The 288,358-nt window shown below is 44.4% G+C and overlaps 1 protein-coding gene across 2 annotated transcripts; it reads right to left on the reverse strand.

Moving 5' to 3' along the window:
- Window positions 1-12,842: 12,842 nt before the first annotated feature.
- On the reverse strand, window positions 12,843-218,259 carry KCNJ6 (potassium inwardly rectifying channel subfamily J member 6; the record flags this gene model as incomplete). 2 transcript variants are annotated; one of them, XM_082655410.1, is made up of 3 exons in its annotated part: window positions 12,843-13,168; window positions 99,477-100,397; window positions 218,235-218,259. In XM_082655410.1, the coding sequence occupies 3 exons, from the start codon at window positions 218,257-218,259 to the stop codon at window positions 12,843-12,845; spliced, it is 1,272 nt and encodes a 423-aa protein (XP_082511536.1). The 2 variants fall into 2 exon arrangements, with proteins under 2 accessions (XP_082511536.1, XP_082511537.1); XM_082655411.1 differs by lacking the exon at window positions 218,235-218,259 and adding an exon at window positions 125,391-125,457.
- Between the last annotated feature and the right edge of the window lie 70,099 nt (window positions 218,260-288,358).

A 288,358-nucleotide genomic window follows, 5' to 3' on the forward strand; every position in this document is an offset into this window, starting at 1 on the left:
TAAATAGACATTTCTCCAAAGAAGACATACAGATGGCCAAAAAGCATATGAAAAGATGCTCAACACCACTAATTATTAGAGAAATGCAAATCAAAACTACAATGGGGTATCACCTCACACTGGTCAGAATGGGCATCGTTAAAAAAATCTACAAATGGACTTCCCTGGTGGTGCAGTGGTTAAGAATCTGCCTGCCAATGCAGGGGACACGGGTTTGAGCCCTGGTCTGGGAGGATCCCACATGCAGAGGAGCAACCAAGCTTGTGTGCCACAACTGCTGAGCCTGTGTTCTAGAGCCCGAGAGCCACAACTACTGAGCCTGTGCGCTGCAACTGCTGGGGCCCGTGTGCCTGGAACCCATGCTCAGCGGCAGGGGGATGCCACCGCAGTGAGAAGCCTGTGCACCACAAGGAAGAGTAGCTCCCACTCACCTCCACTAGAGAAAGCCTGTGCACAACAATGGAGACCCAATTCAGCCAAAAATAAATAATAAATAAATAAATAAATAAATTTATTTTTTAAAATTTACAAATGATAAATGCTGGAGAGGGCGTGGAGGAAAGGGAACCCTTCTACATTGTTGGTGGGAATGTAAATTGGTACAGCCACTATGGAGAACAGTGTGGAGGTTCCTTAAAAAACTAAAAATAAAGCTGCCATAGGTTCCAGCAATCCCACTCCTGGGCATATACCCTGAGAAAACCATAATTCGAAAAGATACATGCACCCCAATGTTCATTGCAGCACTGTTTACAATAGCTAGGACACTGAAGCAACCTAAATGTCTATTGACAGAGGAATGGATAATGAAGTTGTGGTACATATATACAATGGCATATTACTCAGGCATAAAAAAGAATGAAATAATGCCATTTGCAGCAACACGGATGGACCTAGAGATTTTCATACTGAGTGAAGTAAGTCAGACAAAGACAAATATATGATATTGCTTATATGTGTAATCTAAAAAAATGGTACAGATGAGCTTATTTACAAAACAGAAATAGAATCACAGATGTAGAAAACAATCTTATGGTTACCAAGGGGGAAAGTGGGGGGAGGGATAAATTGGGAGATTGGGATTGACACATACACACTATTATATATAAAATAGATAACTGATAAGGACCTACTGTATAGCACAGGGAACTTTACTCAATACTCTGTAATGACCTATATAGGAAAAGAATCTAAAAAAGAGTAGATATATGTATATGTATAACTGATTCACTTTGCTGTACAGCAGAAACTAACACAATATTGTAAAACAACTATGCCCCAACAAAAATTTAAAAACAGTGGGCAAAGACCTGAACAGACACCTCATCAAGGAAGAAGTACAGTGGCAAATAAGCATATGAAAAGATGCTCCAAATCTTATATCATCAGGGAAATGCAAATGAAAACAATGAGATATCAGTGCACCCCATTAGTTTTTTTTTTTTTTTTTTTTTTTGCGGTACGCGGGTCTCTCACTGTTGTGGCCTCTCCCATTGCGGAGCATAGGCTCCAGACGTGCAGGCTCAGTGGCCATGGCTCACGGGCCCAGCCGCTCCGCGGCATGTGGGATCTTCCCGGACCGGGGCACGAACCCGTGTCCCCTGCATCGGCAGGCGGACTGTCAACCACTGCGCCACCAGGGAAGCCCAGTGAACTCCTATTAGAATGGCCAAAATCTAAAACACTGACAATTCCAGATGCTGGCATGGATGTGGAGCAACAAGAATTATCACTCACGGTTGGTGGCAATGCAAAACGGTGCAGCCACTTTTGAAGGCAGTTTGGCAGTTTCTTACGAAACTAAACATAGTTTCATCATATGATCCAGCCTTCATGTTCCTTGGTATTTACCCAAATGGGAAAAAAAAAAACCTTGATGTCTACATAAAAAACCTGCACACAAATATCTACAGCAGCTTTATTCATCGTTGTCAAAACTTGGAAGCAACCAAGATGTCCTTTGGTACATGAATGGCTAAATAAACTATGGTACATCCAGACAATGGAATAGTATTCAGCACTAAAAATAAATGAGCTACCGAGCCACGAAAAGATGTGGAGGAACTTAACATGTGTATTACTAAAGGAAAGAAGCTAATCTGAAAAGGTTATATACTGTATGATTCCAACGATATGACATTGTGGAAAAGGCAAAACTATGGAGACAGTAAAAAGACTAGTGGTTGCTAAGGTTTAGGGGGAGGCAGAGCACAGAAGATGTTTAGGCAGTGAAACTATTCTGTATGATTCTACAATAGTGGATACATGTCGTTATACATCACACATTTGTCAAAACTCATAGAATGTACAACACCACGAGTGAACCTTAATGTAAACTATGGACTTTAGGTGATAACGACAATCAAGATATCAATTGTAACAAATGTAGCCACTCTGATGGGGGATGTTGATAACGTGGGAGGTTGTACATGTGCAGGGACAGGGGGTATATGGGAAGTCTCTATATTTTTCGCTCAGTTTTGCTGTGGACCTAAAACTGCTCTAAGAAAATAAGGTATATTAATTTTTAAAAAGATGAGAAAACTGTTTCAAAGCAGTTCATTTATTTATCCAAGATCACACGGCCCATCTGGGGATGGAACCAGGACCAGAATCCCAGTCTCCTCAGACTGAATCCAGGTTTCCTACATACCAGTGAAAAAAAAGGCTACTTTATGTATGACCCGTTGCCTGTGGCTTCAGGGAAGCATATGGTACATTTCAGAAAGAATATCACAGTGATGGTGAGGGGGGTCCGGGAGGAAGTGATTATTATTGTTATGGCTTTGGCTTTCTGGAAATTCACTTATGTGGATCAGCTCATAACGGATTGGGAAGGATAAGTGTGTGTGTGTGTGTGTGTGTGTGTGTGTGTGTGCACGCGCGCGCGTGCGCGTGCGTGTATATAAGTGCATGTATATTTGTGTATATGTGTGTATGCATTTGTCAGTTGATGTGTTAGTTACAAAAGACTGGAAACTCCCACTGCATTGTGTATGTTTAGCGGAGTCTTTTAGAAAAGGAAAACAAGCATATGAAGATACAAATAGAGAGGAACCACAGGAGAAGAGCCCACACGTCTTGTTGATGCCTGTTGTAATAGAATTAAAAAATAAGATGGAAGTCAAGCTGCTCAGGTTGTGGAAAGTTCTCACTTATTCCCTAACACCCATCTGAACACGGCCAGCTGACCCAATGAAATGCAAACTCTGGGATCTGATCTGGCCTGACTTGTACAGTTTGGGCATGACTTAGAGATTTGAATGTTAAGATCGTCTCTCTGAAAGCAGGCCATCATCTTGAGTACCACAATGACCAAAGTTTCCGTGAGGTCGGTGTCCAGCGGGATTGCTGCTGAGACATTCCTGGTTAGCAGAGTTTATTCCAGCCTGATTTATGGGGCCAGACTGAATTGAACTCTAAGAGCTTCAGTGCTAAATTCCACTTCACCTTTCATACCAATGTCAAGGAGTTTTTTTCTCAGTTTCAAAGCCAGATGGAAAATGGCAAGTTCAAGGAGAAATAGTACTGGGGGGACTTTGCATCTTGGCGGCAAAAATGAATATCTCTGATTTAAAATTAGGGCTTCTAAAGGAATTTGTAAGTAAATTTTAAAAATCGCTTTTGTTTGTACTTGAGCTTATTATTGAAACACTAACTATTTATTGTGGACCAATTTTAATCTTTTAAGCAGAGATTAATAAAATGGCAGCTCTTTGGATATCTATTACATCAGATGATGTGAACTTAGTTTTGGTTTTGGAACCTTTTTTTTTTTTTTTAAGGCAAATGTGATTTGGGTGTGAGAGTGTGTGTATGGGGATGATGGCTTAAAGAATAGCTTTTTTTTTTTTGGCGGTACTTGGGCCTCTCACTGTTGTGGCCTCTCCCGTTACGGAGCACAGGCTCCGGACGCGCAGGCTCAGCGGCCCTGGCTCACGGGCCCAGCCACTCCACGACATGTGGGATCCTCCCGGACAGGGGCACAAACCCGTGTCCCCTGCATCGGCAGGTGGACTCTCAACCACTGCGCCACCAGGGAAGCCCTTAAAGAATAGCTTTTTAAGGAGGAGTTTGGCCACCTAAGTGCATGCCATCCTAGGAGGAATGGGTAGGAATATCTCACACCTGGCATGCTGAATGAATACCTATTTGCCTGGGCACTGTCCCATGTGTCCTTAGTTTCCCCCAAGGCTATCTACAGGTGGAGCAGTCCTGGGGGGCCTCAGCCCCCTGGGGCCTCTGCCAATTCTCATCAAAGACTCCATGGAGTGGTCAGTACCAATAGGCTATGGTTGCCATGGCAGCAGCCATGAATGTCCTGGGTAACCAGGCACCACATAGGTGCTGGGTTTTTCCCCAGAGCACAGTCTGTGCAGATGGTGAGGGAGGAAAGACCACTTTGCACAGGCTGATTTTGGGCTCATTGTTTCAGAATCCTGTACACACTTGATAGTTCACTGTTGTCCCTGCGTGGCTCTCACTTTAGATGCAGAATCATTGGGTGGAATAAAGATATTCAGGACTATCTTTGGTAAGCTGGATAACCTAATCACAAGGACCAGAAGGTTTCCCTGGAAAAATACAGCTGTCTCTTCCGCACAAGACTTCACTGATGTTCTGTTCAGTTATGGGCTGATGTCAAAATGCCCGACCATCACTCGTGGGCTCTCAATAGCTCATGTTTATGCAGCAGGAGCAAAATATTGTACGTTTTGGTCTCAGGTAGTCAGACCATGAACATAGTATATGCTCAGTTAAAACTGGTGGTGGACAATGAAGTGGTAAGAAATAGGACTAGCCCCAATAATAGGTTCTCTGCTACTGCTCAAGAATGGAATGAACATTCAGAGGAAGGTGCCAGGAAAGATGACTGTTAGTGGTTAGCTGAGGGAGGAAATTCAGAAAGAGGAGCAGGGTAGAAGGCTTGGATGACCACCTGAGGCGACGTGAAAGCTGGGTGGGCACCTGGGAACAGCACAAGTTGTGCCTCCAAGAGTTGCAATCCAGAGGCGTTCCTTGCAAATAAAAAGAAAAATCCAAAACATCGCTGCCACATTTGGTGGCTCTGCTAGAGGAAAGAGAAGGGATGTAAAGTTTCTTGACTGGGGCAGCATTTGTTTGGTTGTGGGGTAGATTTGTGGTGACAGATCAAGACCTCTCACTTAACAAGAGGAGACAGGGTCAGACCATCTAGGGAGATGGCTGAAAAGTGAGAATTTCTAGAGGCTGAAGAAAGATATGTAAAGGAAAACAAAGCAGTGAGGTAATCACCATGGGAAATGAGAACTCTTTTGGACTTCCTTACACTTACTTCATTTATGCATTAGTATTGTTTGATTTTGACTTACATATGGGAGAGGCATCCCTGTGCATAGGGGACTCAAAAGGTCTTACTTCAGTTCTTCTAGGGAGACTCATCATCCCTAACCCACGTGGGTGCTCTGTGGGGTCAAGTGTGCGGGCCAAGAGAAGCTCAAAAGATACAGGCTTCTCAGCAGACACTTCTGGGGGGTCATTGGCTAAATGGGCAGAAACCAGGGCTGGAGGGAAAGGCTCACCCAGAGAGGTGGTGGGTATGAACAAGGCTTCTGGACTACCCAAGGCTGAGCCAATGGACAAGGGAGGGAATGGCTCATGCCCACCGCCCCACCCCCCATCAGCCATGCTGAGAGATGATGCCAGAACGGCACCTGCTGTGCCTGGATCTTAGAACAGTGTTCGTCTCCTTCTCTAAGAAGGCTGGCGAAAGACCAAGAGGTTCCAGTCATGCACAGCTGTCGACAACCCAGCTCTGTGCACTACAGCTGATCCAGTTCCGCTACTTGTGCTTAGTGGTGATAGACCCAATATTGAAATATTCCATAAGGCATTCAGCTTGGACTGGGGTTTTAGTAGCCAAAGAGATCCGATCCTGGACTCCAGGGACGTTTGCTCCTTTGGATGGATATTTTGTGGTTTCTATTAGAATTTTAGAAATGATGATGAATTACATGTTTATTTCACTAGTGCCTGTTGGTAGCAGATATTTACATTGCCTGAGAGAAACAGCCCTTCCTATTCTTATAAAGATTGGCTGGTTGATATCACAGTATTCATGATCCCTGTTAATACAACGGGTGTGTAGCCTTAATCTTGAAATGGTCAATTACGCTTTGTTAGTAGGAAGATTTAGTTCTCTGAAATCAAGCTCTGTTGCTTGTGTGGTCACAAATCTCTAGCTGACCACAGGGCACGTTAGGATTGATGTCTAGGGAGGGTAGTGTCTAAAATTAACTTTACAAATACCATTTTCACTGGTGGTAAATCTCAATCACTTAGTCATGCTGACTACTTCAATTAGCTATTCTCTGAGTGCTAAAGTATTTTGTTCTCTTTCCCCTATGACTCTCTTATTTGAATTAGGTGGATGCATGAAGCTTTCTTTCACCAAGGTAATGAGGCCAAGTAACAGTTTGACTCCTTTTAACATTTATTTAAGTTTTATGGTGTTGAACTTTGAGATTTTTTCCCCTCCCACTTAGTTATGCTGTTCCATGCAGTTGCAAGATCGCAAGCTTTTTGCACGATTGCAGATACCATCAACTACTTAGTTTCAGACACAGGACCAAATTCATCTCAATTTCCATCATTTATCTGTCAGCAATACAACATCACAATGATTTATTACAAAATTTTTTCTTTTCCACCTAACTTCCAGGAAAGCACTCATAAGAGAACTTGATATATTTTTCAATAGAACTAAAGAGATAAAAAACGTAACTTGGCTGACCTATGTTTGGATTTGGAAATGCTTCCTTAGAATACAAGTGAGTTCAGCTTAGTGATACTAAAGAATGTCATTTAGTATTGATTTATCTCAAAACTCCATGGTCTGAATTTCTTTGATCCAATTGGTAACTACAGAGTTACCAATTTTTATCTTGCGCTTCAGACTCAGAAAGCAGCAAACAATGCAATAACCCTTTACTATGCTTCTGTTTCTTCCTGAGCTCTTTCACAGAACCGGTTTGTTTTCTAAGAGAAGCATTTAGTTTCTATTTGCATGTTAAACTTTTAGCTGAGTACCTAGAGGGAGCCAGAACAAGTACAACTAAACAGGAGTGATGGTTTAAGATTCTTCTTATCACGCTGATCAATTGGGAGCTAGAGGAAACTAGCAAGGGAAGATGGAGAGACAGCTCAGCAGTCTAGTTAGTTCTATTCCAGGAAAGAATTAGAAGGAAGGCATGTAGGGGAGGGGAATTTGTTCGGATGTGTGACAACTACTGCAAGTCTAGTTCATCCCACTCAGCAGAGGCCCAGGCCCCAGCTGTCTACATATTTAAATACCTATGCATGTCAGCGAAGCAATAGCTCAGTCCCTGGAATTCCCATTTTTTTAAATTGTTTATTAATGAGTAGTTGTACCACATCACTTTCTGAGCTGGCCACTGGCTCTTGCCTGACTGTTTACTCTATTTACCACTCTTGGGGGAATGGTTATGAAAAGAAAGGAGCTTTTCTTTGAGACTCAACTCAAAGTCCTGTGAAGCAGTTGTCTCTCTTACAAAAAAATGAGTTATTTTTCCTTGAACAAACCTAAGCACAATACTGGAAAATAGAGTCATACTGGAAAAGAATGTCATCATTCTAATTTGCCCAGGAATATTTTAATAGTACAGTACAATATGTAATAGTACTTAATGGTATTAATAGTAGTTAATAGCACAGTACTGGGGTTGGCAAACTTTTCCTGTAAAGGGGTCAGAGAGTAAATAGTCTTCTGGCTATGTGACCTCTGTTTTAGTTACTCAGCTCTGCTGTGTATTGTGAAAGCAGTCATAGAAACAGATAAACCAATGGGTGTGCCTGTGTTCCAATAAAACTTTATTTATGGACACAGAAATTTGAATTTGATATAATTTTCGCATGTCAACAAGTATCCTTCCCTTGTTTCTTTTTTTTTTTTTCTTTTTCCCAGCCATTTAAAAATGTAAAATCAGTCTTAGCTCGCAAGTGGTGCAAAAACAGGCAGTGGGCCAGATTCTGTGCGCAGATTTGGTTTGCTGACCCTTTTTGTAGTAAAAAGAGCCCATGGTTTTAGCCTCAGCACCTGGATTTGAGACCAGGATCTGTGATTGACTTGCCTTGTAGCCTTGGGGAAGTTACTCAGTTTGCCTAAACCCTAGTTTTCTGTCTATAAAACGTAAATTATAATACTCAAGCTCTGATGGTGGATTAGAATTAAATGAGAAAACTTGTGCAAGTACTCTGAATGCTCCAAAACACCACACAATGTAGGGTGTAATATTGTTTGGTTATTATTGTACATACTGTGCTTTGTCAAAATCAAATAGTAACCTGACAGAGCTTGGACTGCTAGATGACATTCTACATTAAAAGCTCTCCAAGACGTTGAGGGCAGAGATATTAGGAAGAGGTATGCTTTACTCAATTTTAAATTAAAGGATAACATTTTCTTAAATGCGGGGTGGCCATAGAGTCTAGAAACAAGGTCTTATTAGTTGATTATATTGTAATGCAATATCAATGAATCATCTATTATGTATATGTTGCCTATGTTTTTTGACTTTATAGCCATCCATTGAAATGAAACCATAGAAGATAATGTTTACCATCTATGTAGGACATTTAATCTTAGACTACCCTTATGACTCTTCTGAATCACATAGAGTATCACCCAAGTCAAGGAAAGAAAGACTGTAGTCAGACCCTTGGCAAGCTGTTTTGGAAATGACTATGAATATATATATATATACATATATATATATATATATATAATTTTAAATCTTGTATCACTTAGCTAAGCAAATGATTTCACATTATTTTGCTGAGTTAAAGTAGTTTTCTAATGGAATTTTTAGAGTCTCTTTCTCTGTCCACCAGCTCCCATATTTATAAACAGTTTCTGAACATCCCAGAGATACTGGCTTCAATCTAAATAAAAAAGCAAAGGGGAAAAAGTAAGAAACCTGAAATGTAAGAAAATGTAGGAAGGGAAAACATAAGAATGTTGCTTGGAGACTTCAAAACTTAGGCTTTTAAATGAAGTCATAAATAATTTTTAAATTAGAGTATAATGAAAAACAGACATTTCAGAGCCCTAGTCTGGTTAAACCAGCAAGAGAAAATTGTGCTTAAGAAATAGATTGACCTTTTTAGAAACAGTAGCTGGATTTCTGTTAGGGAACATAAGATATTGAACTACATCAATGGAACTGGAACTGGAGAACTAGGGAAAGAGAAAAAGAGAGGGACAGATGGAGGAAGGGAGTGGGGAAAGAGAGGTTTTCTTCTCCTGGACATAGAGTGTCTATGTATTGGACCAACCAGGCTAAAAGGCCATATTTCGAAGGGATGGAAAAGTAATGACCTGACATTACAGTGATTGCAAAGGTGTTAATCCAAAAGAGTATAGTTTGCCCATGGGACATCCAAGGACATAAACAATTTTATCAGTTACATAAAGCTGACATAAATAAATAGGTGCTCTTCCAGTTGGAAAGCATGTTGAGGTGGGTGGAAATGACAATCTGAGGGTCTTGTCAGCCCTTGGGGAGGTCATGCTCCCAGCTGAGTCTGCCCTTTCCTCCAAACCGGAGTCAATTGTGGCAAACTGTAACCCTTTAGCCCAAAGTTCTTATCTGGCTAATGGATACTGCCATGCTTTTATGGGAAAGGGACTCAAATACATCATCAAACAGACCAAAATATCAAGTTGAGTGTGATCCTCATTCATTATGAGTATTGGTGCATTAAAATAGGCTTATTTATTTCCATAGCTCTGGATTTGCTAACAAAGTGACTGAGTGATTGGAGCCTGGATATGGTGGAAGAGAATGGATAGAAATTGTAGGGTCATCTTTGCTGAACTGTTAATGAAAAACACCATTCAATACTTGCTACTTAGAAAATTCAGTCTTAATGAGCTTTTTTCAGTTCCAAATTTTAACAGTTGACACAAAATACACTGTTAAACTGTGTTATCAATAATTGTAGAAAAATAGACATGTTTGATAAGGACATTCTAATAAAAGGTTCTTCTGGAGCATCCTCATTTAAAGATTCAGAGGCTCACATTACAAAAATGAGATTTGGTTCATGTTCCATCTCCAACCACATTGACACCAAAGACAGTGAGAAATAGGGAAAGACCTCATACCTGGGTGCCCTGTCACAGATACAGAACTGACGTGTGTGTCTGACCAAAGGATTGTCAAGGCTCTTCATTCAGTTGTGCTCAAGGGCCCCCAACTGCTCTTCCAACCAGACAACAGGGTCTATGTTGTCCTTTAAGCCTTAGTAATGGACTTAGAAAGGCCCATTGAGTCTTTAGGAGCTAAATTAGCAGACTTTTTGCAACCCCAGCTGATCTTGCTTTGTGCTACCATGCCTGGCCCTGCAACTCTGGTGATGCTGCAGGGATAGCGCCCCCAAGGCAAGAGGGCCCTTCCTAAGGCTACACTGAGGTAAGGCCACAGTACCTCCCCACAGCCTGGCAAGAAGTGTATGGGGCTCCCTCCTCCTCCTCAACTACAACCTCCTCTTTGGAGTATGTGGAATGAATAAATGATTCAACAAATATTCAATGCGAAAAGTGAAATGTTGGCAAAAGGAAAGAGTTATGGCCAACAGTTTTGTTTTCCATACTGTCAGTACCAAGAAGCAGTTGTCTTGATACAAGGTGTCAGAAGTGGGAGAAGAGAGACCCAACCCCCATGTCAAATTGAGGAGTTACTTTCCTTATCTCTGGGACATGCTTTTTAGTAGACAAGGTCCCCAAACTACAGTGTGAAGGCCTGTGATATCTGGTCAGGGAAGGCAAGGGCAGCAGGGAGGGACAGCTAGTTTGAGCTCTTTGACCTCCATGGTGCAAAGCCTCAAACTGAGCACAGCTGTAGAAGTTGAAAATGAACTTGGATCCAGTCAATGAATATTTATGATGGATGATTATGTTAGGGAACAAACAGTTTATAAATGCCAACTTAATGTGAAAGATCTGTTTCAGTGCAAAATCTCCACCTGCCCTTGAGGTTTTGTCTAAGATTCTCTTCCTTTTCTTATTTTTTCATTTGAAAATTTTTTCATTTTGAAAATTAGATTTTCAGTACAAAATACTATTCCTTCCTTCTCTCCTCCTCTCCTCTCCTCTCCTTCCTTCCTTCCTTTCTTTCTTCTTTCCTTCTTTTTATCTTTGCAGATTAAAATGAATTAAGGCTGTAGTTTTTTGTTTTCTTTGATTGGGAGACACTTTGGATTTGATTTCTAACCTGTGGCATACTCTAGAAATATTTCTTAGACAGTCACCAAGATTGTTGATCTAATCTTTAAATATTGAACTCTGGAAATTTCATAATAATAAACTAATAATAATAATAATAATAAATACCAATGCAAGGAATGCTGATGGATAAGCCCCCCAGGTATAGGAAGAGTGCCAGATGGAGTCAAGGTGTGTGAGATCAGTGACTACAATATACTTCGCCCATTACATGCCATTATGAATTTCATGACTTTAGACCCAAACCACCTTTTACTAATTTAACATGTCTCATTTTTTAACTGTGATTATAGAGTGAAAATAGTTGGAGAGTCAATGGTTTTGTAGAAAAAAATTTCTCAAACTGTGGTACTACAGAGGGTGAGAGCTAACTTGAAAAGCATAAACACATAATTCCCGTCATTGGTGGGAATTCCCTAGTGGTCCAGTGGTTAGGAGTTGGCACTCTCACTGCTGGGGCCTTAGGTTTGATCCCTGGTCAGGGAACTAAGATCCTATAAGCTACGAGGTATGGCAGAAAACAAAAACAAAACAAAACCAAAAAACACACATCATTGGTGACATGCCAGAGCATGTCCTCCTCCTGAAATTCTGCCCCAGGCTAGTCAGTGAGGTCTTGTTACTTAAAAAAGAGACCTCAGTTTTGTAAACATTTCACAGTATATCAGCATACTGGTGGTGTGTTTTGCCATCTACTGAACCTCCAAACTTCTCCCAGACCTATGGCTTATTAGATTCAATTAAAGGGAACAGTGAGGTACCCAAACGGCTGCCAGTCTGGGACACAGAGCAAAGGCCATGCACTAAAGGGCCAGCGGTCAATGGGACCAAAGAAATCCAGAAAACAGGACATCAGAACCGAAATGCCTACTGTACTTTGGGAATCCTTTTTTTTTTCTTTTAATCTTATTTCTAAAGTTATATATCTAAACCTACATTAATTTTACATCTATGTACATTATTTAGAAGTTTTGTTCTACAGTACTTTTGTACATGCTGGGTTTTATTACTAACTGCAAAAGAAAATAATTACATAAGGCATATATATGTACAGTATTTTGTCATTACCTCACCTGGGTCCTATAAATGCAATGCCCGCAGAGGGCAAGCACCTCGCCCTGTAGATGAAATTTATTGAGATGTATAAAACTGAGGGCTCAACTCTATGTCTCACTGCATGAATGAATAGGCACCAGAGACCTTCCTCATCATATCCCAGGTAGACTCTTTGATGCACTCTTTTGAGTGATCTGGTATTGTACAACACATGCAGGTAAGTAGCAGAAATCTCTAGGACTTGGATGTGTCGTATTCAGGGAGGAGACCAGGCTTGGGTCACAAATGAGGGCACATGACACCTTAACCCAATCTGAATCTGCCTTGTCGATCTGAATAACTGAGAGGGCAGGTAGATATTTTACACCTTGAAGATTTGTTTTCTGGTAATGCCAAACTTCAATATAAGGAAAGAACAAAGTAAGAGAGACAGAAAAGAAAGAGAATGAGAGACAAGGGAAGGTTGTGGGCGGAGAGGAGAAGGGGTGGCCCAGCCAGGGGACTAAACTTTGGATTCGTTCTCTAGATTCGCCACATCACCATTCCTCTCCGTCTGCTCCTCAGGGTTCTTTTCTTCCTCCTCAGTCTCCAGTTCTGCGTGTTGGTTGAGTTTGCTGGAGACGGACCAGCTCAGGGGCAGCTCAGCCCTGCTGGCTAACTCGGCCAGCTCTTTGGCACTGAGAGATGGGGTGCTGGTCTCGTAGGTCTCGTGGAAGCTGTTGTAGTCGACTTCGTAGAACCCGTCCTCCAGCGTCAGAACAGGGGTGAACCGGTACCCCCAGAGGATCTCACTAGTGATGTAGGAGCTTCGAGCTTGGCATGTCATCCCTGCAGAGAGGAGAACAGAGGCTTTAGTGTGTGTGTCTGTGGGCTTTGTATCGCCCAGGGGACTCAGGGAGACAGGCAGGACTGCTGCATGTGATGTTGAGACTGTGACCCACATAGGCTGCTATAATAGGGAAGAACAGAATCTGACTCCATATTAAATCTGCTTCTTTTACTTTAACATTGTATTCAATTGCTTTTGCTACAAGTTAAGAATGTTGCCTATAGCCTGAAATATACAGGATATCCCATTCTCAAAACTCTGACCTTTAAAGGTATAACACTTTCCCATTCATATAGAGGTAAAAAGTTGCAGAACAGAGGATAACATTTGTCTTGTTGGAGGTTTACAGGGGCATTATGACCTGACCTACATGGACAGCTGCAAGAACAAAGGATTCTGACCCCAAGAAGTCTGCAACAACCAGCCACACCCCCTCCTCTTTTAGTATAAAAGAAGCCTGAATTCTAACTCAGGTAAGATGGTTCTTTGGGACGCGAGTCCACCATCTTCTCGGTCTGCTGGCTTTCGAATAAAGTTGCTATTTCTTGCCTCAACGACTCGTCTCTTGATTTATTGGCCTGCCGTGAGGTGAGCAGTACAAGTTTGGACTTGGTAACAGTGTCACAACTACAAGGAGGTGTCTTTCTTGTTGTAGACATGTGCTACCATGCAGGAGGGCATGTGATGGAGATACCAGGCTTCTGCATGGAATCCCAGGGAGCAACGTGAAAGTTCTGGCTCACACCAGGCACTTGCAGGCACTTGCCTGCAAGGTCAGGCACACACACAGGAAAGCATGTGTGCACATGCACACAGGTGCACACTCATGTGGTTGTGCCTTGTCCACTTTTTACTCCAGGATCATCTGAGGTCATGACTTTTGTCTCACACTGCTTTTAGAGGTTTTGCCTGAGTCCTGCTGGGATTTGAGTCTTGGTTTTGGCCACAGACTTAGAATGAAATTTGACATTTTAAACTAAACTTATGCTGCCTTTCAGCTGGAGGCCACAGATTTGTGGTACCCTCCCATTGCCGTGACACAGAGGCAGCTACTGTGGTCACCCAAATGAGGTTGGAAGGGATGCTGATCTGAATGTGTACTTTCCCCAGGACCAGTGGAGATGGTTGTTCAGATCGTGTGATAATATAATACTTTAAAGTCGCCCCCCATCTCACCCGCCCTTCCTGCTTATAGACAAGAAGACTTTTTCTAATTTGCACAAAAATGCCATATGAGCTACTGGCAGCCCAGGAGCCGGGGATAGCTTCCTTTTAAATGTGAAAAGGCAGAACAAGGGAAATCCCACCCACCTCCTTAGAAAAGGAAACTAGGCAACAGGCTTGGTGTAAAATACGGGGAAGCCATTGGTGCATTTTTTTTCTGAGGTCGAAGAATTCTCTTATGAAACTTCTCAGGAAATGGAAGCGTTCATTCAGCCATTCCTTCAGGGCTGATTTTCCATTAGCTCAGTAGGTCCAGTACCAAGGGCCCACAGTGCTTTTAGGGGCCCATCGTAAAGTATATTACATATTACATAAGGTAGATTATATACTTATTATATTATATAATTATATAAAAATATAATTAGAAAATTTTTAAATGGAATAAAGGGCCCGCAAAGGTAAAACCACGTAGGACTCACCATAGTCCTACTGCAGCCCTGTATTCATTCATCCAGGGAAGCAGCCAGCCAGTCAGTCAATATATTATTCCTTAGGACAGCCTATAATATATATTAGGCAATTGCTTTATGCTGAATGCAGGTGTGGTAAGGAGAAGAGGGCACATGTAGGTTTTACACAGAAGGTTTTACACAGTAGGTTTTTCAGATCTACAAAATATTCCCACAGCAGTGCACCTGTTCCTCGTGGCTAGAAGAAGAATGTTGGGGCCCAGGGACTGAAGTGACTGACCCACTGCAGCTGGCAGAGTCTGAGCCCATACAGCCCTCATTCACATTCTGCTCTTCCTCTGAACCTCAAAACTGAATGCTACCCTTCTTCAATGTTTCCCTGATTACCCAATTATTTGGTCTGCCCACCCCCATGCCTCTGAAACAAGTAGAGCAGGGTTACTGGGCATTGCAAAGCAAAGAACAACAGCATCTTGCTTTTATTTCTCAACGTTTCTCTTCTGAGTTACCAACTCTTTATCTGTGTTTGGGAGTGATGGGGGAAGACAGGTGATGACAGGGTTCTGTGGGCTCAGAGTGAGGCACAAACAGGAAGTCAAAAAGAAAAGGTGATAAAATGACTTTCAAATTTTTCTTCCCATTGAGGAAGCATATGTTTATTGTGACATGACTAGAAAACAGAGACAGGCATATAAAATAAAATTCACCTAGATTTTGATTTCTGGCTATGTAAATGGCCAAATGGAACTAGAAATTAAAAATACAATTATTAAAATTAAAATCTATATGGAGGTTTAACATCCAATTGGAATTGACTGAAGAGAGAATTAGAAACTTGGGACACAGGTATGAAGAAACAACACAGGATGAAGCCAAGAGGTTGTCATTGGGACTGCTGGAGAAAGGACCTCTGAAAACCCTCTCCTCCATGAAAGCAATGAGAACGCTGGCAGAAACGGACAAAGCAAACTCTTTTAGAACTCTGTAAATGAACTCCAGGAGTGTTTGCTCAAGAAAAATGGCTGAATTGCAGTAAGAACCCTGAGCTTTGGGAAATTTAAATTTTCCCCCTGCTCAGCTTTACGTTAGCCTTAAAAATCAACAGCCTGCAATCATGGTGCAAAAGAGCAGTCTAGCAACTGCTGGAGGGGTCAGAACAGGATTGGAGCTCTTTCAAAGCCTCATGCTCAGAATTGTCATCAGTTGAAGTTTCTAGCAGTTCCCTAGAAAATCCCATTTACAAGGCTTGTCTCTTTGTGACTTGGGACAGAGTTTGCCCAATGCAAATAACTTGTTCCCTTGGGCTGTTTGTCAAAAACAAACAATGGTTAAACTTTGTACTCTCCCCCAGCCCAAATTCCTATGTTGTTCTAACCCCCAGTACCTCAGACTGTGACTTGTTTGAGAGAGGGTCTTTAAAGAGGTAATTAAGTTAAAATGAGGTCATTGGGAGGGGGTCCTAATTCAATATGACTGGTGTTGTTATAAGAAGAGGAGATAAGTTACACAGACATGTGTAGAGGAAATACCGTGTGAGGACATAGGGAGAAGATGGTCATCTCCATCTGTAAGCCGGGGAGAGAGCAACCAACCCTGCCAACACCTTGATCTTGAACTTCCAGCCTCCAGAATTAGGAGACAATAAATTCCTGTTTAAGCCGCCCAAGTCTGTGGTACTTTGTTATGGCAGCCCTAGCAAATGAATGTGCTTATTGAATTCCACAGGGATAGTAAAATACCTTTTCATAGTACCACTTTAATAGGATTAATTTATGTAATCAAAAATGAATAAGAGAGATTTAAACAAATGTTTGTGGATGCTTTCCCAATTTTTATTCACCTTTGGTGTCCTGATTCATTTGAAAAGAGATGAAAAGAATATTAATATATTTGTCTAACAATATCGAAAAGTATTTCTAGTGTAAGCTGATAATTTCCATTTTCTTCAGAAAGATTCCTGTCTTACATGTTGACATTGGTCCCAGTCCATTCTTAGAAAAATTGTGATCTTTACTGATGTTGAAAAAGTAACAAAATAAAACCAACTAAGGTGCAGCCACCAAAATTACATCAGTGTGTGACAGTGGAGCCCTTGTGATTTTCGATGTCACTTAACTCACTGAAGTGTGACCGTGACTCTGAGACCAATTTTTCACGGATTGTGTTTCAGGCTTTGAAATGAGTGTGAGCTGAGGATGCAGAATTTTCTTTGCTTAATAAAAAAGATTAAAAATGAAAAACATGAAAATATCCACAACACTAATAATGGAAAACAGGAATAACACATGTATATTTACCACGCACATAAAAGTTTAGATACTACCTGTCTATGTATGTACAGAAATATAAAGTAAAAGGAGACCGGCTGGTCATCAGAAAAAAAAAAAGATTCAATCAGTGTGTATGCAAGTTGTGTTTGTTTTTCATATCAGAAAGATCATTACGGTGTCCTGAGGTAGGTTTTTTATTTTTAAATTAATTAATTAATTAATTTTTGGCTGCACTGGGTCTTTGTTGCTGTGCGCATGTCTTCTCTTGTTGCGGCGAGCGGGGGTTACTCTTTGTTGCGGTGCGTGTGCTTCTCATTGCAGTGGCTTCTCTTACTGTGAAGCACGAGCTCTTAGGCACATGAGCTTCAGAAGCTGTGGCTCGCGGGCTCTAGAGTGCAGGCTCAGTAGCTGTGGCGCAGGGGCTTAGCTGCTCCATGGTATGTGGGATTTTCCCGGACCAGGGCTCGAACCCATGTCCCCTGCACTGGCAGGTGGATTCTTAACCACTGCATCACCAAGGAAGCCACTGAGGTAGGTTTTTGAAGTGAGTGAAGTAATCTCTGGAAAAAGAGAAGCTCCTTTTGTAGAGATGAATAAAACCTGAAAAATCTGATCTCCAAGTTCAGATCACAGCCTTTACTCTGAGCATGCTGGCTGTCTTGCCATTTGCATTTATATTTTTATGACTGTATGTGTGCTATTTGCTTTATCTTGAATGCCCTTCCCCCGGTGGACTCCTGTTCATCTTTCAAGAGCTGATTTATTATCTCCTTTCTAAAGCCCTCTGTGACCGACCCCACTTGAGTTGGAACTAGGAGCCCACGGCTATCAGGACATTTCAGTGACACCCCATCACAGCCTTCTCACAACCTTTGCAGCTCATGCTAAGTGTCTGGTTTCCTTGTTGGACTGTGGATGCCTCAAAGTTCGTTTATCTTCTTTATTTCCATATTCCTAGCATTTACATAGTGCTTCAACATTGGAGGTTCCCCCCAAATACCTGTTGTTAAGTGAAGAGAATGGACCTAAGGAACTATAGAGAAATGTTGACTGGAAATGTCTGACATGTATTATTAAATTAAAAGATGGCTTGTGGTTCTTAGAAAAGAAAGTGGGAGATTTCTGTTTCTGCGTCATGTCAGATTACCTAGGAATGACCCTCAGCTAAAATACAAGCTAGACACTGGAAAGTTACAAACTCCCGAATTTTAATCAAAAATAAGTTCAATAACAAGTAAAGGATGGAACTTCTGGGCTTGGTGAAGATGGAGTCAGTGCAGCCTTTGTCTCCCGTTGCTTACAATGAAGACTTCTAGACAAAACACAAAATGCAACAACCTGCAGACTCTGAAAAGTTACCACTAGTGGGAAGATTGGGGAGGGGTACCAAAACTTGAAGAATGACTTGTTTGGGGGTAAATTTCTTGTTTTTTTTTTCTCTCTTTTATCATCTGGCTTTAACCTGAGAGTGGTCCCTATGCAGAACTGGGCTGTGGTGCTGCAACAAAATCTCAGAGAGAAACCCTGTCTTTCTGGCCAAAGGACCAGGACAAGGTCCCCTCTGGGCTGGAGAATGGGGGTGGGGAGCTCTCATTAATTTTGTATCTCTGCACCCAGCTCTCAGTGCTACGTAGTCCAGAGCTGTGAGAAAATCTTTCTGGCCAGAGGACTGGGAAAAGAGGTCTCTGTGGACCAAAGAGTTTGTGGCTGCGTTTTCCTCTCCTCACTGCCTTACTCTGAGAATGAACTCTGAGCCTGTGAAACCGGGCAGCAGTATGGGTGGCCAACACGTGGAGAGAAATCCTGTCTTCACAGACAGAGAAGAGGGGGTCTGGGAGCTGAAAAGGATGGGGAATCTCACAGAGGACAAAACTGAAGAAGAGTATCCCCTAATTCTGTGTATGAATCGATGCAAATCATGAATAAAAAGAAACGATGAATGAAAAGAAACTACTATGTGTTTCATAACATATAATCATACTTTGAAACGACTTCAATGAAGAAACTCTAATGGGAGTTCAATAATACTTAGAAACGAATGATACTGAAATGTAGAATGTCAAGATTGTGGGATACATGGAAAGTAAGAAACATGTATAGACCTAAATGCTTATATTAGAAAAGAAGAAAGTCTGTGCAGAATATCCAACTTAAGAAATTAGTAAAAGAACAACAGGATGAATCCATGGGAAATAGGTAATAAACATCAGTGTGTAAATGAATAAATTAGAAAACATAATATTGAGTGAAAAAGCAAGTTGTATAGAATATATAAAATGATACCATTTGTACAAAGCTAAAAGTAAGCATAAGTAATATATCATTCAGGGACACATTCAAAATTATTTTTTTAAAGAAATTAAGAGAATGATAAAAATAAGTAGTTACGTTAGGGTGGAGAAGGAATACAGAAGGAGATATAGCAGTAATGTTCTAGCTCTTAAATCGAACAGTCAAATTGGAAGTGTTTTCTTATACCCTGTAATGTAATACGTGACATGCATTATTTTGTACTTACCAAGTGCTATACTTTAAAAGCTTGCTAATTCCATTTGTTGTTGCAGTATTAGCCTGCTTATCTTTTGTGCAAAGGCTCCTCTTGTTCTGTGTTTTCAGAACTGTTTTTTCTTCTTTTTTTAATTGAAGTATAGTTATTTACAATGTTTCAGGTATACAGCAAAGTGGTTCAGTTATACATATATATATATATATATATATTCTTTTTCAGATTCTTTTCCATTATGGTTTATTACAAGATATTGAATATAGTTCCCTGTGCTATGCAGTAGGTCCTTGTTGTTTATACAAACTTATATTTTTATGTAAAGAATTGGAAACAATAAAAAAGAATTGTGACATAATCTAATCTATATAATTCTGCTTTGTACCATCATTTAAATGTTTCCAAACATCTGTTGGCTCAAAATAGCTATAATGTCTTTTCTTAAAGTTACCCTGTGATAAGAACTGTTAACCACTCATTTATTCGGGTCATGTTTATTAAATGGAATCCATGTGCTAGGTAATGAGTTCCCAGCCTCAGGGAGCTTACAGTCCGTCTTCTCATTCCTGTAGAAGCTCAGAATCAGGAATTCTGACTGGAACTTCCAGAAATGAGGACCCTTGCCTGCATGCCCTAATGACCAAGGGTTCATGATAACTGACATCCAACTGGATGCCTGGGGTCTTCGGAATGTATGGTGGGGGCAGAGGAAGGAGGGAGGCTCAGTGCATCTGGGGTGTAAACTCCATCCATGGTCTCCTTGGCTCCGTGACCCAGCTAGTGGGGTTAAACAGAAATACATGATTGTGTTTCTCACCCTTCAACTAGTTTTTCGTGCATTTTTATTTCCTTGATGGTGAGTCAGAAACTGGGTCTCTGTAGAGTAGGATGCTGTCTACTTAGCCTCCTTGACGGCTTTCTGTGCAACTAACCATAGGAAATTCCACAACTGAGAGTCAGCTTAGAGGTGGACAAGACAAAATTGGGGGGGAGGACGTGACATGTGAGACCTGTGCTATAAATGATAGTCCCCGTTTCTTCTCATTCCTCATTATCACGTCACTGTCATCTTCATGGAATATTCCCAAGTAGTTACTGTGAGCTGGGGATTCCCTAAGCCCTTTACCTTGTCTATTTCATTTAATCCTTATAACAACCCCATGAGCATGTGCTATGATTCTATCCCTGTTCTACAAATGAGGAAACTGAGGTGTGGAGACCACTGATGTCACATCCCTGGGGAATCTGGCCTCACAATCTCGAAAGAAACAGGTGGACACTGACATTGCAAGACAGCATTGAGGCCAGTGGGGTTAGAGGAGGAATGGCCTGTTGGTGTGTTCGTGGGTCAGTCATGCCTTTGACTTTGTGTTTGAGGAGTCTGCTTGATTTCCATAGCAACGTTGTCTGGTCTAAGTTATTTCCCCAAAGCCCAAAGGCACATGCGCATGTGTGTGTGTATGTGTGTGTGTGTGTCTTAAAAAGAATTATTGCACTTCATAATTTCTCCACTGAGAGCTTCTCTGGTTAATCTTCCAAGAGTTTAACTCACTTGAAAGTGAATAGAAACAGCCCATCTTTTTGGTGGTGTTTCATTCCTTGAGTAAGAGTACGTTAGAATAAGGAGTGGTGAAGGAGGGACTGCTTGTCATTGGTGGTGAACAAAAAGCCCAGGAAGCTGGGAAGCCAGACTGAGGCCCAGTTGAGGGATCTAACAGGCACTGAGCAAACACAGGTCAGACCCTGCAAGATGGAGATTTAACAGGCAAAGCCTTATTTTTAGATTCGCGGCGACAAATGATGACTGGAGATGTTTTGTGCAGAATACCAATATGATGAAAGCCATCCTCAAGAGAGAGCCCTCTGGATAAAGCTGGAAGTATGCACTCAGTAGATAGAAAATGCATCAAAATTGCCTGGAGAATGTGATTCCAATAAAATGAGATGGAATAAACCACCTTCACCACTTTGGAATTCTGTAAAATTAACCTATATTGCCAATATTCAGAAACAAAGAATTGACTGCAGGCGTTTTGTCTTTTTATTTCAAATACCAGGCTACATGATGTAATGTTTTCCTTTACTCTTTGTTCTCATTCTCAATAAAAACTGCACTGAATTAGTGCAGTAATAAAGTGTTCTGCACTAATGTTTATAAGTCTTTGTGAGGGAGAACGATCTTGGTGATTTTCCAAGCCCAGTGTCAAAAAGAAGCAGTATAGAGTAATCTCTGCCATAATGTAATGGTAATTCTAATTCATTAGGCTCAGCCAACTGCTGATCATTTAAACAACAACAAGCCCTGTCTTATGCTCAGGTTAAGAATACCTTCAATAAACAGTTGTACTTCTTCTGTTACTGAAATTTTGGGTGGCCAGTGAGGTTCACCTTTAGCTACACAAAAAAAATATTGAAAAGTGTATTTTTTTTAATGTTTAGAGAAAGGTATTCTACATGTGTACTCCCAATTGTACTCTCACCAAAGTAACTGATAAATTCATAAATCAAGTATTGAATTAAGTAATACACATTATTTATTAAGTGTTTATTGTATGTCTGGCACCAAATGCTTTATGTGCGTCAACCAACTAACAACACCTTACAACAGCCCTCATAGGTGGGTGATGCTACGATATCTACTTAACATATAAGCAAACTAAGACAAAGAGAGGTTAAGTGAATGTTCTGGGTCACACAGTTTTATGGACTGAATTATGTGCCTCCAAAATCCCTATATTGAACCCTAACCCCCTCATGTGACTGTATGTGGAAATAGGAACTTTAGGGAGGGAATTAAGGTTAAACAAAGTCACCTAATCCAGTAGGACCATTGTCCTTGTAGAGGAAGAGGTACTAGAGAGCTTTCTCTCTTTCCACGTGCCACAGGAGGACACAGCCAGAAGGTGGCTCTCTACAAGCCAAGAAGAGAGGCCCTACCAGAAACCAATGCTGATGGTGCCTTGCTATTGGACTTCTAGCCTCCAGAATGGTGAGAAAATAATTTCTGTTGGTTAAGCCACCCAGTCCGTGGCATTTTGCTATGACAGCCCTAGCAGACTAAGAGTAAGAGTGGAACTAGGGTTCTAATTTAGGGAGTCTGTCTCTAGAGCCTATGTCCTCAACTGCCACACTATTATATCTATTTTTGAAAACAGGGATCATGTGTTCATTGTCACCTTTATAACTCCTGTAAGTTCCTTATACTTATATTTACAAAATAAAATGGAGAGTAGCTGAATCATCATGGCCCAAGTGATGTTGCCACTGGGTGTTGTAACTTGACTGCCAAATAATACCTGCTCACCATTTGTCTTTCCCATCATATCTACCATTTGTTCCCCACCAGCTCTCCTAAGCCTGTCCGTTCTTACCTTGTCTACCATACAAATGTACTTATTCTCTACTCAATCTGGAGCAGTGGCTACCAGATTCAGAATGTTGCTTGGAGACACTAAACAACCTTGATTCTTTTTGAAAGAAATCATGAGATAGCCTCAAATCAAATCATAAACTGCAGGATTCTTCTTCAACCTCTCCCATTCTATATTCGTTTCTCTCTTCTCCAACAGTTCCGGGTTCCCAAAAATCTATACACTTATCATTGGCTCTATCCTACGAGCACACAAAGCAGCTTTGGAATTATCACACCTATAAGTCTACTGAAGAATTGTTTGTACAAGACTCAGACCTCACAGCAGAGGACCAGATATGCTTCTAGTTGAAACAGGAAAGCCCCTGTGACTTTACAAGAAAGCCCCAGTATGTACCAGTAAATAGTGAGCCACAGACCGCCAAATGTACTTGAAAGCCAATTAGAACACTTCCCTGCTTCCAAAAATTCTATAATAGAACACTCACCAATCAAAGACTCTCTTAACATTTCCTCCTTTTACTCTGTAAGTCCTGTGGGTTTCTACCGAAGGAAAGAGATAGTAGCAAACTATCTCGTATGATCTGAATAAGCAACCTTTTGTTAATAGTACAGGTGCTCTGTGTACTTTTGAAACCATCATCCGCAAACCTATGAGGTAAACTTAAAAATTGAAATTCTTTTTAATCTTAGACGATTCCCACTGAGGTAGTGCAATCCAAGTACTGAGTTCCAAAGTTATTGGATTCATCCTTTTTTCTATGTAGCCTTGTTATCTGTTTTATATCTAGTTAGGTTCATTTGTTTCTAATGGTATTTCCTTTTAGGATTTGTTTTTGTGATCCTTTTTTTTTTTTAAAAGAAATTTTAAACCACTTAAATAGTTCAAAAATTAAGTCAGCATAAAAAGATATATTCAGAAAAGTCTCATTCCCACCTCTTCTTCTATCCTGTTTCTGCCCACCTCCTGTATGTGGCCATTTTCATTTGTTTCTGCTTTACCCTGTGTTTCCTTTTGTAAAATAAGCAAACTTAGATGCACACACATTCTTATTTCTCATTTTGACCCTGCAGAAGGAATATATTTCAGGACAGGAAGCTGTATGATGATTTTCTTCTGCTAAAGCAATTTGAAATCTCTGGACGTGCTCATTTCCTTTTATCATAGAATCCATAGGCTTATCAATGATACAGTGGAGCTGAACAGTGGGAGCTGGAAGCAGACTGGCCCAGGTTTAAATCTGGGCTGCCCAGAGCCACAGTGTGGCCTGGATAGGCTACTTAGCTTCTCTTATTCCTCATCTGTCATAGCTGGGAAAATAATGACCAGAGTAGAGAAATGATCTACAAGAAATTTCACAGGTAAAAGCCTTGACCTAGGGCTCTGTTTGAGGACATCACTGGCAATTCTCTTAGTGCCATTCCTTCCCTTGGTCATGCATAAAAGCTGACCTTTCTTGTAGAATTAGCAGCATTGATCAATAACATTTTTTCCCTTACCTCAAGTGATTGGTTGCTTGTTGATTTTTTTCAAAAGGAATAAAAACCATTCAGAGAAAGATCTGGAGACATCATGTTTCATCTTCCTGTCGATGTCAGGGTTTATTTTATGCCTTACTATTCTTTGAACATTTCAAAATACCCTTTGGTGCCTGATATTTGAAGAGTCACTCGTCTCTTCATTGTCCCCCATTATTCTGCATTGTCCAGGCAGTGGTTCTTAACTTTTTTTGGTCAAGGACCCTTTTGGGAATCTTATGAAATTCATGGATCCTCTCTTCTTAAAATATACAAACATACAACAGTTTGCAAAGGTTCAAGGGCTCAGGAACTCACTGAAATTTGTGGGATCCTAGGTTCAAACAAAACAAAGAAAAGCAAAACCAAAAGAACAAAACAATTCTGCTTTAGGAGAAGGTGTGTGTGTGCATGTGAGGAGGAAGAGGTTTAAGGGAAAATAGAGAAGAGAGGGTTTCATTAAACTGCAACTGGGTTATGCGCAGGTCATGTGCTTTCTCAGTGGCCAGTGCTCACCCTACCAGAATCTTCCTCACCAAATTGCAATTGTCAATATTTGTTCCTACATTTTCAAGTCTGGGGATGGGGGTTCCTGTGGGCAGGAGTTCTGTCTTGGCCACTATTTTATCTCTGTCCCCTGCTATAGTGTTTGGCAATGGTGTTTGATAATATGCCCAGTAAGTATTTGTTAATGGCTAAAGGAATAAAAGGGCCCAGGTGATAATAATTCATTTATTCATTCATCATATAATATTTATTGAGGACCTACTATGTGTCTGGCATTTTGACGAATTCTGGGCATCAAAAGATGACATGGTCCCTGGGTTCATCGGATTTATAGTCTTCTAAGAATGGAATAAACATCTAAATGAATGTAAAATTATAACTGTAACAAATGCAATGAAGAAAAGGTGGATTCTTCTATAAAACATAACACGGAAATCACACTTGGGTTCACGTGGGAATTAGTGAAAGTGTCCCTGAGGATGTGGCATTTGGGTTAAGACTTTAAGGATGAGCAATGGAATGAGTGAGGTAGGGGTAAGTGGACTATATCAAGGAAGCATTTCTGGCAGAAGGAGGCTCTGTTGGAGGAGGGCCCCTGAGATGTCCAAGGAACTGAAAGACTAGTGTGTTTGGGGTAGGGGTGAGGGGAACTAAATAAAATATTGCTCTGGCTACAGAGGGAAAAATGACTTGGAGGAGGGCAAAGTGTGTGTGGGTAGAAGAGTGAGGAAGCTAATTCAATAGTACAAAGAAGAAATTATAGTTATCAGAAGCAGAAGAGAACCAGTGGAGATGGGAGGCTAAAATGGACTGAAGATGTATTTAGGAGGCCAAATGGATAGACCTCTGTAATGAATTATTCATGGGGGTGAGTTAGAAGGAAGAGCCAAGAATGATGCCCAGATTTCTGGCTCAGGCAATGGGATGGATGGTGGTGCCACTGCGAATCTTGAGTGCAGGAAAATTACGTTTGGTTTTGGGAATGTTAATTGTATTGTGACTTTGAGATATGCAAGGATATTGAATAGGTCCTTGGGATAACCAAGTCTCAAATCCACAGAAGATGTCTGGATTGGGTATATACTTGGGATGTCAGTGGCATGCGGATGGAATTGAAGCCTGGGGGCAGATGAAATTGCCAAGGGAAGGGTTTGTGATGAGAAAAACTGAGGGTGAGACTATTGTGAAAATTTAACATTTGAAGGTGGGGAAGGATGAGCTTGCCCAGCATGTTGAGAGAGAGAGAGGGTGGCTAGAGAGATAGGAAGAAAGACAGAAGAGTGGAGGGTGACACAAGCCACGGGACAGGAGTGTTCAAGAAAGGCAGGTGGTTAACAGTGCCAAGAACCGGTGAGAGAAAATTGCCCCAAACCGAAAAGTATACACTGGATTTCAGACATGGTGGTCATTATCAACTTAGTGAGAGCTGATGGGTAAAGGAGTCAGTGAAGTGGTAAGAGAAGTGGGTTTGGGGTGAGGAAATGGGGTGAGTGAATTTAGGAAAGTTTTTCAAGAACCTGACTATGAAGATGAGGAGAGAAGGCGATAGTTAGCAAGGGACATGGGATTGAGTGAGTTTTTAAAGACGTGGGACACCTGCCCACGTTCAAATACTGATGCAAAAGGCTCTGGTTGAGTGGGAAGGGCTCCATGTAATGTAGGAGAAGATGTAATCAGTAGCTTATGGTTCTGGAGAGACGGGTAAAGCTAGGAAATCAAGGTGGCAGAAGGAGGCTCTGTCCTTATAGACCGTGGGCGTTGGTCCAGGTAGATTTGTGATATGGGGCAGAGTTGAGCGAATTTCTGTCTGAAAGTGCCTATTTTCTTATTGAAGTAGGAGGTGGGTGGGGGAAGATTTGAAATTTTCGGTGGAGAGTGGGACAGCAGACTGATCAGAGAAACAAAGAAGGATTAAGACAGGAGGATAATCATGAACTTGCAATGAATACTTGTTGCTTATATTCCTTCTTCCTAAAGGTACTCAGAGTTTTATAGGTGCACCCCCTCCACTATAGCCCATGAACTTTGGGGTCCCACTGGGCTTAAGCTTGTTGATACATTTCATTTTCTTGGCCACGGTCATTGGTTCCAGAAGACATATGATGTTCCTTCAGTGGTTCTTCGTTCAGGATGAATTTCAAACCATCGCATAAAGTGATGGGCAGAAGTAAGCTCTCCTCATGATTGTGAACCAGGGCACATATAGCCCTGCTGGCTGCTGGTGGCCATATTGGGGCTGTGAAAGCAGAGAGATAGGAACAGATGACTGGGAGCAGACACCTTATCTGTCCATGGACTTTGCACTTGTGAGAGGCAACAAACCCCCTAAGTGTTCTAGCCTGGTTGTCAACAGCATCCTGAAACAATCTGTCTGACCCTGGCACCAGTTTGCCCTGATGTGTGTTAACCTTCTCTCTAGCCAGACTGCTGGGGTTAACACATGGGTCCATTGATCTGCCAACTAGACCAAAACCAAATGAAGACTAACGTATTCATTTTTTTCAGTAAGAATTTATTGAATACCTTCAAAGTGCCATATATATTCTGTGCTTGGTGATGGGGATTCAGTGATGACCTTGACCTCATAAAGTTGACCATCCAGTGGAGGGCTGCAGTAGGGCCAATGACCCAGCACCACTGATGATAAATTCTCATCAGATTTCAGTAAATGAATGTGAATGAGTTTCTCATTATCACTACAGCAGTTCAGGGTGATTGGCCATATTCTCCTGAATGGCATATTGCCTTAAAAGGTCCCCCAAACTTCAATTCCTTCAATTCAACAAACTTCAAAGCTGCTCTTGATGTTCATTTCAATCTACTTTTTCTCATCAAAAATACTAATTTTAAGGGGATGGGCAAGGAGACGGTGGGAATTTTCTCTGGGTCTAGACCTACATAGAGATGTTATCAAACGTGCTAAGCAATAAACCGGTCCTGATGCTGACGTCCAAAGCACACACACATACACACACCCACTCACTCTGGGGCCCACCCCACGCTGCTGCCAGACACTCCCCTGTTGGTGCTTGTCCCACGCTGGCCACCAGCCTTTCAGTTTTCACCGTGCTCTCTGTTGGTCGAGGAAGCATCACTTTAGAGCCGATTCCTGCAGTGGGGATTTCCCTGGAGGGACCCATGAACATGCAGAGGGAAAGTCTTTTGGAAAGTTCATGAATGCAGTCATCTTCCTGATGACCCCAGATTATTCCTGGCTGCCCTGTGTCTTCCCACTCATGGTGTGAATGCTTTTCACGGCTTCGTGGGGTGGGTGGAGAGGCGCCAGCTCTCAGCTTTGACACACTATAAGTTACACTTTGAGTCCAAAGTTGCACCAGTGGCCTGGACAGCAGGGCTTTCATTGACAAGAGCAAAACTTTGTGGAGAGAAAATAAAAAGGACTTGGGAGTTCCAGAAGCCACAGCTAAGAGAATTGAAGTCTTCCTGTGCCATTCAGGAAAGTGAGACCAGCTGGGAAGAGGGGCGACCGGGTGGAGGTGTTGGGGATGTGACTAGGGTTTGCACACTGCCCGGGTTTCCAGGAAATGGCTCAGGACCCCCTGCCTTGGGCCTGACTTAGGCGTGGGAAGAGGCCAAGACAAAAGGCCCTAAAGAGTTTGAAGTGGAATCAGAAATCGTCAGGACTCAGTGCCTTTTCTGTGGCCCTGGAGGATTTCAGACGTCATGGAGCAGGCTAGGGTCGGCCCAGCTTCTGTGAGGCTGGCTGCCAGCACTGACAGGGGAGTGTCTGGTAGCAGCGTGGGGCGGGCCCCAGAGTGAGCGGGTGTGTGTATGTGTGTGCATGTGAGTGCACTGTGCCTGTTTGTGTGTAGGTGGGTGCGTTTTGCCCTTGTGCAAGCTCCCCTCGTGTGTGTGCAAGTGCGTGTGTTCCAGAGCGTGTACGCGGGAGTGTGTGTGTGTGTTCCCACATCGCTCCACCGAGAGGGTGGATCCACTGGCAGGCCCAGTGGGGAGAGGTGCCCAGAAACTTCTACCCAGGAGCCTTGGCACCTGCATCCAACACAGGGACACCATGGGATACTCTCGAAGACCTTGGGGGGAGTAGCAACGAGACAGAATGTACTTAAGCCACACCCCTCCATCCCTCGTGCCAAAATGATGTATAACCCACCCCAATTCAGAGTGCTCCTAGGATGGCGGAGGGGGACATCTCGAATGACAGTTTAGATCTGAGTTAACCCCATTTAAAGTTGGAAGTGAGGGAATTCCCTGGTGGTCCAGTGGTTAGGACACTGTGCTTTCACTGCCGAGGGCGCAGGTTCGATCCCTGGTCAGGGAACTAAGATCCCACAAGCCACAAGGTGTGGCCAAAAAAAAAAAAAAAAAAAAAAAAGTTGGAAGTGATTGTCACCTTTTAATTCCCAAATTTAAGGTTTCTTTTTTCTAGGAGGAAACAAAAAGGGACCTTACGAGAAGAGTTAATTTCAGTCGCAGAGAAAGTCAGTTCTATCCGTACTTATCTGAGTGTTGTCTATAAAATTATAAACTCCCCTTGAACATGTTTGTAAAAGTTGGCTTAAAATCTTTAGAACTCCTTCTCAAATAAGACATAAAATGACATTTATAACTAAAATGCCTTTGTCTTGGAGGGAAAAATCAGAGTCTGTGAGCCTGAGGATGCCCTCTGATGAGTTTACAAAACTTGGGAAAACTTATGTGATCCTATTACTCTTTGTAGAGTTCAACATAAACATCCTATTTCAACTGGCTTTAAGATTCTAGTAAAACCAGTTTTGAGTTTGATAATTAGAACAATATAGACATTTGGATGTGGGGCTCAGTTTTTTTCCAAAGACTTAGGATCTTTTTGATGGGTAAAGATGTACAGATGGACCATTTCTATGGACCTGTGGGCTCCTGTCCAGTACATTGATTCATCGGTGTTAAAAGCACGTACTGCGGTTTTGAGAAGACTAAAACGTACATGAACTACTGCCTACATTGTTTTTGTGGCAATTGAGAGTTAAAAATGTTGAGGGAAACTCTAGATGATGACCTCATCCCACCTATCTAGCTTTTTATAAAACCCCAAACTCAGGTGAACCTGCGGGCAGGCAACAGACGGGTGATCATATCCTGCAAAAATCAGTTACATGATTGTGGAGCTCCTACTATGTGCAAGCTCACTGGATTGGCTCTGCAGCTGACCATGCCGGTCCTCTTGGCCACCAGGGCCCTCTTCTGGGGCTTCGGGGTCCTCTGTCTACACTCTCTCCCTGGATGACCTCATTCACTCATGTGATTTCATGTGCTGCTGGCTTTCGAACCTCCAGCTTGACCCTCATGTCTGATCTCCAGACCCAGACATTCACCTGCCCACTGGGCATCTTCCCTCCAATGTCTCATTAAATGCTCCTGATGGGACAGGTGCAGCCACTTTCCCTCCAAGCCTGCACCTCACCCCAGGTTTCTGATTCCAGGTACCATTACCACCAGCCAGACAGAATTCTCTCCTCCCCCCAGCATCCACTCCCTGAACACATCTGGTTGATTCTGCCTCTGAAATATTGCTGGGATCTCTGCTGTTCCTTCGCCTCATGGCCACCACCGTGACCTGTATCACCTCCAGCAGCAACTCCAGCCTTCAGCCTTTCTGCTCTCCTCTCTTTTCTCCTCCTGCCACCAGGGTGACCTTGGAACAAAGCAGATCTGATTCTAGCTGTGTCTGGCTTAGAGCCTTTCAGTGACTCCCTAACACTCCTCGAATAAAACCCCCAATCCTTAGAGCCTTCTCTCCGGGTCTCTGCTCCCACTACCTGAAGTCCATCCTCCTCTCGCCTGGCTGGCTTGAGACCTTCCTCGGGGGCCATATTGCCCTCTCCAGGGGGTCTTTCCTGACCCCTGCACTGAGTTAGACCTCCCTGTCACTCTCACCCATCACACTCGCCTGTTCCCTTTGAGACTCTCACTGCAATTCTTGATAAAATGCCTGTATTCCCCGATAGAATATAAATGCTGCGACAGCAGGGACTGTTCCTGTTTTATGTTTCTGGAACCGTGCCCAGAGTGGGACACGGTAAGTGCCCAATAAAGACCTGGGGAACTAAAGAAATGAGAGGAAATGACAAAGCATAACCAGCATTTCTTTCACTGATAACCCTTACAATAGCACAAATCCAGTTGGAGAGGGAACGCCTTCACCTGGGAAAAAGATAATGGGTAGTTAGAGGCTGCATGTGGTCAAACCTAAATGATCAGCCCAGGGAGTGTTTCCAAGTTTAAAGGCTGAGGGATTCTCTCTGGGTTGGGGCCGGCTGGGAAGGCTCTGGACCAGGATGCCTTTAGCTGGGCCCTGAAGACCTCGCAGGATGGGGCTTCAGGTTAGCAGAACCCCTGGGCCTTGAAGTTCCCATCTGTTACGTGCAAACAAGCTCTGGGCTAAGGTACTACCATTGAGAACTAGACACTTCAACAAAGGCTCAATTTGGCATCTTGTGGATACCATTGGCATCCCAGTGGGTGACCTAGGTCTCTAGACCACCCCTTGCCACAAATTTGCACCTGGGCAGTTGTGTAGAAAGCTGAAAGTGAAGAGAAGGGTCTCAACAAAGGTGACACAGTTACAAGAGAAAAAGAACATCAACTGATTTGCATTTGATTTGGCCAAGAATACGAAGCCAGGAACACCTATCAAAACAACTTTTAGTTCTCCAGCCTGAGCTTTGTCTCTGCCTGTAAGAGGCATGTGTACAGCCCTCGATTTTTTTTAGGGGTGATTTACGTGTGGGAAGGGAACAGGATGGGGGGACCTCCCCTCCTGATTTTCCTTTAGGTCTATGAATCTGTCCTATCTCTCAGAAGTGTACAAAGACTGGAGACCCTTCACTGAAAATTAAGTATAGTTTAAGCCTGGCCTAGACATAGTTCACTTTTATTGCCTTTTCATAATTGTTTATGTTTTCATTAATTTTACACCTTGGGAGCCACTGTTGGATCAATTTGCAGAGATACAGTTTCTGTGTCTCAGAGGACCCATTTGTACTCTGCCTTGTTAATAGCCCGTCAGAAGGAAATGGCTTGAGAAAGACGAATACTGTATGATCTCACTTATATTTGAAAAAAAACAAAAAGCCATCAAATTCAGAGAAAAAGAGACCAGATTTGTGGTTACCAGAGGTGGGGGTGGGGTGGGGAAGGGGAACTGGAGCAAAGTGGTCCAAAGGTACAAACTTCCAGTTATAAGAGAAATAAATCCTAGGGATGTAATGTACAACATGATGACCATAGTTAATACCACCGTATGGTATATTTCAAACTTGTTAAGTGAATAGATCCTGAGAGCTCATCACAAAGAAAAAACATCTTCATTTCTTTTTTTGGTATCTGTATGAGATGATGGATGTTAACTAATAGTGATATTAGTGATAGTCATAGTGTATTGTGATAGTCATTTCACAATACATGTAAGTCAAATCATTAGGCTGTACACCTTAAACTTACACAGTGCTGTGTGTCAATTGTATCTCAATAAAATTGAAGAAAAAGAAGGAAATGCTTTGAGCATATTTTAAATTCTTCTTAAAGTTAGGGGCATACCTGCAAAACAATAGCCAAACTTCCTACCCTCCCTCCTTTCCTCAAAATCATTTTCTGGAAGATTCAAAGGTGCCCTTCCCCTAGGGGAAGGGAAAGTGATGGGCAAGGGAAGAAGCAGCAAGTGTGGGAAACACCAACTGCAAGAAAGACAGTGTTTTTCTTTTGAAAAAATGAACAAACAAACAAAAAAACCCAATAAAACCAGACCCTAAAGGATTTTTTAACCACAAGCAACAGATTTTTAAAAACAAAGAAGACCTTTACAGACTGACTTACAAATCTAGTGACATTCTTGTGATCTGTTGGAATTTCCTTGTTGTTCAACTAATGGTGAACAGTTAATGAACTCGGGGTCCCTCCTACTTATGATTCTATTCTGCTCCCTTTCTTCAAATTTGGATTCTTTCCTGACATGCGGAAAACTGGGTTTGGCTTGTAGCGTGTGAGGCAAGCCTTTTGAATGAGCACATCCTCGTAAACGTGCGTCATACTGTTAGAAAGGAGGCATCATCCTGTTAGCCTCCTTAAGCTAAATTCTGTGTTGAAGCCTTGATTTCAAGTACATGTATCAACTAATCTCTACATTCCTCATTCCAAACCATTTATGGTGAAAAGTGTAACCCAGGAGGGTATGACGTTTCAAATACAGGGTTTTGATGTTAAATGAGAATCAAACATTTCTAAGGATCGAAAGGAAACTTGGTGTGGCGAGATAAACCCTCACTACGCTTCATCCTTGGGCTCCGAATCGCCACCAGGTGTCTGGGTTCCAGCCCGCCTGAGCTCCGGGCAGTGACGGGACCATCCCTTTGGTTTCTATTCTCACTTCTTGCTTGTTATTATCCTGGCATGATACCATGTTCTGGGAGCCTCATCATTTGCTTGGCTCTGCCTTTTAAGGCAAGAAGGGTCTGTATAACGACACTGTGTTCCTCTTCGGGCTAATCTCTGCCATCTCATCTCACTGTTCCTCGGGGAGGGATGCTGCGATGTTCCAGCCGGTGTGCCGGAGGTGCTGAGCAGAGTTCCCCAGAGACAGGAACAGCAAATGCCTGGATTCTAGGCCACGGTGTATCTGCAGTCAGCTCAGACGCTTTGTGACAGGGGCACTTGCGCAGCGTGGCGCAGATCGTGTGCGCGGGTGAGACTGGAGGCGGGGGGGATCCCCTCCTCTGTCCCAGTGGGAGGAAGACAAATCATATGTCAGATGGAATAATACACGAGTATCTAGCACGGTGCCGAGCCCTTAACGCGTTCCTAGTCAATGGCGCCTTCTATTAAGCCTAGGCTGTTATGTTATGCTTATTGTATCCTCAATGTACTGGTGATTCTTTTTAGCTCATTTCCTTGCACCCCATGATTTTTGGGGTCTTTCTAAGAGTGCTTTATGAAGTGTAGAGACCTGGCCGAGGGGCATGTATGTTTTTAGGGTCAGGGTGGGCTGGGGGAGCGGTATTTTGTGGCTGTTTCGTGGCTTGGTTCTGAGTTAATGTACTAACCATGTCTCTTATTTTCTGTGTTCTGATGCTTTGACACCTGGGGCCTTGCTGACCCTGGAGGGACTGTCCCTCCCAGGGTTAGCCAATCCCTGCACATATTGATTGATAGTAAACAGCTTGCCCGTGAGAGAAAGTTTTAAGTACAAACTGACCCATCCAGAGTCGACGCTCCGAACCCATCCCTCTATGAGGTTTTCCCACTCCTGGGCCACTGTTCACCTGCCCTAATCACCCCCGGGCCAGGTGTCAGACAGCCAGGGGCAGCTCCTAGGCTCGGAGTCCGCTAAAATCATCCAAACCAGCCCATTCAGTCTTGCCCCTCCCTCCTGTGAAAATGGCTAAAGGAAACCTCACTGAAAATGGAGCGGGGAAGCCCTGAAACGTACAGACCCGGGCAGGAAGAAAGGTTTCCTCTGACCCTCCAATGCAAGCTGCCCGCCGCCGTCTGCAACTAATGGCAAACCCCACGGCCTGCCCCGATTCCCTGCTTTCAAGCCGCCTCCTCTGTTCTCTGGACTTGCCTATGGTTCACCATAGTTGGCTCGTCCCGAACTGCAATTTTTTGCTATTCCTGAATAAACTCATTTTGCTGGTAAAATACGTGGGTTTTTTGTTTTTTTGTGTGTGTTTTTAGGTCAACGCTCGCCACAGAAACCACAATAAAAGCTTTTCCCATCGTTTCCCCTTTCCCTCTGCCTCCTGGCCAATCCCAATGCTTCTTCCCATCACACACCCCCTCCATGGCGTGGCGTGCCGTGGGATCTGTAACAAGTCGTCTTTGCAATGGCAATCATCTCCTGATCTGCTGGCCTTACGGAACCTCAATTTTTCTACTCATACATAGAAAAGTTGTTTCTCTATTTTAAAACAGTTAACCCCTGGAGGAAATGAAGGGCAGGGTCTGTGGCTTGGTTGACAACAGTGTAGCTGGGGAGGAAGTAACAGCACCGCTAACAGTGATTGTGTTTCCTGAACCTCAGATCGGGAGCCGTGATCTGAGCCAGCACCATGTGTCAGGTGTTACGGGCATTATCTGTTCTGGACTGGAGTAGCCAGGACAGGGTGGCTGCTGCCACAGATGCTCTTTAGACAGTCCTGGGGGGATGTCAGGAGCTCACGGAAGAGGCGGCTTTGAGCATGACCTCTGCCTTTCGCTTTCAAGAATTGAAATGCTCCCCAGGGCTTCCCTGGTGGCGCAGTGGTTGGGGGTCCACCTGCCGATGCAGGGGACGCGGGTTCGTGCCCCGGTCCGGGAGGGTCCCACATGCCGCGGAGCGGTTAGGCTCGTGAGCCATGGCCGCTGAGCCTGCGCGTCCGGAGCCTGTGCTCCGCAACGGGAGAGGCCACAACGGTGAGAGGCCCGCGTAACGCAAAAAAAAAAAAAAAAAAAAAAAAAGTGCTCCCCAAAAGAGCTAGGACTTGGGGATCAAGGCCTGGAAGGGGCCCACAGGGGAAGAGGCTCTGCCTGAGAGGGTGGAGGCTGGCTGGCATCGTTGAGGCCGGCTCCTCTGTGTGCAGAGTTTGGGGCCATAGTCTTGCAAGTAGTGGCTTCCTTGCTGCCACCTGCTTGCCGAGCTCTTAGAATGTTCCTCAGGGGAGCCATGGGGAAGGCCGCCTGGCCTTTCCTCTGGGAACTGCTCATGCACACGTGGTGGGCATCAACCTGGAGAGCTGGTCCATGGCCTCAGGGGGATGGATGTCATCCGGTTAATATTTAGATTGGGGGGATGAAAACCAGAATTGTTTATTTTCCTTTCTGGGTAATCTAACTTCACTCCTTTAGCATTTTCTTCTAACCAAACTGTCAGTAGGTACACGTTTTCTGCTCCTGGAAGAGAGGGTCTTGATTTCACTGTGCTACTTCCTGGACCATAGATGTCACAGGACCTTTCTCAGCCTGACGAGATGATGGAAACTAGCCTTCTCCCCTGTTTTTTGTTATTTCCCGGGGTCCATCATTTCTAGAGCCACATTCTACTGGATTTATTATGCTGGGGTTTTAAAGTTTTTTTTTTTTTTTTAAAGAACTTGTAATGTTAAAATCAACGTGTTTCTCTTTTCTCTCCCTTTGACTTCTATTTAATTTTTTTCAAATCCCTTGTCAATTTTTATTAAAAATTTTTTAAAAATAAATTTATTTCTTTTATTTATTTATTGTTGGCTGCATTGGGTCTTTCCAAAGGTACAAACTTTTGTGCGGGCTTTCTCTAGTTACGGTGAGCGGGGGCTACTCTTCGTTGCGGCACGTGGGCTTCTCGTTGCGGTGGTTCCTCTTGTTGCAGAGCAGGTGCTCTAGGCACGTGGGCTTCAGTGGTTGTGGCACGTGGGCTCAGTAGCTGTGGCTTGCAGGCTCTAGAGCACAGGCTCAGTAGTTGTGACGTCCTGGCCTAGCTGCTCCGTGGCACGTGGGATCTTCCCGGACCAGGGCTTGAACACGTGTCCCCTGCATTGGCAGGCGGATTCTTAACCACTGCACCACCAGGGAAGCACCTCTATTTAATTTTTGCAATTAAAATGTCCATGAGCTATGGTGGAAGAGACCTGAGAAGTTTCGACCCGAGGAATCCTAGCACTTATATTCCTAGAAGGAGGATGGGATGGCTTTTCTCCTCTGGCCACTCCTTCAGTTTCCTCTAATTGTTCAGTATTGTTCCACAGACTCAGAATTCATTACAACTGTATAACTTCTCAATACAAGTTATTAAGGAATATAGAATGAGAAATTGAAGGAGACTTATAGAGAGGAATATTTTTGTAGGTTGCAAAAGCCGTCCATGACAGTCTCATGATGAAATCAATTGGAAACTAGGGTTTCCGTGGTGGGAAGCTGTGGGGATGACAGTAGTCTTTTGCCAGGGGCTGTCTGCACCATCTACAGAGACGCAGCCATGAGCCTCAGATTGCCTTTGGTGGGCTGTCTGTTGCTGAGGTTTCAAAAGGCGCTGCTTCCAAATGAAGTAGCCTGGGTTCTGATTTAGTGACATTTGTATCTCGTATGTTTATTCTACGTCACTGAATGGAAGGTGACCATATGGCATAAACTTGATTCAGTGAGCATCTTCTATATGCGCCAGGGACATGCCCCTGCCAAGACCTTCATGGGCGATGCAGCCCTGCTTCCCTTGGACAGCCTTGGTGGCTTTGTTTTTTTTTTTTTTTTTTTTTTTTTGCGGTACGCCGGCCTCTCACTGTTGTGGCCTCTCCCGTTGCGGAGCACAGGCTCCGGACGCGCAGGCTCAGCGGCCATGGCTCACGGGCCCAGCCGCTCCGCGGCATGTGGGATCTTCCTGGACCGGGGCACGAACCCGTGTCCCCTGCATCGGCAGGCGGACTCTCAACCGCTGAGCCACCAGGGAAGCCCGGTGGTTTTGTTTTACGTCCCCTTGGTGGCCTTTTTGGTGGAGAAGGGTTTGGGGAATATCTCTCAGTTCATTGGAGGCCGTGTATTTCACTTTACAACTCACAGCACTTCATAAGGACTCCTTTACTGTGAAAATACTGATCGTGAGTGTACACCAATGCGTGTGAAAGTAATAACTTATGACTTGATCTACATTAATCAGAAAATGTATAGTGGAAGACCAACTTTAAAGAATGCTAAAATGTTTGCATAAAAGGGTGTCAGGTGGAATTATTAAGACGGAGAAGGGGTGCAGAGACAATGCCAAGAGGGAGAGCATCCCTAGTGATTTGTACCAGTCGAGGCAAAGGCCCAAAGCACAGAAGACTGAGCTGGGCCCCCTGTATCCCAGCTCATTTCCTGTTTGAACCATAGCTATTTGCATATCTGTCTCCCTTTCCCTTTCCCTATTCAAAAGTAAGCTTTCTACCTAATGCAGTATTTACCCAGTGCCTTGCAAATAGCAGGTGCTCAATAAATCAATGGATGGATGGAATCATGAAAGAAAAAAATGAGACAGATAATCAAGGAATGGGCCACCGAGGTCTGCAGTGGAGGTGAGTTTGCGCTGGTCTGCACGTGGGCCCAAGGGATTCAGGCAGAGAGTGTGGGAGAGGGGTCAATAGGAGATGAAACTGCGGGTCCTTCTACAGGTACTTCTCCACAGCCCTGGTCCCAGCAGCGGTGCACAGATGGGCTCCATCCTCTCCAGGCTCCAGGGAGCCTTCCTGCCTGCAGGGGGCGCCAAATCACCCAGCACCATCTCATTTGGTGCATTCGCTTTTCCAAAGGCTTTCTCAGCTCTTTGAGGGATGGTTTTAGTCTGTGGAGATTCTGCGTGGTTTGACACGTTTACATTGGGCACAGCGCTCCCTTTCTGCCCTCCCTTGTACATTTCTAACTCTGCTTTTAAATGAAGAGGTGGAGTAGACTTGTGGTTGCATTATTTTTCACCTGACCATTTTATAGGGTCTTTCCTCGGCGACACGTTTGGGGTAAAATCTTCATTTTTTTTTTTTAAAGTTAAATGTTTGACTCTGAACTATACATGCATTCCTCCATTATGAGTTGGAATCTGCCTTTTAGCTGGAAGTCCTTCAAATATAATTTTAAGATTTTTATTAACAATCTGACTTGGGAGCTCCCTGTACCTCACTGATTCAGTGATCTGATAAGAAGTTTGTATTTCACAAAAGTGACAGTGTTACTCTAATAGAAGAAATGGAAGAAAGACCCTCCCTGGGTCAGGAAGAACACCCAGTAGCTTGCTTGCTTTCCTCTCTCTCTGTCTGTCACTCTCTGTCTGTCTGTCTGTTTCTCTTTCTAGGTGCCTGGAGACTAGTTCAGCCCTGGACTCTTATAAGGATTGAATATCCTCAAACCTCTACATAAAGCACAAAGATTCATGGCAGAGTATGAGAGAGACAAATGTCTATTTATCTCTTTTTGGACTTGATAAACAAAAGGATGTCCTCATTTGTGGAAATAACAAGGAACTCTCATTCCAGCTCTTAAAACAATCTGTCTGGCGTGTCTGCATTCTAGAAAAGTAGTGCACTAAGATGTGGCTTTGATCCTGCCTGGCCCACTTGAGGCTGATTCAGAATGTCTGGGGCCAGTTCCCTCTTGTCCTCTGTGAGCAATCAGCCCTGACAAGGTGGGTCTGGGCAGGAAGGAGGCAGCCCACAGTCGTTGTTGGGAGTAGGCTACCCTTGTCTTCCTGTCACTCGCTGTGTGACTTGGGGCAAGTTGCTTTGTCTTTCTGAGCCTCAGTTTCTTTATCTGTAAAAGAAGAATAATAATACTTTCCAGGTTGCTGTGAGGTGTACTATACAAGGCATGCAGGGAATCTTACCTGATCCACTGTAAGCTCTCCATAAAGAGAACAGCTGGAGGGCAGCAGCCTCCACACCTTTGTGCCATTCCTCCCTTCTGGAATATTCTTTCTCCTCCTCTACCTGTCAGAGTCCCATCTAATGCCATGAGGAGGCCTCTCTGAGCATCCCAGCCAGCTTTATCCTCAGGAATTCTGATTCATTTATTGTCTGTACCACTCACTAGGGTCTTTTCATGTTCTGTCTATTGTTTTTCCCTTGACCATTTTTAAGGGTTTTATTTATCACTATTATAAAAAAGTTAAGTGTGAATCTTAGTTCCTCAACTAGGCGGTAAGTCCATGGAGTTTACTTTTCATTTTTATTTATTTATTTATTTTTGGCTGCGTTGGGTCTTCGCTGTTGTGCGTGGGCTTTTCTGTAGTTCTGGTGAGCAGGGGCTACTCTTTGCTGCGGTGCACAGGCTTCTCATTGCAGTGGCTTCTTTTGTTGCAGAGCACGGACTCTAGACACACGGGCTTCAGTAGTTGTGGTGCACAGGTTCAGTAGTTGTGGCATGCGGGCTCAGTAGTTGTGGCGCACGGGCTTAGTTGCTCTGTGGCACATGGGATCTTCCCAGACCAGGGCTCGAACCGGTGTCCCCTGCATTGGCAGGTGGATTCTTAACCACTGCGCCACCAGGGAAGCCCAGTCCATGGAGTTTAGTGAATGTATTTTTGCACCTCCAACCTCATCCCTTAATCAGATAACCTGAAGAGAATTTTGTATCTTTTGCATAAGCTCACTAAATACTTGAAGATAATATCTAAATAATATCCCTAGAGTGGGTTACTTGATTCATTCTACTGGCACTACACAAAGCTTTTGTTCTTTTGAAGTGGGTTCTCACTCCCGCAGCCAGCCTGGATCAGGTGTCACGTACATAAATAAAAATCATTCAGTAATTCAGCAAGTGTGGACGCCTATTATACGAGTCAGGCACTGTGTTGGTTATGGGATACACTAATGAATAACATCAGACACAAATCCTGTCGTCTTGAAACTTGTGGTTTTGGGGGGGGTGATGAACATTGATCAGTGTATAAAAGCTGTGATGAGTTTTATGTAAGAAAAAGGTATAGAAGGCTATGGCTGAAGATAAGGGTGGGGACGTGGTATAAACTGGTGAGTAGAGAAGGCTGTCTTGGTGTCAGAATTAACATTACCCACGTGAAGGGGAATCTGGAGAGAAGGGAGTTATTGGACTGGTGAGCCAGCACCCTGTGGTGGGAGAGTGTGGGCTGGCCATAATGGGAAACGGGGCTAGAGCGGTGGGCGGGGGCCCACGCGCAGGCTGTGGTCATATCAATAACTCAGCCTTTCCTCTGAAAGCAATAAGAGGTCACTGGGGGCGTTTTGAGGAGGAACCAGAAAGGACCTGATCTGCATTTTCATTGAAAAGGGCTGCAGTGTGGACAGTGGGCTGGAGGACAGTGCACGTGGTCACAGGAGGGCAGCTAGAGGCCTTCCTGATGGTCTGGGTGATTGGAGCAGCTGCAGAGAGGGAGAGAGTGGATGGATTCAAGAGGTAGGAGTTGAAATGGGCTGAGCTTGAAGCTGGATTGGAGAGGGGCATGGGGAAGATGCAGGGGTCCGATGTCTCCTGGGTTTCTGGAATGAGCATCTGGAAGGATGGAGGTGCTGTACGCCAACATGTGGACTCCTGCGAGAGGACCGGGCTTAGGGGGTATTTGTGAATTTAGTTTGGTTGTGTTGCGTTATGGTGCCTTTGAAACCCAAGCTCCAAGAGGAGCTTTCACGGGGGCCGTTGGATGAAGCATTCAGGAACTCTAAGGACAGGTCTGGGTTAGGGGTAAGCTTAAGAGTCACTGGTGTGGGGTAACTGAAGTTGTGGGTGGGAATGAGAATTGGAGACAGGATAGAATGAGGGAGAAGAGGGCTTAGATTGAACCTTGAGAAACTCTGACATTCGTGGCTGGGTACAGGAGTATGAGCTTGAACAATAGCCTGAGGGATGGACAGAGGGGAAGAAAAACCACGGAGGTTAGGTGTCATAGGAGCCCAGGGAAGAGAGCAGAGCCAGAGGGAAAGTGTGGTCAACATCAGAAATGGCTGGAAGGACAAATAAAATGAAGATTGGAACTGGCTCATTGGATCTGGAGACTAGACGTCATTGAGGAGCTGAGTGAGAGATGTGTTGCTGGACCAGTAGGGTCAGACCCCAGTGGGAGGTGTGGATGGGCAAAGAGAAGAGGGAGGAGGGAAGTATAGACAATTCTTAATTTGCTTGTGTGGGGAGAGAGAAAGAGAGCAATGCGGAGCTGTGGAAACGGGAGAATTTCTTTATCTTTGTTAGTTGTTTTTTTTTTAAATTAATTAATTAATTTATTTTTGGCTGTGTTGGGTCTTCGTTTCTGTGCGAGGGCTTTCTCTAGTTGTGGTGAGCAGGGGCCACTCTTCATCGTGGTGCGTGGGCCTCTCACTGTCGCGGCCTCTCTTGTTGTGGAGCACAGGCTCCAGATGTGCAGGCTCAGTAGTTGTGGCTCACGGGCCCAGTTGCTCCACGGCATGTGGGATCTTCCCGGACCAGGGCTCGAACCTGTGTCCCCTGCATTGGCAGGCGGATTCTCAACCACTGCGCCACCAGAGAAGTCCCCTTTGTTAGGTTTTTAATAAGAGAGACTTGAGTACAATTACAGACCAATGCAAAGTATTCACTGGCAAGGGAGAGGCTGAATATTCAGGAGAAAGAGGATCTTATCTAGAGTGTTTTAGGGTGAGTGGCTGTCCTTGTTTGCCCAGGACAGAGGGGTGTCCTGGGACCCAGGACTTTCAGTGCAAAACCCAGAACAGTCTTAGGTTAACTGGGATGTTTGGTCACCTGAGTTTTTAGAGAAGGTGAGAGGGGATGAGATCCAAAGCATAGGAATAGGAACCTACTTCTGCAGGAGGAGGGCCACCTTCTCTCTTGCAATGGAGGAAAGGAAAGGATGAACTGAGGTGGAGGGAGGTTCATAGGCTTGTTCTGCAGAGGAATCGAAGGGTGCTCATCTGATGTTTTCAATTTCCTTTAGGAAGTAAGGGGTGTGATTATTTGCTGAGGGGGGATGAGTGGAGAAAGTTTCAAATGCTTCTCATGGAGCCTGGAAGAGCAAGTTGACCAGAGAAATATAGTGGTATTACTGGGTGGTGGTGAAGGGCCATGTGAGGTTGGGTGCCATGAATTTATAACAATGCTCATTTGCCCGTCACGTGTATGGGATTATCCAGCAGAGATCAGCTGCTCAAGGGCAGCTTAGAGATGGTGGATTGTTGGCTTCCCACAGGGCTGACATTTTTCCAGCTGGTGCAACTATTCTAGCAACAGAACAAAAGGGTGAAAGGAAAAATTTAATGTACTGCCAAGAATTTTATTAAAGTGGTGGAAGACAGAACTTAGGCTGCATAAAGAAAAAGTGAAGAACTTAGGCTGGAGAAAGGAAGAAGTGATGATGGATTTGGAGTAAAATCAATGGATTGGTAAGGTTGGCGGTAAGGCTGTGAGCCCAGGGTGGAGGCTGTGGTTGAGCTAGAGGTGGGAAGTTGTCACCAAGCATGCCAGAGGGCACAGGGCATGAGGCTCAGAGGGTGCTGGCTGGGACCTGTGAATGTACATTCTCTTCATGGGACGTTATAACAAAGGAAGGGAGGGACAAAAATACTCTAGGGGGAAGTAGGGTGAGTGATTGATGGTAGAGGCAAGCTTCTAAATGTGTTGAAAAAAATAAAGCAAATGCATTTAAATGCTTTAGGGAAACTACCATTATCAACTGGTCTTTGATTCTAGGATGAATGGTGTTATGGGTTGAATTGTGTCCCCCTAAAATTCGTATGTTGAGGTCCTAACCCCCGTGTCTTCAAATGTGACCTTATTTGGAAATAGGGTCATTGCAGATATAATTAGTCAAGTTAAAATGTGGTCATTGGGGTAGCCCTAATCCAATAGGACTGGTGTCCTTATAAAAAGGGGAAATCTGGACACACACACACACACACACACACAGAGCACCACGTGAAAATGAAGACAGAGATCAGGGTAATACATGTGTAATACAAGGATGCCAAAGATTGCCAGCAAACCACCAGAAATTAGGAGAGAGACTGGAACAGATCCTTCCCTCAGCCCCCAGAAGGAACCAACTCTTTCGACACCTTGATCTTGGACTTTTGGGTCCAGACTGTGAGACTAGATTTCTGTTGATTAAGCCTCTCAGTCTGCGGTACTCTGTTATGGCAGGAAACTAATACATTTTGGGATTATGAGACTTCAGTCAGTATTTTATACACTCTCCTCTTTCATAGTTTTTCCCTATCCTGTCTCTAGTTCTGATGTAATTCTAATTTGGTGTCTGAACAAATGTATTCCTCTAATTATCTTGCCTCTCTTACTCTCCTACGTAATATTTTTAATCTTTAACAGGCTACCCTAGGTGAGAATTTATGACCTGTGTTAGGGGCTTGAAATGCTTTCCACAGAAAGTTGGAGACACAGTCTCAGTTATAACAACTTCCAGAAAAATTAGGTAAGACGACTCCATGCTCTAAAGGACAGTCCTCAAAGTGTGAAGCCACCCCGCTCCAGCACTGACCCCGTGACGACAAGGAGGCTCAGGCATGGAGACCCCAAAAGGGTCTGGAGCCGTGTGCAAGAGATGCCCATGAGGAAGCTGGTGGTCTCTGGGCAACTTTCACCATCTCTTAGAAGCTGACATTCTGCCTCGTGAGAGCTTTATGAGCACTGGGGACCACGGACGTAAAAGCATCCTGCACACTTTGTCAGCTTGCCGCCCATCTCCTCAATGTTTTCATTCATTCATTCCTGGGGCCAGCGAGCCAATATCCCTCAGGGCTGCTGTGTCCGAGGCACTGGGATCGTGGAGCATGCAGCATGGCCCTCAGCACTGGGCAGACAGAAGCCGCTGTCAGCTCTCTGGCTGGTCTCCTGTCTTCCTGGTGTAACACTCCCCTGTATTGACCAGTGGGAAATAACGTTTCGGTGTCTCCTGATAACTCCTCCCAGCTCGCTTTCGTTCAGTGGCAATCCCAGATCCCCTTCCCACAGTCCCTGTAGACAGCAAGTGCAGGAGAAAGGGCACCGGCCAGTGGGGGGTCAGCACCCTGACTGTGCCCTCGGGCAGGGCCTGTCCCCACCTCCCTCCCACTCCCACTGGCCTCCTTTGATCTTCTCAAGCGCTCTGTGAAGCGGCGGGGGCAGTAGCTGCTGCCATTCCCGTTTGACAGAAGAGCAAATTTACGATTAAGTGACCTGCAGGAAGCAGAGGCGAATTCCTGGAGGAGCCTCGATGTGGTGGGTATTCGGGGTTCTCCTCCCCAGCAACTGCTTCCTCATCCTCTCTGCACAGCGCCTGGCTGTGTTTGGGGACACAGATGTTTTCCTGGGCTCCGGTGAGGACCCCGTGTCCAGGTCAGTGCCAGCACGCGTGGACCTTCCTGAGGCCACGTGGGACCCAAGTCAATCACAGTGATTCTCAGAACTTACGGGGCTACAGGAAAGGACCTTAGCCCTTCCCCTTTGAACTTGAACCTGAGAGGTGTGAGAGAGGCTGGCTGAGACAGAGGCAACACAGAGGAAGTACAGCTGAGAGAAGGAGGAAGGGAAGGTCTCATGACATCATTTGAACTCTTGGGTCAAACTGTACCTTAGTTAGTCCGGCCTGGGCTTGTGATACTGGTCTTTGTGCTCCAGCTCGTGTGTGTGTGTATGCACACATGTGTGTTACTGGCACTGAAGAGGGTAACTGATACCCAGTGCTACGATGTGAAACCCTGAGCCCCCAGACCAACTCCCACCCCCAGTGGTAGCCACATTGCTTTCTGAAATAATTACGCTTTCAGAGATGACATCTCTGAATGTGACATGCAAATCAAAGCTGCTGTTTTTTGTAAAGAAGCCGAATGAGCTCACGGGCTGTTCTTTACAAGAATTCCAACAGACTCTTTATTCCAAGGAAGAAGCGATTCTAGATTTTATGTGGACCTCTGTGCAGGCTGTGATTGTGTGTGTGAGTGAGTGTGTGAAAGTGTATGAGGGGGAAGGTGGGACATAGGTGGGGGAGGATGGATGAGAACAATGATGGGAAAATTCTTTGCAAAGTTAAAGAAAGGTCTTGTTCAAATATGATGTGATCTTCCATGATTGTTCAGTTGATTCTTGGCCTCTGAAAGCTCCATGATTAGTGCAGCACCTTCCCTTGATTCTTCCTGATGACCCGGGAGTTCCTGGCGGTGATGACTCACACCGGTGGGCTAGTATTTCTTCCTTAGAGACCATGACCTGGAGCCCAGCCTCGAGATGGAAGAGAAGGGAGCAGAGGCAAAAAGGAGGCCAGACCAACAGGTGCTGTGCTGGGGACGGGTTCTAGAGGCACATCCTCCCCTGGCCCCGCTTCTGGTGCTGTCACCACCTTCTCCTCTCCTGTGTCTGGAGTTGGTTGATGCCACTACTGGGACGCATGCAGCCCAGCCCCGGGGGCATTGCATGGACACAGTGTCACACCACCACCTTTGTCCTGTGGTTTCTCTCCACGTTCCCATAACACACGGGACCCCCGTGGGCTTAGGGATCGCGCCGATGGTGGTCACTGACCATCCTGGCCCAGCCGATGGGGACCCGGGCGGGCACAGCATGCTTGCATATTGCATTCACAGCAGCAATGCTGTTTTTGTTGTTGTCACTATATATTCTATTTTATTTTTCATTTGAAATATTGTTAGTGCCTACCCTAGGTCCAGCCTTTTTCCAGGTGGGAAAATTCAAAAGCAAGGGACATAGGGAGAGGCAAATACCCTTGGGATGAGTGAAGTATTCAGCACCCTCTCCTCTTATACTCTCCCTTGGGATCCAGCCTTCTCTGCAGATGGAATAACAGACCCACCTCACCTCTCAGACCTTCTCTTACCAATTCACTCTCAAGATTTCAGCTAGGCTCCAGGCTTTTAAATGCACACAGCCTGAAAGACGTAGCTCCTGGATCCATGGATCATTTATGGCTCAGTGTAAGCACATTTTCAATGGGTTTGAACGGAGCAGAGCACCTGTGGGGACTGGGCTTGAGAGGCCATGTTTCCTGGGTGCAACGTGATGTGCTGTGCCCCCCCAAAGTGACGCACCCCTGCTCCCCAGACTGGCGTCTGCTGCCCACCACCACCTCCTCCTTGCCTAGCATTACGGGCACTGTGTTTGCTCCTGGAGACCGGCACCTTCATCACATTGCTTGGGGCTCCTTCCGTGGTGTGTCCAGGGTCTAGGCTGGATAACTCCTCCCTGGAAGATACATGCTGGGTTTGAACCCATGGGCTTCAGACCCCTCTTGACTGCTAAGGGGCCTGCCTCAACATCCCCAGCAGCTCACCTGTCTCTGCTGGTCCCTCCGATGGCGCAGCTGCAGACTCGGCTGGGTTTGTGGTGTAGACGATGGCGGGGTTTGCGGTGTAGATGACGGCTTGTGGCTTGGTTTGCAGTGTAGACGATGGCTTGCGGCTGGGTTTGCGGTGTAGACGATGGCTTGGTGGCCCTTGTCCTGGACTGGCTTCTGGCCCCCGGTGCCCCCACCTCGAGGTGGGCGGCCAGCGCCTCTCACGCCCCAGGCTGCGCAGAGCTGCAGGGAGTGAGCCAGGTGGAGCTCCTGGAGCTGGGAGCTGGCATCCGATCCAAATGCAGTTTTCATTTCTGTTCTCACCCAGCCTGCCCGCTTGGACGGCGCCCTGGAGAACAAACCCTTGGTCTGGCTTCTGGCCAGGATGCTGTGCTGGTTGGGTGTGGGCTGAGGACAGAGGTGGTGGTCGTGCATGACTTGGCCCCCGGGGCTCTCTTCTCTGGAAGGTCCTGGAAACCACTGGAAAGAATGGGGGATGCTTGCTCCTCCTTCATCCCTGGGGGGTGTCGTGGCGCTTGTGCCTCCTTCTGACCTGGAGAGAGGTTCCAGGTGCGTCCCTGTGCTGCTCCACTGGAAGGTCCGGGCGAGGGGGAGGGGCTTGCCCTAGGGTGGAGGGGGAGTTCGGGGTGCCCCTGCCCTGGGGCCTGCACCGGCCTCGCTCCCCGGGACGAGGAGTCCCCTCCTCCACTGCCACCAAGCCCCAGGTGTCTGCGACCCGGGAATGCCCTCCCACAAGCGGCTCCAATCTTATTCCAAGGCCCACGTTGGCCAGAGTCGCAGAGTTGGCTGTGTGGGCACCCCTAGGCCTGAGGGGCTGCAGGAGACCTTGGACATACCTGCTAGGGTGAACCCACATAGGTCCCAAGGACCCCCGCTGGACCAGTTGGGAGACGGAGACTAGAGAGAAGAGGTGTGTGTCCTGGGGGGGCACCTCTGTGCTTGCTCTGGCCCCATGAAGCACAGCCAGTGGGAGCCCAAGGGGGAGGAGCTGGTCCTGAGATGGGCGGGGATCTGCCCCACCATCCCCAGGAAGAGCCCCACTTCTCCATCTGCAGCAGGACCGAGCTCCATGGGGAGCATTGGACCCTCTTCCCCGCCTTCCTCTCTTCTTCCTTTAAAGGGACACTGTCACTGGCTACGTAAGTTATGGGGTCTGATGCAAAGTGAAAATGTAGGCCTCTTACTCACAACTGTTTAGAATATTAAGACTGTGACAGTGGAGCATTAAACTAAGTCAGGGCCCTGTGTACAGGTTGCTGGCTCATAACGCTGACCCCGAGCCTTTATAATTTTTATTAACCTAATTTTTTTTTTTTTTTGCGGTACGCGGGCCTCTCACTGTTGTGGCCTTTCCCGTTGCGGAGCACAGGCTCCGGATGCGCAGGCTCAGCGGCCATGGCTCACGGGCCCAGCTGCTCCGCGGCATGTGGGATCCTCCCGGACCGGGGCACGAACCCGTGTCCCCTGCATCGGCAGGCGGACTCTCAACCACTGTGCCACCAGGGAAGCCCCTAACCTAATTTTTTACTGAGGTATAGTTGAGTTACAATATTAGCTCAGGTAGTATAACACAGTGACCCAAATTTTTATGGATTATACTCAATTTAAAGTAATTATAAAATATTAGCTATAAAAAATAAAGTAAAGGGACTCTCCACTGGGAGAGGGTCCATCGGGATGACTGCAGTGAACCAGAGGGGCTCCCCTGATTTTCTGGACTTGGTGGAAATCACACTCCTCCAGTTTTGCCATATCATTCCTCATAGAAAGACAAGTAAATAAAGCGGTGATTTCTCAAAACTGACCCATCCGGGCCACCACCTGGTTTGGAAAAGTCCCTGCAACGTGAAGCATCTTTTCGGGGGAAATGGCACACTGTGTTCTCTGGCAGTGTCTTTCCCGTGGTTGTCTTGCAGGCTGGTGAAGTGGTGAGTGCGGGATTTGAACTCAGGTCCGTTGGCTATTCAGGTTCATCACACCATGCCTGACTGGACTCAAGCTCTGAGACTCATGTTTCTGACTAGGATGTTTTCTTCTAAAACAAGGCTCCTGTTTCTGTAAATATTTATCGATCACTTTGTTACACATGGAACGGAATTTCTTTGAGTGAGGTGGGGGCAGGGGACATGGCCATCTGCAGAAAGGGCCCAATTAACTGATTTCATGCCAGCCACAGCCTGATGGAGACACTCATTTTAGTGACTAAGTTGAAAATAAAAGCGAGATCAGAGCATCGCAAGCATGTAGCAGGAACACACAGTGAATTCAAGGGGGAGACGGAAGATTTGGACCCTGAAGACAAGCATGACATTGCAGTTTAGTTTGGGTGAGAAAACTGAGATCTCTTGGAAATGCCTCTGCACGTGTGCGAGTGTCTCTGTCAGGTTTCTGCTGCTGTGCGGCCATTTAACATTGGTCCTAAAATATCCTCAGTGCAGAACATTTGAAATGAGCTTTTCATTTGCTAAAATGTTGCAGCGAGCAGGCAGAAGTGATGCTTGTGTGCAACTTTCTGATGGTTTAAAAAGCCTTGCAGAAATGGGGGGTGGTGATAGTTTTTCTTTTTTTTTTTTTGGCTTGTCTACAGAATGAGTGGAAAGAGAAAATGTACCCAAATACTGTGCTCATTCCCAAGGGCACACCAGGCAATGCAAACACCAGAGGCAGGACTGATGGGAGGGAAAGGGATGCTGAGGCCAAAAGAACTCTCTGTGGCACAGATCCTGCCTCATCAGGGCTGGAAAGGACACCAGAGGCCATCCCCGCCCCACTCCTGTGGCAGGTGGGAAGACAGAGGCAGCGTCCGCTTGCTCCGGGCGGCCCAGCCGGCTAGTGGCAGAGCCTGGGGCTCACCTAGACCCTCCGTTCCCCAGGCCAATCCTCTTTCCATTCTGCCTCCCCCAAACATCATCTGTCTAGAAATGTTGGCTTCCACACTTCAAAACAGAAATCTCCTTGTTCTCTCTCCCCATGTGAGTAATTTGTTTTCAGTGTTTACATTAGCTGGAAACAGAGCTGGGAATACTCCTCACTCTGTTTTCAAATGAGATGTATTTTGATCAAGTTTCCTGGCCTCAAATGCTTCTCTGCTTCGTCAGGGCTTGTTGGTTAGAACTTGGTTCGTGGAAGTTCTCAGAGCGGCGGGTGGAGCTCGGAGGAAGAGTTCCAGGTTGTCCCTGGGTTTTGTTTTTTTCCAGGCACGGCTGGAACCTGCAGTACAGTCAGATCACACTGTTCCACATAAGAAATGTGCTGTGAGGCCGCATTCCTGACCATGAACTTGGCACCAAATGAGTCGTAGAAGTGAAACCAAAAGGTGTGACCAAGGGTGGGTAGATGACCCTTGAAGACCGAGCCCCGGCTTTCAGCTGCCACCCCATCACACCTGGGGCAGATCTCTTGTGACCCCAACTGCTGGAGATGCTATAAGCGTCCAGGTAGGTCTGAGATGCAGCGGAGAAGATGAGAATGGAAAAAGGGAAGCTTGAGAAAGAGAAAGAGGCAGGAATAAAAGAGGGGAAGAGCACAGGAAGACGCAGCCGGAGGGCAGGGGAACTTGTGCTCACCACGGCCCGGGACCTCCCTGCCGTCCCTCAGCTTCCTCACTGTGGAGGGTACTCACATGAGCCAGTGGTCTCCAGCCCAACCCAGTGGAAGGACCACAGTCCACAGGTGGGGGCTGTCAGGGACAGGGTGACGCTTGGTCAAGTTTGCGACTTCAGGATTAGGTCTGGTACACTCCTGGCTTCTTCTGGCCTTCCTAACTGGGTAGAGATTCAAAACCTTTTGTAAAACTACCCAAGCACTTCTGCGTCTAGCTGTGTAGGCAACCGGAAAACTGTCCCCTTCAGAAATACTTAAAATGCCACCGACACACGATAAAAACGTAGGTGTCGGTACAGATGAAGCTGGGAGGAAAGGCCAGTCCCAAGAGGCAGGATGAGGGAACGGGAGGGGAAGTGGAGATGGCTAGGGGCCACCTCGGTGAGGTTGCTCTGGGTCCACCTGGGTGGCGGGCTCTGCCTGGAGGGCTCCGCACAGCATCACCCGCAGAGCCTCACCATCTGGGGAGCCTTTCCCGAACGCGTCCACCTGGCACACACCTGCAGTTTCTTTTCCCCGTTTTTATTTTTTTGTGATTTGTCCCCTTGCACTTGACCGAGAGTGGCCACATTTCACCAACATCAGTGCCCCAGAGTGCAAGGACCTCCTGAGGCCCCAAAGGGGCAATAGGAAATATCAGAGCCGGTGGACACGCTTTTAATTGGGCACCACTCTGGGTCTTGCACGTCCTGCCCTGGGCGGGGAACACTGGACACAGGTGTTCTGGCCCAGCTGCGATGCTCTGAATCCAGGTGAGCTGCAGAGCGGGCTAGCACATGGGGCACAACTCTCCCTTTAGCCACCTTGTCCCTTTCATCTCCTACTATGGCCACAGCATGTATTGTTCCCACGAGGACAAAACAAAGACTCTTGGATGGTTATGTCTCCTGTCACCCAAGCAGCAAACACACACACACACATGCACACATGCACACACACACAGGACTCCACGCCTTGTCTGCTTCCCTGTGTTAGAAATATCTGGGCTTGGGACAAGGCATGCTGGAAAGGCCCATCGGCCTCCGAACACCCTCTCTGCCTGTTTTCCACCTCGAGACAGAAAGAGTTTACTGCATGCAGGCCTGGCACCAGGAATTGCACACTTTGCTTTATCAACCGCATTGATCTTGGGGAGCCCTGTCTTATGCTGGTGTCTCACTCTGTGGACTGTCACATGATTTTAAGGACGAGAAAGTGAGACTGTCCGCTTCTAGCAGGTCATTATGACATCTTTGAGAGAAGGCAGCATGTATCAGTGGTAAGATAGTGTTTTAGAGTTTCTTCAACATTATTCAGACTCACAGGGCAAAGATTTGCATTAAATTTTGCCACAACTTTAATTACTGACTGAATGCCCTATTCAACTTTACCATTGAAAAGGTCTATTGAAATGAATATTTCTAGTTTCCTAAAATTTTTGTAGAATAGGCTAAAAGATATGCCTCTAACTACAAGAGTAACCAGCATAATTAACTTTGATTATTTTGATTATTATATAATTAATTGGATACTGGTTAATAGTATTAGATACTCTTGGTAATAGTCTTGATAACCCTTCCACACCCACACTCTGTATAACTCTTTGAAACTGAGAATGTGATTGACTGTAATAATTAGAATGTGACTAGAATGTGATTGACTAGTAATGTAATAGGGAAGAACAAATCTGACACCATGTTGGATCTGTTTCTTTTACTTTAACCTTTGTATTCTATTGCTTTTGCTACAAGTTAAGAATGTTGCCTATAGCCTGAAATATACAGGATAGCCCATTCTCAAGGCTCTGACCTTTAAGGATATAACATTTTCCCATTCATACAGAGATAAAAAGTTGCAGAACAGAGAATAACATTTGTCTTGTTGGAGGTTTACAGGGGTATCATGACCTGACCTACATGGACAGCTGCAAGAACAAAGGATTCTGACCCCAAGAAGTCTGCAACAACAAACTACACCCCTCCCTTTTTAGTATAAAAGAAGCCTGAATTCTAACTCGAGTAAGGTGGTTCTTTGGGACGCAAGTTCACCATCTTCTCGGTCTGCTGGCTTTCCGAATAAAGTCGCCATTTATTGCCCCAAAAACTCATCTCTTGATTTAATGGCCTGTTGTGCGGTGAGCAGTACAAGCCTGGACTCGGTAAGAGTAACAAACCCTTTTGTAAGTAGCTTGTTTCTAAGGATTTGCTTTTAACAAAACTAAAACAGGGGACTTCCCTGGTGGTCCAGTGGTTAAGACTTCACTTTCCAATGCAAGGGTGCAGGCTCGAGCCCTGGTCAGGGAGCTAAGATCCCTCATGCCTCATGGTCAAAAAATCAAAAGATAAAACAGAAGGAACATTGTAACTAATTCAGTAAAGACTTTAAAAATGGTCTACATTGGGCTTCCCTGGTGGCGCAGTGGTTGAGAGTCCGCCTGCCGATGCAGGGGATATGGGTTCGTGCCCTGGTCTGGGAAGATCCCACATGCCGCAGAGCAGCTGGGCCCGTGAGCTATGGCCACTGAGCCTGTGCGTCCGGAGCCTGTGCTCCGCAACGGGAGAGGTCACAACAGTGAGAGGCCCGCATACCACAAACAAACAAACAACAAAAAACAAACAACAAAAAAACCCTAAAACAGGACCTAATTCATGTCTCAGCATGTGGATCATTTAAAATATTTTTTGATGATTAATCAATATGTAATTTTTAAAGCAAATTATTCCAAAGAAGTTCAAAGAACTGAGTGGCAAGCTATAGTGATATGTATTTATAGGAATAATACTTATCAGTACTTGTAGCTAAACAAATAATAAATCAGAATGAAAATAATGCTCATCCCTGTCTCAGACTACCAATAAGTAATAGTATCTACAGCTACATGTGAAAAATAAAAACTCCACCCAAGTCTTTAAGAGATGTATATCTAATAAAATTTTTCTGTTTGTACTTAATAATTATTTACCCAAAATTAATATATTATTTATTTATTTATGACTGTGCCACATTGCTTGTGGGATCTCAGTTCTCTAACCAGGGATTGAACCCAGATCATAGCAGTGAAATTCTGGAATCCTAACAACTAGGCCACCAGGGAACTCCCTTTAATGTTTTTTTTTAATATATTCATATTTTGATTATTTGTATTCTACTTATGTTGTAATGATATCTATGTAGAAGAAAGCAGTTTAATCCTTGAAGCTTTATGATTACAAGAATTTTTTTTCAAATTTAAATTTGTATATGTATTCTTGTTGCAAAGAAGTCTGACATTGTAATCAAAAGATCTGGAAGCACAAAAATGTAACACACTACAATAGAATTCTCTGGGGGAGGTGAAATGAAAATACAAGTTCAAGGGAAAAAAAGACACTGTAAAATGTCAGATGTTTAAAGAAAAGCTTGTCTTGTGTTTTTAAAATAGATGATAACTATTAAATTGCTATATATTTATATTTCATAAAATATATTTAAATGAATTATGTAATCATTTTATAGTTAATGTCAGTATTTACAGTATGCCAAAATATCTTTTGCAGTTACTTAAACTTATGATAAACATGTTAGATGTCAAATTAAACCTCTGTGAGAGGCCTGTTTGCCCAAATTTTTAAGGAGTATGTGAACAGAAAAGTTGTATAAACCCCCCTTAGACCTCTGACGTACAGCACTCAACTAATTCCCTAGTAAAAAGACAAAGATGGTTCTACTGAATTTTTAAAGAATCCAACAGCATCCTATTTATAAGAGGCAGTCCATCAAAACAGTATGGTACTGGCACAAAAATAGAAATATAGATCAATGGAACAGCGTAGAAAGTCCAGAGATAAACCCACGCACTTATGGTCACCTAATCTATGCAAAGGAGGCAAGAATATACTATTGAGAAAAGACAGTCTCTTCAGTAAGTGGTGCTGGGAAAACTGGACAGCTACATGTAACAGAATGAAATTAGAACACATCCTAACACCATATACAAAAATGAACCCAAAATGGATTAAAGACCTAAATGTAAGGCCGGATACTATAAACCTTTTAGAGGAAAACATAGGGAGAACACTCTCTGATATAAATCGCAGCAAGATCTTTTTCGATCCATCTCCTACAGTAATGAAAATAAAAACAAAAATAAACAAATGGGACCTAATTAAACTTCAAAGCTTTTGCACAGCAAAAGAAACCATAAACAAAACAAAAAGAAAACCCTCAGAATTGGAGAAAATATTTGCAAATAAAGCAACTGACAAGGGATTAATCTCCAAAATATACAAACAACTTATGCAGCTCAATATCAAAAAAACAAAACCCAATCAAAAAATGGGCAGAAGATCTAAATAGACATTTCTCCAAAGAAGACATACAGATGGTTAAAAAGCACCTGAAAAGATGCTCAACATCACTAATTATTAGAGAAATGCAAATCAAAACTACAATGAAGTATCACTTCTCACCCGTCAGAATGGCCATCATCAAAAAATCTACAAACAATAAATGCTGGAGAGGGTGTGGAGAGAAGGGAACCCTCCTACACTGTTGGTGGGAATGAAAACTGGTACAGTCACTATGGAGAACAGTATGGAGGTTCCTTAAAAAAGTGAAAATAGAGCTATTGTATGATCCAGCAATATATGCTACTCCTGGGCATACACCTGGAGAAAACCATAATTTGAAAAGATACATGCACCCCAATGTTCATTGCCTTATTCACCGTAGCCAGGACATGGAAGCAACCTAAATGTCCATCAACAGAGGAATGGATAAAGAAGATGTGGTACATATATACAATGGAATATTACTCAGCCATAAAAAGAACAAAATAATGCCATTTGCAGCAACATGAATGGACCTAGAGATTCTCATATTGAGTGAAGTAAGTCAGACAGAGAAAGATAAATATCATATGATACTGCTTATATGTGGAATCTAAAAAAAAGTCTACAAATGAATTTGTCTACAAAACCGAAGTAGAGTTACAGATGTAGAAAATAAACTTATGGTTACCAGGGGTTAAGGGGCGAAGGGATAAATTGGAAGATTGGGATTAACACGTACACACTACTATATAAAAAATAGATAACTAGTAGGTACCTACTGTATAGCACAGGGAACTTTACTCAGTACTCTGTAATGGCCTATATGGGAAAAGAGTCTAAAAAAAGTGTGGATATATGTATTTCTATAATAGATTCACTTTGCTGTACATCTGAAACTAACACAACATTGTAAATCAGTTATACCCCAATAAAAATAAAAAGAAAAAGAGGCATTCATAGAACACAAGAGTACAGAAAGTTTGAAGAAAAATAATAATAAGAGGTATATCAGGCAAATAGTAACCAGAAGAACACTTGTGTAGCTATATTAATATGTGACAAAATGGACTAGGGCTAAAATTATTGCAAGAGATGAAAGGATCACTTCATAATGATAAAAGTTTCTACTCGTCAGAAGATATAAACATGCTAAATTTATGTACATCTAATAACATGTCTCAAAATAGAACAAGAAGAAATGGACACATTCACCAATGTAATGAAGGCTCTATCAGTAACAGATAGATTAAACAGACAAGAAATCAGTAAGAACCCATGTATCTATACAAAGAACACAATCAACAAGCTTAATTCATATCGTGAACACGTGTCAGACACTGCATCCAAGGGCTGGGATCACATTCTTTTTAAGGACATACAGAGTATTTATTAAATTGACTATGTACAATATCAGCAACCAAGACTTGATAAACTCCAAAGAACTATCATTCAGTTCACATTCTCCAGCCACAACGAAATTAAATTAGAAGTCAATAACAAGGAAGATTAATAAGATGCCATGCTTTTGGAAACAAAGTCATGTCTAAATAACTTATCTGTTAATGAGCCAAGATCATAGAAACTGGATAACTCTTGGAATTGAACCATAATTTAAAAACTACATATTAAAACTTGTGGGATGAAACTAAAGGGACTCTTGGAAAATTAACTCTAAATTATATTAGAAAAGAAAAAGAGGACAGAAAATGAATAAGTGAAACACCCACTTTAAGAGAAAAAAGTAACAGAAATAATCCAAAGAAAAAGAGGTAAAGAGACAATAAAGATAAAAGCAGAAAATAATGAAAGAGAAAACAATAATGTAATGGAAAGGATTAAGTCGATTCTTTGGAGGCTAATGAAATTGACCAACCCCTAATGAGATGAGCACAGTGGGAAAAAAAGATAATTTGAATGAACAGTATTAGGAGTTAATGAGTGTACATACTAAAGATGCCTTGAGATGTAAAAATGTAACAAGAAATACGAATTTATACCAGTAAATTTGAAAATTGAGATGAAATAGACACATTTCGAAAACATATGTAACTTCCAAAAACTGACTCAACTAGAAATAGAAAGACCTGAATAGTCCTATTACTATTAAAGAAACTAAATTGGTAGTTAAAAGACGTCATAAAAAAGAAATACTAGATGCAAAAACTGAAGTGGTTTTACTGTGGGCTCTTTTAAACATTTAACGGATAGATAACTGATTGTACAGAGATTGGAAAAAGGAAATATTCCTTTTATAAATTTAAAAATTTTAACGAACTAATTATTTAATTAATTTTAAATTGAAGTATAGTTAATTTACAATGTTGTGTTAGTTTCAAGTGTATAGCAAAATGATTCAGTTATATGTATACATATATGCATATAGGTATATATAATATATATATTCTTTTTCAGATTCTTTTCCATTATAGGTTATTACAAAACATTGAGTACAGTTCTCTGTGCTATACAGTAGATCCTTGTTGTTTACTTATTTTATATATAGCAGTGTGCACATGTTAATTCCAAATTCCAGCTTATCTCCCCCCCAGCACCCCTCTATCCCCTTTGGTAACCATAAGTTTGTTTTCTATGTCTGTGAGTCTACTTCTGTTTTGTAAATAAGTTCACTTGTATCCTTTTTTTTTAGATTCCACATATAAGTGATATCATATGGTATTTGCCTTCCTTTTAAGGCTTGGTTTAGTCGTCTGTTGAATGGGATAGCAACAGTACAAACCTTTTGGGATCCTTGTGAGGATTAGAGGAGATAATGAATGGAAGTCACTTGGGGGAATAGTCATTAAATAAACAGTAACTATTATTATTATTATGGATCACACAACAGTAAAACAGAGCGTTAACATGGGGAGGTTGTCCCCGAGAGACCCTAGCTGACAAGGCCATCCATGGTAGGGGATGTGGTAATCTTTGCAAGAGTCACTTCTCCAGGGAAGGGGTAATCATTACTCACTCTGGTTTTACAATAAACATTTAGCAATTGGAAGGATGCAGATTCATGGCAATCGGAAGTAGTTCTGAATCGTAAAAGGGAACAGAGCAAGATCAGGTGGAGAAGTAATTTTTAATGATTCCACCTAATTTCAAGGCGGGGAGATTGCCACCTTGGTGCCAGTAAGAGTTAGAGCTGGGATTCACACAGCTCTGTCTAGGAGCATAGCCCCTCCTGCCTCTTTCAGTGGTTCAAGGCAGACGAATAAGACTGAAATAGGGTTTTAGGTGGATCCAAGGGTGTGTTGGGTGAAATCGTTCATCCCTCCACCAAGCATCACAGAAAGTCTTGTACTTGAAAGTTTACTCCCTTTTAGTAATTTAAAGTGTATCTGAGAAACAAAATACCCTGACGGAGAGTTGAACAGCAGTAGGGGGTGTTGTGTGAGTGCGTGCTAGAGGTTTGGTGGTTTAGTTATTTGGAGAAGAGAGTGTCAGACGTGGTTAGGGAAGGCTTCCTGGAAGACACATTATGGAAGCCAGAGAACGGATGGGATGTGGGTAGAAGGAGGAAACGAGCACACATGCTACGATGCCCGGGAAATTTGCTAGTTGTTTTTGACGTGTGATCTCATTTAATACCGCACGGCCACCCTGAGAACCTGAGAGCAAGATACTGTTACTCCACATTTTGTAGGTGAGAAGGCTGTGGGCTGCACTGGTGAAATGATTTTCCATAAACCAAACGACCAGGAGTGGGGGGATTCTAACCAGGGTGGGAGCTCAGAGGAGAGGGGAGAAGATGGAGTATGACGGAGAGACTGGGGAATGGGCAAGGTCAGCTTCTGTCGACCCACGAGTACCCTAGTCCTGGCTTCCTGTTGGGTATTGCCAAGTCCCCAGCCTGGATCCTTTGGGCTGAACCTCGGCTGAACTGGACCCTCATGGTCTGGGCAGGATGGCATGACTCGGGTGCTGCTATATGATGATGGGAATGAGCTGTTAAGAAGGCTGCTGGCACCATAGGGAAGAGCCTTTGCATTCTATTACAAGTTAATCACCAAAGGGATGTTGCCTATAAACTTAAATTATACATATTGAGCATTACATTAAAATACCTTTGTTTAGCTCACAGGAAACACCCTGACCAGGTCTACCTGTGAATGGCCACAGGAAGGAAAAAATTAACACATCCCCTCAGGAGGCTGACTGGGACCAGGAAATGTTTGACTTTACTCCCTCCCCTTTTACTACAAAAAGAAGCTTGAATTCTACTTCAGGCAAGGTGGTTCTTTGGCACACGAGTCCATCGTCTTCTCGGTCAGCTGGCTTTCTGAATAAAGTCCCTATTCCTTGCCCCAAACACTCTTTTCTAGATTCACTGGCCTGTACTGCAGCGAAAAGCATGAGCTTGGACTTGGTAACACCGGGACATCCACCTCTACCAGCACTGCTGTGTCATTTCAGGCAGGTCCCCCTACCTTTCTGAGATGTACTTTCCTCATCTGTAAAATGGGAATCCAATGCTAGTACCTCTTTCATTGTTTTCCCCTTAGGAATCAAATGAGACCACAGGGGCAAAGCACCCAGCCCAGAGCTGGGTGTGTAACAATAAGTGCCAACGAGTGTGAGCTCCTTCTGGCTCACCACCTGTATCTCTAGGTCAGGGTTTCTCAACAGCACACCATGGGTACTTAGATCTGGAAAATTCTTTTCTGTGGGAGTGCTCGGCAGCTCTTTGCTCTCAGCACATAGAGCCCCAAGCTATGCGCATCCCGTCTGGACCAGGAAGTCCAGCCCAGCCTAGGGTCAGCCCGCAGAGCACTGGCAGAGCTCAACAGGAAGAGGCAGTAGGGGTTCTTGGATCAGCGTGGTTGGATGTCAAGCAGCATCCCCACTTTTCTCCAGCATCTATCAACCCCTGTTGTGACAACCAAGATGTCTACAAACATTGCCAGGTGTCTCTTGGGGACAAACTTGCCGCTGACTGAGAACCACCGTTCCAGGTCCATCTCATGCAGTGGGGCCATATCCAAATGGGGCTTGGGCACAGGGCAAGAAGCACTCCTGCTAGGGAAGTGGTTCTTGCCCCCGGGTGCACATCAGAGATCCTGGGAGCTTCTCAAAAGAACTGGTGCCTGGGCTCCACCCTGAGATTCTGCTGTCATTGCCTGCGGGGGGTATTGGTTCAAAGCTCACCAGATGGTTCTGATGCAGCCATAGCTGAGAACCACCGGTGACAGGCTCCCTGGGGACCGGAACCCTCGCTCCTGGTGGCCTGACCTCGGCTGCAGGAAAGCTGGCAGTTCTGTGCATACTGAAAGCACGATGAGCACCTACTATTGTAAGATGCTCCTGAGAGCCGGGGCCTGCTTCACTCACTGCTGTGTCCACACTGCCTAGAACACTGCATAGTATGTGCTCAGTTAATGACGAATGAATGAATGAATGCATAAAATCCAGACAACTTGCTCCATTGGAGTGGCCAAGGAGGGGCAAGGGCGGCTCTCCCCAGGCAGCCCCCCAACCCCCAGCCTCCCAGGTGGGCTCAGGCTGCCCTGCTTGGAGCTGCCAGGTGCCCTGGGCTTAACTCAGCGGACGTCCTTCACGTCATGCTCTACGTGTCTTGCTTGGACTGAGCCCAGGGGGCCTCAACTGTGTTTTCTTTACTGTCCTATTACTGTGTCTGGTCTAGGGTCAGTGAAAACCCCACAGCCCTTTCCTTTCATGATCTGGAGTTTCAGAGGTGATGGCTATACCTCAGAGATATGAATGCGCACAGAATAAACCTCAGTGATGTTTTCCAGCGGCTGACTGCGCTGGTTTTAGAAACTGTCCGCCAGCCCCATGGACACCTCGGCTGCGCTGTGTGGCCTCTGCACCACCAGGTGGCGCGCACACTCGCGCGTCTTTCAGGGATGGTCAGACGGCCCAGGTTGCTTTCGGTCGCCGCTGACAGCGCTGGGGAAAGAGCACCGGGCTGTCACCGCGAACGCCATGTAGGAAAGGTGGTGTCGCAGGGAAACCTCGGGTTGCACCTCGGGTCCTCGGGACCCCACTATCTCTGGGAGGAGCTGTTCCCTGATGTCTCCTTGGTCCCGGGATTTGGGAGGGGACAGCTGCAGTGATGAATTTAGCCCCGGGTGCCTTAGTCTTAGGCCGCCTCCTCTCTGCCCCAACCTGAGCAGAAGTTTCCAGCCCCAAGGAGAGGGTGTGTGATAAGAGAGGAGGCCTTGACCTCTAGATTCAGACCCTGGAGGCTGTCACTAGAGACCTTTGCTTCTTCTAGAAGCAATAGCAGACCAGTAAGCTGACTCTTACACGATTTCCGTGTACTGGAGAAGAAGAATTTGGAGGTCTGCCCCTGAAAAGTCTGTCAGTGTTACCCCCATCCCCAAATTCCTGTTGCTAGAGTCATCTTTAGGGCGGACGCCCCTGCAGTCCCCATGTCCATGGGAGGCGGTGCACTAACCCTGCCCGGGGCGTCTGTCAGATTTCCTAACTGTGGCTTGGACCACCACCCCTCACGTGTGGTCCCCATGACTAGCCGTGGCAGCATCCCCTGGGAGCTGGTTGGAATGCAGAACCCAGACCTACTAAGTCGGAATCTGCCTGTCAACACCATCCCCAGGAGACTCGTGGGCATCTGAAAGCTTGACCTGTGCTGGGAGAGGCCGGGATGCAGGGCCCGTGGTCTGAGGGCGGTAAGCAAGGTTGGCGATGCCTGCAGCCTGGAGAGCTGACTGCTGGGTCAGAGGCTGAGAGAGGGCTGTGGGCCCTTCTTCCAGGAGGTGGTCCTGCCATGGGTCAGGCATGTGTCCTGTGACCCCAAGGAGCTCATAGTCGGCTGGCAAATGGGCTGTAAGCTCCCCAGGGCAGGCCTTGTCCTCTGGCCACCATTGTATCCTGCTACCAGCTGACACCTGATAAATCACTGTGGAACGAAGCATGAACACGGATGAACAATCCCAGGGCCCAGTGGAAGGGCCCCCGAGGGCTGTGGGCATGTGCACAGGGTCCTGGGCGTCTGGAGGACACTGGCATGTTAGTGAGCGGCTGTGCCCATGGTGGGCCTGTAGGGAGGTGACAAGTGAATGAACGAAACAACAGGAAAGCAGAGGGGTCGACCTTCCTGCCTGATCAGTCATTCTCAGTGGGTAGCTTTGCTCACCCCCAGTGACACTGGCCACTTCTGGAGACACTTTTGATGGTTACAACTGGGGGAGAGCTGCTACAGGCAACTAGAAGGTAGAGGCCGGGGACGCTGCTGCAAAACGCCCTCCAACGCACAGGATGGCTCCACAACCAAAAGCCTCAGATGTGAGCAGCGTCAAGGTGGAGGAACCGTGCAAGAGAGCGGAGGGCCTCTGTCCACATCGCTGGAGATTTCCTGTCTCACAGTGGCTCTGCGTCTCCCTCACGAGCTCCACTTTCTCCAGCGCTGTGGCCTGAGACCTTAAGAGGAGTGACTGCAGCTCTGGTCCCAGTTGACTGTAAGGGTAGGGCTCTTGGCTAGGCTGAGGCTGTCCCCGGGAGTTCTATCTGTTCAGTGGCTGAAATCCATCATTGGTTCTAGACACTTTCCCCAGATGCCAGCATGCTGGCAGTGCCCACCACCCTGCTGGCCTTGGACAGTTGCCTCTGACTGCAGGACCCATCCCTCCTGTGGCTTAAGGCAAGCTCCAACCTGCTGCTCTGGGACAGCCTGGGGGCTGGGGAGGAAGAGGACTTCTGTAAACACAGCCCGGGGACAATGTCTTTTCCATGGCAACAGCTCAGCGCTGGGTCTGCTCACAGGCACGTGGGGCATATGCAGCCTGTGTCCTACCCAGACAGCAAGTTGGCCAAGAGAGTTTATTTTCAATCTTTTGGGGGAAAAACAATAATATTGCTCAAGAGAATGAAATCCTTGGGTTTGTGAAATAGTGGTGATTTTATTTGCCCTTTCATTTCTTCTCCTGTCCTTCTCCTGTTTTTTTCCTCCCCTTTTGTTGTTGTTTGTATTAAAATTTTACACTTTGTTTTTCATATGGTTTTATCCTGATTAGGCTATTTTCCATAACGTTTTTCTTTAGTAAATTTCTCTAGAATACATATTAATAGTTAATCTTATTCTTATATGACTTATAAGCTCCATGAGATCAGGAGCTGTGTCTCTCCATCCAGCCATTCACCCATCCATCTCCCCATATACCTACCAACCTAACCATTCATACATCCAATCATTTATCCAACCATCATCCATCCATCCATCCATCATCCAACCATCATCCATCCATCCATCCATCCGTCCACTCATTTATCTCCCCACCCACCCACCCATCAATTTATCAACCCATTCATTTGCTCACCCATCCATCAACTCATTCATCCAGGCAGCCAACTGTCCAACCATTCGTCTGTCCGTCCATCTACTCATCAGCAAACATTTGGAGTGCCTGCTGTCTGCCCGGCCCACACAGATATCCTTCTAGTGGAGGGTATAAATTCACAATACAATGTGTTAAATGCAACCTGAGTGGTATGTACAAAGTCCTATGGGGCCAGAGAGAAGTCGCTGGCTAACTTGGCGGGTAGTCAGGAAGATCTCAGAGAAGAGAGATTTATCAGGAACGCCTTGGAGGATAAGTGGAGAGCAGTGGAACCAGCATTTAGGTAGAGGGAACAGCATTTAGTGAGTGGTTCATTGGGGCTGAGGCATGGGTTGCTGAAGTGAAGGTGAGGGCAGAGATGGTACTGGACAGGTAAGTTAGGTGTACATTGCGAAGGGCCTTCGGTGACATACCAAGGAACTTGCACTGAATCCTATAGACAGTGGGGAGCTATTGAAGATCTGAGGAAGTGAGTGACGTGGTCAGCACTGTGCTTTAGATAGATACCTCTGGGTGCAGGGAATAATAGTTGGGAATTATGGCTTCTCCACAGCAAAGTCAGAGAGAGGTGGGGAGTGCTCTCCTAAGTGACTAAAAATTCTCTGGGAGGTTTAGAAACCTCTGTTCTAGGGTCCTAGGATTGCTTGTTGCACAATTCCCAGCAACACATACAAAGCCACTATGATAGGTGGTGGTGCCTGGACCTGGAAGGGAGTATAACAGGACCAGCTACAGAGTTTTGCATGTGTGGTTGAGAGACCCGTGTTATCCAGTAAACTTAGGGATGATGACCATAACCGTGAAGTACATGGCCTTTGGAGCCAGACTGAGTGATCCAGATGATAGCTCCAACATTTACATGCTTTGCTCTTCCCCCTTCAAGAGTTGGAGCCTAATTTCCCTCCCCATAAGTGTGAGCTGGACTTAGTAACTCATTTCTAGTGAAGAAGTGATGATGTGTGACTTCAGAGATGAGGTCATTCAAGGCACTGAGGTTTCTCTCTGTCTTTTTTGGACCACCAGCTTTGGGGAAAACTATCTGTGATGTTGTGAGGACACTCAAGCAGCCTATAGAGAGACCCACAAGGCAAGGAACTGAAGCCATCAGCCAACAGCCACATGGAAGCGGATCCTCCAGCCCCGTCAAGCCCCTGGGAGACTGCAGCCCTGGCTCATCTGCAATCCCATGAAAAACCCTGAGCCAGAACCATTCAGCTAAGCAGCTCTTGGTTCTCGATGTACAGAAACTGTGAGACAACACCTACTTGTTGTTTCAGCCACTAAATTTTGGGGTACGTTGTTGTGCCGCAGTAGAGGACCAGTACGGAAGCCCTGTGCCCTTGGACAAGTGAATTAAATCTCTGCTTCCTCACCCACAGAATTAGGGTGATAATAACAGTGTTTCCATCATAGAGGGTCAATAACAATTTTGTGAGTTAGTCCATATAAAGTACTTAGCACAGCGCCCGGCATGCAGTAATTGCTCAATCAGTGGTGGTTAGTTTTAACTATTACTGGTAGTCATTGCATGAATTTTGGGCAAAAGTGGAAGAGTGTGCAAGAGGGAGGAGATATGGGAATACATGTATATGTACAGTTGATTCACTTTGTTATACAGCAGAAATTAACACACCATTGTAAAGCAATTACACTCCAATAAAGACGTTAAAAAAAAAAACTTAAAAAAAAAAAGGTGGAAGAGTGGGGAAGAAAGAGAGTTCTTGCTGGATGAATAGAAGGTGGGAATTGACACTCATCCTAACTAGTTGGTGAGCTCTGCCAACCCAAACACATCACAAGGGTGAGGATGTCCGCAGGCCAATGAGGGAGTGAATGAAGGGGAGGGACCGTCACCATGGGAGGAGCCTCTGTGCTCTGGGGGTTGTGCTGAGCCCTACGCCCTCTTTGTCTCAGGAACCTCTCCTGCTGCCTTTTGCAGTGATTCAGCATATCATACTGTCTCCCCTTCTAGACTTGGTTGAAAGAACCCTATCTACTGACCTGAAAAATCTTTATCAAACATCCTCATTACTCATATTGTTGAAGTAACTGTGTATCTGTGAGCATCAGTTCCCAGGGAAGCCCTGAGTCAGCAGAAGGGCCAGTTACTGTTGTGACAACTTTTATTAAAATTCTTATTTGACTCTAGCTAGATATTTGTATATAAGTAAATGGTCTACAGCAAATCTTTTTTTTTTTTTTCCTCTGATACAAAAGCTAGATGTGTAGATCCCATTCACTTGCTCTCAACTGGTTTCCCCAACTGGCCAGGAGTATATATAAATAACGGCCCATTCTTACTTGTTCTTTTTTTTTTACTTTTCTTTTTTTTTAACATCTTTATTGCAGTGTAATTGCTTTACATTTCTTACTTGTTCTTTACTCATTTTTTTCCCCTTTTGGAGTGAAAAGAGCATATGAAGATTCCAACTGGGTGCAGAAATTCCTGAGGAAGAAAGCCCTCTGGGGACAGATCAGAGTGAAAGATGTGCCCAAGAATGATGTGAGTGAAGGTAAAGCGAAACTCTGCTCATCACAGACTGTGACCCTGGTCCAGTCAGCCAGGGCCTCAGTGAGCAACTGACTGTGAATTTCTAAGGGCTCTTGCAGGAAGGTCAAACCAGCATGCAAGGCGACTCTGTCTCTGCTGGCTTCCAGAATATTTGGCTGCTGGCAAGGGCACGCCCATTTCAGCCCTGTGATGGGACTGTTTCTCAAAGCTGTGCTTCCCGAGACCACCTAGCATGTTTCACACACACCCCCTCCCGCCCCCCCCGCACAAAACCAACAGTTCTGAGACTGCACCAGTCTCCAAGGGTGCTCACGTCTGAGCCACAGAGCGGCTGACCAGCCAACTCTGGGCCCCACGTGGCTGCCGTTGAAACCTGGGGTATCCATACCGTGACGGTTCCTTGTATGTGTCAACGTGATGGGGCCGCCAGCTGCCCAGGTCGAACATTATTCTGGGTGTGTCTGTGAAGGTGTTTCTGGGTAGGGTTCATATTTGAATCGTTGGACCAAGCAGAACAGAGTGCCCTCCGCAACGTGGGGAGGTCATCCAATCCATTAAAGTCCTGAATAGAACAAAAAGGTGGAGGAAGAGAGGGTTTGTTTCCTCGGCTTGACTGAGCTGGGACATTGGTCTTCTCCTGTCTTTGGATTTGGACTCGGGCTGGAACTACACCATTGGCTCTCCTGGGTGTCCAGCTTGCCAACTGCAGATCCGGGGACTTTTCAGCCTCCATGGCTATGTGAGCCGATTCCTTATGATAAGTCTCTTTATCTGTCATCTATCTATATCCACCTGTTAGCTATTATCTCTCTATCTGTCATCCATGGATCTTTACCCCATTGGTTCTGTTTCTCTGGAGAGTCCATACTAATACGCATACTGAACAGAACGCCGCAGCCAGAACCTCCATGACCCTTCGTGGGGCTTTTTTAACCCACACCTCTGGGACCTCAGGGCTCACTGAAGAATCCCTTCTCCAGAGCAGGCGGCATTCACTGTCTGCGGCAGATCTGGTGTTTCTGCGGAGGTTCCCATCAAGGGCACTGGGATGAGGATTATGCCAGTTGTGGAGGGAGCTATGACCCTAGAGCTGACTGCAAGATTTCTAAGTAACCTCAAGAAATCTGTCTGTTAGGTATCGAGGAGTAAAAAGCTTAGTCCCGTGGCCCGGGTCAGAAATAACAATGCCAAGGTTGAGATTTCCTCTTGTCTTTTTAACTTTCCAGGGGTTGAGAGTTTTCAATGCTTGACGTTTCCTGGCATTTTTCATGTGATGCAACGTGAAACTCTCAGAGGAGGGGAGGAAATTCCCAAAGTGTCGGTACGGATGATATGATCCAAGTGAAGGATGATCTAGAAAGAGCCAGACGGTAATCTGATAACTCGCCAAGCTTCTCTGATTGCGCCTGTCTCTTCATCTTCTGTGGACTGTTCCTGTGTTGGTTTCAGTCCGAGAGGAGAGTGACAGGTGCTTGTGGATGAATTTAGCACAGGATCCTGCGCTGTCCTGAGCAGAATAGAAACCTGTAACTTGGTCAGGAGCTTCTGAAAAGTGTGTGCACAAGCCTGTTGGTTTCACCCTGATCCATCCCCCAAGGGCTTGCTTCCTTAGGATGTCTGCACTCAGATTCTTAATAACCTTTTTTGAAAAAGGGAAAACATGAGTAATCTTTTCTCATCTTGCTGTTCATTAAACGTTCTCTCTGTGAATGTATATGTGGCTGGTGAATTATGCTAGTGAAGTCAGCTGGCAACAAAAAATAAGAAAAAGAAGGGAAGGTAAAAAGGGCGTTTTCTGAAAGGTCAGGGCTCTGGGCAGCTACCGTGGCCAACTGAGACCACCGTCCCTGGAGCCCCCGTGTAATCTGAGGTCAGCGTGTGTGATTGGGATGCTGGCCTAGGCTGGCTGATGAAGGTGTTGGGTACCTGTTTCTCTATTTCTTTATCGGGGCGAAAGAGGTCTGGCGTGCCCACGTGTTGGGGGGCTGGCCTGGACCTGACGCTTTTCTGTCTTGTCCATTTCTTTATTCCACAAATATTATCTACTTAGATGGTCTGTGAGGAGATAGCAGAAGATGAGAGATTACTTGGAAGGATGGAGCGTTTGTTTCCCATGGCTGCCATGACAAATCATCCCAAACCGGGGGGCTTTGAAACAACAGAAATGGAGTCTCTTGTAGATCTGGAGGCCAGAAGTCTGAAATCAAGGTGTCAGCAGGGCTGTGCTCCCTCTGGAGGCTCTGGGGGAGGATCCTTCCTGCTTCTTCCAGCCTCTGGTGGCTCCAGATGTCCCTTGGCTTGTGGCCACATCACTCCAATCTCTGCCTCCGTCTTCACGTGGCCTTTTCCTCTGTGTCTGTGTCTTTGTCTCTTCTATCTCTTATAAGGGCACTTGTCACAGGATTTAGGATGACCTCATCTTGAAATTCTTAGCTTAATTACATTTTTGAAGACCCTTTTTCCAACAAAGTCACATTCAGAGACACTGGAGCTTAGGGTATAAACATCTTTTGTGGGGCGGGTCACCATTCAACCCCCTACATATCGGTTGGTGCCCGAGCAGTAACAGAGTGGTCCTCTGTTGACCCGAGAACTACTGAAGGGGGCTCCATCTGACCCTGCAGCCTGCTGGGAAGGTGCTGCAAACCCAGCAGCTTTCAAGAGCTCTGGAGCCACAGGGAGCAAAGGCAGGGATGCTTCAGGGAACAGCAGACCCTTGGGAACAGTGCTCAGGCCAAACCAGATCTCCAACATCCACGCTCACCTTTCCGAGTAGATCCAGTCTGCTTCCACCCACGCTGCCTCTCATCTCTGAGGGAAGCATTCCTGGAAAAGCGTGTCCTCTGAATCATATTACCATCCTGATTTACATTATAATTTCTTCAGCTGTGCGTTCCCAGAGGGAGGAAATCAGCTACAAGCCATCACCCAAAATTCACATATAAGCACAAAGCCATCCCGAAAGAAAAGTCGTGTTTGCAGAAAAAGACGGGGCCAGTGTCGCAAAGGTGGATTCCCCGGTGACAGACGTGGCTGTGGACTTCAGTGTGATGTGGCCGTTGAGAAACCCCCATTTCTGGAAGCATTTTCACGGTTCTTGCTTTTTTAAAAAACAGCATTTAACGAGAGCAGCTTTGAATAAATCCTTCCACAGGGTTCCCTGAAAGGATCATCCTTTCCCTCCCATCCCCCTTCCTTCGCTTAGCCCCCTGGCTTTTCTACAGTTTTAGGAGCACATTGTCGATAATATTTCTCAGCAGAGGAAACACAGATGCACTGTCTCTTCAATGGTCGGAATGGTCTGTTTGCCCAGCTCAGCATGTTTGTTTGTTTCCAGGAAGAGGGAAGGAAAGCTCAGAGCCTGGCAGGTGGTAGGAGGGGAGATGACGGGAAGGAAGCCAAGGCCAGGGCAGGAGTGGGCAGAGTTCTGCTGGGAGCGGAGCGTGACCGGGTATGGGGAGGGGGCTGCCTCACCATAGCAGATTGCTGGTCTGGACCCTGGGCCCAGCTCTTTCCTGATATACTGCAGAGGAGGAACCCTTACTTGGGTAGGTGGAGGAAGAGGGCGTGGCTTTTGCAGTCTGATGAGCTGGCTGCTTGCAGCATCAAACTGTGCAGGGCGGGTGGGAGTGAGGCCCAGAGTGCCTCTCACTGATGGCCTGAGATGGAGAATGACCACATCTGTGTGAGGCCGACCTGCACAGAGGGGAGATGTTCCCCATGGAACCTTCTCCAACAGCAAATGAACTGGTCTCCAGCCATAAGTAAGAAGTCAAAACGTTCCCTCTGATTGTTGTATTCGTTTGCTAGGGCTGCCATAAGGACGTGCCATAGACTAGGGGCTTCAACAACAGAGAGCTGCTGTCTCCCAGGTCCGGAGGCCGGAGTCTGCGAACAAGGTGTGCGCAGTTTGGTTTCTTCTGAGGGTGGTGATGGAAGGTCTGTTCCAGGCCTCCCTCCTGGCTTCTGGGGCTTTGCTGGCAATCACTGGCGAATCTTGGCTTGAAGTTGCACCACCCCTACGTCTGCCCTCATCTTTATGTGACATTTTCCCTGAGCACGTGTCTGTGTCCAAATTTCCCCTTTTTATAAGGACAGCAGTCATTCTGCAGTAGGGTCCAGCCTACTGTAGTATGACCTCATCTTAACTAATTACATCCACGATGACCCTATTTCCAAATAAGCACACATTCTTAGGTCCTGGGGGTTAGGACGTTACCGTATGGATTTTGGGGGATACAGTTCAATGATAACAATTGTAAAAAGTCGTGTTGGCATAAGCAGCTTAGCGGAGCTTAGATTGATACTTGAAACAGTCACCCGAAGATCAGGAATATTTACTATTGACTTGGGTTTTCTTTTGCTGAAGAGGGTCAGGAGAAATCATAAAGGGCAAAGCTGATAAGCACTCAACTCAGCTGAGAGAAAAATGGATTATTCAATGGACAGTGTTTGGACAATCAGCTGGTCATTCAGAGCAAAATGCAAGCTGGCTCCCTAGCTGAGTCCAGTTGAATCAAAGATCTCGGTCTAAAAGTTAAACTGTTGAAAGGACTATGGGAAAACAAAGTGGAGTTATTTTATGCTAATAATATAGGAATAGGGAAGGCCTATTCCTATGTTCCTAAAATATAAGCATGCCTATGACATAAAACTGAGATCTTATTAAAAAAAAAGTGATGTTTCACTACATAAAATATTATAAAAATATCCAGGCTAAAGATAAAAAAATACCATTAACAAAGAAAGCCATGAGACAAAGGATAGATTGTGAAACACACGTATGTGTAAAACATGTAACTGGCAGAGTGCTAATTTTCTTTATATAAAGCAAGACTTTCCAAATCAATAAGAAAACGCTAAAAACCCATTGGAAAAAATGGGCAAAGGGCAGAAAAAGCAGCACCAGGAAATATATAAAAAGATGCTCAACTCCACTCTAAGAAATGTAAATGACACCTAGTTTTCACTTACCCTGCTGGCAAAGACCAAGGAGCTGCTTATATCCAGCGTGGGTGAAAATCTGTTTACTCAGGCACGAGCCCCTCTGGAGGCAGGCTTTTAAATCAACACAACCTCTTGCGGGCAATTTGGCAGTATCTTTAAAAGCAAAACATGCATATCCCCTTTTCTCCCATCAATCTCACTTCTAAGAATCTATCTTATGGAAATCAAAGAGTTTCCTTATAGTGTTGTTTGTAATAGAAAAAAATGTAGGAAGCCATCTAAATATTCATCAGTAGAGGACTAGCTCTATACATGATCACACATCCATAAAACAGACTATTATTTTGCAGCTTAAAAGAATACGTGATTTCCTTCGCTGTGCAAAAGCTTTTAAGTTTCATTAGGTCCCATTTGTTTATTTTTGTTTCTATTTCCATTCCTCTGGGAGACGGGTCAAAAAGGATCTTGCTGTGATTGCAGCTGTACTTACAATAGCCAGGAGATGGAAGCAACCTAAGTGTCTATTGACAGATGAATGGATAAAGAAGATGTGGCACATATATACAATGGAATATTACTCAGCCATAAAAAGAAACGAAATTGAGTTATTTGTAGTGAGGTGGGTGGACCTAGAGACTGTCATACAGAGTGAAGTAAGTCAGAAAGTGAAAAACAAATACCATATGCTACACATATATATGGAATAAAAAAAAAATAGCTCTGAAGAACCTAGTGGCAGGACAGGAATAAAGACACAGACATAGAGAATGGACTTGAGGACGCGGGGAGGAGGCAGGGTAAGCTGAGATGAAGTGAGAGAGTGGCATGGACTTATATATACTAACAATTGTAAAATAGATAGCTAGTGGGAAGTAGCTGCATAGCACAGGGAGATCAGCTCGGTGCTTTGTGACCACCTAGAGGGGTGGGACAGGGAGGGTGGGAGGGAGACGCAAGAGGGAGGAGATGTGGGGATATGTGTATATGTATAATTGATTCACTTTGTTATAAAGCAGAAACTAACACACCATTGTATACTCCAATAAAGATGTAAAAAAAAAATCTATTAAAATAAATAAAACAATAAAACAAACAAAAAGAATACTTGAATCCGTACATAGATTACATTGTGAAAAAGCAATTAACCAGGAGCAAAAACGTATGCTTCCACTTGTGTAACAAAATATAAATATGTATTAATGCATGTGGACGTATGCTTGAATAAATATGGAATATTTCTGGAAGGCATACAAGTGGCTGTGAACCGTTCTCTCCCGGTAGAGGCACCAGAAAAGAGGGGGTGGGCGGGGGATGTATTTTTCATTACACATTCTTTTATGCTATTGGAATTTCTTACCATGTACCACTATTACTTGTAATGTAAAAACATCAAAATCAAAATGACTAAAAAATTGAGGAGCCAGACATTGATCCTTCTTTGGCAATCAAATGGTTTTGCTCTGATGACTCTTATGTGTACAGCTGAGGACAGTGGCAGGTAAAATTTAAATGCTTTAGACTGAAGCAAATAAAGAGAGATTCATTACCCAAATCAAGCTGGCTATGTAGGTGGTGGATCAGGGTGTCTGTTGTGTGGGAGGAAAAGAGCTCCTATGATTTAAAAAACAGGCATTGGACTTTCCTGGCAGTCCAGTGATTAAGACTCTGTGCTTCCACTGCAGGGGGCGCAGGTTCCATCCCTGGTCAGGGAACCAAGATCCCACATGCCCCGTGGTGCAGCAGCGAAGAAAACAAAAGAAAAACCAGGCATTGAATCTGGTGGTCTGACCTCCACATGCCCCCTTCCTTGCGTTAGATGCTCCCAGGATACAAGGGTAGACGGGGGCCGAGGTATTTGGTCACAGACCTCAGACTCCTGGGCACCTAGGTGCCAGGACACAGACATGATGGGGAGGGAGGGGATAAAGGAAAAAATGAGGGCTGGGGGCAGGAGGAGAGAGGGGGCCTGCAGCAAAACCCGGAGGACGCACCCTCCCTAAAGGCAGGCAAATTCAAGCTCCTAAGAATACTTGGTCAAATAAATGAGGAAAGTGAGGCCCAGAGTGGCTCACGTGGCTGCCCCAGTGGGCTGGTCCCCTAGTCCACGCCGTCCTCTCACATGGAGCATCTAAGGCCCCCAGAGGGCAGGGTACATTCTAGGACACAGGGAAGCCCCTTAGGGCGGAGGGCGTCATCCACACAGACCGCCAGGGCCCTTAGAAGTGCTTTAGGTGCTGGCTTGGGTTAGAACAGTGTGACAAGGGCGTCCTCACTTGGGACAGGCTGGGCTGGAGACCTGGGCTGCTGGGAGCCTGGAAGGTTCATACCTGGCTGGGCCCCAGCCACTGGCTCAGCCACGTGGGATTGCACACCGCAGGATGGATATTCCAGACGACAGAGGTTTTCCCCTTAAATGGCAATGTAAATAAACAAACGCTTCTCGGTTGAAGCCAGAATTCTTTCGGCAGTGTGGCGAACACTCCCCTTTCTTTGCAAGCGGACGATGCCCGAGTGTCATCTAAGCATGTTCTCACGTCCCCGTGCCATGTTGCTGAAACCTTAAATACCGTGCTGCCCTTCAGTGCAGACCTGATCTCAGGAGACTGGAAGGTGTAGGAACGTGGGCTTCTCTCCTGAATAGTTCCAACGGCTGCATGTTCGGGCTCTTTCTCTTTGGTGTAGGGCTCTGGGCTTTCCTCACTTGCTGCCAGACCCAACTCTCACTGCTTTCCACATGCCAGCTGTTTGCAAACCCATTTCCTCCCTTTATTTACTGCATCCGGTCTGCTCTGGTCTGGGAATCCTGTCAACTGACCTTAGGATTTCTTATTAGAAAAAAGAAAGAAACAGGCTCTGCTTATCTGCACGTCAGCCTTAGATACTGTGCTAAAATGCACGAGGTTTAATCAGTGGATACTCTGATGTCTTTTGTGGTTGCATTTCTCCCCTCACTTTTGGGTTCTTAGTTGGATTCTGGAATCTAGATGGATCAAGTTGCTGGATAAACAAGTGTCAGATGACTGACATTTTTTTAGTGCTCTTTAGACCATATTCAATGATTCTGAATGATTTAAAATTTCTTGTTCTTGTTCACTGAGTCCTAGCATCCAAGATGGAAGGCATCCCTCTCGTCTGACCTGGTTCAGGTATAGAACACCTGATGAGAAACAGGCAGCTCTCCAGTTCTTAGTTTAGCTGATATTTTTGCTAAGGGCTTGGCAGACAGTTTTTTTTTCCCTATAAAGATAATTTTAGAGCTAACGTGTTCTAAAGTTACCTGAATTATATGTGATGGAATTCCCAGCTCATCCTGCTGAGATTCAACCTAAGAAAGAATTACCAGCTAATAAGGAGGATGAGTGCTTTTTCTAACCTGACATTTTTAGGAGTTTGAACTATCTGTCATTTTACAGGTGAGTTAGAGCCTCAGAGCACTAGAGAGATACCAGTATTTAAAAAGCAAGATTTTTTTTTTCTCGGTTGTCTGCAATATTTCAGATTCTATGCTAAGCTCTTTTATGTAATCCCATTTAAGCCAGGCAGGTTATTATCCCCTCTCATCAGGTAAAGGAACTGGGAGTCCGGGTAGACCAGGTATCTGGGTCAAGGACAGGGTAGGGTCAAGACGTGAATGCACCTTCTGGTCACAAGAGGTCACTGCTCTCCCTGGTGAATTGCACCGTCTTGGTCAGCCTAGTGGAGTGTGTAACACAACCCACTGCTGGTGACAAAGACTCTCCCTGACCTGACTTTAGGGAGGCTCCTCTGAACCCTCTCTCCAATGAGGCCTTGACTTCGGGACTTATGTGTCTGTCTTTGCATCGCCCAATTTTAGCAAAAGTCCTGCTAAGTCGGTTTAGCCAGAACCCCCATTCCCCCTTCCTTGATATCTGATCGCCCTCAGTATCTGATCTGCTTCTTGGTCCTCACCACTCCCTAGATGATCACCCTGGCCCGCCTTCAGTAAGAGTCCTATTAGGTTGCTTTAGTCAGAATGTTCTCTTTTTTTTGCGGTACGCGGGCCTCTCACTGTTGTGGCCTCTCCCGTTGCGGAGCACAGGCTCCGGACGCGCGGGCTCAGCGGCCATGGCTCACGGGTGCAGCCGCTCCGCGGCATGTGGGATCTTCCTGGACCGGGGCACGAACCCGTGTCCCCTGCGTCGGCAGGCGGACTCTCAACCACTGAGCCACCAGGGAAGCCCCAGAATGTTCTTTTACCCCAACTGTTTCCTCTTAGTAGTTTTCCATCCACCGACAACTTCCCCCTCCACCACCTTGGCTAAAAGTCCCTGCTTGTCCACACTGTATTTGGAATTGAGCCCAGTTCTACACTGAGATTTTGTTTCCCCTATTGTAATAGTGCCTGATTAAAATCTCCATTTACTGCTTTAACTACTCTCAGGCTCTGGTTTTTCTTGGACGCTGGCAAGGCTTGTTCTGGGATACTGAATTGCAGTGGCCAAACAGGTGGGGAAGAGAGATGCAGGTGTCAGATAAGATACCTGAGATTATTCATTACTGAGACCTGTCTGTACTGATGCTTGGCTGGAAACCAGACTTGGGTGCTTAGTAAATATTTTCTCTTAGTCCTACAGTTTTAGAAAAGGTATTTAATAGACACAGTGACATTATGGGTGGAAGTGTTGGCTAAAATATCAGATCCAAAGAGAGCATGCTGGAGGTCAAATGGAGGATTCTTTGAATATATTCTGAACTAATGTATTGTGTTGGCCAAAAAGTTCATTTGGGTTTTTCCCTAAGATGTTATGAACTTTTTGGCCAACGCAATAATTCAATTGTAGTGAAGATATCATTAAATATATGCATATATATATACATAATGTGTATATATGTATATTTATGTACATATATGTATATAATATATACATATATAATATAATAACATATTATTTTATTATATATAATAATATAATATATATTATATATATTATATTATATATAATATATAATATAATATTATATTATATATAATATATAATATACACATATAATATATTATATATATAATATAATAATATATATTATATATATTATTATATTATATATTATAATATATATTATAATATAATAATATTATATGTTGCATTATAATATATATTATTATATATTATAATATACATATATTCTTGAAAGTACAGTTAAAGTGCAGGAGAGAGTAAGAAGTACCATTTAGGAAAGAACTTTCAGGGTCTACAGCTTTTAAAAAGTGATCCTTTTCTGGTTGACTGAGCCCAAGTAAGGAAGAGAATGATCTCTCCTACTCTCCACTGTCCTTCATGAGATGAAATTTTGATGAATTTCCTACCCTGGAATCACTTCAAAATCACGATTTTAGAAGGTTATAAAGGAGAAGGGTGACAAGAAAAATTGGTAGGCAAAGTGTATATTCCTTTTCTTCTAACTCCCCTTTCAAAGGGGTTCCACCTTGTTTTTCTCTTTCCTTTTAAGGGGCTCAGTGTTCACATTCTGTTTCTTTGTTATCAAAGCCTCCCAAGAAGAAGGCGTTGAGTTTTTCAGAGTGTTACTTATCTATCTTCTATCCAACCACAGTCCCTAGTTCTTAGTAAGCATTCAATAAATCCCCATCCTCCTTCCTTTCCTCCTTTCTTCCCTCTCAGGAATTAACAATCTATTGGTAATAGGAGAAAACAGTTGCCACGGAGTGTCAGAACACATGACATGTCATGCTGGGCTATTTGTATGTTGAATCTCACATTGATTGTGAAAGACAAGGCTTAGTCTCTTATCTCCTGTCAGGCATCAACAGTGGGTGGGAAGCTTGGGTGACCTGAAAATCCTTTCCTCACACCATTTAGTTCACATCAGGGAAGCAGTGTCTCCTCACCATCTTCCAGGCTGGTTTGGGTCCCAGGCTAAGAATCAAAGGTTGGGTCTCAGATGGCCAAGGCACCAGCTTATTCATCATCAATGGTCCGAGCTGCTGTATCCTTAGTGAACTTAATTTTGGATTGAGGATTTAGAAAGATGAAAGACATCCACTGCAATCAACTAGAGACTGTCCTTATAAAAACCCTTGCCTTCTCAGTATAGCATTATGTAATTAAAATTGACAAATAATCAACACATGATATAATTACTTAAAAATTACTATTACTTTCATTGTGGTCATCATTATGAACTATTTTATGTCCAGAGGTTTATCATTTAATTTTTTTTTTTAACATTTAGGTGCTTCCACTCTATAGCATACACCTGACAGTAACCATTTCCCCTTGAATCTTGTTTAAATTTATAAAATTCAAGGACTGTCAACTACAAGACTTTTAATAAAATATGGGTGTAAATTGTTGACTTCAGCCACTGTCTGCTGGGCAGCTACACACCTTTACAGCTGTAACAGGCATTGGTGGGATACGAGGTCTTTGTTGTGGGAACCTTAGGAAACCTCAAGGTTTTTAAATTTGCCAATGCACTGTGAATATTTTGCTCAATTCTGGGGACCTGGTTACCAAAGATGGCACGTGGCCCGGATAATAGCCTATGGCCACAGTCAAGGCAAAAACATGAATTAAAAAAAAAAATCCATAGAGTCCTTTCTTTTCCAAACAGAAGATGGATCAGAAGCAGGCAGAGATCAGAGTAACATATTCATGGTGAAACTTCAGGTGACTTTTCAATCTCAATTTACCTTCAATGTGGGTGAAGAGTTGGCCACCAAGCTGGGTTCTGACCCCTCACTTTGCTGGCTTTCAAGGAGCCCAGCAGATCTTGTTGGAAGCTGGAAGGACTTGACACCCACTGGGTGAAAGCACCAGCTGAGTCTGACTTCTGAAGAACTCCTCTTGGATGACCTGTCCTGCTCCTGATTCACAGTTTTGCCCCTGGCTGGAATGGTCTCCAGGTTTAGCTTCAGGCCACAGTGCTTTTCTCAGTTTTTGGCATGAGTAGAAATCAGTAATAATAATGGGGTGTAGTGAGACACGGCTGGAGCCACCTGGCAGGGGTGGAATCGGTAGAGTTACTAGCACACCTGTGCTTACCTGGAAAGCACAGCCATTAGAACTCCGTGGACCCTGCAGGACCTGTTAAGTTAAAACAGGGGCACAGATATGAATGTATTCATTCATTCAACATGCTTTTGCTGTGATCCACCACCGTGGATCAAATATGTCTTCTGAGATGTTTTGCTATGTAATTAAAAGAAAATTTCTCTACCCTCAGCTGATTGCCCACTTATTACAAGCAATCCCTGACATAGTTGAATTCTAACGCACTTTGATAGTCACTTGGGGTTGATGGCAATGGAATTTGATATCTGTGTCCACTTCCAGAGGTTAAAGAGCATTGAGAGCCGCCCACATTCCCATTTAACTTTTGTGTTTCAACTTCCTCTCCCTCTTCCTTTGAGAAATAAATGCAATTTATTTTTTTCCCTTTCAGAATAATTTCCAAGGAGCTGCATATGGGGTTCAAATTGTGTTTAAAGCTCATGGGTTTAAAGTAGACAAGATCAAGTATAACCTCTTCAGCTGTATCAACCCCAATTCCTGCACTTACATTAAGAATAATGCCCCATCCTTGTTTTCCATTTTAGTAAAAAGATCAGGAAAATGATGCGAATGTGGGGGCCAATATAAGCCATGTCTTGGTTGGACGTACTATGTCCTCCTGGTTCAGAGAGGACTTCGGGGTCCAGGGCTTGAGCCCTTCTCTCTCCCTGAAATAGAGTTTAGGCCCTGGCTACACAGTGAATCAGGAAGACAGGAGAGTACTTATAATTCACTTTCAGAGAGTCAGAGTATTGACAGTTTGACATTCTCCAAGAAACAGATCTCCCATTGAGATCCACAATTGCCTGGCAATATGCCAAGGAAATATCTATTTAGCCCAAATTTCTAAAATCACTTCCCTCAACTAAATGGTTATTTAGTTAAAGTTAGAATAAAAGGGATGGATTAGATATGTTAAGTTTTACTTTTAATATAGAAGGGGTAGTTTTTCATACATATCTTTTTTTGTATTGTAAATAACAACAACAAAACAGATTCTGTGAGCAACCTTGTAAGAACAGTCTCATTAATGACTAGCTATACTCTGTTTATGTTCCATTTTGCTTTCCGGCTTCTATTAAAAAGTGTTAATGATCGGGTTTCCCTGGGGGCATAGTGGTTGAGACTCCGCCTGCTGATGCAGGGGACACGGGTTCGTGTCCCGGTCCGGGAGGATCCCACATGCCGTGGAGCGGCTGGGCCCGTGAGCCGTGGCCGCTGAGCCTGCGCATCCGGAGCCTGTGCTCCGCAACGGGAGAGGCCACAACAGTGAGAGGCCCGCATATAGCAAAAAAAAAAAAAAAAAGTTAATGATCAACAGATGAATGGATAAAGAAGATGTGGTACATATATACAATGGAATATTATTCAGCCATTAAAAAGAATGAAATAATGCCATTTGCAGCAACATGGATGCAACTAGAGATTATCATCTTAAGTGAAGTAAGTCAGAAAGAGAAAGACAAATACCCTATGATATCACTTATATGTGGAATCTAAAATATGACACAAATGAACCTAGCTAGGAAACAGAAACAGACTCACAGACACAGAGAACAGACTTGTGGTTGCCAAGGTGGAGGGGTGTGGAGTGGGAAGGTGGGGTTAGCAGATGGAAGCTATTATATACAGAATGGATAAATGACAAGGTCCTACTGTATAGCACAGGGGACTATATTCAGTATCCTGTGATAAACTATATTGGAAAAGAATATAAAAAAGAATACATATAGATATGTACGTATGTATGTATAACTGAATCACTTTGCTGTACAGCAGAAATTAGCCCAACATTGTAAATCAATTAAAGAAAAGGGTTAATGGGTAGGGAGAAACATTCCTGTGATACTCTCTGTTGTGACAGCAGGAAATTAATAACACTAATCCAATTTGGAACTCTATCAGATCAACTATTTAAATGTGATAATCTTTCCTTCTGAAATTGACGGTGCCAAGTGCTATGTCATAGGTATTTTCTTGCTTCTTGAGGACAGAATCGATGTTTCAGGCAGCACTCCAGTAATGACTAGTTCAATGACATCTAAGCAGGGGTGGGGTGTAAATACTGTGGTCTCTTGATGAATGTCACCGACTGGGGGGTGGTGTCTCAAATGCCTCTTTCACAAGGAGGGGGCCCCGGGTCGGTACCTGAGCTGGAGGTGAAGGAGCATGTAGGTCTGGGCTGTGATGGATGAGTCCTCAAGACAGAATCCTGGGTGATGGCTTGGACCTGACAGCCGCGGTCCAAATGGCCAAATCCCGTGGGCAAGAAGCAGGTGTGAGGCGAGGCGCGCTGCGTGGCTCTTGGGCAGGACGGGGGAGGCCGGGGCAGCCATACGCAGGGTGCAGGAGCTGTGCACAGAGCCTTGGGCCTCTCTGCTGGGCAGACCTGCTTCCCTGAGCCCCTCAGGCAAGGGATCCGGGGAGGGTGGATGCCACAGCACAGCTGATAATTCAAAATGAATCGATCGGCGATTTGGGAAGAAAAGCAGAAACCCTATCACGCGAGCTGAAACAGAGCTCCCAGAGCCCCAGATGAACCCTGTTGGGCCAGCTGCTGGGCCAGCAGCACCCTTCTTGCCAGAGGGACTTGGAAGGGAAGTGTAGGGAAGGTTCCGGAGGGAGAAATCTCCAAGCTGGGAGGCAGATGTGGCAAGTCCAGGACTAGAGCCTCAGGTAGCCGTGTGCCCTCAGGCTTTCCCTTTCTGAGACAAGGCCGACTGGATCCACGGATGCCCTGCTGTGTGTTTACCCTGGTAGTTCTCACCTTCCCACTCCGATGGCTCTTTCAGCACTTATGAGCTCACGTTCCACCGAAGAGGGAAGGGTTGTGGGGTGTTCTGGGCAAGGGATGATGGGGCACTGTAAGGACTTTTCCATACTGTCTGATTATAGAATAAGGAGCCAAGTTTTAGCGGATTTTGCTGTATATAATTTTAGATAAAGCACAACCGATCAAGTGGCAGGCGTGTCAGGGTCTGTGTTCTAGGTGTCAGTGCAATAAAGGTTGCAGACTGTTAGTGAGGATGCAAACACTGTGTCCCTTTATTATCACTCTGACGTGGTCGACAAGGATAGAAGCAGCTTACATGGTGTTATGGCCTCACCTGTGTCCCCTCCCCCCAAATTCACGTTGAAGCCCCAAACCCCAACGTGTCTGTACTTGGAGGTGGGTCCTATTCGGAGGAAAAAAATGTTCAATGTGGTCATAAGCATGAGGCCTTAATCCCACAGGATTGGTGTCTTTTTAAGAAGAGGGAGGGAGTCCTCGCTTCCAGCACAAAGAAGAAAGGCCCTTTGAGGACACAAGGAGAAGGTGGCCATCTGCAAATCAGGAAGAGAGCTCTCACTAGAAACCGAATCTGCCACCACCAGCCCCATCTGGGATTTCCAGCCTCCAGAACTGTGAGAAAATAAATGTCTGTTGTTGAAGCTGCCCAGCCTGTGGTATTTTTAATGGCAGCTCTACACCACTAATACGTGTAGCCTATATATACATAGCACCATCATGCTGGGGGTGATGCTACGGAGAGAAAGCCACCTAAGATGGGGTCATAAAAAGCACCAGGAATGAGGCATCATGAAAACGCACACCACAACCGCATGCAGCCTTGCTACACGCACCCCAAATTTGGTTCTAGGCATTATGGCAACCACAAGGGAGACCTGGCTAGATACAGAACTTACAGCACCCATCACATAAAAGGAAATCAATTCTTGAGCAAAAGTCCAGCTATTCTTAGTGCTGTGACATGAAGAAATGTCTCCTGAGAGCTTGCAACAAACTGGTGGGACTGCGAACTCGAGTCAACATTGCCTTCTAGGAGACACAAGGTCCATTTCACGGGGCTGGTTATACTTCACGCAGCTCAGTAAAACCCTTTTGCAGTGGACTTCTAAGTCCAGGGTTATTCTGTGTTTCTCTGGTAGGTGCAAAAGCTGGGTTATAGACCTTCTGGAAGAATGTGGGGTCTGCATAACTTCAGGCAGGCCTCCCCATATGCTTCACTCCAGACCAACTTTCTGATAAATATTGGAGGGAGTGAGCTTGAGATATCTCCCTGACAATTTTCTGGAGTGCAGAGTTTCTGAACTCCTGGTTTAGTTCAGAAACATACATTTAGCAGCCAGCGGAGTTGGGGTAGAATTGACATTTTCCTTTGTAATAGGAGGAGCCTAATATGGCTATCTGTTCTGCACAACTAGTGCCCAAGTCTTGGTGCTAAAGACCATACTCTACTAAACAGAAAAAAATCTTTGGAGAAATGTCTGATTCCATAGCAGGGACTGGAAAAACTCAAATGTGAGCCTGGAGCATCTTTTTGTGCCATAAAGGAAGAAAGCACAAGAGGATTATGGGGAAATGTTCAAAGGATAAGAAGCCTGCCAGTAGGGGGTCCCATTGGCCAAATCTCAAATACCTGGAGCATCACAAATAATTAATGGTAGAAGCAGATTGTAATCCATTGGATAAAATAAGACTCCGTGAGTCCATACTGATAAAGGTAGGTAGGTAGATAGATAGATAGCTAGGTAATGCAGGGAGAAAAGCTCTTCCTTAGTGTTGAAAGCCAACACCTAAATGTAGAAAGAATCATGGAGTTAGAAAATTGCCATTTGATAGCCATCCTAGTAATAGTTGATTTGGGTAAGAATCATCAACGGATGCTAAAATGAAAGTTTGTCGAGGAACAGGATATTTATGTGGTCTCGAAGTGTCTATCCGCAAGATGCTTTTTACAAAGTGAAAAGCAATAACTTTACAATGAAGAAGCCTGGTAGGCACCCCTACCCAACATCACGTGCCTCCTGATCTGATGTACAGAGAGGGGCCCGGCGTCACTTCTATTGTATTCTTGTCAAAAATGCAAAACCTGAATCTAACCACAAGGCAACATGAGAAAAATCCATATTAAGGGACGTTTTACAAAGTAAAGGGGCCTCTACTCTTCTGAAAAAGTCAGTGTTTGGAAAGTTAAAGACACACAGAGGAGCTCCACTAGGTCACAGGAGATTGAGACATGACAACAAAGTACGGCCTGTGACTTTCTTTGATAATAAGAGAAATTATTTGGAAAATTGGCAAAAGCTGAATCGTCTTTAGATTAGATAATAACCTTGTATCAATATCAATTTTCTGATTTTGATGATTAGACTGTGGTTCTGTAAGACTGTCTTTGCATTTACAAAATATACACTGAAGAATTTAGGGTTAAAGTGGCAGCTTGTCTACAGTTTACTTTCAAATGATTTAAAAAATCTCAAATTCACATACATGCGTAAGTGCATGGATCTATGTTGATACCTGTATGTAGATTGAGCAAATGTGGTAAAATGTGGAAGACGGTTCCTGCTGTTCCTGACTCGTGATATATAGCACGGCTAACGGGATCAACGTGGGGATCCGAAATGGGTGAGGGATACTGAGGGTCTATAACTGACCTCATAACAGATTCTGGCCCCGACACTTGTCAAATTGTTAGCAAAGAACTCCTGGCATGTTTGGGATCCATAGAGGCAGCTCAGGAGGTACCCTTGACAGGTCCCCGAGCTATCACCAATGGGCACTGTGGTCTCCTATGCTCAGTATGGTGTAACGGGGACCAGAGAGAGAGAAGACAAGAAGCTTAGGGTCCACTTGGGAGATGACAATGACACTTGGAAAAGGAGGGGACATTACAGGACCTGGTTAGGGGTGAGGCTGTGTCATGTGAAGGCCTTGCAGAGGAAGGGGTGTTTGTTGGACTTTACAGAGTGTGGAGAATTCAGAATGGGAGGAAAAGAAGCCACAGAAAGCAGTGTGGGGAAGATGGGGAACAAAAGCGAACCAGGAGAGAAGCTGAGGCTTTCCCGTGTGGGTTTTCCAGTGAAAATCCATTCTAGGGAAAATGATTTTTGTCAAGGCAAGTTCCAATGTGCAACTGTTTTTCAAGCGTTTGTTATGATTATTCTGAACGAAGCTCCTGCGAGTAGGTAGCAATACAGCCAAAGCAGGTTGTGGTCTTGGTGAGGTCTTCCTCCCACCATATTTGGTTGGGTCAATGGCAGTTGTGTTGACAGCAAGTTGTTTGATTGAGGCATTTCCAATGAATTTGTTAAGGACAACTTTCTTTGTGGACTGAGTCCCATAATCGCCTGATAGAGGGCGGGGTTGTGTGGATGTGTAACTCATAGCAAAGGTTGAGTGTCTTCATTGATGGCTAATCGCTATACGTCCCCTTCAGCCTCCTAAGAAAATGGGAGTGCGAGTGGTAGGGGACAGAGGGGAGTTGGGACCGAGAAAGGCTCTTTCGGGGTGGAATGGAGTTTAGGACCTTCAACCTCCAAATGAATTGATGTTAAGAATAAATGTTGACGTAGAAAACAAACTTCTAGTTACCAAAGGGGAACAGGTGTGGGGGAGGGATAAATTAGGAATTTGGGATTAACAGATACATACTCCTATATATGACATAGATAAACAACAAAGACCTACTATAAAGCACAGGGAACTATATTCAATATCTTATAATAATGGGTAATAGAAAAGAATCTGTATAACTGATTCACTTTGCTATACACCAGAAACATTGTATATTAACCATATGTCAATAAAAAATAAATTAATAAATACATATTTTAACTTAACAAAAGAACAAATGTTGCTGGGAGAGAGTTGTATAACTTTAAGTAGGGGGAGTAATTTTCAGTCAAAGAAAAACAGAGCAAGCACAAAAGGTAGTGTCAGTGCGAACCCTCCCGAAACAAAGACACTCACATTCTTTAATTTTTTTCCCTTTAAACCATGATGTTAATAATAGTACTGTTTACCGATGAATCTCTGCTTTTGAACAGAAGTTCAATTTTAGCTCTCTCTCAAAGGTCAGGAACCCTCTGCCCCCCATTATCTTCTCCTTCTGGGGGATTGCAAATGCAAAGAGCAAAGGTAAGTGATTTCCTCTCTCCTGGGTTCTGGCCACTCCCCCTTCTCCCTGGAGGTGCCTTGCTTGCTGCTGTCACTGGTACTTATTATGTGGCACACATCTGAAGTGGGATTCTGGCTGGGAGTACAAGAGCAGAGCTCCTGTACCCGCTGGCGCACCTCCCCATTAAAAATGTTCTCTGTATATACATTATTCCATTTTGTATAGTAACTTGTTTTTATGTCCAGTCCCATCGCCTAGAACAGGAGAGAGCTAAAAGCAGTTTTGGCATTTTTAAATGGTTGGAAAGTACCCCAAAGGAGAATAATATTTTACGACACGTGAAAATTATGTGTCCATAAATAAAATTTTATTAGGACACAGCCACGGTCCTCTGGAAACATATTGCCTGTGGCTGCTTGAACTCCAAGGCCGCAGAGTTGAGTAGTTGTAATAGAGACATCACAGAGTCTGAAGTATTTACTACCTGGCCCTTTACAGAAAACATTTTGCCACCCTCCTGCTCTAAAATGTGAGTTCCCTCAGGGCAGGACTGTGTTTGTCTAACTTTGCCCAATGCCAGGTACATGGGAGGTTCTGGAAAATCCCTGCCTGCGGATTGAGTACGTCTCAGCCTCAGACACGTTGCCTGTAGAGTTCTTACCTTCAGAAAGCCCGCTTAGGATGCTTCAGGTGTGGGCTGGTGTGTCCTGATCTAGCACCTACCCTCATCCTTCATCACTGTAGAAGGTGAGGGTTATATAGTGAGAGACCCTTTATTTACTTATGGATTAGAAACTTGGGTAAAGGAATCTCCCTTTCCCATGATTTGCTCTTCTGAGCTCTCTGCTTGGTCCTGTGGCAGAGTGAGGAGATTTGTGAGCAGAGCCAGACAACGTCAGAGGGAAATATCCATGCGTGGGATGACGGGGAATGAAAGTAATGAGGGACTCTTGTTATGGGAGCCCCATCTCCTGTCCCCACTGAGCCTCCAGTGGACTAGACCTACTTTAGAAAGGGGACCAGAGATATGCCTACTTGGAAGAGCCCCTTGTGTCATTTAAGACCAAATTCTGGGACAAGTTTGCCTTTTGGATCGCTGCTTTAAACTATCTGTATTTACATTGGATGGACTTTATAAGATGCCTGGTGAATATTGGATGGGGAAAGGATCTTGTAAAATAAACAGGCTCGTTAAATAAAAAGTCTTTAATTTTTATTTATTTATTTTTATTATTTATTTATTTATTTATTTTTTTTCCGGTACGCGGGCCTCTCACTGCTGTGGTCTCTCCCATTGCGGAGCACAGGCTCCGGATGCGCAGGCTGAGCGGCCACGGCTCACGGGTCCAGCCGCTCCACGGCATGTGGGATCTTCCCGGACCGGGGCACGAACCCGTGTCCCCTGCATCGGCAGGTGGACTCTCAACCACTGTGCCACCAGGGAAGCCCTAATTTTTAAATTAAATGATATAACAGCCTCATTGGGAAGGCAGATGTAGTCCTTGGCTCTCAGTAGAGTTGAGATAAGATGGTGCCAGGTGAAAAGGAAATGCTGCCAGGCATCTAAGACACATTTAGAAAGGCCAGACCTTGCTTTTTACAAAACCATCAATGTATTCATTCTTTTTATTGAGCACCTACCATGTGGCAAATTGTGCTAGTTGTTGGGGTAGAAAAAAAGGGCATAATCTTTATCCTCAAAATATAGAGTCTGTTGGGGACACCCAGCCATGTGATCAGTCATACACAATGCAGTCAGATATCATAGAGATTTGTAAAAGTGCAGGGGAAGCAGAGAGGGAGGATGCCAGAGTTTGCCAAGCAGTCAGGAAGGTTTCACAGGAGGCAGCATTTGAAGGGAGATTTGGTGGGTGAGTAGGGGTTATTGGGAAGATAAATGGAGGAGGATATTCTAGGCAGAGATAATGTCAGCGCATGTGCAGACCAGAGGCAAAATAACCCATGGTGCGTTCAGGAATTTCAGTAGCACAAGCAGGTAGTGGGGAAAGTGACAGGGCTCCTGGACAGGTGGCAAGACTGTGACATGCAAACGAGATTGGACTTGATTCTTTACCCAGAAACTACTGAGAATGTTTGAGCTGGGGAGTGAGGAGATGGGATCTGTAAGTTACAAAGTTTACTCTACTAATTGCAAGGAGGGTAATTGTAGAAATGAGAGTCTATAATTAGGGAAGTCAGTATGGAAGCAGTGTAATAGCCCAGAGGGAGGGAGTGGTGTTGTGAACCAGTGCAGTGGCCAAGATGCTGGAGAGGAGAGGACGTTTGGATACTAGAGACGGGTACGAGATGGAATGGATAAGTTTAGCTCGGGCCACCACATACGGTTGTGCAGGTTGTACACTGCACAACTCACTAAATCTAAGTGGTACAGATATATTTATGACACAAATTTCCCAGCAGATGGCAGTAGAGTTGAGGAGGGATGGTTTTTCCTCATTTGCACAAAGGAGCCCTGTGGGCTTGGGGAAATGGTTGGGAGAGAGAAGACTGCAGTGCCCAAGGGAGGGGAGAGCATAAATGACAACCACGTTTCTGATCTGGGCAACCAAAGACTATTGGTTAACACACAAGTCCACAGGATACCATCAGCTGGTGACACGTTCTGCACCGAGTGACAGAGGCACAGTGATGGGAGCCGGTTTCTATCTGGTGGGCAGAGAAGACCTCCCTGTACAAGAGCTCTGTGCTCAGAACGGAGAGCCCACGCGGCTGCAGCGTGTTGAGCTGGGTGGGAAAGTGGCTGGAGGTGAGAGCAGACAAGCATGCTGGAGCCAGGCCAGAAGGGCCTTGTTGGCCATGGCAGGGAATCTGGATTTTCCAAGTGCAGCCAGAATCCATGGGAGGGTTTTAAGCACGAGAATGACTTGCTCTGGTTTACATTTTTCTTACCATCACTCTGGCTGCTGTGTGCAAAACGGATTTGTGTAGGGTGGTCACAGTTAAACAGGGAGACCCAGTTGAATGCCATGGGCTCCACATTATGACAATCTGTGGCAGTAGCCACAGAGATAGACATATTTTGGAAGTCACATCTATAGGACTTCTGGCCGGTAAGGGCAAGAGATGAATCAGGGATGCTCCCGAAGTTTCTGATGTAAGTCATTACGTGTTTGATGATGGTATTTATGAACATGGGGAAGATGGAGAGGGAAGCAGATTCTAGGGGATGCTAGGATATCTAGTTTCTGCTTTGGTCACATTAGTTGTACAAGCATCTAAATAGGGATGCCAAGTAGGCAGCTGGATCTTTGAATTCAGAGCTCAGGGGAGAGGTTAGGACCAGAGATAGAAATTTGATGTCACATGCGAAAAAGATGGTAATTAAAGCCAAGGTCCTGGCTGAAATAACAGAAAAGGATAATTAATGGAGGCTAGGACTCTGGATGGAATGGGCCCTGAGATTTTGGGGAAAAGGAGAAATAGCTTGAAGATGAGGATGGAAAGGAGCTTTCACTGAAGAAGGAGGGAAAGCAGAAGTAGTGGTGAACGCTGGGGAGGAAAGGCTGGAGAAGGAGGAAGTGGTCAGCATGTTGATGCGAAGAGGCCAAGTAAGACGGGAATAGAAGGGTGGCCTCTGGAGCTAGCAGGATGGATGTTGTTGGTGTGTGTCAGTGGTGTGCTAGGAATAGTAGCTCATTTGGAAAGGGAAGTAAAACAGTGGTGATGGAGATGCAGACAATTCTTCCTAGAAGTAATGTGGGAAAGAGCATTGAGAAGTGGGACAGTACTGGAAAGGGACACGGTACCAGGAGAAGTCTACCTTTGTTTTTGTTTGTTCTCAAAAATGATAGATATTAGGAAATATTTTTATGTTGTCGGAAATAAACTATTAAGAAAAAAATTGATGATGGGGGAAAGAAGATGGTGTAGTCTAAAAGTCTTTGAGAGGGCTGAAGGGATGCGGTCCAGGTTTGGCCCTGGGTTGGACAGGGCTCCGGACAGGGGTGAAAGGCCCAGGTGGCGGAGGTGGGGGTGTGGCGGTGAGATAGGGGCCGGCGGAAAGGCCAGTGCTCCAGTCTGACTGCTTCTGTTTTCTCAACGAAGTGTGAAGCCAGGTTGTTATCTAAGAGGGAGTGATGTTGCAGGATTGAAGAGAGAGGAGGATGTGGGGCTCATGATTTTGGTGGATGGGAAAATAAAGAGACTAAGCATTTAAATGTAAATGCATATGCCTCGGGTCCATCTGTGGATTTTGTTTCATCATAAGAAGACACCCCAGACTTCCCTGGTGGTGCAGTGGTTAAGAATCTGCCTGCCAATGCAGAGGACAGGGGTTCGGGCCCTGGTCCGGGAAGATCCCACATGCCACGGAGCAGCTAAGCCCGCGAGCCACAACTACTGAGCCTGCGCTCTAGAGCCCGTAAGCCACAACTACTGAAGCCCACGCGCCTAGAGCCTATGCTCCTCAACAACAGAAGCCACCACAATGAGAAGCCCGCGCACCGCAATAAAAAGTAGCCCCCGCTCGCCACAACTAGAGAAAGCCCGCACGCAGCAAAGAAGACCCAATGCAGCCAGAAATAAATAAATAAATACATTTAATAATAATAAAAAAAAGGAAGACACCCCAGGGCGGGGCCCGTGAGAAACACTGAAGGCCATGGCACATTTTTGCCTAACGTCTTCCCCGTCTCCTGTCTACTAGGCCATCTCCTGCCCAGGTTACAGATTCTCCTCATTCATGAGATGCCCCCTTCCACCTGGGTGAACATGTATTGGAGCGAACTCAAGGAAAGGAGTGCCACTGCGTCATTCCAGCCTTCAACGTGGCAATAGAGGACACTTTGCTTTGCTGACACGGGAGCTCCAAGTGCACCCAGCTAGTCTCTTTGATGTCAGGAGTGAGCATTTCTGGTCACAGGTGAGGTTTTTGCGAAGTCATCCACCAAACACAGGGGGTGACTCTGTGCCAGGTCCCCGCAGCAGCAGAGGCTTTGAGGTGGTACTGGAGACATCCCTGCCCTTCCTTGTTCTTGGCCTGGTTTGCTGATGGCCAGTGAAGCTGCCAGCCTCCTCCCAGGTAGCCGTGACCCATCTGTTTTTAGCTTCATGAATGTGGCTTCTTTCTTCCCCCAGCCTTGGGGGCTGGCACAGGGTCTGCAGGCGAGGCTGGACCTGCTGAGGTCCCTCTGGGTGAACATAAAGGACTCATGCTGTAAAGACCCAGGGAGGTGTTTGGAAATCTTTCTTGCCCCATGTTGGACCTTGTGGGTTCTTAAGCATTTCTGTAAGAATCATAGACATTTTTGTTTTGCAGCATCATTTTTGTTCTCCTTAGGTTGTACACCTTTTCCAACTTTGGGGAGAGAGTCAACATATATAACCAAGTATCTAAAGCAAATACTTTATGGCTAATACTTTGTTACTACTTTAGCTCTCTGAGTTGTATTAAAGATACTTCATTGAGGGCCGATGTGAATGTAGCATTAGTTCCTTTCAGGCTCAACATTCAGTCTTGTCTCCTTGGAGCTCCATGCTGTGTGCTCTTCTCTAATATCATTGCCCACCAGCCTCTCCTTTATCCATCAGCTTTCACAGATTTCTATTAATATTCACCCTATAGAAACTATGCCTGAGAAAACGTAAAAGAAAATGTATTTACTTCGCAAATGTTTAATTAAAATCGTCTAAGGATGGCCTCAGTGACAAGAGAAAAATTAGCATCCTCCTCAAACCCCCAAAAGGGTCTTATTGGATGTTTTGCAGTGAAATGGAAACCCCAGCAGGGTTTACTTGGGCTGGTCAAAGCCTAAATCGTTTTATTATTGTGATTTCTGGCAGGAAGCTCAGCGTCAAAATGGATTCTTCCCTTTCAGTGTTAAACTTTCTTTTTTTCTCCCCTAAGGGTTTTGGCACTGACTGCTTGGTTGCACTTTGGGTTATACTTGGCACGGCACCAGGCTCTTTTAGATGGGGTTGGCCCAGTGTCAAGTGGCATGGTTGCCTGATAACGTAGAACTGGGCAGAATCTGAGAGTATGAACAAGTAGGTGCCCTTTCAAGAGACTCAGTGCCAACTGTTATGAAAGAGCAGATTGCCCGTACCTGCCTCCCGCGGTCTGGTGAGGGGAGCCTGATGGGGAAGCTGAGGCCAGTAATCAAAAGGGAATATATCACTGAGCGATAACCGTCCACACGCTAATGACCTTTAATCAATAACCACTACTTTCAGTGTGCTGTTGTGTACTATGCCTTCCCTGGAGAGGCACAAGGGAGACAGACTGGGAAGGTGGGCAGCCCTGAGATGGAATCTTGCCTTACTACTTCACCAGTTGTGTGACCTCGGGCAAGTTACTCTCCCCAACTCCCTACTCCAGAATCAACCTCCTCATTTGTTAAGTGGGGATGGTATCTACCTTTCAGAATTGCTTTGAGGATTGAAAATAATATATGGAAAGCATCTAATAAAGCAATTGGCATTCAATAGGCACCTAATGAATGCTGGATGAGAATAGTATGATTTACAGAATCATAGATTCACTCTCTAAATTTATTGAGCACATACTATGGTCCCATGATGAATGACTTGCCTGTATTATCTCATGGAATCTCCTTATAAATATAAGTATCATTCCCATTTTTCAGAATGGAAAAAGGTTTGGTGAAGTTAAGGAAAGTGATGCACCCAATCACATGGACAGTTGGGAGTGGAGGCAGAATTTGAATTCATCCTGTCTGACCTCAGAGTCTTAAGCAGTGAACAGAGAGTTTAAAGGAGGGAGGAGAAGCTTTGCAAAGTAGCTAGACAAAAATTCATTTCATGGCAAGTGTGGGGCTATGAGCAGTATACAACAGCCAACCTGTCAAAATGTTTGCATGAAATTTTGTGTCAGGCCAAAGAGGTTAGTTAATATTGTGGTAACAAACAACCCAAATTTCAGTGGCTTAACCCAACCTAAGGTTATTTCTCAGTCATGCTACAAGTCCCAAGTGAGCTGGCAAGGGTCTTCTCTTCAAAGCCGGTCAAGGGTCCAGAATGATGGAAACTTCACTGTGACATGTGCTTCCATGAGAACTACAGAAGTAGGAAGGGAATTATCCTATTTAGCTTGTAAGGTTTCCAGCGGCATGATACACATGACATATGCATATACTGTTGGGACAAATGTAAGTCACATGACCGTGTCCAACAGGAACAGGGAAATGTGATCCTGACATGTGTTTAGAAGGACGAAAGCTGGACATATTTCACAAACAACACGAATGACTACCGCACATTTTAAACCCTAACTTGCAAAAAGTTTTTAACTCGGTCTAGGGGTTTTCAAAACCACTTGGGTACCTGTGGTAGATTGTATTATTTTGTTCTGAATTATTTATTCCAAGTCCCTGTGAGAGAATTACATTTCCCCATTCCATGGACATCAGGCACTGCCATACGACTTGCTATGACTAATAAATGGCAAGCAGAAGCGAGATGTTTCGTCATTTCTTTTTTCTCCCTGCCATGAGAATGCCTTGTCCTAAGTAGGCCTGCTCCTTTCGTTTGTATCTTGGAGCCAACAGGATGTGAACAGAGTTGCAACTGACATGTAATAGGAATGAGAAATAAACCTTTGTGCTTTAAGCCTTTGGAGGTGTTTGTTACTGCAACATGCCTAGCCAAACCAGACTGTACAGTATCTTTTCATTCTCAGTAAATAGAGAACAGTGGAATGGGCCATATAGAAATTCACATTTACTGTCCACTTTGTTGAAGGATATCTATACTTTCACGCAGAAGTATCTCTAAGGGCTTATTATGTAAATAAATATTCTTCAGTTGAATTAACAGCACAAAAATACATTCTCCAAATTGGGGCATCAGCTGACACCAGAGCATTCTTATAAAAACCTAGGAGGGGGATTGGGGACATAGAAATCTTGTTTTCAAATGCAGACTCTTGGTCCTGTCCTCCCTGAGCAGCTGCCTTAGAAGACTTGAGAATAATCTATATTCATGTCCCCTTTGGGCAGAAATTATAATGATGAAATGTTACTATCTATAGGAATGCAAAGTCTATTCTGAGCCCAGTGATCCTCATTAATTCAGAGCTCATCATTCGTGGTAGGTAACTGGGAAGAGGCCAGGCTGGCATTTACTCTCACGTTGTGAGTGTGCATTTCTTGCACTGGCTATCGCAGGTTGACATTTGCCATTTTGACTGTTCAGAGTGCCTTCTGAGGAAAGTCAGTTGTCATCGTGTGGAGACGCTAGCTGCACAGTCCCTGGAAACAGTGGAGCCAGTCCCTGGGACTGACCCTCCCAAATGCCTGGCTTCCCTCCTCCCTACTGCATTTCCCCCGTGCAGTCTATGGGGGAAGGAATGATCTGATCTAACAGGATCCGTGAAGCTGAAAGGTCACCAACGATGTAGGTACCGTTGTTGTTCCCATTCTAGAGAGGCAAAAGTGAGGCCTTAGAGAAGTTAAGCAAGACAGTGAATACGGCAACTGTGGTTTGAACCCAGGATTGCCTGACAGTATAAATGACACAAAGAAGTACAGATAAGCTGAGCTATGGCCAAGAGAGACTACTTTTAAAAGAGAGGAGTACTAAATAAGTAATAGAACAAACAAACTCACTTACAAAGTGAGTTGGTGTAAAACACAGGAGCAAGGGCATGCTTAACTGGGGAAGAAGCCCCTCTGGCTTCTGGCTGTTTAGCTATTTAGCAGAGGTGTGTGTGTGTGTGTGTGTGTGTGTGTGTGTGTGTGTGTGTGTGTGTGTGTGTGTGTGTGTGTTTGCATGTGTGAATAAGTTATATGGTTTTCCCCAATGATCCTCTTCTGGTCATTAAAAATTGTCAGGTAGAACTGCTTCACTGGCATCATGCTGTCAGCACTCATATTACTGAATGCCCTGGGAAATAATAAAGCTCGATTTATTTAAGGATGCACTAATTAGAGGCTTCCCACTCTTTGATACTCATCTCTTAATCTGAATGGTGCAGTTTCTTCCCAACATGAGTACTGACTTCCGAGTTTGAGTCAGAGCTAACTTTTACATGCTAGTCTATTTTTTACCTTGGGTTTGAACTTTAAATTGTATATATTGTGTGGCCATTCCTGACTTCTACTGAACATCTATTTTATGAGCTCCTCACAGCCCATTTGGAGAAGGAAGAACAATGGATTTTCTGTTATTGATGTTTTAATAATGAAAAGTTTGATAATTATCCAGTATTTTTGTCTTTTCAACCACAATAGTCTATGGTGACCTCAATACACTGCTATCTAAGTTATGAGATCCTAAGTGCCTTCTAAATTAGGAGAAATGTTTCACAGAGGTATAATGTTTAACAGAGGTATAACGTTTAACAGGGTTACAGTCTCTTTCTTCTAGAGGGGTGGTGGAAAAGTATAAAATTCTATGTGTGCTCTACTGCATCCAGCCTCAGATGGTTAGGACCAGAACAGTGTCCCCAAACTGCTTAGAATCACAAAAAGTTTACCATATTTAGGGAGCAGGTATTATCAGTTTTTATCCAGTCACTGGCACTACTTAGGTGTATTACACTGAGGTAGGCATTTGGGAGGAAGCCCTGAATAGATCACCTGAACCTAATGCTCGAAGAAGAAAGGATGGTTGGATTTCTTGATGTTGATGAGTGGTAGATTTCCATCCAGGAAAAATAAATTCACATGTCTTTGAATTTTTTTAATTGCGCCTTATAGAGATTTACCACGAGATTTTCACCCAAGATCTTAGCATTCCAGATCTTATCAGTTAACTCTTTTCCTAGGCTAGGTAGTTGGGGTTACAACTCTTAAAAGAAAAATGGTAAATCTGGAGATAATGACTTGCCAGTGGAGAGACTAGCAGCTACCTATCTAAAGGGGAAAATAAGATTTGAAAAATACAATGGCTATGAAATATCATTAGTAGAAACAGCTTAAAAGTACTGTGATGCTAACCCTCAACCATCTTAGCTGAGAAATGCCACCTGTTCAAACTCTGTGATCTCTTATTCTCCTCTGTTATAGAGAAGTGGCATTTTGACTATGGCAAAGGAAAGTGGTTCTTGGAAATCAGATTTGACAGAACATTATATTCTTCCAGGAGTATTTTTGTAGACGGTGCTTATTGAATTTTGATTTCAGAACAGTTTTGTGGCAGATCTCATTTTAATATATGCTTGTTAAAAATTCATGTGAATGTAATAAAGAATTTTAAAATGAACTGATAACATTGGAGACCGAAAGAGAAGCCTTAAAGAAAAAGAGCTAAGGATGGGAGAAAAGAGAGCCTGTCTGCACGTTAAATACCAGTCATCTTTTTGGGTGCATGCTCTGCAGAATCTTCATGAACCAACAGCATTCATGATGCAAAGAGCACTGAACTTGGAGGCTGGACATCATCCGTGGTTTAGGGTTTCAAGGTCTTGCTCTGCCCGTAACTATCGCACCTTAGCCAACTCGCTAGTTTTGCTGGGCATCCATTTCCTCACCTGTAAAGTAATTAAGAGTAGGGCGAAGACTCTTGCAACTCAAAAATCCTGTGATGTGATTTATGTGACTAAGCTCTCCTCATGTGAATAAAGAACTGAGCTTTCCTGTGGGGAAGGATGGCTTGCCCTCACCTACTTCCGGTTTGCTTGCCTACTTCTGACACACACTCCCCCTCCTCCTTGGTAACCCGTAGATACTGACGTCTGGACAGTCAGCCCTGCTTCCTCATCTACAAAGTGTTATCTAGTATATCTTCACTAAGTTGGCTTCCTCCCACCCTCCACTTTCCCCAGCTTTCTTCGTAGTATATAAATATTTCAGAAACTCTCTTCTTTGAGAAAAACTTGAAAGATAAAAACCCCACAGGGATGGAAGGGGAGCTCATAGACTAAGGCTTGGAAGAGATCTCAGCCGATAACAGTGTGCTAACCTGATTTGGATTCAAACAGCAGATTTAAACAAAACTTAAAAAGACATTTATGAGACAAATGGAAGTCAGAGCATTTAGTAGATATTGGATCTTAAGAAATGATCATTAATTGTTTTAGATGTCATAACAGTGTTATAGTTATGTTTTTTAAATTAATTAATTTTATTTTATTTATTTTTGGCAGCATTGGGTCTTCGTTGCTGCACACAGGCTTTCTCTAGTTGCAGGAGGTGGGGCTACTCTTTGTTGCGGTGCGCAGCCTTCTCATCGCGGTGGCTTCTCTTGTTGTGGGGCACGGGCTCTAGGTGCATGGGCTTCAGCAGTTGTGGCACATGGGCTCAGTAGTTGTGGCTCATGGGCTAGAGCACAGGCTCAGTTGTTGTGGTGCATGGGCTTAGTTGCTCCGCAGCATGTGGGATCTTCCGGGACCAGGGCTCGAACCCGTGTCCCCTGCATTGGCAGGCGGATTCTTAACCACTGCGCCACCGGGAAGCCCTACAGTTATGTTTTTAAAAGAGTCCTTATCTTTTAGAGACATATTGATATATTTGCAGATAAAATATGATGCTGGAGGGGCAGTTAGTGAGTGGGTGACACAGATGAAACAAGTTTGGCCATGAATTGACAATTATAGAAATTGAATGATGGGTACATGGGAGTTGATTATAGGATTTGGTCTACTTTTATATAAGTTTTATAGTTTCCATAATAAAAAAGGCAAAAAAAAGAGCTTAAAACAGATAATCAGCAAGGACCTACTGTATAGCACAGGAAACTCTACTCAATATTCTATAATAAACTATATGGAAAAAAAATCTGAAAAAGAAGAGGTATATGTATATGTATAACTGAATCACTTTGCCATACACCTGAAACTAACACAACATTGTGAATTGACTATACTCCGATATAAAATAAAAATTAAAAAAAAAGCTTAATGGGATTCATTCTAAGGAGACATATTTGCTGAGGTGTTGGAAAGGGCTGCCTGTCATAGTTGCATAATCGTTGGGGGTAAATATGGAAGTTCATCAATCAGAAAGCCTATAGTGAGGAGCTGGCTGGCACCGGGCCCAGCTCTGTGTGGCTGTCATCTAGCCTCTATGCCAATTTGCCCTCTATAAATAGCAGTCTATATGAATGCTTTACTATTTAAGGCTCACTTGCCACAGCTGCTCGGCATGTTTGTTTACGTAGCTATGAACCCTCTGTAAACATCACTATCTCCAAATTGCCCCTGTGTCAGGAACATAAAGGGCCCCCTTTAAAAATATATTTATGGGATGAGACACGGCCAGTTCCCAGATGTCTGGGTGGCTGGTGTCAGAATTTTCCAGGGTTTGATTCATTTTCAAAAATAGAACCACATGACTGGAAGGTTCTTGAGAGGTGACACATCCCCCTGACTTGGGGCAGGACCAGACCGAAACCATCCACCAAGAACGTGGGTCTGTCTTTTGTGGGTGTGAGTCTGTCTTTTATGAGGCCAGAGAACTCACTGAATGAAGGACTGGGGCCAGGACCTGCAGAACATCAAAGGTGGGCAAGACTCACCTCCCGCCTTCAAGGAGCTTACTCCCGTTTTCTAAAGACGAGCCTGACCCTGAGTGATGTGACGAAGCAGACTTGGGGCAGCACAACTGGGGTGGGCCTATTATGTGTCAACCAGCTGGCCTGTGAGGGGCCTGAGCACCCGGTGGACTAAAGGACCTGCCGGGTCAGCCTACTGCGTGGTAGCTCGGATCCCCAGCAAATACCACGTTGGGGTCGCTGTGTGCCCACGACGTGCAAGACAGAAAGAGGGAGGGCATCGCATGGAGGTTGCAGTGGTGGCGATGGTGAGGCTCGTCCTTGAAAGAGGCATCCTAACTGAGGTCACTGAGAGTAGTTTCAGGTCAACTAAGTCATATTTGAAAGAAAGCATGAGTCAAGCAGAGGCCCCTTTGTGTCAGCTTGCGGTTTTCATGGTTCCTGATTTCCCATCTAGCCTTCCAATGAATAATTAGATCCTTGTGAATCTGTTTTCCTCAGGGTGCATTTGGTCCACATCTATTTTTTTCCTGTGGCTTTGATTCATTGAAACATTCCCCCCACCCCAAGGGCCTACTTAATACCCATAAATCCCAACTGTGCTTTTCATTCACAAAGAAAAAAAGTGTGCCTCGTTAAATTAAGAGATGAGATGTGCTGGAAAGACTGAACTCTACGAATCCTATCAGGAAAGGATCAAGACGTGTCCAGCTTCCAGACAAACCCAGAACTTTCTAGAACACTCTTTCCTCCACTTTCCAAAAATTAGAAAATTATTATTATTACCTTTAGAAAGTTAATAGTGGTTGCCTTTGATTCTTTTTTTGCTGGCAAGTACCCAGTTTTCTCTATGAAAGCAGTAGAAAGGCCACCGAATGCTCAGAGGTATCACTATTAACTACCAACAAAAGGATGTTCCCCTATTTGGAAAGGCTCAGTCATTACAAGCTATCTTCAGAAAGACAGGGTCTGCCCCAGGGAGAATTCCGACTCACAGACATCACAAAGGTAAGTTGCTTATTCCGGACTGACTTATTTTTAGAGCTTGGGTTTTGATTTGAGGGAACACAGCTCCTGCAATTCGAAGCTCAGATTAACACCAGTAAACAGAGGGTACGTCTCCACTGGCTTTTGCTTCTTGAGCTCAGAGACGGAAGGAGAACAAGGCTTGTCCACTCCCCTCCTTTCTGTCCTATCCGGAGAGTTTATAGCGAGAAATCTAATATTAAAAGCGCATCATTAAGTGGTCAGTTTATGCTGCCAGAGACTGTATCTCAGTGGTTACCACTAGGGGGACCCAGAGTCCAGGTGCTTGGCCGAGGTGGGCGTAGTTTCTGGTCTGTGGGAAAATGACGGAGCTCTTATTGAGTTGGTTTCTCCCCGCCCTCCTCCCCCCTCCTTCCTCCTCCCTCCCCTCACACAACTATTGGCTCACGAGGGCACCCCAAAGTCAGGCTCAGGGTACAGATAGCCCAGTGCACATGTGCAGTACTTATTTATAATTTCACAATGATTATTTTTGTTTTAGATGTTCCTTTTGCCTTATGCAAAGGATCACACTTCATGCAAAGCCTTTTACTCACATTTTCATTGTTTGCTGCATTTTAAAAAACTATTGCAAAAGTTTTTACCACTATAAGAGAAATTTGTTAGAGGTAATGACTTTGCCTGTTGGGTCCAGGGAGGCTGAGACATGGGAGTAATGACTTTCATTTGACGGATGACTGAGGTCAGGTTATGGGTGGATGAAGAGTCTGGGGTCTGGCTGGTGGCCGTGCATTTTCAGATTGTGTAAACCTACTTGAGCCTCAAGTTGAAGATCTCAAAGCACAAGAAGGGCAGATTGTGTAACTAAAAGGGATCCCAAGACTAATGACTCAGAAGAATAGTAAAGCAAAGCTTGAATTAGTGTTCTAGTTTATACTTTTCCCACAGGCACTATTGTTAGCTTAAGGCAGAGTTTATGGCTCTATTTCATAGAAAGTTACAGATAAATACAGGCAGAACCTCCTTTGCTCCTGGGATGTGTAACACGTATGGAAAGATATGAGTGAAGACTTCAATAAAAACAGACCATTTCTCTATTTTTAGAACAGATCATCTTTGTTAAAATACACCAGTAGTTAGCTGTTCAAAGCAGATGGGTCAATAGGATTATGATGAGTGGATATCAATATTTTTTCTTTCCTGTTAGAGTTATTTACTGGGTCTGCATTATTATATCTACAGGGGATTTGGCAGGTAGAGTATAGAGAAAAGATACCAAGTGCTCAATTGATATAAAAGAAAAAGCAAGGCTATGGGTCTTGCAAATGGCTCCCAAAGAACGGGCAAAATTGTATTTTTATTAAAGCAATTTGTCAGGCTTCCTTTGAAAGGCTTAACTTCTTCCTCCTGGCTTGGCAATAAATAACCTCAAGTATTTAATTTAAACAATGCTTTAAAACAATCTAAAAATTGCTTTAGAGAGAGATCAAATTTTAATTTAAGTAAATATTTGAAAATTTAAAATATATTAAGAGGTGTTTTAAAAAATTGTTTATTAATTTATTTTCCCAAGGGCTTTTGAAAAGCTAAATTGTTAGACTTTGTGGTGGACATACTTAAGGTTATAGGCCACATACTACTTCATGAATAAAGAGGTGGCGTCAATAGTGAGTGAGGTTCAGTTTTCCATATTTTGTCAAAAATAAGAATGTGAGGTTCAGTTTAAAATGAGCATTGATCCCACAGATACCCCCGGATGGAGCACACCTTACCTGTAGCTTCCACCATGCCTTCTAGGATGACCACGATTTCCAGTTCCTCTTTGGGCAGCTGGGCTTTGGAGATCTCCCAGAAAGGACTCTGTTGGTTAATTTCATGGCTAATGATGAGTGGTGACACCAGAAAGAGACGGTCATCGCCAGTGTAGTACCCTACGTTGATATCCGTCTGGTTCAAGGGGATGAACTCCCCCTCTGAGGTCTGTTTGGATTTGATCAACTTAGCTCTGATGGAAGCCTCCACGATGTGGGAATTCCTCAGATCCCCTACGCGAAACATCAGGCACAGTTTCCCATCCCTCATGGAAATCACTGCATGGGTGGAAAAAACCAGGGTCTCTGCCCTCTTCTTGGGTTGAGATATTTTTACAAACATGCATCCCACCATGAATGCATTGACAATGGACCCCAAAACAGATTGGATTAAGAGGAGAATAATTCCCTCTGGGCACTTGTCCGTGATGACCCGATAGCCATAACCAATGGTGGTTTCTGTCTCTATGGAGAATAAAAAAGCAGAGACGAACCCATTGAGGTTGGTGACGCAAGGAGTCCATGAAGGGTCCTCTATGTGGTCCATGTCTCCTCGGATGTATGCAATTAGCCACCAGATCATTCCAAAAAAGAGCCACGTCACTGTGTAAACCATGACGAAAATCAACAGGTTGAATCTCCACTTGAGGTCTACTAAGGTGGTGAAGATATCGGTCAGGTAGCGATAGGTCTCCCTCACGTTGCCATGGTGGACGTTGCACTTTCCATCTTTCCGCACATACCTCTGGATTTTCCTTTTGGTCCGGTCTCGGCTGATGTGTCTTGGCAGGTCGTCCCTGGCCTGCTTAGGCAACTTTGGCTGGTGAATGGCCACAGGGCTCTCAACATCCTGGTCCATGGAGTCACCCTCCAGGACGTTAGCTGGTGGTTTGGAAAAAAGAAAAGAAAAACTGAATGAAAAGCTGGCTCTTTGGAGGTCATGGAAATCCCACTGTGGATGGCATATGGTAGGAAACCATCATTTGACCATTTGTGTAGCTATTAACAGTGTAGATGAAGTCTTTTTTGGGGGGTGTCATCTGAAGGGGTTGCCTTGGACTCCTGGCCTCTGTGCTCTAGCTTGTGTAAGGACTTCACCACCCTTCTCACAGGGACAGAGCTTAACTGCTGTGAAATTGTCTCCCTGCCAGCAAGTTCTAAGAGTCAGCTTTCACAGTGGGATGTGTCCGCATTCTCTCTGAGATGCTGTGGTATGTGAGAGGCAGTGCACTCTGGATAAAGAAATGTTTAGATTCAGACAGTGTTGGGTCTACCACTCAGCAACTGTGGGCTCCTGGTCATGCTATCAGTTATGGACCAAACTGCACCTCCACTCCATCCCCAAATATGTTGAAGCCCTAACCCCCAGTGTGACTGTATTTGGAGAGGGGGCTTTAAGGACATAATTAAGGTTAAATGAGGTCAGAAGGGTGGAGTCCTGATCCAAGAGGATGAGACACCAGGGGTGTGCACACAGAGGAAAGGCCACGTGAGGACACAGTGAGAATACAGCTGTCTGTAAGCCAGGAAGAAAGGTCCTTCCAAACCAACCAAGGTCGCCAGAAACCAACCTTGTTGGCACCTTGATCTTAAACTTCCAGCCCCCAGAACGGTAAGAAAATAAATTGCTGTTGTTTAAGCCTCCCAGTCTGTAGTATTCTGTTATGGCAGCCTGAGTAGAACAATAGACTGTTAAAATTCACTGATTGATCCTCAGTTTTCACATTTACAAAATGGTAATCATGATAGCCAATTCATAGGGTTGTTATAAAGTTAACATGTGCATTATATGTGCCTGCATGGAACAGACATGTAATAAACATTCTTTTGTAATAAGTTGTTCCTTTGCCACTCTCCTTATATTTAGGGGCAAGAATTTTGAGGGAACTCTTTAAGGTGTCAGTCAAATTTCAGTTTAAAAGAAATTCTGGATTTTATTGGTAAGTATGCATGCCTTTTACCCTAATGGTTGGCGCAATGCCAAGGTTAAAAAACGTGTGGGGGAAATGTTCTCTCTCTTTCTATGTGTTTACACATTTCATTTGGTTTCTGCCTCAACATTTAACATCTGCAGTTTTGGCTTGCGGTTATTTTATTCCTCACGGCCTTCATGATTAATGCATCGGTACAATCATTTGATGACGAAGCATTAGGAAAACTCTCCCGGAATCCGAGTGCAAAGGGACATTTGGAACTGATGCTGCTGTGAAATACATATAAACCACTGTATGAAATTACTTGTTTAGCCAATAATTTCAAAGCTTTCTGAAAGTTTTATAAGCAGTTTCTTCCCTCAGGCTTTTATTCTGTCATTTGACTTTGCCATGCATTTTCTCCCTTTGGTTAAGGGAGAAACACAGTCCGTTGAGAAAAAACGTTTATCTGAATAAGAAAACAGCTGGGGATGGGACTTGAGTGGTACCAACTTAACTTATGGATTAACCTTGCTCATGGTTGGATAGTTTCCTTCATTATCAATCCCATAGATCCGGTTTTAGACTTCAGTACAAGGAAGAGGCAGCATTTGGTCTGCAAGCTTGATGTTTGGTCCGATAGCTTTGACTTTAGATCACTACCCTCAGTAACTCTTCATTTGTAAATAAAACCTTGCTTTTATTTCAAAGCAGATACCAGGACAGGAGTCGAAGGAAGCAGCTGAGAGTGGGACAGGATGGAGGGGGTTGGGGTATCTGGATGGAGGTCACGGAGAACGTCCCTGCTCACTGCAGGCACCCCTGGCAAGGTGGGATGTTTGTGGCCCAGGGGGCCGCATGTCCGAGCTCTCTCTGCTAAGTTTGCCCTGAGAGGGAATCTCTAAGTGTGACTTCACGTGGGCTGAATTCAGCTCAGGATCGGCCAGCGTGGAGCGGCCTTGTCTGCAGAGCTGCAGTGTGGTCTGGCTCTGGCCCAGGTGAGGAGCTCGCTGCCTGTGCAGAATCGCCCTGGGTTCTTGTTTCCACGGGGTGGGAAGTGGAAGAGGGGGGTTTGTCTGAATAGCTGACTCCCAACAGTCTTCTGCCATCTTCCATGCTTTAACATTTCATGGAGGCAACCTACACATACCCCAGCCCCCTGTGTGAAGCTGTTTTCTGCATTTTCTGGCTCAGTTGTAACCTTCCTGTCTGAAGGGTTAATGGAGGAGTAGAGATAAGTGCTCTGGACAGTCTCGGGAGCCTGCCAGTTGATCCTCCAAATCCATTTTTTTCCTTTTCCTAGCTCAGGACTGGACCACATTTCCCGGCCTGCTTTGCATTGAGGAGTGGCCACGTGCCGAGTCCTGGCCCATCAGGAGTGGGTGTGCCCTTCTGGACCAAGGCCTGAAATAGTGGGTGTGTCCCCTCCTATGCCCTTGCCCCTTCTACGAGGGATGATGGAGTCATGAGGTGGAGGGGCCTGGGTTCCCAGCTGGTGGCAGAGAGCTGCCATCCAACTAGAAACAAGAAAAAAAAATTGCGTTTGAGCAGCTATGTATTTTGTGTCTGTTATCAAATTGAGCCTTCTGTCTAATTTTATGGGCAGCAGTATTGACACGGATAAGCAGACAGAAGAGTTCTCAGGGGGCTAGTGTGGGAAAGAGCAGGGAGAGGGGAAGAGAGTGAAGATGGGGTGTTTGGGTTTGGTGTTGTTGAAAAGAAACAGGGATCCAAAAATGGAGTCACTTGTGCTAAGCTCTACATCAGTCAATGGGGACTGAATACCTATCCAGGTTCAGTCCCTCCCAGGGATGTGACCTTTTACCAGTCAGTCTGGAATTTTCTGGCCACAGATGAGGTAGCCTACCACACAGACCCCTGCCTTCCCCCAAGGCAAGTGACCTTGCTTGAAATAATCCTCAATTGTTTATGACTTCCTGTCCCATCCCCTTTAGGCCTTTAAAAACCATCCATTTTGTACAGGACCCCTCCTGTCTGTTTGCTAGATGGGATGCTGCCTGATTCATGAATTGTTGAATAAAGCCAATTTTTTCTTCAAATGTACTCAGTTGAATTTTGTTTTCTAACATTGTCTTTTGAGAAATAAAACATTGCCAGCCATATCAGTAAACAAAGGATGTCAGAGTCATCAGCAATTGCAGCCCTCCAATGGTGAGCTGGTGAGCGCTGAGGGAACTCAGGGAGGAAACAAAGAATACCTGCCATCTAGCAGCCAGCAGACTGTGGCCACTCCCCATGGTGAGCCTTGAGGAAAGTGTGGGTGTGAAAACACAGGGTATTGGCCCCATAGCTGAGGTTCATATCAAAAGAATGGTTTCAGTGAGCCTAGACTCTTGCATTTTCCTAGGCATAGAAAAGCACTAAATTCCTTAATTTGAGATACCTAACTTTTATTAACAGTAATCTTTTGTTCCTACTACCCGCCCTTTGCTGTAAAACTCCTGTATCTCCTAGCGCCCCCCTCACCTCCTCAGAGCAGTTGTCTGAGGGTTACTTGAGATGCTGCCTCCCAGGCTTGAAGTCCTCAGTGTATCTGCTGAATAAAACATAACTCTCAACTCTTAGGTGTGCATATACTTTTTTTTTAGCCGACACTAATGAACTAGCATGTGGTTAATTGAATGTCTGTGTTTTGTGTCAGGGAAAAAATATCAATGTATATGCTACTTAAGTGCCTTTTAAAAACAAACAAAAATGGAAGCAAACAAAGAAAGCTGAACGTCCCAGGGAGTATGGTGGAAAGGTGTCTTTGGAGTGGGGGAGAACAATGACTCTATATGGGATCTGTTTCTTTTACTTTAACCTTTGTATTCTGGTGCTTTTGCTACAAGTTAAGAATGTTGCCTATAGCCTGAAATATACAGGATAGCCCATTCTCAAGGCTCTGACCTTTAAAAGTGTAACACTTTTCCATTCATGAGATAAAAAGTTGCAGAACAGAGGATAACTGTCTTGTTGGAGGTTTATAGGAACATCATGACTGGACCTACCTGAATAGCTGCAATAACAAAGGCTTCTGACACCAAGAAGTCTGCAACAACCAACTACACCCCCTCCCTCTTTAGTACAAAAGAAGCCTGAATTCTAACTTGGGTAGGACTGTTCTTTGGGACACTAGTCCGCCATCTTCTCAGTCTGCTGGCTTTCTGAATAAAGTCGTTATTCATTGCCCCAACAGCTCAGCTCTTGATTTATCAGCCTGTCTTGCGGCAAGCAGTACGAGCTTGGACTTGGTAACAGCCTCAGAGGCACCACTGCAGGTGAGGCAGTGGGTGCACGTGAGATGCATCCAAGGGAAGATGGGGAGGTAAGCTGGGCCTCCCACTTGACAGTGGCTGGTGGGGAACAGGCAGAGTTGAGAAACCAAAAAAGCCAATGAAATGTGAGAGTACCTGGAGAGTAGAGGAGACTGAAGTAGGAGTCTCAAGGGGCAGAAGAGGTGAGGCCAGCAAGGAGAAGAGGTGGGGTGTGGAGTGGGCAGAAGAAGGCAGCACAGCCTCCAGGCCTTGCCCAGAGCAGTGTCAGGGAGCCCTGGACTGGGGAGAGGGCCATTCCAGGTCTGAGCTGTGAGCGTGCTTCAGCACGCGGGCAGGAATGCAAATGCGCGTGCGGGGGTGGGGGGGGTGGGGGTGGGGTGGGGTGGAAATACAGAAGGGAATGTTGATTCTCTAGCTCTTAACGTTTCTTTCTTTCTTGGAATCCCAGGTGTGAATTTGACCGGGTGATGTGAATTGCATTTGCAAGAGCATTTGAGCTGCTCGGCGTGGGGAGCTGCAGCTGCTGTTGGGAAAGCAGACAAACCTACCTGCCTTCCGGCACAGCCGGGGACACAAACGACTTCCCACCCCACCCCCTCTCGACCCCCACCGCCTCTCAGGAGCTTGCCCTGGGCCCCCAGCCATGCGCATGTGCATCAGAGTCCCGGTGAGACCCGCCACCCTGGTCCTTCAGCATCGTGCACGTGGCTTGACCAGAGATAATGTATAGGAACTCTCTGCCAACTGTGAAGTGCTGTACAGCGTGCAAAAGGACGGGAGGAACGGCGCCAAGGATCTTGATGATTTACTTAACCTGAGTTATTTTGGTTTGGAGTAAATGTGACTCTGTGTGAAAAAGCCGCTCTCCCGCCCCCCTCCACCCCCATGTTCTTTTTCTTTCTATTAGAAAGATGCCCAATTTACATAAAACTAGGTAAGGTGCAAAATAGCCTGGTGTTGAACTTTAACCTCAAAGAAATAACATGTGACTGAGTTACAAACTGGAAAGGACCTGATCCCAGAATTACCGGAAGCACCTCGAATTTGGGGGGCACCGCTTGTGGAGAGAAGGCTGCCGTGAATAGATGCTCTCCTGATGGGAAATTCTACATTGAAAATTGTATACGAATTCTATGGGGGAAACTTACAGTGTCTAAGAAAATGTCCGAAGAGCACTTCAAGAATTTTTAGTATCGTGGGGGAAAAACCCAATGGAAAAACGGGATGGATCTCAAACGCACAGGAAAAATCAAAGACTGGAAAGAAATGCACACATGTTAATAGGGAACTTCTGAGAGGGGGGCTATGGGTGCTTTTAATTTTCCTCTTAAACATTCTGATTTTTCCAAATTTTCCAGAATGACTTTATATTCCTTTTACCATCATAAAGAAAAAAAGATATTTTCTAACAAAACCTTGAGACTCTCCTGGCATGTGATCGATGGAATTTAGCACATAGAAGCTAAATAATTATCAAGTACTTGATCTGAAGGTGTTCCGTCCCATATATCTGGTAACTTAGAAATGGAGAGATTTGTTTCACATGACTCTAAGAAAATCATAAGTAACCCCCATGGGGTGCTTGTGGGCAGAGGAGTGGTGGGCGTATACAGAATGCCTGCAGGTCTGAGACCACTGGAGGCCCCCAGTGGAGTGTAGATTAGAGGCAAGGTTCTGCAAACTTTTTCTGCAAAGGGCCGATAGTAAACAGTTTAGACTTTGCAAGCAAGCAACACGTCTCTGTTGCATACTCTTTTGTTTTTTGAAAGACTTTTTACAATGCTTTAAAAATGTAAAATTATTCTTAGCTCATGGGCAGCACAGAAGGAGGCTGCAGCCTGGATCTGACTCCCTGGGCTGTCATTTGCTGACCTCTGGGTTAGAGGCATGCTGGTAAGAAGAAATGGCTAGCTGCTGGATTAAGGGAGCAGCCATGAGGGTGAAGAGGGGGCAGTGGATTGGGGGCTGAATAAGAAGCAAAACTAAAATAATTTGGAGATTAGAGACTGCGGAGGGGTGTGGGCAGGAGAATGGGGGATGACAGGATGGTTGAGACCAGAAGGCAGAGGATGATGTGGTGTGGGCAGGTTTAGTTTCAAGTGTCTGCTCTCTCCTATGGGCTGAAGCTTATCAGTGACCTGGACCGAGCTCTAGATTTGGAGGTTGTTAGCACATGTGCATGGAAGTGTAACTATGGGCATGGGTGAAAGTTCTTCTGGAGGCTGTGGAGTAAGTAGAGGATATAGAAGACAGGATTCTGGAAAACAATTACAATATGAAGCCAGAAGTAGAGAACCCAGAGCAGGTGCTGAGGAAGGAATGAGAGATGTGAGGAGAAGAGGGAGGGCAGGCAGGTAGCCAGGTGGCAGGTGGAACTGGAGTCTTAGGGGGGCAAAGGGGGCATTTGGCACACACTGTAGGGACAACTGGAAGAAAAATGATGCATCCCTTCCCTCTTCCTTATATCAGAATAAATTCCAAGTGGATCAAAGATCTAAGTACAAAAAAATAAAAACTACAGACGGAGTAGAAGATTTGAATGTTTTTATAGTTCTCCGAGTTGAGAAAGCCTTTCTAATCGTAAGAGGAATCCAGAAACTATCTTGGAATGCTGGTATTTTTGTCAATATAAAAATTATAAATGTTTGTAAAAAAAAAAGCAAGAAGACAAACCACAAAAAATATTTTCACACATCACATATATATTTCTGATTTACAAAAGCAATAAATACCCCCGTAGAAAAAACCGATCAAAGGAAATGAATATGGAGTTTATAAGAGAAGAAATACTCGGAGCTGAAAAGCATATGCTCAACCATGGCAAAGTAAAAGCAGTGCAAATATAATAACATTTTTTTACTCTAAAGTTAGTAACATTAAAAATAAACCATAAATACAGCATGTGGAGTATATGTGTTGGGGGGCAGTGGAATTGTGAACGTGCATGTATTATCAGATGTGTAAACTGGCAAAGTCTTCCTGGAGGAGAGAGTGACAGTAGGTCTCACAATTTAGAAATGATTAGATGCCTCGTATTAGCAATTCTGGATCTAGACATTTATCCTAAGAAAATAATTTTACCAACATTTATCTATTGTAGGCAGGGGATATTGCAGCCTCAGTTATAATAGTTAAAAATTAGAAACAACTTAAATGTCTATCCACAGAGCACTAGTTAAACATATTGTTGCAGCTCTAATCAATGGAATATTGTGCAGTTATTAAATATGATTTCCCAATGTTTTGGGGTCTTCAACTCTTTGTGGAAGAATCACCTTCTTAATGAGGACATTTACCTCCTCTTAAAAATCTCAGTCACTTCCTTCAGGCCCTCACATCTCTCTTCCTTATGCTACTGTTTACTTTTTCTGTAGCACTTTTCACCTTCCAGCATGAAAGAGTTTATTTATTGTGTTAATTTTTTATTGTCTGTTGCCACTGTCAGAAAGGAAGTTCCTGGGTAGAGATCTCTATGTGTTTTATCTACTGATGGATCTCAGGCTCTGGAAAAAGTGCCTGACACAGAGCAAGCCCCAGCACCTATTTATTGAATGAATGAATATGTGTTTATCAACCTGGCAGGTTGTCCATGCCATAGCGTTAAGTGAAAAAACAGAATGAAACATATAGGTTACTTTGCATATATTGCCTTTTTGCATTAGTGAGTGTGTGTAGAAGGACGTCCTCCAAAATGATCACTGAGGTCAATCTCTGAGCTGTAAGTTTGTTGGTGTTTTTGCTTTCTTTCCATTTTTTTATGTTTAAACTTTCCGTGAATAGTTCTATCATCTAAAAAATCAGTAGGCAATATAAAGCTATTTCTGTTCTAAATAAACAAAACAAATTCTGCGTACAGCTACTGAGTCATGTCCACTGGGCTTGGCACCTGGGATTTACTAGTGTAGTGTGCTGAACCTTGTCCCACCCCCAAATTCATGTCCACCGGAACCTCAGAATGTGACCTTATTTGACAGTAGAGTCTTTGCAGATGTACTTAAGATAAGGATCAAGATGAGATCATACTGGAGTAGGGTGTGCCCCAAATCCAGTTAGAACATCTTCATATGACACAGAAAAGGACAGACAGAGGCACAGAGAAGGCCATGTGATGGCAAAGGCAGGGAGTGGAGTGATGTGGTCACAAGCCAATGAACACCTGGAACCCCTGGAAGCTGAGAGGCAAGGCAGGATTCTTCCCTAGAGCTTTTGGAGGGAGAATGGTCCTGCTGAAGCCTTAATTTCAGACTCTGACCTCCAGAACTGTGAGAGGACACACTTCTGTTGTTTTAAGCCCCCCACTTTGTGGCAACTTGTTGTGACAGCCAAGGAAACTAATACAGTTGGTGACTTTGAACCTGGGGAGTTTTTAGCACCTTTGCATCCTGAGAAGAAGCTGAAGCGGAGAGGCTGACCCAACAAGGAAGGGGGGAGTGTGGGAGTGAGGGGTCTGGTGGAATGGAAGTCAACACATAGTGCTGTCAAGAGCAAGGGTGGGGGGATGGGCGCGTACAGAAAAAGGGATGAAGCTTCCTCCTGAAAGGTTAAGTGTGGTATGAGGAGGAAAGGAGAAAGATGGGAAGGGAATATTGGTGACATCTGTCTCAGGCTCTGTGTCATGGAGGAGCTTCAGATGGGCTCATTTTCCAGTGTGAATTGCAAGAAATCTGTACTTCAACAGACTCATTGAATTGAATCTGCATCTCACAATGCAAATAACTGAACTCTGCGTAATCACAGATCAGCCAAAGGTGTCCCCATCCTTACTGGTCAAGAAAAGCACATGTAAACAGATACCTGTACACTCCTGTTCACGGCAGCATTCGTCACAATAGCCAAAAGGTGGAAGACATCTAAGTGTCCATCAACAGATGAATAGATAAGCAAAATGTGGTCTATACATACAATGAAACATTATTCAGCCTTAAAAAGGCTACAACATGGATAAACCTTGAGGACATTATGTGAAGTGAAATAAAGTCACAAAAGGACAAATATTGTATGATTTCACTTATATGAGGTCCCTTGAGTAGTCAAATCCTTAGAGACAGAAATACGAATGGCGGTTACCAGGGGCTGGGGGAGGAGGGAATGGGGAGTTAGGGTTTAATAGGTATGGAGTTTCAGTTTGGGAAGATCATGAGCTCTGTAGATGGATGATGGTGTTGGTTGCGCAACAATATGAATGTACTTAATGCCACAGAACTGTAGATTCTACAGAATGGTTGGAACGGTAAATTCTATGTTATATGCATTTTACCACAATAAAAAAGTAAATTGTGTTAACAAAAAGAAAAGCATGTCTATATGTCTATTTTCTTTTTTTTTGCGGTACGCGGGTCTCTCACTGTTGTGGCCTCTCCCGTTGCGGAGCACAGGCTCGGGACGCGCAGGCTCAGTGGCCATGGCTCACGGCCTAGCCGCTCCGCGGCATGTGGGATCTTCCCGGACCAGGGCACGAACCCGTGTCCCCTGCATCGGCAGGCGGACTCTCAACCACTGCGCCACCAGGGAAGCCCAGCGTATCTATTTTCTAAACGAGAGGGGAAGATTAGCTTCTAAGATGCTTTCTTGTCTTACTTCAGGAAAAAGTTTACAAACAGCAGTAATGAATTACAGGTGATGATGCTCCAGACAGAGGACAGGGTGGGGTTTTCCTGTTATATTCATGCCTGCATTTTTCCACTGAGGCTCCCATTGACGACTGGAACACATTTGAGAGAAAATTCAGAGCTGTAGTTACAAGTGGTGCTTAAAGCTCAAAGTCAATAGTTTGCCTCTGGCCCCTTGTCCTGATGCTTGTCGTTTTGCATAAGTCCTTGTGTGAAGAGTCTCCTTCCTTGGGGGCTGGTGGTGATGCCTGCCACTGATGTCTGATGTGTCGTAGGGAGGTGAAGTCGCTTTTATTTGTCCTGTACCTTGAGCTGTTGTAACTATGGGAGACCATTATAATAATCAGAAATTCTGACAGACTGGAAAGTTTAAAGTCATAGGTGTGTGTGTGTGGCAGAACGGCTACTACGTTCCACTGGGAATATGTGACAGAAACTAAAGGGCAAATGTTCCTATTAAAAATCGTAGCTTGGGGGCTCCACAACATGAACCTAAATTTAGAATGTCTAGTACCCACTGCCAGGTCAGAGGACTAACCCTGGCTGCTGTGCACGTGGATATGACTTTGTACAATGTGCAAGTTCAGTGCTCAAAGGAGGGAAATGACAGGTCACTTTGGACAGATCAGAGGAGACCAACATTCAATACCATGATTTCTCTTCTCATTGGATTTCAAGAATCTGAACCTTGGATAGTGAGAACCAGTAAGAACCTCTCAGGACCACTGCATACAGTTGTGTAGGTTGTGCACTGCACAAGGGTGTCCAGAGGAGGGGAGCAAGATGACTGAGATCCAGTCAGTGATTTGCGTGCCTAGCTAGCACTTCTGGAACTCTGGGCATCATTTATTTTGTCCTTCTCCTTTTTAAATTAAAATTTTTTTATTGAAGTATAGTTGATGTATAATATTCTGTAAGTCACAGATGTGCAATATAATGATTCACATTTTTTAAAGGTTATATTCCAGTTATTATAAAATATTGGCTATATTCCTTGTGTTGTACAATATATCCTTGTAACTTATACCTAATAGTTTGTACCTGTTAATCCTCTACCCGTATGTTGCTCCTCCCCGCCTTTCCTCTCCCCACTGGTAACCAGCGGTTTGTTCTCTATGTCTGTGAGTCTGCTTCTTTTCTGTTATATTCACTAGTTTGTTGTATTTTTTAGATTCCACATATAAGTGATACCATACAGCATTTGTCGTTCTCTTTCTGACTTATTTCACTTAATATAATGCTCCTCAAGTCCATCCATGTTGCTGCAAATGGCAAAATTTCATTCTCTTTTCATTACACAGGAAGAAAGTGAGGCCCCAGGAAGCCAACTGACTTGCAAGGAGGCAGAGCCAGAGTGAGCTCTGAGTCCATGGATTCCAGTCTAAGTTTTCCCACCTTCCCTGTTCTCTGAAGATGGGGCTGCCTCAGGTTTTCCCCTTCTTCAGAGACCTTGGACTTGGCGGTTCCCTTCTGGAGTGAGAATTCCTCTAGTCTTTCTCTCCTGATGAGTCCAGTGCGTGCCTTCGCCTCAGCCAGACCTGAGACATCTCTGTTGGGCTGCTCACCAGCTGGGGGACTTCAAGCTACAGGTTCTTTATTTGTAAAATGGCCTTGCTGGGTTGATGGGAGAATGAAATGACATAATTGCATTGGGCAGTGTGGCCTGGGACAAGGCACTGGGCTTTGGCAGCAGGCAGGCCTGTCTGGGACACTGCTTTCCCACCTCCAATCCGTGTGCATTTGCTCAGGGCGCTTCAGTCTCTGAGTGTCCGTTTCCTCAGTTATAAAATGAGAATCATAAGACCTACTTTGCTGGGTTACTGTGAAAAAGAAATAAATCACCTGGTCCGTAGCAGACATTGAACAAATGGTTACAAGTTATGGTAGTGTCTGGGTTGAAGAAGATACCCAATTTGTAGCTATATTAATCACAATTTTTATAAGCTCAACACTGTCTTGGAAACTGTGAGAAATTCAGATGCAATCCAAGACACAGATGGGTAGACCCATCTGGAAGCGAAGAACCTGCTTGGTGATGTGAGACGCGCACACTGTCCCATATCAATGTGAGTTGCACTCTACACGGTGGATGAGAGACTAAGAATTTGCCAGCATGTCAGAGACAGGGGTAGGCCGTGGCTGGGCTAATTAGCAAAGGCATCTTGAAGGAGGTGGGAAATGAAAGCCAACCTTTAATGAGCATATACTATGTGCCACGTACTGGGTGGGGCACCATAGCCACCAGGAAATGTTGACCCACCCTGCAGGGGAGGCAATGAAGATCTGTCGGGTTGAGTGACCTGCTGAAGCTTATGCATCTAAAATGGGGCCGGAATAGGACTCTCCGTCAGGTTGACCTGATCCTGAAACTCATATTCTTTCCCTTCGGCTACTGTGGAGAGATGTGAGGATGTGTGTGCGTATGTGCATGTGTGTGTGAGCGACGCAAGGGAAAGTGCGGCAGTGAGAAGGATCTTGCCTCACTTGGGTGCCCTTCGAGTGAATTACCCCATAGAGTGGAAGAGATGGAAATAAAAGGGTGATGGATTTGTGGGGTTGTGTCTGGGGTAAGGGTCACTCTAGAGTGGGGAAGGTGGAGGAGAAGGGAAAGCGTTGCAAAAAAAAAAAAAGACCTTCTAGGACTTCGTGTGCCCAAAACCAGTGTAGTAAGTGGGAAAATTCAGGTGTCTTTTATAAAATTTTAAATTGGGAAGGGGGACTGGCCGTTGGAAGGCAGGGTGAATATTTATCGAATCCCTCCTATGGGTCAGTGTTGAGCTCTGTGGCTTCACCTGCTGTTTCAGCTCATTCTCATCTTTCAGGAATCGGTGCGGCAGACTTGAATCACTGATGCAAGAAAGGCTGAAGTCTTCACCCGAGGTTACACGGCTAGAACTGTGTTTGGTCGAGGGTGCTGGCTGCGCGTCTAGGGCTCTTTCCATTAATCAAACAGCACAGAGATGCACAACGCCCCAGCCCAGTGGTGTTGAGGGCGATGGGCGAGCTGTCCCAGAACATGAGAGCATAGAGGGACCACAAAAGAATTGAGACCATAGGTACCCAGGGGGTATCGACAGAGAGTGGTCTGAGGAGGGAGTGAGAGAGGGAGTTAGCAGAGGGGAGAAGGCTCTGCTGAGGGGAGGGTCCAGGTCAGGGAAGCCAAGGCCCCATATTTAGCAGAGGAGAGGTCATTGGGTTTGGCAGCCAGGAGACCACTGGCGACTCTGAATAGACCGGTCAGAATGCAAGTCAGGCTGCAGGGGAAGAGGGTGATGATGGGCTGAAGAGGCAGGAGACATTTTGTCTGTAGGTGGAGGGAGGGGGCAGGGTGGCCGGGAACAATAAGCATGAGACCTGGATTTTCAAACGAGGGGAGGGGGGAGCTGGTGGAAACGGAGCAATGGGGAATTCTGGACGAAAGCACTGGCATGGGAGTGAATAAGATATCCCGGGGTTGGGAAGGGGTGGAATTCAAGCATCGCCCGCAGAGAGAGGACCACCCCTTCCTGTCTGCTGAAGGCACCGTGCCTGACACAGGAAGGATGACAAGCTGTGTCCAGCTCAGAACGGGGACAGCCGTTCCAGTCCTTTCTTCTTCCTGTCCCTGGACTGCGGTCCTCCATCCTGGAGAGCGAACAGAAGAGATCTGACTTTCCAGCCTTGAGGAGGGACAAGGAGGGGCCGGGAGAGGTGAGAAAGTAGTTTCTTAGCTCTGCAGTGAGCTGAGCCCCAAGACAACCTCCCGAAGATTCTAGAACTGTGAGGTGCCCAATATTCTATGAAGGGTTTGGTAAGCTCTAGGGTGAGGACAGGGGAAGCTGTTTCAGAATATCCAGTCCCTCCCTGACTGATGGGCATAACGTTTCTGTCAATTTTCTGGAGCAGGACAGGCAGAGCCTAGTCAGTCAGCCACCACATTGCGGGTTTTCACAGTGGAGGAAGGACTTCAGCCCTCACGTTAGTCAGAGTTCCAATTTTGGACAATTGTTTCAGCTCACTGCTTCCCACAGACCCCTTGCTGTTAAGAATTCTAGCAAGTGGAAAACTGAATTTTGTTTCCTCTGCTGCCCCTTTCCTGGGAGCGACAATAATTGGGTTTCAGGAGAAGGGTCCTGGCAGTTCACTCTGAGAAGTGACCAGGTAACTGAGGGCTCAGGATAACTGGTCCCCATCATGAAACACCTGTTGGGAGACTCCACCTGCTACCAGCAAAAAAATTGGGGGTGGGGGCTGGAGAGCAGGATTCAGGGTATTTTCTCTGCTCTAACAAGGTATGCTTAATTTTACAAGAAAACAGTTATTTCCCTGCATCATTTCCCCCCTCAACTTCACCTTTACTGCACGATCTATAGGCATCCTGTCGTTTAACTTTGCACTTAAAGTTTAAGTGATAGCATTTCGAGCAGATTAAAGCCGACGGCCTCTTTTCTTATGAAAGCTTGTATCCTCCGAATGTATTTCAGTGATTACACTAATTCCTGCATCAATGAAACTGCATTGCTTTTACTGGAGATGTGGCTTAAATTCCTGGTGAAATTCCGGTTGGAATGCAGAAAGCCTACATTTTGCACTTCATTAAATCTGTGTTGTTCTGGCAAGATCTGCTGTTGGCATTTGAGAGTCTTTTGAAGAGAAGCCTGTTCCATGCAATCATTGCCTTAGCACGCAGGAATGGGTATGTCCTCCGCCAGGGCTTTGCAGAGGGCAAATGCACTGGATTCGGGGTCTGCAGACTCAAGTGCCCAGACAACCACTTGGTTCCTTATCTTGGGCCACTGACCTTCCTTCCCCACCTCTCGGTGCCTTTTTTTCCAGAAAAGGTGACTTTTTGCTGGTAGACAACTTACCCCATCAGCTTTCATCCTGAAAAATATTCCCCATCTACAATTGTTTTTTTTCAGGATGAAATAAGAAATTCCTTTTAAAAGGAAGCTTGAAAAGAATGAAATAATGCCATTTGCAGCAACATAGATGGACCTAGAGATTATCATACTTAGTGAACCAGAGAAAGACAAATATCATATGACATTGCTTATATGTGGAATCTAAAATATGACACAAATGAATTTATTTACAAAACAGAAACAGACTCCCAGACATGGAAAACAAATTTATGGTTGCCAAAGGGGAAGGGGGGTGGATAAATTAGGAGTTTGGGATTAACAGATACACACCACTGTATTTAAAATAGATATACAACAAGGATCAACTGTATAGCACAGGGAACTATATTCAATATCCTGTAATAAACCATAATGGAAAAGAATATGAAAAAGAATATATATATATATATATATATATATATATATATATATATATATATATAACCGAATCATTTTGCTGTATACCAAAAACTAACACAACATTGTAAATCAACTATACTTCAATTAAAAAAAAAAAAGGAAGCTTGATATATTTTTGAATGGTCTCTATCCAATGAAATACATTGCATCTTATTTTCCCTGGGAAGCAAATAAAATACAATCTTAGCCATATGTTCTCAAAAGACTTCCATGAAGTTTCAGTGGATGTGAGAATCACATCTCACCATTTTTCACACATATGAGGCTTGCATTCCCCCAGGTTTCAAAGAAGAGAACGGCTCTCCTCCACCTGCATCAGACAGGTAGGTGTGGCCATTCCCTCACCTCTGCCCCAACTTCCTGGGCAGCCCAGTTTCTGTGAACCTGCACCAGCATTCTGGGTTCTCTTCAAACGGCACTTGACTGACGCAGTCCACCAGGTGACTGGGTAGGCATCAAATCTCACTGCCTTCACTTTCCGCAGTCTCTTGGGCTTTCAATGTTTTTCTCATTTGTTTGAGTCACCGTGTGTTGCCCCCAAGGCTCTGAGGGGCTGGCAAGCAGAACCTGAATCTCTAGGCTGGATGCCGGTTTCTGGTTCTCCATTTGGCCAGGCTCCAGGGATATCATTTTTCTTTTCATAATTAAGTCACTGTCTGGGAACATGTCATAAACAGTGTGGGGTGGGTTTCCTCCCATTAGGGCTGAGACTGGGTGGCTGGGTCAAGGTGTTCCCACTGGGAGGGGTGGAGTGGAACGCCCCTCCTCCCTTCCAGTCTGTGCAGAAGGGAAACTGCTGAGGCCTCAAAACGCCCCACAAAGGGGAGCCAGTCCAAGGATTCCACGGAGGAGAGGACAAGACATAGGGAATCCTCAGACTCCCCGACGCCCCCTCCAAGTCCAGGAGACTCCCTAAATTGGGCTAAGACCACTGTTTTGCTGCTAAAGCAGCTCCACGGGGGGTGGCTGGGAGGAGGGAAGTAAAGCCTTGATCAGAGAATTTGCCTATTCCTGTGCTGCAAAAACTCCCACCACGGCTGATTCCAACCTATCAACTGTTGACCAGCTCTCAAAATTCCTGAATATGTAACAGTTGCCTCTCATGAGCCGGGATGAACCTACTTCTTCACCCGGCTGGAACAAGTTCTACCTCCCAGAGTGAGGGTGAAGGGATCCTGTTTTGAAGGGGAAGGAAAGTGAAGGGATAGTAGGTTTAGGAAATGCTGCCGACTCTGTCTCGCTCTTGGAGTGTTCTGGAACAAGCTAGGCTTGTTCCGAATCATCCTGTTTTATAGATATATAATATTACAATTATTTGTAATTGCTTAAATGTGTTTCTCCCAGAATTCCACATCTAGGTTCCACAGAACAGGTATCTGAAATACAGATTTGCTGGTTCCTGGGGTGCAGTGGGAATTGGAGACCGTCGGGTCCACACTTGGCCTTCTTTGCTGTTTGCTCAGGGCTGCCCCCCACCCCCCCACCCCCCGCTCTCTATCTGGCTGACACGGTTGGAGCTGCAGGCTGCTCTGACTCTCAGTGTACCCACTGTTCTCGGGGCCCATCCACCCATCCTCCCTCCCCTCGACTTGGGAAAGAGAGACTCAGTCACCCGGTGACAGCAAAGACGAGAGTGACATATTATCCAAACAGAGGAAGACTCTCTGACACGCATGGGAGGTTACCTTAGACTCTGTTGCTAGACTCAGAGGGTAGATGGAAATCGAGCTTCTAAAATAGAATCACTTAACCAGAAACAGGTACAGCCCAGGGCTGGGAATCACCTACAGACTCTTTGTGCTGCTTTTTCTGCTTTCACCCAGCGCATTTTTTCCTGTGGGCTTGAAAATGCAATCTTTCTATGTTTAAGTGTGGTACTGCCCCTCATGGCGCCAGGGAGACCCCAGACCTCAGCACCCAGGCTTTGGGCATTTTTGTGTATTTATCCCCTCCAGCTCTTCTCCCCAAAGCTCTCGCCTCTGGTGGAGGCTGGTGCAAGGACCAGTGCGGTATCCAGACCAGACCCCATCCCAAAGGGTCAGTGCAAGTCCCGGACCCTCCTCAGAGGCACAGTGTGGGGCAGCCAGGCAGAAGGGGTGCTTAAAGCCTCAAGTGACTTAAAGTCCTTGAAGTGACTCATTTGGTGGAAACCCACAGCTGGAGGCAAAAAAGAACAGGACATCTGCTCTGAAAGAGCCAAAGCAGCCTCGCTGTTGTGGAATGAGGGCAAAGCCCCCATTCCTAGAGCAGCAGCTGCTGCTGTTATTGGAGACAGATGGAATTCTTAGGGGAAAATATGCCACAATCAAATGCCCATCCCTGAAAAATGCTTGCTGTTTCCTGATGTGAGATTATCACATCACAGCATCCCATGGACCACCCATGGCTGGGTTTCCAAGGGGAGAGGGAACGGTGTCATGGAGCTCATCTGTGGACATGCCATTTGGGATGCCCTTGGGGTCTGGACTCCATAAAGGAAGGAGGATTCTCTCCTCCTGGCTCTCATTGGCTTCCCAGCCAGCTTAGGCCTTGGGTGAACTTCACATAGAGTCTAGGGTGAAGTGCAGCTTCAGGGCTCACCTCAAAACAGATGAGTTGAAATATGCATCCCTGACGCCCTAAGTGCAGGCTTAGCGCCCTGTCTCTACCATTTTGATCCCATAACTTCCACTGGGAGCCACATGTCACTCACTGGGCTAGGCCCTGGGATAGAGAGATGAATAAAACCTAAATCCCTGCCAGAGGACGCCACGTTTTTTTATGGCTAGAAACTGGTCTGAGGTCAGGGCAGGAGTGTGCAGAGATTTTTTTTTGTAATTAGAGAAGATCTTCCTTTAAAGGTTGTGTTGGAATAGGGGATGTCAACTTAATGGGCATGGGGTTTCCTTTTGGGGTGATGAGACTGTTTAGGAACTCGATAGAGATGCTGGCGGCACAACTTTATCAGTGCACTAAATGCTATTGAAATGTACTTCAAAAAGATTAGTTTTCGGAATTCCCTGGAGGTCCAGTGGTTAGGACTCAGCACTCTCACTGCAAGGGGGCACGGGTTCAGTCCCTGGTCGGGGAACTAAGAGGCTGCATGCCACAGGATGTGGCCAAAAAAAAAAAAAAAAAAGGTTAGTTTTCATGTTATGTGGATTTCACCTAAAAAGAAAAGTTGCATTGGATGGTAAAAGTCCAGAAGGTCATGCCTCCCCATCTGCAGAAGCCTGAGAAGCATACGGGCAGCTGGGAGATGGAGCGTGTTGGGATGCCTGCCCGGGGCCGCTGGCCTGGCAGGGAGATGGACAGAGGGTGAGGACCGTCCCCCCAGCTCCTTGTTCATGTACCATTCACCCCTACAGGCTCCGGTGCCGACCATCGTGCCGAAGCCAGCCTAGAACATCTGGCAAGTCATTCATAACCAGTGACTGTGATGAACGCCTGCGAGCTTCAACCGACGTTAGCATTTCACTGGATGGGAGATGCCATCCTTAATCATGTTCTTATGCAAATTAGACACAAGTTGCCACCACGGGCCATTGCGGTTGACTGGGTGACAGTGAGCTTTTCTCCTGAGATCAATTTCCCAACCAATCACTTTGGGTGCATCAACTTTTCCTTTTGTGGTGCTGGCATTCCTGGCTTGGCACTAATGTCATGGGGAGCACGGCAGTGTTCCAGAAAGCATGGCTTGTTCTTTCCTTGAGGGACCCCCCACCCCCCGCCCCACTCCGTCCGGGCTCGATGCAAAGGGAAGACCTGTTTCATCCTGCCTCACTTTGGGTGTGTTTGCTGGAGACGGAAGTCTCATTTGGGGTTAGAGTGGCCAGAAGTTTGCTGGATTTGTACCTATCATTCATTCGCTCCTTGCGGACGATTCCCCACCTGAACCTGCAATACTTTGTGAATATTCATCAGGCATTGGAGATATTTGCCTTTCCCTTCTTCTCCCAACTCAGGCTGTGTGTTTCTCTTGTGAAATTAAGCGCCTTTGTAAAGTGAAGCCGAGGGAAAGTCGAGACGGCAACTTCTCTGCGATTCTTTGCCAGTTTTGTTTGTTTGTTTTCTGGTCTCATCTTGCTAAAAGGAACAAACAGTTTCCCCAAGGAACAGCCTTGCATTGTGGAACACCTTTGGGCAGCTCTGACCACAGTAGGACTCGAACTGAGTCTTCCATCCTGGGAGGGAAAGAGATCTGGAAAGGGGACTGTTGATTCCTTCCTGTCCATTCACAGCTAGTGAGGGTGGGGCCTGAGTGAGCTCTGGGGATGGGGTCAGAACACCAGCAAAGGCTCTCGGTCCACTAAGCCACAGCTCTGGACTGTTTCTGTATAGAAAATGGCAAATTACTGCACAATAAAGCTGTTTAGCCCTACATGGCTGTGTCTGGGGACTTAAGGCCATTCTGGTCCTAGGTTTTCAGGTCTACGTTTGAATGAGCTTGGAAGGCTCTGTGGCTGAGGTGTGCTTCTCACAGAAGATGCCTTTGGTAGAAAGGGAGAAAACTCCCACCTTCAGCGAGAGGAAATTCTTGGACTGTGCACTTGGTCAGCTCTCGGAGAAGCCGGGTGGAGGGATGGGTTTGGCACAGGGGATTCTGGGTTTTTCTGTTGCTGTATGTGTTCAGTGTTCACATCATACTCTTTTTAAACAGTGAGCTCGTTTTGATTCTCTGCTCCCACTGACAACTGGCGTAAGCCATGGTAACAGGCAGCCCTTGGGGGTAACTATGATGCCGGTTTGGTGTTCTGTATCTCCCGAGACCGACTTATTAACAACCCATAGATTGCAAAAGCCCTCGCGCTTCCCGTGCCTGGGGTCTGTCTGCTGCAATGCTGTTTGGGTTTCATGCTCTTGGGATATGGTCCTTTTAAAATTGCATTTTCTCCTGCTTCTGTGCTCCTCCCCTGTGTGTTTTGCTCAGCCTCCCACTGAATCACTCTTTCCTTTTGGTTCTCCAGCAAAGGTGTATTTGATTTCTCTAAAGTCACTTGATTGAATTCTGAACACAAGTACATACACTGAAGTAATTACATCTGCTCTTTTTAAAAGGAAAAATAGAAATTGGCGTTCTTCTCTCGACTTTGCCTTGCCTGTGGATGTCAACAGTTGCAAATGATATGTCCTTGAAAAGTCATGTTTTATCTAGCTTTGCAAACTTTCGGCTTATATCATAAATCCAGAGATGCTGGCGCTTCTAACCATAAATCTAATGTTCCTATTTATTTCCTTTTCCCCGAGTCCCAAGAAATATTTTTCAAATAAATGCTCAGGTGGACCAGGAGAGATTTTGTTTGTGTGTTTTGCTTTAATGGACCCTGCGTCGGTTTGGATAATGCTGTTCATCACACAATAAGGCATAGTGGATTATGTGCCAGCTCTCTCCTTCCTGCACCAGCCGTCTCTAATAACTTCCTTTTTTTAGGTTTTTTCTTTTCAAAAAAATTTTATTGAAATACAGATGATTTACAATGTTGCATTACTTTCAGATATACAGCAAAGTGATTCAGTTATACATATATATATATATTATTACAAGCTATTGATTGAATATGGTTTCCTGTGCTATACAGTAGGTCCTTGTTGGTTATCTACTCCATATATAGTAGTGTATATATTTTAATCTCAAACTCCTAATTTATCTCTTCTTCACCTTTGCCCTTTGGTAACCTTAAGTTTGTTTTCTATGTCTATGAGTCTGTTTCTGTTTTATAAATAAGTTCATTTGTATCATTTTTTTTTAGATTCCACATATGTGATATCAAAGGGTATTTGTCTTTCTCTGTCTGACTTACTTCACTTAGTATGATAATTTCTAATAACTTCCTGATATATGCAAAACAAAGAGAGCCTTTGTAGCCCACAAGTTCCTCCTTGGATGGGCTGATGGGCTCATTTTTTCTGGGAAGAATGAGTAACTTTTGCTGGAGAGAACCCTGGGGCGGTCACCAGAGGAGGGTCCAGGATCTGCACTAATATTACAGCCACCTGCCACGTTGTCACTACTGGCTATTTGAAATGAGCCTGACCCAAAATGAGATGTGCTGTAGGTGCAATCCAAACAGGGGATGTGAAGACATAATGAGAAAAGTAATAATGCAATAATGTAAAATATCTCATCAACAGTTTTCCTATTGATCGCATTAGAATGATAATACTCTGTATTGTTATATTGGGTTAAATGAAATATATCACTATGTTAATTTTACCTATTTAATTTTCCAGTTAAATGTGCCTCCTAGAAACTGTAAGGTAGCACGAGGGACTGGCCGTATGTTTCTACTGGACGGGGCTGCTGTGGAACATCTACTCCTCAGCAACGCCTACTCCTAGTGCGCTGGGACTGGAATTGATTCAGAGCAGCCAACTCCCTGGCCTAAGGGAGAAGAAAAGGGCTGCTATATGGGAGGAGCAAACTTGGAGGCCCAGGATTTGGGGAAATAAATGAATAAGGTTTGGAATTAAGCACAACTAGTCGAAAAAGGTTTAAGAGATTGCTGCTAGCGTGAACCGCTTTCCATCTTTGGAAACGGTGGCGCCCATTTGTTCAAGCATGGGCTGGCTTTCTGCACATCAGCAATAACCTAATTTGTGCCTGGATGGAGAAAACAGACATTGAGAGCACCTTACTTTTGTGCTCTGCACAACAAGGGGGCTTGGCAGAGAGGAAGAGCTCTTGGAAAAACGGACACTTGCAAGTGGAAGAAGTGAGATGTGAGGACCAGGTAGTGTATCTTTTGGTTTAGGCGACTGGATGGCTCATGAATTTATGTGTAATTCTGTGTTCGTTAAAACTTCCTCGGGGATTTTGAAAGAAAAATATCAATAATTACCAAGCACTGATTGGCATCCCGCGCTGAGGGTATGAGTCTCATATTTGAAGCACTGGTGACGTCGCCTGTATTGACAATCATGTAGTTTGTCACCCTAATCTTTCCTGCCAAATCAGTTCCTCCAGGGCAGCTTGTTAAACAGGCTTGCTGGGACTACTTTATTTAAAAAATCTTTTTTTATTTTTAATTAATTAATTAATTTTTATTTTTGGCTGTGTTGGGTCTTTGTTGCTGCACATGGGCTTTCTCTAGTTGCGGAGAGTGGGACTACCCTTCATTGCGGTGCGCGGGCTTCTCATTGTAATGGCTTCTCTTGTTGCAGAGCACGGGCTCTAGGCACGCGGGCTTCAGTAGTTGTGGTGCACGGGCTTAGTTGCTCCACGGCACGTGGGATCTTCCTGGACCAGGACTCGAACCCGTGTCCCCTGCATTGGCAGGCGGATTCTTAACCACTGCGCCACCAGGGAAGTCCCTTGCTGGGACTACTTTACAAAATGTGTTCAAGGAAGTGCAAATGCTGTGACTCCCAGTAACTCTTCCCTTATTGCCCTTCCCCCTAGAGCCCTCAAAGACCATGAACTTCAAAAGTTATTTGTGTTTGGTTTGACCTTGTACCTTTGTTTAGATCTTTCCCTAATTTATTGGTAGACCTGACGGCTGAAAAGTATGACTAAAAATCTCATGAACATCCTGATTATGGTCTCTGGGTCTCTGATCCATTCTCCTTCCCATTGACCTTCCCTGACCCCTTCTTCTGTTTTCCCACCTCAATGTTGGGGTCACCCAGGGTTTGTCCTCAGCCTGCTTCTCTTCTCATCCCTCATTCTTTCTCTGGGAGAGGTCACTTGTGCTGAAACTCTCCTGATATTTAGATGACTTCCACACCCACCTCTCCAACTCAGATCTTTCCATTTCTACGCTGCCATATTGACTTGCTTGCTAGACAGCTCCACCTGCATTTCCCAGGGAACCTCAAAATGAACATTTTCAAGATGGAGCTCATTATCCCCAGGCTGTCTGGGCTAAGTATTCTCTAAGTGCCCCTGCAGAGCTTCCCTGAACCCTTCTTGATTCTCCACATCACAGGAGAATGGCTATTATGGATGCAATGGGTCTCTCATGTCCTCTGGTTTCCTGGTGGGTTTAGCTCATGGGAAGCACTGACAGGAGATGGAAAGGCAGGTGGACAGTGGAGCCTTCCTGTGGGCTCCAGGTTGAATTGAAATGGATTGAGCTCCTCTTTCTACCACCACAGTCCCATTCGGTGGCCCTCTCTCCCACAGTTCTCTCTGGTTTCCTTCTTTGGCACCTGTGGACTCCGGGTGGTGATGGCTTCAGCTGTTCCCAGCCCTGATGCCTCCCCATCCCGGGCTGGTTTCCCCTAGATTTCCCCACACCTCCATAGAGTCTCTCTCCTAACCTCCACACCCCCTCCACCATGTGTGCCTTCTGTGTCCTGTAGACCCTGTCACATACCTCTCCCATGTGTTCCTTCCCTTTACATGACTCCATGGATGTCACCAGCATCTGCTCAGAATCCCAAGCCAGAAGCCAGAGGCTTCCTTGCTTCTCTCTCCTTCACCCCACTGACAGTAGACACCAAATCCCATGGCTTCTTCTTCCTAAAAGCTTTTCCTCTTGTCCCCACTTTACTATCCCCCTGTAGCAGAACTGATTGTGTTGTGGAATAAATGAAGACCAACCACATGAGAAAAGCAAAGACTACTAGAGTTTGCTATAGCAAGAGAGTCAGCCATGTGACTTGCATTTTGGCAAAGACTCAAAGGCAGGCAGAGCAGTGGGAAAGCTTCATAGTGGAGAAAAGGGAAGGCTTCAGGTATGCCCTGATTGGAGGCTATAGGTCTGGAGAAGCTATGGGTGGCCAATGAGTAGGGGGGTATCCTATGTGATTGCTTAGGGGTGCATGGTTAGCTTTCTTTAGTTGGTACTAAGTTGGAAGCAGAGACAAAAATTAGGGAAGCTGTCAGTTATTAATCACGTCCCGGCCATGTTGAGCCAGTTGTTATGGAAGTCAATATTTAGCTTCCTGGGTTTTACTAGAGATGACAGTCTGGGTTTCTACACCTCCGACTACAGTCTGACCCAGGAAGCAGGCTAGCTTCCTGGGTTGTTTATTGCACATAAGGGGTTGGTTTCCTGGGCAGATTGCTACAGGATATGGGTCAACGTTCTATTTTTATACATGGTCTGGCCATTGCCTATTTGTATATGCAGTCTCTCAGGGTCACTGTCAGTTTTTAATAAGCAGCAAAAACAAAACGTTTTTTTGTTTTTTCTTGCTTATAAAGGTAACACATCCTCATGTAGAAAATTTCAAGCAACCAAGGAAAGTATAAAGAAGCAAGCAAAAAATTCACCCTGTGTCCTGCCACCAGAGGTAACTACTGTTAACATTTTAATGAACATCTTTCCAGGTACCTTTGTGCATCAACACACATTCAAACACACGTGCTCAGCCCATAAATGCTATTCTGCAGCCTCTTATCAGTTTTCATCTGGATTGTTGCAGGTGTCTCCAAGTCTAGATCATGGCTCCAGTCTTTCCTACCTCCACTTCCCTTTTTTTGTTTTTGTTTTTTTTTAAAAAAATGAGGTATAGTTGATTTAAAGTGTTGTGTTAGTTTCAGGTGTAAACCAGAAATAGACTCCCCTTTCTTTTTCACAGAGCTTCCTCATGGGCTCTTTCCAGTTCAGATCCCATTGTGTTCCTGTCCTGCTTTACGTCGTACAGGGGCCCCACTGGTAAAGTCCAAGCTCCTTGGCAGTGGCTGTCCACGCCACTGATGATGTGACCTTGGTTTTCCCTCTGCCTGAACGTAGAGTTCCCAGGGTGCTCTAAGGCACGATGCTCTTTCACACATGTGTCCTTTCACATGACAATGTCTTTTCACTTCCACTGTCTTCCATGCTCTTTCTTACCCCCTACAACTTACCTGAGTCCTCAGGACTCAGCTCAAACTTCCCCTCCCCGGGGAGCTCCCAAGACTGTTGGTTCCCATCCTCTCCACCCAGTGCCTGCAAAGGATAAAACTCAGCACATCGTATGACTATAGCTGGCTTCCATGCCACTCTGCCCTGGAAGACCCTGAACTCTCACAGGTAAGTGGCTACGTCTCACCCACTTTCTCCACATCCCCGTGCCTGTGATAATGTGGGGAACACAGTGGAGGCTCAGTAGACACTGCCTTAATGAGTAAGTTGGTGGATGGATGAAATTATATGAATGTATGTGTGTGTGTGTGTGTTTCCACACACATATCTATCTGTAAATGAACTGGTCGCATGTCAGGTTGATTTGGGGTATCAAATAGAAAATGCCAACACCTACCTTCTGTGGGGTGACCACTTAAAAATCTCAGTTATTGCCTTTAAATATGCTCAGTAGTACTTCTATAAGTTGCCGCCATTTTTATTTCTTCTATCTATAACTCTGTAAAGATCTTGTGGGAAGTGAAATGTTATACTCATAAAAACGCTTTGAGCTTTTTGCAGGAAAATTCACTTTTCCCCAAATCAACAAGGGAGCCACACTCCCTTATAAATAGTAGATAGCATGCATCCCTGTTTTCCCAGATGAGAGACTTTCAGGAGAGATGACTGGGAAGCAAGGCAGATGATCTATGATTTTCCAGAAACACAAAGAATTAGAGGTCCAACCTGCTGGAAGCACAGGTCAGGTGTGGGCTTTATCTAGGGTTTCCCACTGACGAAGCAGTGTCCTCTTGGGAAGGTGGAAGGGGCAAGAAGAGTGGCAGAATCCCCATTCCAGAACATTTCCCAGAAAGCTATCCTGCACTTACAGTAGTAATTCAAGTGAGACAAGTGAAGATTAAGTGGTTGCTGGACTAAAGGCCATCAAGAAAAAACTCAAGCACCATAGGATTGGTGTTGTATCTCTTACACAATGTTTTTCAGAATAAGTTCCTGAGATATTCAAGACTAGAGACCAGGCTTACTGGGGGTATGGGTTGTAAAGGATGGCAACAAGAAGAGGGTGTTAGGATTTTGCTGAGTTGCAGGCATCATAAATTAAGATCCAGGTTTATTCAATTTCTCCTTCTATGGCTTGTAGTGGGCAACATAATGCCCCGATGACGTTCACATCTCACTCCCTGAAACCTGTGAATATGTATGTTACACGGCAAAAGGAAATTGAGGTTGAAGATGAAAGAGAGGTTGTTAGTCAGTTGGGAGATTATCCTGGGTCCTTAAAAGTGGAAGAGGGAAGACCAGAGAGATGGCAGCATAATTTCAAAGATGGTAGAATGAAGCCACAAGTCCAGGAATGCAGGTGGCCTTCAGAAGCTGGAGGAGTCAAGCGAACAGACCTTCATCTAGAGCCTCCAACAAGGAGCACAGCCCTAATGACACCTTGACTTTAGCCCAGTGAGACTCATGTCAGCCTTTTGAGTAAGGCTGTAAGATAATTCATCTGTGTTATTAGTGCAACAAATTTGCGATGATTTGTTATGGCAGCGACAGGAAACAATTCAGGGCAGTAGATCCTGTACTAAATGCTTGGGGTAAGATGGGGAATAAGGACACAGCTCTGCCCTTGTGGGTTTGCAGCCTTGAAGAAAAGGTAGTGCACACTGGCCACTAGGGCAGCAGTGGTGATCCCAGGGCTCTTGTGTCTTAGTCAGCTCAGGCTGCTACACCAGAATGCCAGACTGGGGGGCTTCAACGACAGTCACTTATTTCTTGCAGTCCTGGAGGCTGAGTCCTAGGTCAAGGCTCTGGTTGATTCAGTTCCTGGTGAGGACTCTGTAGTTTGCAGATGTCCTCACATGATGGAGAGAGAGAGAGAGAGAGAGAGAGAGAGAGAAAGAGAGAATGCTCTCTGTGGTTTCTTCTTAGAAAGCACTAATTCAATTAATGGGCCTCACCCTCACAATCTAGTTGCCTCCTAAAGATGCCACCTCCAAATACCATCACACTGGGGGTTAGGGCTTTAACGTATGAATTTTGGGGAGACACAATTCAGTCCGTAGCATGTGAGAATGCAGAGATGGTGGACTAATTGTCTGGGATGAGGTGTGAAGGAAAAGGCTGAGGAAAGCAGGGAGTTCTTAAGTGGAAAAGCAGAGGCTTAGGAAAATCCCAGACACAGGGAACAGTTTAAACAAAGCCTGGGATTACAAGAAAGCCACTTCCTTCTTTCTACCTGGACGTCTAGTGATCTGGGATTGTTTTGAGTGTGTTCTGTGAGACGAGAGGGGTGAAGAGGGATATTTATTGAGTTCACTCTATGTGTGCAATTCTGTCTTCTCCCAAGTACTGTGAGCAGATGTCATTTGTATTACCATTGTTAAGATATAGGGGGGAGAAGTTACTGGAAAGTTTTGTAGCTTACCCAGGACATCTGACCTCCTGTCTCATGTCAAAGCCCACATCCTCCACGATACTCACTCTACTCTGAGTAATTCCCCTCTGATTAAACCGTGGAGGAACAAGAGAGAGCACAAGGTTTCCTGTGACCATAAACTTGGTACTTCAAACAAGGCCTTGCATATACTAGGAACTCAATAAATGTTTCTTGACTAGATGAATGGGTCTTTTCCTTTCCTTAAGACTAAACATTTGGAATGGTAGCCTGCAACTTTTTCACGCTCTCCAAATGCTACTTCATTCTCTTTGATTGCTCTATGGCTTGTGTTTTTTAAAATGTTCTAGCACAATATCCAAATAGATCCCAGCAAAAGTTTTAAGCTTTCCAATTGTAGGATTTTGTTGGCTATTGAGATTGGTGGCAAAGCCTTACATTCTTCTATATTTTTGACGATTTTTGAAGCCCTGCCGAGACAAAGCTAAAATCTCTCCCGTGGCATGTGTTGGTGTGAAATCAGTGAATGCTTGAACATGTGTGCAGAGCACTGTGTGAGCTCTGGTGGAAGGTTCAAGAGGATAAGATGTGTTCCCAAACCCAAACAAGCATAATGATAGGAAGAGGCACACTGCAGGCATCGAGCAGATCCAAGAAGGCAATTATCAGAAAGACAGCTGAGAAACCAGCTGTCTTTTCTCCCTCCCTGAAAGGGGCAGGTATTTTCCCCACCTGGAGAAGACCAGAGGGATTTGTGTCTTGCCTTTGAGGAGTTCTTCAAAGTTCTTTTGTTTTCCAAAGATTTGGCTTCAGGAGACAAAGAGCTGGGTTGTTCTCAAGGGGTGAAGCTTTGAGGTTTAATCAGGAAAAGCTGGTAGAGGCCTTGCTAGGGGCAGGGAGGAATCTCCTAGATCTGAAGAAGGGGGTTGGTTTTGCAAGTGGGAGGGGACACCTGAGCACATTATGCGGGGAAGTGGCAGGATGTCTGATGGAGTGTGTGGTAGGCAGGATAACGTCTTCCCAAAGATGCCCATGTCAATCTTTGGAGCCTGTGAATATGTTATGTTACATGGCAAAGGGGAATTAAGCTTGCATGTGGTATTACGGTTGCTAATCGGATGACCTTCAAGTAGAGAGGTTGTCCTGGATTATCCAGGTGGCCCACCGTAATTACAAGGGTCCTTGTATGTGGTGGAGGGAGGTAGAAGAGGGAGAACCAGAGAGATGGCAGCACAAGAAGGACTCGGCCCCATGTTGCTGGTTTTGCAGGTGGAGGAAGAGTCACGTGGGCAGCTTCTAGACAATGCAAAAGTCAAGAAAATGGATTTTCCCCTTGAGCCACAGCAGTGACACAGTCCTGCACAAAACTTGATTTGAGCCCAGTATTTTTTTGGGGGGGGGTAACAAGGATATGCCCTCCACAGATTTTATTAGAAATATTTATTAAAAAAGATATCTTTGGGGCTTCCCTGGTGGCGCAGTGGTGGCCGATGCAGGGGACACAGGTTCGTGCCCCGGTCCAGGAGGATCCCACGTGCCGTGGAGCAGCTGGGCCCTGAGCCATGGCCGCTGAGTCTGCGCGTCCGGAGCCTGTGCTCCGCAACGGGAGAGGCCACAGCAGTGAGAGGTCCGCGTATCGCAAAAAAAAAAAAAAAAAAAAAAAAAAAGATATCTTTGGAGGTTTAAAAGGAGGTAGTGTAATGGGCAGGACAAAGTCTCCAGCCCTTCCCCCTCAGATTCCTCTGGCCAGCTTCTCTGCACATTCTCCAAGTTGCAGGCCTCTTGGCAACAGTCTCCGTGACCTCTCCTGGGTGGTTGCTGACACTCCCTTTCGTCCCACTTGGGTGTCTTTTCTGCCTTCTCATTTGCACAAGGAAGGCGATGCTGGTAACAGGAAAGAGGAGGCGAAAAACCAGAGCTGGGATGTCTCCAGCAGTGAGACAGGAATTCAGGTGGACTGACCCAACGGTCCAGACTTCTAACAGAATTGCCAGATAATGTATTTGTGTTGTTTAAGCCACCAGGTTTGAGGTAGCTACCCACAACAGCATTCGGAAACTAACACAGGGTGACGTGGGGATGCCTGGAAGCTAAGCCACTCTGCTGAGTCTGTAGCAGGCAGAGAAGGCTTCACTGGATGTAGAGGCATGAACTCCATGCTCACAAGGTCTTGTTCCCTTGAATAGATGGTGCAGAGGTCAGATGACAGCACAGACCAGGACCAGAAATCTTTCCCCAGGGTTTGTGGACTGTGTAAACCGTTTGAGTTACTTATTCAACCCCAGGGAGAGCTGGTGTCCCTCAGGAACAACAGCCACAGGACGGCTCCTCCACCCTGGAGGGCGGCAGGTGCTCAGAACTCGGAAAATCTGCGGTTGTAATGGATCTTGCCCCCAAGGGTTGTGAGTGCTCTGCTAATCCAGATGTTTCTAAAAGAATATGGTAATTGTTGCAGAATTGTACTTGTCAGAGCAAGCTCAGAAAAGAGATGGGTTTTCGGCTGTGTTTTGGCCAGGATGGGAGTGGCAGGTGGAGAGGTGGGAACCGGGCTCCACGGCATCAAGGATGGGAGGAGAGAAGACTTCCAGAGACGGATGGCAGGAGTCCATCTCTAGAAATTTCCACAGAGTTTCAGGTTTTCTCAGAGTTCAGTTTTATCTTGGGGAAAATATGACAAAATGAGTGTACTGGTGATAGAAAATGGAAGAATTCGTAAGCAGAGTGTCAAGTCTCAGCAAAAAATTTCAAAGATCCAGTTTCTTTCTTCTTAGACTGATGTTTTGCTTCTCCCCCTGCCTGTCTGTTAAGTCCCAACATGGTAGGTTGAGATTTGACAGCTGCTCCAGGATCTTGCAGTTTATTTTTATTTTTTATTTTGCAGTACGCGGGCCTCTCACTGTTGTGGCCTCTCCCGTTGCGGAGCACAGGCTCCGGACACGCAGGCTCAGCGTCCATGGCTCACGGGTCCAGCCGCTCCGCGACACGTGGGATCCTCCCGGACCGGGGCACGAACCCGCGTCCCCTGCATCGGCAGGCGGACTCTCAACCACTGCGCCACCAGGGAAGCCCGCAGTTTATTTTTTTTGTTTGCTTTACTCAAATTCATACTCGGCTTTGTACTACAAAGGACAAACCTGTGGGTCTGAGTATCCCCACTGGAGTTTCACTGACCTGAAACTTGGGAGCCCCATGAAGCTGCAATGACAGGAAAAATGTCCAGGGATAAAACTGTGGAAAAACCTGAACATTAGGATTCCAAGATGATCTTTGCCTTGTGCTGTTTTACTAGGTAAAGAGCAATCAACCCTGAGTAGACAATGGATATTTAACCCTCAGATTATATGTATCTCTCAACCCTACACACCTACAGTTACACTTTTTTTTTTTTTTGCGGTACGCGGGCCTCTCACTGTTGCCTCTCCCGTTGCGGAGCACAGGCTCCGGACGCGCAGGCTCAGCGGCCATGACTCACGGGCCCAGCCGCTCTGTGGCATGTGGGATCGTCCCGGACTGGGGCACGAACCCGTGTCCCCTGCATCGGCAGGTGGACTCTCAACCACTGCGCCACCAGGGAAGCCCTACAGTTACACATTTTGATGGAGGGCACTACTTTTAGAGATGTATAGATTAATTTCTATAATTTCTAGCTTTCGCGTTGCAGCTCGGGTAGTCTAGGTGATAGGAAGGAGGTGGGTTGGGTAACACAACAGCAGGTATGTAGACATCAACTAGCTGGTCAGAAGGAAAGGTGGGTGGGAGCAGGCATTGGCATCCCTTCAAGGAAACTGGGTTTGTTCCAGGAGCAACTTTGCTTGGGAAACAGTTGAGCAGAGAATGAGTATGTGTGGGTGAGACTGGGCAAACACCGACACAACCTGAAGAAACATCCTCTGCCGGTAGACAGAACACTGCACCGTGCCGGGGACCCTGCAGGAGTCGCTTCATAAATAAACTTGGATTTGATTTATCACTAGGCTGTGTGAGATGGAATTTTTATAGCACCCATGCCTAGAACCCAGCTGTAACTCTCTGTGTTGTGGAGACAAAGTAGAGACGTCAGGGCTGTCCTGGCCGCCTTCCAAGAGGACTTAGACTCCAGCTTAAAGGGAGGCTTTGTGTTTAAGCCCATCGTATTGAGAGAAACGAGGGAAGTTATGTTTGTGGGTCACGATTCTAAGAAACTTCTGTTAGCTTAAGGATGGAATCTAAAAGATGCTGGACATTAAAAAATGGTCTTAAGTCCTCCTGCTTGTTGTAAGGACATAATCTATTGAGGCGGCATGGGGGGCAGGGCAAACCACTGCCTTTGGAGCCAAAGTGCTGGAGAATGCATGACAATGTCAAGGAGCAATAAGCCCTGCACTGTTGCCAAGGGAGCTCCAAGCCAGTGTGAACTGACGAGCAGTAGGACATTATCTCAGGAGAGGGGGGCCTAGGCTACAAACTCACAGATCTGAACCTTCATCTGTGGGATCAAACATCTGGGTTGATATGTTTTTAAAAACGTATGGTTTTATTTTTAGCAGAGCACAGAAGTCTACATTTATGCAGTAGTTTTATTAGAAGCTACAGCTGGTAAGACCTGGGAGCTTGCCTGAAGCTGCGACCTCCTACACACTCCCTAAAGCCCTTGTTATGGGTTTAGGGTTAAGAAACTAACAATAAAGCCCCGGGAATAAGAGAACACTGCTTGTATTTGTGTTCCATGATGTCCTTTTGAAGAAGTCACTAAACAATCGAGGAGAGAACATCCTTGGAGCTCTGAAGGAATAGTCTTTTTGGAGGGAACTGCTTAAGCAAGTCCAAGAGACAGTGGAGAGAGCCGGACACACAGAGAGGATGCAATACCGCTTGCCTTCAATCTCATGAACATTCGCTAAATGTCCAACCTCTCACTGGAATTCTTCATGCCTAAAGTAATTCATGATGTGGCTGGAGTGTGAGTCCTGGGCTGCTGGGCATTTTATTAGGGAAATGTGGACAGCGCTACCTGCTGAACTGCTAAGGAGCTCGGCCTTGACCCCATCTCCCTGGGTGATGCTGGGCCCAGGGAGAGCGGGAGGGAAGTGGGACCTTATTGTTATGATGATGATGTGCCTCTTTTCACACTTACACATTGGAGCCCTCTGGGAGTCAAGTGCAAGGTTGGACACTCCCGTGTTTGGAGTGCATTTGCACTTGTCGAGTAGAGTGGGAAATGTGAGGAGCTTCTGTGCTTAGCAGACCCAGCGGACTGGGAGGTTGTAGGGAAGGAGCCCAGCTGTGCAGAGACATTTCAACTCCGAGGATGGGCTCCCCTTCAAATGCAATATTTACGGTGCCACAGAAGGGTCCTGACTATAAGCAACTTGGGTTCTGTGTACTGAGTTTAAAAGTGTGATTGTGGCACCTTTTAAAACACTTCCTCCCAGAAGGAAGAATGATGTGGAAAAATGATGAACATTTCACAAACCCATGTACTACTGTAAGCTCTTTTACTGTTATGAGGTCTTTGAAGACAGGAACAACTTTTTTTTTTTTTTTTGATATCTGTACCCTCAGGCCCTAGCACAATACTTGATATATTGTCATTCCTCAGTGCATTCTTGGTAAATGAATGAAGGAAGGAAGGAGAGAGGGAAAGAAGACATTTCCATTGTGTGAACAGAATGCATCAAGTTCAAAAGTGTGTATTAGCACAGTTCAAGAATGGGCAGCAATGGAAAGCTATCCACAATGTACAGTAATCTCGTTCCTTTGCAAATTCAATTTAACCTTCAGTGGCTACTGAAAACCATGTCGTTAAAAGAAAAGCTCTCCAGGAATCTCAAGGATCTGTCATTCATCAAGTGGAAAGTGAAAAAGCACTGTACCTCAAGGCGTACTTCTCTGTGTCCTCATGAGACCTTGGACACCAGAGTCTACCACAGCCGTACCTTCCTTTAGAGGGATTTTCCTGGATAAGCTTCCCTGATTCATGCCAAGAGGCCCTGCTACTCTGCTCACAGCTGATTGGACCAGAGAGGGACACCTGACCAAAAAGGCAGCTGACCACCAGCCAATGGATGACCTGACATGGAGCCCCGCCCAATAGGAGATGACTCTAGTGTCCAGTGGCCGGTCACCCAGTCTCTTCTCTCCCTGGAAAGTGAGCCAGATAGAGAAGTCACAGGCAGCAGCGAAAGCTAAGAGGGATGCAGAGAGAAGGCAAGGAGAGGAAGCTCCGAGGGAGCAGGAAGGAGAGGAGAGCAAAGCCAGGAGCGGAAGTGGAGAAGCTGGGTCCCCACATGGCAGACACGCTGCTATTGGGTCGCCAGAGCCGCCAGAACCCAACGGCGCTGATAAATCCTGGAAACCGATGAGGCTTCAGTTCCCAGGGAACCTGGCTAGGTGGCCACAGGCATTAGTTCAACAAAATCCCTGACCCCAGGCAGCCCAGTAGGCTTCCTCAAGAAGCCTCATCCATTTCAACAGGCCAGCTAGTCTAGGAGACGCAGCACTAAAGCTGTGATTCCAGGGTTCTGTGTGCTGTGGGGAACTGAGGGGACCCTAGGAAACTGTAAGGTTTTGCTTCTGCCTGGGAGGGAATTTAATACTTGAGTTGATAACGCAAGAAAAACCCAAGGCGGTGTATATTAAATTCCTTAAGTGAAAGGGAAAATGAAGGTTTCCAGGAGTGACAAGTGGGTGAGGGCAGCATGGGCCCGGCAGACAGCAGGGGGAAGGCCTCTGAGAAGGCAACCCCTGAGCTGGGGGACGCCTGCACAGATGCCTACGTGCAAAAGCACACGTGTGCGTGGCAAATGCATGCACCGTGTGCATCCAGGGTGGGTGAGGGAGGCCACCTGAACCTCTGCAAGCCCAGGGGGCCTCCTAATGCCTAAACATGGAAGCACGACTCTCTGAACTTCTCAGATGACCAGAGTGAACAGTTAGGGCCCCAGATGGCCTTTCCTGGCTCGGGTGACAGCTGTGATCTTGGCTGTTCCCTAGGGCCCTGTAATCAGGACACTGAGGGCACGTCTGTTTCTTCCTAGGAATCACAGGTTACTGATAGAAGGGAGACCACAACGGGAGAAGCTTCAGCCAGGTGTCAACTGCAAAGGGCCACCGTGTTCTGTTCACACAGTGAGTCTATGTCCCAGTTTCATAAACAAAATAGAAACAGAGGGCTGTGTCTGCAGAGATGGACTGTGGTCTGCCTGGTAACCAGGTAGGAACGTGGCGTTCTCGGAGTTCTCCACCAGGCTCTGCTCCTGAGGCTGAAAGGGGACTCTGGAGAGGAAGCTGGGAAAGCCGATTCAGACAATGTTAGGGAAGCATGCATTTCAGAGGGCCCTCTGTTCTGTTTTCTCCTGTTTCTTTTCATCATCTGAAATACCTGTTACCAGCAGAACGAAGGAACACTCACTGTGGTGTTTTATAGGTGAGCCTTGGAAGAATCCTTAGCACGCTTGGATTGTAATGCAGGGGGCTGGTCCGATCCCTCCCTCTCCTTGGCCTCTGAGGCATCTGATGCCACTGCCTTCACTCCTGTGGGATGCTCTGGACTTCCTTGGCTGGTTTTATTCCACTGGGAACAGGCTGGACCCTGGAGCATGTACTAACTGACTTTGGAGCACAGGGCTGCTCCCTCATGGGGTCTGAGATCAGAGCCCACATGCCTGTAGGTAGTTGTCATGAATGTGTGAAAATGTCTTGGAGCCTGGATAATACCTGAGATATTGCAATCAAGGGAGAATTAAACATGGATGTCCTATGCAAGCCCATTCTTTACGTTTTGCACATGAAATAGATGTTACTAGAGGAAGAGAATTGCCAGGGCAAGGAAGGCCCACGCCAGGCAGTTACTGGGGATGCAGATGTGTTCCTGGTGTTTTTGTGTTTTTTTGAGGATGGCGAGTCTTCCCTGAAAGGAGGCCTTCTGGGATCCCAAGACAAAGCATTCTAATTCTCTACTGCTGCTTGCTTGAGCAAAATGAAACTGGCTTTTTAAGAGACCATGAGTCTGTGAGAAGTAGGAGGCCTTTTATCAGGTATCTTCTAATGCCATAGTTTGTGAGCAGAACACAGAACTGGTCATGATGGCTTGAAGCCTGTGGTTTGGACACTTGTGTCTTTCCAGTGCTCGGCCGTTCATAAACACCCGATAAGTGTCATTTTGTTGAATAAATAAATGAAAGAAGAAACACACTATGTCTTTATCTCCTGTGGTTCTGGCTTATCTGTTTTAAACTGTGCCGTAGCAGATGGGACTGGGACTTAATGCCATCAATTGCCTCAGTTTACTCACCCCTACAATGGGTGTGTGAGGTTCCATTGACGGTGCATGTGGGAGAGCCGTGCCCACCAGGAGATGCAGGAGGGAGTGGGTTGCTGTGGGGTGAAGTATCCAGGCAGGCTTTGCCTCACCCCTAATTGTGGTTCATTTCCAGCTTAGATGTTTGCCATGGTGAAGGAGAGACATGGATTTCTTCCTTCGGGATTGGGAGTGCTGGATTTCCCTTCTAGGGGGCTGTCCCTGGGCCTTTAGCCACATTCTCAGTGCTGAGGGTTATATGGCTGCCAGCCATTGGCTGACATGTGTGAGCACATGCTGAGCAATGTGCCGTTGGAAAGGGAGCGGCTGAGGTGTCTTAGGGCTTCGAGGGTTCCTGAAGGACTGAGGCTTTGCAACAGGTTAGCAAAGTGACAAACTAGCCAATCTGAGATGTGTTCATCACTAAGACGTATAGACTGCCAGTCTCCCTGAGAAACAAGTCTTAATTCCTCAAAGAGCCACATGGAAATCTAAAAAGTCAGTCACTGGCTTAGTTGGTTGAAAGTCAAGATAAGTAGAAATATCTAATGTCATGGAAGGAACAGAGATTACAATAAAGAAGGAATAATATCAAAAGGAACTTGGCTGACTTTTGTAGTCCCTGGTTCCTTATTTCTGAGGTATCCATGTTCAGTGGTATCCTGAAAATAAAAAATACAGAAACACACACGCAAAGACCCTCAAAGAAGGCAAGAAAAGGCAGTGCCCCAGGGATAGAAGGCTCTTTTCTGCGACTTTTTTCTTGGTTATCTAAAAGGCCTGCAAATCTTCAAATGCTACCTGAGAGCTTTTCATCTGTAGTTGAATGTCTTTTTTTAAAAATCAATCCAAAAGAGAAAGCAGGGAGAGGCTAGGTTTTCTTGAAAACAAACACACTGGCTTTACAGATGCAAATCTGTGTGCACTGGTCACCAGGGGCAATTACATGAAAGAAGGGCCTGAGCTGCCCTTAGTTTAGAAGGTTTAGATGTTTATAACTGTGAAAGCCAAGGGGCCTCCTCTACCTGCCTTGGACCCGAAAGGTGGCCCAGCCACCTTGAGTTCCTGGTCATAGCGTGAGCAGCTGTGATGGAGTGAGGTAGGTGCTGCCGTGGGGCCTGACAGCGCAGGGAGAGGGACAGAGATGTGGACATGGTATGAGCCTGGGGGCTGCGTGGAGGCTGCTGGTTCCCTCCAGCCCTCTTAGCCCTTGGTGAAGCCATCAACTTCTGGAATTTTCTGTGTTGGGTGAATGCGTCCTGCAGGATGCATGGACTGTCTGAAGTCTTTATTCAGTGGCTCTAAATGGTCACTTGGTAGAGATTGAGAAGGAAAATAAATAGCCAGTGGGGTTGGTTTCATTGAGGTGCTTTTGGATTAGAGCTCTTCTAGGTTTTCTGGAGGGATGGATGGCGTCCCGTTCCCTCATTTGGAAATGGAGCTGGTGGTACAGCTCTGGATTTAGTGAGATAGGTTCGTCAAGCTCCTAGCTCTGGACTCAGTGCCTGCTGGCCTCCTGTGTGACTTTGGCAGAACCATCATTAAAAATGAGCAAAAGCAAGGACTTCCCTGGCTGTCCAGTTGTTAAGGCTCTGCGCTCCCACTGCAGGGGGAGCGGGTTCCATCCCTGGTCGGAGAACTAAGATCCCACATGACGTGCGGTGTGGCCAAAAATTAAAAAAGAAAAAAGAGCAGAAGTAGAAAAACTGACTCAAAGGAAACAAACACTACGACAGGTAATCATTCATTCCATGTTAGAAATGAAAGGCTGGACCTTGTTTTGTAATAAACACAGGGAACACGAGACCACCACTTGAAGGGACATGGGGGCCACGAGCCCCATGCTCAGGGAATACGTCCCAGGAATAGGGCTGGCTGGGGGCCCTGGGAGAAGACAGCTGATGTGCAAAGGGATAGAGGCTCAGTCTGGGGCTGGGGCTCCAGCCTTCAGAGCTGCACTGACATCTTTCTCCATCCTCTGCCCGGGAGGGCAGTCAGCTTGCTGGCATCTGCCACTTCCACACTGCTTTGTGGCCATCACCAGTGTAAAGCACCCAGGGGAGTGTCTGGCCCATTATGAGTGCTCAACTACAGCACGATAATTCCCTTTATTGTCAAAACAATCATTCCGTGTTATAGTAAAGCGACAGATGACCTTGACTTGGATGCAATCACACATCTGGCAACTGGCTGGCTTGAGCCCAGGTCGTCTGAACTGACATCCGATTCTATCGCAAAATGTGTCTCCTAGAAAACGACTCCTGATTAAAACAACAGCTGCAAGAAGGCATGAGAATCTCAGCTCTTGGGATGAGATCAGGTTTTGACCCCCTACCCCTGCATTTGCTCACTGGCTGTGAATGACTGCCTGGCGTTGTCTGGGGAAGTTGCAGGTCCTGGGTCCTGCCTGGGAGGGTGGGGGAGACTGGGAGGGTGGCAAGGAGGAGACCCCCCTTGGTTTGGGGCCATGTCTCATGTGGCCGCAGCAGGGGGGTTTTTGTGGAGGCTGCTCCAACTGTCTTTCCTCTTAAAGCCCCTGTGACATAACTTCCTTGACAGAGTAAGAATGTGAGTGTCCAGAGCAGCGGGGCATCACGGAGGTGGCTGGTCACAGAGGTCTGCAAGGTGGATGCAGTGTGACTTCCCGGAGGTCCTGTAACTCTTCTGTCTTTAGACTCAAAAGGTGTTTGTGGTCATTATGGTTGCGTTGATGAGAATATGTGTGGACGAGTAGCAACTGTTTGGGGAGAAGTTACCGTGTGCCGGGTGCTGTAAATACTTTCTCCTTTTTCAGTTCTGAAAACAAGAGCACGTGCAAATTGCAGGCGGAGAAGCCAACAGCCCAGAAAGGGGGGTGGAGAAAAGTCCTGATTTGCAGTGCTTGCCAATTTCTGTGGTGTAAACGCTCCCACCACTGCTGATTTTAGACTTATCAGCAGTTTTACAACCAGTTCACAAAATCCCTGAATATTTACCAGGCAGATCTCTTGGGCCAGAGGAGCAGCTCCAGCACATTTGAGGTAATCAGGGATTTTACAGATGTAGGAGGTAAGGATTAGAGATTTTTATTTTATTTTTTATTTAATTAATTAATTAATTTTTTTTTTTTGCGGTACGTGGGCCTCTCCCTGTTGTGGCCTCTCCTGTTGCAGAGCACAGGCCCTGGATGCTCAGGCTCAGTAGGCCCAGCTGCTCCGCGGCGTGTGGGATCTTTCCGGACCAGGGCACGACCCCACGTCCCCTGCATCGGCAGGCGGACTCTCAACTACTGCGCCACCAGGGAAGCCCTAGAGATTTTATAGGTAAGGAACTGGAGGCTTGGAGGTCACCTGCCCTCTAACTGTGGGTTGGCAAAAACCGTCCGAGCCTTTTTCTTCACTGACTCCTGGCCTCCATCTGATCCTCAGCCCAGTGGTGACCTGTCCACGCTCAAGGCTGGGGAGGAGGCTGTCTCTCAATTCAGCTTCCTGCTCCCCCAGGTCAGGTGACACCAGTGGCCTTTGCAGAGCTGGCTTTGCCCAGCCACATCCCACGGCCTGTGGCTTGCTCTCCCTTCATCCTCTCTGCCCACTCTAAACTGTCTTGCTACTGGTGCCTCTGTCTCGTCCTTGATGCCTTTGACCTCTCCTGGTGCCCTCTCCCTCCTTTCAACACTCCTGAATGAGCCCCTCTGTAGCAAGCAGTGAGATTGCACTAAGTGGCAGAGCCTTTGAGAACCTGGAAAGACAGGTGAAATGCTGCCTTTCCACCCCTGTTCCGGCAGCGCTCACCCTCACTCACCGGCGCCAGGCATCCTGGCCTTGCCGATGTTCCGGAGCCCCCCAAGATCCTTCTCTCCGTTGGGCCCTTGAGCTTATGGTTCCATCTACCTGGAATGCCCATCCCTTGGCTATTCCCATTACAGACACACCTCCTTTTATTGCACTTCACAGGTATTGTGTTTTTACAGAATGAAAGTTTGTGGCAACCCTCCATTGAACAATTCTATAGGCACCATTTTTCCAACAACATTTGCTCACTTCAGGCCTCTGTGTCACATCTGGTAATTCTTGCAATATTTCAAACCTTTCCATTATTATTATATTTGTTATAATGATCTGTGATCAGTGATCTCTGAAGTCACTATTGCAAAAAGATCACAAAGCACTGAAGGATCAGATGATGGTTAGCAGTTTTTAGCAATAAAGTGTTTTTCAAATTAAAGTATGTACATTGTTTTTTTTTAAAGACAATGTTATTGCACACTTAATAGACTACAGTCTAGTGTAAACATAACTTTTATATGCACTGGGAAACTAAAAAATGTGTGTGACTCACATTATTGCAGTGTTTGCTTTATTGCAGTGGTCTGGAAACAAACCCATAGTATCTCTGAGGTTTCCCTGTATTGGTTGCTTCTTGTCCTTTAGAAAATGTCTCCAGATCATCCCATCTAAGTCGCTTTTCTGGCCTTCTCTGTATAGCACCCTATTTCTTTCCCTCCTGGCATTCCTATCATCCTTAATTCTTTGACAGTCCTCCCTTCAAAAGGTAGACCCTGATTTCCCTCCTTTTGAACGTGGGCTGGACTTAGTACTCTCTTCTGATGAATAGAATGTGAATAGAATGAATAGAATAGGAGTGATGCTGTTAGAATTTCTCAGGCTGGGTCATGAAAGGACAGCAGCTGCCTGGCTCTGTCTGTCCCAGATTGCTCTCTCTGGGGTGACCAGACGCCATGTTGAGAGGATGCCCAAGCAGCCCTGCAGGGAAGGCCACGTCAGGATGCCTCCCACCAACAACCAGCGCCAGCTTGCCAGGTGTGTGTGTGAGCCCCCTTGGAAGCCGACCCTCCAGCCAGTTGAGCCTTGAGATGACAGCCCAGCCAACATCAGATGGAACCCCCAATAATCCTGAGACTAACCTGCCCAGGCAAGCCAGCCCCAAATTCCTGACCCACAGAAAATGCCAGAGATAGTGTTTCCCGCTATTTTAAGCCACTAGGTTTTGGGGTGTTTGTAAAGCAGCAACGGCAAATTAATATGAACATTAAAGTGCTATCATTATCCTCATTTTATGAGTAAGGAAGCTGAGGCACAGAGAGGTTAAATGACGCAACTAAGGCCACACAGGGTCAGAATTTGGACAGTGGTGGTCGGATTCCACAGCCCGTGCTCCTAACCACTACACTATACTATCTCCCCCCAAAATGTTCTCAAACCGTTTTTACTTGTGGACAATGTATCCCAAATGAGGGACAGATTGGGTGGTGGGGAGGCACTGGGCCTCCCCCTCTGCAGTCAGAGGCAAATTCAGGTCCTGCAAACAGGAGAGAGGCCTCTGACTCAGTTTGGTGTCCCACACCACAGGGACTGGGAATCCTGCCTCAGGACCACCAGCCATCCAGCTGTCACGTGCTGCTGCCCCTACTTCTGTGTCTGCTTTGAATTTCAGGTGAGCTTTCCCTGCTCAAGGACTTGTCCTTTCACCCTTATCTGCAATGTGTTGGGGTCCAAGAACCCTCCTCCCTACCTTTCATCAGAGCCTGCCTGGCCCTCTTGTCATCCGGAACAGGAGGCCCAGGATGCAGAGGGCTCACTCTTCTTTTACATTCCTTACCTGTGCTGGGAATGGACCTTCCCACCCCTTCAACACACATTTCTGGAGTCGGGGGGCACTGTGTTAGCCCAGGGTTGATTAGGGGATGGCCAGAGGGCCTTGGGCTGAGTTCCTGGGCTCAAAGGGACACAGCTGGTTCAGACAAAGCCAAGGAGGTGAGGAAGGAGCCGGAAGAAAGACACAGCCTGGGGTCCCGGGGATCTGGGTCCAGGCTCACACACCTGGGCTAGGAGGGTTGCCATGGCATACCCCTTGGAGTATGGGCAGGTTTGGGATATGTGTGTGCGTGTGAGGGGTGTGTGTGTGTGTGTGTGTGGTGTGTGTTTGGTGTGTTTGTGTGCATTGGTGCATGTGTGCTTGCATGCGCACTTACACATGCACACATGCTCACTGCTAAACTTTTTACTCCTTTGACCCCAGAGTCCGATAAAGTCTAGGGAGGTGGGGAGTGAGGTCCACCCATCATGGGTTATGTAGAAATAGCAGACAAGTAGTTAAGATGGTTTGGGGCCAGCCTGGAACCTTGTAGCTCCCTGGGGGCAGGGACGTTTAATCTGTGGTTCGCTAGTTTTTCTCAAATGTGCGGGCAAGATTTGACCTGAAGTCTGAGATACCGAATGTGGAAGTCTTCACGGGGTAAGGGCATCACACACCCTCTTTCTTTTTCATCAGGAGAATCTGAGGTCCCTTTGAACTCTCTCCCCAACCCCCTATCAGGACAGTGGCCCTGAGGGTATAATGACACCCACAGCAGCCATAAAACACAGGTTGGCAGTCTCTCCGAGCCAGGAGTGCCCAGAACACTCTGATAGGTTGAACTCTTTCAAGGAAACTCCCCTTTCTCTAGAAAGGATCTGCCCACAGCTGGGACAGAGTGGGCACCCAGCTCTACCTACTGGATGTCACTGTCCACAGCAAGAAGCCCTGCAGCTCTCCTCCCCTCTGCGTCCCAGGCCCTCGCCCAGAGGCCTCGCGGAAAGAGCTAAGTATCCAGTGGGAGCTGAAGCGAGAGGGAAAAGCCCATCCACATGGCTTCCCTGCTTTCCCGGGGGTCCTGCTCAGCTTGGTGGCCCTGTGTTGCTGCACTTAGCATCCCTGCCTTGCCCACCAATGCCACGCTTCCAGTGGCTTCCTAGGTGGAGGTAGACACCTGGTCTGTGGAAGGCAACCCATAAAAGGTTGTGAGGTTTCCTGCCCAAGTTACTAGAAATTAAAACATTTAAGGGCCAAGCTGGCCACAGGGGCTCCAGTTCTAGGTTGATGGATAGGCTGGGCCTGAGCCTTTGCAGGGAGGAAAGAGGTCCCTCTTCCAGGCGTTGGCCACACAGGACTGCCTGCCCCTTGGGTGGACACCAAGCCAGCCACTCTCATGGGGGCCCCAACTAGGAGGCCACAAGGTCCCCAGCGAGATCCACACTTGCCAACCACACCGCAGCCGAGCGCACCCACTGACCAGAGCTGAGAGGACTGGTCACCAAGATGCAGGTGGTCTCCGCCACAGCCTTGGGCAGCAAGAGCCATGCTCCCTTGGGTCCTGGGGGACCCAGCCAGCTGCACTTTATGATTAGAGCTGCTCAGCTGTGGTCCCTGGCCCTGCTTGCACATTAGGATCCTGGGGAAGATTCTAAGAAATTCCAGCATCTGAGCTCCACCGCAAGTCTCTGGGGTGGGGCCTGGGCAGCTGTTTCTAACAGGCAGCTATGGGTGAGAAGAATGATGTTCCCATCTCATTTCAGCAGGGAACTCTTGCCTCCACCAGAATCTGCACCGAGGGATAAACATGGGCAGTTGAGGACAGGCTGCTCTGACTGCTGTGCGTTCCCCGTGGTTCCCCAGCTTCTGAGAAGCCCCGAGTCATCGAAAACCACTGATGGGCGGCATCCACTGGTGGATGGGAATCATGAGAAAGGAATTTTCCAAAGTTCCTGGGAGAACACAAGGCCAGCCCTCACCTACCCCTGGCAGGTGCCAGCCCTGAAGGTCAGAGCCTGCCGCCCCACCCTGCCTGGCGCTGCTGCTTGCAGACCCCTTCTCATGCCCCCCAGGACTTGAAAGCAAGGATGAAGCTTCAGGGGGCGAAGAGCGGGGAAAACATCATCTCTGCCTCTCTTCCATCCTCCTGTTCTGCTTCCCACTCCTGATTCCAGAGGGGCCACAGAGCCCATGCTAGCCCCTCTGGCTGCTCTGTGAGGCTCAGGCATGTCAGCGGGACAGGTGGCTCCATGTGGCATAAGGTCCTGGCCAGGCCCACTTCTGACCTTCTCCACCTACTGGCAGAGGCGGGACTAAGAGGACCCGCCCTTCCCTCCCTTCATCACACCCGATCCCGACTGGGGGATAGTGGGGCCTGCGGTATTGGGCAGCCATGGACTAAGCACTAGTGCAGTGAGGCTGCCTGAGCCCCTGACCCAGGCACCCTGGCCCCTCTGCTAGAGAACATGGCCTTGGAGTGACTCCTGGGCACAGCACCTGTCACCTGCTGCCCACACCTTCTGTGTTCCCTCTGTCGTGTGGAAGAGCCACCCTCTTCATTTTAGATCAGAGCTCGGCTGGGGGCTCACCCTATGGCACCTTTCTCAGAAGCCATAGTCTTCCGGGTGGGGCTGTTGGTCTTCCCCAAGGACAACCCCCACCCCCGTCAGTCTCAGACCCCCAAGACTGACAAGGGCAACAGGGGAGTCCTCTGTGTGTGGCATCAGCTGGCTGAGATTTGGGGGTTCTGGTAATTGGGGGTTCACCAGGGTTGGGAGGGTAGGGCTGCTGTCCAGTGAAGCTGCTCTTCCCTGTCTGCTCTGTCCCCATGGTCCCTTCCAAGATTTGAATCTGAGCCACAGGGACTCCTGGAGTCCCCGTCCCCTCTAATATTCTCCAGTGACACTAGCTGTGACCCCTGTGCTGGGTGACTCGGAAACGGCTGCTCCCTGGACCCCCTGCCTCCAGACTCCATCACCCTAGACCTTGGACCACCCCTGCAGGAGCAGAGGTAGACTGACCCCGTTTCCAGGAAGGAAAGATTTGTAAGTGGTCTCCATGTGCGTGGGTGATGCTTCCTCAGAGTCAACACCCAGGCCAAGACCGAGGCTGTTTCCTCCCCCACCAGCCCCAGATCTTGACAACCTCCTGGACAGAGAGGCTGGCTTTCACTAGGGCATCTGGAATCCGCCTCTGATCTCACCACCTTGCCTGTCCTGGAGACGTTCATGGTCAAGGGTGTGAAGCCTGGTTTCTGGGCCCCATACTGAACTGCCCAGCCAGGCTGTCTGCACAGGGTCTGCAGGGCATCTGTGGATGAACAGAGACAATCAGCCCCCTCACATGAGCCCAACTTTGCTGTCTCAAGAGGGGAGAGGGCTTCCGGGCACCTGCCCAGAGAAGGGGCTTCCCGGTAGCCAAATGCTTGACTTGGCCTCTTGCGGGGAACTGGCAGGTCACCATAATCCCTACACCTGGGGGAAGGCACCCTTTCACCTGCAAAGGCTAGAGGCAGACCCCTGGCTCATCCTCTGCCATACGATGAGCAGCCACGTTCAGGGTTTTATTTCTCCTGCAGGAAATAAACCAGCCAGGTGACAGGCTTTCTCTGGGCACAAGGAAGGCCTCCCTTGTGGGGTATAAGTCTAGACCTGCACAGCCAAATCCAGGCTTCTGAGGCTCCCCTGAGATTCTCCAAGGCCCCGTGAGGAAGGGCAGAGCGGAGGGTCAAAATTCGACCTCAGGACTTCCTGGCTAAACTGTTCTTTTTCTGTGAGTTGCTGAATTAAAACCTCTCTTGGCAGATATGACACGGAGGGTCTGCCTACGTGCTTTCTGAAATCTTCTGCTTCTCATCACCCTCTGCATTATTTGTGATGATGTTTTGAGAGGTTATTTGAGTGACAACTGGCCCTCCTACTGGAGTGTCAACTGCAGGAAGGGAGGAACAGTGTTTAGATGACACACAGCTGTATCTCTGGTACCTGAACATTGCTTGGCTCATATGGAGAGTAATGAATGCGTCTTAAATAAACGACTGGCCTTTGCTTGTTTGAAAACTTTTGTTTCCCCTCGACTTATGCTGTATATCACTACACACCCAAAGGCCTTATTTAACTAGAGTGGAGCCAAGTCCTTGATCAGCAGAGTGGATTATTATGGCACAGGTTATGTTTAAATTGAAGTTGCATCAAGCCACTGTGTAAAACAATATGGAGATTTCTCAAAAAACTAAAAATAGAATTACCCTATGTCTCAGCAATTTCACTCCTAGGTATATATCCAAAAAAATGCAAAAACTCTAATTCAGAAAGATACATGCACCCAATGTTCATAGCAGCACTATTTACAATAACCAAGATATGGAAGCAACTTACATGCCCATGGACAGATGAATGGATAAAGAAGAAGAAGAAATATATATGTATATGATGTGAGATGTGTACACACACACACACACACACACACACACACACACAATATACAATGGAATATTACTCAGCCATAAAAAAGAATGAAATTCTGCCATTTGCAACAACATGGATGAACTTGGAGGGTATTATGTTAAGTGAAATAATTCAGACAGAGAAAGACAAATACTATATGGTATCTCATATGTGGAATCTGAAAAATACAACAAACTAGCGAACATAACAAAAAGAAGCAGACCCACAGATAGAAAGAACAAATTACTGGTTGCCAGTGGGGGAAAGGGAAGTGGGGAGGGGAAAGAGAGGAGCAGGGAATTAAGGGTATAAACTGTTAACGTATAAAATAAGCTGCAAGGATATATTGTACAGCATAGGGAATACAGCCAATAGTTTATAGTAACTATAAATAACCTTTAGAAATTGTGAATCACTATATTGGACACCTGTAACTTATATAATATTGTACAGCAACCAAACTTCAATGAAGAAATGAAGTTGCATTATAGGCCAAATGCCATCTATGGACACTGACAGCCGGTACCATCTCTTTACGAAGACTGTGGTGAGTAAGGTTGAGGGCCTGGTGTTGTAAGAGGTGTCTTGTTGTGGAAATGAGTACAGAAGCAATTGACTTGAAGGGACTTTCTCCTTCCAAAGTAGCAGGTTGAGAAAATGGGACCATGTGAGCCATTAGTTGAGCTTCTGGGAAGCATGACAAATGAAGGGGGAGCAAAGGAAGAGGGGGACTTTAGCCTGCGATGTTCAGAAGAAAATCCTGAAGGAACTTGTTACTTTTTCATGGGATTTTCCAAAATGAGTTTCCAGGCCGTCTGCTGGCCAGCTGTATTTTTAAGGGTGAGTGTGTGCTTGGTCATCTTGTGATCTGCTAGTGCTTTGAAAGCACTTTCAAAAGAATGGGCCTCAGCTGAGGGGAGAGTGGGAAGAAGCAAATCATGCAAACAAACCAGAAACTCTGAGCCAAGGTGCAGGCTTAAGAGGCACCACAAATACTTCAACCAAAACTGCATGTTCATAATATTTCATATTTATGTTGAAAGCTCTTTGAAGTTTATTGAATTATTCTTTAGAACCACTTCTTAGCTTCTGAGCACAAAAATTATACTGCTCGTGCCTACTACCATACCCAAAGGAGGGTTTATTGTTATTAGGAACTGACCTTAGGAAAGTGCGCAAAGACTTCCTTAAGAAACTACTGAGCTCCTTTACAGAGAGAAAGAGCCAGACTCCAGTTAATAGTTAAAAGTAATGGGTCAAAAAAAGACAAAATATTAAATAGAACCTTAAATTTCTATTTATGATTTAAATGTTGAGATTCTATTTTTGCCCAAATCGTATCCAATCCAACTGTCTAGTATAGCTCATCAAAAATTCTAGAATGACACTGAAAGGCAACATAAAAATTCCAATAAAAAGTGCCAGTGATATGAAGATAAACAAAATCTATTTCTTTATAAAATTTTCTGGGGAAAATTAAAACTGAAAAGATCAAATCCCTTTAAAGTCCAAAGAGGAAAGAAATTATGCTGAAAATAAAATTATTTTCTTATTTGTTTTGAAAAAAGAAACAAAAAAACCCTGCATGCTCTCATGGAGTAGAAGCAGCGGTGTGCTGGAGCTCGTTCGATTGGCTGGTGAGAGCTGACTCTCAAATTTTAGGTTTAGGAGCTGGTTGTTAAACACGGCCATTGTTAAAAATTAAACTACGTAAACTTACAATTAAATGAATTATATTCAAGACAAAGGTGATCAATACTCAAAACTCATCACCTTCCTACTCCTTTTACTGTGTTTATTTCTTGAGGTTATTTACATCTGTTGTGTCTATAACGTGGAAATACCGCAAAATGGTGTTCGTGAAGTCACTTTGATAGCTGGAAATTGGCCATGGTGGGAGTATTTATACCACACAAGTTGTCAAACACAACCAATCAGGCTCGGTTTATTGTTTTGCTGATTATCAAAATCAGTGGTTATGAACCAGGGGCGACTTTGTCCGCAGGGGACATTGGCCAGAAACACTTTTGATAGTCACAAATGGGGGTAGTGGTGCTACTGGCATCTAGCAGGTAGAGGCCAGGGATGCTGCTAAACGTTCAATGTGCACAGGATGGCCCCCACGACAAAGAATGATCAGACTCTCTGGTCTGAAATGTCAATAGTGAAGTTGAGAAATCCTGGTCTGGATTCAAGGAAGTAATAGGGCATTGTTAATAATGTAGATTAAACTCAAGAGTGTCTCATGTCTGTACCTGTTGCATTGTGAATACCACCACAAAACCTCAGGAAATATTCTTCAAGTACTCAAAAACTGTTATTTGATTCAGTACAGAAGTTGTTCATGTCACTGATGAATGAGTGAAGTTCTGACTTGCATCTTCACCTTCTTTGTTTCACTAAATGAAGATCTCAACCCATATTCATGTTGGAACGACACTCATTTGTCAATGACCACCATAGTTTGGCTGCAGAAACAAGCATTGTGGAAAAGTCCACAGAAACATTCTGTAAGAATCAATGGGCTAAGTGGAATTTACAATAAAAATTGCTACATATATTATTATTTGTAAACTGTGTGCTATACATCCTTTAGATCAGTACAATGTATTATAAACGTGTGTGTGTGTATGTGTGTGCACATGTTTTTCCTGGAGAGCCTGTTGATAAACATTTACCAGCACACCATTGGTTAGAAGCTGCAAAGTTATCTGATGTTAAATTTAACACTCTCTTTTCGTGTCCTCAGAAATGTGTTCATGAATTCTACATCTCGAGAAAGCACGGTGTAGCTCTAGGCAGCTATCTTCTGGGAGGGATTGGAGTAGGGATGAATACAAATGCATGATCGAGCTGGTTCCTTGGGTGGGTGGAGTAGGAGGCCTCTCTTGCAGTGTGACTTGTAGCAGGGCCACTGAAAGCCTACTTACCACCCCTTAAATACCTGCTCCAGGGGCCTGTCTCCAGTGTCTGACATGGGCCCTTGTGGAGACAGGTGGGTTGTCACTAGGCTAGAAAAGGATGGGTGAAGGGACAGAAGACATGGAGGTGGGTAACACAGTGCGTGACTTGATTTTCGGCAGGATTTTGAGCATGCATTTAATCCATTAGATCTCATGGTAGTGGTGGTCCTTCCAGAGCAGAAGGCAGAATAAACAGCTGATGGGTCTGGTACACTTTGATAGCAGGAATGGGATAGAAAGCAGTATGGGGTAGGGCCCCCTCGAGGGAGCTTGAGGAAGCCTCCCAGGAAGGGAAGAGCCATCCTCTACCTGCTTTTCAGTTGCACCAAAGGAAATGAAGGCTGAAGCTAGACAAATGTGGTGCAACTCTTATGAGTCCAACTTCGATGTCCTGAGGGACTCCCCACCCCCAATATGCCACATCTTAGTGATGGGAACTCTGTGAATGGGGTCGGAACCATCCCGAACCTCATTATCTGATAGCTTTAAGAATTGTGGGACACCCATCCTTTGTCCAGATGAAAAAGAAGGGATCCGGAAGGATGCAAGTTGCCTTGTTTTCACCCTGGAGAAATCTCAGGTGTGCGTCACCATTTGTGTTCCCAGGTTGGCCTTCAAATCCATGAATGACAACACAGGATGGGGTAGAGGGTCAAAGAGAAAGTAGAATTGTGGGATGTAAGATCTGCAAGGGGCCTTGGAAGCCTTTAGTTCAAATCCCACCCTTCATGGAGAAGGGAGCAACCAGAGGAGATTAGCAACCTGTTTCAGGGGAGGGGCTGGGCTACCCTTGGGGGTGTGACTGCTAATCCCACCCTCTCACTACTTCCCAGCCAAGATGAGAAGGTTGAGGAGAGGGCAGGAAAGTCAGAAACCCAGATGAAAGAGATGGTGGTCAAAGGTTTGGTTTTCCTCTCCCTCCCCCAATCCTGAAGTTGCCTTTCAAAAAAATTCTGAGATGAGAATTTAAATTTAATTTTCATGTTTCCACCAAAAGAGTGGATTGATTAGATTTCAGCTTAAATCAGTGTTTGTGTCTTATGCACCAAAGTTTGGAAAATTATCTGTACTTAGAAGGAGACACAGAAGTCTGGAAGTCTGGGAAATCATACGTGAGAACTGAAAATTTTTTTTAGCAATGTGGGCTTTCATGCAAATTATATTTCTACAGGACTTGGGTAAATTTTTTAAATTAAAATACCGTAGGTGGCTGTGTATAGATTTTTTATTTTCAAGCGTCTGTATGAGTCATCGTGAGTTGTCTGACTTTTTCTTCTCAGCCATATGTCAGCCTATTCGTCCTTCTTGAGCTGGTTGGTTGATAGAGTCAGTTCTCTGAGACCACCCCCATACAGGTCACTGTGACACAGCAGTCAGGGACAGCTCTGTGTGACATGATACTCAGGGTCATCTACTCTGTGATATGGAAGTTCAGGGAACCCACTGAGGGACCACGTGCTTTTATTTTGGCTTCTGAATATGCACATTGATAACAACACAATAGGAAGACATCTAAGCTGGTTTGGGAGTAACTGCACTTGTATCTTTAAAATGTCTGGTGGTCCCTGATTCTTACCAAATTATCAAGCTAAAGGACAAAGTAAGGAGGAAGAAAAATGATAAACTGAGCAACCAAAATAAAACAGTTGGATTTACATGATAGAAAGTGGCATTGGGGTTACAAAGTACACAGAATCACCAGTTCTCTCAATTTTCCTGCCCAAAGAACACGTAATGGACTCCCCTGAGGTAGTTTCCTTGTAAGACACTGCGGATTCTGTTCACAGCTTACCCTGCCATTGATATAGACCTAATAGGCAGATATTCTGGGTTCAGTATTTTGTCTTGAGGGTTAAAAAGGGCTCTAAAAGTTTGTTTGTTTGCTTGGATAAAACGTGGACTCAAAAATGGCCTAAACTAAATGAAGTTGAAATGTCAGAATAGCCTTAGTCTACCGTAGAGGGAGACAACCAAAGGCTTGGGGTAGATTGAACTGTTCAAGAGGAGTTATCCTCTTAAGACCTGACCAGCTCACTCAGGGATGATGCGTAAGACACACCTTTTACCAGGAGTGTGAGAAATAAGTCAATGTGGGGAACTCCAATATTCTTGAAGAGTTCTATGCTTACTCTTCTCTGTGGGGCAGAAATTACAGTGGTAACTGCTACTGTTGAACTGAGATCCCTAAGTACAATGAGGGTAATTGGATCCCAGGGTGGCAGGAACCAAGTGTTGGCAGTTAATTGCAAAATACGAGGTGGTCATGCTTACTGTAAAGGATGGTGAAATCAAAAGCAGTGATCATTATAGCCTGACTCACAGAGACTATGGTATTATCTGGTTGATCATGGTGTCTCTAGAGAAGAAGCAAATGAACAGTCTACTAAATTCTTACCTGAGCTGTAGAAGTGGAAGAGTTCTAGGTCTAGTGAACAGAAGTCTAACTTGACACAACAAAACAGAGAACCATGGTCCTTGAATCAGTTCTCAGATTTGGGTGTGTTTGTAGACTAAGAACCTCTTTAAAAAAGGGGAAACCTGGTCCCCAAGATGAAGGATTCCAGCACATTGTCAAAATTTTCTACTATTAATCTTTCTCCCAGTCTTCCCCAGAGGGATCTACAGCCACTTACCAGGGTTATTATGCACTGGGGAAAGGAAATAACGAGACATTTTAGAGTTTACCAGACACTGGATCTAAACTGATACAGATTCCAAGAGATCCAAAACATCACGGTGGTCCACCAATCAGAGTAGGAGCTTATGAAGGTCAGGTGATCAATGTCAGGTCCATTACACAGTGGGCTCAGTGGGTCCCAGAACCCATCCTGTGGTTATTTCCCCAGTTTTGGAGTGCATAATTGGAATAGATATACCTAGCAACTGGCAGAATCTCCATATTGGTTCCCTGACCTATGGAGTGAGAGCTTATGGTAGGAAAGGCCAAGTGGTAGCCACTAGAATTGCCTCTACCTACAAAAATAGTAAATCATACGTAACACTGCATTCCTGGAGGGATTGCAGAGATTAGTGCCACCATTGAGGACTTAAAGGTACAGTAGTGGTCATTTCTACCACATCCCCACTCAACTTGCCTATTTGTACAGAAGACAGATGTATCTCAGAGAATGACAATGGATTTATTGCTCAATAAGATGGTGATTCCAATTGCAGCTGCTGTTCCAGATGTGGTTTTGTTGCTTGAACAAATTAGCACATTCCCTGGTACCTAGCGTGCAGCTACTGATTTGGAAAATGACCTTCTTCTCTATCCCTGTTAATAGAGATCACCAGAGATAGTTTGCTTTCAACTAGCAAGGCCAGCAATACACCTTCCCCATCTTACCTCAGGGGTATATCAACTCTGCAGTCTAATGTCATAATAAAATCTTCAGGGACCTTGATCACCCCTCCCTCCTATAGGGCATCACACTGGTTCATTAAACTGGTGACCTTAGGTTGATTGGACCTAGTAGGCAAGAAGTAGCAATTATTCTAAACTTGTTGGTGAGATGTTTGCATGCCAGAAGTTGGGAAATAAATTCCACAAACCGTTCAGGGGATTTACACCTCGATGAAATGTCTAGGGGTTTAGTGGTGTAGGGCACATCAAGATATCTTTTCCAAGTTGAAGAATAAATTGTTGCATCTGGTCCCTCCTACAACCAAAAATGAGGCACAATGCCTAGTGGGCCTCTTTATATTTTAGAGGCAACATATTCGTTACTGGGGTGTGCTACTCTGGCCTGTTTACTGAGTGACCTGAAAAGCTGCTAGTTTATAGTGGGACCCAGAACAAAAGAAGGCTCTGCAACAAGTCCAGGCTGCCATACAAGCTGTTCTGCCACTCGGACCAGAACCCAGAACCCAGATAGAGCATATCTGATCATGTTTGAAGTGTCAGTGCAGATAGGGATGCTGTCTGAAGCTGTTGGCAGGCTTCTGCAGTTGAATCACAGTGCAGATCCTTACCATTTCATAGCAAAGCCCTGCCATCCTTTGTGGATACCTACTCTTCTTTTGAAAAATATCTTTTGGTCAGCTACTTAGTAGAGACCAAACACTTAACTGTGGGCCACTAAGTTACCATGTGAACTCAGCTGTCCATCATGTATCAGTTATTGTCTAATCCGCGAAGCGATTAAGTTGGGTGTGCACAGCAGCACCTCATTGTTAAATGGAAGTGATATACACAAGATGGGTATGTATGAGAGTGCTATAATTTTCAGTCAGTGCACCTGGTTGCTCATTTTGTCTGGAAGGAGAAATTGCCAGAGGTATGAGGCTATACAGAGTCATGGGCTGTGGCCAATAGCATGGATAGACAGGGATTTGTTAAAAACATGTTTAGAAAACTGGCAACAAGGAGACCAGGGAAAAGGTATGTGGATAGATCTCCCTGAATGGACAAAGAATGTGAAGATATTTGTGTCCCCTATAAAAGCTCACCAAAGGGTGACCTCAGCAGAAGAAACCTTTAATAATCAAATGGACAGGATGACCAGTTCTGTGGATACTGGTCAGCCTCCTTTTACAGCCACTCCCGTCATTGCTCAATGGGCTCATGAACACAGTGGTCATGGTGGCAGGGATGGAGGTTATGCATGAATCAGGAACTTACAAAGCCACCGTGTCTATGGCCACTGATGAATGTCCAATCTGAGAAGCAGATTGGATCAATGTGGATTCCCCAATATGGCACAATTCCAAGGGGGTAACCAGTCCACTACCTGGTGGTAGATTGATTACATTGGACCACTTCTATCATGGAAGGGTCAGCACTTTTTTTTTTTAACATGAATATATACTTAATCTGGATTTGCCTTCCTTGTGTGAAATTCTTCTGCCAAAACTACAACCCATGGATTTAGAGAATAGCTCTTCCACTGTCATGATATCCTACACAACACTGATTTTGATCAAGGAACTTACTTCACAGCAAATGAAGCATTGTAATGAGCCCATGATCATGGAATTTACTAGTTTTACTATTTCCTGCATCATCCTAAAGTGGTTGGCCTTGTAGGATGGTGGAATGGCCTTTTAAAGACTCAGCTGCAGCACTAGGTAGGTGGAAATACCTTGCAGAGCTTGGGCAATGTCCTCTGGATGCAGTATATGCTCTACATCTGTTTCCAATATACATTGCTGTTTCTCCCATAGATTCACAGATCCACTCACTATTACGCCTAGTTATCCGCTAGCAACATTTTTGCTTCCCATCCTCTCATCTTTAGGTTCTGATGGTCTAGAGGTCTTGGTCCCTAAGAAGTAATTCTTCCACTAGAAGGCACTATGATTGCATTGAACTGAAAGTTGTGACTGCCATCAGGCAAAGAAAGGGATTAATGTACTGACTGGGGCACTTGATTCTAATTACCAAGGAGAAATTTGATTGCTACTACGCAGGGGGGTAATGAAGAGTATGTTTGGAATAAAGGAAATACTTGAGAGAGTCTCTTAATATTACCAAAGCCTGTGATTAGAGTCAGTGGGAAATTACCAAACTCAATACATACTTGTAGGGCTGATAATCGTCCAGCCTCTTCAAGGATGAAGGTTTGGGTCACCCACTAGGCAAAGATAATAGTCTTTTAGATACACCAACATGGCTAAGCTACAGTCCCTAGTTATTCACTCAAACATCAATCTAGAAGTTGCTGTGAAGGTATTTTATAGATGTGATTAAAGTTCATAATCAGTTGACCTGAAGTAAAGAAGATTATCCTAGATAATCTGGTCATGAGACAAGTTGTAGAAATGAGGACTGCGATAGTTATGAGTATTTCTTCCTAATTTTTAAAAGGAATATATATATATATATATATATATATATGCGCTGTTTTCTTTCTTTTCTTATTCCCTTATTATCTAACATAAGATCTATTAATAATCATTAACTTTCTGTCTCAGCTTTTGAGGTACAGAATATCAAAGAAGACAGAACATCACTCAAGGGCTTTGCATCCTTTTCTAGGAAAAAGGAAAGTGTGTTTTTGGTTGAACAAAGAGTGTTTTTGTGTCACATTAGGTAGAATTATGACTTGGATATTGTCTTTGTTTGGAAATTAAGTATGTTGAAGGAGACATGCATGGTTGCCAAGTTGACAGGAGTGGATGGTGGTCTTTTAGCTGTAACAACACAGCTTAACTATGGTTCCCAGTTATTCACTCCAACACTAATCTAGATGTTGCAGCGAAGGTATTTTGTAGATGTGATTAAATTTTAAAATCAATTGCCTTTAAATAAAGGAGATTATCCCAGGTAATCTGGATGGATCTGATTCAACCAGCTGTAAGAGAAGAAGAAATTCTGCCCGTGGACAGAAGCTTCAGCCCATGCCCAAGAGTTCTAGCTTGCTGTTCCCTATGGTCTGCCCTATACATTTTGGATTTGCTTCCACAATTATGTAAACCAATTTCTCGCAGTAAGTATCTTAATATATGTCTCCTACTTGTTCTGCTTCTCTGGTAAACCTTAATGGATACACTTGATTTAACCTTCTGGTGGGTGTGGGAATGGGTATCTGCTCATCAAACTTAGTAATGGAGCTGAAAGCACTGCTGGATCCAAGGAAACTTTCCAGATGGGTAATTCTGATTTATAGTAAATACAGTAATGACCAACTCATTTATAATGAATATTTTTTGGTTGAAGTAGATGTAGTTCTATGTGCATCACTTCCACAAAGTATGCTTTTTGGGAAAGGAAAAGGGCAGGGGTTTCTCTGGGCAAGTAAGTTTGAGAAATGATGTTAAAGAGATGTCTCTATTTCAAGATTTCTTAAAGCCTTACAATGATACTGCGCATGAGAGATCCAAAAGGAACATAATAGGAGGTGTCTCCTCATCTTATTTGAATATGGAACACTTTTTTTCCCCTCTGGGTATTGCAACACTAGAATTGCATGAGAGATATTTTAGGAAACACTTATCCATACATTTATGGTCCATAAATAAAATTCTGAGTGGGAAGAATCTTATCTCCTTAGCTTGCCTTTTGCTTCACCCATAGTAAATTAGACTCTAACCTATTTTTAAAGAGATTTTATAATAAAGACAAAGAGCCAAAAATTAAAGAGCGCTCCAAAATTATATTTGAAAGAAGAATTTTCATATCCTAATCTCAAAAGGATCCCCAGTGGAAATAGCATGCCAAGAGAATTTATCATTATTTGCACATATTATTATGTTTGTACCTAGCTGGTGAAGTGGAAATCTTCTAGTTTGTACATTTAGTATTCCTTGATAGAAACACACACACACACACACACACACACACACACACACACACACACGTGCACATCCACATGCATATACACATGTATTTTACAGTAGAAATTCAACCAATTTACAGGTTAGAGTCAATGAAAATGACTGATTTTTTTTATTCTGGCACTTAGCATTTATCTTAGAATTATCATACTCTTAAATTCTACTCTCTAATTTTTCCAACAGCAAAAAAAAAAAATAAACTAAAGCAATGCTGCAAAATTAAATTTTCTAAATGGGTTTAATTTTAAAAGACTAAATTATAAAGCTCAAGCGACTTGGGTAGAATGTCTCATGATTATGCTGCCACCTTAGTATTTTCTGATTTTTATCTATATAGCATATGTTTCTCTTGCTCTTACGATCTTCTTGCCAAAAATTTTGTAGAGTTTATTTGTCTTTCTCATCTTTACTTTTTACATCTTTTACTTTACATTCTAAAAAATTTTATCCTCCACTAAATCTGATAAAGTACATTTCAAACAAGATAAATATCTTAATTTACATATTTCAGTACTATGAAGATACTGCTGCCATTTCTTTATGCTATACTATATATGCTCGTGTATGCTGGATCACAGCATCACCTCAACATGGATGCTGTGAAATGATTGCATCTCCTGAGGAAAAATGATGAGTTTGTGGGAAAAATCTTTTTCATCCATAATACGTTAGTAAATTCATTATTAGTGAGAAAACCTATCTTTCCTATGCTCATCTATTGTTCTAATATTCTAGTTAGCCCCTTAAGGGCAGTCTTAGGGACTTATGGGTTGTGGTGCCCCTGGGGTGTGGTTACACAGTGAACTGTATACAGTAGGTGCTAAATAACTGCTTGTGTATGGTGATCCCTGTGTGTTGTTTCCTTCAACTTGTGCTGCCTAAAGGGGGGGTGCCTGGTGTGCCTTCATGGGCTGGGCCGAGAAAGGTTGGGTCAGAGGCTCCAGGGCTCAGTGGAGGTTCTCTGGACATTTCTGTAGCATCCTGGGTTCCACCAGGGCACATCCCGGGCAGTCACTCTACCTTCCTGTCTTCATTTTCAAAGGCAGGCACCATGTCCTGTTTATCTTGCTCTCCCCAGGACCAGGGCAATTCCTGGTAAGGACAATGTAGCTGCTATTTTCTCCTTCCTGTGAGTAGGGAGTGGAGGAGGGTGTGGGAAGCCCTAAGGCTCTCCTTCGCCCTGCCCCCTTCCCCCCTCCTCTCCCTCCCCAAACAGGAAGGCGCATCCACGTGGAGGTGGGTTCTTTGGAGGTAGGATGGATTGCCGACTTTTCTTATAATTTGGAATCTAACATGCTGCACACTGAGTTCATGTCTCTAGTTCTCTCCAGCTGCCCCAGGTGGGCACCAAGTGGCCCCCTGCCCAACGCCTGGGTCATGGCTAACAGCTCGGGACTATTGCTCCATCATCATCCTGGGGTTATTGCTGTTCTGACCCTCCCCAGTTCCCCAATCTGCTCTAGGATTTCCAAAGATCTTTTCTGTAGCCAGTTTGAAGCATTGCCTCCGGGTATGCCTCCTTTCCCCTTGGCCACGCCCCCTTTATTTCATACCCTGGCTCCCTACTTTCTTTACCCTCGACCCTCTCTGGGTCATCCTGGTGTGACAATTTACCTAAACACTGTTTTTGCTACTTCTTTCCCTGCTTATCAAACCAATCTCATCTCTGTGGCAGAACACTGAAGATTTCAATTATCCATGTCTCATCATCGTTTATAGCATAGCAGTTAAGAGCAAGGATTCTGGAGTCGGAAGGCTGGGTTTGAAACCCAATTCTGCCCCGGATAACTGTGTGACCTCAGACGAGTTTCTTAGGTTTCCTCATCTGTGAAACAGCAATAAAGCATTTACTGTATAGGATTGTCTGATATGCTAGGTAATTGTTTGTGGTGAGAACTTTAGGAGATAATAGCACTCACACACATACAGAGTTATGCTCTTATTCCCCTAGCAAACAAAGGTCACTGCTGTCTGTTACTCCTCTACCTCATCTGCTCAGTGCTACCTCTGCTGTCCTTTTCCCAATGCACAGCTTCACCTTCCCCAAGTCCTCTGATTGACCTTGCTCAGCAGTGGTCGAGCTCTTGCATTTCCACCCTTAGGGCCCATGCCTGGTCTGTATTACTTTATCCTTGGGTTGTTATACTTGCTTCTTATATTTTGTCTTCTCACAGACATTGTCCGTGCCATGTATTCCAGCACTTAGAATAGAGCTAAGTTCATGGTTTCCGTATTTTTATTAAGAACTAAGTACTAAGTATTACACTTAGTTAAGTAAAGGTGAAGAATTGGCATCTTTTTTTAGAAGTTGAATTGCATTTTTAAAGATTAGTATAAAGTCGAGTTAACGACAATCTTATCAACTGTCACTTCTATTATCAACTCACGTAATACAAATCTTGCCTGTTTGCCTGAAGGAAATGAAGCATCTGGCGTAGACTTCTCAGTCTGGCTCTTTTACCAGTGTGTCTGGTATCTGTTGATAGCAAGAGATGCTTCATGGGTGCTAGGAAAGGAATCTTAAACTTTACAGAAGAAAGGGAAGCAATGGGTCCTTATGTGTGGAACCAGGAATGCCACCCTTGACAGCAGCTCAGCCCACTGGCAGCCCATTGTATCAGGAGCGTCAGGCATCCTTGCTCTCTGCTGCTCAGAGACTCAGGAATGACGCCTGTTTCCGAAGAATGGGAAAATGTTCCTAGTGTTCTTACCATCAAGCTGGTAGCAGATGTTTGAAAAGAGGAAGGAAAACATGACCCAAAGCACTAAGGCCATTCTGCTTTTTCCAGGCTAGAAAAAGAACTGTGTTTGATCTATGGCAGGGGTTTTATTTGAACAGAAGCTTCCAAGGGATTGGGGTATAATTTTGTATGCCAGGACTTGCCTAAGTGAGAATTCCCAAAGGAAGGACCTATACCCCCACGTGTTGTCACTTTGCCATCTCAAAGTCAATGTTTCTATATACCTGGCTTCTGAGGCTCTTCTGTTTCTAAGTTTGCTGCGCTAGCCCTCCAAACATAAGTACTTTTTCCTAGAGAACTGTCTCTTCCTAGAGAATGTGGAAAAAGAAGGCATCACACTTCTGGAGGTGTTCCTCTTTTCCTTTTTTTGTATTTTTCTAATTTTATAGAATGAGCTTGTATTATTTTTAAGATGGAAAGATAAGTCTATATATACTTCTAAAGGCAGCCACAGCACTACTTCTGTTCATTAGTTGCCTTTGAATCGACATTAGAGAATTCTGTGTTCTGGTTGTTGCATCCATCCCAACTCTTTGGTGAAACTTTTGGACCCCCAGACTCTGGCTCCTTCTCACCGTATTTCTTTTTATGCGTCAACACCCATCTTCTGTTTGAATTAAGACAATATCTTCCCATCTCCTGTATCCCCTCCCCCACAGTGTCTGTCCTTTTTCTCTGTGCTTGCCTGTCCCTGGCGGCCTCTCTTCTGCCTCTGTGACCCGACTCCCCTATCAAAGCTCACCTCTGACTCATGGCACTTTCTTGAACCACCTGGGTCCATCCAGACACAGCTGTCTTTTCTCTGAATTGTTACTGCCCTTCTTATCTGCAGCAACAACAGACTCCTAGTAACATGACCTTGCTTTTCAGCAGCTCTGTGCTGTTTTCAGAGCATGCTCACCCCCATTATTTCATCTTAGGGCTGGGATTAGGGAGAGGAGAGTGAGGATCTCACCCTCAGGCTCGTGCAAGTGCTGGGTTGGATCCTGTCTTTGTTTAAAATGTTGATATTTTGTTAACCATGAATTTTTCTGCATTCATTTTAATTTTTAAGTATATTGCATCAGAACAGTTTTTATCTTGATTCTTGAGTTCCTCATTGTCCTCTTAAATTTTGCACCTGAGATCAGTACCTCACTGGCCTCACCCTAGTCTTGACCCTGCTTCATTCAGTCCATTCAGTGACAAGTGCCTGGGGTCTCACAGCCCATTTTGTACACAATGAAAGTCCTCTGTCCCTTGATTATAAGCTTTGTGAAGCGTCTTTGTAGCTGATACTGTTCTGGCCTTCCCACGTCAACATGTTGAGGTACCTGCTGATGTGTTTACTTCAAGGTGTAGCAATGTGATTAGGACCACGTGTATCTGATCAGGACCCTATGGGACCTTCCCAGAATAGACCCTCCTCATGTCCTCTGTCTGCCTTTTGTCTGTAGAAAATCTTTAGTCAAAGAATAAATTTAATCAGAGAAGTAAGCAAATAAAGAAAGAAAGGAAAACAGTCAAGCAAGACAAAATAATAACAGTTTGGCCATTAAACAGTCAAGGGTCTTTAGTTTTTCCTCAAGGGCTACAGATAATATTCTGAGTCATGTCCTCTGAACTGTTTTGCAGATACTGAAACCCCCACCAGGTGGAAGAAGTTAACTGCATATTGCCCACAAGCACGTGGACCCCAGATAGGTTGGAACCAGAAGGTTAATGTTGTTGACTCTCAGTTACCTCACCACCAACCAATCAGAAGTGTGTCCACAAGTTGATTGCATATCCCATAACCCCCCTCTCTCACCCTGTCTTTTTAAAGCTTTTTCTAAAAGCCTTTGGGGAGTTCAGGTCTTTTGAGCACTAGCTGCCTGGACTCCTTGCTTGGCGCCTGCAATAAATGTTGCACTTTTCTTCACCAAAACCCAGTGTCAGTAGATTGGCTTTACTGTTCATGGGCAAGTGGACTCAAGTTTGGTTTGGTAACATATGTGGGGACCATAAACTTGTAAAAAGCCCAGTCATTGCCCTTGACCTGTCCGTGAGTGCATCTGCCTGTAGACCCCCCTGCACATCTAGGAAGTGGACTTCCTCTGCTTCAGAAATCGAGTGCCCATTTGATAGGGGAGTCATGGGGGCTGTCTGGGAGAGAAGTATTTGACTGAGAACAGCTCACTCAGGGGACCTGAGGGAAGTCAAACATTAGTTGGGCTCCAGGAGCTTCTGTTTCAAGCAGGAAGGAACTCCTTAAAAATTGGCCAATATTTCTGCAAAAGAACATATGCTATGGATTCTGGGATGAATGTAACCTTTGAAGGTTTACTTGTATGGTGGTGTGGCACTGAGATGACATTTTTGGAGTCATGAAAATGAAAATGAAATAATATATACTTAAAATCTTCTATTCTTAGAATAAAAGTGTAACAGTGTATGTCTTTGAATGTGGTTATGTTGGATTTGGTGTGTTTCAGGTTGGCTCATGGCTGGATTCTTATCCTACCAGGTTATGGAGACTTCTTGTGTCATCCCACTACACAGGGGTAGTGTGTGTGTGTGTGTGTGTGTGTGTGTCTGTGTCTGTGTCTGTGTGTGTGTGTAGTGGGGGTGTCTCTGACTACCTGTTATTCCTCTGTTGGTCTGGGGTCATTCTGCCTGTTTGAGGATCAGAGATAGAGTGTGGATCTAAATTATTACCTTGAGAGAATAAGATAAAGAAAGAATGTGAATACAGCGCTAAAAAGAAATGAGTTATCAAGCCATGAAAAGAGATGGAGGAAGCTTAAAGGCATATTACCAAGTGAAAGAAGCCAATCTGAGAGGCTACATATTGTATGCATGATTCCCAATATATGACATTCTAGAAAAGGCAAAATTATGGAGACAGTAAAAAAGATCAGTGAGTGATTGCCAAGGATTATGGGAGGGAGAGACAGGGATGAATAGGTGGAACACATAGGATTTTTAGGACAGTGAAATGATTCTGTATGATACTATAATGATGGATACATGTCATTATATGTTTGTCAAAACTCACAGAATGTGCCACAAGAGAGGGTCTAAACTGTGGACTTAAGTTGATAATCAAGTATCAATATTGACTCATCAATTATTGTTACAATTGTAACAACTGTATCACATTAATGCAAGAGGTTAATAATTAAGAAACTGAGGTAGGGAGAGAGGGGGTATAAGGAAATTCTTTGTAGTTTCTGCTCAATTTTTCTGTAGACCTAAAGCTTAAAAAAATGAAGTTTATTAATTAAAAGGAAAGAAAGAGAGGAGAGAAAGAATTTGTCTCATCTTCCTATTTGTCTCATCTTTTATCTTTCAACAAAGGGCCTTAGCTCTAAACAGCATGTTAAGAAGGAAAGCTTGGTTGGCATGGGGTGAAGCATGGCTCCTTCCAGACGCAGCGCACGTCTGCTACCATCAACCCGGCTCGAAACAGCCCGATTTCCTTTTCCAACCCACCACCCATCCTGCATTTAGTCAAATGGAATTTTCAATAATGTGGGTCATGACAGAAGCTCCTTGACATGGCAAATGTTCCCTGGGGATATCAAGTTTGATCCCTATCTGAGCTGCCTCGGTTGTGTGACAAATATTTTCACTCACAAGCGTAATTCAAACCTTGGCAGAGGCAGGGGTGAGGAGACAGACAGGGAAGTGTTAGATGGAGAAAGAAGGAAAGTGTTTACATCCTTGACACAGCAGCCTGGGGAGGTGACTTTCCCTGCTGTAGTCAGAGCTGGGATTTCTTGCTAAGGAAGAAAGGGTAACTGATACTTGCAGAGCAGCCCACATGCACTAATGAAAACTAGGATGATGAGGAACAAGATAAGAGCAGCACCCACTAATGTTCCCCACGAGCTGGGCACCAGTGTAAACGTTTAAAAAGAGAAATTTATTTAATCATGACAACAGAGGTGGGGTCTACCAATATCCCATTCTACAGATGAGAAGACTGTTACTAGATTTGGTTGTGTGGTTAAGATTGCATAGTCACTAAGAAGCAGAACAGAATTCAAATCCAGTCTTCCAGCTCAGGATGGTGGCCTTTCTCCAAACCATGTGGCCTCTGATTAGCTCCTCTGGACAGGTGACAGTTGTGAGTCCAGCACTGCCCAGCCCAAGGGGGCAGAGAGCAAACGGGTGTTGCCTGGAAATACCTAGACACATAATATATAATACAAACCTTCATGCCGTGGGAATCTAAATAAGGACCTCCCAAAAGTGTCTGTGTCTTAATCTCTGGAGTTTGGTGAATATGTGACCTTGTTTGGCAAAAGGGACTTTGCATTTAATTAAGCTAAGGACATTCAGATGGGGAGATTAACCTGGATTATTCATGTGGAATGTAATCACAAGGGTCTTTATAAGAACAAAGCAGAAGGGTCAAAGTCAGACAGAGAGAGAGACAGACAGACAGAGAAGGAGGAAGCAGAGGTCAGAACACTGTAAGGCCATAAGCCATGGAATGTGGGTGACTTCTAGAAGCTGGAAAAAGTAAGGAAAAGGATTTTCCCTGAGAGCTTCCAGAAGGAACCAACCCTACTCACACCTTGGTTTGAGGGCTTTCTGGCCTCCAGACCCAGAACTGTAAGAGACTACCCCTGTGTGGTCTTCATTTGTTTTTATTTTTGGCTGCGCCCGGCAGCTTCTGGGATCTTAGTTCCCCAACCAGGGATCGAACCTGCATCCTAAGCAGTGAAAGCAGAGTTCTAACCACTGGGCCACCAGGGAATTCCCCTCTGTGTGGTCTCAAACCACTAAGTGTGTGGTAATTTGTTATAGGAGCAACAGGAAATTAATATACATAGGGAACACACACACACGTACTACATGAACATGTATCTTCAGGCATTTAGGGCTGAGCTTGCTGACTCTGGCTCCCAGCCCTTTCTCTGCCCTCTTGAGGTCTGGCTCCCCAGTATGGTTAGCCTCCTTTCACATCCATGACTCCTCCCTCTGCCCACTTGAGGGCCCTTACTTTGACCTGGCTTGGATGATAAATTATAGTTGACCCTTGAACAACGTGGGTTTGAACTGTGTGTGTCCACTTATCCATGGATTTTTTTCAATAAATACTGCAGTACTACATGATCCACGGTTGGATGAATCCTCCAGATATGGAGGACCCATTGATAGAGAGGGCCAACTACAAAGTTCCCAGGGTTTTCAACTGTGGGGTTAGGGGAGGGCTGCTCCCCCTAACTCTTCCCATTTTTCAAGAGTCAACTAAGTATGGTTGTCTCATCTCCATCAACCTGGCAGTTGCCTGCAAGTGACTTAGTCCCTGAACATTTAAAATTCCAGGCTGGCCTCCTCCTGCCGTCCAGCACACCCCCTGATACCTCCTCCTTGAATCATGGGACTGCCCAGAAATCTATCAAGCCTTTAATTTTACAGAAGAGGATGATGACTCCTAAAGACATTATTGTTCAAGGTCCCATGAACTCGGTGCCAAAACGTGCCTTGAGCTCAGGAATCCTCCAGTAATGGTTCCACGAGAAGTATCTTCCCCACTGATTCACATTGCTCAGGGCATGCTGATGGGGGTGCTGACTCACCAGGACCTAATACCTGTGTAACCTGCCAGGTCTGACACCTGAACCCTTGGACTTTGGTAGTCTCTTGACTGAAGGTATCTTGTCCCTGCTCAACAGTCTTTGCTATGGTTATGAAATGAATTTTTGTGTCCCTCCCAATCCATATATTGAAACTTAACCTCCAGTGTGGCTGTATTTAGAGATGGGGCCTCTGAGGAAATAATTACTGTTGAAAGAGTAAAAGAGGTCATAAGGGTGGGGCCCTGATTTTATAGGATTAGTGTCCTTATAAGAAGAGACACTAGAGCTTGCTCTCTCTGTCTTTTTCTCCTTATTTGCATGCACAGAGGAAAGGCCATGTGAGGACACAGCCAGAAGACAGACATCTACAACCCAGGAAGAGAGGTCTCACCAGAAACAGAATCAGCTGGTACCTTGATCTTGGACTTCTAGCCTTTAGAACTGTGAGAAATAAATGTCTGTTGTTCAAACCACCTGGTGTGGAATCCTGTTATAGCAGCAAGGACAGATGGATACAGCTCTCTCCCTTTGAGTCTACACCTGCCTGTCATTTATGCCTCTCAGTGTGTGTCCTCTTCCCCTCCAGCTTTCTCTCACCCTCCCACTCACAACTCTGCTTCCAAACATAAACCTTTCACCACTGACAAACAGGGCACAGAGGTGTCTCAGCTGTTGTCTGGCCTGACCATTCTCGCTGACTGTCAGTGGTCTCCCACCCAAAGCCACTGCTCCCAGCTCCACAAGTTAAAAATCCCGTCCTCCATGTAAGGACCTGCTAGAAGACTGCTTTATCCATGGACCTCCCTGCTCACAGCCAGACCCATTCTTCTGCCTCTGTTGCTACAGGAAGTTTGGGTTTACTATGGCCATGTGTAGGGTGTTGAATAGTGTCCCCCAAATTCATGGCCATCTAGAACCTCAGGACATGACCTTATGGAAATAGAGTCTTTTCATTTGTAATTAAGTATCTTGATATGAGATCATGCTGGATTTAGGTTGGGTTCTAAATTGTCCTTTTAAGAAAAGGAAGGAACGCAGAGACAGAGGGAAGAAAGAGGCAGAGACCAGAGTGATGTGGCCACAAGCCAAGGAATGCCAGGAGCCACCAGAGACTGGAGGAGGCAAAGAAGGATTCTCCCCTAGAGACTTTGGAGGGACTAAGACACTGCTGACAGCTTGATTTTAGATTTCTGGCCTCCAGAACTGCGAATCAATTTCTGTTGTTTTCAGCCACCAAGTTTGTATGATTTGTTATGGCCTCCCTGGGAAACTAATACCCCAGTATTACAGGTATTCGATTTCACCCCTGCCCTTCAGGACAGGTGCCTTATTCTAGTTAGCATGGGGCCTCCCCTAGCATCCTGACACCTAGTGAGCTTGCAAACTCGTACACTGTGCTGAGTCACAGTGAATGTCCCCAGGCTGCTCTGTCATGCATTCTGTTGCTCAGAGATCTAGTGGCTGGGTCTGTCTTTCTCAGCACAGCGTGTGGGCCCGCCCAGATCCAAGGATGTGTGAATTGCTGGCAGAGCTGGATGCTAAAATTCCCAACCAGCACTCCAGATTCCCCGTCTGCTCGTTATGACTTGTATATTAGAAATGCTCTCAGGATTCTCATAAAATGGTTCTTCTAGGCAGATGTAATATTTTCCTCCAGAAACTCATATGTTACTTAGCTCTTCTAAGCCTCAGTCATCAAGGGGACTTCTGGTTCTGAGCATAGTTTGGGACTATTCTAAGGATATATCTTCTAAGGACCCCCAGACTCATATATACCCCCTTTTGAGAACAGGTGTTTTGGTAAAACTGGAGGAATGTAGGAGGCACCTCCTTAGACCACAGAGCCCCAGGGACAGCAATTTCCCCTGAGACTGTTGATTGTCTCCAGAGAGCTTAAGAGTTACTTCTGGAGGCTGAGATTCAGCCTGGGGATCCGTGGTGAGAATAAGTAGATTCTGTTTATCGTAGTTAATATGGCTCTATATGCAACCAAGATGAGGAGGGCCAGGAAAATTTAGGTTACAAGTGAGTTCTGAGCATTATAGAAGATGTTCGAAACACATTTTAAAGGAGATTTTAGACTAGCACTGTTCATAAGTAAACCACGTGGCAGTTTCCAAAGACTCACTCTTGTACTCTCATAATTAACAGGCATTCAGGTCTTAACATCTGGGAATGACAATGCACCGAAATTGCATTATCTCAGTGCATTGGGTTTTTGTCCTTGTTACAGTTTGTTTATATGTTGTTAACACAGAGTAACATGTGCATTAGTTAGCATACACTACTAACAAATAAAAACAACATCTATCACTAGTTGAGTGCTTACTAGAGAGTAGAAAGGCAATGTGATAAGTGCTTTATACATGTGTCTTAGTCAGCTCTGGCTGCTATAACAAAATACCATAGGCTCAGTGCCTTAAACAACATTTATTTCTCACATTTCTGGAGGCTGGGAAATCCAAGATCAAGATGCTGGAAGAGTTGGCTTTTGGTGAGGGCCCTCTTCCTAGCTTGTAGGCTACAGCCTTCTCTCTGTGTCCTCACAGGTGTCCCCTCTTCTTATAAGAGCGCTAATCCCATCATGGGAGCTCCATTCTCACGATCTCATATAAAACTTATCACCTCTCAGAGGCCCCACCTCCCAATACTTTCACTTTGGGAGTTAAAGGCTTCAACACATAAATTTTGTGGCAACACAAACTTTCAGGCCATATAACGGTATTATTTTTTTAATCTCCAAAACAAATCTTTGAAGAAAAGTTCATGCATTTTACAGGTAAAGAAACTGGGGGTCAGAAAAGTGAATTTCCTTGCTGAGGGTCACACAGGAAGTGGAGGGGATATGAACACAGCTCTGGGTGGCCATCACCCAACGATCATTAACTAGGTAGTACAAATGTGACACCTCCCTTTCCCTCTTCCATGCAGGCATTGCTAACGAGCATGGTACTCTTTTCCTGATGAGCCCTGATGTGGTCCTACAACCCTTTGGAGCCCAGCCTTCCAAGCAGTCAGAATTAATCAGCTGGAGTTGGTGTCAACATGGGAGATGCAAACTCCTTGCCTTCCTGGTGATATAATGCTTTCCATCTTGGTGTGATACTGGCCCATTGCACTTAAGCCAGAAATATTAGCTGCCACAGGGGGGAAGAGGTAGGGCCAGGAGTCTTTAAAATTTTTTATTATTTATTTATTTATTCTGTTGGCTGTGTTTGGTCTTAGTTGCAGTACACGGGATCTTTCGTTGTGGCACATGGCCTTCTCCCTAGTTGTGGCACGTGGGCTCAGGCTTAGTTGTCCCGTGGCATGTGGGACTTTAGTTCCTTGACCAGGGATTGAACCCATGTCCTCTGCATTGGAAAGTGGGTTCTTAACCACTGGACCACCAGGGAAGTCCCCCGGGGGTCTTTTTTTAAAAAAAAAAAATTAAAAAATTATTTATTTTACTGTGGTAAAAACATTTAACATGAGATCTGTCCCTTTAACAAATATTTGAAAGTACAATATAGTGTTTTTCATCCATTGTTGTACAGAAGATCTCCAGAGCTTATTCATCTTGCTTAACACTGGGTCTTCTTGAAACGTGGCCAGCACTTAGGTGGACCAACGCCTTCCTCTTCCACATGGGGCATCAGACTCTGGGCACTTTTGCCTGCCCCACAATTCAGCTAAGCAGGAAGCCAACAGGTGTGAGTGCAGCCATCTCAACTGTGGCAGCCTCAAAGGCCATGTGCAGAACCTGGATATATTTCTCCATTTGGCTGTTGCCTACTGCTGCTCTAATGTGGAGGGACGAGGCTGGGCTTTACAGTGAGATTAAGTGGAGTTTGGTTCTCGCATCTGCCGCTTACTAGCAGTGTGGCCCTGGACACCTTGTCTAATTTCTTTGAGTTGTGGTCTCTTCATTTTAAAATGAGGCCGTTGTGAGGATTGGATATGACAATATAAATAAAGTGATCTTGGCATCTGACAGGCACTCAGTACACAATGGATACACATCTTAGCTGTGATTATTGACAGTTATTTTCTCTATGTCTCTGTTCTATCTCTCTGAGTGGAGGGTAAGTTCCTTAAAAGCAAGGCCTCCCTGATAGTACCTCACAGAGCTTGCTTTGCACACAGTAGGACCTACTAAACATATTCCCCGAATCATGGTTGATGTACTATTTTAAAATTCTGGTCTCAGTTGACAGGGAATCTCTTCTCTTTTGTCCTCTACCTTGAATCCAGGCCAGCATCTGAGAAAATAGCTTCAAAGACAACAAATGAACAGGGGGTTGGAACATTCTCCCATCATCTGCGTATAAAATTGTCTAAAGCTGTATATAAACTTTGGAAGCCCCCTTGGGACAAGCTGAGCCTGGGAGGAGCTTGCGGGTGGAGGGTGGTTGAAGCACAACAGTTTCCTGATGGGCAGGGAACTCTGCATCCCTAGACTGAGTGATGCCCGTGGCAGACCTTTCAGGAGGCAAGGCCTGGGGTGTGCTCATCCTTCCTCTGACGGGGATTTTGTAAAGGATGCTGACTGTTTTCACACTGGAGAATACCAAAGAATCTTAAGAAGCTTCTTTTGCTCTGAAAGAAGGAAATGATCTCTGATAGCTTTCTTCATCTAGAATGAAGCCACACACATGAATTTTTACGTGGCATTTCCAAGAGAATGGGTCTGCTGCTCTACCTTGGAATCCCCAAATACGTGAATGTATTTCTTTGGGAACTTGCAATGAGTTTTAATGGACACAGTGATGCTGGGAATAAAACAGAAATGGTCATGCCTGATGCCCATGGGAATCTAATACTGATTATTTTTGAAAGCAGAGGGAATTGGCCTACAAAAAAAAATCAGCATACACATTTAAAATGGAGTTAGAAAGAGCTGGCAGAAGAACTATGAAAGAATATTAATTAAAGTTTCAAGTTTGAACCTAGTCATGGGAAGGTCAGAAATATTTTTCTTAAGGTCATGGATCCATCAGCTGTGACTTTAATTAAGAATAATGGGGTTGGACCACCTCTGCCCTCATCTCTGTGTCATTACCATCCCAGGTGGAGAGACCTCTTTAATGTCACAGACAGAAAGCTAATGTGATTAAGGCCTTGTTTTCACATTTTTCAAGTACCAATTGTGCGCAGACATGAGAAGAAAGATCTCTTATTCTCAAGGCATTTGCTCATGCACTTTTAAAATACCATTCGTTGCTTATTGACTTAATGAAGCTGCTCATGGATTTCCAGTTTTCCTCCTGCATTAATTTTAGACAAATAATATTAATCAGGGGGCTTCCCTGGTGGCACAGTGGTTGAGAGTCCGCCTGCCGATGCAGGGGACACGGGTTCGTGCCCTGGTCCGGGAAGATCCCACATGCCACGGAGCGGCTGGGCCCGTGAGCCATGGCTGCTGAGCCTGCGCGTCCGGAGTCTGTGCTCCGCAATGGGAGAGGCCACAACAGTGAGAGGCCCGCGTATTGCAAAAAAAAAAAAAAAAAAAAATTAATCAATGAGCTTGTCATTCTTGCTTTGATGGAAGATGGAAATATGGAGATTTAACAAGAATTTGGGCCCCATTCCAGAAGCAGTCATGGAACATGGAGCTTCTTTTTGATCTTTTTGGTATAGCATAGAATGTTCACTTTAATTTGCTTTTGGAGTGGTATTAACATAACTCAACAAATTGCTGATTTAGAACATCCTTCTTATTCTCATTTGCACATTTGTTCACATTCTTCCTACCATGCGACCAGCGTACTGTGATTGATTGTAGAAATTCCCTCTGCATTCATGATCTTTATGATATGACTTTGCAGCTTCAGCCAATAAGAGGTAGAGTCCCCCCCACCCACCTTGAATCTGGACTGACCTTGTGATTTGCTCTGGCCAACAGAAGTGAAAGTGCCAGTTCTCTTCATCTCTTGGAAATGAGCCCAGGCTGGCCTGCTGGAGGATGAGAGACTATGTGGAGCAGAGATGACCCATCTCAGCCAACTCAGTAGCTGACCTGGATGCATGTGTGACTACCCCTAAGACTGGGAGGAGAATCATCTAGAGAAGCCCAACTCAAATTGCTGACCCACTGAACTACTAACTTTGGGGAAGTTTGTTACATAGTAAAAGCTAGCTAATAACCTCTCTCTAACCTAAGAGAGGTTCTTTGGTTAATCTATCAAGAAGTCCTGGGCTTCCCTGGTGGTGCAGTGGTTGAGAGACCGCCTGCCGATGCAGGGAACACGGATTCGTGCCCCGGTCCGGGAGGATCCCACATGCCGCGGAGCGGCTGGGCCCATGAGCCATGGCCACTGAGCCTGCGCGTCCGGAGCCTGTGCTCCGCAATGGGAGAGGCCACAACAGTGAGAGGCCCGTGTACCGCAAAAAAACAAAAAACAAATAAAACAAACAAAAAAAAAACAAAAAGAAAAACTCCTTAAAGAAAAAGTGACTCTCATTGTAGAGTCATCATCAAAAAGGCTGACACTTATTTTGGAAGCTTTATCATTTCACTACTCTCAAGAAAATTAGGGTAAACAGTTTCATCATCTTCAGCATACTGCATCCGCAGCCAATTCCAGCCTCCAGGCACAGTTATTATCTCCATTTCATAGATGGGGAGTCTGAGGTTTAGAGCCGTTAAATACCTTGCCCAAGGCTGTGCAGACCACAGGTGGAGTCAGGATTGAAACTTTTAGCACCTTCACGCTGCGTAGGTCTGTATGATGAAACCAAGTGTTGTAGAACGAAGTGGATCCTGATAACTGTAGGTGACCTACATATGACTGGGGGAACTGTGGCTCTAGTCTCCTCAAAATGCAAGAGTAATATTTTGCTGGATAACTTCTTCCCCTTTCCCCCACTTTGCAAGCATTTGGAGAAAACTTTGTAAACAGGGCTGAAGCAGTAAGGCTAATCAAATCAAAAGCATCCTCCCCTACCCCCTGCCCCAAAGGATCATACTGGTGCTTGCTAATGTGAATCCTTTCTGTTCAAAGTTTAGTACCTCATCCAAGGGCTCCACAATTACATTTCCATTACTTCCCACTGTTTATCACAGTTGGATTGCAAAAGCCAATTTATGTTGTGATTTCTCCTTTGCTAGATCTTTACCGTCTATTTTTAATTTTGTCTCACAGTCCAGTTGGAAGCCTCATCACAGTGTTGGCTCCATGGTGCTGTTGGGACATCGGCCCTGAGAGGGACCTTGTTCTCCAGCCACAAAGCATCCTCTGGACCAGCCATGAGGTCATGGGAAGACTGTGTCCTTGAACAGCTCTTTCTCACTCATCTAGGGCAGTTTCTGATTAACCTTACATCTAAAAAAGAAAGAAACAAACACTTCCTTGTGTATTCTAAAATGAAGAAAAATGATTGTGTCTCCCTAATGCCTCTGACCTGGCATTCATGAACCCAGACTCAAGTGTTTTCATCACATGACCATCCTCCATGACAGCTCTTACAGTCCATACTGGAGTGACCTGGGCTTTAAGCTGGAGGCCAAGTTTGCTAGGGCTTCTGGGGGTGCAGGGAAGGGTTAGGTGGGGACAAACATTTTGTCCTTTGACAAGAAGAAAGAAAAGTTTCAAGAATACCTTTAGAGATGGGTTGGCAGCCTGGGACAACAGTATTTTAATGGGCATAAATTACTCCTGATAAAAAAAGAACCGGGATCCATGAAAGAAAATATAATTGAAGAATGTTTTGACCATAGCTGTCTAATATTTGAAGAAGTTTTTCTTGATGGGAGATTTTATTGCCACCCGTCTTTGTTTTTGTAATTCTCCAAGGCGACAGGCCAATAAAATCAGCTTATCTGTATGGCTTTTCTAATCTGTTGGCAAAGATTGAAGTGTTTTTTTAGCCTTCTTTAACAATGTCCCTATTTCCTCCCACCTTATTTTCTTCATATGAATTGGGCAGGGGCTTTTTATTAATATTAGAGAGAGATGACTTTATCCATCAGTGGTTGAGTTGTAATTTGGTCTGTTTAGTTGCCAGTGAATTCACGGAGGTGTGCAGCCTCTGAGGCCAGCAGGTTCCTCCAAAAATGAGATAAGAGAAAGCAAGTGAAGAAATACTTCAGTCCACGGACCACGGATGCTGGTGTGTCTGCTGCCACCCTTCTGTTTATTGCTCTGTGGCCAGTCTTCCTTCGACATAGACCCCGAGTTTCCAGCAAAGCCTGTCCAACTCTAGGTGCTGTTCGAGTTCTGCGGACTCAGCTCTGAGGCACCTGTTGCCCAGATCAATCGCCAAGTTAATTATTTTTGTTCTTTGAACTCAATCCCCCTCCCTGCCTTTATCCCCGTGGCGTACCGTGAAAAGCAGAGCAATGCCTCTCTTTGCCCGTCTCTTTGAAGAGCATGATGTTAAAAATTTGCAAGCAGCAAAGCCAAACATTATGCAATCTTGTGGGAAGGGCACAGATACTGGGGTTCAATGGCATTGGGAGGGGAAACTAGAGGCAGTAAGCAGCTAAGATCGATTGAGGACCTATTACCTGCTAAGTGTTTGGGGCTTGTTATCTCCTTTAATCCACACAACAGGTTTAGTTATTAGTGCATTTTGCAGATTAGGAACATGTGTCCACCTAGGGTAGATAATTCCCCCCCTATCATGCAAGGGCACGAAAATCCTGCTCTTGTCACCTTTCCTGCACCCTTTTCATCTTCTTGACGGTGAGAATATCTGTCTGCTTTAATCAAGGGGCATTTTTTAGTCAAGGTTTCATGAGACAATATGCACCAAAGCATATCTGTAAACTCTGAGGCATTCCACTAAAGCTAGTTGTTACTGCTTTCCACATGGAAATTCTCCTGGGTTGCTGGTCCTTTGGCCAGTTCCACAAAGTAGGCTGACCAAAGTCCTGTGATGCATGAGGCCTGGTCCAAGGCAAGGTCATGAGCCCCTTCTCTGAAGGTGCTGAACGTCGCACAAAGTAAGGGTGTCCCCTGCGGCACTTTGCTTGTCCTTTCGGGCTCACTGGGAGCCCTAACTCCATATTTACCCCATTAGAACCTGGGAAAGCTCATTCTTTCCATTTATCAGGTTGGGGTGGCCTCATCCTGAGGAAGCTGGAAGGGATTTGGGGTTAGAAAATATTCATGTTTTAAGTGTTATTTCTAGAATGCTCTCTATTCATTAAGGAAGAGCTTCTTTTTGAGAGGCTGGTTTCTCATGGCTTGTCAAACAAGGCAGGTTATTTCATGCATACATGAAGGAATTCATACATGTAGGCTGTGAATGGGTGTCCATCAACCAGAGGGGCCATGCCCTGAAGGCGACCACGTCTGTGATACTGAGTCACCTCCCCCTTTCCACGTCCTCAGCCGTGAGCTGAGATGACACAGGCAGACACCATAGAATTCAAAGCCACCTTTTCCTGGGCACACGTGCTGTGGAGTGAAGAGCTTGGTTAAGGGAGCAAGAGCTGCCTCGTCTTGGAGGCTTCCTGAGTACCAAGCTGTCTGCATCATTGCATTTAGTTCTAGCGGGAAGCATGCCACAGAGGAGCCATGCCAGGGAGGAACCATGCAAGGGGGGTGCTAGTTCCAGGGGAAACTGATTGCTCAGGGAGGTTAAACACTTTGCTCAGGTGGGAAGTTCAAAAGCTGGGGTTTAAACACGGGAGAGTCTGATTCCAGACCCTACAGACTTAAACATATCATCACAGAGCTTAGGCAACGGCTGGTGCCTGACTTGTAATGTGAGGAAGTTAATCAATACTACCATCCCCTATCATAAATGGAAGGCAGGAAATCATACCTGTATGAAAGTAAAAGACAATCCATCCATTACAAGAAGTCAGAGTTTAGCCATTGTTTTCCAGACTTTTTGGACAATACCTCACGATAAGAAATATATTTTTTTTATCATGGTTCAGTGGTCATATTTAGATATTTATGTATGCATACACATATGAGTGGGTGTGTATAGACTCAAACCAAAATTTCATGGAATAATTTTTCCTAATTTACCATGTACTCCACACTGAAAGATTTTCTGTTCCCTTTTTCTTTATCTCATTTTTTTTTTACAGTGCTGGTTAAATTTATTTTATTAAATTCATTTATTTTCACAATCTGTAGGCCGTGACCCCCTAGTCACAGACACTGTTTAATGGGGGCTATGTCTCTGGAACAGCCTGTATGAGTTGGAAGTTAAGACCTTCTACTTGTAGGCTGTTTGACCTTGGGTAAATCCCTTAACCCCTCATGCCTCAGTTTCCTTATCTACAAAGTGAACATAATGAAATAATAGCTACCTCAAAGAGATGTTATAGCAACTTGGTGTAATAATACAGATGAAGGGCTTAAACCGAAGAATGGTGAAAGTAAATAATTAATGTTAGTTTCCTAATAATTACAAGTGACTTTTCCACAATATATTTATTTTGCATCTGTATCTGCTATTTAATAACAGCAAAAAAATTAAGGCAGTTGGTATCTATGGGAGGGATGCAAGTCTGTCTATGAGTATGTTGGAGGTCAGGGTAATGATCATGTAAACCCAACTTTTCTAGGGCTTAGAGGCAGGTGTGGTTGATTTGAAGTAGAAAAGAGCAAAACTAAAATTCAAATGTAACTCTATGTCCTAGATTAAAGTATGTTTATAAAACAGACACAAATTCATAGACAGAAGATTAAATTATACTCAGTCTAAATTCTACATAAAGAAGGTGGGGAAACATGTAACCCATTTTAGAAAAAATTCCATTGAGAAAATAAAATGACACCAAAATGTTGGTACCATTAAGGGGTAAATTCTGTTATCTGGAAGACTGCATCCTGTGGAGATATTTTCCCCATGATGCCTGTGGGAAGATGAAAGTTTGCTTTACGGAACCTTTCCCACTGTGATTTACAGTTGGTACAGCACGAGGTGCTGGGGTGAAATCAGGACAAGAAGAGGCTAATGGAGCAGGGCAGGCCTCCATTTTTAAGGACAAGGGACATTCTTTGAGGTAGGCCTGTGAGAGGCGAAATCACCACATAGAATTCAATCCTAATTTTGGGGAGGTTTAAAAGAAAAAAAGAGAAGGAAAATTAAGGAATCTCTTTGGGCCTTAAATAATCTCTTGGAATGGGTATTCTTTTGTTATACCCATTTTACAGATGAGGAGATGGAAGCATGAGGGGTTAAAAAATTTCCCTTAGGCATCAACCTCCTGGGATTTCTCCCTGTTTTGATGTAGTGTGATACAGTATTATCCTGCCCTTGCATTTAAGACATAGAAAAATTATAGGTTCTATGGGGGCTGAGGTGAAGGGATGGTCCAAGAACAATAGGAGAGACCAGGAATCTGACGTGACAGAACAGACTATGATTGGCCACTGTTTATTCTTTGAGGCCAGAAAGTGGTGTTTATATTTGCCTTGACCCAAGGTTGCACCTAGATCTTTTTTCATGTCTTTTTTATGGACACTGTATGGAAGTGAAAAGGCTGGAATGCTGCCAAGACAAGTCAGCAAACCTAATATCATTTGCTCTTAGCTGGATCAATGGCCTTCTTCTTGCCCTTTCTTAGAAGCTTAGTGTGTTGGAAACTCAGCAAAATTAAAGAACCGTTAAAAAGGATTAATTCATTAAAATGGATTAAGCCTGGGAACCCATGGAAAGATTGACTTCAGTGTCAAGGGGCAAAGTGGCTGGCTGTTTTGGAAGTCTAAGCTGGCAGATTCAAGGCCAGTAGCCTAGTTGAGCGGCCACAGGCAGGACCAAGCTTCATTTCATTCAGAAGTATTTGGCTCTAATTCTAGCTTCAGTTCTTTTCCCAAAGTGAAGTACTTGGATGAGATGGTCTCTGAGATCCCTCCTGCTTCTAATACTGAGATTTAAGGTAGTCAAAATAGGACCTTCCCCAACGCCAATCAAGTCTCCTTGTAAACTACCTGCCTATATGTGCTTTCATTACTATACACTGAATCTTTATGTTATTTGTCCATTTGGTTGCGGTTGGCAATAAGTTGGCCTCTCTGGATTCTCCTTTGTGCCTTTTTTGTGACTACAGCACAGAAAGATTTGGGTGTGGGTTGCAAAGAGTAAAACAAGTGAGATTGCTTGTGCAACCATGGCAATCGGTAAAACACACCATTGGGAGTAAGTGGTTAATAGAATACAACGATTCAGAATTAATAATTTATATGGTTTCATTTCCATGACACTGAATTATAACAACAATAAAAACAAGATGGCGATACACTAATATGTATAAAATAGATAACTAATAGGAACCTGCTGTATAGCACAGGGAACTCTACTTCACTTTGCTGTACAGTAGAAACTAACACAACATTGTAAAACAACTATACCCCAATTAAAAAAAAAACAAAACAAGATGGTGACACTGTTGACTTGCTACCAACAGACATTTCTCCACCTATTTTTTTCCCCTCGCCAATCTACCATCCACAACAGAAGTTGTAAGTGCCAGATATCCACTTTTTCAGCCTCCCTAACAGCTAGGGGTTGGCCATGTTTTCCATTCCTGAAGGGAAGTCAGCAGACGAAGTGGATGAAGGAGAAATGAGAGAGGAGAAGATTCTTCCTTTGAATCTGATTGAGTCAGGATATTGTTTGTGGAGTTGTGGCAGCCTTCTTATCTACAAGAGAAGTAGGCCAAGAGAAACAAAGGGAAATGGACTCACCATAGTCCAGAGAATCTAGAGCTGCTGAACTGGACTAGTTACCTTTGGACTTCTCATATGTGAGATTTATGAACAATTCCCAAATATCCAAGTCACTGTAGTCAGACATTTCCTCACCTGCAGTTTAGAGCTTCCTAATTGATAACCTAACTTAATAACGCCCTTGTTAAGTAACCACTCTACACTGGGCATTGTTACATTGTTCTAATAATGCAATCCCATAAAGTATATCTATTTTTAGTACTATTTTAGTGATGAAGAAGTGGTAGCCTAGAAACAGAAATAACTGGCCCTAGAACAGTGGTTAGCTAGTGGTCAAGGCAGGATTTCATCCTATGCTTCCAAACCCCTTACTCTGTGCTTACAGTACAAATGGGGCAGGCAGCCATACACATTGGTTCTGAAGAGACCCAGAAAAGGCTCTATCTCTTCCTTGAATCCTCCTCCCCATTGGCCTCATGTCCCATGAGTCTTACCCCTGGTATCTCCTTAAGGAGCCTTTTGGGGATTTGCACACTTGAATGTGGTTAAATCATAGTGCTGTCCCAAGAGAAATTAAACCTACATTCATACAAAAACTCGTATAAGAACGTTCATAGCATCATTATTCACAATAACCAAAAGGTGGAAATAACCCAAATGTCCATTAACTGACAAATGGATAAATAAAACATGTTCTATCCATACAATGGAGTATTACCCAGCCATAAAAAGGAATGAAATACTGACACATGCTACATCATGGATGGACATTGTAAACATGCTCAGTGAAAGAAGCCAGTGAAAAAAGAGCACATACTGTTCGATTATATTCATATGAAAGTGCAGAATAGGGAAATCTGTTGAGATAGTAGGTTAGTGGTTGCTTAGAGCTGAGAAATATGGGGGATATGGATAGCTAAATGGTGTGAGATTTCTTTTTGAGGTGATAAAAATGTTCTAAAATTGACTTCAGTGATGGCTGAACATATTTGAGATTATACTAAAAATCAATGATTTGTTCCACTTTAAATGAGTGAATTGTATGGTATGTGAATTATATCTCAGTAAAGCTGTTAAAAAAAATCATAGTGCTTCTAGGAGGGGAAGCACCTTAGCTAGTCATCCGTCATAGGTGGGTTCAGGCTCCAGTAACTTTGAGCGGGGGAGGAGGAGAAGATGTCAAAGTGAGGGGGGCAGGAGAAGCTGGAAACAGGGAAGCATGTCAGCCAGTGCAACAGAGATCTGCACAGTGACAAAGTGTCTCTCCTTGACCAAACTCTACTCAGGGTCCCCTGAGCTCTTTTTCAACCAGGTCTTCACTTTTGGACTTCTGTGTTTGTCTCCACATTGTCCAATTCTAGGAAGGATTCTGTTAAGTCAGTTTAATCAGAATTCCACACCTTTCATATCTGATCACCCTCCATATTTGATCAGGTTCCTCATCCTCCACCACCCACAGAGGGTGTCTGATCACCCTGGTAAGCCTTCAGCAAGAATCCTGTTAGGTCAGTTTAGCCAGAAGCCCCCTTACCCCTGATGTCTCCTCTTAGTAGTTTTCCATCCACGGACCCCACCCTGCTCCTTGTCTATAAGTCCCACTTGCCCACGTTGTACTCAGAGTTGAGCCCAATTTCTCTTCCCCCTGTAAAACTCCAATGCAGTAACCTCTACGTATACCTACGTCTACAGCCCTCCTTGAATGAAATCTGCCTTACTGTCCTTTAGCAAGTGCCATTGAATAATTTTCTTCTTAACAGCAGCAAGAAGGTGTGTGTAGTTTCAGGGGAAGGGGAGGAGGGGGGAGGGGAAGGTGAGAAAAGGTGTTTGCAGGATGACCGTTCCTTTTCCCACTACCTTGAGCAAGGTGAGCCCCCTCCATGCAGCAATTATGGCCAACAGACAAGGGCAAGTTCTGCTTGGCGTGGAGGAAATAATAGCTCAGCCAACTGCAGTTGAGATCACAAAACTTTGTGTAAAGAAATAAAATAGTTCCATCTTGTAGAAAGGAAAAAACACCTAGAAAATATCTATTCAAATATTTGTTCCAAGTTCTCTCAAAATAAGCTGCTTGATAATTCTGGGACTTGCACTCAATTTCTTATACGACATTGAGAAGGATTACTGATTATCCTTTACTTAAACATTTAAAAAATGTGGTTAGGTTTGGATATTTCCCTCAAAAGTCCCTCAGAATTTCAAGTGAGCATTTTCACAATAGAGTTGTCTCTCTGGTTAGTCTTCCTATGGACTCTATTTTAAAGCTTCTGTTATATTAGTTTTTTCTTCAGAAATTCCTATGAAAATGTGGCTTTTATTAAGAGAGCCACTCAACCCCTTTATCTGTTAAATCTTGGACTCCTCACCCCTAGGATAACACCAAGAGCCGCTGACAAGTTTATCCTAGGCATTGGTAAGAAAGGGCTCATTCCCTGGCTATAATTCTCAGCTCAAGTCCTAGAAGAAACTGGAAATGGAGCATTCTGCAAGAGCAAAAGGAAGGTGTGGCTGGAACAAACTGTGCCCAGTTTTGCTGGAGCAGAGACTTCTTCAAAGGTAACCAGGCAGAGCGTGAGCTGGCTGCACAGCAAGGTACCCACTTATTCCACACGGGATGGTGGATAGGGAGGCTGCAGTGTAGGAAGCCCTTATTAGGCTGGGGGGAAGGCCATGGGGGAATCCTCTTAAACAAAACTTCATGCTGAACAGTGAAAAAAAGAAAAAAAAATAAAGAAAAGAAAGGTATGGTTGTTGGGTCTTTATCTTGAAAATTGAAACAAAAACTATAAAAATAAGTTTACATTATCTTCCATTGAACATGCTTATAATCATAACTATGCACAAATTCTTAGGAAAAAAGCAAGGATAAAGTGTTGATTATTTTTCATCTGGGTGATTTTTCTGGCAACCCTGCATGTTAGTACAATCAATTAGCCTTCATTTTACACACTGAGATGATCAGAAAGGTCATAAAGAGGGTCAGGTCTGCAAAAATATGCTGAAGCTTTGTTTCCCCAAGGGCTTTGGATAACATTTTGCTACTCGAATCATTCTCTTCTAAGGCACCTCCTCTTTGCCATCTTCCCCATCATTACCTCCTCTTTGGGTGTCACGGGCCCATCTCTGCCAGGTCATCATGTATCAATGACTTCCCCTGTGATGGGAGGAGATCCCTAACTTGATCACTGTAAATTGACTTTATGAAATCCTGCATCTATTGCAAGATTTTACATTTCACTTTGTAATTCACTTGTGATAGATTACCTGGCAACATATATGACTCAGAGAGACCCACCTATAAAGGATTTAATGCCTTGGTTGGGGGGTTGATGAGGGGTGGGGAAGAGAGATGTTGGAGATAAAGGGGTGACCAGTTGTTAATTTAGCCAGCTCTCTGGGAAGTCTTCCTGTTTATGACCCTTCTACTTCCTTACTCAATCCTCCAACTTTTCAGACTCAGATAACCAGGGTCCCTTCTATATAATCTGGATATTTCAACCTAACCCTTCTGCCTCAGTCTACTGGATATTCCGGATCAAAGTACATCTCTGTTTTGCTTGAGTAAACTTGGAAACAGTCCCAACTTTTTGTTTCACTTATTGTCTGTGGTTTGGTACCAACCCTTTTGAGCATCCACCATGTACAAAACTCTCAGAGGACATCTAGGATTCCACCAAGGACCTGCCTACGTGTTTTCTCCTGGACACTGTCTAGAGATTTCCATTCTTCTCATATTCACAACAGTACTTGGGGAAGCTTGTTTGGGGTTGCCTGCCCTCTGTGTACACTCAGCACTTTTCATAGGGCTCACTTGCCTCTTACACTGTGGTGGTTCATGGGTAAACCTCTCCCAGCCCCACCCCAAAGGCAGGGCTTCCCAAGGGTGTGGGCTCATCTCCACTTCGGTTCTCTGACTCTTGTGCTTCTCAACACTGCAAAGTGGAGATTCCCACCCTTTCCCTAACTCAAGGGGGTGTGTGTGGTTGGGACAAAAAAGATAATATCAAACAACTTACATTTATTTGCCATTTTTATTTCTAAAACCCCGTCCCATAAATTATCTCAAAATTATTCCTCCCAGTCAGCTTTAGTGGTAGGCATGAAAGATATTGTCCTCCCAAAGGGTTGATGAAACAGTAGCTATAGTGACTGCTCAGAGAAAGTGTGATTGGCCCCAAATTATACAACATGTGAACTATGGGCGGTGAAGCTGGTGTTGACACCAAGCTCTCAGTTCTTTCCACAGACACAGAGCAAGTTTAGGGCTTTGACATTACTGCATGTCAGGGCCTATCCCTGCGTCTGGTGGAGGAGAAGCCACAGCAGGGATGGAGTATCTGAATATCTTTCCATTATTTACACATTAGGGGGAAAGGTCCCCAAATCCCCTGGTGTTCAGGTCAGGGAGACTACAGCAGGCTGAATAATGGACACCCCCCCCCACCAAATGTCCACCTCCTAGTTCCCAGAACATGTGAATATTACAGTGAAAAGGGACTTAGAAGATGGGATTAGGTTAAGGATCGTGAGATGGGGAGAGTCTCCTGGATTATCTGGATGGGCCCTAAATGTCATCACAAGAGTCCTTATGGTGGGGGGGGCGTAGGATGAGCAGAAAGACAAAAGTGATGTGATGACAGAAGCAGAGAGAGATTGGAAGCTGCTACACTGATGGCTTTGAAGATGAAGCATGGGGCCATGATCCAAGGACTATAGGCGGCTCTAGAGGCTGAAGGCAGGAAAACAGATTCTTTCTTAGAACCTCCAGAAAGAACTCAGATAGGCCAACCCATTTTAGATTTTTAGCTGTTAAAACCGTAAGGTAATAAATCTATGTGAGTTTCATGTTGCCGCAAATTACCAGAAACTTAGTGGCTTAAAACAATACAAATTTAGGTGTTTCATAGCCATCTCTCTAGAAAAGAACACTATAATCAGTTAGAGGTTCATATAAGACCTGTTCGGAAGGAAATACACAGGAAGAAGAGAAGAGGTGTCTGCAATAAAGAATCAGGAGACCTTCAAGATGGCGGAGGAGTGAGACGTGGATATCACCTTCCTCCCCACAAATACATCAGAAATACATCTACATGTGGAACAACTCCTACAGAACACCTACTGAAGGCTGGCAGAAGACCTCAGACCTCCCAAAAGGCAAGAAACTCCCCACGTACCTGGGTAGGGCAAAAGAAAAAAGGAAAAACAGAGACAAAAGAATAGGGACGGGACCTGCACCAGTGAGAGGGAGCTGTGAAGCAGGAAAGGTTTCCACACACTAGGAGCCCCTTCGCTGGCAGAGACTGCGGGTGGCGGAGAGGGGGAGCTTCGGAGCTGCGGAGGAGAGTGCAGCCACAGGGGTGCGGAGGGAAAAGTGGAGAGATTCCCGCACAGAGGATCGGGGCCTACTGGCACTCACCAGCCCAAGAGGCTTGTCTGCTCATCCACCGGGGTGGGCGGGGCTGGGAGCTGAGGCTCGGGCTTCGGTCGGAGGGCAGGGAGAGGACTGGGGTTGGCAGTGTGAACACAGCCTGAAGGCGTTAGTGCACCACGGCTAGCCGGGAGGGAGTCCGGGGAAAAGTCTGGAGCTGCCGAAGAGGCAAGAGACCATTGTTTTGGGGTGCACGAGGAGAGGGGATCCAGAGTGCTGCCTAAACGAACTCCAGAGACGGGCGTGAGCCACGGCTAACAGCACGGACCCCAGAGACGGGCATGAGACGCTAAGGCTGCTGCTGCCGCCACCAAGAAGCCTGTGTGCGAGCACAGGTCACTCTCCACACCCCCCCTCCTGGGAGCCTGTGCAGCCCGCCACTGCCAGGGTCCCGGGATCCAGGGACAACTTCCCTGGGAGAATGCACAGTGCGCCTCAGGCTGGTGCAATGTCATGCTGGCCTCTGCCACCGTAGGCTTGCCCCGCATCCGTGTCCTTCCCTCCCCCTGGCCTGAGTGAGCCAGAGTCCCTGAATCAGCGGCTTCTTTAACCCCGTCCTGTCTGAGCGAAAAACAGACGCCCTTCTGCGACCTACACGCAGAGGCAGGGCCAAATACAAAGCTGAGCCCCGGGCACTGTGCAAACAAAGAAGAGAAAGAGAAAGCTCTCCCAGCAGCCTCAGGAGCAGCGGATTAAATTTCCACAATCAACTTGATGTATCCTGCATCTGTGGAATACCTGAATAGGCAACGAATCATCCCAAATTGAGGCGGTGAACTTTTGGGAGCTATGATATATATATGTTTTTCCTTTTTCTCTTTTTCTGAGTGTGTATGTGTATGCTTCTTTATGTGATTTTGTCTGTATAGCTTTGCTTTTACCATTTGTCCTAGGGTTCTGTCTGTCCTTTTTTAGTATAGTTTTTAGCACTTGTTATCATTGGTGGATTTGATTTTTGGCTTGGCTGCTCTCTTCTTTCTTTCTTTTTCTTTTTTTAATTACATTTTAATTTTTTTATTTTTAATAATTATTTTTTATTTTAATAACTATATATTTTTTTATTTCTTCCTTCTTTCTTTGTTTTTTTCTCCCTTTATTCTGAACTGTGTGGCTGGCAGGGTCTTGGTGCTCCGGCCGGGTGTCAGGCCTGTGCTTCTGAGGTGGGAGAGCCGAGTTCAGGACATTGGTCCACCAGAGACATCCCAGCTCCACGTAATATTAAATGGCAAAAGCTCTCCCAGAGATCTCCATCTCAATGTTAAGACCCAGCTCCACTCAACGACCAGTAAGCTACAATGCTGCACACCCTATGCCAAACAACTAGTAAGAGAGGAACACAACACCACCCATTAGCAGAGAGGCTGCCTAAAATAATAATAAGGTCACAGACACCCACAAAACACACCACTGGTTGTGGTTCTGTGCACCAGAAAGACAAGATCCAGCCTCATCCTCCAGAACACAGGCACCAGTCCCCTCCACCAGGAAGCATACACAACCCACTGAACCAAACTTAGCCACTGGGAGCAGACACCAAAAACAAAGGGAACTACGTACCTGCAGCCTGCAAAAAGGAGACCCCAAACACAGTAAGTTAAGCAAAATGAGAAGACAGAAAAACACACAGCAGATGAAGGAGCAAGGTAAAAACCCACCAGACCTAGCAAATGAAGAGGAAATAGGCAGTCTATCTGAAAAAGAATTCAGAGTAATGATAGTAAAGACAATCCAAAATCTTGGAAATAGAATGGAGAAAATACAAGAAACGTTTAACAAGGACCTACAAGAAATAAAGAACAAACAAACAATGATGAACAACACAATAAATGAAATTAAAAATTCTCTACAAGTAATCAACGGCAGAATAACTGAGGCAGAAGAACAGATAAGTGACCTGGAAGATAAAATAGTGGAAATGACTACTACAGAGCAGAATAAAGGAAAAAGAATGAAAAGAATTGAGGACAGTCTCAGAGATCTCTGGGACAACATTAAATGTACCAACATTCGAATTATAGGGGTCCCAGAAGAAGAAGAGAAAAACAAAGGGACTGAGAAAATATTTGAAGAGATTATAGTTGAAAACTTCCCTATTATGGGAAAGGAAATAGTTAATCAAGTTCAGGAAGCGCAGAGAGTCCCATACAGGATAAATCCAAGGAGAAACACACCAGGACACATATTAATCAAACTATCAAAAATTAAATAGAAAGAAAAAATATTAAAAGCAGCAAGGGAAAAACAACAAATAACATACAAGGGAATCCCCATAAGGTTAACAGCTGATCTTTCAGCAGAAACTCTGCGAGGCAGAAGGGAGTGGCAGGACATACTTAAAGTGATGAATGGGAAAAACCTACAACCAAGATTACTCTACCCAGCAAGGATTTCATTCAGATTTGACAGACAAATTAAAACCTTGACAGACAAGCAAAAGCTAAGAGAATTCAGCACCACCAAACCAGCTTGACAACAAATGCTAAAGGAACTTCTCTAGGCAGGAAACACAAGAGAAGGAAAAGACGTACAATAACAAACCCAAAACAATTAAGAAAATGGTAATAGGAGTATACATATCGATAATTACCTTAAATGTAAATGGATTAAATGCTCCAACAAAAAGACATAGACTAACTGAATGCATACAAAAGCAAGATCCATATATATGCTGTCTACAAGAGACCCACTTCAGACTAGGGACACATACAGACTGAAAGTGAGGGGATGGAAAATATATTCCATGTAAACTGAAATCAAAAGAACGCTGGAGTAGCAATTCTCATGCCAGACAAAATAGACTTTAAAATAAAGACTATTACAGAGACAAAGAAGGACACTACATAATGATCAAGGGATCAATCTAAGAAGAAGATATAACATTTGTAAATATTTATGCACCCAACATAGGAGCACCTCAATACATAAGACAAATGCTAACAGCCATAAAAGGGGATATCGACAGTAACATAATCGTAGTAGGGGACTTTAACACCCCACTTCTACCAATGGACAGATCATCCAAAATGAAAATAAATAAAGACACACAGCTTTAAAGGCACATTAAAAACGATGGACTTAATTGATATTTATAGGACATTCCATCCAAAAACAACAGAATACACTTTCTTTTCAAGTGCTCATGGAATATTCTCCAGGATAGATCATATCTTGGGTCACAAATTAAGCCTCGGTAAATTTAAGAAAATTGAAAACATATCAAGTATCTTTTCTGACCACAATGCTATGAGACTAGATATCAATCACAGGAAAAAAATCTGTAAAAAATACAAATACATGGAGGCTACACAATACACTACTTAATAACCAAGAGATCATTGAAGAAATCAAAGAGGAAATAAAAAAATACCTAGAAAAAAATGACCCAAAATCTATGGGATGCAGCAAAAGCAGTTCTAAGAGGGAAGTTTATAGCAAAACAATCCTACCTCAAGAAAAAAGAAACTTCTCAGAAAAACAACCTAACCTTACACCTAAAGCAATTAGAGAAAGAAGAACAAAAAAACCCCCAGAGTTAGCAGAAGGAAAGAAATCATAAAGATCAGATCTGAAATAAATGAAAAAGCAATGAAGGAAACAATACCAATACCAAAGATCAATAAAAATAAAAGCTGGTTCTTTGAGAAGATAAGCAAAATTGATAAACCATTAACCAGACTCATCAAGAAAAAAAGGGAGAAAACTCAAATCAATAGATTTAGAAATGAAAAAGGAGATGTAACAACTGACACTGCAGAAACAAAGGATTATGAGAGATTACTACAAGTAACTATATGCCAATAAAATGGACAACCCGGAAGAAATGGACAAATTCTTAGAAAAGCACAACCTTCCAAGTCTGAACCAGGAAGAAACAGAAAATATAAACAGACCAATCAGAAGCACTGAAATTGAGACTGTAATTAAAAACTTCCAACAAACAAAAGCCCAGGACCAGTTGGCTTCACAGGTGAATTCTATCAAACAATTAGAGAAGAATTCATACCAATCCTTCTCAAACTCTTCCAAAATATAGCAGAGGGAGGAACACTCCCAAACTCATTCTACGAGGCTACCATCACCCTGATACCAAAACGAGACAAAGATGTCACAAAGAAAGAAAACTACAGGCTAATAATACTGATGAACATAGATGCAAAAATCCTCAACAAAATACTAGCAAACAGAATTCAACAGCACATTAAAAGGATCATACAACATGATCAAGTGGGGTTTATCCCAGGAATGCAAGGATTCTTCAATATATGCAAACAATCAATTTGATACACCATATTAACAAATTGAAGGAGAAAAACCATATGATCATATCAATACATGCAGAAAATGCTTTCGACAAAATTCAACACCCATTTATGATAAAAACCCTCCAGAAAGTAGGCACAGAGGGAACTTACCTCAACATAATAAAGGCCATATATGACAAACCCACAGCCAACATCGTCCTCAATGGTGAAAAACTGAAACCTTTGCCACTAAGATCAGGAAAAAGAGGGTTGCCCACTCTCCCACTATTATTCAACATAGTTTTGGAAGTTTTAACCACAGCAATCAGAGAAGAAAAAGAAGTAAAAGGAATCCAAATTGGAAAAGAAGAAGTAAAGCTGTCACTGTTTGCAGATAACATGATACTATACTCATGGAATCCTAAAGATACTACCAGAAAATTACTAGAGCTAATCAGTGAATTTGGTAGAGTAGCAGGATACAAAATTAATGCAGAGAAATCTCTTGCATTCCTATACCCTAATGATGAAATATCTGAAAGAGAAATTAAGGAAACACTCCCATTTACCATTGAAACAAAAAGAATAAAATACCCAGAAATAAACTTATCTAAGGAGACAAAAGACCTGTATGCGGAAAACTATAAGACACGGATGAAAGAAATTAAAAATGATACAAACAGATGGAGAGATAAACCATTTTCTTGGATTGGAAGAATCAACATTGTGAAAATGACTATACTACCCAAAGCAATCTACAGATTTAATGCAATCTGTATCAAACTACCAATGGCATTTTTCACAAACTAGAACAAAAAATTTCACAATTTATACGGAAACACAAAGGACCCCGAATAGCTAAAGCAATCTTGAGAAAGAAAAACAGAGCTGGAGGTGTCAGGCTCCTGGACTTCAGACTATACTACAAAGCTACAGTAATCAAGACACTATGGTACTGGCACAAAACAGAAATATAGATCAATGGAGCAGGATAGAAAGCCCAGAGATAAACCCACACACATATGGTCATCTTATTTTTGATAAAGGAGGCAAGAATATACAATGGGGAAAAGACAGCCTCTGCAATAAGTCGTGCTGGGAAAACTGGACAGCTACATGTAAAAGAAGGAAATTAGAACACTCCTAACAGCATACACAAAAATAAGCTCAAAATGGATTAAAGACGTAAATGTAAGGCCAGACACTATAAAACTCTTAGAGGAAAACAGGCAGAACACTCTATGACAGAAATCACAGCAAGATGCTTTCTGACCCACCTCCTAGAGAAATAGAAATAAAAACAAAACTAAACAAATGGGACCTAATGAAACTTAAAATCTTTTGCACAGCAAAGGAAACCATAAACAAAACAAAAGACAACCCTCAGAATGGAGAAAATATTTGCAAATGAAGCAACTGACAAAGGATTAATCTCCAAAATATTCAAGGAGCTCGTGCAGCTCAATATCAAAAAAACAAATAACCCAATCCAAAAATGGGCAGAAGACCTAAATAGACTTTCTCCAAAGAAGATATACAGATTGCCAACAAACACATGAAAGAATGTTCAACATCACTAATCATTAGAGAAATGTAAATCAAAACTACAATGAGGTATCACCTCACTCCAATCAGAATGGCCATCATCAAAAAATCTACAAACAATAAATGCTGGAGGGGATGTGGGGAAAACGGAACCCTCTTGCACTGTTGGTGGGAATGTAAATTGATACAGCCACTATGGAGAACAGTATGGAAGTTCCTTAGAAAACTAAAAATAGAACTACCATATGACCCAGCAATCTCACTACTGGGCATATACCCTGAGAAAACCATCATTCAAAAAGAGTCATGTACCACATGTTCATTGCAGCACTCTTTACAATAGCCAGGACATGGAAGCAGCCTAAGTGTCCATCGACAGATGAATGGATTAAGAAGATGTGGCACATATATACAATGGAACATTACTCAGCCATAAAAAGAAACGAAATTGAGTTATCTGTAGTGAGGTGGATGGACCTAGAGTCTGTCATACAGAGTGAAGTAAGTCAGAAAGAGAAAAACAAATACCGTATGCTAACACATATATATGGAATCTAAAAAAGAAAAAAAAGTGGTTATGAAGAACCTAGGCACAGGACAGGAATAAAGAAGCAGATGTAGAGAATGGACTTGAGGACATGGAGAGGGGGTTAGCTGGGACGAAGTGAGAGAGTGGCATGGACTAATACACACTACCAAATGTAAAATAGATAGCTAGTGGGTAGCAACCGCATAGCACAGGGAGATCAGCTCGGTGCTTTGTGAACGCCTAGAGGGGTGGGATAGCGAGGGTGGGAGGGAGAGGCAAGAGGGAGGAGATATGGGGATATATGTATATGTATAGCTGATTCACTTTGTTATAAATCAGAAACTAACACATTATTGTAAAGCAATTATACTCCAATAAAGATGTTTAAAAAAATAATTAAATAACCAATTCAACACTGTGGTAATAATTTGCATGTGCAGACTCTAGTATCTTCCACCCAAAGGCCAATGAGGTCCTCTGCCCCAGGCCACTCACTGACTTGCTTTACCCAGGAGTCCCAACGGGACTTTCAACTCTATCAGAGTCGGTAAGAATTCTGAAAGCCTTTTGAAGGTGGTGAGTTTCAAGCAGGTGACTTTCTCAGCTGACAGTTTTCATAGCAGAGGGAGCCAGTCAAGCTTCAAGCCTTTGACAATTATATTGAAATATGTGTATGTGTGTGTGTGTGTGTGTGTGTGGTCTTGTATAATGTATTACATTCTAGAACTCTTCAAACATGGAAAATTCCAATAACATTTTTTAGCACTTACATCAAATTGTCTTTATATAAATTCCTATAACCCCTCCATCAATACATCAATACATCTAGAAAACACAGTAACATAAAGTAGATTGGTGAGGTCTTGAGCTTTATCAGGACAGCTTAATCTCTTTTTATGACTTAATGTTTACTTCAGTCTAAATAAATATGTTCAGGCATATCTATTTACATGTGGAGGCTTCCATAGAATCATGATTTTTTTTTAAAATTTTGGCCACTGAAATTTATATTCTTTTCTCCAGTGTTGGTTGGAAGAGTGGGCATGTGATGCGGAGCAAAAAAATCAACCCACACCCTGCCAGCGATGTCCTTCTATCCCCATGGCCACAGGATGGCTGAGTAGACTGTGAAACTTAATTTCCCGTTTTAGTGCTTTTCTTTAGGTGACATTTGTGGCTGAGAATCTATGACCTCAAATCCACACTTCCCATAACACAGCATTTGAGTGATTTCCAAACATACTTAGTAGAACAAGACATCATTCCACAATGGAAATAAGTCTGTTGAACGCCGGGACCAGAGCAGGGGCAGAAGATTCATGGGTTATAGTTGGTCTGCCTGATTCATAATTACAGCATTTATCATGATTCCTGCCCCTCTAATTGGCTTAAGAGTCTTCCTGGGACAGTATTAGGTGGTACTTCATTGTTGGAATTTACTTTTGATTTTGTAGCCGACGTCACGTCCGTGGCTGGTAATTGCTTCCTCAAAGAGGAAGAGGAGAAACACTTCCTCTTCCCCTCAAGTAGATGACAGACCAGAAGGTAAAGTGACAAGAAAGTGGTATTCTGCTTCAAATTAAAATGAGCAGAGGACACTTACTTTCCACTTGAAGAAATACCAGTATTGTACCCACTTTATTTCTCTCATTGTATTTGTGCTGGGCTCACCTTTCAGCTGTGTCCTTTCCATCTAACTCCTGACTTCATTGTAGCCAGAGGCATGGAGGAAGGAGGTCGCACCTCAGTGAATGGGGAATCCTTTTGGCGGAAAACTCTTGCTAATATTGCTCTTCACTTCTTTCCAAATCTCCCTCTTTAAACTTTATTTTTGGGTTCAAAATCTGTGTGTGAACAAAACTGCTCTGCACCCAATTAAAAAATGGACAAAGGATTTGAAGAGACATTTCTCCAAAGAAGATTTTAAAATCCCCCATAAGTACATGAAAAGATGCTCAACGTCATTAGTCACTAGGGAAATGCAAATCAAAACCTCAGCAAGATACAACTTCTCCCCCACCAGGAAACCTACAAACAAAAAGATGGACACTAACAAGTGTTGGTGAAGATGGGAAATTGGAACTTTGTTCGTTGTTTGTAGGACTGTAAATTGCTGCAGCTGCTTTGGAGGACTTATTGGAAGTTCCTCAAAAAGTTAAACATAGAGCTGCCATATGACCCAGCAATTCCACTTCTAGGTGTATGTCCAAGAGAACTGAAAACATAGGTCCACACAAAAATTACCATATGAATGTTCATGGCAGCATTATTCCTAATAGCCAAATAAGTCCATCAAATGATGAATAGATAAATAGAATGTGGTATATCCGTGCCATGGTATATTATCCAGCTATAAAAAGGACAGAACATGAATGAAACTTGAAAATATTATGCTAAGTAAAAGAAGCTAGAAATAAAAGGCCACATATTGTATAATTCCATTTATATGAAATATCCATAATAGGAAATCTCTAGAGTCAGGACATAGGTTAATGATTGCCAGGGGTGGGGGAATATAGAATGACTGATAACACGTACAGTTTCTTTGCGGGGTGTTGGATGTCCTGGCATGAGGTAGTGGTGATGATTCCACAACTTTGTGAACATATTAAAAACCACTACATTAGACACTGTACAAGTGTGAATTTTATGGTATGTGAATTATATTTAAATAAAAAATTATGAGAAAAAATATCACCTCTGAGGAGTGATACTGGGGTTCCCAGGTTGTCCCATTCTTCTACTTGAATTTTGAAAATTGTGTTATTTTCATAAAGATGATGATGGTAAAAGAAAAAATATGTTTTTCCAATCTCAGTTGCCACCTCCTTCCCCCATGACATCTAGTGCCCAAATGTCACTCCCAGAACCAAGGAGCCAAGGGTCTCTTTCTGCCTTTGTGCTCTGAACTTGATCCGTTTGCTGTCTGAGCCTGGCTCTCTGATTGAGAGCCCCTAGGGCCTTAGTCACCACTGTCTTCCCCCTTTCTTGTGGGTTAAATTGTGTTCCCACAAAAGATAGATACAAGTCCTAATTTCCACTATCTGTGACTGTGACCTTATTAGGAAATAGGGTCTTTTCAGAAGTAATCAAGGTAAGACCAGGTGATACTGGGTTAAGATGAGCTCTAATCCTATGGCTGGTGTCCTTAGAAAGGGGAAAATTTAGACACATAGACCAAGACATCATTCCACAATGGAAATAAGTCCATTGTGGACTTATTCAATAGACAATGTGAAGACACACAGGGAGAGGATCTTGTGATGTGGAGGCAGAGATCGAAGTGCTCAGCTACATGCCAAGGAACGTCAAGGAAAGCAAAGACTGCCAGCAGCCACCGGAAGCTGGAAGAGGTGAGAGCGTTCTCCCCTGCAGGTTGTAGAGGGAGCACCTGTGAGCACCTTAAGCTTGAACTTCTGGCCTTCAGAACTGTGAGATAGCAAAGTTCTATTGTTTGAAGCTATCCAGTTTGTGACAGTTTGTTATGGTATCCCTAGGAAACTAAGATGCTTCTTGAGTGCAGAGCCTGGCACACAGAGACTCGAGCATATTTTCATATTTGCCGAGTGAATGAATCTTCTGCTTCCAAACAAGCTGTCCTGGCTGAGGTGGGAAGAAGCCCCGGCCAATGGCTGGTAGAAAATTGAAATGGTAATCTCCGCTTCTGCAGGTGAAGGATCCAGAGAGCAGAAGTGGTTTACCCCAAGTAGGGAGCAGAATGGGGGACCTGGAATTCAATTTAGATCTTTCCACCCTGAGTTAACAGAAGATGGAAAAGAGAAATGAACCTAATGAAGAGTCTAGTATGAGTCAGATGCTGTGAACTTGGCCTAATTTATTTCTCTCCACAGCCCTGTGTGACCAGTCTTCTCATTCACATTTCTGCAAATTAGGCAACAGACATAAAAACAGAGATTAGGATGCCTCTAAAATCATCTAGCATGTGGCAAAGCCAGAGTTCCACCCCAGGGCTTTATGATTTCAAGGTCTTGCTTCCCCTAATCTTGCTAGTGGGATCTATTCATTAGATAGCTTTCAGACTTCAGGAGGGCTTTCAAGTTGATTTGATGAGTGATCAGAATACATTTACCTTATAAACTCAAGGTTTGAACAAAAAAATTAATATCTACATTTTTGAGTCACTGTGACTATAATGATTTTGATCTAAATTCATGAATATAAACATTTTCTCTAATCAATAGGACAAAGATAAGATTTTAATATATGCAATGTATTTTTGCCTTTTTGAGAGTAATAAATTGCTAAGATGAATATTATAAGCCATCAGTAAAACATGGATAGGTAAAACTTAAACATAAATAAGGAGGTTTTGTAGTCCATTTTTGCAGGTGAAGTGGCTGATGAACATTTCTGTAAAGGCATATAAAATATTTGTAGGTTATATTGTTTTAGTATTTTGGGAGTAGTAAATGGAAATAACTTTTTAATAGGATAAGTAAGGCATTTTCTTTCCCAGCATAATTAAAAATATTCTATAACAATTTAGAAAGATTAGTTTTCAATTTGTTTCTCCATTTTCTTAGGAAATTTTTATGAGGTTTGGCCTATTTTGAAGTTGCTGACATATCTGTGCATTGGGGGACAGCTTTTAACATCTAATGACCTACATTTACCCCACATGTCAGGGGCACTGAGTGTAGTTAAGCTAATGTTTTATAATCTTAGAAAAACTAGTTTCATTAGGGCAACTGGTGATGTAGTTGGGGATGATTTAGTCTGTTTTCCCACGGCTTTGAGAAAAATGAAAAGAAAACTACATGCCTTAATTAAATTAAACCAGTAAAAGGAAATGCAACAGTTTAGCCCTGGAATGAGTTTCTCAAGCCTGTAAGTCACAACTATGTGACCCTGAAGGTCAAGGATTGTGAGAGATTCAATGGCAGTGGTCACATTTAAGAATATCCCCATCTGGCCCAGCATGCTTTCTTTCTGCAGGCCCAGAGCCCCATTGGGAGAAGTGGTTGAATTGCGGTGCCTCCTTTCTGGCTGACAAGCAGATGTGGCAGCCCGGGCTCACAGCAGACACTGCAGGGCCTTGAGACATCAGGCCAGTCGAGAACCACACCTGCCTCCTCAGTAGCCTGCACCTCCCAGGTAATGGCAGGTCTGGGAACCAACCCAACATACAGGGTTTGAGTTGAGAATGAGCACGTCCAGCAGGGGAAGTAGACAGAAGCCTAGTCCCGGGATGCTGTTGGCTATTTATGGCTAATTTGTGACTTTCTTTTGTGCAAACATCTTTCTCTGTAGAATTCAAGGGAGTCACGCATTTGCTATATGATCAGATTAGTGTGAATTGCATGGATTTTTCCATGAATTAAATAATAAACAGCAACCCACTAATCAGATGACCTTAGAATACATTTTAACAGCATGTCTACTGAAATCCGTGGAATTCACCTTATCATCTGGTGTGACAGCATCATGTTACAAGTGTTAATCGTAATACAGTGTGTGACCTTGATGGGCTGATTAATTTGGTCATGGGCTCTCAAGTTAGCTTTGCCAAGTTGTTCTGAAAAGGACCATAACCTGCCTTAAGCCAAAGTCATGGGCGAGAAGAACAACTAAAATTCAGATGGACTGTTGAAAAGTTGAATGAAAAGCTCTCCCACCACTTCATCCCAGAAACACACAAATCGTTCACTTTATGAGATTATGTATGGCCTTGTGCATAGTTTTAAAGAGACAGCAGCTAATCCACTAATAATGCAATTGACTTTTCCTTGTGTTAAAAATCAAATTAAAAAAAAATCAAATTCAATAATATCACCCTACTTTGTACCCTAGAGATCTAAGATGTGAGAACAGAAATACGAGTTTTCAAAGGCTAAGATCATCTCACTCTCTGAGCTCTTGCTGACTGCTGTTGAAGTTGAGAGCACTCAGAAAGAGAGGGTACCTGACCCCCAGGGTACAGATACACAGCTACATTGTCTCAGCATGACTTAGAGCCCCTGCTTTTTTGGGGCTAGCTCTTCCAAATTATCTTAATCTCTCGCTCTCTCTTTTTAAAGATACTGTTACTCTAAAAAATAAGAAATTTGCTGTAACTTTTTTTTCCTGTAAAGTTAATAGCAAGCTCATTTGTAAAATTCAAGCAATGCAGGAAAAACACACAAAAATGAAAACCTTGGTATACCTGGGCTTTGGGATATTCATCCAACTCCTCTACTCCTCCCTGAGGAGAGGACACAGTCCTGACATCTCCCTTGTAGTTAGGTGGCCATGAGAAGGGAGATGCATGGTACCTCTGGGCCCGTCTCACTAAAGGCCTTCCTTGTGATAGGGCGTAGCCTTTCTTTGTTTTCTCATCAGACTAGAATGGAAAGGTCTCCCAAAGTGACCTTGGGGTTCACATACTGGAGATGGTGAAGCTCAAAATGGCGGGAGTCAATTCACTCCATAGCCAGCACCCCCTATCATTTGGGCTTTACATGAATGAGAAATAAAATTCCATTGTATTGGATCATTACATGTCTGGGTTTATTTCTTAATGCAGCATTGCCTATCCTACCCTGACTAGTTCGATATCTTACCACCAGAAATAACAACATAACTTATTAGTAAATATAATTCCAGATATCTCTTTATGAGTAACGCTTACACACACATCTGCAGGCAAACACAATATTTTCCCAGTAGGATCATAGCGTACCCAATATCTGTTTCGCTCAATTATTTCTGGTGCAGATATTTTCATATATTGTGTTCATTAATATATGTCATCCTTATAAATGGCTTCATGCCATTTTATTGAATGATTCTATCACGGTGAAATAAATTAATTTTCCCTTGATGGAAATTTAGACTGTTTCCAATTTTTCATTATTATAAACAACTTTGAGATGAAAAACCATGTGCATACCTCTTTGTGCACTTGCCCAATTATAGCATCAGGATAAAGTGTCAGAAAAATTATGAGAGTGGGGTTTGAGCCACATTGCCACACTGCTCTCCAGAATTTACCATAATCCACTTGTCAATTAACGGGTAGCGAAAGCACCTGTTTCCCCCACTTTCATCCGCCTGGTATCTTCAAACTTTAGAATCTTGGCCCATATAATAGCAAAGAGGGATCACCTTGGTGATTTTATTTTCATTTCTTTTTATCACTTTTGTTATTGACCTTCCTTCGCATGTCTATTGACCCCTGACTGCATTTCATCTTTTGTGAATAATCAAGCTTGTCCTTCTCTTTTCTTGTTTGTGAGGTTTATTTTTTTGGCCAGTGAAATGTGCTTTGAAACTGACATGACTACCAAGTACTGGAATTTAAATGATCTTTGGGGGGCTTAGAAGAGCATCCTCTCAACCTTGGACTTGTCAGGAAGCAATGCATTTCTGGCAGTATCCTGGTTAGTACAGCAGTGCTCTCCTAGGAGCAGTGAAAGGGGAGACACAGGGAAACTAGCCAAGAGACATAACGTTGGTGAAACATTCTGCAAATATAAAGACGTCTCAGAAGGATAAATGGCAACAGTGCCAACCCGGCAAGACAATTAAATGGCAGTGCTATTTTTATTGCTTAGGTGGAGAGCAGGGAATAGACTCATACCTTGGAAGAACCAAGAAATTGAAGGAACTTGGCCAATGTGAGGGTCCCTCCTCCCCGGTTAAGTTGGAAAGAATGTAAAATTGTCTTCTGGATTATACATAGAAAGGCTTTGGCTGCCCAGAACTCACTGAGGAAATCATACCAGGGCTGGTCACGCTAGCATTTGAGGAATCGCGCTGGCTAAAGTGACTCCCTCACCCGCCTATCCCCAACCTTGGGTCATGCTGGAGGTTCCCAGACCTGTGCGCCTCTCAGAGCTGAGAGTGTTGGGGAGAGTGAAGCATTGTTCAGTCTCAGAGAGTCTGTTTAGCTGCAGGAAGGAAAAGAAAGGCGTCCACCTAACCTAGCATCGGAGCTGGGAATGTAACTGAAGGGTCATCTTATTTGGCCATTAAGGAAATAGACGTGATCCCCGAATCTTGCCTTCGTCAGCCCTACAAAGCCATATGGGGCAGGTAACAGAGCTGAGTCTCCAGAATGGGGTTTTGGCGAGAGGCAGTCCTCCAGGGGAGAAAGTTGGTGCTCCAGGGAGATCATCTAATCCAATAGGCTTTGCCTTAGACAAAGGCAGCCCCAGAAGGTTAAGAAACACAGCCGGTAAGTGTGCGTTCCGATCCCCATAAATTTGGGGCCTGGATGGGTGGTAAGGGAGCAATGACAAGGGTCTTGGGCTCCAAATTAGCACATGGCTGATCATGGGCCTGGATGAAGAAGGGGGTGGTCTCTGGTGGAGTAGCAAGAACCCCTTTGACTATGTCATGTGACTTCTCTGAAAAGTACTCAGATCCCAGACTTCGGGGAGCAGGGATCTTATTTCCTGGAACTGGTCCCCTTTAGGGGTCTGCTGAAAGCTTTGAGCCCTTGGCCTTAACCCCCATCGTATAAATAAATGTGAGCACACACAATGTTGCAGGATATTTCAGGCGTAGGTCATGGGACGCAGTGGTGAGACCGTGACAAGAGCAAAAGCAGAGAGTGGAGGGGACGGGTGTCAGGGTGAACACGGGCTCTGCCCCCTGCATGCCCACCTCCAGCCCCAGACCTCCACCTGCCCCGCCCCCTCTGCCTCCCTCCAGTTTCCTCACTTGAGGCAGCCACAGGGAAAGGTGGTGGCCATGCTGGCCTCTGAAGGGGGCAGAGCCAGACAGAGGCCAAGCCCAGAGCAGCCCTGGGTTCCTTGCCTTGCACTGCCATCCTAGAAGGTCTCCAGTGGGTACCTAGTGCTGGGGGTCCAGTGCCGGCCCTCCTGGAACGCCCTCCTCTGTGCCGGGCACTGTGCCGGGTGCTGAGGGCTCTAAGGACAGATAAGGCCCTTGTGTTTCAGGAGAGTGGGCTTAGATTTGTGGTGTTCAACTCTCAAATCCGTGGCGGGGAGGCGGGGAGAAGTTACGGCCAGGGCCCGAGGATGCTTCTATGCCCTAGGTACCACCGGCAGATAAAATAAATAATTCCCGGTCCATATCCATGTTGCTCTTGTTCTCTGTGAACATATGCTCTTGGGGTAACAAACTACACATTGAAAGATCAACGTGTTTTCAGTTGGTTTCCACTTTTCGTCACAATGTATTTTCTCACCTCTCCCACCCTCTTGCTGGGACCGTGAGCTGTCTGAAGTCATCAAGTCATGCTGACCCTGGGAGAAGTGAGGGACCAGCCTGGACCTTGGTGGGCAGGGACTTGCTGGTTGGCAGAGTGGGTACCTCTGGCTCTAGCAGTGAAACCTTCTGATGAGGATCTCTTCACGGGGGAAGGGACGCCGAGGATGCTAGCTGTGCTGAGCATGGATGGTGGGGAGGCACAGGTGCACTGACCTGCTGTTCTGGTCCCAGGGGAAGCAAGCCCCTCACCTCCCAACCGCAAGGCAACCCACTCAACAGCGCTGGACCGAGAGATGCCGCTCTGACCCTGGCCACCAGCCACATGGGCTTCTCCAAGCTGCCCCCTTTCTGGCGGTTTCTACTGCCATCTTTTCAGATCCTTGAATGATTGCTCTGGAACCTGAATGCCTGAGTTCAAATTCCAGCCCCCTCCTATTTTAGCTGTGTAGCTTTGGGCAAGTGGAGTTTTTCTTAACCTCTCTGTGACTCAGTTTCCTTATCTGAAAGTCTATTAGCACCAACTTTATAGAATTGTTAAGTTTAAATACATGATTGCAGGTAAAGCGAGAAGATTAAAAATGATTCAGTACCTCTTAACATTGTAGCATGGAGGCTGAGAATCTGGGTTTAGAGCCAGGTGATCTGGGTTTGAACCCTGACTTCATTCCTTCCTCTTGGTGTGATCTTGAGTGAGTTTCTTAATCTCTCTGTGCTTTAGTTTCCTCACCCATAGCACGAGGATAATAACTGCATTTGTTCCCGAAGGCTGCTGTGATAAACTAGTGAGAAAGTAAAGTGCTTGCAGAAGCCCACAACACATACTAAATGCTATACAAATACTAAGTTATTAATTTTGTTTTATAAATAAAAAACAGAGAGGTCAAGTAAATCCTCCACAGAAGTTACACAGCGAATAATGGTGGTTCTGAGACCATGACCAGATCCCCAAATAAAAAGAAATTGTTCCCACAATTCACCGAAGTATTTTCCTTATTGCGAGAGCAAGAGGGAGTTTCAGGCCTGAAATTCTCATCAGGCTGTGCATAGTCCTTTCCAAGTCAGCCAACAATAGAACACGATCCTGGTTCAGAAATCACCTGCCAGGGTTGGCTGTTTTTGCTGTTGTTGGGTCCGATACGGTTATGCTGAGGCGCACAGTTACCCTGTGAAGGGACTCCTTGTCTCCCTGGCTCTCTGGGGAGGGTTTCGGCTCTAGCTCCACACCTGGCCAGCCCTCCTGCCCTCACAGGAAGTCTTGTCCCCTCAGGTACAGCATCCGCCTGTGCCCAGATGCAGACAAAATGGCCCTCTCTTCACTCTCCGCTGAACACATAATCCGAAGGTTACAGATGCTTCAAAAAAGATCCTCCCCCAAACGTTCCCCAATCCAGTCCTTATTCCTCAAATCCCACTAGCCCCTCTCAATTATCTTATATTTCTTGCTCCATAGCCAGTTTGTCTAACTGAAAAGTATGTGTGCATGTGTGCGTGTGTGTGTACGTATGAGTGTGTGTGTGTGTGTGTGTGTGTGTGTGTGTACACGTTGAGCACCGCGACAGTCTCTTTCCCTTCCATAGGAAATACCAGCAAAGCTGCAAAACATCTCCATGGAAACCAGCCTTTCAGTTCATTGGGCTTCTGCAGTGTGGATACATCCTGTGCAAGGCAGGCAGGGACTAATGAGGCAACTTAATAGAACATACAGCGTGCCAGTTTAGAATGCAATGGCCCTTCCTTGGGGCTCTTAGTAAGCCAGTGACATCCAAACAATGACAGAACCCCATGTTTTACTCCATGAAAGCTTAAGTATGTGCAGGCTTTGATTGTCATGAAACTTTTGTAGGTTCACTGCCCCACATCAGGTCATGAAATGTAAGTCTCTGTAGTAACCTACAACACAGTCAATTTAAAAATGACAGTTTCTCCATCATGGTAAGACTCCCCTCCCCCAGCCCGGTTACCTTTTAGGTCTCTTATGTGGTCCTAATGCGTTTTCTCTTGTTCTTTTGTCACACTGACATTTTTAATCTGCTGAGAAACAGAGGTGATTTCAAGAGGAATAATTCTGATTTTTTTTTTCTTAACCTTTCCCTCACCCTCTTCTACCTTTTCTCCATTAGAGGATATGTATTAAGGCTCTAAACAATATATACTCAATCTTTTTGCCTTTCAGGCAAGGATCAAAATGGTTGTGAATCCTGCTGGTAAGAGGTATGAACTGTAGGATACGACCCTTCAAAGGTTGGGTAGGAGCTTTAAAATATTAACAGATGGGATCAAACATATATTTGATGAGCTGAAAAGATTAAGTGTGTGGGTAATTTCCACAAGTATATTATTTTACCCCTTCATTAATATGAAAGCTCTTTTTGTATGATTATAATTGTCTGGATATTTGAATAGTTTTCCATATTATTTGGTCTCATCTACACTGGACCAATGGGATAGTTGCCTCAGGTGATTATTGTTTAACTTTCTGTTTATAATTTCTTCTGTTGTTATTCTGGATGTTTGGGGGCAGCAAACAGTCAAATATTCCAAATATGTTTCAATTTGATTGACCATTTTGCCTGGAAAGTTCTAGGGAAAATAATGTAAGATCTTATTATTTGAAAAGCCTATTATGCTAAGTTGTCTGATTTTAGAATTGAAATCAGAATGTCATATCCACCTCAAAACCTGAGGCTGTTCTTTTTTTGCTTCTTAGACTTGTTAACTCTTGGCATTTGAAATCCATCATTACTTATTATTAGAGTGATTATGACAAGAGAGTTTGAGAATGTTTGGAGCTCTGAAAGGCAATAATATATTTAAAAGAAAAAAATGTCTCAAACTATACTCCCTCTCAAATAATGTACTACTGGTAAAATTATGTGGTTATGCTTTTTAGTAAATCTGTCATTCTTCTTAAAACTGGCTTTTTCTTGTATCTTTATGCTACTGGTTCTGATGTACGTAAAGGCTCCTGAAAGAATGCAGGTATGCCTTCCCAGATTGCCATAAGTTGATTCATTTATCTCTTATATTTGGCTGTTGAGAAAGCCAGGTCACCAAGAAGCCATTAATTAAATTCTAAGCAATTTTCCCACCAGAAAAATCTGGAAAAAAGGATGAGAGGAAAATAGATTAAAAAACCCACCTAATTTTCTAATTTCGTGTAAATAGAAGTAATATTTCTTCTGCTTGAGAAAAAGAGAGCCAAAGATAGCATTAGGAATATATCAGAATTCATAATTTTGAACGAAAGTAAATTGCATAAAGTTTTGAAGGAGGTTTTTCTGTTTGGGTTTCCAAAGTGAAACTGTCCGAATTTTACCTGTTTAAGGATGTATTTCATTGTTTGGTGAGGGAGAAATTGAAATCATATATATATATATGGTCTGTGTCCACCTTAACTGGGTGCACTGCAATTCAATTCTGACACTAACCACTTGGTGTTGGTGCGAGATCCCACAAGTTAAGGGCTCAGTTCTCCACAGCTCTGTCCTTACTTCAGACGCTAGATGCATTTTAGGAGTCCCCAGACCATCTGCACTTCTGACCTCTATGTCTTACCACACTTCTAGCTATAAATTCTGGGGTTCCCACTATGCCTTTAGGTATGATAATCCACTAAAAGGTCTCATAGAACTGAAGAGAGTGCTAGACTTGCAATTATAGTTTGTTATAAAGGACACACATAGGTGGGATCTAGGAGAGAGGCAGAGCTCCCATGCCCTTTCCCCATGGAGTCAGGGCACTTTGCCCTCCTGGGATGTCAATGTATTCACCAACAGGGAAGCTCCACGGAGCCTCATGTCCAGAGTTTTTATTGGGGGTTTCAGTACATAGACACGATTCATGAAGTCATGGGCCATATGATTGAACTCAATCTCCAGTCCCTTCCCCTGCACCAAGGTTGGACTTGGTATTTCTGGTGACCAGCCCCCATCCTGGGTTGAACTAGGGGCCCATCATGAGTCACCTTTTTAGCAGAACAAACACACTCTTTTCACTGAAGAAACTCCAAGGGGTTTTGAAGCCCTGTTCCAGGACTCAGGGACAAGACCACATATATTCTTACTACACCACAGCACATAAATAATTGGCAAGACATAGCCCTCCTGATGTCTGCTCTTACTTGCCTAGTGTCAGGGACATGCTGTTTTGTGTACATTATTGCCAGATTTGTCACTTTCCCTCTAGCACTGTTGTCAAGCGCCTAATCTTTTATCTGGTTATTTGTTTTGATTTCTGCCAAAATACATCAAAATATCATGACACATGGGTTCTACCCATCTCCCAAGTTGCAGTTTTAGTCATTTTTATTCTTTTATGCCACCTCTCTCAACCCTGACTTTTATGTAAAAAATTGTTCCCTCAACATAGAAATTTGGGGGCCTCTATTTCAGGTTCACTTCTTCTGCCCTCCCTCCAGTTCCCACCCCACCTTGGGCCAATGGGTTAACCAGCAGTGTTCCTTCAGGGTCCTCATCAAGAAAATGAGTTTTTTCTCTTATGAAAAGAACTATGGTGCCTACGAAACACAGGGATATAAAATTTGCATTTTGAGGATTCCATATTTATGGGAAAGGCTTCAAGCAGTCCAGACTCAAAAATAAATACTCTAATGTAGATGGCCATAAATTGACAGGGGAAAGAGAACTTTCTGGAAGTACTTTTGTCTTATCAAATAGTTTGGCAGCGTAAAAACTTTTCCCATGCAAGGATTTATTGGTCTATGGACCTTTCTGCTTCTTAGTCATTACAATCACTGTAGCAAAGTTTTGTGAAGACATGATTAAATCTGTCTGTTCCCAGTACCTCAGGATGTAATATGGGAAGTATTTATTTATTTTAAATTGAGGTTAAATTCCCATAACATAAAATTAACCATTTGAAAGGGGACAATGCAGTGGCATTTAATACATTCACAATGTTGTGCAACCACCACCTCTATCTAGTTCCAAAACATTTTCATCACCCCAAAAGGAAACCCCATACTCAAAGCCATTACTCCCCTTCAGAGGATAATTATTTTTCCAAAAAAATCTCTGTTTTCAGTCATTCACTTAACGAATATTTATGTCTACTGTGTAAGGGATACATGTAGAGTACTTTCTTTTTCCTTGTCATTTTCTTACTTTTCCTAATTGTATTGTATATGGCTATAGGAAGATTCCAGACAACTGGGTCTGGTTAATCAACTAGAAAATTCTACTCCATTGATAGAGTCTGTATCTTCCATCTTATCCAGCAAAAGAGCAGACACACAGCAACTACCTAAGAAATGTTGAATGACAGAGCTTTGCTGTAATCATACTGCGTTAGGATTATATTATCAAATTATCAAATTATATTATCAAATCAAAAAGATTTCTTTAGGCAAGCAGAAGTCAGGAGCAGCCAGAGATGTGATTTCGTATCTGAGTCAACGAGAGGATTCAAACTGGGGAGGAGAATCAGCTCACAGGAACTTGTCACACCTCTTTGTTAAAAAAAGCATTGCAGGGCTTCCCTGGTGGCTCAGTGGTTGAGAATCCGCCTGCCAATGCAGGGGACACCGGTTCGAGCCCTGGTCCGGGAAGATCCCACGTGCCGCGGAGCAACTAGGCTCATGCGCCACAACTACTGAGCCCACGAGCCACAACTACTGAAGCCGGTGTGCCTAGAGCCCGTGCTCCGCAACAAGAAAAACCGCCACAGTGAGAAGGCCTCGTACCACAACTACTGAAGCCAGTGGGCCTAGAGCCCGTGCACTGCAACGAGGAGTAGCCCCCGCTCACCACAACTAGAGAAAGCTCGCACACAGCAACGAAGACCTAACACAGCCAAAAATAAATAAATAAAATTTATTTTTTTAAAAAAAGCATTGCATTCACAGTGTTTCAAAGGAGACCTTCTGAACTGAACTGCAACTTGCAGCTACCGTTCTGGATGAGCCAGTTGCCCGGAAGTTGCCCTTTCGAGAGACAGCTGTAAGAACCATCGGGATGCACGTGGAAGATGACAAGTCCCTCGTTACATAAGGTCTGGGCGTTGGGGAGTAGCCCCCAGACACCATTTGACAATAAAGAATGTGTCAGGATACGGCAGTGACCCCACTCCTTGTGGGTGGGGAAGGCGGTGTCCCCAGGTGCCCAATTCTGTCCCCTCAGCCCCACTCAGCATCCAGCGTCCCTGGACCAGCTCCGGGGCTCCTACAACCTGGGAACCCTCATTTCTGAAAACCCGCACAGCTCTGTGCTCCATAGCCTCTAACTGATGTCTGGCTATTGTTTTATGTGGGGGATTTTCTGTCCAGACAATCTTCTTAATTGTGTTTTCCTTCTCAGCACAGAGAAGAATATTTTGCTGACAATATGCTTGAAATGAGAAGATGCCTTCTTTCCTTTGGGTGTTGGGGTCCATGGTTTTGCTGGAGGTGGTGCCTGTGGACCAGTGAGAGGGGATTTCTTAAAGAACTTTAAATCTACATAACTTCATTTCTCTTTTATAAGGATTTAAATCTCACCACCCATCTTAGGTTCAGTGAAAGACAGCTGCTCTTTCTTGGAGCCACAGAGCCAAGCCGTTTCTAACAAACATTTAGAGTGTGTCTTATATGACAGCACAATTTGCTTTAGTGGAACTGACATCTAAAAGGGGCCTTTATACAAAATAGTACATATTTTTGTTCTGGTCAACCTAGAGGGTCAGTAAGTATCAGAATATTTCAAATTTTCCAGTTAGTAAATCCCCTAGATCTTCTAGATCTCAGATCTTTTCTTAATCTCCCATTTAGCACCTTTATAATCATATAACTCTTAGACAAATATAATTCTGAGGAAACTTGTCATTAGACCAACATCCCCCCTTGTGTTCATTTCTTAGGCCCTCCACTACAGACTACCCAATCCTGGGTGGCTCACAACTGCAGAAATTTGTTCTCTCCCAATTCTGGAGGTGAGCAGTCTGAGACAAGGTGTCGGCAGGACCACACTCCCTCTTCCTTGCCTCTTCCACTTTCTGGGGGCTGCTAGCAGTCCTTGGTTTGTGGCTGCATCCTTCCAATCTTCAAGGCCAGAATCTTCAAATCTCTCTGCTCTGTCTTCACTTTGCCACCTCTGCTCTACATATGTGATTGCTTTTAGGGTCCACCTGGATAATGCAGGATAATCTCCCCAAGTCAAGTTCCTTAACTTGATTCCATTTGCAAAGATCTCTCCGCCTTTTATCTCCATATGAGGTAACATTTACAGGTTCCAGGGATTAGGATGTGGTTCTCTTGTGGAGCCCAGTTTTTCACTCTATTAAAGAAGTTAAGCAGACTTCTTTCCTGCAGAGCATCTTAAAGCCGTTACTACACTAATAGGCAGTGGGAATCTCAAGGGGAGAGGCAAGTACCCCCTACAAGAGTTGAATCACCAACACCACAAAAATTAGTCTGAGGATGTCATGGGACTAATGGCCCTAGGAATAAACTTTAGAAAATGTTTGGCTTTAGGATAACTTAGAAAATTCTTCTCCAGCATTAAGGACCCCATCCACCATTCCTAGATTTCTCTCTTATTATTTTCCTACTTAAAATGTCCAGCTTTAGTCAATGCGTCCTGATCATTGTTCTCCAAATACACCTGTGCTCTCCTGCCTCCACTTTCTCCTAAGATAATGACCACCCACCTCATCTTGACCCCCAAGCTCCCTGCCACCCCCTAATCAGAAGCACTGTCACCCCTTCACCTCCTCGGTAAAACCCTGTCCGTTCTCGAAGGCCCAGCTTTCTCAAATTCTTCCTGGTTCTTCCAAGAAGGAGTCTCTCCCTTTTTAAATCTCACCTTTAGTGTTGAGATACCCCAGGGTCAATAATAATTAAGTACAGAAATGTCCAAATCTTTACTTTTTAGTTTTACAACCAGCAGATTCAAGGTTATCCCTATAATGACCTTGTGGTCTTTCCAATATGGAAAGACAGGGAGGTGAACTACAGCGTAATCTTGACTTTTCTCTAGGAAATGGGTTGTTGTGAGTTGAACTTCATTTGATTTTAAGTCTTGGTTAAAAAAAAAAAGGTGAGGTCTGTAGGTCCTCACTTACTTGGAATTTTATCATCTACTTCCTTGAAACAGGGCAAGAGTTAGTTTGTTGTCTGAAGTTGTGTTAAATTTTTAATGTCAGCCTTAAGGTCCTGACTCTTGTTTTATAATTTATCACCCCTCCCCCACACTCTCCATGCCTGCTGGTAAGTACTTATTGATTACTTGGTTAATTATTTGTGATGGACTCACCCTTGATTTATTAAAAAAAATTAGATTAAAAAATTGTACGCAAGGAAGAATCCTGCATTTTGAGGAATGCAATGCTTGGCTTATTCAAAGTCTTATTCCTTCCTTCCTTGATGATCGTGGAGCAACATGAACAAGTCTGGCAGGAGAAAATGGAGAGAAAACCTTTTCCATGGGAGGCTCTGAGACATGCATCTGACACCTTCCTTTTCATTAAAGCCGTGGGGGAAAAATGTGCATCTTACATGGGAATGAGAACATTCTGGCTTAAAAAAAATCCAGACTTTTTTCTTCCTATCCATTTTCCTATGAGAGCATCCTTTTTGAAAATGTGTGCTGGAAAAAAGGACTGCAAAGCCGTGTGCCTGCAGGTTAGGGACCCAGCAACGTGGAGGAGATAGTAATTTGGGGAAGGGTATTATTTAGAAGTCAGAACACGATCACCATGGGGCACCTTTCTTTGATTTAGTTGCACGTTTACTCCTAGGTGAGAGCCAGAGCCATAATCTGAATTAAATATCTACTAAGAAAGCATCCCTAGCAACCCAGCAGGGAGTGATGTTTGGTTTGGCTTTGACTTCAGGAAATCCAAAGCCAGGTTTAGCTCTCTTAATTCTGTGAACTGGACTGTGTGTGAATCTGGGGAGCAAACATCATCAATATCACATCTGTTGCAGGAGAGAGCATATGATATTGGGAGGAAAGGGTCTGTATACCGAGCTGAAAGGATTACAGTATTTAGCAATGAAACCCACAATGAGACTCTTTGGCAAGGATGAAAGTCCAAGTATAAGGTGAAATGTTACTTGTCAGAACAAAGGTACAACAGGTAAAAACCACCACATATTAAAATCCCTAAGGTAGCTGAAATCAGTCAACAAGAATTTTTTAGTACCTAATGCCAACTCATAAGATCATACGGCCAGGCCACAGCCCTTGGACCTTTAAGAGAGTTGGGTATAGTACAAGGTAACAAAACACCACAATATGAATAGTTTTATAATGGGCTTGAGAATAGTGAGTAAAGTGAGGTGTGGGGATCATAAGAAGGTTCATTTTTGTTTTTGAGGGCCTGATAGGGGACAATTGCTATGCTCAATGCTTTGCATGCATTATATATTATGTGATTATACGAATATATATGTTTATTAGCTTTCAATCATATCTGTTAGCTTATGCATGTATATACATATTCAAATGCAATTATTTATACAAGCTTATATGGATAAGTATATATATTAGCTTATATATACATATCTATTACCTTTATACACATTATCAAAACAATGCCAGGTGGCTGTTATGCTCCATCGCAGGAACTCGGAGAAGAAGGGTTAAGTAATTCATGGGTGGGCTCACAGCTAGGAGGTGGCTGAGTGGCAGTCAGACCCTGGGAAGACCATGCTGACTGAAGATGCTCTCCCTAGAAGGACGACTGCATGCCAGAGATGTCTTGCTAACTGTGTAGAAACCTTTATGAATGCAGTTCTGGGCTGCAGAGCAATTCTCTGAGTCAATATTTAAACATCAAGACACACCCCCCTCCGCCTCCCACCTCCCTTCCTTTTAACGCCTTTGAGCCTGAAATTGTAATGTCTTGTGAGAGATTAAATCAAAGCAGAAAAGTGCACGAGAAATGTAGGCAGTGATGTTGTTACTGCCGAACACCCCCCCACCAGCTCTTTCCTCTCGGTGAAGCCGAGACTTGGTGAAATCTGGGAAGTGACTCCCTCCCACCAGGTGACATCGCTGTCAGCCTGTCTTCCCCAGCGCCAGGAGCCAGGTGCTTCCCCGGCAGGCCTCCCCTCTCCAGGGGAGAGGCAGAGGGAGCCGCGGGGAGCCCAGGGGCTGTCCCAGCTCACACACTTGTCCCCAGGAGGAAGAGTAGGGTGGGGAAGGGGGAGGGGGCAGCAGCCTAGCACCAGGGGACAAGCGGGTGACAGATGAGTGATGACAAAGTCTCTGAAGGGCCTCATTCCCTTTTGCTGGGGAGTATCAATGAGGCCAAGAGGGCGGCACAGGTAAAAAAGCAAATTCCTCCACCCAGATGTTCAGGAGTCCAGGTCTGCCCTCAGGTTTGGGCAGCGTCTCTCCCCTGCCTGTGCTGTCCTCTTGGGAGCCTGGGCTTTAGAGTTCAGTGTTCCTGCTGTTCCCTCCTATGATCTGAGGCTCACATCTCAAATGCCTTATATTAAGCTAAGCGCTTCCTGTACACACACCTGCTCACATCCTCCAGCTCTGGGTTGGCCACACTTGCTCGCCCTGTAGGCCATTGGCTCCCCTGCCCTCTGGCCTTCCTCATGGCCACACCTCTGCGCAGGGGACCCTTCTCTCTGCAACCTGAGGGCACAGAGGGACGCCTGAGATGCTGAGTTTCCACTCTTTGCCCTGATGAAACTTGTTGACGGCAGAAACGTGGAGAAGGGGGTTTGGCGGTTGATGTGAGGAGGGGAAGGAATGGGGAGCAGTGGGAGGAAGGAGGGGAGGGATCGAGAGATGGTGGCAGGTGGAGGGAGGGTGGAGCAGGCCCTGGGAGCAGGTGGCAGTGTGTGGGAGGGGTGAGGGGAAGGACAGAGAGCCGGGGCAGCATTAGGTGGGGGACAGGGAAGGGGAGTGGAGGAAGTGGGAGGTGAGGGAGTTTAAAAATGCATTTGTTCGGGCTTCCCTGGTGGTGCAGTGGTTGAGAGTCCTCCTGCCGATGCAGGGGACACGGGTTCATGTCCCGGTCCGGGAAGATCCCACATGCCGCGGAGCGGCTGGGTCCGTGAGCCATGGCCGCTGAGCCTGTGTGTCTGGAGCCTGTGCTCCGCAACAGGAGAGGCCACAACAGTGAGAGTCCCGCGTACCGCGAAAAAAAAAAAAAAAGCATTTGTTTATTCTTTTCCTTTGGGCTGGAGCAAAGACAAGGGGGGAGCTGGACCCCCAATTGGGGGGACTCGGCACTTGGGTCCCGAGGGGGCATTACAGCTCCTCCACAACCCTGGGGTGTCACCTACGCACTCCCGTGGGCTTGGCAAAGAGGGCCTGGGGAGCACGGCCTGCTGCTGAGATGTGTGTGGATGGTGGGGGGATGGTGATGGAGACAGAGACTTTTGGTTGCTCGTGGCCCCAGTGGACGGTGGTGGCAGCCTGGCTAGGGCGACTGTCTCCACGTTGCCAACCTGGGCTGGTGGTGTGGTGACTCGTGCCTTGAACATCTGCTTTGTGTGCCACGACCTTCTGTAAAAAGAGTGGAAACTGAAGGAGGACCAGAGTCCTTGCGATCCCCAATGAGAGAGGGAGACACTCCAGTGAAATGCCAACGGCACTGGTGCCTTCTGAGATCAGGGCACATGGAAACCAGTGAAGAAGGGCCGAGTGGATGCAGCTGCCCCCGAGCCGGGCTTCCCACCATCAACGGCTCAGAAAGGCAAAGTGAGAGAGAAAAATTGTTATTGCCAGAGCTAATGGGCAGGTCCTGCAAATTGCTGTTTGGGAAAGAATGATACCCCTCCCAGCTTCTGGGAGAAAGGAGGTCTCCAACTTCTCTCCCCAAGCACCTTCCACCTCCCCTATTTCTGTTAATCCCAGGAGCTGTGGTGTTTCCAACTCTCCTCTTGGACATTATCGTGCTGGGAAAATCCCTTTATCCTTCTAAGCTTCATCCAATGGCTGCATCAATAAAATAGAAATACCCTTGACTTGATGGTCCCCAAAGCCAGGTGGCCGAGAGAGATGGATTCTCTCGGTGGTCACCAAGAGTGGCTCAGGTTTCCATCTCTGCATTACTCAAGTAGAGGCTGTAGCAGGGAGTGATACTGGAGACCGAAACCTCGGGAGGATCTGCAATTGACTAGAAAGTCCCACTATTGCTGCATAAGAAGAAAGGACTGGTTCTTCCTGGTTTATCTAGAGCAGTGATTCCCAGTCTCTCAGTGGGGAGTGACCTGCCCTGCAGAACAAATTTAGTCATGTCTGAAGACATGGCTTGTGACAAGTGGGGGAAGGTGCTACTGGCATCTAGTGAGTTGAAGTCAAGGGTGCCATTAAACATCCTTCAATACACACAGCTTCACAATGAAGAATTATCCAGATCTGAATGTCAATGGTGCCCAAGGCAAGAAATGCAGTCTAGATCTTCCTAGGGCCCAAGAGAAGTTGTCGGTGTCAGAGATGAGTTTCTCACCAACCAAGTCACAAACATTCATCAGAAGGTGAGGGTGAAAGTGATCTCCAAAAATCTTAAAGGAAGGAAAATGAACTTGAGAAAACAGATTTTCTCCATTTCCATTTTCACGAAGCACAGTAATAATCTGTACAAATGTAAGGCACCCTAAGCTGAAATTTACTCAGTTTGCTGCTTTGAACATTGCTGTGTGTTTCTACCAGTCACATCCTTTAAATTACATGCGTGTTCTGGAGATGGCAAGGAAGGAAGCGTCATTCTTATTTGGAGAAGGCTGTTGTCGGGGGAGCCTCAGAAGGGAGGCAGCAGATGGAAACCAAAGCAAGGAAGTCCTCACACTGAGGGACATGGGAGGGAGGAAAAGGGGGGACCAGGCAGGGCATGAAGCCCATCCCCATGGAGATGGTGTCTGGGGCCATTAAGCGGCATGAAGACTACGATCCATTTCAGGTCCTCTGAACTCAAGCTAGAATCTCTGATTCCAACTGAACAGGCCTGTAATCCCAAGCAGAAAGTGATTATCCTTGAATTTAAAAGATATATTCCAGTAAGGAAAGCACATGCCTCTTAGTAAAAAAATAACAGCTTTTTAGAGGAGCACAAGCAGGGAAGAGGCTGCTGGATCTCTCTCTTCTGCTTTGGATCAAAGGAAGCATTTCTGCCTAATGGTGGGACTGAAATGATATATTGTGAAGGGACCCAACGTATCATACCATAAAATCTTCTGCATCCATCTGCGTTCTGCTGCCCCTCCATGCTGGCTTCTCTGGGCATCCACTCTTGTGCCCCCCTCCCCGTGTCCTGCAGGTAACCCAGGAAAGAAGATACAGAAAGGAGGATGCTCTGGTCAGAGTTGCTAGTTGAGGTGGCAGAGCCAATCTGGCGAGTGTGGGCAGCCAGGATGGATAAGGGATAAGACAAGGCTCCCAGAGTCATGGGAGAGTGAGAGACTCAGTCTGGAGAACCTATTCCCAGAAGCACATGACAGAGATGCTGGGAAGGGGAGGGGCTGCTTGTCTGCACCTGTGCTGGCACCCAGCCCCGTGGCCCATCTGCATCAACCCGCCTGCAGGATGGAGGGGGACACGATCTCAGGCTGGGAGATGCAAAAGAAAGGGAGGTGGGAAACTACCAAAGGAGAGTCTGGAGGAGATGCTAGGTGGCCAGAGCAACAGGTGCCCTCTGTTGAGGAGGAAGGCACATGAGAAGGGAGACTTGACAGGAGAGAGAAGGTTGAGACAGCAAGGAGGGTCAAGGGTACACTGCCAGGGAGAGCTGACAGTGATGGGGCATGTGGGGAGGGATTTAAGAAGACCTGAAACCTCCCTTTTCCAGGAACGAGAGGGAGCGATGCTTCCCTGTGCGGCCGTCACAGAGGAGTTCATTTAGATAATAATCACAAGTAACAAAGTGACGATTTAAACTGTGTAAGGGCAAGAACGAGTGCTCAAGAGCAATGGGTTTGTCTTTAAGTCGTGTTACTCTTTTTTCTTAGGGGGTGCCTTTTTGAAGTTTTATTAAATCTTTTATTACGAGTAATTGTATCCAAAACAAAAATAAATGCAGATAATAAAGAAGAGTATAAAATACAGAGTAAAAGGTCTTCCTACCCACTTCCAGTCATCAGAGAAAATGCTGTCAACAGCATCTGGTTTTAGTTTTCCTAGCGATTAGCATGAATTTAATGAACTAGATTTACACCTTTATTTTCTAAAACTTTCACTGCTCTTATAACCCATGGTGTCCTCTTTCTTGTATTCTTTTCTCTTTCTTGAAGTTTTATTTTTTTTTAAAGGATGCATGGGATCCTTTTTTTTAAAGGATGCTTTCTGATTGTAATATGCCTGTATTCTTTCCTCCCACTTACCTATCAGCTGGGTATGAATTTTCGGATGGAAAATCATTTCCCTCAGAATTTGAATTTAGTATTCTGTTGTCTTTTTTTTATTTTTTAATTGAAGCAGAGTTGATGTATAATATTATATAAATTACAGGTGAACAATACAGTGATTCACAATTTTTAAAGGTTATGGGGAATAGAGCAGGTATTTTATAATAACTATAAATGGAGTATAACCTTTAAAAATCAAGTCGTGTGACTTTTGAGATGATGCTGTGACTACCTGTGTGAGGGTGAGCCTGAGAGACAGATTCCCATATTTAAAGTGTCTGAGTTTTATCAGGAGGGAGAAGATACATTTTAAAAAGCACCATCTGGTGGGCCTGATGTAGCCTTAGTCCCTGAGGATAGAGGGCCATTTCACGCCCTAATGACCTCATGCAAAGAACAGCTCTGCCCTGTCCTAAATATCCTCCATCGCCCTATACTCCCAATCCAGCTATGGGGTCTCTTACCAGCCATGAACAGAAGCCAAAGTCTGGGTACCCACATCTGCCTGGACCCGTGACATCTTCCTTTCACCCAAGAGGGCGTAGGGCAGGGCACTGGCAATGGTGTGTTTGAGAGGCTAGGCGGGCATTTCCGCATGGGGATAAGGAGCCTTCAGTACCCAGCAAGGGGGACAGGCCCCATGGGTTTAATACCAAAGGGAACGGTGTCTCTATTCTCCCACTGTCAGGAACCCTAATGCTTTGGGACAAATGTGCCCCTGTGGAGAATCCTGATGCCTGCCTTCCTGGCTCCTGGCCTTGGTGGTTCCAAGTTGAGCTTCCTCTTCTTAGGGGGATGGTTCTGGAGCAGTGGTGGTGGCCATTCCTGCCCTTGTGGATTATTCTGGTTTCCCCTGGGCCCATCCTGGCTCTTTGACCTCAGCCCCCTGCCTCTCCTTTCCTGTCTTAGCTTTTCTGTGGGTCTTAAGTGCCTCCCCATCACCCACAGGATAAAACAGAAGCTGCAGACTAGCCCTTTTATGACCTGACTCTTGCCTATGTGCCCAGCCATCTGCTATCTCCCCCGCCTGCCCTCGCTTCCCCACGCTGGGTCCTGGGTCCTCGGTCAGGGCACTCATGTTCTCACTGGCTGCCTGGTGAAACCTGTGTAAACTTTGGGTGCCTTTATGATGCCCACGCATGCCAGCATGCACCTTCAGCTACAGTGCTTACCAGGTGGCTTCTGCAAGACCCTGATTCTCTGTGCTGTAGTCTCCCACCCCCTTCACCCCCAAACGCTGCACATGGTGTGGGCCAGGACCCCATTTCCTTATCCTTCCAGGACTTAACACAATGCTGGAGTGATAATAGCAGCTCCATGAGGAGAGGATAAATGATTAGAAAACCACTGTGCTTTAATGAAGCTAATTTAATATGAGGTGATTGTAATTGGTTCTCACTCTTCATTTCATTTGACACTAGAACATTTCAAGTCTGGGTTAAATTTGAACAATTACTTTAATCGTAGGAGGAGGAATTCCCTCTACATTAATGCAGACCGCCAAGACCTCTAAGTGCCTCACGAAACAGGCCCGTGGCTCCGGGCGGTGGGATGAACCAGGGTCCCCTCAATTCTGTCCTGGCCAGGAAAGGACCACCCTGAAGCTACTCAGGTTACAGTGGCCACTCTGCTCTTTATTTGAGGAGGATGATGAGTAACTGTTTCCTGTGCAGATATGTTACGGTTGTGATAACCACAGGGTTAACTGAGGGGACAACCTGGGTAGAATGATCCGTGGGGAGGACCAGAAGGGCTCCTCTGGGGCTCACGTGCCCGAGAGAGGCTGGCGGATGGTGACAGAAAGCAACAGAAGTCAACTCTTCCCGTCATGATTCAGAGTGAGCCACGGCTGGCCCTGCGCACTGTCTCCTGCTGCAGGGATGCACTGCATACCTGTGACTGATGTGGAGAAAGAGGCAGAAGTGGGACTCCAAGAATGCTTGCGGAGCGCTGGGGGTGGGGCTCGGGAAGGGACTCTGAAACTTGCAGAAGGCATGGGGGCCAAGCATCCCCACCTGTCCTGCCCTTGCAACTTCATCACTAAGACAGACATTTGATTGTAATCCACACTATTAATGGACCCCTGTGGTGTCTGACAGGTTCCCAGGTGTGGGGGGATACATCAGCAGGTGACAACCATGAAGAGAATTACTTGCAGAAATCTATGTAAGAACAACCTACAAAGGTACTCTGTACAGATCACGATCCCGGAGCCCCAGGCTATTTGCGTGCTTCTCAACATCTGCAATTTGTCACCATCTGACTTAGATTCGAGTGGCCAGGACAGAGCCTCAACGTCACCTCTAAGGACAGCACAGTGTGGGATTTGGTTTCCTTGTTTGGGTCCCTGTGTGCCTACTTATGGACAAGGTTGGGAGTCTCCACTTGGGTCAGGCTTTCAGCTTGGTTTCCGTTAGTGCGTGGGTAGTAAAATCCTGGCTACTGACCGGCAAGTTCAGAGTAACTTCCTCTAGTGTGGGGTTTTCCGCCGTCCCATTTGGAACAGGGTTTCTGATGGATGAAGTATGAGAATATCCTTTTCTAAGATGCTAACAGAGATTAAAATGTCAAAGGGCAACGGTAAAAAAACAATAGGCTTTGAAACGTTCAATGACCACAGCCAATGAATGCAAGTGTGTAGTTTATGAATTTTAGATCCCCTGAACCTCCTTGTCAATATCTGTCCTTGTCTCCTTTCTCTTTGCCTTCTCATCTTCTCTTTGCCCATGATTTTGTCTCTTTCCTCCTTAATAGCGCCTTCTCTGGATCTTTAAAATGTTTATTTATTATTTATTTATTTATTTATTTATTTTTATTTCCTGGCCATGTCTCACAGTATATAGGATTTTAGTTCCCCAAACAGGGATCAAACCCATGCCCCCTGCATTGGAAGCTCGGAGTCTTAACCACTGGACCACCAGGGATGTCCTCGGGTCTTTTTTATACATATGTTTCCCCCTGTATTTTTCTCATGTGCATTTTCTTATATTGCATCTTTTTTTCTTCCTTTTTCTGTTTTTTCTTCCTTATCATGACCCTCCTCACTTCAGCAATGTGACAAATATATTTTGAAGTCTTATCATGTATTTATTAAATAAAGTTGTTTTTCCTTAAACATTTGAAAACCTGTTAATACTTTTGCGTCCCTTGCTTGCCCTTTAAAAAAATGATGAATGCTATTGTTTCTGACGTGGTTGATTAATGGCACGTGATAGAAAGAAATACTCCTCACCCTGCTCTAGAAGATGAAGAAGATACCCCATCCCCATGATGGTACTGGCATAGTCATCAAAAGCATTTGGACCCCTATGGTGATTGGAGATGAATTACTCTCTAGTCTAGTTAGACAGAGAGATATTCTAGTAACCAGATGGTTTTTGCTTGGCAGTTTAACAAGCAGAGTGTTTACTGGCTCTGAAAACTCATTCAGTGCACTGTGTCCTAGGCATTGGTGGTTCTGTTTTTGTCCGTTTTCTCTGGTGGCCATGGATTTGATGTTCCCAGCACATTTATTGTGCAGTTCTTAAAAGAATGTTAATTCTTTGCTTAGCCCACTGATAGGCTCTCCTTCGATAATTAGGTATTTATTTCCTTGCAGGTTTCCTATGTAGAATAAATGTATAGTTGTATATAACGTTATTCAGGAATTTAATTTTGATGAACTATTTGTTAGTGTTGACCATGTGATTAACTTTCATAGTGAGCACCTTGAAAAGTAGGAGTATGTCATATATTTTATAATTTTTTTTTATCTTTGTCAGGATCACTGGACTGGAATGTTGGGTGTGATTCCAAGGTCCGTTTTCAAACTTTAAATTTCCTTTGTGCATTGAGCTTATCTATGTGATCTTTTCTTTTCTTCTTCTTCTTCTATTTTTTTTTTTTAAGACAGAGCAAGTTAGAAGAATGGTCATGCCCTTTCATCTACCAAAGGGTTTGGAATTCAATTTTGGCAGAATTCTCTTAAGCCAGTGGATGCATAGGTCAAAATCCTTAGAACCATTGCAGAGGCAAACATGAAACTGAAAACCAACACATCAGGGAGGGTCCAGGGAGGGGCTCTTATTTAAATGCATCTGGATCCAATAGATATAGAAAAATTAAAATACCTTTATCAGAAATATTGACCAGTAGATCTCTTATAGTGCCCTAAATGGTTTATAATTCAGTTAGGTGAGTTAAAAAAATATTCACTGAACTAGAGATCAAATTCTAACAGGAGACTCACGGTAAAACCTGTTAGCATCACAACTCACACAAGACACTATTTGATTTAATGCACCATACACCCCAGACTCCACTCATGGAAAAGGATGCTAGATTCCAAGCCGTTGATCTTTCTAGCATTCAGAGAATCTGTGAGTCTTTTGTGTTGGAGACTTCGGACTTAGAGATTAGGACTAAGTCTGCGAAAGTGCCGTGGACTGTGAATTACTTGACGTGTCCCAATCTCACTCCATATTTTGACAGCATAGGCATGTCAGTTTCATAGTGGTTCTGGTACCCTCACTATTTCATTCCAGGTCTGAGAAGAACACCTACTATGACTCAAGGGCCTTTCCCTGACAGAGAACCAGTTTGGTGTTCTTCAAACCAAGTGGCAAATCCTTGGAACGTTTTTCCATCTGCAAAGCTAGAGGCAGAGAGAAAGGTGGAACGGAGTGAGGTCAGGGAGTGACCCAGAAAGGAGAGCAGAAGAGAGACGTGGGAGCACCTTGTCCTTCCCTTAGTCCCTGTGAGCTGCCATTTCCATCGTGAAATTAGCATGTGTTCAAGACATATGAAATTAGGCAGAGGTTTTGGGTCAGGAATTAAAGCAATGCAATGTACAGAACCTTGTAACATTACCTTTTCTTGGAAGGGGGGGTACCTTTGGCGATAAGGGCTCATTGACTGTGCTGCAGGAGAACACTTGTATTTAACAGTCTCAGGATTTGAGGAATAGTAGAAGGAGAAGACAGGGGCCAGTTAAATTTGTGCAAGATCCATGGCTAATTTTGCAGGCCAATTTTAAGTAGGTGTTTATGGCCCTAATGATACTGGAGAAGTGTTTACAAGCTTCCCTTGTCACCTTAGATGTGAAATCCATCACTAGGAAAATGTACCTTTTCAAAGGAAAAAAGTCTGCATTGTCTATTTATTTCATATCCACATGGTCTTTAATAGTTAAACGTCAACACAGGAAATTGCATTTCTCAGTTTGCAGGAGGATTTATTATAATTAATTTTTCTTTTCTCTTCAAAATGCTTTGTGTATCCTGTTTACTTGGCTTAAGAGTTTAGAGCATTATACCACTGGTAGAGTCGAAACCTAAATCACTGCAAGCTGCTTACATCTCAAAGTTCTCCATCTTTTAACGGTTCTCTCTGAAATTCCAGAACAGCACCTAACAAGTCTAACGACAAGAAGCCATTCTTTCCTCTCTTTAGATTATCCAGCCTATGGAATATCTGTGCATAAAACTTCAGCTTTAGACTTTGTCTAAACCTCTTAAAAATCAGTTTAAAATTATTGTGGGTCCCAATACCCAACGCAGTGCTACAAATAAAATTCATTTTGACTCTTTAGCTCCATAATGTTGGGGGAAAATTTCAGCACAGAATTGGACACCATGAGAGATGAATTTTGAAAAACACATAATGTAACGTCAGCACAATATGATCTGTGTTAAATAGACCTTGGCTATCACAAGAGTGAAAGACAAATCAGATAATCACAAGGGGATGTGTTTTTTGCAAGATTTTGTCGTTTTCCATTCAAAACCAAAAATGAAGAATAAATTTCAAGTTACTTACTCATGGATTCTGTCAACTTGGCCATCGTTGAAATCTCCTCTTTGTGCTTTTCCTGGAGGTGAGAAGAAAAGATAATTATGTACAAAGCACATCTTAAATATGAGTCAACACAATGGGTCTGTAACAACAGCTCTCTCTTTCTCTCTCTCTCCCTTTCTCTTATGTTAAAATTTGGTCACCAATGATGAAATGAATTTTAAAATCTCACATTATTGCTATATGATCAGTCAGTCACTGAAAAGAGATTTTTAGAATCCTAAAAACCTTGCCAGTGCTCTTGGAAATGACTGTCTGTCACATTGATCTTGGATATATATAATTGGTGACACATGACCAGTTTTCAAAACCTCCTTGACACTGGAGTTTTGATATCCATATGCCAGTCTTTTGCTCTCTATTTTCTCCTGTTGAAGCATTTTTGGTATTTTTGGAGCTGGTATTTTTGTAGTCATTTGGTCTCATTTTTTCCTAAAAGCTAAATAGATTTTGTACATTTTTCTTTGTCTTACTTTTTTGAATTCCTGGAGTTTTTTGAAAGTCATCACTTTTGATGGGTTTATGACCTTATCTGTTTTGGGCTGAAAACATTTTGTTTCAACTGGGATGTAGGCTATAACCCACTGAGTCTGAGAGCGAGAATGATACATACATAAATTGAATCTGTCCTAATTAGAAGATTACTTCAGAGCTATTAAGAATAATGGTCATCTCTTCTGAAAGTTCTCTTCAATTTCTTTAATTTCCTTAGGCTCCTAACATGTGTAGTAACTGAAACATTGGCTGCTATGATTTTACTTTTTTTTACAGCCTTATTTTTTTTCTGATGATGAAACTAACACATGCTCATTATTTAAAAACTCAGAAAATATTGAAAAATTATAAATCAGAAAATATAGTTCTCTCATGATGCCACCCCACAGAGAAAACCACTGTAATGTTTTGGTGAAAATCTTTCTATTACCATTTCTATACCTGTAAATATATACAGATATGGAAATATAATCCCCTTTTTATAAATATAAATATCTATACTATACATACGATGTTGTAAGCTACTGTCACTTAACTCCGTATCATACATCTTTTATGTCAATAAAGGTAGAATACATCATCATTTTTTAGTGACTGCATAGCATTCATCATGAATTACACCATAATTTCCTCAACCAGATTCCACTGAATTTGCTTCAGATTGTCACTATTTTATAAAACGCTGTGATGAGCATCCTTGAACTCACATATTTGTGCCCTTGTCCTATCAACACTGAGGATAAATATCAGAGTAAGGTATGATTTGGTTAAAAAGTATGACTATTAAGAATTTTGACACGTATTGCTCAATTGTCCCCCACAAACTTTGGCTCTGACAGTGTTCAAAAACATTTGTTCCTGTATATTCTTGCCAACTTGCCAGTGGCTTTAGCACTCCTCCTCAATCTTTGCCAAACTGATAAGCACAAAGTGGTATCTTGTGCTTTTATACTGCCATTTTTCTTTCTCCGACCTTCTGTTTACGAATGACAGTAGCATGCTTTCACATGGAGTAGGTATGTCATTGACTCTGTCGTGTAGCTGTCCCCTAGCTCCTGTGCCATCAACACTCTGGTTCTTAGAAGCCAAAGGTGGCATTTATCTTCCCCCATGGCCACAGTTTAGTGTTGAGTTCTTCACAGCTGCTTGGCTAGCACTAGAGTCAACGTGTCATGGCTTGGGTGTGGAAGTACAATCAGCATCATTATTCATTCTTCTAGAGCCACCATCCCCAAACTAAAAGGGTCTGTGTTGAGTGTCAATAAACAACTTTGCACACCACAAGTACACTTGACTTGCACAAGCCCTGAAATAACGCAGTGAAACCAAGGCACTGCCTCTTACTTAAACTTACTTAAACTAATTGCCCTTGAGGACAGAAGAAGCTAAGAAACCATAATCTACCACCCTACTGTGGTGGCATTAACCTATGATGTTTAGCCTGCCACGTGGTTTATTTCAAGATGTAAAGGAAAAGCACAGCTACTGGAGAGGCTAAGAGCGTTGGGTGGCAGAGACAAGACCGGCAGAGAGGAACATCTCACAGCAACGTGGGTTCACAGGTACGTGCACAAGGCTGCTTCAAAAACAAGTCTACCCTGGTGGTTGATGGTAATTCATGCATAGATGCAACTCCATGGTGAGAACTCAGTGAAATTCATCCTTGACCTGTAGGAAACTTGTTCTATCTCTGCTTGCTCTGTCCTTGACTCTCCACCTCACCTCTTAGCCTAGTTCTGCTGCTGGTTTGGCCTCTCTAGTTACACCATCTCTCCTTGTATCCTGGTCTATGATTTGCTTTCCCTTTGTTCCCTGTGCTACATCAAGTCTTACTCTGGATCACTCACCTCTTCAGCTTGGTCCTCTTCTAATGGCCCCAGTGGTGAGAGTCCCCAAACCACAGGCACCCAGATTCCAGGCATTATATCCTCACAAAGCCCTGTCGTTTGTCTGTCTTGTGTGTGTGTCACTGTGTTATCTCTTATGACCCAGGGACCCCACCACCTTTTGTACTCCAGTCTTGCTGGTGGGTGTTCCTTGCAGCTATTTTTATCCAGATGTGTTGGATATCCTGGAGAAATCAAATACTGCCTGTGTCAGCATTTTCCTCTTCCCTGTGCCAGATGGAAACTTCTGACATTGAGAGGGGAGGGGCCCTTAAAAGTCCTAAATTTAGCTCTCCCAGTTTGACTCATCTATGGCATAACTTATGGTGGAAATCATGACATATGTTTCTGTGTAAGTGGTTTAGTCATTCGAGGAGATGCCTTTAAACTCCTTATGTCCTTCCCTCATTATCGGAAAGTTGAGGTTTGCAATTACATGACATGTATACTCGATAAAGGATTTACATTTCATTCACGCAAATTCTCCTCCTTTTTCTAAAGCCAAGAGCTTCCTCCAAAGTAAAATTCCTGGTTATGGGATTTACAAATACTGGAAGAGATTTGGAATGATAACATGTTAAACCTAGAAGAGAATCTTTTAAGGAATGTCAAGTCCAACTCCACAGTGATGCACTTGATGAAACTGAAGCCCATGCCAAGAAAGGAATTTCCACCAAGCTGGTCTCTTCTCCTTGTCAGCCTCTACTCCCCGAGAACCTCAAGGTCTACCATATAGGGATATATTGTAACAAGAGTCCTTATACAACAATCCTGGTGCTGTGTTGGAGTTTCTCAGATTTGCCTTCTCTGTGTTCTTTCTTGGAGCAGTCTCATTCACAACAGTGGCTCCAATATCCACAAATGGCTGATGGCTTCCAAATTTGTACATCCAGCTCTGACCTCTACATTGAAATATCGTCGACTGGACAGCACCACACAGCTGTCTAGTGCATGTTTCAAAGCAACGTGTTTGAGGTTACTCTCTATTCCCACACACTTTCCACCAGCCAAACCTCAGCCCCTCACACCTGGGCGATTTCTTCCATTCTCTGTCTTTGGTTTATGGGATCACAACCCACATTATACCTAAGCCAGAAATCTGGGAACTCCCCACCTCCCTTTTCTTCCTCACCCCCGATATTTCACTTAGCTTAAATTTGACCTCCCTTCGCTGCCGTCTCTTAAAGGGAATGTTGATATTGCTTCCCTGTGTCTCCAGCCTTACCTGCAACACTGAAGGTTTATCTTGAAACAATCCTGGGGGATCTGTCTAAAATGCAGGCTTGACCCAGGCACCCCTGCTTGAAATATGTCAGTTCTTCTCTAGCAAGTAAGCATGCAATCCTTGTCTTTTAACCAGGGCAGGCTGCCTGGATGGTTCTGTCTTTATCTGTCACACCCTAGTTGTAGGTACTTTCCTGCCTTGGCAATCACCCAATTTCCATTTCCTCCTTGTGCTCCCAAATTTATCCCTAAGAACTTCCCTGGGTACCAGTAAATCTCTGCAGTTTTCCCCTACTCCTCCTGATCATCTTTTCTGAGTTTTGTTTCTAAGCATGCTCATACGTGATCGTGTATCACTGCATAATTTATTATTTGTGTAAGGGATTCTGAGACCTTTGGAAAAGTCAAGTCCACCTCCCATAGCCTCTTCCAGAGGCTCCCATTGGCACAACCATCACGGTGGGAGGAAGTGTGTGGTAGACCAGAAGTCTCTGCCACGGAAACACCCTAGGATCCTGAGCAAGGCCACATTTTGGCCACAGTTTCCTGGTCTGTTCATTTCAGACACAGTTTCCTGGTCTGTTCATTTCAGACATGGTTTGCTGTTTGCTGAGGTGCCCCTAGAAGTAGTCAGCTATGTGAAGAGGGCATCTGTACATGCTTAGCTGGGGAGAGAGTGTGAGTAGTGGCAATATTTTAAGATGAAAAAGACAGATATGTTTGCTTTGAGTCCTTAAGAAATATCTTTGCTCTGGGAGCCAAAGGCTTTGATAGTTGACATAATCAACTGGTTTACTCATTGTAAAATTAAAACAATACAGGAATCTTACTGTCTTGGAGAAAAGAGCCTATTTGGTCTGAAATTTTATTGTTCTTATTTACTGTGTCTGTGCTGCTTGGATGTTCTTACTATTTTGAGAATGTGAGTGAGTGAGAAGTATAGAGGTTGGGGACTTTAAAAGGTTTTTGTGTTGGTTTTACTTCCTATCCACTTACTATATTAACCTCTGGAAGCTTCAGTTTGCTTATCTCTAAAGTGGGGATAAGTAGTATCTATCTGTGTTTCTTCATTCACAGGCCCATTGTAAAGAGCAAATGAGAAAATGTGTATTAATGCACCCAAGTGCTATATCTGTGTGTGTGTGTGTGTGTGTGTGTGTGTGTGTGTGTGTGTGATCATTATTCCCTTTGGCTACCATGTGGGGGTCAAGGGTTATAGTCTGTTCTTGCTATTAGAGGGCAAATACTGACCTCTGGCATTTGTACCAAATACAACAGAGCAATTTTCCCTGAAACTAATAAGACCCAAGGCTGCCTACTTTCCAGGAGACCACTCATCATAAGTGTCAACAGCTGGTGGCCATGCACCCCACACCCCCATTTCCAACACCCTCCACCAGAACACAAGGTTCCAGAACCTTGGCACACTTCTTGAAAGAGCTGGGTTCTTTTACTCTAAGAGGAATTCCATTTACAACAGTGTTGTCATACATTTAATGGAATAACAGAAACATCTAGAGTTTGGGGGAATCACGATGACATGTTTGAGCAAGCTATGTCCACAGATGCTGAGAAAAATCCCGATTGTCTTGTTAGAACCATACCAGACTCCTTGGGGAGAGTATTGACCCTCAGGGCCAGTGGGTATTTAATTTTCTTACTGTATGACTGTGTTCTCTCTACCATACCTGGGAATATAAATAAAAGCTCAGCAGTTTGCTTGGGACGTGTGCTGTGTGTGTGGAGATTTATACCCATACTTCTGTTTCAGTTAGGGGGAATGTGGCTCTCTACTGGAACCATGCCAGATACATACTTCTCTCTGTCTGAAATGACAGACGGGTTTTTAATGAGGGCAATTATAATAGAGTTTGGCTGTAGCTCAAAGCTACGACTAAGACACTGTGTGTGTATTGGGTGGGGGGGTGGATTCATGAATGCCAAGTTTTAGAGAGGGTGGAGGAGGGGATTTTCTGCTGCACGGGGCTCCCTTGCACACAGAGGGCAGCAGTTGGCGCAGCTGAGTGAGGTCTGCGGGTTGAACAGTGCGACTGCATTACTTTCTGGAACCCAGAAGTAGGCTTTTAAGGATGAGGGGGAAACTCGTCATAGTTGATATATTTCAAACCAGTCATATTTGCATTTTGGATATTTTTATCTCTCTAAAAATGTGTGCTTATATTCATCAGAAAACTGTGATTTTTTTTAAGTTACAACCACTTAAAGGAACATTTATATAAAGTGGGAAATGATAATGTTATTTTATGAGTTTGTATCCTCACTGGACCTCACCTCCAGGTTAAAACAGGGGCCACAAATCTCCCACCTTATTCTTAGGTTTCTCAATAAACGTGCCAGCTGTGGTCTCCATCCACAGCTTCCCTTTTCCACTTTCCTGACGTGATGCCATAGCAGGTCACCGGAGAACTGATTTAAAAGGGAAATGTCCCCTTCCTCAGGTAACCAATCAAGTAAGTGTTCTTATAATGTGGTACCACATATTGCCTTGAGTTGCTACAGAAAAATATCGGTCAGAGGATTTAAGAACCACTAATTAGCTTTTTTTGCCTAATAAAAAACTCATGGAAATGAGTAGTCAGCATGCAGCTATGGTTTGGGACAATAAAATAGTAATCCCTCACATTTATTTCACGTTTATTACACCCTGGCACTATGTTAAGTGCATTGCTAGACTATCTCATTTAATTTCCACCATGACCCTATGAAATAAATGCTATTACCCCCAACTTTGGGGATGGAGAAATTGAGGCACAGAGAGGTTCAGCAAACTGCCCTTGGTCACAGAGCTGGGAAGGAGTGGAGTTGAATGTCAAACACAGAAGTTCTGACTCATGGAACCAGAGTTAGAGGAAGAGCTTCACTGTGTCAAGAAGGGTCAAAGTGGGAATTCCCTGGCAGTCCAGTGGTTTGGACGTTGCCCTTTCACTGCCAAGGGCCTGAGTTCAACCCCTGGTCGGGAAACTAAGATCTTGCAAGCCTCACAGAGTGGCCAAAAAAAAAAAAGGGGGGTGGGGTCTAAGAGTGATGTGGGGAGGGGAGACACGAGGCAGAATATTCCAGGTGGAGGAACAGAGGTGGGGAAACTTGGTACCCGAGGAAGAGCAGATCGCAGGAAGACTGAGGCCGAGAGAAAGAAGAGTAGCAGAGGGCTAGCTTAGAAAACTAGGGTGTAAGCTGTAGAGGACCAAGGGGAGCAGGCTGAGTCGCTCAGGAGGGAGACCGGGGCTAGAGTTGGGGTGATGTGTGAAGCTGTGGGAGGAGGAGGCTGGTGCCAAGGCCTGGACCTTGGGGAAACCCAGAGAGCCCCCTCTTAGCAGCCAAGGGACAAGGGATTTGAGGAATTAAGAACTTGTCCATTAGCGTGTGGTACAATTTTACATGGGACAGTTAGTTTTTATCCTTGATTTACTCAGTGAAATGCTCCTAGGGTGATCTAAAGATAGAATTTGTGGTAAAAAAAATTTGTAGGGGCGTGTTTGAAGGAGGAGGTGAAATTCATACTGGGCAGGCCACGCAGGAGGCTCTTGGAGATATGGCCTCCTCTGCGCAAGGTGAGAGCCCCTGTCTCCCCTAGACACCCTTTCTAAGGTCCCTTGTATACAGGTCACCCTGCGGGGTTCCCTAGGATGCATCGCTGCAGCCATGTTGACCAGACTAGGGAGGGTTCTACTGCATGGAGTCGTTAGGATGTCTTACAAAAATAAATTAAATGAATTCAAGGTTGTGCTTGGACTCATATCCTCTCAATTCCCCTATGCCCTTAGTCTTAGGTGGGAGGAGAGGATTTGGAACATCACCCTGGGTTCTTTCTTGGAAGTATGCTGAGCACATGAACGTCTTTTGAGAGGGACAGGTTGTGGGGCTAAGGGTTAGAAGCTGCTGGATCACATGGCTGCAGAATTTCTCCAAACCTCTGTGTGTGTCCTCCCCTGCTGGAAACCCCGTGGGCTACACTCTAGACTTCCGGCATCGACGTCCCAGCAATGTTTTGTGAATGCCCAATATTCCAAGGTTTCTTGGAATATTGATGAGTGACTCATTCCTCCTTTCCTAGAGCTCCTGGACATATCATAAAATATAAGACAGGCATTAGCACCCACCTCATATCAAGAGGTTTCCTTTAAAGAGAATATTGAGCCAGCCTGCAGAGAGGAACCGAGAAGACCTGAGCAGCTGAAACACACAGACAACATTCTCGTTGCCACCAACTCAGGTAGGCAGTCCTGTCCCAGGACGCACCTGTGCTAGGTTCACTCCAGCTTCCCAGGACTCAACTGTGAGGTACTGAATCTTGGAAGCAGCCTGAAATTCTCTCTTGGTCTCATTTCACTCAATCTATTGCCTCCCTTCTGGGACAGCATCTCTCCGAGGCTCTTGTCACCTCCAGAGCTATCTTCCAGGAATCCTAGCCCTTACAGTGGCCGATGCCTCTCCCATTCACTTTCATCAGAGGCATCAGCTTTGCTAAACCATCTCTGTTCACAAGCGGAAAGGGAGAAGTTTCCATAATTATTTCCTTTCTTTTCCTTTCAGCCACCATACAAGTTCTGAGCCCAGTGAGTCCTCTAATTGCTGCTCTGTACTCCCAACTCTGCCCCATTTGGTGGTAAGTCAGGACACTTCCCTTGGAGACCTGGCTTCCACCTACCTCTCCAGGCCCAATCCCCATCACTCCTTGCTTCTAAACTATGTTCCAGTCAAATGAGCCCCTTTTGGTACCAGAACACATTGCATTGCTCCATCCCTCCTCCCATCTTCTTTGCCTGCACACTTAACTCCCACTTGTCTTCGAGGATCTGTTCAGATTTGACCTCTTGTTTGACATTGTACCCAGCTACCCGTTTTCTAGTGACTGTTCTCTCTGTACCCCAGCACCTGCACATACTTCTGTCACAGGGCTTCTCCTTCTCAGAGCCATGACTTCCAGAGACAACAATGATGATAACTTCAGGAACAACTGGAAAACTGAAAGGAATTCATCCTTTGGTTTCCAAAGAAGAGAAAGCAAAATCCCCAAACAAAACTAAAGAATGAATAGAATGGAACAGGATAGAAAGCCCAGAGATAAACCCACGAACATATGGTCACCTTATCTTTGATAAAGGAGGCAAGAACATACAGTGGAGAAAAGATAGCCTCCTCAATAAGTGGTGCTGGGAAAACTGGACAGGTACATGTAAAAGAATGAAATTAGAACACTCCCTAACACCATACACAAAAATAAACTCAAAATGGATTAAAGACCTAAATGTAAGGCCAGACAACATCAAACCCTTAGAGGAAAACATAGGCAGAAACTCTATGATATAAATCACAGCAAGATCCTTTTTGACCCACCTCATAGAGAAAAGGAAATAAAAACAAAAATAAACAAATGGGACCTAATGAAACTTAAAAGCTTTTGCACAGCAAGGGAAACCATAAACAAGACCAAAAGACAACCCTCAGAATGGGAGAAAATGTTTGCATATGAAGCAACTGACAAAGGATTAATCTCCAAAATTTACAAGCAGCTCATGCAGCTCAGTAACAAACAACCCAATCCAAAAATGGGCAGAAGACCTAAATAGATATTTCTCCAAAGAAGATATACAGATTGCCAACAGACACATGAAAGAATGCTCAACATCATTAATCATTAGAGAAATGCAAATCAAAACTACAGTGAGATATCATCTCACACTGGTCAGAATGGCCATCAAAAAATCTACAAACAATAAGTGCTGGAGAGGGTGTGGAGAAAAGGGAACTGTCTTGCACTGTTGATGGGAATGTAAATTGATACAGCCACTATGGAGAACAGTATGGAAGCTCCTTAAAAAACTAAAAATAGAACTACCATACAACCCAGCAATCCCACTCCTGGGCATATACCCTGAGAAAAACCATAATTCAAAGAGTCATGTACCAAAATGTTCATTGCAGCTCTATTTACAATAGCCAGGACATGGAAGCAACCGAAGTGTCCATCAACAGATGAATAGATAAAGAAGATGTGGCACATATATACAATGGAATATTACTCTGCCATAAAAAAGAACAAAACTGAGTTATTTGTAGTGAGGTGGATGGACCTAGAGACTGGCATACAGAGTGAGGTAAGTCAGAAAGAGAAAAACAAATACTGTATGCTAACACATACATATGGAATCTAAAAAAAAAATGGTCATGAAGAACCTAGCGGCAAGACGGGAATAAAGATGCATACCTACTAGAGAATGGACTTGAGGATATGGGGAGGGGGAAGGGTAAGCTGTGACAAAGCGAGAGAGTGGCATGGACATATATACACTACCAAACGTAAAATAGATAGCTAGTGGGAAGCAGCCGCATAGCACAGGGAGATCACCTCGGTGCTTTGTGACCACCTAGAGGTGTGGGATAGGGAGGGTGGGAGGGAGGGAGATGCAAGAGGGAAGAGATATGGGGACATATGTATATGTATAACTGATTCACTTTGTTATAAAGCAGAAACTAGCACACCATTGTAAAGCAATTATACTCCAACAAAGATGTTAAAAAAAAGTAAAATAAATTTCTGTTGTTTAAAAAAAAAAAAGAATGACTAGAATGAATAAGGTTTCCTTGAGCAGTTGTGAGTTTCCTGGCATGGGATGCTGAGTCATCATTTGTCCAGAAGGCTCCAGAAGGATTTCTGCTCCAGGAAGTGGTGCAATAGAATGACCTGTAAGAGCCCTTCTAAAATTGTTTCAAAGGGGAAAAAAATCCTTAATTTCTTTTGCTTTTGTTTGTATGGAGTTGTTTTTGTTATCTGATCAGAGGTGGGTGATAGGGGTGGTGGTGGAGGTGAAGTGGGAGAAATGACAGGAACAGACTGGAAAAACAACTGGTCACTGGTTACTCTGCCATGTAAGGGATGTTTAGAAAAATTCGCCTCACCCAGCAGGTTGAATCCTCTTTTAAAGACTTGCTCAAGTCCAATGGTGAGATACATATGGTCCCTAGAATGTCTTACGTTTGGCTGATGATTGAATGTTGTATTGGGGAGCCCTGTACAAAGGTACTGTGGCAGCTTTCCAGGCCCGTTTCCCAGAGAAAACAATTTTTCTCCAGTTTCCAGTTTACCCAGATAAAACAGTTGCTCAGAGTTCACGACTTCCCTGCCTTTTAACTTCTACCTATAGTTTCCATTGGCAGGAATGAGATAGCTTCCTTCGCTAGGGCTGTGCCACGTTGCCAGGAGGCAATTTGCCGTGTTCTCCCTCAAGAACTGGCTGGGTTGTAGTGAAGGTCAAGGGATTCATTCATTCATCCATCCATCCATTCATGCATTCATTTATGCTCAGTTTTGTGAGGTACAATCACGAACAGCCTCTGGGAGGGCCATGATCAAGTTTCTTGAAAGGAGATTAATTCAGTGGTGAAACTTAGGACTAGGCTGCCCAATATTGGATAACCCATGTGGAAATTCCCCAGTGATATGGGGAGCCCAGTGGAGTATAGTAATAGTTCCTTCCCAAGCCAGGCCACTCTTGGGCACTGTTGGTGTCCAGGGAAGTGGTGTGGATGCTTCTTTTCAAAACAGACACCATCCCTGCTGGACTGGGTCTTAGGGGAGCCAAATGGGTAGCTGAGAGCCCCAGGTATTGGAGTCACCAGGAGTCATCCTGTTACTTATGCATGTGTGAGAAAGGATGCAGGAGACAAGGAGATGCAATACTTCAATCTCTCATCTGTGTCAATACTAAGATACTAAGTCGGAGGAATATTTTAAAAATGTTATTTTGCAAAATGCAATTTCATAACCAAATGTGACATTTACAGGGCTGGAGAATGGAGGAACATTTACTGACAAAAATCATATCATTTTCTTGTGCTTCTTGCCCATTTTCAGCTTGGACTTCTGTTTGGGCAGAGGAGGGAAAGGAGAGATGGTAACCCCTTCATTAGGTACCTCATGGCTGATTGTAGGCAGCACACATCTCTGAGAAGAAAGGAAAACAAGAAAACACCACTCCTTTATCCTTTGTCTTTTGTTCTTTGTCTTCCTTTCTTTTTTTTCTCTCTATTTACAATTAATCATCCAAATTGAGCTTCTGGGAAAATGACATACGTGTACTTTTCTCTATTCTTCCCACTAAGTACAACTAAAAAACCATGAACATTACAATCATACCTCAGAGATATAGTGGGTTAGGTTCCAGACCACTGCAATAAAGTAAATATCATAATATTTACCACAATTGATTTGGTTTCCCAGTGCATATGAAAGTTACATTAACACTATAATCTGTTAAGTGTGCAATAACACTAGGTCTAAAAAAATACACATACCTTAATTAAAAAAATATTTTATTGCTAAAAAATGCTAATCATCATCTGAGTCTTCAGCAAGTTGTAATCTTTGTGCTGGTGGAGGGTTTGAAATATTGTGAGAATTACCAAAATGTGACATAGAGACAGGAAATGAGTAAATGCTGATGAAAAAAATGGTGCCAATAGATTTGCTTGATGTAGGGTTGCCCCAAACCTTCAATTTATAAAAAATGCAGTGTTGGCTAAGTGCAATAAAGTGAAGCACAGTAAAACGAGGTCTGCCTGTATATATATCAATACATACAACAAACATAAAAAGTGGAGAGAGGATGGCAGAGTAACCAGGGACCTTGAGCCTGAAGGACAACATGGTGGTGAGTTTCCTGTGTTTTGTTTTTGTTTTTTCCTTTTTGCTTCTTATGTCCTAGACCAGACACTATAGAAGTTGGCAATTTGGAAATGTCAATGGATACAGACAGAAATGCCCCCCAAAAGTCTGCCTTCTCTAGACCAAGGACTAGGAAAGAGGTAGTCTAGAAAGACAGAAAACTTTTAGATAATAACAGCTCTACTCCAGCCAAAACTACATGGAAAAAAATTGTGACATCACCCTGAGTGCAGAGGATGAGTGGGGAGCCTAGACTCCTACCCTTGCCAGGCTGTAGCAAGGCACCCCAAACCTCCTGCCAGGGGGGTATCAGAGTAGACAAAGTGAGGAGCCCAGATTTTCATTCTTTCTGAGGGGTAATAGGTTCCCCCTAGAGACCACATGGGGAGCCTGGACTTCTCCCCAGACTCAGCAGTAGTGAAGCAGTCCTCCCCATTCCCACTGGGGTAGCATTAGGAGAATCCTAGTATAGAGTCAGGACTTCCACTACTACTCATCAATAACAATGCCACTTCCACAAAATGTAGTGGAGACCACAGGGGAAACATCAATGAGGTACCCCTCTTGTCCAGCGTGGTATCACTGGAGACTCATTGGGGAGCTTAAACTCTCATTCCCACCCAGTAGTAACAAGGATCCTCCCTCATCCTTATGTCAGTGGAGACTGACATCATACTAGGTAGTAATTAGGTGAAACCCCACAACCACCAGAGTGGTGTCAGAGGAGAACTGCTGTAATATGGGATTTAAATAAGATCCAGAGTCTTACAATCCTTCTGATGCCTAGGTTTCAATTAAAAAATTCACTTGTCACAATAAGGAAGAGAAAGAGCTCAGACTGAATGAGAAAAGACAAACACCAACATGGACGTGACACAGATTTCAGAATTATCTGAGAATTTTAAAGCAGCCATCATACAAAGGATTCAACAAGCAATTACAAACATGATGAAACAAATTTTTAAAAAATCTTAGCAAAGAATGGTAAGCTTCAGCAAAAAATTTTAGCAAGTGTAGAGAAGAACCAAATGGAAATACTAGAACTAAAAATTACAGTTCCTGCAAAAAATGCTCAGTGAGTGGGCTCAGCAGTAGAGTGAAGGGGACAGAGGAAAAAAGCAGTGAACTTGAAGACAGAATAATATAAATTATTCAATCAGAACAATAGAGAGAAAATAGACTGAAAAAGGAATGAGCAGAGGCTTGGGAACATGTGGGGCTATAATAAAGATCTAAGAATTATGCCATAGAGTACCAGAAGGAGAGCAGAAAGAGGCTGGGAGTAAAAGAGTATTCAAATCTTCCCAAGTTAAAAAATAACCTACAAATTCAAGAAGCTTAGTAAATCCAATACAGGATAAATCCAAATAAACCCACACAAAGACACATCATAATCAAACTTCTGAATACTAGAGAAAATCTTTTTTTTTAAACATCTTTATTGGAGTATAATTGCTTTACAATGGTGTATTAGTTTCTGCTGCATAACAAAGTGAATCAGCTATACATATACATATAACTCCATATCTCCTCCCTCTTGCGTCTCCCTCCCATCCTCCCTATCCCACACCTCTAGGTGGTCACAAAGCACCGAGCTGATCTTCCTGTGCTATGCGGCTGCTTCTCACTAGCTATCTGTTTTACATTTGGTAATGTATATATGTCCACGCCACTCTCTCAATCTTGAGAGAATCCAGAGAAACGACACATTACTTACAGGGGAAAAAGAGTTCAAATGACAGTGGATTTCTCATCAGAAACTATGGAGGCCAGACAGCAGTAGCACAATGTTTTTCAGTTACTGAAAGTGAAGAATCATCAGCCTAGAATTCTATACCAGCAAAAACATCCTTCATGAATTAAGAGGAAATCAAGCCATTCTTAGACGAAGGAAAACAAAGAGAAGTTGTCAAAAGCAGACTCACTCTAAAAGAATGGTGAAGGAAGTTATCTAAACAAAGAGAAAATGATAAAAGAAGGATTTCTGGTACACCATAAACTGAGAAAAGACATAGAAAGAGCAAATATAGCGGTAAACACTGTAGACTTTGTTTCCCGTAATGGTATAAATATGTTGAAAGTAAAAAAGATTGAAAAAGATATAACACACAAACATTAATGAAAGGGAAGCTGGTATGGCTTTATTAGCATATAGAATAGGCTTCAGAGCACAGAAAATACCAGAAACGAAGAAAAACATTACATAGTGACAAAGGGTCAACCAACCAAGAACATGTAGCAAGCTTAAATGAATATACATCAAACAACAGAGATGTAAAATATATAAAGAAAAAACTGATAGAACTGAAAGGATGAATATGCAAAACCACAAGTATAGTTGAAAACTTCAACTCCTTAACAGTTGTTAGAACAACTGGAGAGAAAATCAGCAGAAATATGGAGGAACTCAGCAACTCCATTGACCAATAGGATCTAATTCATAGCGTACTGTACCCAACAGCAGCAGAATGTACATTCTTTTAAGGTGCCCACAGAATGTATACCAAGATGCAACATATCTTGGGCCATAAAACAAACCTTAACAAACTTAAAAGAATTGAAATCACATGGACTATGTTCTCTGACCAAAAGGGAATTAAACTAAAAAAAATTGTTTTCTCTGTTTTTGTCTTTTCTATGTATTTTTTCTTTTCTTCTCTTCACGCCACCTGCTTCTTCTTCTGCCACTCAGGCCTGCCCTCATTCTAAGTGTTGCAGTGAGGATGCAGTTAATGAAAAGATTTTGGAGTGGGATGTGGCTTTCATGTTCTAGGGCTTTAAAGGAAAGAGAGAAATAGAATTTTCATTCTCGTAGGCCTCTCTATGGGAGAGGCTCTCCTTTTGGAGAATTGATATGACCTTCACCTTGTTTTGTTCTAACTATCCCTGGGACCTTGTTATACAAAACCAGAGGAGAGAAGAGGATGGTTGAGATTCCTAGTCTGTGTCACTGAAAATGGGTTTGCATCATTTGTGCACTTTAAGTAATTTTGAGACAAAAAAAAATAAGTGGAGCAGAAAAAATAGCTTTCTTTATGCCTTATGAGACCTAAAAATTCGACCGTAAATTTCCAATTCAAAAGGCAGAAGTTGAGAGTGACTGCATCTGCTGGGGACCCTCTGTCCCTGTGGACCAGTCATCGCATAATTTTGTGCTGTGTTCACATGGCCCTCTCAGTGCTGCTGAGCTAGGAAACCCAGTCCTGTCCCCAAATAGTGAATCTTTCTCTAAACCATGTATTCCCAATAATGGGCTTCCCACTGACAATTCAGTGATCCCCAATTTTTTGATATTTATCCATAGGAAAAGAAAATGACTCCTGCCACCATTAGTTACAAGGTGGGCTGTTTGGCCCAGCGCAGCCAGGAGCCTCAGTTTCTGACAGGCAGCAGATGTTCAGGCTCCCTGTCCCAGAGGACAGCAGAAGGCAAGGGGGAGGGGTGGAGCTAGGATTCAGGGAGCTCAAGGCAAAAATTCTTTCCTGAGTCTGGAACCTCTGTGGGGCTGGGCATTGGGCAGATGGTGTTTGCTTTCTCCATCAGTCAGGGAGTCACGGCCAGAAGCATGGGGGATGGGGGCATCCAAACATCATTATTGAAGCTCTTCAGGCTCCCTGCATTTTAAAATCACTCAAGTTTGCTTTCTAAGTATCACAGAGGCAATTCTATACAATATTGTGGCATTCACTGGATCACATTCTCTGGTGTAGGGGTGGGGATAGAATTACTCAACTTAAAGCAGCAACCAGCGTAAACATTTTCAATTCCTTCCTGTGGCCTGGACCCTTTCCCCTGGAGGCCCTGCTAGCATTTCTCTTGCCCTCTCCCTAATTCATTCTTTCACGTCCTGAACTCAGGGTGATTTTGCGTTTCTGGCTCCTATGTGGGAATCTACCCTTTCTGTTCCTGACTCCCTATCTCTACTGAGATCAGCAAGGGAGCCTGTGGAGCAGGTGGTATTCAAACCAATGTGGAGAATGTCCTCATTCCCAGGATATTCATGCTAAGATACTTAGGGGTGAAGTATCTTGACATCTACAACTAATTCTCAAATGGTCCAAAAGAGAGAGAGGGAATCCACAAATAAGGCAAATGTGAAAGGTGAAGGGTACAAGGATGTGTACTGTCTTGTTACTTTTGTGACTTCTGTTGGTCCAAACATTTTCAAAATTAAAGCAAAAATGGGAAAGACCAGCATGGTGACAGTAAGCCACCTCTCTTCAGTCTTAGGTCTGATCAATGGTCTCTGCACTGGAGGAAGTGTCTGGCTAGGGTGCTGATGTGGATAAATATGATGGCTACTTGATTTCCTTCCAGTGTGAGATCACTTTATATGGTTCATCAGTCCGTACTCTGAATAGGAGTACCGTTGAGTGGCATCCTAAATGCTTCAGATTCTTTGCCTGTGGGCTCTTTCGACGCCTAGAGATGATTATGCTCCATTGCAGACATACTGAATTGAACTCTCTAGGGGTAGAAACAAAGAAAAAGTAGTATTTATTTAAACCATTGTTTGTGGAGATACCTACTTTGAAGATGATAAGACAAGGGCTTCTTTGTCTCCTTCAGAAAACAGCACAGAGACAAAGAAACAAAAAAGAATTTTATTTTTTTTTTGTGAAACTAGGAAATGTCTGTAGTTCCAAACTATGTATAAAGGATATGCACCATATGCAGCAGAAATTGGATCACGATGAAGCCTGTTAGTGAGAAAGAATGACTGATGGACACTGGTGATCTATGGCAGAACTGGCAGAGCATGGTCTTCTCCATCCTGGGGCACAACCAATGTTTAGAACAACAAGCTGAAGATGTAGGGCTGCCTGTGGGAGTCTCCCTGGACAGTGTGTGACACCACAGAGGGGCCACAGGAAACAGAAGGAAATGAGAAAATGCTCAGATCTGCAAGAAGCAGTCTCCCTGGGTGGCTGAATGGAGGAGGAATTGTGATGATTGGCAGCTCTGTGGCTGCCAATCTTTCTTAGCTGTAGTGATTTAAGGACTGCACCCTCTGACAAAATCCACTATTAGAGCTTCACTTTGAGCCAGAGACCCCCTGCTAATTTTCAGTGCTTTCTTGGGTCCTCTCTAGACTGTCCTTTCACAGATAGCTGATCCAGGGAGAATGCCCCTCATTGATGAGGAATGAGCAGAGAATCTATTCAAAACTTTTTGCCAAAAAAGAGACAAACTAGAGGCTACTGAGGGAAAACACAAGGAAACATTTTGTAGTACTGAGGAAAAACACAAGGAAACATTTTGTAGCAGAGTAGATGAAAAAGACAACAAAATGATTCTCCGCAAACTCAAAGAACTGGTGAAAAATAACCTTAATATTTCAAGAACTAAAAGCAGAGACTCCTGAGTTGTAGGAGGAAATGACAAAACAACAGAATAAATTAAAAATGACCTAGATGAGAAAAGTAAAGTGAATATAATAATAGAAGCTACCTTGGATATGGACAAAAGAAAAAAGACACTGATAAAAATACAATTGAGACATGGAGTGCAGACTTGAGAAAATAAGCAAAATAAAAAGAAAACAAACAAAAGAGTGAAAAAAAAAGGACTGAATAGTACATGATGAGCATGAAAGACAAAGGTGACTCAACATATTCTTTGTGTCCTTGGAGAAGAAAACAGAGTAAATCAATAAAAAAAATATTTGAACATATCATTTAAGAAAATTTTCAGATAAAGCTCAATTCTTAACATTGATAGGGCATACTGTGTCCTTCTTGGAGGAGGAAGAAAATTCATGGACATTGATGCATATACTGATGTAAGTACTGGACTTCAAAGAAAAGGAAATAATTCTACAGGCATCAAAGTACAAAGAACACACTGAGAAGGGGAAATGCGGACTGTCTTTAGATATCTCTCTGGAAACATTCAGTGCTAGAAGACAATGGAACATGGTTTGAAGTCCTTAGGAAAAGAAAGTGAGACAAATATTTTTATACCTACTCTTATTTTATACCTATACCTAGTTACATTTTATACCTAGTCAAGATACCTGAGAGATATCTTTTATTTTAAAAAATTTTTAAATTAAGTTTTATTGGAGTATAGTTGTTTTACAATGTTGTCTTAGGTTCTGTTGTACAGCAAAGTGAATCAGCTATGAATATACATATATCCACTCTTTTCTGGATTTCCTTTCCATTTAGGTCACCACAGAGCATTGAGTAGAGTTCCCTGTGCTACACAGTAGGTTCTCATTAGTTATTATTTTATACAAAGTAGTGTATATATGGCAATCCCAGTCTCCCAATTCATCCCCACCCCCCATCCATATGTCTGTTCTCTACATCTGTGTCTCTATTTCTGCTTTGCAAATAAGTTCAAATATGTATTGTTTTTCTATATTCCACATATAAAGATATTATATGATATTTGTTTTTCTCTTTCTGACTTACTTCACTCTGTATGACAGTCTCTAGGTCTATCCACATCTCTGCAAATTGAACAACCATAATTCAAAGAGATACATGCACCCCAATGCTCATTGCAACACTATTTACAACAGTCAGAACATGGAAGCAACCTAAATGTCCATCAACAGAAGAATGGATAAAAAAGATGTGGTACATATATACAATGGAATATTACTCAGCCATGAAGAGATATGTTTTAAAGATGCTAGCACTCAAGAAACATAGTTCTTGTTGCTTTGTGACCACCTAGAGGGGTGGGATAGGGAGGGAGGGAGGGAGACGCAAGAGGGAGGAGATATGGGGACATATGTATATGTATAGCTGATTCACTTTGTTATAAAGCAGAAACTAACACACTATCGTAAAGCAATTATATTCCAATAAAGATGTTAAAAAAAGAGAAAGATAGTTCTCCACGAGCCTTTTTTGAAGATATCATGCATCAAATCTCAGCTGCATTAAGTGAAGAATGGAGAAACAATGAGAAAATGTTGCAGTGAGTGATGAATCCATTTGCATATAGATCTAAGGATAAAATTGTCATGGAACTTATTATTACAGAAAAGAACAGAGAAGTGAAAACAATGGCAATGTTAAAATAATAATATAACTAACCAAATTCAGGTGGTAGGTAGAGAAGATGAAGGTAGTGAAAGACTGCAAAGTTCCTTACCTTACAGAGCAAGAAGATCAGATATGTTTAAAGCTGAAAAATCAAATAGGGAACTATAAGAATATAATTTAAGGGAATAAAGATAAACACTAGATGAACTAGGAATAACAGTATCACCAGATAGTGAAGGAGAAAGAGGAAAGGTGGATGAAAATCAAAGAACCTGAATTTGAATATAGTTTATGGTGGGGAGGCAATAGATTCTGTCTGAAGAACTGAGATACAAGTATAGGATATATTAGGGAAGAATGAAATGAGACTCGGTCTGCCAAACTACAATTTGCAAAAAGCACACAACAAAGCAAAGCAAACCTAGACCATAAAATGGAAGATAAAGAAAAATAAAAATATTTTAAAGATTTGAAGGCTTAATGTAAAATAATAACTCTAATATATGAAAGACCAAAATATAGCTCTAGGTAATTATCATGGAAAAATCTCCAAGATATATAGTTAAGCAAATCCTTAACCTTAAGTGATTCCTTAATTCTTTCTTTCCTGAGTCCTGTTATCCTCACAGTTAATATCTCAAAAGTTAGCCATCAATTGTTCTCCAATTACCTCATCTGTGATCATTTTTCTCCAACTTGAGTTTAATTCTTTCTCAGGGGAAGACCATGGACTCTCTGTTCTAAGTAAATCCCAGATCTCCCTGTTTCCCACCATCTTCACAGCTACTACGTTAGTTCGAGGCAGGATCACTTTTTGCTTGGTCTACTCCTGACCTCCCGATAACCATCTTGGACGTTCTATAGTTCATTCTCTACATGGCAGCTGGAGCCATTGTTGTCTTTGAGCATAAATCAGATGACCTTGCTCCCTGGCTGTCCAGCACACTTGTGATAAAATCTAGGTTTCAGGAGATCTATAAATCCCTGCAGGATCTCCAAGCACTTTCCCCATAACTGCATTTACTGATCTCCAGTTTTCTTGCTCTTCTTTCCACATGCCAAGCTCCTTCCCTCCTGGGGCCATTGTACTTGCCAGGAAAGCCCTTCCTCTATGTCCTTGCATGCCTCTCTCTGTCACATCATTCGGGTCATGGTTAAAATCATCACTTCCTCTGAGGCTTCCCTGACACCCTACCTAATATAGAGCTCCTCTCTACGCCCCATCATATTCTAACCCTATTTTTCTTTGCAACATTCATCTTTACTATGTATAAGAATGGAAAACGTAACCTGGGGTTAGACTGCCTGGGTTCAAATCTCAGCTCCGCTGCTTAAGCTGTGTGACATTGGGCAAACCCTTAAATTCCCTCTACTTTACTTTCCTCATCTGTAAAGTGGAGGTAGTGTGACACCCAGCTTATGGGACTCTTGTGAGGGATGAAAAGCCCTTAGAAGGGTGGCAGGCAGAAGATGAAGACTAAGTAGGTATTTGTTATATTATAAAATTGGTATTTATTTACTCACAGTTGCCTCAGTCACTAACCTAGATTGCCACCCTGGTGTTTTAGTTTGCTAGGGCTGCAGTAACAAAGCAGTGCAGACGGAGTGGCTTGAAACCGCAGAAACTGATTTCCTCACAGTTCTGGAAGGCAGAAGTCTGACATCAAGGTGTCCGCAGGGATGGTTTCGTCTGAGGCCTCTCTCCTTGGCTTGTAGATATTCATCTTCTCCTTGTTTCCCCACATAATATACCTTCTGTACCTGTCTGTGTCCTAATTTCCTCTTCTTATAAAGACACCAGTCATACTGGATTAGCACTCACCCTAAGGACCTCATTTTAAATTAACTACCTCTTTGAAGACCTTACCTCCAATTATGATCCCATTCTGAGGTATTGGAAGTTAGCGTTTCAGCTTGTGAATTCTGAGGGGACACTATTCAGCCCTTAACATCTGGAGCACAATGTTTACAGCCTGGTGAGCTCCGCATGTCAGCAGGTAGAAGTATGTTTAGTATATTTCAGTTTGTCCATAACTATCTCTTGAACAAATGCGAGTGCTTCTTCCCTCCTGTCTCTTGCTACATCTGGTATGTTCAGTTTCTTCATAACCATCCCTTGAAAGCACAAGAGTGCCTCCTACCCACGTCTCTTGCTCTGTCCTATGTCCATGAAGGAGGCATTTGAGGAACCAGCTGAGGGCTTGTGAAGGGTCCACCAGCTTCACTGAGGAGCTGGTGCTGGGCTCTTTGGTGGCTTAGAGACTGGAAAGGCTAGGCAGGCACAGAGAACCCTGAGCTTTGGGTAACGTGGCTGCAGGTCAGCCCACGGTAAGCAGGTGGTTCCAGCCCTCCAGCAGGACAGATCTCCATTCTCATCAAAGGAACAAACCAAGTTCAGTCCTTGGCTCTGCTCCTCTCCTGGACTGAGGCTTGGAAGACAGCCCTTCTTGGAAGCAGCTTCTGATCTTATGTAAGGTGTTGGAATCACCAGTGGTTGGAATTTCTCCTGTGAGTGCTGTGGAGAAGGGCTATATTTTACTCGTTTATGATCAGGTAAACCTCACTCTATACTACTGTTAAATTCTCCAAAGGTTGGTTGTGAATTTTAAATCCAAGTTTACCTTAAATGCACAGTGGTCAGGGTTGGGGGTTGGGTCACTATTTAAAGCAAAAAATAGTCAGTGTGCCTCTTTTGGCAAAAGGAAGCCTTCTAATTTGTGTTTTTTGTTTGTACATGTGGCCTTTATACATGTATACACACACACACACCACACACACCACACACACACACACCACACACAGCAGACACACCACACACACACCCAGCCACCCCCACACACACCACACACACACCACACACACACCACGAACACACACCACACACACACCATAAACACACACACACACACCACACACCACACACCACCCACACATATACACCACACACACACACACCACCACACACACACCACACACACACCACACACACCACCCACACCACACACACACCACAAACACACACACTCACACACACACCACCCACACCACCCACATCACACACCACACATACACCACACACACACACACACACACACCACATACCACACACATACACACACCACACACACACATACACTCACACACACACCACCCCCCGCACACCCATCACACACACACACACACCCCCCACACATACACGCACACACACACACCACATACCACACACATACACACACACACATACCACACACACACATAGACCACACCCCCCTGCACACACCACACATACACATACCACACACACACCACATACCACACACACACACCACACATACACACACCACACACACACACACACCACACACACATACACTCTCACACACATCACCCACACCACACTCACACACCACACACACACACCACACACACCCACACCCCCCCCACACACACACATACATTTTTGCCTTACCTCTGTAAGAACCTGGTATCTAGATCAGGTCTAAACCAGGAAGGCTTTATTAAGTAGTTCAAACTGCAGAAAAAATTATGATCCTAGTTTAAGCCAAAATACCACAAAAAACCTAAAAACTGCATCTGTCAGCTTTGGGGATCCTGCTTTACTCTGGGCACCAACCTGTACATTTTGACTTTGAAACAGAAGCTACAGGGACTGTAGTTACCAGGTATGGTTGGTCAGGGGGATGTGAAATATTAGGTTTTCTCCTCTTATATTTGTGCTGTCTGGTAGGGTGATTTAGTTGAACATATTTTGGTGGTTTTGTGAAAGAGTATAAAGGCCCTAAAAATGTAAGTTGCTGAGTCATTCTCATAGACAGCCTCGGGGTTTAATTGGAAAGTTAGGGCAGGCATCTAGACTGGCATGTGACATTCTTTGTTGCCACTATTAAAAAAAAGCAGAATTGAGGCAAAGATGAAGGGGTCAGATTTACACAAGAATAACCACAGCTGGGAGATTTTCCAGGACGTAGAACAGACTCTTAAAAAGGAAAAAAGATTCTGACAAGGTGAGTTCAAGACAATGAACAGCAGAGCAGTCCCCTTGAGGAATTCAGACACTTGACATTAAGAGCTGGGAAGAAACTGTTGATAAATCAATTCAGGAAAACTGAGGGGTGAGGCAAAACGTGTTTTGAATTCTTTTCTTCAAAAAATGTGTTTTATTTTGTATTATTTGATTCATTAATATTTTAGAGAAATAATTCCTTATCTGTTAGGTTCTCTTCATTTAAATTAGTTAGAATTTACTGATTTTGAATTAATACTCTTTTAGGTTCAAAGATTTTGAAATTCAGAGATGATTATGGCTGGACTGTGCCTTCAAAAGTAAACAAGACAGTGATATCTGATGATAAGGAGAAACTGAATGGCTCTTTGGCCATCTGCTATGCCCCCAACTTCTTCATGTTGATGGCTGTATCACCAGTAGTACCAGCTTGGATTTATTGAACACCTGGTTTAGAATGGGTGCAGAGAAAAAGCCTGTGTCTATTTTATAATTGTGTCCTTGAGAGTTTATTCTTCAGAAAAAGTACATCTGGTGCCCGACATTCTTATTTTTAATGTTTTGGACTCAATTTTGCTTTATTCACAATGTGCGGTTAACATCTAAAATCAATTTTTGTGCATAAAGAAATGACATTATTAAAATATTATTAAACTAGGTTTTCACAGGCGCTTGGCTATTTGTGACAAAATGCATAATTAGCAGGATTTAGGAGCTAATGGGTTTATAAGCCCATTATACATACAAGCTCCCCTTCTAAAATAATGTTCAGCTTGTACTTACATGACTTGCTGTGACTTGTGTAAGAAACAAGTTGTTCTATAGATTACCAGAGTCTTACTGTTTTGTATTATCTCTTGAAGCAACTCAAATATATGGAGCTTGGTATTTTTTGTGGCAGGGCAGCAGAGAGGGAAGAGCTTACACTATATTGGCAGTTTGGAGCCTGAGCTTAAATTGCTTGAAATGACTGGACTCTCAGAGAAATCCTTTGAAAATGTGGGCTTTTTATGGCCAGTGTGTCATCGGGCATCACAAGCCAGGTTGTAGGGCTGAGGCTGGTGCGGAAGCCGTCTGCGTCGACGCATCAATCCACACCTGATGTTTGATACAGGCGTGGAAAGGAACCTTCCACTGTTTAATAGTTTTTCTTCTTAAAATGTCAGCATTCAAATTAAATATTTACTCGCCATTGTTCAACACATTGCAAGATGAGTCAGGGAAGAGATAAAACCTAAACAGAAGTAAACAACAGTTTACCCAGACTTGTAAGCTCTGTTTGTGGTTAGGTACCTTAAAATAGGAAGATTTAAAAACATGACTGGGCAGAAGGACAAAGACAAATGCCATTTGACATCGCTTATATGTGGAATCTAAAATATGACACAAATAACTTATCTAAGGAACAGAAACAGACTCAGAGACATAGAGAACAGACTTGTGGTTGCCAAGGGGGTGGAGGGGGGAGGGATGGACTGGAAGTTTGGGATTAGCAGATGCAAACTATTATATAGAGAATGGATAAACAAGAAGGTCCTATTGTGTAGAACAGAGAACTGTATTCAGTATCTTGTGATAAACCATATGGAAAAGAATATGAAAAAGAATGTATATATATGTATAACTGAATCACTTTGCTGTACAGCAGAAATTAACACAACATTGTAAATCAACTATACTTCAGTACAATAAATTAAAAACTAAGTAATAATCCTGTAGTCCTATTTGAATTAAAGGTATCATTAACTCATGAAAAAAATATGACTGGGGCTCAGGGATGGGAGGGTGTCAGGCCCTTCTGCTGAGGTCATGTGATTGAATTGCCCTAATTTGGACTGTCACAGGAGTGTCTCTAAAATGGCACTTGTTTCCAGCAAATATACGCCTCACCAATGCCCCCTCTCAAAATGGGGATGACACTTTATTTTACTTCTACTGAAGTGATGGTACCAAGGAGTGATTTTGGGGTCTTTAGCATACCCATGATTCCATCAGCCTACAGTCTCCCCCAAATAAACAAACAGAAAAGTCAAGCACACAAAAAGACATTCTCTAGGCCCATGAAGTTTCAAGGATGTTGGTTTCCTTGTGTTCATTTCTTAGAACTAGACCCCAAGTGTCTCCTGGATAGAGAGCCCTAGCCCTAACCCCAAACTTAACTTGTGCAAGAGAACTCAATGGGAGTGCAGGAAAAGCTGGAGTCACCTTTGGCCAGGTGATTTGCATATAATTTGAATATTTGAATTCAAATACATGTTCCAACCGTTGTTTTTGTGCCAGGTGAAAGACAGCTGTATCTTCCATGTGATACTGAAATAGCTAAGACATATTCTACGTCAGTTGACACGAAAAATAGAAGTGACCGTGGTACAGAAAAAAAAGGGGAAGAGGCCTCATGCAAACACGGTCAGATAAATGGATGTTGTTTTTTGATACCCACATGCCACTCATGTCTACCTGCAGTTCTTGGCCATTTTGCAGGGCACAAGAAGAGAAGAGAGTGAAAGGCACAGGGTCGGGGAGGAGCAATGTGTCTGACCTTTCAGAACTCGCATCTCTCCTTCCATGGAATGCGGATTTCAGCTCCTCTGCTGGAAAGCCAGAAGTAGAACCATCAACGTCAGCTGACCAATTTAATCATTCTGTAAGTGTGGGAGCCAGCTTAGAAAGAAGTTGAGAGTTAGGTGGGACTTCCCTTCACAGAGCTATGCTCTTGCTGACACTTTAACATACAATAACTGAGGACCTTGTCCCCATTCCTTGTTCCTTAGGTCTTAATGGTAGGTCTTATAATTTGATGATGGAGTTAAAAACCAAGGGTCTATGTTGAAGGGAGTGATGAGTTTTGTGTTGAGAGTAAGTGAATTTTTTCAAGCTAGGGCTTATTTCAACAATGGATTTTTTCAACACCTTAGAGATGAACCAGTGAATATCCTCCAATTTGATCAAGCCCCAGTCCCTCCTCTTTGCAGCCTGATGAGGTGAATAGAACCATATGACGGAAGTGTGAGCTCTAATTTTTCATGATTAAAGAACTGGAAGGAAAACAAAAAATCTCTCCAACTCAACTGTGTGAAAGACAAAGTTTGCAACATGCAAATTCTCCAAATTGAGGGTCTACCAATTCCCCTCCTTAGGGGGCTCATCTTCACAGTCTTTGAGCTTCAAAGTAGGGGAAATGGGCAGTAAACTTCTCTCTCTGCTTGGTAGGTATTTGCATACCACAAAGCAAGCTAACACAAACTGGGGTTTAGAGTTTTCTTCCTAACTCCACATAGCACTCACTGTTCTGACTCTGAACATGTCAAAGGACAAAGAAATAAAATGCACTTACTGTTGGTCTTCTGGTTCTTGTCCTTCCTGCCAGGTCTAAAGGCAAGGTTTCCTCTGCTATTCCACTCCCACTATGCGACAGGTTACACTAAGGTAATTTGTTAAAACTTGAAGTTGTCTTATTGAGAGTAAACCAGAAGACATACGCAGTGTTTCCAATTAGTTACCTAGAAGCATATTAGTAACAACCCCTCACAAATATAAAACATCACACCCTGACTAGCTCAGTAGACCAGGAATCCTACCCAGACCAGATCTGACCATTTTACAAGGGAAGGAATGGATGTACACGGAGCCTGAGTGGCTCCAGTGACAGAGACAGGTCTAGAGCCCAGGGTTTGTGACAACTACAAATCAAGTGTGTGTTTTTCTTTTTTGCCACAGCATAACCTGACTTGTGTCACTGACACACTTGTTCATTTCCCAAGTGGTGTGTTAGTTTGGCTGGGCTACAGTTCCTGGCTATTCACTCATCACTAATGGAGGTGGTACTATGAGAGTATTTCATAGACGTAATCAGTTGACTTGATCCTATGTTACCTGTGTGGGCCTGACTCGATCAGTTGAAAGGCCCAAAGAGGAGGGTTGAGACTTCCTTCAGAGAAGAAATTCTCCCTGTGGATGACAGGTTCAGCTGCTGCCTGAGAGCTTCTGTCTTCCCTTCTTCTTTTTTTTTTTTTTTTTGCGGTATGCGGGCCTCTCACTGTTGTGGCCTCTCCCGTTGCGGAGCGCAGGCTCCGGATGCGCAGGCTCAGCGGCCATGACTCATGGGCCCAGCCGCTCTGTGGCATGTGGGATCTTCCCGGACCGGGGCACAAACCCATGTCCCCTGCATTGGCAGGCGGACTCTCAACCACTGCGCCACCAGGGAAGCCCTCTGTCTTCCCTTCTTGACAGCCTGCCCTAGAGATTTCTGATATGACCAACCAGCCTCTTAATCATGGAAGCCAATTCCTTCCAATAAATCTCTTAATATATATCTCCTGCTGGTCCTGATTCTCTGGTTGAACCTTGACAGATACACCAAGAGAGCAATTGTAGTTAAAAACTGGATCTGATGGGGAATTCCCTGGTGGTCCAGTGGTTAGAACTCCACGCTTCCATTGCAGGGGGCATGGGTTTGATCCCTGGTTGGGGAACTAAGATCCCGCAAGCCGTGCGGCGGCACAGCCCAGAAAAAACCAAAAGTGGATCTGATGTGCTGGGAGCATCTCATGAGGTTTCCGTATATGGATGGAAAGAGAAAGAAAAGCCTTGAATGGCCACAGCTCACTTATTCTTACTTCATGGAACCAGAAGCCTGATTGTTCGTATGCTTTTGTGCAACTCTTGCTGCAGAAGAAGACCTGACCCTTCTGGGACATTGAGGTCCAGATTGCATGCTGATATAAAGACTGATGGACATTGGTTCACACCTACCGGGCACTGGTGGGAAGAGGGAGAGAGGGCAAGAGAAGTGTAGATCAGAAACTGACAGAAAGGAGTTGGAATGATCAATTGGTGATTCTTAGGAAAACAGAGCATGAGCAGATTTGCCTGCCACCAGGTCATGGTCAAGATGAGAGGTCACAAGATGAGCTTAAGACAGCCAACGGCTGCGAGAAAGGCAAGGGAAGACGGAGAACAGGAAGCCAGACTTTGGGTGTGGAAATTTAGGAATAAGCAATGAAGGTAACTGGGTGTTTCCAGTGGAAGACTATGCATTATTTAGAGCACATCCTTCTGGGTTTTCTGATTTGAGCTGTTCATTGCCGTGGAGATATTTTTATAATTTGTAAACGGTAGAGAACTGATTGCAATGCAATTATAATTACCAATCAAACAATTCTTGTATATAGACCTACAAATAAATTCTGCCAGGAGGCAGTTCAATCAATCTCTTTCCTGATGGGAAAAAACATTTCAACATTACTTTCCTCCATATAAATTTGTGGTTTGACTTCTTTGAACCTGTTGTAACATCTGTATGATTTCCTTGTTTAATTAATGAGTTAATGCAATATTTGGTCTGTGTTCATTTTATGTTTGAGGGAAGCTGAAGGGTCACCAGGCCCCAGAAAGGCCCATGCAGTCATGCTTGCAGCACAGACAATGTAAACAAAAGTAAACTTTTTAATTTTTCTTTTTAAATTAGGGTAAAATTCAGATCCTTTATCCTTCCCTTTGAGATTAACATCAAGAGATGCTTTTATAGTTTTTAGAAGGAGAGTTAAATGCGTCCTCTGTGTTTTATATTTATATACACATTTGTTTATGTAGGTGTGATTTCTATCTTACCTGCTTCCAGAAACCACATTTGAAGTGGAGCAGAGGGTAAAAGGAGAAAGAATAATAGATTATCTAGCAGACCTCACCTTACAAAGAGCAATATCATCTGCAGGACCACAGAGCAGATGGTGAGAAACCATATGATAAAAATAACAGAAGGCTACATGGTAAATATATCATAACAACAGGCAGGCAGCTAATGAGACTGATGAACAGAAAGTAAAAGATGAGGAGGGAGGGGATCACCCAAGGTAACCAGGTCTGAGATATTAAGTTACGTTGCAGGTTGGATTTATGTCAACAGTCTCCAAAGAGCCAAGTGTGGTTTCACTTTCAAGAACACTTGGCCTTCCATTTGCAGGTGGGGGCGGGGGCAGAAGAGTGCAGGCCTGGGGCAGCAGCAGACATTGCTAATTCTCCCCTCTGAATGGATACACTGGAGCAGGGATAGGAACCATCCCTGCCCTAAGACATCATTGGAACATTGGAGCACAAGTCTCCCACTTGGCCGGTGTCCTGTCTGCCATGCTGTCTCCAGCACCATGGTGATGGTGGGGATGGCGTTGGCAAGGGTCATTGAGCACTCTGTAAACAATGCAATAAACGGAGCAGAGGGGGGCACTTTATACTATTTTCTTAATAGATGTCGTTGTGCTGAGAGAGATAATGACTGCAAATTTCAAGGTGAATTGTATGAGATCAGTGAGTGTGGAGATTTATACTGTCTGGAATGTAATTCTAAAAAACTTTCCTAAAGGTCTTTTTAAGGAAAATATCACAGAATTAAATTAAATACGTGTCAATGAAAATATTGTGTGCCTCAGGAGGTAAATTACACATTTTATCAAGAAAAGCATTTGGGAAACTGAGATAATATATTAACACTCTATCTATCTGCTGTTAAGAGAAGGATCTAGACTAAAGCTGAACTCCAGACAAAAGAGGAAGAACATCTCCCTGGGATATGTGGGGAAAATATAGACAGAACTGGAAAAGTCTAGAGGCAGCAGCAGTGCATGTGCTCTCAGCAAGGGAAGAGGGAGTTGGATGTAAATGGTGGTTGGAAAATTAAGAGGACCAGCCTCAGAGCCCTGGAAATGAACCAGTCAGGGGACAATCTCTGTGTGGGTCCAAGTAGCTCAAAACCTGTGTCATATCCTAAGAGTAGCTACACTGGGCTCCCACCATGGGCAGGAGTGGGGTGAGTAAGAAAGAGGACCTGGCAATTTTCAAATAAAACTAAAATGTTCCTCGGAATTCATAGAACAGAAAATGCTTGGACGTCTTTTACGTGAGTGACAGTTTTAAAACATGGTTCTCAAGCTGTGTGTTCGCTATCTCACTCATAGTTTAGAAGAGGGAAAAAGGAAAGTAGGTACGAATGAGGTCTTTTGCAGGTTGTGCAAGAAATTCACAGTGGCCCTGGGTTGGGGGAGGGGGGAACCAGACTGCAGATCCCTGAGCTGAGCACGGGGCAGTGAATTGTTTCTTGGGATTATCAAAGCAGCCTGAGTCAGTCCCCCGGAGGGTCTGGGAGTAAATAATGAATCACATGCTGTGAGGACAGGGAAGGAATAGGGTTTCCTGAGTGTGATGAGCTACTATTGACACAGGCCTGCTATTGACATATCTGGAGCCTCCAAAGCACATTCTTCATACTGGTGACCCCTCTTCTAATCTTAGTAATGGCTAACATTTATTGAGCACCTACTATGTGCCAGGCATTTCTTTCCATGTATTAATTCATAGAAACAATCCAGGAGGTGTTTTTACAGACTAGAGTGGAAAAACTCATCAGGTAAGTTAGCTACAGTTTGTGTTTTAAACGTATAACCACTTCCCTGAGTTGTCAGGTTCAATAATTCTTGGATCTGCTTAAGCAGGGTTCTGATGGGAACATTTGCCTCAGGCTTTCACATGTTTGTATAATTTGAGTTTAGCTTACTCTGCTAATTTTAAGTCCTGTCAGGAGTTGGAAGAATTTATAGATATGATGCAGGGGGTTGGTGACTTGTAGTGATTTAAAGGAAGGAAATACGTTCTATCTTTCCCTTTGTAGCCTCTCCCACCATTCAGGTAACATGGCATCTTTATCCTTCTATATGTTTTAAAGCTATTATGTTGTTCATACTTACAAATAAGGCAGCAAAGTCCTTTTTAGGACTCTTTGAAGGATGAGCTTGGAAAGCCAGCTCATCTTCTTCCATTAGCGTGCTGGTTGACCAGATGGCTGCGGCACCTTTACTAGGCAATAAGTCGTAAAGTCTGGGTTCCAGGACATGGCAATTTAAACGAGGGACTGAATTCTCCCGAGGTCAGACTTGAGGGGTGAGGTGTTATGGACAGTAGAATTTGAAAAGCAAAGCACCAGAACAGGCAGAGGCAAGCCAGGCAGCGAATGGTACAGATCTCTGGGAGAATATTGGGAAGAAAAAAAACGAGATCACAGCTCTCCAAAGTGAGCTTCTTACATAGCCATGTCTTACATCCTGGAAGCATGGGAGGTAGGAGCCCTCACTAGATGCTGAGTTATCCCTTTTCTGTTTCTCATGTGTGTTGCAATAACTAGGAGGCCACACAATTGATGGAATTTCTCAGGCCTGCGGAAACAAGGGAGGACATGTGGCATTATAAGTCTGCTTAGATAACTTAAAAATTTAAGAATAATGTCAGCAATAGCCGCCTTTAAACAGAGATCTCAGGAGTGGAACAGACCAGTTAAGCATCTGTTTTACTTGCGGCCCAGTATTTATCTCTTTGGCTCAGGCCCAAGTACCTAGCTGGCAAGGACCCAAACCTATCCCCAGAGTTGCCTCTTGGGATCTAAAAACTCCAGATGGCCAGAATTGAAAGCTGTCTCTCTGGGTTTCAGAGGTCTGTTAGAATAATTCTGAGCTATTCCAGATAGTGCATTAGAAAATGGAAACAATTCAAGAATTATTTGTCTTGTTTTGTTTTCAAAATCAGCTCTTGGGAAGGGATTTAAATGAGTTATAAATCATTTCAGAGAGAACGCGTACACAGTACAATGTATGCCTGAATGTTTTGGTTTCTTATTATCAGATGTTTATATTTGATGAAGAAATTTGTAAATTCTGGAGTGACCCTTCCAGGGTCCAATCTAAAAGGTGATCCAAAGGTGGTCTGATGATGCCATTGTCCATTGTGTTTCTTTGTGTCCCTACATGCCCTTCACCTGATGCTTGGCTGGGTTCTGCTTCTGGCACTACAGCTTGGCCTGGGCACTCATGAGAGCCTCGTAGTAGGAACTGGGGAATTCTTTGTCCATCTCGTAGACTCAGACGCCAGTTCCACTGGGGGATGCACCATTATCTCTGTCACTCCAGATTTTTTTTGTCAGGCTCAAGGCTTCTTTCTACTTTGCCAACTCTTCTTTCTCATCCACTGCCTTCCATTCCCCATTTTTATTTCCCCTTCTGTCCTCGAGGGCTCCAGTGTCTGGCACTGGCTGTCCACTGACACATGAGTTGAATAACAGTGGAGGGGAGGGTCCTGAGTGGATGAGAACTAACGCAGGGAAGGGCAAGGTGGGTGGACTCAGTTAAGCTGTGGGTCCTGGACTGAGGACATAGCTTGGGGGACCTCACAGCCATGATTGTCATTGGATGTGAGTTGGGTACATTCATCTGACCCTGCTGCTCTGCTCTGCCTTGTGCCATAACCTCAGACGAATGCAGGAGCTCAAACCAAAGTCTGGGGCTGAGAGTTCTGGGTGGATGGGAATTGAGAGGTGAAATGCAAGGCTGATGTGGGCCCTGTGCACTCCCACCCACCTTCCTAGCAGAATGTCCAGGTGGAGGGCCAGGTGAGGGTCAGAGGCCAATTCTACCCTTGACAAGAGGACAGGGGTCTGGGCACAATCACATGCTGGGCTCTGAGGCTTTTTCCTGAACAACAGCAGGATTTATACTCTTGGATATTCTTCACATATGACTCATGGCTCCATCCTCAAATCTGGAAAAAGTCATTCAAAGAACAATGTGCTGGACTTCCCTGGTGGCGCAGTGGTTAAGAATCTGCCTGCCAGTGCAGGGGACATGGGTTTGAGCCCTGATCTGGGAAGATCCCATACACCGTGGAGCAACTGGGCCCGTGCGCCGGAACTACTGAGCCCACGCACCTAGAGGCTGTGCTCCGCGACAAGAGAAGCCACCGCAATGAGAAGCCCGCACACTGCAATGAAGAGTAGCCCCCGCTCACTGCAACTAGAAAAAGCCCGTGCACAGCAACAAAGACCCAATGCAGCCAAAAAAAAAAAAAAAAAAACCACCCCCCCAAAAACAAAACAGTGTGTTTCTGCAGACAGATGAGTAAACTGGCAGACAGATGGGGGGACTGTAGATAAACAGAGATGGAAAAAGGTGAGCCTGTAGAGTAAAATGTGTCCAAAGCAACAGAAGTTTGGTGTTTGGATGTATTTCCGACTCACAAAGTTTAACCACCTGTTTCTTCTTGTATTTTTTAAAGAAAAGCTTTTTAAAAAGCTATTAAGAGACATCAAAATGATTCTTGGGCATTAGGCTACTGTTAAAATGTTTTGATGGATTTAGAATAAATAAGTTGGAAACATATGGATTTCATTTTTCTTTAATTGAATGTGTGAATTTTAAAATAAAAGTAAAATTCCCCATGAAAATAGAGTTTAGCCTTTTTTTTGGGGGGGTGGGGGGAGTTTATTAAACAAAGGTTTCCATGCAAATCAGAATAAATATTTGTAAGGCATGGGTACACTAAGGGCTTCTTTTAGGCACAACCCAGGCCTAGAAGTCTCATCAAGGCTACCTGGATGTGAAAGGGACCACAGCTCTTATGGTTCCTGGAGAAAATATGTGGATAAACCTAAGTAAGAGGATTGTCTGGAGTCTGGACCTGTGAACCTCAAAGGGCAAGTCTTCCTTTGTGTCACTGGCATCAGTTAGGGAACAGGGCACCCTGGCTCCTGGCAGAAAGTTGTCATTCCACCCAAGAGACCTAATCTGTAGAGACAAAGGGTGGATGAGTAATTATTGCATCCTGATGACATTCGTTCATTCACATTACTCAACCAGACTCTTTGAACAGCCTTCTGATTGTAACTTGGCTCCCTCAGTAGATTTTTCTCCTGGCAGTGATGTTTCCTAAGTTGGCTTTCTGGTTTATCCATCAGTCTTCTGTGAGTTTAGTTCATGTGAGTTTGGCTCCCTGAGCTCAACATTCTCTACAGACCTGACAAAGTCAAGTTGCTGCTCTTGGGGCCTGAAGGCCAGACCCTGGAACACGGCAATAACTCCAGTCATCACTCGCCAGGCTCCTCCAGGACAATATCACCATCCCAACTGTGCGCGCACTGCAGTCATTTCTTAGTAATGTAATTATACCGAGAGTGATGATGATGCCTACCATTCTTTCCTGGCTTATCATGTGCCATGCACCTTACATGAATCCTTCCAGTAAATCCTCACAGTGGTTCTATGGGACTAGTATCGGTCGTAGTTTACAGTTGAGAAAACTGAGAGTAAATCAAACAAATGATTTTTCCAAAAATCACATAGCTAACAGTCAGTGGGGATGCTTGGACTGAGGTCAGCCAGGGCAGTGCAGAGTCCATATGCCCAACCATACACTGACTGACCTCCTAAACTAGCTCAGGAAACATACCAGCCCTAAACAGACAGGAGAGCACGTTAGGGTTTGCAGACCTGTCTGGACTGATGTCATTTAATTAACCTTGATTTATAAGTGTTCGTGAATTCAAGAACCTTCATTAAAAACCCATTATGGGAGGGGCTTCCCTGGTGGCGCAGTGGTTGAGAGTCCGCCTGCCGATGCAGGGGACACGGGTTCGTGCCCCGGTCCAGGAGGAGCCCACATGCCGTGGAGTGGCTGGGCCCGTGAGCCATGGCCGCTGAGCCTGCGCGTCCGGAGCCTGTGCTCCACAATGGGAGAGGCCACAACAGTGAGAGGCCCGCATACCGCAAAAAGAAGAAAAAAAAAAAACCCATTATGGGAACTTTCCTGGTGGTGCAGTGGTTAAGAATCCACCTGCCAATGAAGGGGACACGGGTTTGATCCCTGGTCCAGGAAGATCTCACATGCTGTGGAGCAACTAAGCCCGTGCTCCACAACTACTGAGCCTGCGTTCTAGAGCCCGTGAGCCACAACTACTGAGCCCACGTGCCACAACTACTGAAGCCCGCATGCCTAGAGCCTGTGCTCCGCGACAAGAGGAGCCACCGCAGTGAGAAGCCCGTGCACTGCAATGAGGAGTAGCCCAAGCTTATCACAACTAGAGAAAGCCCGTGTGCAGCAACGAAGACCCAACACAGCCAAAAATAAATAAATTTATAAAAAATAAAAAGAAACATTCCCATCTTCATTAAAAAAAAAAGAGCCCATTATGTAGGGACTAGAGATAGCAAGGTGAACAATGATCCACTTTCCCACTCATTTTTCCTCTCTCCTCAAACCTCCAGCCCTTCTCTCCATCCTCACTCTCAGCCGAAGACCCAGCTTCCTCTTCGAACGAGAAAGCTGATCCTCTCATAGGGAAACGCCCACAGGTTAACAGGTGCCACCCGCCCACCTGTCCGCATCCTTGCCTATCTCCTCTGCCCTGGGTCCTGTTACTAGTCAGGAACTGCCCAGGCTCCCATCCTAGGCAGCCCATACCCACACTGTACTTCTGATCCCCTCCTTCCCTTTTGCCTTCTAACAGACACCATGGCTCAGCATTTCTCTTCTTTCTTAACATTTTCAGCTTCTTCCCATCTTCTGTCATTACTTATCCTAAAAAGAAAATCTTTTCTTGTCCCCTTCCCCCATTAACCTCTACCACCATTTCTCTGCTCACTTTTACGGCAAACTCCTTAGAAGACCTACCCTTACTTCGCCCTCCATCTCTCTTAAACTCATTCCACTTGGGGGTTGCCCTCTGCCTTCCCTTGTGAGCTGCTCCTGCCTGGTGGACGCCACCACTGGCCCACGGGACCCGTCCTGCCGAGCCATCCGTGGCAGGTGGTACACTTGATCAGAGCCCTGCCCCCCCACGCCCCCCCCCCCCACTGACACATCCTCTTCACTTGGCTTCTCATTGCTATTGTCGCGCTTTTTCTTTCTTTCCTTGGCTGGTTCCTCATTATTTAGGATACCCCAGGGCTCAGCTCTCAGACCTGTTCTCCTCTCCATTCTCACTCTGGATTTAAATACCTGACTGTGTGCTGATGATAGCCAAATCAGCACACAGTCAGGACCACCTGGACCTCCCAGGTCTCCACCTGGTCCTCCCTTGAACTCCAGACTCACATATCTGACAGACTCGGCTCTCCCGCCACCTCCCTCCTGGGTCACGCCACCATCTCTGCAGCAGCTTCATGACCAACCTCTCTGCATCCATCATGTCCCTGAAAATATATTCTCAACACAGTGGTCCTTTCAAAACGTAAGGTGGATCCTGGCAGTCCTCTGCTCAAAACCCTCCTCTTCCCTTCTCTCAACAATGCCGACATCACACTAAGGCCTGCACTCCCCTTCCTGAGGTCCCGGTGAGCAGGGACCACCTGATGGTGGACACGGGCTCCCCCCACTGCCCTCAGCCCAGGGCAGGCTCAGGGAGCGGTTCCTTCTCCACCATTGATTCTAGATATGAAGGTGCAGGGTTTGTGGTGCCCTTTCTGGACATGGTCACCGCTTCCAGGGTGAATCAGTACTCTCTCCAATGAACAGGCATTATTTTTGTAAAGAAAAAAAAATCTTCTTAAAAGAAAAAGGAAGCTGAAAGCAGAAATCTGCCTTCCAAGAACTGGAACTGTGGCTGCCTGACTCCGATTCCCCAAGCCCAGCTCTTGGTGGGGCATCTGCACCTTTCCTAGGAATTCCAAATGCCAAATCCCCCATCCTGTGTCCTCTTCTTTCTCCAGCCCAGTGCTTTTGTCCCCGAGCTGACCTGGAGAGCCTGGGGTGGGGAGTGAGAGTAGATAGAAGAGCAAGTGTCCAGGAACCCCCCCGATGGACCAGGCTACTGGGGTCTCCCACCTTCTGCTCTGGGCTTCCTTGGCGTTCACTGCTGGAGGCTTTGTGCATCTGAGGTTGCTGCTGCACACGCGGCTGCTAACAGCCCATTTTTTCGATTTTTCCATATTACGAAGGATAACCTTGGCCCTTTCAGGACAGCCACCTCAGGGCCGGTGCCTGCCAGCAGACTGTGCCCCATCCTCCCCATGTTTGCTTGTAGACGCTTCAGTGCAAGGACACGTCTGGCAGACCGCTCGGGTTCTAACTTATTTTTTAATTACTAAATAATTCAGAGCCCTAGTGACATTGCTGGATGGTTTATATAATTAAAAGGTAATTAGTAAAGACCTGTGGTTTTGACTGTGTGTTGAACTTGGAAATAATGAAGTACCAGTAGGGATGATTGATAATATCAACTAACATTTACTGGGCTCAGGACAGGCTACAGAATTTGCGGGGCTCAGTGCAAAATGAAAATGCCGGGCTTCTTGATTAAAAATGAAGAATTTCATGATGACAGCAGAGTGGTAAACTAAGCATTGGGCCCTTCTGAGCACCGGGCCCTGTGTATATTCATAGGATGTGGCCCGTGACTGGGCACCGACCATGTAAGCCTTGAGGGTCCATACTTCATTCTCCCCAAAACCCTTCAAGAGAAAAACTTCTCTTATTTCCATTTTACAGATGAACAAACTGAGGCTTTTAGAGGTTAAGTTACTTGCAAAGTCACCCAACCCAACTAATAATCAGGAGAGCCAGGGTTCAATTCTAGGCAGTGAACCCAGAGCAACAATCCTCAAAGTGACAGCTATCTGTCTATATATGAAAACTACCATGTGATAAAGCAATTCTACCCTGAGCATATATCTAAAATAAAACAAAAACACCAGTTCAAAGAGATCCATGTACCCCACAGTTCCTAGCATCATTATTTATAATAGTCAAGATATTGAAACAATCTAAGTGTCCATTGATGAACGAATGGATAAAGAAGATATATATACTCAATGGAATACTATTCAGCCATAAAAAAGAAATTTTGCCATTTGCAGCAACATGGATGGACTTGGAGAGTTTATGCTAAGTGAAATAAGTCAGACAGAGAAAGACAAATACTGTATGATATCACTTATATGTAGAACCTAAAAAATACAACAAACTGGTGAATAAAACAACAAAAAAAAGCAGACTCACAGATACAGAGAACAAACTAGTGGTTGGTTACCAGTGGGGAGGGGAGGGAGGTGAGATACAGGGGAGATACAGATACAGGAGGAGTGGGAGATACACACTATTGAGTGTAAGAGGCGCTCAAGGATATATTGTACAACATGGGGAATATAGTCAATATTTTGAAAACTATAAATGGAGTGTAACCTTTAAAAATTGTATAAAAATTTTAGAAAATTAATAAAGAAAACCAAAAACCCCAGTCACAGTTTCACATGTCTGTAGGTTGATAGTTGAACAAACACACAGTAGGAAATGTACATGGTGGCCCCAAATGGACTCAGTCTGGATAACCCAGCAGCAAATGGATAAGGTGGCCAAGCCCAAGCTCAGAGCAGCGTTTTGGATAATTGGATTCATGAAATCACATATTTTGGAAAGATCAAACAAGAGCCCAAAGATATCAGACCCGAGGCAACCTCAGTTCAACTACCTAAGAAGTCATCCAGTGGAAGTGCTTGAAGCTCGACCAGCCCACCTGTCAATGCCCGTAGCTTCACTGTTCAGTGTATCTCATGTGGTCCAAGGTCGAGGAAACTTAACGTTTTTATTCTTCAGAGTCATGTTTCAAAGTGCTCAGCTCTCGAGTTGATGGCTTGATAGAAACTGTTTTGCACCTGGGTGCCATTCAAACACTATGTGCACATGCTGTACCCAAAACAGTGAATCCATGGTGGAAGGTTAAATAAAAAGACAACAACTGGTTTGAGAACAGCAACTGATTCAATCATGATGATTAAATCATGGACCACCCCCCTCCCTGCCGCTCCTTGTCCTAGCCAGTCCCCTTCACATTTCCTTTCCAGGTTTCTCGTGACAACTCAGAAAGCCTGAAGCAGGACTACCCTTCTTCCCTGCAGATAGCCTACTGGCATTATCTGCAATTTCTACACCAGTCAAGTGTTGTTAGGGGAAGCAACTGCCTGAGAATATTCCTGTGGTTTTTATCTAATGGCGTCAACACATCTCTCTGCAGGATGTGTATGGGAAAAACATCACTGATCCAAGAGATGCCTCTTCCCCTCTAAAAAGGAAAACTTGAGACTCAAGTATAAAATCCAGCTGAATAATTTGCTTTCCAAATTAAGGGAAAGAGCCGGGATGTTTTGTGAAGTCATCAAACCTAATGTGGAGTGAGTGACATGAGAAATTCTGGTTAGGCTAAAAGGCCACTGAGATTTAAACCCACAGGTGAGTTTGCTCTTCCTTCTGGAAGGTGAAACAGAGGAATGTTGCTGGACCCCCTGTGTTTCCACCCATCCCCAGCTGGGGCGTCTAGAGGTGTGCTCTGAGGCTGCTTGCCCCCCTTACTCTCCCTGTCCAGAGGGCTTATTTCCTGGGACTGTGGATTTAGACACTGGTTTTAGTCTGAACTTAAGAGAATACCAGGTTTCAGAACAAATGTGGGTGTGTATTGTCTGTCTCTTTCTCTGGAATGCACCAGAAGTTCATAAACTTAATTTGTTTGACATTTTGCAAGATAAAACACAAGTTGGAGAAGAGAAACTCAAAGAAAGGAAGGGGATCATGAGATTTTCTTAAAGAAAGCGTAAGTCAAAAAAAAAATGACTTACATCTGACAATATCCTCAATAGGAGTGATGGTTAAATGGTTTCATTTAGGGACTGAGCTCCTTTTGGGATTTCCTGTCTGCTATCAATCTGCATCGTGAGAACAAAAACCATTCAGCTTTGAACAGCTGAGGCCTGAGAAACAAAACGCAGCAAAATGCTAGTTTAAAACTAAGTAACCTTCAAGGATAATTGAATTATTCCTGTGCCTGAAGTTATAATGTCACATTGCATTGTGACTATTGCTGCGTTCAGAGGGATTTTTTTTAAAATTACCTTCCTTAAAGAGGAACAGAGCTAATAAGTATTTCTTATAATATGCTCATCTTCTACCTCTTTCCTTGAACTGTGACTTGAAATTCCAAGCAAATAGCTTTGTGGGATGGCAACGATTTATTTAGCGGCATTGTGAGTTGGGTGAGTGGCAAAGCAGGTTCGATACACAAACTCTCAAGAAGTTCCTGAATGGGTCAGCCTTCCCTCCAGCAGGCTTGCTGGTCAACCAGCCTCCTCCTTCAGTACAGCTCAGCCCCACAGCCAGGAGCCAGAACTGGCCAGGGTGATGGAAGGTGTTAACATCAGACCCTTGCCAAGAGCTGTGCCCAGCATCAGAAACTGGGGAACCTGTTTGTTCGAATCATGTTTGTTTGCTTGTATCTTTGCTCAGGTGAAATCGTATCAGGGCACCTAGAGTATCGAGTAAACTATGCCCACCACTGAGTCACAGAGGGAAAAATAAAGGTGAGTAGGATGGGGGTCATGGGGTAGGAAGAAAAGGAAGGCCGAAGTGGCATGTTGGGAGGAGGTCAAGGGAATAGGGAGGGCCAGCACTGACCCCATTGTGGGGCTGTTTTCTTTCTCAGGCTCCCACTCTGACAATGGCGACCCTCCACGATGTCCTGATACGCTTAGCTGTGTCTTGCATACCACCTACGCCTGAATCCAGTGCTAGACTGTAAACTCCTTGAGGACAGGCACTGTCTATTGACCATCTTTCATGTTCACATATGGCTCTTCGGTAAGGTTTGTAGAAGGAATGACTGAGAAAGCAAAAGGAATCTGTTCTTCACAGCAAGTCAATTCAACAAACGTCGATTACCTCCTGCTGTGGGTGGATCGGCTCCTCCCCTCAAATTGGTCACAGTCCGGATAGGGTCATAGCAGGTTTATGACCAGCTCCACAGAAAATGTGTACAAGTCAGGGTGCTGACTACAGTTTCTTTTGAGGACAAGGCAGTGTGCGATGTCCCCAGAACAAAGTTGGGCTGCATTTTCAGACTGCAATAGCACTTGCATTCTCAATGGCTACCTAGTGATCCTCTGTTTAATACTAAGCTCTTAATTATGAGTTTTCCCTGCACCGGAACAAGGCAGCTTAGTGGCGGTGGTGAGGGGTCAGCTGTGACAAACATTGGCTGCTCTGACTCCACTACTGGGTCAGTTAAGGACAGGACAGCTTTAAGCTTATCGTGCCTTGGGTTCACCCAAGGTCATTTCCAGGTACAGGGAAAGACCTATGGTCCAAAATAACATCTCCTTCCCCCCTCCTAAAGTCTGGGCTCCATTGCTCATGGTTTAGCATCACAGACAAAGTGACATGAGAGAGCTCAAAGCAGAGTCCCAGCTGTTGGGAAAAATCAGTGCCTGCCTTACAAAGAGGTGTGTGTGTGTGTGTGTGTGTGTGTGTGTGTGTGTGTGTGCGCGCGCGCGCTCATGCACGCTTGTTGGGTTGGGAGGAGACACAGTCAGTAGTTCCAGGTTGGATAAAACCATGTTCAACAAGAAGCGGAACTCTCCCAAGCTTGGATTTGAAGGTGACCTGGGTTTTGTAGAATTCGAAGCAGCAGCAGAATAATGTTTTGACTGATGTATAGGCTTCTTGGGGGTCCTGAAATTTATAGCTTTCCATTTCAAAAGGAAAAAATATAGGCATTGTCCATGAAAAAGGGGTCACACCAGAATTTGTCAAGCACATTGTATGCCACCTCCCACTTCTGGAGAGAAACAATGAAAGTCTTGGTTTGGGGGAAAACTCAGAGTCTGCTATACAGGGAGGGCTTGGGCCGCTCCAGGGCTACCGGTCAAGGTCATCATCTTCTTACCACTCAAGGGAAGTGGGGAAGGTGGGGAGGATGGTCCTCTGGGTTTTAATTCTTCCCCCAAAAGTAGGCTTGGTTGGGAGCTTCATGGAATGTGATTCTTTCAGCTGAAGGTTTGCAATAGTGAAGGAAGAAGAAGGAAGTGTAGAATTAAGCAAGGGTTTTGAGTTCCATGTTCCATCAGTCCTTCAAGGTTGTCTGCAACAATTTCTTTTGAGCAAATATATTTAGATAATTGTGTGTTCAATGAAATAAGTGTTTTTACTTGGGTCTTTCCACTTGTGGAGTGTTTCCCAAGCTGGTTCGACTCTGAAATCTTTTTGGTGGGAAACACTGAGAGCTCACAGACCATGTGCTCCAAGGAAAACAGAGTGAGAACTGGCTCTAAGTTTTCAGAAGGCAAACTTCTTTCTATATTTTTTCTTTGCACTGACATTACAGACATCGAGGACCTCATCAAATCAATCAAAAAATGAGTGTGAAGGGAGAACAAAGGTCAAAATATTTTTTAAAGATCTTTAAAAATAATATCTCTGTCTTGCATACCAACAAGAATGCATTGATATTGTGAACATTTGTGATACACGTATTAATAGAGTCATTACCTCCCCCCAAAAAGGAATTCAGAGAACGTATGGAGAAGAGCCCATGAGCAGAGGTGGCTCAGGAAGGAGGAAGGGTTTTAACATGAGAAGCTTGCTCTACTGACACCAATGAGGAAGAAGATTTAAAGCCACGACAGTTCATGAAAGTTTGAGTTACTTGAGTCAGTACCAGGAACTGAGCATCATGCTTGAGGTGCTTTGTAAATAAGACACCACTTTGTGTTTCAGAGTTTGCAAACTGCCTTTATGGATGGAATGTTTTGCAGGCCAGAAAGAAAAAGTAGTATCACACTGCTATAGTTGAGATGGATAACAAATGAGGACCTACTGTATAGCACAGGGAACTCTGCTCAATATTCTGTAATAACCTAAATGGGAAAAGAATCTGAAAAAGAATAGATACACGTATATGTATAACGGAATCACTTTGCTGTACACCTGAAACTAACACAACATTATTAATCAACTATGCTCCAATAATAAAAAAAAAAGACGAGAAAACATTAAAAAAAAAAAAAGAAAAGAAAAAGTAGTATCATTATTCCTGAATCGTAGGTCCTGATGCAAAGTCCTCAGGGCGTCTCTGGAGCCTGCGTGTGTACATGAGTAGGTCGTGTGTGCATTCATGTGTGTGCGTGAGTATATGGTATGTGCATGATTGTGTGGACATTTGTGTGTGCATGTGTGCAAGTTTGTGTATACATGTGCACCCATGCGTGACTATATATGTGTGTCTGTACGTGCCTGTGTGTGTTCACATGTTCTACACCCATGTAGGCCCTCCCTCTAGGTAGTAGAAATAAACTGCTTGGGTCCTGGTTTCCAGCTCTGTCTCCAAATAGCTGGGTCACCTTCCAGGAGTCTCTCCACCTCCCGTGGTCATTGGCAATTCTTGGAAATGTAGGCTTGCCCCGGATCTAGGGGTTGGCAAGCTTCTTCTGGGAAGGGCCAGCGGTTAAGTATATTATTCTTCACAAGGCACACGTAGTTTCCGTTGAATGTTCTTCTTTTTTTCCCTCAACTTTTCAAAACTGTAAAAGCCACTCTGAGCTCAGGCCTTGTAAAAAGAGGTGGTAGCGTGGCCTGGCATAGCTGCAGGACCCTGTAGATGACCCCTTTCAGCTCCAGCACGGCCAGCTCCCCTGGCCCAGTGAATCGGTTGCTGCCAAGGTAGATGTTTCACCCTCCTGCAGAGTTTGTCATCTGATGCTCCCATTTGACCAAGCGGTCAATACAGGGTGGTGGGGACACAGCTCTGATTCGGGGGCCGGGAGGCTGACACCCTCTGCCTCTGTTTCTGGATGGAGGGTTGAATCCTCACTTTGCTCCCTAAGTGTATGGCTTTGCCCAGGTCAGTTCACTTCTCTGGTTGCTTGGGTAACTGTGTTTGAAACTGTTCAGATTCCTTCTGGATATGAAATCGTGCAATTTACCCTTAGTGCTGCTTGAGAGCAGGGTGTTTTGAGTTCCCTTGTAGCTAAACACTCAGCTTGCCCAGTCCCTCCCACACTGCAGCCCCAGGGAGCCCTTGCCCGTGGTCCAGGCCTGGCCTCAGGACACCGGCCTGAAGGAAGCTGCCCATCTGCTGGAGGTCGAGCTGTGGTCCTCAGAGCCATCCCTGCTCCTTGGTTCACCTGTCTTTGTCTTTGTGATTCATGGGTTGTCCGTGGTAGAAAGATTTCCCTCAATGTTGGCATCTATTTAAAATATCTATTTGTGTTTTTTTTTACATCTTTATTGGAGTATAATTGCTTTACAATGGTGTATTAATTTCTGCTTTATAACAAAGTGACTCAGTTATACATATACATATGTTCCCATATCTCTTCCCTCTTGCGTCTCCCTCCCTGGGGCCACGTTGCTGCTTTGCAGGCAGAGAAACCTTTCTGCTCAGGGAACCGCTTGCAGGATTCCTGATTCCCAGCGTGTGTTGGCTGAGCGTGGGCTCGAGGTGTCAGAGCCAGACACCGTGGGCATGTCGTCCAGGCTCAATGAATGTATCTGCATCTCTCCTAAGAAAGCCTCTGGAAGTGCATGATGGCGATGTGGCTCTGGAGGTGGACCCAGGCACTCACTTGTTACTGCCCCCAAGTTCACAGGCTCTCTGGACAGACCCAGAGTTACCCGGGAGCGAGTCTTGATCTCCATCCCGTGCCCCCCTCCCTGATCTCCTCTCCCATCTCTGCCTGCTTGCGTCCTCGGGGAGCATCAGCTCTCTTCCTTCCTCTTTCCTCTTTGGGCAGAGACCCAAGTGTCTGCCCTGTTGCCAGATTAACCTTCCAAAGGTGGCAGTTTGCTCACTGATATCACAAGTTTTCCTTTACTCAGAAAAACTTCACAACTTCCCAAAGCCAAAAGCAAAACCCCAACTTCACTAAAACCCAGACGTCTATACTCTCCTAGTCTCCCATCTGCGTCTTTATTTTTATCTCAGAAAGTCGTCAAAAATAAAGATGTCTGGATTTCATGCCTGGTGCCTGGGTTCAATTGGTCAGAACTGGGCCCAGTTACTGGGCTGAGAACCACAGCCTCCAGGAAGCCTGCTCAAACCCAGCTAGTCTCATCAGCCCTTGAATTTGCTAAATGACAATGCGTGTTACTTCAAGAGTCGGAATAAAATAGCGAAGGCCATTAATTATAGAGGTTCTCCCCTCCCGCCCCCACCATGCCGCACAGCATATGGGATCTTAGTTCCCTGACCAGGGATCGAACCCGCCCCCTGCACTGGAAGCATGGGGTCTTAACCACTGGACCACCAGGGAAGTCCCTAGGTCACAAATGATAAATAACCCAAACTACACCATGCACCCTCTTGCCTCTCAGCCTCCTGCTGCTGCACAGCTTCCTGCTCTCTTTTCTCTTTGTTATCCTTCCATGTGGGCCTAGAGTTTCTCATCCTCAGAGAAACCTTCTTCCGATTCCAGTTCATCCCTGGGTCCCTAGGCACAGCAGAGGATGCCATGTGTTGGATTCCATCCATCCAGCACATCCACTCATCCTGCCTGTCCCATCCCCAACTTGACTGCCCCTGGAGAGCTTGGCGGAGGGATGGATCAGAATTAATTCTGAGTTGAGACCTGGTTCTTAGAAAAGGTCCCTTCTGCACACACAGCAAGGCTTACTGAGTCCTACTTTCAGGGTGGGACCGGTGGGGAGCGGAGGGAAAGTTTTGAAACAGGCACAGTGGGGTGATATACCACTGAAATCTTAAAGACATGGACAAAGGTGTCAGTGTCTTGTGGTTGGCAGAATTCCATGGTGGTCCCCCAGATCCCTACCCTCTGGTGCCCACACACCTCTTCCCAGTGATCCATTCAAATGCTAACCTAGATGCTTCTGTGAAGGGATTTTGCAGATGTAATTAAGATCTGAAATCAGTTGACTTTAAGGGAGGGAGATGATCCCGGGTGGGCCTGAACTAATCAGGTGAGCACTTAATAGAGATTGGGCTCCTCCTTACAGGAGAGATTCGAAGCAAGAGAAGGATTCAAGGCTGAGAGGGCGCATGGACAGGGCTACATGGCAAGGAACTGTGGGCAGCCTTTAGGAGCTAAGCCCAGTCCTGGGCCTGCAACCAACAGTCCTAAAACCTCAAGGAAGCAAATTCTGTCAACAACCATGTGAATTTGCAAGAGGACCCAGAAAGGACTGCAACCCCTGCAGACACCTTGATTGGAGCCTTGTGGAACCCTGAGCAGAGGACCCCACTAGGCTGCACCTGACGTCCAATCCCCGGAAACCATGGTATAATAAAGGAGTGACGTGAAAGCCTCACGGTTTGTGGTAATTTGTTAATTGCAGTAGGACCACTGCATGATTTCTCCTCTCCAAAACACGCTTTCTCAAGACCATTTCCTTTGTGATTTATTAATACTCTGCCCCCGCCAGGCTCAGGAAGTCCTGGCAGGGCTGCCATCTCCTGGCAGATGAAATGACAAGAGGGGCAAGTTTTGTTATGGATGAGACATTCTCCAGAGCTGAGTGGGGTGGAAGGAAAGGGGATCCTAGGTACATTCTAAGAACTCTTTTTGCAACCTGCTGCCAAAATTCCTAACGTGTTGGCTGCAATCCTCCAAAAAATTGAACAGAAAAGTTCAATAAAAAAAGACTCTTTATCTTTTTTTATCAAGAGCTTCAAGGGAACCGAAGTCTACATCAGAGACAAGGTTATGTTTTAAATAATGGACTAGGATGTGTGGTTGCCCACCTGCTTACTGCGATAGCCTTTGTTCCCCAGTCCTGGGTGGTGACACCTGGGCACCATCCCTAGTGTTCCCACCCTGCCTCTGACCAGTGGCTTTTCCCTGAGAGCAAGAGCAGAGGGTCAGGGATAATGTGGTCATGGGGGTGGGTCATCTGGGTCTTTTCAAGCTTCTTGAAGCATCTCGTGTAATTACAACTAATCTGCCTCAATTTCAAATCCAAAGGCAACATGATTAATATCCTCTAAAAATAGTCAGTGAAAGGCACTTTTAATAAGGCGTCACACATGCAGGCTACTTTTAAATATAACCTATGATTAAGTCTGAGGATATACCCACTGGAGGAAGCTGGAATCGAGAACCTGTCCCAGCAGAGGGGGAGCTGCCAGCCGCTCCACTGTTGCCACTTTGTTGCAGTTCAGCCTCCTTCAAAGTCTAGCTCTCACTCTGGTCTCACAGCCATTTCTAGAACCTCTGGCTTATGCTCCTTGAGGGCTGGAACTGTGACTTTTGGGGGTCTTATTCCCAGTCCCAGCACTGTGCCGGCACACAAAAAAAGCCTCATGGTATGTTGATTTAATTAGTTAAAATTCACTATTTTTTTCCCCTGCCAGATCCAACCTTGGGCTTCTGATTCTTTCCTGAATTCTACTCTCTCTCTGTCCAGCTTGATGGACAGGAGCATGGACCAGCCCCACCCCCAATCACTCTCACCCACAAAGCAGTTTCCTCCATGCCCACCCTCTCGAATGAATACTCTCACATTCCTGAGCTTGTTTGAGGGCTCAGCGTGGTCTCCTTTTGACCCAGGAGTTTCTGACGCCCACGGCCCAGATTCTTGCGGAAGTTCTGTGTGTGGGAAGCTTCCAAGGTCAAAGAACTCTTAGGCCAACTTTGTAGGGCTACAGTAGGATTATCCTGTTTTATAATCATGCCTTACCCCCGAGTCAGCATGGGATCCTGTGTTTACTAAGACAACCTCTCCCTCAATTATTCATCACAGGTTGGCTTGTTGCAAAACCAAGCCCCATTCAAGTTTGGTTATACTTTCCAGTGGATGCTGTCACCATTCACTTATCAAGTTTTGCTTAAGCGCCTACTCTATGTCAGGTACTGTTCCAGGTCCTGGGAACACAGCAATGAGCAAGACAGAGTCCTACCCTCATGGAGCTTACATTTTGGTGGGAGATCAAAGCAGGAAATAATAGCTGCATATTATAGGTGTAAATTTCAGGAGATAGTATGTGCTATAAATTAAAGGGTGTAAGAAGATTAAGAGTAATGGGGTGGTTTTAGGGTGGGATTCCCTCTCTGATGAGATAGAAAGCACATTTCTTTGAGAAGAAATAAGATGCACATTTCCTGGGGAGGGGGGGAGAATGATGTAGGCAGAGAGAACAGTAAGTGCAAAGGTCCTGAGGTTAGAAGTAGCTTGACTTCAAGCACTTCACCACCTTAATGCATCGATGATTTGGATACAGCTTCTCTTTTCTTTCCCCCTGGAAATACAGGAGGAAAGTCAGGTGAACTGGGATAAAGCAAAGGAAGGCAGTTGTGAGGAAGGTTAGAGTCCTCCACTTATTTGACCATAAATGGTAGCCCCAGCTGGGCAGTTGGTGTTTTGGAGCTGTGTGGGGCTGGGCCAGCCAGAGCAAATGTTCGTCTTGTTGCTGCTGTGGCTGGATGTCTGAGGACTGAGCAGAGAGTCTGGGGAAGGGCTTGGTGGGGTCCACGGAAACTGGGATAGGCAGTCTGCACTCCTCTTGTGACAGGCCTGTGAGGACAGGGCTGGCTTCTCTGACTCAGCAGTGTTGATGCTGGGGATGGTGAAAGTGTTGCAGGCAGCTTCTCTACAAGGTGAGATTTTAGGGTGCCGGTAAACTTTTGTGATCCCCTCTAAACACCTCATTGCCTCCCAGCTCCTGACGCCCCCCCACTCTGGCATCCTCATAATTCCTTTTTGCCCTTAGCTTTCCCACCCTTCAATCCACAGGTGAAGAAGGCTCCTCAGCCCAGGGAAGGGTGACAGAAAAGAGCACTGCAAGTCAAATGGTGGCATTCTGGGCTTTGACCTCCAGAACAGTCTTGGGAGCCAGGGTTTTGGAATTCAAGAGCTGGACAGACTTTTTTTTGTGAGTTCTCCCAAGTTTGGCTTCAGGTACCAGGCACAGAGCCTGGGGAGCCTGGGAGAGCATAAAGCCTATACACTCCTGAAGAGGAGAGAAGATGTGATGACAGAGCAGCTGTTCTGTCTCCCAAAAGGAGACAAGAAACCTTACACTGGCGGCGGGGGGGAAGGTGGGAAGACCTGGCCAGGTGAGAGGAGAGTGTGGGGTCGCCCCCCAGCTGTCTCCTTGAAGCTGGAAGCCTGGAGGGGACAGGGGATGAGTTTGGGGACCACAGTGCAGAGGAGACTTGCAGCTAGCTTGCTCATGTTTGGCCCAGGGAATTGCAAACCTGTTTGAGATCCTGGCATCTAGACCTAGACCAGCATTGGGAGTTGGATGGTCCAGAGGCGCGTGGGCTGGCAGAGACCACAGGGCTAGGAGGAGGAGCTAGGTCCTGTGGGGACCAGACAGCTGATGGAGTCGAGACCTAGGGCATCACTGTGCCAACCGTCCCACTCCCCCTGCCAAGCACACATGCTCTGCAAGGGAGTGGGGAGCAGCATGTGGGCTCAGGCCCCTACACAGACGTAAATCATAAGGGACTGAGTTTACTGTCAACTGGCAAGAGTTTTCCTGCTACTTCCCATTCACGGGGGCTCGTGTGGGCTCAGGTCTAGGGAAGTGGACTTTCTCCTCTGAACGCTTTAAGTTTAATTAATTAATTAATTAATTTTTGGCCACGTTGGGTCTTCGTTGCTGCGCATGGGTTTTCTCTAGTTGCGGCGAGCAGGGGCTACTCTGTTGCGGTGTGCAGGCTTCTCATTGCGGTGGCTTCTCTTGTTGTGGAGCACGGGCTCTAGGCACACGGGCTTTAGTAGTTGTGGCACATGGGCTCAGCAGTTGTGGCTCGTGGGCTCTAGAGTGCAGGCTCAGTACTTGTGGTGCACGGGCTTAGTTGCTCCGCGGCATGTGGGATCTTCCCGGACCAGGGCTTGAACCCGTGTCCCCTGCACTGGCAGGCAGATTCTTAACCACTGCGCCACCAGGGAAGTCCACTTTAAGTTTTAGGATGGTGAGATTCTTACTGCGATTTCTTACAGGTTATTTCAACAGGCAGAAAAGCCTTCCATTTCACCAAGAGAAATAAGGCTCAATGGGTGACAAGCTCACTGGAATACCCATGTCAGGGTCCTTGGAGAAGGTGGTCTAACGCAGAAGGAAGGTCCAGAGCGGGATGGGGGCAGAGCTGTGAGGGATAGAGTTTTGCTCAGGGCTGGCTGACTCTTGAGAGGAAGGTTCTTGGATAGTGTATCTGTTTCCTAGGGGGCTGCTGTAACAAAGTACCACAAGCTGGGATGGCTTAAAACCACAGAAACCTAAAACCTTACGGCTTAAAACCTTAAAGCCCTAATAGTTGTGGAGGCCAGAAGCCCAAAATCCGGGCGTTGGCAGAGCCAACTGAATGCTCTAGGGGAGAATCTGTTCCATGCCTCTCTCTCAGCTTCTGGTGTTGCTGGCCATTCTTGGCATCCCTTGGGTTGTAGACACATCACTCCAGTCTCAGCCTCCATCTTCACACGGGCTCTTCCCTCCCTGCCATCCCATCACCTTCTCTGTTCTTATAACGACACCTCTCATATTGGATTAGGGCCCGTCCTCATGACCTCATTTTGACTTGATTATGTCTGCAAAAGCTATTTCCAAATAAGGCCACATTCACAGGTACCAGGGTTAGGACGTCTGCATGTCTCTTTTGAGGGACACAATTCAATTCACGGTAGTGAATTAGGTTGCAGAAACCCATTTGTCTTGTTGGCTTCCTGGTCAGATGCTGGGTTTAGAGAAATCAGATGGCAGAACTTACCTCTTTCTCAAAGGTGTTTTATACTCTATTCACATTTCTAAGGCAAAGAGTTGAGACCTATACATCTGTTCATAAACTCTTCAGGAAAGGCCCCTTTCTTTCTGAGAGTCAGGAACTGACAGCACACAATCCTTCTGCTTCTAGGCAGCCGCTGCGGCTCTAGAATCCTGACCTGGTGAGATGTGCAGGTCTGTACATCACACCCACCCATGATTGGGCTCACACCTCCTGGAGGTGAAACTCACCCTGAGACTTCTGATTTCTGGGGGCTGAAAAGAACCATGCATAATAGGTGGCAACTCTTTGTGTCAGAAGGTTTCCCCCGCACGCCCCGCCGACATGGCAAGCACGCCACGTTGGTATAATTCGGGAGAACGCCAACTGTAATTCTACCCACCTCCTCCACACTCCAGCGAGCAGCAAACAAAACAAACACCACGTGAAGCTGGAACCTACTGCCTTTTCCCCCCAAAGCTTTGCAAAATCGAATATAGCAAGATGGCGTACGGGGACAACTTCATAAACATGTTTCCTGTAAAATAATGTGTATTGAAAGTCTGGTGAGAAATTCAAGAAATTTCTCCTTGAAGTTAAACACAAGGAATTCTGAGGGTATATACCCTGATCTCTTGACTCTAAGTAAATAATGTTCAATTATCCTAGAAAGGTGAGTTATAGACAGAATAAGAGGAATGGAAAGCACAGGGCAGGAGATTTTTCTCCTTTTTTGTTTTTATAGAATAGTTTCATAGGCTGGACCTCTCAGCAGGATACTGAAGAGACTAAAAGGTGAACATCGCTTTTACTGAAGCAAGTTAGTAGGTTAAGGGAACTCACATCCACACACACAGTTTCTCTCCCCCCCCCTCTCTTTCTCTGTCCACTCTGCACAGTATGTCATTTTAGTTGTAGCAAAAATACCTTTTATATATTGATCAAAATTTGGCCTCTGACTTATCAAAGGTTCACACTAGTTGGAAAACCAAGGATTTTTAAGCATTGCTTACAAATGTGTCTCTAAAAGTTACAAATAAAAAACTTTAATGCATATTTTAATTTTGTAAAAGGGAGATTGATAGATCGATTACTTGTATGCTGTTTGGATAAGAGAAACTGTTTTCACAGTTTCTTATACCCGATGAAAGCTAGAAATACCCTTGGGGGCCCAGGTTGCAATGTTTTTTTATGCTCCCACCTACCACCTCCTTCCATGGCTGCTACTTTACGCATTTTAAAGGTTTGAATATCCAAATACAAAAGCTGATAATTTAAGATAAGTGCCTCAGCTCTGTATTTTGACCTTTTTGCTGTTGTCAGTGGTGGTGGTGATGATAGGGGAGGGTGATGCTGTGGGATGGGGAGGGGATAGTGGGTGGAGGGAAGGGGGATATCCATCACATGACTTTTAAATGGTTCTAGGGAATAAGAAAAAGGTAAAAGATTTTCATGTTGGGAGTTTAAATGCTTAATAATTTTCAGGTATGTTTTGAAGGCATCTGATGGTTATTCTTTAAACTAATGGTTCTCAACCCTGGCTGCCCAGTAAAAGCATGTGGGGAGCTTTGAAAACATACAACGCAGAGGCTGCTCCCCGCTGTGATTCTGATTTAACTGGTTTGGGGTGAGGAAGAGATGTGGATATATTTTTAAATCTCCTCGGGAGATGCTGATGTGCACACGGGGTGTTGAACCACTGCAGGTCAAACAGAGCATCCCAATCAGGCACAGGTAACAGAGGGGGACTCAGGTGGTGCTACCTCCTCTGAAGGGACAAGCTTGTTGTCTAACTGTTCAATAATAAAGCCACCCACTTCATTTCTCTTTTTTCATTGAAGTATAACTTCATTTCTTATTATTTACTATAAGATATTATAAAAATTTAGGATGGGACTTCTCTGGTTGGCGCAGTGGTCAAGAATCCGCCTGCCAATGCAGGGGACACGGGTTCGAGCCCTGGTCTGGGTTGAGCCTGCGCTCTAGAGCCCGTGAGCCACAACGACTGAGCCCGCGTGCCACAACTACTGAAGCCCACGCGCTTAGAGCCCATGTTTCACAACAAGAGAAGCCACTGCAATGAGAAGCCCGTGCACCGCAATGAAGAGTAGCCCCCGCTCGCCAAAACTAGAGAAAAGCCTGCACGCAGCAACAAAGACCCAACGCAGCCAAAAATAAAAATAAATTAAAAAAAAAATTTAGGAAAGGACACAGAATAACCAAGCTCTCACTCCAGATTTAATAATGGATATTAGTATTCTGCAATATTTCTTCTGTATCAGTTTTGAAAATGTGGCTTTTAAAAAATATCTGGTAAGTATGAATGGATTGAAAAATGTGGAATATATTTGGGCAAATGTACTTAGAAGCCATGCTGCTCATTTAGAGCCCTTCTATTTTAGTATATGTCAGGAAACTGGGTAGAGGCAATGGTAGAGACTAAAGGCTGGGCAAAGATGGGGAGACAAGATGAGAAAAGGGGTGCAGGATGGGCCTGAGGCTTAGGATGTCTAAGGCAACCACCAGTTTGTCTACTGCTGGTCCTAACAATGGCTTACAATTTTTTTTTTTTTTTTTTGCTGTACACGGGCCTCTCACTGCTGTGGCCTCTCCCATTGCGGAGCACAGGCTCCGGACGCACAGGCTCAGCGGCCATGGCTCACGGGCCCAGCCGCTCCGCGGCATGTGGGATCTTCCTGGACCGAGGCACGAACCCGTGTCCCCTGCATCGGCAGGTGGACTCTCAACCACTGCGCCACCAGGGAAGCCCATGATATTTTTATTAAGGAGTTTTTTTAAGAAGAAATTACAGTTCAGGAAAGTGAGCACTCCCAAGAATTTTCCCTTTCTTTGTCACTCATCTGGTTCCTTCCACAGCTTTGCACCAAGTTCCTGGGTATTCTTTTGATCTTGTCCCCCTTTTTGCAGAAACATGGTGATTTCTTTGTTCAAAACCTGCACCAATACACCCTTGTGTAACTGGCTACTTGTGTGGTCTGTGCCCCATGGCAGAGGGAGGGCTTTCTTTGCTCCGCTCTGCTGACTGCCCTTCCATATGCCTTTTGACATTTCTTTCCAACAAGTACTACCTTGGGTTCTGGATTAGATTCCTAGGATAGCAACTGAAGTTTCCTTGGTCCTTCCATTTAGAGATGTTTATTTTAAAAAGATTGTAAAGGGTAGAATTTACTTCTAAAATACTTCAATAAATAACCTCTTCCAAGTTTCTCTAACTCCCTTTGGCAGAGACACGCTATATACATAACCCAGAGCCGTGTCCAAAATAGACGTAAAGAAGCAGAGCTGGCCTCTTCCTCTCTCTTTCTTCTCTCGGATCCTCGTCAACATCATGCCCTCCAAAATCTTAAACTGATCTGTTAAATTATAGTGTAATCAAAACCCTTTACCACGTTTTAACTTCAGGAAGCCTTGTGATCCTTGCTTAACCACTCAGAAACAAAACAAAAGAAAACAGAACAAAAACCAAAGACATAAAGGAGATGACCTGGGAAGCCTGGTTCTAGAAGCGGATTATTCATCCTTCCTTGATGTCTGTGTAAACTCGTAAAGGGAACAAGGCACTCGGCGAATCAGTGGAAGTTACTCAGAGCCCTGCAGCATCAGTATCACCAGGGAGCTTGTCAGAAATGTAGGACCCCAGGCTCCAGCCCAGACCTACTGAATCAGAATCTGTATTTTAGTAAGAGACCCAGATGGTTCCTGAGCACATTAAAGTTTGAGAAACATGAACCCATCACACAGAATCAACACTTGGACCCCTTGACTCCCATGGGCAATATTAATTTAACTGCCTAGAAAATCTGGCTTACAACTTTCAAGACCCTTCTTAAGTAGTTTAAGGAAAATAAAGCAGCAATATATCGACATTTTCTCCAACTTTCTTTTGTTAGCACTGGAGCGATGATTCCCATTGCATGTTTTTCAAAAGAACCTAGAGAATATCACTTTATTTTAAAACTGTGTTCACAGTATCCTGTTTACTATTTTCTAACTAAAATTACATATGCCAAATAAGGAAGAGAAGCACACACAACTTCGAATTATGTCAAATCAGCTTCTTTCTGAATCCCGAGTTAACGGTCCTGGCATTTAGACATGAGGAAGAGAAGGGATTTTCTTAAAGGTTCATGAGGCAACATGGCTTTGTCCCCAAAGACCCACAAGATCAAGAACCACAAGTTCAGCTGCCGCAAAATGGGAAGAACCTAGAATCAGCCAGGATAGAGTGGGAACCTGGCCATCTTAATAAGATCCCATTAATAGCTCTTTCAGGACATCTGCTCCTACTGCAGAAGCATTAGCACTCTTAACTAGAGCAGGCTTTGTTTCTCCCGAAGACAGCATCCCTGCTTTGAAGACGGCAACCCCTGTCCCCACACCTCCTCCCCAGGACTCAGCATCTCTAACCCCACTCCCGCCTCCCACAACTTTCCTGAGGTGCTGACCTTCCCCCCTCCTGGAGGTCATTCTTTGGACAGTGTCTGTGGTTAACAGTGCACAGCCCTCTCTGCTACCATCTCTCCCATCGCGCTGTAACATCATCCATCCTCCAATGGCTCCGAGAAGGCAGGGGGAGTTGTTGGAGGGAGGGGATCAGGGACAGAGGGGCTGTGAGGCGGAGACCAAGGGCGTCAGAGACCCACCCTAAGCCTGAAAGTGGTACCCTGTTCCAGTTCCCTATTTTTTTTTTTTTTTTGCGGTATGCGGGCCTCTCACTGTTGTGGCCTCTCCCATTGTGGAGCACACGCTCCGGACACGCAGGCTCAGTGGCCATGGCTCACGGGCCCAGCCGCTCTGCGGCATGTGGGATCCTCCCGGACCGTGGCACGAACCCATGTCCCCTGCATCGGCAGGTGGACTCTCAACCACTGCGCCACCAGGGAAGCCCCCAGTTCCCTATTTTGAAAGATGGAAACTCAGGGTGAAGTCTCAGTGTAGAATCTTGAAGTTTCTCAGGGTAAAGTCATACTCCTAAAACCAGGACTGTTTCCATAAGTTTGTTTTCTGCATCTGTAACTCTGTTTCTGTTTTGTAGAGGGCGTAAGGTGGGGGGAGAGATAAGTTGGGAGATTGGGATTGGCATATACACAATACTATATATAAAATAGATAACTAATAAGGACCTACTGTATAGCACAGGGAAACCTACTCAATACTCTGCATATGGGAAAAGAATCTAAAAAAGAATAGATATATGTATACGTATAACTGATTCACTGTACAGCAGAAACTAACACAACATTGTAAATCTACTATACTGCAATAAAAATTAAAAAAATAAAGTAAATAAAAATAAAACAAAAATTAAAAATTAAAAAAAAAGCCGGACCGTTTCTCTCAAATGTCAGAGAAGTTCCTGTTGGTCCGTAAAAACTGCTGACGTTTCTGAAGTCCTTTGGGATGGCCAGTGATGTCACACATCTGTTTTCACTTGAAAGAATAAAGCTCGTGTGGGGCTTGGGGCTTCTTACCAGCCTGACTGTGGGTTTGCTTGTGGTCATGCCTCTGTTGGGTGGTGCCTGGTGCGTTGGGTGGGAGGTGTGCATTTCTCATGGGTCATGAAAGTGCAGAGGTGACCTTTCTTAAGCCCCAAGGTGAACCTGGAGACCACAGCATGGCTAGGAGGGCAGGACCCTGCCCTCCCATGTCCTGGAGGAGACTCAAGGGTGGCATGTGGACCGGAGGTGAACAAATTCTCCGAAACCTTGTGGGAACACTCAGGGTTTCTCTCTGGCAGGAGCTGGTGTCTGTCAGGGGAACAGAAAAGCTGACAGCCTTCGGGGAGAATCAGCCAGGGTCCCAGAGGCAGTGGGGATACCACGCTGGCAGACACATCCCTGCCAAAAACAGAGGCGTGCAAAGGCAGTGCCTGGAGCACAGGATTTGCCCTTTAAAAAGGAAGAGAAGAGGCAAGTGTCTGGTGCCAGGACCGCTGGGAATTCATCTCCTGCCCAGGCTCTCTCCGAGGAAGGGACAGCAGGCTGGGATGAATCACAAAGCCAGCAGGGAGCTGGTTCATGTGAAAGCCCAAGATTTGCCTGCAGGAACTCACACTGGCTCCTTCATCTTGCTAAGGGATTTAAACCGTATTTCTAAATGCTGGGAAGACAGATTTGGAGAGAACAGGGTTCTCTCCTCTCTAGGAAGCTGATTTGGGTTGGAAAATCTTTTGAAGGCAGCCCTGCAAGGAAGCCTGGTCTGCTGTTACCTTGCAGACCCCTGGTTGGGGTGTGGGCCCCCATCCTGTCTCTGTGTTCAGCCATCCCCAAGGGGCTGCCCAGCGAGGAGGGAGAACAGTAAGTCAGTCACAGGATTGTGTGAGGGCAGTGACTCCTGTGACGTCCACCTCCATGCTGGTGAAGCCGTGGGGAAGGGGAGGAGAAGCCCAGTCGGGGTCGCCCATGGCAGGAGGGATGACCTGCAACATCAGCTGAGGGCCTGCTCACCTGGAACCCACACGCATAGGTTTCACATCCACTCTCATGCCCGGTGAGAAGCCCTGAGATGTAGATCACATGGAAACGGCTTCAGGGTGTGGTTTTGGCGGAAGTGGGGTCAGCTCGGGGCACCAGGAAATGGTGGATCTAAAAATAAGCTCTGTTATTCCTCACAATTGCCCGTCTCACTGACAAATTAAGTATTGCTGCTGATACTGCCTTTAGATAAATACAAGTATCATTTTTCTAGAAGCAAATTTGTCCCTTCTGCTGCCTTGCCTAAAATCTTGCTTTGGCTTTCAGTTGCCTCTGGGATGAAAACTAAGGTGCTTCTGGTGGCACACCGGGTCCCTGTGGTTTGGTCCTTCACCCCGTCTTCAACCCTCTCCCCTGGCTCCCTCATCCCGCCAAGCCCCTGTCCTTCCCCACAGCCACCTCCGATTTCCCGAGTTCATCGCGGGGGAAAGCTTGGCTCCTAATGCTGGGCTCCATCAGAGGTCTTTCACAACTGCCCCTCACCCATCTCGGGGACAGGGATCCCACACCCACCAGCACTAGAGCTGTCATATTCTCTCCACCTCTTAGTAGGAAAAGCCCTTGAGTGGTACTGTAGCACCTAGGACCCAGTAGGACCCAATCCCTGTTTGCTGAGGGAGTGACGATCAAACGAGATTGTAGATGGGAAACCACTTCCTGTGCTGGAGCTCATGAGAAAGTTTAAGGGAATATTCCTATTATTGTCATAGAGTGAACCTTGAATGCTGGGCTGTGTGCACTGGCTGTTGTGGGTTCTTCACCCTGGCTGCGCTTTAAAATCATTTGGGAGGCTCTGAAGTGGTACGTGTGTGTGTGTGTGTGTGTGTGCGTGCGCGCGTGTGTGTGCGCGCACCACAGACCTGTTGAATCTGTGTGGCTGGATGGTCAAGGTTGTCCAGAGCATCGCTTGTTTGAGTATCTTTGGCTGCTGATTCAAGCCTGTTCTGTTGTCTTTCCTTAGAATGGTCATCAGATTTGCTCCAGAGTCTTTACTGGTCATGGAAAATTCCACTCCAGATCAGCCACTGCAAAATGCCTTTTGAGAGTTGTTCCCAGTGGATTTCATTTCTTTTAAATTTAAAAAATGTCAATAATGTGCTACTAGTTTTTTTTTCTGTTTTTGTATTTTTGCTCTAGAAGGGCATGGTGGATGGAGAAGATATTTCCTTCTAAGCCCCAGTCTTACCATCTGTAAAATGTGGGTAAGTCACTAGATATCAGAGACACTGGAGAAACTGAACTGTTAAAATATCTATGAAACTGTATTTTTTAAAATAAAAGACATAGCCAGGGAAAGAGATTTCTTTTTCTATTAGTTTACACATAATTTACAGATGTTGATGACAATTGTTATCTTTTCGCTATTTCTCAGTTGAAGTTTCAAATGCAAACAAAACTTTTAAATATCCTGTTTTGATAAGAAAGCATTTTTCAATGTTTTAAAATAAGACAGGTAAAAATCTCACACAGTAAAAAAAAATTTTTTTCCTTCTGTTAGAAAGCAAAAACCTTCAGCCCTCAAAAAATGTACTTTTCTTAGGTTTTAAGGGGGATATCAGCTAATAAAGGGAGACATGACTCCATCTACTGAGATATATTATGCTGACATGCTCCTGGGTTGGAGTGGAATGATGGGGGCAAGAGGAAGGGATTTTTTTTTGACTGTGCCCCACGGCTTGCAGAATCAGTTCCCAGGGCCAGGGATCAAACCCTTGCCCCCTACAGTGGAAGTTTGGAGTCCTAACCACTGGACTGCCAGGGAAGTCCCTGGAGGAAGGGATTTTTATCTTTTGTGTATAATGTCAGCAGAAATCATGGCATCTCTTTAATGATATTCTTACACATGTGAAACTAATAACAGTTTATGAACTCAGAGGGAAAAACTCAGAGCCATGGTAGTCTACTATGGCCAAGTAGACTACAAAAGCTATTGCTAAGAAACTGCCCCTAGCTGGATTGTTCTTCTCTCTTTCTCCCTCTCTCCCCACCAACTCCCCTTTCTCCCCATCCCTCAAGTCTACAAATTATAAAAGTATTTCAATAAGTTAATATACTACTACAGTGTTGCTGAATCTCTTAAAATCGCTTCTAAAGGACCCATCTTGGACACTCCTGGCCAGTGTGAATGTGGATTGAAGAGTGGATCTTGGCTGTTGAAAGAGCAAAGGGGGAAAGAGTTCAAGGCCAGAGGCCTGGAATCCTGACTCTGACTACAAATCGTGGTGATCACCTACCCGTGTGAACTTGGGTTTGGTTCGCCATCTGCCAATGGGTCAACAGCGTGTGCCATTCCTTGGTGGGCTCTTGTGAGGATCAGTTGGCTTAATGATTGGGATATTATCTCTGAAATTTGTATCAATCATCTGAGTTCCACCCTAGGAAAGTGTTTGCCCAATGTCCGATGTTAGTTCCTTCTTTCTAACTGGCCCAGTCATGTGGCCGAATGGCTCAAGGGGTCGCAGGTTCTGGCAGCTGAGACAGACCTGGTCCAATTCTTTAAATGATCTTGCATCTGGCTCGCTTGCTTATGCGGTCAGTGGGTCAGTGGACTGGACCTCTGGTAGAATGTAAATAGGGGCAGCCTTTCTGGGTGGCAATTTGGTTGAATGTTGTAAGAGCTTTAAACCAAAAATGTGGACCCTTTTACCCAGCAATTACATTTCTAATAATTTATGCTAAAGAGGCATTCTCAACTGGTGTGTACAAAAATGCTTATAATAGTAGTGTTGACAACACAAAAAGGAAAACAACCCAAATGCCCAAAATAAAGATGAAAAAAAATTCACAGTAAATAAGTTTTAGAATTACTTACAATGTAGCCGTCACAACTATATATTTATTCAACAATATTGTGTACCTATTATGTGCTGGGCAGTGCTTGGGATGCTAAGGATGTGCCAATGCAGTGGTTAATTTTATGCATCAACTTGACTGTGCCAGGAGGTGCCCAGATCAAACGCTATTTCTGGGTGTGTCTGGGGGGTTGTTTTGGGATGAGATTTACATTTGAGTCAGTGGCCTCAGCAAAGTAGATTGCCCTCCCCACTCGAAGTGGTAGACATCATCAAATCCATTAAAGGCCTGAATGTAACAAAAGGTGGAGAAAGAAGGAATTTGCCCCTGTTTTCCCCGCCTCACTGCTTGATTGGAAGATCTCATTCCATCCTATCCTGAGTTCAGATTAAGATGCACATTATCAGCTCCTTTGGTTCTCAGGCAACTACTGATCATGTTAAAGGGATAGCCGGGCGGGCCGTCGGCAAGGTGGTTAGAGTGCAGGGACTGAGTCCCACAGCAGAAGGGAGTAAGGTCAAAGACATCTACAATCTGCTCCTAGTTACTGACTTGGGAAGAAGCTGATGATGTATCATCAGGTAAGAAAAGAGCACAGCAAAATAGTGTATACTAAAAACAGTGATCCGGTTTGAGTTACAAACATAAATAAACTCATATATTTACTGTACATGCTACTTCGTTCCCTCTTTTCTTTCTCCTTTCTCCCTTCCTTCCTGCTTGCTGCTTTCCTGACTTTTTTTTTTAAGCTTATTTGAATCTTTACAGTTTTCTACATTGAATGTAACTTACTGGTACAATGAATAAGGGAGAAATGCCCAGGTAAAATAAATTGACTGTATTTTATTATCTTTAGTCAAGCTGTCTGAGCACAGGTTTCATTACTCTCAAAATTTGTTTAGTTTTCGGAATTAGCTATAAACATTCCTGGCTTTGTAGAAATGTTCAAACAATGGGAGAGTTAAAATTGTCCAGTTACTTTAAAGGTGAGTGTTATCTCAGGGAAAGAGAAGTTTGGTTTCCAGAAGTCTGGCCACACCCAACATACAATTTCTCTATACTTCCATCAGTAGAAGTTTCACCAGGGTAGTGCCAAAAAGTGCCACCTCTATGGAAACCACACAAAAAATTGTTATACAGGTTATACGGTTATATAGGTACAAATGTGAAGAGCTTTCCTGATCCACACATAAGCTTATATACATTTTGAAACTCATTTGTACTCACAAGATTCAGTATTGACTTTGCCGTAAAACTTTGTTGATTAAAAGTGCTTCAGGAAGGGGATGGTCTGGTTTAAGTGAATTACCTGGATTACCTCTTCCACCCAGGAATAAAGAGAATTTCAACTGATGGTTCCTAGGATTTCAAATTCAGTTGTTAAACATCTTTCTAGCCCATGAGCTCACTTCCCTGTGTTGGTGACTGTGCAAGGCTGGGCACAGTTCAGTCTTTGATGATGTGGGTTCCCACAGTGTATCTGGGGCATCATCCTACCCATAAACTTATTTCACCTTCAGAGGCCTATAATGAAGCTGTGAGTAGCATCTCCCTCCTGAACATATTCACTTGGCATTTAAAAAAAGTGTAAAATCATTAAATTGCTCATTTTAATTTTCCATACCCTCTTAGAAGCAAGGTATGGGAAAAATAGCTCACTAATCTATTGAGTTTATTTCCCTGAATTATCCCTACTCTATAGCTGGGAAACCTGACAGAGAAAGAAGTTCAATAACTCATCTAACAGAGCTTGGTATCTGTCAAAGCTCATTCTATAAACCGCATGCCTCAACGTTAACGCCAATCTCTCAGGCTTCTTGAAAGGAAGTATGTTATGGTTAACAGCGCTTAGACCAGCACAGACATGTCAGAAACCAATGACCTGGAAATGACTGAGCTTCGACTTTTATATGGCTGAGAGAAGTGAGAGTGTTACTCACCTTGTCTCATCTGAAACCCACACTCATCCCTTTTCCTCGTCATTCACATACTGTGTTTGAGGGACATCCAAAACAGACGTACAAGTTACTAAGGGAGGAAGAAGATCTTTCCCTCTTATGTCTCCCCTCTGGCCTCTGTATACAAAATTTGGGTGTTTTATTTCTTGTTTGGGTGGTCTTTACTGAACTTTTGGAGATGGCTACAATCTGACTACATGGACTGACACAAGCTGTATTCATCTTCCGAGGAGAGCTATTTTTAAATAGTTTTAACAGTTTCTAATCTGTCTATTGGAATCAGAAAACTTTAGGCATCATAAAAATGTTATTCAAATACCACATATTGAATTGCTCTTCCATGAAACTCTGAGGGAGAAACACAGAGGGGGTGCAGTGATGTCTAAGTCTAGCCCTCTTTGGCAAGGAGGTTCGAGCCTGGCAGAGCAGTAGAGCATGCAGGTACGCAGCAGCCCATGAAGTGGCTGCAGGACAAGGCCCACGGAACAGTGCTCACGGAACAGTGGCCACGGAACGGTGCCCATGGAATGGTACCCACGGTGAGAGGAGAAGGCTCAAGCATGAGAGCACAACTTTGAATTTCGGTGGTATCTTCCAATATACTCTAATTGGCATCTTAAATTTAGTGACCTGGACACTGCACTTAAGACGTTGCCTCGTTTATCATTTTGATTTCTCAGATGCCAGCACAGAAATTTCCATCCTTTCCTTTTAAAGCATTTTTAGGGTGTCAGAACCTCTGGCTCCAGCAAGCCCACCTTGCATAGATCTCAGGCCCATTTTCTCTCTCTGCTTATTAGAAACCACTGCTCATTCCCCCTCCCACTGCCTGAGATTCCTTCTCTTGTGCTCAGGGCTTCAAGGCCCTCGTTGGCAGTTTTGCTTTCTTTGCCAACTGAACGGGATTTCTCTTGTCTTTTCTCATGTAATTGAACATTTATGAAATTTGGGGATGCTCTAAGTGCACAGAGTGATCTGTTTTGTGGTTAGAATCCGAGGCACACATGATTCAACCAGTTCCTCTATGTCTGGAACTGGGCATGGGAAGAAGCCAGGATGGAATGGAGGGTTTGTCACTTAAGTGACTGCCCTGCTCGCCGACCTCATGTTTCCAGGGTTTATTATTCTAGCAATACCAACAGTTCATCTGGAAACTTAACAGGGAAAGAAATAACTTGAGTCCAGATTCCTTACATGAGTAAAGGAATAAACTAAAACAATACTTGCATATTGCAAGAGCTTGAGCAGTCAAACGAGGATTACAATTTCTCCCAAGGACACCCAGGCTCCAGTCTCAGTGCTAACAGCATTCTGACACTTCTTTTGCCATAAAAAGACACACGTTGAATTGGTTGGGGTAACCAAAACAAGGTTCGTATAGTTTAACAATTACTTTCTTTAAGAAAATATTATTAAATAAATAACAGAAATTAGAGGTTTATTTGAAAATGATTGGTGGATTTTAATGAAATTTTCCTCTCCCAGACTAGTTCTGTGTGTCACCACAATGTCATTTTTCTCTACGAGTTGTTCTAAAATCCAGGATCTACACACTTTAAGGGAGGGCTATTGTGGATGACTTTGGTATTGTTTTGAAGATCAGATGATTATTTATAACCAGGAATTTTCAGGGGATTTATTCTTTCTGATCTGAGAATGCCACATAATCGCCCTTATTACCCAGTGCCCAACATAACTTTTTGTTCTCCCCATGAAAGCCAAATCTCACAAAAGATTCAGCATTGCTAATTTAAAATAAACTCCACTTCTGCAAACAACAGGAACGGAGGATCAAGACTCTTATCTCCAGAGTGTAGACCAAATAAACTATTTCCCTGAAAAATAAAATTCACTGAAAGAAACATATTTTAGTTCACTATTTTTATTATTTTGAGGTCTTGTAAAAAAATATCTTTACTCATTTTGCAGTGGTGGATATGACCCATGCCTCTCATTGTGCCAAAGGGGACCATGCCATTTAGGTTATTCCAGATGATGGTGGGTCCATTTTATATTTACTCTTTGGTGACAGCTCAGTGGGAGCCCTGGGTTAGTGGCAGGCACTGGTAGGATATATCCTAAAGCTCCATGTTTCCTGGGGGCTCCATTCATGCTGTTCAGAGCCAGACTAAATCCCCAGTGACTTCCATAAAGTCTTCAGTGAGTTTTACTCCACGGGCAGAGAAAAAGTAGGAGTCCGACATACATGAGTAGAGATGACTATGAGATGAATCTCAAGCAGCACTGGTTTTGCAAACAAGAAAGGAGCTAAAGGAGTTCTTTCTTCTCTCTGCTCTGCATCACAAAATAACACGGTCCCACCGCCTGCAGGATTAACAAATCTCCCATTCATAACCCTGCACATACTTGTCCCTGTGGTGGCTCAGGAACAACAAATCCCCAAAGACACACTTTGGAATGCTGCAGCCCAGTGTTTGCACGTGAAGGTGAGGATGAACCATGAGCCACAACCCTAACCTCAGCTCTAACGGCAGCCCTTGCTCAGCCTCCTTCCCAGTCGTGTTATTTATTCACTGGAATGACCTCAACACTCCACACCTGGACAGCGGCCACGTGCAATCCCTCGTGCTCACGGAGCGCGCGACGTTGGAGTTTTCTTTGGGCTGAATCTACCTCAGCCTGGTCTCTCCCCTCATGAGTGATCTAATTCCAGTACTAATGAAGGCACTCAAATGGGACCATTTTTCTGTTGCTGGTTTACAACTCTGAGCCTACTTAGGTCTTCTTCCCTTCCTATCAAGGTCTGGCTATCTCCTGATCCCAGTTTTTCCTCTCTTCCAAGTCTGCCTTGCCCAAGGCTACCAGATTAAAATGGCAGAATAAAATCTGTGTATCCTTTCCTTTGCCCCCAACCAAAGCCATTACTTGAGATTGAAGACTCAAATTCCATACTGATGCCTGGACTCCATTTTCTCCATGGTGAGGTACACCAATACCCCTGCCTGACCTATCCTCATTGCCAATGCCCCCTCCATGCAGACTGATTTCTCATTTGAAAAGCACTCTCTTCCCCATTTCCCCATCAAAACCCTACTTCTTCCAAGATTCCTTTACCTTCCACCATATGCTTTGATGTTTCCTACTGACACTAGCCCTTTTTAACATCCCCCTTCTTTACTCAAAGCCTAGCACTTTCTTGTTTAATGCTATGCTTCTTTGTCCTGTGCATTATTGTTTCACTGATATTCTTATTTTCGTAAAGTCTAATGCCTCTGAAGGCTGAAATGAGGATGCTTTTACTTTTTCCTCCTTTGTCTTCTTTATATAGCAGTTACTCTTAAAGACTTGTTGACTGACTGGTTCAAGAAGCTATGCTGATACAGGGGGTAGCTATTAAAGGTCAATTTCTGGAAATGTGCTGATGGTCAAGAGATGTTTTAAACAAAAGTGAATGTTATATAACTATAATTATTCTTCACTTGGTTGCATGAAGGTTTGCCACGATAAGCCCGTTATTCAATTCTTGTAATGTGGCTTTTCTCCAGAGTACACCATTCTTATTTTCTGATAGCGTCTTTTATTTAAAGGATAATAGATGAGACTATTAATTTAAAATAAGAACTAAAAACCTTCTGGATGGATTATCTGGAATTCCAAAAGACTAAGCAGTTTATTTACATGAAGAGAGCAAGAGAGAAGCCCTTACTTGCCATACTTTTCCCCACTTAGTACGATTGTGCATGTTTTATCTGTTGGAACAAAAGCCTTTTGTTTTTGTCTTTTTCCCCTGGGCATTGAGACCAGGTTAGATCTGCACATGCAGTAGAAGATAAAGACAGGCATTCCATCTCCAGCTGTGACTTTGCATGGCTCTCAAGTGAGCAGACACTTGGAGGTCTTCACTACAGGAAGAAGCCTACTAGAGGGGCTGCATTTGAGAAGAACCTAAGCCAGTCGTTCCCAAAATTTAGTGTGCATCAATTCCTGGAGGAGATATGCAGATGGGTTGCTCCATCCCCAGAGTTTCTGATTTAGTGGGTCTGGGGTAGGCTTGAGAATTAGCCTTTTTAACCAGTTGCCCTGGTGATACCATTGCTACTGGTTCAGGGACACAGTTTGGGAACCATTGACCTAAGCTGACTTCTGTGAGCTCTGATGCTTCCTTCTGCTCACAGAGATCCGCCTGTGGCCAGCAAGGAGGCATGAGAGGGGCTGGCTTGGGGCTTAACACTCCTCAGCTGCTGATGAGACAGAGGGCCACCTAATTCAGTCTCCTCAATGAAGGAATCCCTTTTATGACAGCACATCTATAACAGATTCTCTATTTGCTTCTCTCTTTGTGTCCTCTCTCTGTATATGCCTCACTACAATGGGTCTGGTCACCCCGGGAGGGTGAATATATATTTAGGGTATTCACTGGTGAGTCTTCAGGATACAGCTGAAAAGGAAGGGGTCCATTCCTTCTTTGCTATTATTGAAATTGGATTCCTTAAGAGTAGGAATTTTATCTTATTCACACCATATACTGCACAAAAGAAATGTCTGCAAATCTGAAATGTACTCTGGCTGATATGTCACGGAGTCCTGACTCTGAAAGCAACTTGGGGCTTTTTACAAATAAGAAGGTTCAGGGTGCCATGAGAAACCTCCAAAGGGGTATTTCATGCCCTATCTATTGATGGAAGATAGAGAGGTATGGACAACATAAAGCAGCAGGGTAAGTGTTTTCCTTGAGTGATGAATCCTGTAGATGCAGCCTGGTCATGTGGTCCCTGCATTCCAGACCTGCTCTCACTGACCACACATTTTGTATATGGACTGAGGTGTCATTTTGGTGAAATATGACTCATTTCTCTCATAGAGAAATGATGGTTTCCTCATAAAATGATGACCTCAGTCCATCATAGCCTACTCATAGAGGTCCAGTCTGATTTGTTGGCTTAAACTGTAGGTCATCACTGCCCTCTTAGGACTTGGAAGCTCTTTGTGTTTGTAGAGACTTTAAAACACATGCACTTCAGCCCCATTTCTTAGCTCCTCCAACTTCTTTGTGCCTTCCAGTGATGGGGAATTCAGAGCTATGCAAATGAAGATGACAGATCATATAAGCCCTGCCCAGCTCTGACTACAGAACATTCTTTCTTATATGAAACAGAAATGTGTCACTTTGTAACTTCTACCACTAGGTCCTAGTTGTATCCCTTAGAGTCCATCAGAACAATTCTAATCTATCCTTCATCTTCAAATATTAAGACACCTGAAAACAATGGTCTTTCCCTCCTGTCAAGAATTCTCTAGGGTAAATAACCCCAATTCCTTCATCTACCTCTTATACTACATGGTTTGGACTTACCTACTATCCTAATTGCTCCCTTCTGCATGAGACTGAGTTGAGTTATATCCCTTCTAGGTTGAAATGTCAGGATGTGGCAGTGAAATACACCCTCTCTTCAAAAACACTCTCTTCATTAAACAGAAGCTCTACTATGAGATGTTATTCACTTTGGAATGGCAAGATATTTAAAGTGTTCAAGGGGTCTCTAATCCAGTATAACTGCACCATGGAAGGATGAACACACATTAGTGGTAGGTGTTCACTGTTTCAGGCTGGCAACCTTGGGCCCTGCATGAATGGGCCAGGGCTTTGGCACCTAAGTTGGAGGAGTGGAATGACATAAGAGGCTGGAAGCATTATGGATCACCACTACATTTCTTCTGGCTCTTTCTCTCATAGCTTTCTCATATATCTCCTCCTGACATTTCTCTTTTCTAAATGTATATTTGGCATTAAGGCTGATCTCTCCCTTCTAATGAAAAGGTAGAGATTTTAGTTTCCAAGGGTACCTGCTCTCCTCGAGGCAGTCAGGAGTTCTCAAAGACTACTTCCAAATTACATGGTCTATTTTCAAAAGAACACTTGACTACTGTTAGATTAATTTAACCTAAACTTAGAGCATGTGTCTAACTTATATGCTATTCAAAACAAAATGCAAACTGCTAGTCAACAGCAAGTACTAGATACTGGAAGACAGCATCTAATGCTTCAGCCTTCTTAGACACAATGTGGGTGTAATTGTCAGGATTGGAAACTTGCTCCCAAGCTTGGGTTGTGAGGTCAGCTCTTCTTTGTGTCTACTTTAATGGTTCAGCTACCAGAAGTCAAACAATATAGATTTGCATCTCTTTCGTAGGCATCACATATGCCTACTCCTAAAGTCAAAAGGTTCCCAACTAACTTATTTAAAAAAATACACCACTGGGGGCTTCCCTGGTGGCGCAGTGGTTGAGACTCTGCCTGCCGACGCAGGGGACACGGGTTCGTGCCCCGGTCTGGAAAGATCCCACATGCCGCGGAGCGGCTGGGCCCGTGAGCCATGGCCACTGAGCCTGCGTGTCCGGAGCCTGTGCTCCACAACAGGAGAGGCCACAATAGTGAGGGGCCCGCGTACCGCAGGAAAAAAAAAAATACACCACTGGAGAATGATTCAAGAGCTCAACAAAATACTAGTCCAACTGGGGATCTTTTCACCATTGGGACAAATCATTTGCTTTGCCCCACTCTATTGCTGACCCACACTAACTGTATTTCTTTGACGTCAGACATTTATATTAAAGCAGTCAAATTTGCATGCTTAACATTGGGTATATATGCCAAAGACTCAAGTGTGTTCACCCTACCAGTTTGCCTTCCTCCTGGGCATAGAGCTAAGCTACAATCTCCAGCTACCCTTGCAGTTAGGTGTGGCCATAGAATATGGGCAAGATTGATATAATTACTTCCAGGCTTGTATCACTGAAAATCTCCTGCATGATCATCTACTCCCTCTTACCCTATCTGCCAACTGCATATCAACTCTAAGGAGATCATGGAAGCCAGATGTTAAGATGAATAAGTGTCCATCAGCCTGGGTGCTGGTATGGCATCAGCCAAGTAGACTTATAGGGATGAAAAATAATCTTCTGTTTTGCTAAACTGTTGAAATGTAGGGATTTTCTGTTGCATCAGCTACCTAATTAATAGAGTTCACATAGCCTCATTGAGGACCAAACTTAATGACACATTATAACAAATAAATAATAGCATCTACTATTTATAAAGTGCCAACTTTGTGCTGGACATCATGCTAAGAACCTCATTATCACATTAATCCTCATAACATCTCCGGAGTAGACATTATTATTATTTTCATTTTACAGATAGGCAAACCAAGAACTTGAAGTTGAGCAAGGTCACCCAATTAGTGTCGTGGATTGTATCATCATCCCCAGTTATTCACTTCTTTCTCTGTAGGAAGATTATATGTCTCCACCTATTGTTATGTGACTTGCAGTGCCCCACTCTGGGAGAAATATACATGTCATTGACCATTGGCATTGGTGTAACAAGTGACTTGTTTTGGGTCAACGGAATGTGAGTGGATAACTTATGTCATATCTTAGCAGGACTTTTAAAAGCCATTGCTTAATTTGGCATTCTTCTTTTCCCTCTGATACTGGAATGGAAAGTCCCAGGTCAGACTGGTCCTTCAGTCTGGATTCCAGTGTGAAGAAGACACTTAAGGGCAGTCACGCTGACCAGCAACGGCACGTAGCTTGAGGGAGAAATAAACCTTTGCTTTATAGGCAACTGAGAGGTTGTAATGGCTGTTACTGCACCAAACCTACTAAAAGCTGATGGATACATCTAGAACTTGATGCAAATGCAGTTAGTTAGACACCAGAGCCTGTGCTCTTCATCACCAAACAACACCTGCCAGGCACATTGTCACACTTGCACACGTTCCTGTCAGATGATATGATGAAAATTTAAAGCACCATTGAAAAAAAAAAAGTCTGTTCTCATTCTGGGTAGGAAAAAGGTGATGCCTGTGAGTTTGAAGAGAAAACTGCCACAGCACCGGATTAAAACTTAACTCATAGCTTCGTCTCTCACAACGCATACAAAATGTTTAGATGTAGTGCCCCACGAAAAAATTGGTGGCAAGGATGTGGATCTTATAGATTCACTGGCTGGTTCATTTTTTAAAGTTTTCACACTGGTAATCACATCTCTGTGACTGGGAGTTTGGAGGTGAATAGTACCCCAAATCTATCCACTAAAAGAACCACCAGTACTATACGGTCCCTGGTCCTAAGCACAGCCATCAACAGGAAACATAAAATGGGAGACTGAAGGGGTTACTGGGATTAATCTGGCCTGAACTCATCTGTAAAGACATGAAATAAATAGCCATTTCATTAAAATTTGGGGTTAACTTCATACATTGTAAGTAGGAAAGTTG

The sequence above is a fragment of the Grampus griseus genome (genome assembly GCF_964374135.1).
Source record: "Grampus griseus genome assembly, chromosome: 5".
NCBI lineage: Eukaryota > Metazoa > Chordata > Mammalia > Artiodactyla > Delphinidae > Grampus > Grampus griseus.